The 277,263-nt window shown below is 45.5% G+C and overlaps 13 protein-coding genes across 17 annotated transcripts; 5 read left to right on the top strand and 8 right to left on the bottom strand.

Moving 5' to 3' along the window:
- The first annotated feature begins 3,863 nt into the window (after positions 1-3,863).
- Positions 3,864-14,866, top strand: LOC119163750 (transmembrane protein 65). Its single transcript, XM_037415817.2, has 6 exons — positions 3,864-4,192; positions 5,592-5,701; positions 7,306-7,360; positions 8,102-8,144; positions 9,032-9,137; positions 14,449-14,866. Exons 1-6 carry the CDS (start codon positions 3,898-3,900, stop codon positions 14,578-14,580), a joined length of 741 nt encoding a protein of 246 aa, XP_037271714.2. The 5' UTR covers positions 3,864-3,897; the 3' UTR covers positions 14,581-14,866.
- Positions 14,867-36,855: 21,989 nt separating this feature from the next.
- LOC142771313 (uncharacterized) lies at positions 36,856-39,333 on the bottom strand. Its single transcript, XM_075872793.1, has one exon. It carries the CDS (start codon positions 39,233-39,235, stop codon positions 37,253-37,255), a length of 1,983 nt encoding a protein of 660 aa, XP_075728908.1. The 5' UTR covers positions 39,236-39,333; the 3' UTR covers positions 36,856-37,252.
- A 7,734-nt stretch (positions 39,334-47,067) lies between these two features.
- LOC142772235 (uncharacterized) lies at positions 47,068-56,175 on the bottom strand. Its single transcript, XM_075874430.1, has 5 exons — positions 55,911-56,175; positions 52,151-52,356; positions 50,478-50,743; positions 47,234-47,402; positions 47,068-47,073 (listed from the first exon to the last, which is right to left on the bottom strand). Exons 1-5 carry the CDS (start codon positions 56,032-56,034, stop codon positions 47,068-47,070), a joined length of 771 nt encoding a protein of 256 aa, XP_075730545.1. The 5' UTR covers positions 56,035-56,175.
- A 6,471-nt stretch (positions 56,176-62,646) lies between these two features.
- Positions 62,647-81,367, bottom strand: LOC119163749 (proteasome subunit beta type-2). The gene is made up of 5 exons (XM_037415815.2): positions 81,137-81,367; positions 70,123-70,245; positions 66,046-66,116; positions 64,379-64,541; positions 62,647-62,882 (listed from the first exon to the last, which is right to left on the bottom strand). The coding sequence occupies exons 1-5, from the start codon at positions 81,225-81,227 to the stop codon at positions 62,716-62,718; spliced, it is 615 nt and encodes a 204-aa protein (XP_037271712.2). The 5' UTR covers positions 81,228-81,367; the 3' UTR covers positions 62,647-62,715.
- On the bottom strand, positions 78,589-80,339 carry LOC119163748 (uncharacterized). The gene has a single exon (XM_037415814.2). It carries the CDS (start codon positions 80,189-80,191, stop codon positions 78,740-78,742), a length of 1,452 nt encoding a protein of 483 aa, XP_037271711.2. The 5' UTR covers positions 80,192-80,339; the 3' UTR covers positions 78,589-78,739.
- A 208-nt stretch (positions 81,368-81,575) lies between the features above and the next one.
- On the top strand, positions 81,576-91,960 carry Gale (UDP-galactose 4'-epimerase). The gene is made up of 9 exons (XM_037415813.2): positions 81,576-81,671; positions 82,031-82,188; positions 82,780-82,898; positions 83,846-83,959; positions 85,108-85,287; positions 85,950-86,130; positions 88,032-88,123; positions 88,833-89,025; positions 91,709-91,960. Exons 2-9 carry the CDS (start codon positions 82,062-82,064, stop codon positions 91,768-91,770), a joined length of 1,068 nt encoding a protein of 355 aa, XP_037271710.2. The 5' UTR covers positions 81,576-81,671; positions 82,031-82,061; the 3' UTR covers positions 91,771-91,960.
- Positions 91,961-96,843: 4,883 nt separating this feature from the next.
- Positions 96,844-129,165, bottom strand: LOC119163744 (trafficking protein particle complex subunit 12). Of its 2 annotated transcripts, XR_012886071.1 has the most exons (15): positions 128,820-129,165; positions 123,851-124,136; positions 122,322-122,563; positions 120,127-120,303; positions 119,446-119,559; positions 117,253-117,366; positions 115,815-115,953; positions 111,562-111,674; positions 109,671-109,743; positions 108,456-108,529; positions 107,277-107,375; positions 104,867-104,964; positions 104,383-104,470; positions 99,609-99,768; positions 97,355-97,484 (listed from the first exon to the last, which is right to left on the bottom strand). XR_012886071.1 is itself a non-coding variant. In XM_037415810.2 (14 exons), the coding sequence occupies exons 1-14, from the start codon at positions 128,997-128,999 to the stop codon at positions 97,230-97,232; spliced, it is 2,052 nt and encodes a 683-aa protein (XP_037271707.2). In that variant the 5' UTR covers positions 129,000-129,165; the 3' UTR covers positions 96,844-97,229. The 2 variants fall into 2 exon arrangements, 1 of the variants encoding a protein (XP_037271707.2); XM_037415810.2 differs by lacking the exon at positions 99,609-99,768 and having other exon boundaries at positions 96,844-97,484.
- A 299-nt stretch (positions 129,166-129,464) lies between these two features.
- LOC119163745 (EARP-interacting protein homolog) lies at positions 129,465-136,914 on the top strand. Its single transcript, XM_037415812.2, has 9 exons — positions 129,465-129,773; positions 129,895-129,978; positions 130,745-130,880; positions 132,087-132,246; positions 132,701-132,797; positions 132,933-133,069; positions 134,419-134,586; positions 135,590-135,748; positions 136,686-136,914. The coding sequence occupies exons 1-9, from the start codon at positions 129,732-129,734 to the stop codon at positions 136,852-136,854; spliced, it is 1,152 nt and encodes a 383-aa protein (XP_037271709.1). The 5' UTR covers positions 129,465-129,731; the 3' UTR covers positions 136,855-136,914.
- A 2,377-nt stretch (positions 136,915-139,291) lies between these two features.
- Positions 139,292-176,735, bottom strand: Mat89Ba (nucleolar protein 6 Mat89Ba). The gene is made up of 22 exons (XM_037415809.2): positions 176,580-176,735; positions 172,195-172,545; positions 171,393-171,509; positions 168,020-168,199; positions 166,588-166,756; positions 163,282-163,410; positions 160,676-160,842; positions 159,872-159,992; positions 158,549-158,709; positions 157,560-157,675; positions 157,154-157,328; positions 156,176-156,441; positions 154,457-154,685; positions 152,548-152,671; positions 151,251-151,405; positions 149,468-149,631; positions 148,229-148,381; positions 147,630-147,727; positions 146,528-146,742; positions 141,641-141,820; positions 140,545-140,646; positions 139,292-139,509 (listed from the first exon to the last, which is right to left on the bottom strand). Exons 1-22 carry the CDS (start codon positions 176,610-176,612, stop codon positions 139,369-139,371), a joined length of 3,546 nt encoding a protein of 1,181 aa, XP_037271706.2. The 5' UTR covers positions 176,613-176,735; the 3' UTR covers positions 139,292-139,368.
- Positions 176,736-178,707: 1,972 nt separating this feature from the next.
- On the top strand, positions 178,708-192,922 carry LOC119163741 (caspase-7). 2 transcript variants are annotated; one of them, XM_037415807.2, is made up of 7 exons: positions 178,708-179,254; positions 179,838-180,058; positions 181,660-181,791; positions 182,765-182,926; positions 187,564-187,698; positions 188,854-188,926; positions 192,640-192,922. In XM_037415807.2, exons 1-7 carry the CDS (start codon positions 178,845-178,847, stop codon positions 192,875-192,877), a joined length of 1,371 nt encoding a protein of 456 aa, XP_037271704.2. In that variant the 5' UTR covers positions 178,708-178,844; the 3' UTR covers positions 192,878-192,922. The 2 variants fall into 2 exon arrangements, with proteins under 2 accessions (XP_037271704.2, XP_037271703.2); XM_037415806.2 differs by lacking the exon at positions 188,854-188,926.
- Positions 192,923-200,907: 7,985 nt separating this feature from the next.
- On the bottom strand, positions 200,908-219,258 carry LOC119163742 (sorbitol dehydrogenase). Of its 3 annotated transcripts, none has more exons than XM_075873490.1 (9): positions 218,957-219,258; positions 218,800-218,833; positions 216,581-216,745; positions 214,373-214,532; positions 209,785-209,903; positions 208,764-208,829; positions 206,031-206,206; positions 205,550-205,671; positions 200,908-201,535 (listed from the first exon to the last, which is right to left on the bottom strand). In XM_075873490.1, exons 1-9 carry the CDS (start codon positions 219,017-219,019, stop codon positions 201,379-201,381), a joined length of 1,062 nt encoding a protein of 353 aa, XP_075729605.1. In that variant the 5' UTR covers positions 219,020-219,258; the 3' UTR covers positions 200,908-201,378. The 3 variants fall into 3 exon arrangements, with proteins under 3 accessions (XP_075729605.1, XP_075729607.1, XP_075729606.1); XM_075873491.1 differs by lacking the exon at positions 200,908-201,535 and adding an exon at positions 203,922-204,000; XM_075873492.1 differs by lacking the exon at positions 218,800-218,833 and having other exon boundaries at positions 218,957-219,089.
- Positions 219,259-224,707: 5,449 nt separating this feature from the next.
- Positions 224,708-234,777, top strand: LOC119164993 (multidrug resistance-associated protein 1). Its single transcript, XM_075873488.1, has 2 exons — positions 224,708-228,447; positions 232,949-234,777. Exons 1-2 carry the CDS (start codon positions 225,269-225,271, stop codon positions 234,090-234,092), a joined length of 4,323 nt encoding a protein of 1,440 aa, XP_075729603.1. The 5' UTR covers positions 224,708-225,268; the 3' UTR covers positions 234,093-234,777.
- Positions 234,778-235,125: 348 nt separating this feature from the next.
- LOC119165633 (uncharacterized) lies at positions 235,126-236,064 on the bottom strand. The gene has a single exon (XM_075873489.1). It carries the CDS (start codon positions 235,847-235,849, stop codon positions 235,610-235,612), a length of 240 nt encoding a protein of 79 aa, XP_075729604.1. The 5' UTR covers positions 235,850-236,064; the 3' UTR covers positions 235,126-235,609.
- Positions 236,065-277,263: the final 41,199 nt, after the last annotated feature.

Here is a 277,263-nt window from a genome sequence, read left to right as displayed (position 1 = left end):
GCGCATTTGTGGGATTCAAGCTGGAGAGAACGAGAATCAGGGTTAGAAGTATTATTTTTTGGTCCGTCACAGGCATCAAAAAGTTGGCCAGCTTAGTAGCAAGTACGAGAAAAGTAGGCTTAGCATTTAGGCCTATCATTAAGGCTTAGCAAATGTAGGTCCTGCGTTTCTATCTCGGAAGTGTTTCTCACTTTACATCTGTGTCTTGTGTCCCATGCAGAGTGCCACATCGAAATTTGTTGAAGTATGCATTGGTGTGACCTGGGTTAATGGTGCTATTGATAGCTTATCTCTGTGTGATCATGTTGGCACTGTCATGTGTTCCCTACACGAAACTTGACCAATCGGCCAAAGAGGTTTGCTATAATGATTGATACTGTAATCGATGCCCTAAAGAGGAACCGCAGCCGCGATTTGGGTCTTGACAACGGGGCGTTTTCAGTGCACACTGAACTGTTTGCAGGTCATAGCAGGAGCATGATTATCTCTCCTCATGCAACATGTTCTTGTCTGTTGATGAAACGTGCTGTTTTGCTCAATATCATATCGTTTCTTGATATAGTACACACTACATAGATGCCTTTTATCTGAAATTATCACTGTCTTGGTTGAAACTTTAGAAGGAGATTAGCAACTGAACCAGCATTGTCATCAAATGCTAGGGTTCACTCAACTCAGAAGTGGCTACTCGGGTGGGCCTGTTTGTTTTTTTGGCATTCAAGAGAGTTCCGTGCACTGGTGTTGTACTGGATGTCAGGGCTGTGGAAATGGCCTGTTCCAATGCATGCATCATCTGTGAAGGTTTTTCAATGCTGTTTGACCAAACTTTTTCAGTGAGAGGTGGGGTCAACTTCATAAAACTTGTTTGGTCCTGCGATGTTCACATTATGTGGCATGCATATATAGTGGAAAATTTTACATTAGTAGTAGAAGTGTTATCCAGTCAGGAGCAGTCCGAAAGAATAAAAATACCAAAAAGCCCTTATAACACTGTTTTAAGGTGCTTCTTCTTAGTGAAGTATTCACCCTTAATGGTGTAAATTTCTACATTTTAGCTGGAAAGCCTACACCCTTAATTGTGCAAGTTTATTTGCACACTTGGCTATAAATTCTGCACTCTTATGTAGATTTGTTGTGAATGGGATAGTTATGAATTCTGCACCCTTATTGGTTCAGATTTCTCTAACACTCAGACTATGAATTTTGTATCCTTAATAATTATTTTCAAATTTCTTGTATACTCTTGATTACAAATCACACCCTTAGTGGTGTAAATTTATTGTGTACATTTTGGCTATGAATTTTGCACCCTTAATAATTGAGCTCAAAATTTCTTGTATACTCTCGGTTACAAATCACACCTTTAATAGTGCAAATTTGTCACGTATACTTTAAGTGGGGAATTCAGTCAAGCAAGAGGAAGTGTCGGGAAACATAGTATTGTCCTTCTATTTGTGATGAGTGTATGCTTGTCAAATCAAAAGCTTACTAGAAACGACCCAAAAGGTGTGAAATCGGAGTCTCACCTACTGCATTCAAGCAAGTTTGGTGCCTGACATATGGGGAACTGACAAATTTTTGACAGGAGACGCACGAGCTGGACTTCATAACTGTTTTTACTGGGTGATTAGCTCTACTCAACCACTGTGTTTCATGTGACAGTTGTTTAGGTTAATGACTCTGATGGAACCGTTTGTGTCTGTAAGGGGGTTATGACATGCATTTAGATAATTAAATGAATTAACAGTATGCATGCTGTGAAATACATGTGATGCTGTGCATCAGCAATAGTCTGGCTCGGCAGCATTTACAGCGGCGCAAGCCAAGTTTACAGTGCACTTTTTGCCTTGGCATGCATGTTATCTATATTAGTTTACATTATTGTTGTCCTGCACTTTCACATTTAAAAGTGGCACACTCACTTAGATTTCTGGTACTGTTGGACGAGAATATTTTTTTCTGTATGTATGATTATTTAGTGTCCGATACGAGTTGAATGTATTCCTCATTTTGGTTGTCAGGCTGCAGGACATCAATTTGTAGGTCTGTTAGTGACTGTAAAATGCCCGTGTGAAATGTGGACTGTGTCGTGTGTTTTCAACTGCTTCATTTTTTGCAACTTTCAACATCTATGGTTTGAATTCCATGATTCAGTTGATGCAACGTGTTTTGAATAATCTATGTTCAGAGTGAAGCAAGTTATTCGTTCTTCCACATTAATTTTTTTTTTCTTTTTTTAATTGATTGCTCTTGGTCAGGCATTTCGTGTCCACGCCAAAGAAAAATAAATGCAAGTTTTTAATGTTGCTGTTCTGAAATGCTACAGATTTGCTGCTACAACAGCCACGTGTAGCAGGCTTTGTGATAGGATTGACAGTTTGTGTGAGAACATTACTGTAACTTTTTTTAAGGTGGTGTGGGAAATCACACAGTCTCAAGGCTGTCCACTGGGCTTTTCTGATTTAAAGATTTCTTTTTTGGGCTTTTCGCCCCCGATGTTTGCTGGTGTGGCATTCACTTCTTTGAGAACACTTAGTTGTGTCGAGAGAAGGGAGGCATTACCATTACTAAGCATTATCACTGACTAGTGCAGTTCCGTTAAGGCTGATTTAAAAACTCGCACCCAGAGACTGCCTTTCTTTCATTGTGCGCAAAGCCTCCCAGTCCGTGTCTAAGGTGTTCGGCAATTGTAATGCAGCGCCAAATGGTGTTGTACTGGTGCCCGACAGTAAACCACGTTCCGAGTACCTCACAAGAGCTGGGATCGGAAGGGCCAAAAGGTTATTCGCATGTGCGGCGTTCTTTTTGTGACCGTTTCGAGGTTTAAACACTGCCACAAGGTTACTGAGCCAATGTCATTGATAATGTTCAAATGCTGCTGGAACAGTGGTCAGGGAAAAATGGTGCCGCCACTGCCATTTCATGGAGCCGTCTACCTCGTGTTGTGAATGAAAAGGTAAATAAAGAAATTGAATCTTGTATTATTTGCACAAGCTTTTCTGTCTTCATGCATCAGCACCAGGTAAAGGAAACAGCTGGGGTTCCGGTATTGAACTGTAAACTTGTGTAGCAGTGCGAGATCAGTCATTTTAGGGCTTTTGCAGTTTGCGGTATTTAAATAAAACTGATGGTCACCACTCCCAGACATGCCATTTTGGCGCTTCTCTATAAAACATTGAACGAATCATTGGTGGGGTCGCGTGTGCACCCTTTCAGACGCAATGTCTAAAAAATTTATTGAGGCCGTTGCTATAAAATTATTTTGCAGGTTAGACTATGCCGTAGCTGTTGAAAATGCCGATACATAGTACTTTAGGCCTGCTTCTAGACCAATCTAATCCAATTCGAGACGATTTTTGTGAATTTCGGGGATATTTGTCCCCGACTCGTAATAAAGTTGTTCTCGAGGTATGCAATGTGCTTGCACGTTAAAGAACACCACATGCCTCGTAATCGTACCGTGCTTTTGGCACGTAAGACCTCGTGTGTTCTGGGGCTAAGTACGTGACCTTGTAAGTGTTGCTGTGGGATGCGAGGGCTACATACAGTTATCGGAAAGACATCCGCTTGTCGTCGTCGTCGTTTTACACTTTGAATATGCTAAACCAACACGCCCAGTCTGTCATTCTAGCGAAGAGTTACAGGAGTCCCATTTGTTGGGAATGTGTCTCTTATTTGCTGGGAACGTGTCGGGAGATGTGAATTCAAGCACGGGTTTTGAGCCTCGACGCAGGCTCCCTTTCCCAGAGTACAAGCATGCCTCTTGATTGTATTGTGGTTTTGATTCGTGAAACACCGTAATTTCGTATTTTAATTTACCGCAGTCGCAATTTTCGGCTCGCGGCGTTAAGTTTCGGTTCACCCGGGCGCCGCGACAGGCGTCGCCTCGCTACAATCATGGCTGCCAGCCTGCTTCCGTCAGCTGCTACAGCATCTGCGATGGCTCGCAGGCTGGCGGGGTTGCAATTTTCGGGCGCGTTCAAGCGCCTTCACCTGCCCAGAAACGTACACCTGTCACTGCTGCGATCGTTCTGCGTGTCCGCGTACAGCAAAGGCGTCGGAAAACACACGGGAACGCACGAAATCATTCTCACAAAGCAGCGCGCCCAGGACTTGATCGTGAGGCTCAAGCCCGAGGAGAGGAAGATTCTCATGGAAGAGCTGACGGCGCACGTCGATAAAACCGAAAAAGGTAAGTTTCTGCGTAAGCACAAGGTCTTGTGCTGCGTGCCTACTTGTATGTGCACGCGCGGAGAAAATAAAACGCCTCGCAACAGGTGTTCTCTGGCGAATTGTTCGTATCGACGTGCGTTGTTGCTTTTGGTTGTTTCTCAAGAACTCTTCCGGCCTTGGTGTTCGTATATGGATGTAGTGGGAATATTGTAACGTGTCGTGCAACCCTAAATTGTTGCTCCAGGTCGTGACCGTGAAACTGACGGGTGGTTTCGATTACCGCGTTCGCCTGCGCGCGACTCAGTTGCTTGCACGTGATGCGAAACTTTATGCAGTTACTTCGTTGCCATTTTTAATTGTTTGTCTTCAACCGCTGCTGTACGCGAAGTTGGTATAACTTAAGGAATACGCTACACGATGACGGGAATAGGAAGTAAAGCGGTAGAAGGAAATCGTATTCACACGACATCGTTGTGCTAGTATCAAGTTCTATTTCGGTAGTACACTCTGCTTTCGGGTAGCTAGTTTTCTCTGCAATGAACCCGAGTTAACGCGACTTTAAGCAGTTTTTCTCGGGCATTGAGTTTTTATGGCGAGCCGAGTGAAGGTAATGTACATTGGCATGAATCGTGCGAATGCTTATCGGCGTTTTATTGAATCTTAGATAACTGCGGACACAGCCGGCGGTTCCGACTCGAAAGATTGGCAGATGATGATGTCGCCCTACCACGGTTTCCTTATCACATCATCAGAGGGCTTTATGTTGCTTATTTATGGCTTTACGCGCAAGTTGGTCGCTTTTCTTGAGTCTATATATAGTAACATGAACAGTGTCTTGGAACTGCAGTCAGATCTGGGGCGACGTGTCTTTTCCAACGCACCCGTAATAAAGCAGCCAATCCCCATTTTCTACTTTTCGTATACTTAGAGTTTGTTATCTACATTGTGTTTAACTCGTTAGTGTTCACAAAGATTATTTAGGTGTTGACAACTTGCAATTGGTACATCTATTTTTCGCACAGTATATTAACTCTATTCAGGAATATTCATGTGCATTTCTTTGTGTTTGAAATGATATGGTCTGGACTTCAGTATGATGGAAAAGCCTCGTCGTAGAAAACACCATAGCTTTTCTGTACTGTATTCTATGTATCATGCAACTTTCGCTAGCAGCACTGCAAAAACAGTGCAATGCAGAATGTGTGACTGCTGCTTTATCAATTGCAGAGAAAGGTGCGATAGACCAGTACCCATTCCGAAAAATGGAGAGATCGGTGTATATCGAAACGTTGGGGAAGGACAACACGAGAATTTAGTTGAGCGCTTTTTTATAGAGGCCCGACCCACTTCTTATCCTACAAGTCTGTGGTGCTCCGCTGTCACTGACTGCTATTTTGTCACTTCGTGCTGGATCACAGATGGGCAAGCAACGACACCCACTGGTGAACAGCTGCGGTTAATGGCCATCCACAATGCCTTGCCGTTCGTGGGCTTTGGGTTTCTCGACAACTTCATCATGATCGTGGCGGTAGGTACCGCCCTGTCTGCAAAGCGCCCCATTTCATTAAAGACGATAGTCTTTCTTGGGATACTTCGACACAGAAGTTTTGGTCTGTGTTGTGTTTGTCTTTCTTTCTGTCGCTCGATTCAGCCACCAGAGCGAAAGGTCAACCCCTCTTGCTGAGCAACTATCTGTCTTGATCTCCTGGTTGCGTTCATACTAGTGAACATTGTCAATCAAAAAGCAAATATTATGCATATCTGGGTGCAATATCAACACACGAGTACTATGTAGTGTGTTGTACTTTAGTTTTAAAATGCATAAATACTTATTGCTATTACAATAACAAGCAATGGAGTCAACTTGGGAGACAGGTACCACTGGTGGTAGCTGTTATTCTTTGCTTTCACCCAACACCTACCTAGCCATTCATAAGAAGCTATTGTATGGTCCCTGTCGTCACTCTGCTGACATCGATGGTGGTTGGAGCTCTTATAGTGAGGTGTGTTCAGATCACAAAAAGAGCCGGATAAATGAAAAAGCGGGTGTTTCTTACGATTTGCTAAAACGACAAGGTGCTCTGCATTTTAGAAAATTTTCGTTTCTTGGCATTACTGCCAGACGGTGTCCATATCTCATGCAGCGTTTCCAGACAGAACACCATCATCTTTCGACGTCCTTTGCTGTGAAGCATGCAGATACGGGGCCAACTGTCTTACCTTGTTTTGATTGAGTGACAAATATCCTAATGAAAGTGCAATCCAATACTTGAGTCCTATTTCAAAACACATAGGATTATGGTGCAGTTGATCCATTCATTAGTAGGCATATGTAAATGAGCATGTATATCATAAGCTAGTACAGTGAAATCTTGCTGGCACGATTCTGCATAAAGTGTTTTTTCGCATTATATGATTTTCTTTTTATTCCTGGCCAACACTTTTCAAAATAGCACATTTTTATGCATTTAATATTTTTGCCCAAAATTGGATAATTTGACCATAAAGGTGAATCATAACCAATATATCTAGAAATCCTGCACTTATTTGGCATATTAGCCCACACTGTGTTCCAACAAACCACAGTCGGCACTTTGCAGAGCCTCTGAATATGCAGTAGGTTTGTTTTTGCAGTGAAAAATATCACCGTGAACACCAAGCTTTGCATTCGAACACTTGGACATCGTCGTGTGGACACTTGAACACTTTGTCGCGAAAATGGAGCTGAGTGAGCAAACTGCAGCTTTTTTTTTACTTTTTAGAGAAATTTACTCCTGGTATTTGAAAAGAAGACAGCTAGTGCAGGGTGCGAATCGGCCAGCTGCTTCAATGTTGCTTCATTGAAGTTAGTTGCTGGTCGAGTATGTATGTGTTTCTTTTCTGTTTAAACTCTTTGATTAATATGATTTTTGCATTGTACATTTTATTTTTCGATTCCTGAAAAAAAAATCATAAGATTCCACTTATATAGACAATGCTATTGTCTGCAAAACACTAAAGAGGCCTAAGTTGGTCGATGTCAACCCTTCTTCATGCGCTACTATCAGTGCATTTATCAGACTCTTCTATGTGTGTGTGTTATGGCTTCGTGTGATTCTAACACAGGCACTTTTCTTTTTCGTCTTTGTGCAGGGTGACTACATTGACACCACCATTGGCATTGGACTTGGCATCTCAACAATGGCAGGTACTGACGTTTGCCTACTTTCTTTATCATTATTATTACAGGCAGCGGATAATTAAGTGTCATCGTTTGGCTTGAGTTGAAGTAGTGTTGCATCCGTGTAGACCGCTTAAATGAGGCCACCACAATTTTGCACTATTTCCCAATAGCCATTGTTAATTGCTAAACAAAAGAGTGAGTGGACATTGCCTGTATTAAGTTGCATTTCACATCAGATGAAGCTGACTGTTTCATCGAAATTTAACCCTGGTTGTGGTGGCTTTGCAGCCATTGCAAATAGGCTTCCAACATCTCTTTGTGCTGAGATTTCAATGTAGGCATCTCAGAGTTCAACAAAAGCATGGCTCACAAACAGAAGATGACACTCGCTCTCGGTGTCACTCGCGCATTACGAGAGTATGCGAGATTTTATCACGCTGCCATGCAATGACGCTTTTGTCAAGCTTGTGTTTGTGGGTAGGTGCCAATGTGCAGCATGACGTACCCATTTCCGGCTGCTAGCGTGACCATACCTTAACAAGCGTGCAAGAGACGACTCAGCTGGGTATGCTGTAGATCCGTCTTAATGTTTCTAGACAGTGTAGCTAAATGTGCGGCTTTCGGATGATGTTATCGCTTAACAACCGGCAAGGATGTGGGAAATCCTTCTCAGTTATATGTTACAATCAGTTAAATACAGGCTTTTCAGCATTTTGTACATTTGCAGCTTGGTCGCTTCACTGAACAGTAAAACTTTCATTACAGCTGCTGGCCTGGGCAATGCCATATCAGATGCTGCTGGAATTGGGTAAGTTTGTTATGCAGTTCTTCATAGATATCTTTGTCTTGGTGCCATATCTGAACAACTGAAATGATGAGAATCTTGTGACATTTATCTGCTTCGTCAAGAACCGTTCCAAATGAACATGCCTTATTAGCTATTGGACTACACTTGACAACTACTAGTATATGCTGAAATGTGACCGTTTAGACGTTTAATCATTTCGATCTTCTTGGTTATTTGGTTGTGCACTTCACTTTTTCTTTCATGTCATGTTTTCCTCTTTGATCAATCCAGCTCAAGGACTCTACCTATAACTCAGCTATTTGTCTAAGGTGATTTTAAAATATTCTGTGTAGCAAAATAAATGCCTCACATGTGGTTGCAGGTGCATGCGAATACGTGTCTATAGGAAACAGAAAACAATGTGAACCACAGCACAACAGGACTGAAGACTGACTAAGCTCTGCCTGTCTCTGTCCTGTGATTCGCGCTTTTTCTCTTTTTCTATAGGCACGTGCCAACCGGCCCAAATAAGTGAAAATGCTCCGAGTAGACATGTACACTGATTCACTAAACTGTAGGGTTCGGTTCCTGTGAGAAAACTGGATTTCTCTATAGAACATAGCCTGTAATTGAAAGATATGCCGACTCACCCAGAAGTGTCTTGAATCAACAGAGCAGACGGGCGTATTTTCAGTGGAGTTTGTGTTCAGTTAACTTTTGACACTTTCGTCACCAGGTTTACGTGGGAGTAATTCTTAAACAGTAAACTTATGCTAAGGAGGTAATGCGAAAGCAATTTGTGTTTATTCTCACTTGTGGTTACGGTGAATCAGGTAAAGCTTTCTAAGTGGGGAGCTGCGCATGTTGCATTGTTAATAAACAGAAGATGTTGTTCTTCACCCTTTCAGGTCTGCTTGGTATGTGGAGAAGCTGGCAGTCAGGATTGGTCTCCAGGCTCCAAACTTGAGCCCTGCTCAACTAGAGATGGCTGCCACTCGATGGAGTGCCAACATTGTGAGTAATGACGCACCGACGCCAGTATGCTGTGGTGCCGTACCAGTGCCACCAGTATACTCCAGTGCATGAATCAGTATGCACTGTGAAAGTGATCCTCACGTTCACACTTTTGAATATAAAAGGGGAAAAAAAGAGACTGTCATCCATTTATTTTGAAACTACAAAGGAAATATGAAAGGATTTTTCGGAAACATGCTAGGAAAAAAAAAACTAGAAGAGAGCGTTGCGTGACATTTTTGAAGGTCAGCTATCAAAAATGAAAAAGCAGCGTGCTGGGAATTCGGATCTTGGCCTGATGATGTAGCAGCTTCAGAGGAGATTTGCTTGTAGATGCCAGGCATGCTGCCTCAAATTTCTTTTTCCCATGCCTGCAAAACTTTCTAGTTGTTGAAAAGGTTGCTTTAGTCCAGTGTTTAAACCTGGGACTAGAAGTTTTTCAAAAAGATTGCATTGCTATCTCACCTAACGAGGAGGCTAGCAACTATAGGAGCTAAATAGGAGTCCAAGTGCAGTTGCATTACAGATGTCTCACTAAAAGTTGCAGCTCTTTTAAGAGGCAAAGCTCATCAGTGGCAACTATGTACAGCTTAACTCGTGAATGCGATTAGGTTCTCTCAAGGAACCTCAGCAAATCCGTGAGCTATAACCTTGGAAGCATGAGATAGAAATCCATAAATGGCTGAGATTGTCTACATTAGTTCAAAACTCCTTCTAGTGGTGTTCTTGCCATATGAGAATCAAAGAAATCATTAAGTGTTTTGAATAAGAGCATGCTGAGCTAGTTGGCAGGGATTATTTTAACAATAATAAGCATATGGTTTTCAAACACGTACACAATATAGAAGTCGGGTAAAAACATTAGAAACAAGGTCATGATAATACAAACAGTTTGTTGTCGTGGCTTTTTTCTTCTGGTATTTTTTGCACAACCAATGATTTGACACCAATAACCATGATTTGACACCAATAAGCATACTAGTTATGTAGTTGAAAGCTCAGTAAAATCCATTACATGCTTTTAAGGCCAACTCTGGCAATATTTTGGCAATGTCAAAGTAATGGTGCTATTATGTTCCTGAGACACCCCTGTCATGGTCCTGATAGAAATACTCAAATTGACGATAGTTTTAAATAAGCAAAAAGCACAACTTGAAAACCGAAACCCAACCGAGCAGTCCTGTTTTCGTGTGACGTAAGCAGCAGAAACCAGAAACCGTGCAAGGCATGTCGGTCTCGCAGCCAGCACAGGGTATGAAAGCTGCGAAAGCGGTGAAAATCAGATGCTCAGGGGAAAGATGACCCCGTCTCAAGAGCCACACCCCTACCAGCAAAATTTGCTTGGGCCGAGCATGACAAATCATCAGTGGCCAAGCTGTCCATGCTTGGAAAGTTATTGGTCAAGGGAAGTATGTGTTTGGGAAGTGTGACAAGCCTACCATTGGCCAAGCAAAGGAAGGCCATGCTTGGAAAATTATTGTAAACACCCCTTACCATGGTTGGCACTGTGCTGGAATACCATGCAATAGCCAACCATGTTCTTGGCATGGGAGGCAAGCAGATTGGGCTATGCAATTTCTGGCACATTTATTTTAGTTTTTTGTCTTGGCTACTATTTGATGATCAGTTACTTTATTCTAGATTTTCGCCTCCCCCCCCCCCAACTCGGAAAGTAACAAGGCAAATATTTCTGGTGCTTCAGGTTTATTTAACTCATTATACAAGACAATATGCCATTTTTTTCATTCTTTCCTGAACTCTTGCGATTCTGAAGCGTTGCTTGGGCTCCTTTCGGAGTCGTCTATCATAGTGGCAGCCTTCTTTGCATAGGTGCACCCTCTTGATCTGAAGCAAACATGAGCCATCCTTTTGTTACATCTGAAACAGCTATGTCAGTTTTGTTAAACGGGGTATGTCTCATCTGCAAAATAAGAGAAAAAAACTCGAGGTTCTTTTCTTTATTAGGCCGTCTCTTAGGCAATCGCTCTCACCAATTTTTAGCAAAGCACACAGCAGGAACATTTGTTGGGAAGCTAACTGGTTATGCATGATTATGAGATTGACAACACCTGCACAGATGGGAAGTGTTATTGGACTGCATGATGCATTTTTGTTACTGAAGTAGCGTGCATAGTCATGCAAGAACTCCATCAATACAAAAGAAATGAAGAAAAACAAGTTTTTAAAAATCCATCCATCCTTGCACCCTTTTCCAGAACATATATTCTCTCAAATGAAAAAAGGTAATTTTTTTCTGAGAGTACAATGGAAGCAGCATTGGTGCAGAAGCACTGTTTAGTGCCCTTGTATTTTTCTTGTATGTATGTACCTTTATATTCATAAAGGTTACTGAGGTAGTCAATGCACCTTTGTTTACGAAGGTTATTTTTCTCGTGTAACTGCTGTTGTCAATGCTTTATTTTATTTCAATGCTCATTATTGGCAGTCCTGCTGTTTAGCCGTGAAGCTGACTGTTAAACAATGAAATTGGTTATGTGCTCTGGTTCTCAGCTCCCAAAAATCGGGAAGCTGATAGAACAGAAAATAAGATGATATAACATTGAAGTGGTGAAGATATGGTGGCAGTGAAACTGTTTCAATGCTCAATCTTGCTCTAGATGGCAAAAGTGGGCTTTTTTCAAGGAGGCAGCATATACCGTAATTACTCGAATCTAACGCGCACCTTTTTTCCGGTTAAGCGAGCTCATAAATCGCATGCGCGTTAGAATCGAGTATGAACAAAAAAATTAAGGTCAATCCAATCCAAATTACGGTCAATCCATCGGCAAATCCAAAATGGCCGCCCCCTACGTGCGTCGGCATGGCGCGTCGGCCATTTCTGCCTATGTGTTTCCCATGTGCGGCACTTCGTACGTGTGCTGAGGAGTTCGTCATCTAGTAGTGCATTAGCATCGACGGCGTGGAAGGGCCGACTCCAAATACTCGAGTGCACCACGATGCCGCTTTTAAAAGAAAAGTCATCGCGTGTGCAGAAACGGACGGAAATCGGGCCGCATCGCGGTCGTTCGGAGTTCCCGAAACGTGCGTGCGGGACCGGCGGAAACAAAAACAGAAGATTGTCGACAGCAAAGCTTCACGCAAAGGCTTCAGTGGACCACAGCAGGGTCGGTTTCCGCAAATTAAAGAGCTGCTCGGCGAGTATGTGCTTGAGCAGCGAGCGGCACAGCGGCCCGTGGCGACAGAACTGTTCCAAGTGCGGGCTATGATATTAGTCTTAGAAAAAGGTCTAATGCGGAGCCAGTTTAAAGCGAGCAGGTGCTGGCTAACTAACTTTATGAAGAGGAAAGGCTTTTCCCTCCGAAGGGGAACATGCATATGCGAAAACTTTTGCGGAGGAGTACGATGAAAAGCTTCACAGTTTTCAGAGGTTCGTCCTAAACTTGCGGCACAACAACGGCTACCTGCTTGGGCAAACCGGGAATGCCGATCAGACGCCTCTTTACTTCGACATGCCTGGCACCACAACCGTTGAGAAGTAGGAGGCGAAGCAAGTTCGCGTGCTGACATCGGTCCACGGTAAAACTACAGTGACAACAATGCTCTGTTACACGTCAGATGGGCACAAGCTTCGCCCGTACCTCATATTTAAATGGAAGACGCTCCCGAAAGGAGTCGTTTTTTCGAGTGGTGTGATCGTGCGGGCCAGCGAGAAAAATGGGTGCGCGTTGCAATCGATGTCTTACGTTTCTTTTTTTTTTTTCGCGGTGGAAATCGGGTGCGCGTTACAATCGAGGGCGCGGTAGAATCGAGTAAATACTTTAGTATAAACTGAAAAAAAAAATTGTATGTGAAGGTCAAGTTTCCAAACAAACATCCGTGATGCAGTATGTGCAATATCCTGGTACTAGTAAAACATTTTCTAAAGAACGGCAACCAAAATATCGCAGCATGGTGAAGTCTACATAACAAAAAAGTCATGAGAATGATGCCTATAAAAGCCAAAGCAAGAAACAAATTTATTTGTTTTTCGTCAATGCTCACAAAGCAGAACCAGCAGCACATTTGCAGGCTTTTAAATGAAAAATTGTTCTCAGCGACCCAGCAGTAGTTCTTTGTAACCACATTAGATACAATATGATGGAGCTTTCTGTACACGCCGTATTCAGCGCTGCTGACATTTTATAGGAATAAATAGCTGATCTGTAACAAAAAAAGTAGAAAACAAAAGTTAGAAAGTTGATAAATGTAACACATGTCTAAAAGCATTGAAAAAGTCTGTATTATATGCAGTGGCTGTGGTACCAACAGAAAGATAATCTTGCTATAACAAAAAAGCATCAGTTCATCAAAATATTCATTGCACAGTCTATGCAATACTTGCACGGCTGGCAAAAATATGCCTTCGTTGTAGAAAATTGTGAATAAAATTCACAAAACCCTGCAAGTATTTAGGCCCGATTCATTTCTTGTAAACAGCAATTTTTGGTACAAATTTCGTAAAGTTCCTTTTGGACAACTGGAAGAATCATGTTTTTGTATAGTTTATTAATAGTCTGATGAGTCGCACTCGCACCATGCAAGAAGATATAACAAATATACGTTAGTAATAACATAATAAGTAATAATGTAATAAATAATACAATACATGCTAGGCCTGGTGACTCTGCGCCCTTTATACATTACAAAAAGTGTTTCTGTATGGTAACGGAAATGTGCACGCTAAGCACATTACCGTAATTTTCATGCATGGGCATTCTTCAGCCGGTATGGTGTTACCACAAGTTCCGTGAAGTAAACCAGTACTGCCAGCTAAAACACTAATATTGAGACAAAATGTCAATAGCTCAGAGTGTTTCGTGACTGTTCAGGTAATTATAGTGTGCTACCAAAGCTCAACACCACTTACCACACTTCGCACGCAAGCCCACAATGAACTGAAATTGGCACGTCGTACCATCAAAGTGTTGGCTAAACCGCGCGCGAATTTTGCTTAGATTCGTTGACCTAGAAAAATCACCGTAGTTGGACAGTCGTCAGTATCTGCCGCTTCGCTGCAATTAGTGGCTACAGCTAGAGCTTCAGCGTTGTCTTGGACAGCTTTAATGTCTTAGGGAGTTCTGATATCTTAGCCAACTGTAAATGTCTGCAATGTTGTGTTGTGCCCATGCCAGGAAAACAAGCTGTAGTGACAATTACAACCTAACAGCAACAATAAAAAAACCTTGAACACCTACATCACCAGGTTACCAAGAAATTGGGCAAGTCGGTACAGGTTGACCATATCTAAAAATGGCACATGAGTTTATGAAAAGAAAGTAAAGTGCCCACACTGGCCAATTCACCTTCACAGGGAAGGGCTGTTGGCGTCTTCCTGGGCTGCATTCTGGGCATGTTCCCGCTGTTGTTCCTCTCTTCGAAAGAGGACGTCAAGCAGCGATCAGAAGCGCACCAGTTGCAAGAACACAAGTCTTCCACCAGTTGAGCTTGCCTCGGCGGCCCGCCATCTTTCGCCCTTCTGCCGAACCTCCTGCCAAAGATTCTCAACTTCCTGAGCGTAGTCTGATCTTTCTGGTCTGCACGTCCAGTCTTCGTTCCATTATGGACGTGTAGGCAGTTACGCACCTCTCTGCTTTTTTTCTTTGGCTGACTGCAGGCATAACCTAAACCCGGCTACTAGGTAAGCCGTAATGGACGCCTACAAACTCTCTATATTTAATAATGTCTCACGACCTTTCATGAGATCGTCTTGATTGTTCACGTGATTTACGAGCCCACTTTTGTGGTGATGTTGTTAACCCGTTGTAATTGATTATTTTTTTGTGAGCTGCCATCGTGCCTCGTCGGTGTAACACTCTTGTCCGCACAGTTTTTCTTGCGAGAACTTCTGTCTGGTGATGTTTGATCGGGCAGGGGAGACGGACATGCTGGTTGGTCAGTTGAGCATTGTTTGTTCTTTTTTGATAGCAGCTTGCATGGAATTGCTGGGTTGTGATAATGCCGCGAGACTTAAAGCAGTGTCCCTTACAAATGCGAGAACAAATTGAAATCTTTTAGGCTTGGCTGTTGGTTTAGGAGTTGTTAAATATTGAAGTGCAACATTTTCCACCGTTGCATTTACTTGAGACGTGAGTGCTTTTTTCAGGTTAGTTAGCATACCAAATTTTTCTTGTGACTATTCACATGCTCAGTGAGAAATGTTGTATGCCGTTAGCTTTAAAGGGGTCCTGAACCACCCCTTGTACTTGATGAAAAAACACAACCTGTGGAAAGCAGACACTGCTATGAACAACTTGGTCAAATCATCCAGATGTGTGTGGAAAGGAGAGTTTACAGGCGCAGTATGAACCGGCCATTTTTTGAGGCACCATGTTATTCATTCGGAGGCCTGTGCTCACTTTATTTGGAGCTGCCGATGCCTGATGTTCTATATTGGAGATTATCAGCACTATATCCACAAAGCGAAAGATGTAAGAGGAGCTTGCTCAGAAGTGCATGGGACATTTCTTGGTGAGACCATTTCGGTAGGAAGGCTTTTCAACGAGCCGGTGCATGATGTGTACGTCGAAGAAAGCGTTTTCTGGCACACTTCCCGGCCGGCACTGCACAGTGTTGGCCACTTCGATCGGCACATCTCTTTATGCCATACTGGCTGCTGCCGTGAGCCAAATGCCTAACACTCATAAATGGCAGGCGTGAAGCTATCCGGCGTTTTTTCACATGGTTGAGAGTAGGCAGGTGAGGGGGCTTGGGAGGATATCGGTGCCCGTGCATAACACTCATTGTAGGAACTTGTCACGTGCTGCAAAACGCCGAAAACCAAGGGGACGTAGTCGCGAGAAGGCGAGTACCTGGCTCATCGAAAACCGACGCCTGGGTTGGTGGTGTGCCATCTAGTGAGCATTCTTGGAATCACCAGAGTGGCTACCGGAGTGACAACTGGAGAAGTGTATGCTGGCAACAGTGGTGTAGACGCCGGCGGCCATCAAACAGGATGCGAGTGTAAGAAGCTTGCCAAGCAAGCTCTTAAAACAGATAGCATGCTCTTGGCAAATAACCGACATAAATAAACAGCAGCATTTGTGCAAATGTGCTTATTGCCACCTAGTTTTGGTGCCGCGGTCCATAGTCTGCTAACATTACACAGTAGCTCCACCAGCGCCTGCAGGAATCACAGCAGGAGAGGGCAATCGTGTTTCATCACGCGTGCTCAAGGTCATTGTGCGCACTAATGTAACTTCTTTTGTCCGTGCAATCCCTCCCTGCCTTGTGTCTAGCACACTCGTCTGAATGAGGAAAAGCTCTCAAGGCATGCAACAAATCTACATAACTTTGCTCGATATTGAAGGATTGGAGAGAATTTTGCAGCGATCAATTTGTGAGACAGTAAGCTCCAATACTGAAGCCATTCGATGATACCTTGGGAAAATGGTTCAGGGCCCCTTCGAGGTGTGCACTGTTCTCTATACTAACAGCATGAACAAACACAACAAGTGGCACAGGCACGAAAGTACTTCGTAGAGGTAACAGAAGAAGGTGCATATTCATGAAACACACTGTGTTGCTGTTCGTATAGTATCATACTTTACTCATATTGTAAGGGCCGCTGCAAGTCAACAACCTAAGCTTACTGACGTTGCATTGAGTATATCATGCGCTGAAACGTAATGACACAAGCTCTGACGTACAGCATGTTCAATTAACAGTTGGTTTTAGATCATCCCTAGCACTTTGTTGAGCATGTTCTCTTAGCCAACGTGACAGTTGGACATTAGCTGCTAGCTTCGGTGCTCTTTTCACCATGATAGCAATCATTCACATAGTCATATTTTAGATTTCTTTGTAGTTTGTGTGTAGAGGGCCACTATTTTTGAAGCCTGCGTATCCTTAACAAACTGCACTAGTCCTGTACATATTTTGCGACCAGTTATATATTGGTGCTTACTGGTGGGCCGGCCCAATGCCATCTTAATAACGGCGCAAAGGCATCTTCAGCCTTTCACTTTCAATATAATTCACTACTTTATAAGTAGTGAAGGGGCATAAAAATATGTGACACACACATGCCAACATTTCCTAAACATGGTGGTACGCAGCTACTGTTTTTTTGTAGTGTTCCATAACAGTGTGCAGAAACTCATTCACGATGCACGTGTGCAAACTAATTGCTATCATTTGAAAGAGAGGCATCGTACAGGATGGAATGTATGAATAGGTGTGTTGGTCGAATGAAAACCTAAAGGTGAAAATTGATGAGACAACCTTGAGCGTCTTGCCACATCTGTTCACATTTGTTTGCGTTCATTATACAGGTTGTTTGACTATCGACGCATTTATGAGGCTCCCGCTTAAACTGATTGTACAGAAACTGATGTGTTGCACAGAAACTGTTTACATTAAAAAACGCGTTGCTGTAAACTAAGGCTACTAGAAAAAACCTCACTCATCTAGAAGAAACTTCATATTGGACCAATATATGAAGAACAGACAAGCTTGCTGTGCTGAGGTGCACACAGTTTGGTGAAACTTCACCTGGGAGTGGAGAATTGAACCAATTATCATTGTAAAGCACATCAGGACGATAGATCACCGGTTGTTTCTTGTATATGCCAGTGCGTATATCAGTACACGACTGGTTAGGATTTGCACGCCCTTACCATAATTTTGAGGTAATGTGTTCATTGCGACAAAACAGGTGCACAGGAGTTAGAAATTTTCAGTCGATATTTCTGTTTAGTGTTCCTTAAAATTGCACTAGCTTGATGTTACTGGCACAAACTGTGCATACCTGCATGTTGTGGGGTCGGAGTGCTAAAAATCAGCACCCGCAATGCTCAAGATCGCATTCACATGTACAAAGAACAGTTTTGCACATATAAATAAATGGCATGCGATGCACCAAACACGCTTAAATGCAATGGCAGCTAGCCAGGTACTATAACTTAATGGGCCTGAGCACTGAGCTACAGCTTACTCGTTGCAAGTCTATGCCAGAAGCTTGATGTTTATTTTGGGATTAGTGGTGTTGGGTTTGTTGTGTGCATTGGACATCTACCTTGCTGGGGCCACAACGCTGAGAAGACTACTGAGTGTTCGGCACACTACAGCGCTGAGCTGACGTTTTATGTTTTTCTCAAGCCCATATTGCACAAACATCTGTAATATTCATCCCCTGGGATGTCTTAAACTTTGTGTAGCTATTTAGTGGGTTCCGTCATATTGTTGTAATGTTTAGTGTAGTATATAGACGTGTTTGTGCGTAAATTGAAGCTCATGTTATTTTCCACTCTTTAGTCCCTCATTTTATGGGAATCTTTTATTACAGTGCCAGCTCACCTACATAACAATCAATGCCATCCTTTGGCTCAAAGGGAACACTTGAGAGCTTGAAGAAGGCTAGATAGTGCAGAATTCACATCAGTGTGTGTGTGTGTGTGTGTGTGTGTGTCTCTAAACAAAAAGTCACCAGGGTAGCTACTTTAGATGTGGCCGGAGGATGAGACATGGAGAAGACAGTTTAGAAAACATAGTTATTGTTACTATGCTAAGATGCACAGTCAGGAGGTTTTTATAGAACTTCACTTATAAAAACTTAGTCCAGTTCTTCAGTTAAGAGATAAATAGTTTGAAAAAGTTACAAGTCACTCTGCTAATAATCTGTTTGTATTTAGTTGCTCTGAGTGGGTAACGGCTTATCTAAGCACCAGCATTCTAAGCTGTAAAAGCAGTACTGCAGACCTCACATATAAAATAATGAGGTGTGAATGCACACCGCAATTCAACTGCTTTAAAATAACAGCCTAATTAAAAGCCAGATGTTAAAAGCCCTGACCGTTCGCTTTTGCCGATATTGCACCATTTGTAGGTACAACGTTGCCCCATAACACTTATCATTGATGTGGCTGTTTTCCTTCTCTGACATGCATTGAGCATTTTCTCATAAAGTTCTCCAGAAAGTTCTCTGTTCTCTAAAAGATTCAATCTGGCATTCTTTGGTCATAAGTAGTCCTTGTGTCAGTAAGCACCAATAAGAGAATGTAATCATGTTAACATCCCAAAAGATGTAAATGCTATGTCTAAAAGGTAGTCACTAGGGTGTTTTAGGGTAGTGTACACCTAAAGTTAAGGAGCTCAAACAGCTTGAATGTTAGAAAGGGCATGCAAAGATGTTAAGAAGGTGTTTAAAAGGGGCTGACAGGCCACAGAGCCTTCAATTCATGAAATCATTTGGGTGTGCTATATTGAGAAATCCCACTTGGATGGAAATATCTCCACAGAGTTTGTGATCACATTAGCAACGTGAGATTCTAATGCTTTAGGGTAGTGTACACCTTTAGGGTAGTGTACACCTTTAGGGTAGTGTACACCTAAAGTTAAGGTGCTCAAACAGCTTGAATGTTAGAAAGGGCATGCAAAGATGTTAAGAAGGTGTTTAAAAGGGGCTGACAGGCCACAGAGCCTTCAATTCATAAAATCATTTGAGTGTGCTGTATAGAGAAATCCCACTTGGATGGAAATATCTCCACAGAGTGTGATCACATTAGCAACGCGAGATTCTAATGCTGCAACCTAAGGGTGCAAATATTTTATCTATGTCTAAGAAATTTTTGGAAATTGCATCCTGGCATATACTGATCGTGGCTTTTGTCGTGTTCCTCTGCACCGAGATTCAACAGTGCCTCTCTCTTGTATTGTTGGGAGACACCGCACCGAGATTCCCATGACGGCCTTTGTGATAAACAGGGTTCTTGCCAAGAAAACTTCTGGAAACCCTACCATCATGCATTCAGAACATTTTTTTTGAGATGCCACAGTGTCCAAGTGTTTGCTCTGCGTCTCAGGTTACGGGATGAGTGCATACAGTAGAGCTTGCTGCGACAACTTTCGTGGGACAATTTTGCTTGTTTGAGAGTTTCCGGTGAAAATGACTGCCATCTGGAATTGCTTATTTAGGCTAAATAGCCGTTCATTCATGCAACATATTTTTATAATTGCTTGATATTGACAGCTTTAGTTGGAATTTTATGTTTTGTGAAAAACCTTTAGTGCGCAAGTCACAGATGCCTGCCAGTTTTGCAGAGCAATATTATGTTCCAAGTCCCTCATTCCAAAATATATAAGCTTGCTTTGGAAGTGGGCACTTAAGCTTGCACTGTCTCAAGGGCTGTTAATCTAGTGGACTGCTGTATTGTATCTATATTTAAAGCTGCCCATACAATCGCCACCCATTCAGCCTGTGAGTTGTGATATCTTTTACCTGTGCTTATTAATATATGCAGTGTTCACCTATTTTGCTGCTAAAATAAGATAATATAGCATCGTCCCGATGCTCTGCTGACGTGTGTTTGAAAGCAATATACCATGACCAAACATGCATCAGGACTCTGGTGCCTATATTCTTGTTGACACTACTTGTTTGTATTGTTGCTGTTACAATGTGCATGACTCCTTCACACTTGTCTTTATGCGAGTTCGCTCTTTAATAACAGTCATATTTTTTAATTTATTTAATAACATTTCTTTAAAGAAAAAACAATAACGAAGATTATGTACAAGTATGTTTGATATACAGCAATTATTTATAAGGTTGCACCCTCGTATTGTGTTATCGAAGTTCAATGCACTGAGCAGATAGTGTATTGCTTGTGTGACATTGATAAATTTTCATGGGAAAATTACTTATTTTTAACTGTGAAGAATCATTAACATGGTTTAAGAAATAGTCTTTTGGTGGTGGAAAAAAATCGTTTTTGTCTGGACGAAACACCCAGCCTCTGAGGTGGGGCATACCTTTTACTTGCTTCTGTAAAATACAATAAAGATGTATCAGCATTTGGATAGCATGCTTTATCTAATGCAAGCCCAAAGGTACTGCACCACTGCTCAAGCAAGTTGAGCTGAGCACTGTAGGTGGAGTATTTCATCCAGTTTTTGCATACTCACTGTGCCCCTGCTTGGTACGTAAATTAACCCCTTGAGGGCGGGGGCTTTTGCCATACATGTGTGGCATCACTTAGCAGGCGCCAAAGAGTTTTCGTTGTACATGTATGGCATCGCCTGTATTTATGAAACGTGCGCCTTTTTCGATCATTTCTCTTACTTGGCAGCGCCACCACGGTGGTGTAGTGGCTAAGGTACTCGGCTGCTGACCTGCAGGTCGCGGGATCGAATCCCAGCTGTGGCAGCTGTATTTTCGATGGAGGTGAAAATGCTGTAGGCCTGCGTGCTCCGATTTGGGTGCACGTTAAAGGACCTCAGGTGGTCGAAAATTTCGGCGCACTCCGCTACGGCTTCTCTCATACTCATATGATGGTTTTGGGATGTTGAACCCCAGGTATCAAAGACGATTTATTTGCAGTGCATCGAAATAGTAAGGTCGTTGCAAACCTTCACTGTCAATTTCTTAAAATTTGCTAACAGACTTACAAGATTGATTTGTTGGCTTCATTTCGCCAAAGAAAATATGCTTACGGATAATTTATTTCTGATATTCGGAGACAGATATTTTTTATATGACTATGTCTATATCGCAATAGATTGTTCATTATTTTGTATTTTTATTTTCATTTTTATGCTTACTTGTGCCGAGGATCTTGACTGTTCGAAATCGAACAAGTTGTGAGTTTAAGCAGCACCCTCCCTCTGTTGTTCCCCGTTATTTTGGGGGGGCTTCTTTTAACCTGTCAGTGCACTTTTAACACTTGACAGCATGAAATCATTCATTGCAGGTTTATCACGCTTCATTTAGTTTGTCTGCGGAGTAATGTTGGGGCTAGAATACATGCGAAATGTTGAGTCAGACAAGTCAAAACGTACCGACCATGTCGTCACTCCCACGTATTGAAATGTCACTTCCGTTCTAAGAAATAGCCCTTGTGGATCGCTCTAGTTCAACAGTGATGTGCTTTGTTCGTTGAAATAAAAAAAAATTACACTCATCTCTCTGTAAAGGAACCCTGATATGCATGCGAAGCAGCTATAGTGGTGACGTTGGGTGACAGACACTGCACCGCGTAGCTTACACTTTGATGCGGTACTGACCGTTACGGTGCGTGAGGTGCGCCGCATACTCAAGAACGCCAAACGCGGGGCCATCCAACATTCTTTGACATCTAGGGCTTCTCCAATCAGGAAGATAAATCTAGAGCTTTTGGAAAACTCGTAGTGCACAATTTTCCATAGTGCGGTCAAATTTGAATGAAATCGACTCCTAAGCTTTTCCAATACGTAAACGTATAGCCTTTGCAAAACTTGTAGTTTTAGATATCCCATCGTGTGGTCGTATTTTAATGAAATTGACTCCTATGCCTTTTTCAATCATGAAGTCTATAGTCTTTGGAAAAATCGTAATTCACGATTTCCCATGGTATAGTCGTATTTGAATTAAATCGACTCCTAGGGCTTTTTTTTGATCAGGAGAGTATACGCCTGTAGCCTTTGTGAAACTCGTAGTTTGAGATATCCCATGGTATGGTCGTATTTGAATGAAATTGACTCCTGGAGCTTTTCCGATAAGGGAAGTAAGCCTATAGTATTGCCCATGTCGCGCGTATTCGTCTTTAGAGGCTCCGCCGTAGAGGCTCGTTATAGCCGAGAACTTTAATGGCACCTCCCCCTTTTGATAGACTGCCTCACCGAAACTAGCTTACAGACGTGCCAATTCCTAACATTGTACACTGCACAATACAAACTGCGTATTATCGAACCTAACGTAAGCAATATATCTGTTAATGAGCACAGTTCTTTTAATCAAGAATCTTTCTCCACGCATTTTTTGAAGGGATTTACTGTTTCGTACCTCTGCATTATCGGTTGTCACGTATTAAAAAAGAAGCTTTTCGATGTAACGGTTCCCCTGAAGTGTTGGATTCACCGCAGCAGATGTTGAAAACCACTCGAAAAAGTTGAGGCCCCTATCACCTATGATAAGGACCAACTTTTGCCTGGCGTCACATATATTCGGCGCACCATTCGTGACGGGAAGTTGGCTTCTCACCAACACAAACCGTGGGAACATTTTTGGGGCTGAAAATGACACATTTGAGACGGTGCGCACGCATAGCTATTTTTTCGCTGCAATGTGTGACGTCAGATAAAAGTTTGGCCTTATCGCAGGTGATAAGGGCCTCAACTTTTTCGAGTGGTTTTCGACTTCTGCTGCGGTGAAGCCAACTCTTTAGGGGAACCCTTCTCTCGTGGTGTTCCTATTGTAATACGAAACAACTGACAATGCTTGCGTATGAAAACAGTAATCCTTGTAAAAAATGCGTAGAGAGGGGCCCTAAAATAAAGTAACTGTGCAAAGTGTTAGAAACGTCCCTTACGTTAGGTTCAATAAGACAAGATATATTTTTTTCCCTGCGCCCCGCCACGGTGGTCTAGTGGCTAAGGTACTCGGCTGCTGACTCGCACGTCGCGGAATCGAATTCTGGCTGCGGCGGCTGCATTTCTGATGGAGGAGGAAATATTGTAGGCCCGTGTGCTCAGATTTGGGTGCACGTTAAAGAACCCCAGGTTCTTTAACGTTGTTGCGAACGACGGACCGATCCCGCCGAAGCCACCACTGTTGCGAAAGACGGCGACGCCAACACGGCCCCGGAGGCGCCACTGCTTTCAACTCCGCCGGGAAGGTCACCAGCCGTTTGGTAGCGTATGTTTATCAGCTCGCGACTGCTTCTGCGCAGAGCTGATAAGACGAGCGGACGAGACGACGGTGAGTTAAACAAGGTTTATGTACAGCATATTTACAGAGGCGTTACAATTTCGGCACTGGGGCCGACAGAGACTCGAAGAGCCGAGCTCTCCTCTCTAATACATAGGTCAACTTTTCGCCTAAGACCGCTGACTCACACACATGTCGGCTCTCCGACATGGGGACTCCTTTCTCGTAGGACCGCCGATCGCGACGCGCCGCAGGGCTTCTTTTATTTACACCGGGTCCAACCAAAATGTCCAATCAGAAGCGCCGCTGGTCGTCCGGGCAGATTCCTCCAATGGGGTCGCCGCGCCATGCGTCAGACCACCAGACACGAGGACGCCGGCTCGCTGTCACGTGCGCAGCTGACTCAATGCACGTGGGCCAGAGGGGCGCCGCGCGTGTTCACGCCGTCGAGTTGATCGCGCCAGGCGGACTGCGGGCTGGCCTTGACCCAGATTGCCTTTTTCAGAGGCACGGACGTTTGACGAGGACTCGCTGGCATAACAGCACCCCCGCCGCCAGACAATGCACCGGAAAGACGAGCTGCTTCCACGGGGCTCAGATGTCAGGTGCGCTCGTTCGCCAGGTCCCTCCAGGTTCGCCTCCAGGGTCATGGAGAGAATACAGCTCCAGACTGTCCCGGGAACACGTCCCATTTTTGACGACGGATCCCAGCTCCACTGGCTTGTCGCCACAACTTGTCGACCAGCTTCACTCGTCTCTTCTGACCATCTTCGGTTTCAGCACTTGTCGATGGTTCTGCAACTTGCTAAGAACGGTTCGACAACAGACAACACACGACACACGCAAGTGCCTTCGGTCACCCGACAGAACACCAGACAAAGTATGGTACAACATATACCTATCTACGTGTCTATCGGAATTTTGTTCCCTCTACATCAAGAGACACATGTGGGACACAAGACTCTTAAAATGACAACTCAATTTTTTTTTCTCCCACGTACAACAACGTAACGAATTAGAATACCACAAAGTTGGCCCCTTGAGATTACTCTGAACGAGAGCGCTCAGCCCAGGTCGTGATGAGGTCAAAATTTTGCCCCGAATCGCCAGCGAGAAACCGAAAGGTTGAGAAGTTACTAGCTGGAACGCACTGCTCAATGCACCTGCATTAGCGTTTACCTTTCCTTTTTTTTCTTTAGCGAACGTCAAAGTTGCGCTGTGGAGCAACATGCTCCACTTCAGTAACCGGCCACTTTTAGGCGACGATACCTATGCGGCACCGAGAGCGGCTCACACTTTCGACGTTGCACAGGGGAACAACGATACGGCTTGCTACGGATTGACTCCTCACCGCTTAGCTCGATATCGTGTTCGATCACCCTCATGTTTCCGGGGCGGTCCGAAAACACGTCTTCAAACTCGGAACCAATCTTTCTCAGGTCCTCTTTCTCAGGTCCTCCTTCACTTAAGCTAGGCTCTAGGTTTATCTGCTCCCGGATTACTTTCGATCCCCCTTCGATTACCTCACTAGAACTCAAATTTTCTGCTTCCTCTTCCACTGAAGCATTCAACAACACATTTACGACCGCTTGATGTTGAACGTATGGTTTCATCAAGTTGTAAATTTTGTCCGGCCGCCTTCCTAATTTCACTTCATAATTTGAATCGCAAGGCTTCGATAATACTGTGGCGGGCCCTTCCCAATCAACCTCAAGCTTGTTCCTTTTGGACGGCTGCAGCAGCATTACCTGATTATCAACTTCAAAAGTGCGCTTCTTCCCCGATTTCTCGTAGCGCTCCTTCGACAGCACTTGTGCCGCGTTTTTCTGGCTTTCCACTAGCGCTTCAATTTGGCTTTCCACTAGCGCTTCAATCGAGAGATCCTCACGCTGCTCTCGAATGAGCGTCTCTCGATCAACTCTCTGTGGTATAAGGCGTCGCTACCGACTACAGCGCTGTGCGGTGGCACGCGCTCGGTGGCCGCCACGGGGAAGAAGGAAGAAGATGAAATAAACAAGATGTCTCCGTTTATGCTGTGCTATTCATTATGCACGATATAACATATTTTGGCGACGAGGATTCACCAGCCCATGTGCTACCGGCCTGAACCTCATCTGTGCCCTCGTTTATTGCCTACCATCTTCTACGATGAGTATTTCGGGGCTACAGCCGCCACCTCCGTTCCTGTCGTCACCTGGACACCCGGACATTCCATGGGAGCAATGGATCCAGGCTTTCAAGAATTACATGGTTGCTTCGGGCGCCTTCGACCTACCTGCCATTCGTCGGAAGGCGATCCTGCTCAACTGCTTGGGCTTGGAAGGACAACGTATCTTCCAGACTCTGACGACTACTGACGACCCGTGCCTCGTGCCTGCGAGCGCTGCGGCAGGTACACTGACGTCCCCTAGTCCTGATGTGTTCGACCGCGCCATCGCGACGCTGGAAGGTCACTTCAAAACCACGTTGAACGTCACTGCAGCGCGTCACCGTTTCCGTCAACGTACGCAGGCCCCAGGTGAGACTGCGGCTGATTACGTCACCGCGCTGAGAAGTCTTGTAGGAGCATGCAATTTCGGTGATCTAACGGACGACATGATACGCGACCAGCTCATAGAGAAAACCACAAGTGGATACTTACGTGAACGCCTTCTGCTGGAAGAGTCTCTCACGCTTTCTAAGGCTCTTACCATTGCCAAACAGCATGATCAAGCGACTAATGAAGCAAGAGAACTTGCACAAAATGACTTACAAGTTCATCGTGTAAAAGATACTTCAAATCACAGAGAACGGCATTGTAGCACATGTACTTGCTATAACATGCACGGTCAAAGTCGCATATCTCCGAAAGAGCAAGTATGTTATCGTTGTGGTTCTACGGCACACCTTGCAAATAGCTCTCTGTGCAAGGCCAAAGCACATAGGTGTCGACAATGTGAGAAAATTGGCCATCTTGAAAAGGTGTGCAAGTCATTGCGGAAGTTTGAGAAGAATGTTCAGCATGTAGCGGAAGGTAACGATACAGCTGATCCAGACGACCATTTAAGTGCTTGTCAGATCTGGAGCCGTAAGAAGGGAATTTACGCAGCGTTGGAAATAGAAGGAATTTCTGTACCATTTTTGATCGATACAGGATCATCGGTTTCGATCCTGGCCGAAGAACTTTACCAACGCTATTTTTCTAAAGCGTATCCACTGAAGTCTACATCCGTCCAGCTTCTCGATTATTCAAAGGCAGCAATTCCTATACAAGGATGCTTCATTGCTACGGCCTCATTTCACGGCCGATGCACTTCTGTTCTACTATACGTTGTGCCTGGGGGAACGACCATTCTGGGATTAGACGGCATCGCTGCTCTGGATATGAAGATCCAAGGGTCACCGCTCAGGTGTCTTCTAATGACGCAAGAAACTCCGGTGCTACCTCCAGAATTACGTTCTGAGTTTGAGCACCTATTTGCAAAAGAGCTGGGAACTGTGAGAGGTTTCACTCACAAGGTCAGAGTTCGCGCGTCTGTACAACCGGTGGCCAGCAAACTGAGACGACTGCCACTTGTCATTCGCGAGCAAGTCTCGGCAGAAGTTCAGAAATTAGAAGCTCAGGGCATCATTGAGCGTGTCGACTCTTCTGAGTGGGTCTCCCCTATTGTCGTAGCCAGAAAAAAAGACGGCTCGATTCGCATGTGTGTTGACTTACGGGAGCCAAACAAAGCTGTGGTAGTAGACAGTTTTCCTTTGCCACAAACTGAGGAGCTCCTGAACAGCCTGGCTGGGGCACAGCATTTCTCGAAGCTAGACTTAGCTTCTGCATATCACCAGTTACCGCTCAGTTTAGAGAGCCGTGACCTTACCACGTTCATCACTCACGATGGACTATTTCGCTTCAAGAGGGTTTGCTTCGGACTGGCGTCGGCGCCATCAGCGTTCCAGAAAATGATGCACATGATCTTGAAAGGGTGCAAATGTGTCCTATTTTACATTGATGACATCATCGTGTATGGGCGATCCCGAGAGGACCATTTGGGAAACTTGCGCGCTGTATTGCAACGTCTTTCTGATGCTGGCCTCCGGCTCAACAACAAGTGTGTCTTTGACGTGGCAGAGTTGACTTTTCTAGGTCACGTTGTGAGCGCCAAAGGATTATTTCCGTTGATGTCATCCATTGAGGCGATAACAAAGGCACCATCACCTACAAATATTAACGAACTCCGCTCGCTACTGGGGCTTGCAGGCTTCTATTCCAAGTTCATTCCTCATTTTTCGGATGTTGTCGAGCCAATGCGCGCCTTGCTACGAGGACAAGCCTCTTTCGTTTGGAGTGCGGCAGCACAGAGCAGTTTGGAGCGCCTGAAATCTCTGCTCACATCTTGCGAAGTGCTTCATCTTTTCGATCCTCACTTGCCTGTGTTCGTTACAACTGATGCTTCAGGATATGGATTAGGTGCAGTACTTCAGCAAGACAACGGGACCTCACTGCAAACTGTCGCATTCGCCTCCCGCACACTTCAACCGCATGAGCGGAAATACTCAGTCGGCGAACGTGAGGCCCTTGCCTGTGTTTGGGCTTGCGAACACTGGCACGTTTATCTATGGGGACGACCTTTCATCTTACGAACGGATCACGCAGCGCTGGTTACGCTTCTTTCGACGAAAGGCACCGGTCACCGACCATTAAGGATTGCGCGCTGGTCCTCACGGTTGCTCTGCTACAACTATACCGTCGAATACAGGAAAGGTAGCGAAAACGTCGTGGCTGACGCTCTCTCCAGGCTACCCGTCCAGAGTTTAATCCGCGATGCACCAGAAGAGGAATTTATCTGTTTGTTGTCTCCCGTAGTTACCATGCCAGAACTTCAAGAAGCAAGTGCCAATGATCAGATTATCTGTGAAGTTAAGCACTTCACGACTACTTCTTGGCCTGACAAGAAATCACTGTCAAAAGAATTGCTACCTTACTTTTACGTGAAGGCTGAACTCTCTGTTGTAAGTGATATCCTATGCCGGGGTGACAGGATTGTCGTGCCTGCAACGTTGACACGCCGCCTTATGGATCTGGCCCACGAGTCACATCCAGGCATTAGTCGTACCAAAGCTCGCCTGAGAGAGTCCTATTGGTGGCCATGCATGGATAGTCACATTGAAGAACTGGTGCGCACATGCGTGATTTGCCAGTCTTGTGACAAGTCCGCACGTACCTTTCCAGCGCCACTGCAACCTGTTCCTCTCCCTGACGCGGCGTGGGAAAAAATTGCCATCGACATTGTGGGACCTTTCACGCAAGCTTCGGCCGACTGCCGTTTTGCGATTACTGTTATTGACTATTATAGCAAGTGGCCTGAAGTGGCGTTCGTGCGAGATGCGACCACGTCTACAGTGAAGAAGTTTTTACTTGAACTTTTTGCGCGAGAAGGCTACCCACGTAGTATTGTATCCGATCATGGACCACAGTTCTCTTCAGCAAGCTTTGACGAGTTTCTCACGGAGCGTGGAATAACGCACTACAACTCTTCCGTGTATTACCCACAAGCTAACGGCTTGGTGGAGAGATTCAATAGGGTGCTGAAGTCGTACATTCAACTAGCCCTGCTTGAACGTCGTGACGTACGAACAGCCATGCTTGATTACCTGCAAGTATATCGCTGTACGCCTCACGCGACTACTGGTGCGACACCCGCTGTTCTTCTTCATCGACGCCAACCTCGCACCAGACTTGACATATTGGGATTGCCCGACAGATGCTTCAGCACGGACCCGTCAAGGGCGATTGAACAGCTACGAGAGCATGTCAAAAAGAAGCAAATGATCTCGAAGAGCTACACCGATGAAAAACGTGGAGCCAAGGAACCCAGTTTCGTCGTTGGTGATTACGTGCGCGTTAAGACAACTGCAGCTCACGGTAAGCTGTCTTCACAATTTTCCGCGCCCAAGAAGATCATTGGAAAACGGGGACCGGCCTCGTACCTTTTGGACGATGGGCGTGTGTGGAACGCATCTAAGTTAATCGCAGTTCACTCCGGAGCGGTCAACAAAATGAAATCGGGCACCCCTGCTGTTATGAACTGGACACCTGCATTTAATCGGTCTTCTCATGCATTACAGCCTGAAACCGCTGCCCTTATGAACTGGTCCCCTGCATCTGATCGGTCATCTAGTGCGCCCCAATGGGACACATCAAGAGCGGATGGTCATGAAAGGGCAGACCCCGTATCATCTCCACCAGACGGCACGCAAGCTTTGACCAGTCCAGGATTTAATGCGCCTGCAAGGAAAAGCAAGCGTAAAAAGAAGACCCCAAAGAAATTGAAGGACTTCGTTAGGAAGTAGACAAAAACAGTTTTGTGTGTTTCTACCATTTATTTTTTTTTGCAAGAGGGGATATGTGGTATAAGGCGTCGCTACCGACTACAGCGCTGTGCGGTGGCACGCGCTCGGTGGCCGCCACGGGGAAGAAGGAAGAAGATGAAATAAACAAGATGTCTCCGTTTATGCTGTGCTATTCATTATGCACGATATAACACTCTCGGCAGCTCGCTCAAACTTTCCGCTACAGGCGAGAGCGTTGCAACCCCCTCGCTCTGACTCAATGGCGCCATGTCGTCTCCCCTTTCTACGGAAACCGCGCCGGCCGGTTCGGCGACGGGCCGCTCGCGTGACTGCTCACATGACTCATGCGGAAACTTTCCTTTCTGGGGTTCCGTCGACCCGCCGACAAGGTCACTTGAGAGTTCACCGCATGGAACCAGATCAAGCTGCCGCGATAGCTTCCGCGCTTGCGATCGCGTGAGAGCCATGCACGCTAAGTTGGGGAAGAACGATTTGCCCTGCTCTTTGAGAAGCTGCTCCGAGTTGTTGGAGAAAAGATAAGAAAAACGATCGGGAAGCGCGGCAGACACAGCCGCTTCGGTGCGAAGCTTACCGAACGGGCCTTCAATGACAACCGTGGCGATTGGTAAGCAAGCACTCTGCTCCTCGGCGACTTGCCTGATCCACGCGCATTCTCCTGTAAAGTCGTCCGGAGACACCAATGAAGGATGGACAACATCCATGGTTGCCGCGGAGTCTCTAAGTGCTCGACACGCTTTCCCATTCACACTAATTTCTTGGATATACGGCTCCAACAACCGCATGTTCTTTTCCGATTCTCTAATTGTTGCAAAAGCAAACTTTTGCTTACAGTTTATCGCGATGTGCCCTTCCTTTTTGCAGTTGTAGCAGATTAGTGGCTTCCGTGATTCAAACGCCCGTAAGGTATCAGTGCGTTGTTTAGAAACCTCACTCGATTTTTCCGCTTCTGTTTTCCCTTCCTCTACAGTGTCCTTCGTAAGAGACGGGTCCTTTTTGAAATTACGGTGCGGAGCGGGTTTCCGTTGATCAGGTTTCTTTGAAAAGCCCTCTTTGCTTTCATCCTTTTCAACGCGCACTGCCCTGCTATGCAACCTTCGGCGAGTATAATACTCCTCAGCTAACTCTGCTGCCTTGTTTAGCTGTACTTCACCAAGTTTGTCCTGCAGCCAAAGTTTGACATCCTCCTCGATGCAGCGGTAGAATTGCTCCAATGCAACGCATTCCACCACTTTATCGCGGTCGTCATAAACACCTTCGCCCTTGAGCCATTCAATCAAATCGGCTTTAAGACGAAACGCGAAGTCAACGTGTGACTCATTCCCCCTTTTAGCATACCGGAACCTTTGCCTGAAAGCCTCGGGTGACAACTTATAACGTCTCAAGAGCACTTCCTTAACCTCGTCATAGCTCTCAAACGCTTCCCTCGACAAGCAAGTTATCGCGTCGGACACTTCGCCGGGAAGAAGAGCTAGCAGGTTCCGCGCCCAAAGAGACTGCTCCAAAGCATTTCGCTCACAGACGTGTTCAAACTTGACGAGATACTTCGCCATGTCCTCGCCTACAACGAACGGTGGCAGTTGATCCCGAATTCTAATACCGCTGACCTGAATCGTCGGAGAAGCTGCGCTAGGCGCCTGCGAACACTGTAGGATTGCCAATTCTATTCGTTTCATCTCGAGGCGCTCCTGTCTCTCGGCCTCCTCGCGCTCGCGACGTTCTCGCCTTTCAGCTTCTTCACGTTCGCGAGCTTCTCGCCTTTCTTCACGTTCGCGAGCTTCTCGCCTTTCAGCCTCTTCACGTTCGCGAGCTTCTCGCCTTTCTTCACGTTCGCGAGCTTCTCGCCTTTCTTCACGTTCGCGAGCTTCTCGCCTTTCAGCTTCCTCGCGGCGTGCTTTGATATCCACCCAGGCCTCATCTACTTCCTCAGCCGACACTCCCTCATCCTTCATGATCTCAAGGATCGCTTGCTTTCGTTTCGCACGGCCCAAAGTAATGCCGAGTTCCTCACAAATTTCGATGAGTTCCTTCACTTTAAGGTTCTCCATCGTTCACACTAGCCTCTTGCTGTTTGCCCCTGTTAAGAATCTACTTGCCGTACCCACTATAAGCCTACTAGCAAGACGCGCAAGCAATTTTGCACACTCCCGTGTTTACCCCCTCCGCATTAACTTTGGTTTCAAAGCGCTTCGACTTGGCTTGAAACGATCAAAGCTCCCTTCAATGCTTCACACAGCCCTTCTCTAAACAAATACAACCTGAGCTAGAGTAGTCTGGTGAACTGAGGGGAAAACATCAGGCACTCACCGCATCGATGTCGCTGACGCCGGTCGATCCCGCAGCTGCCAACCACTGTTGCGAAAGACGGACCGATCCCACCGCTGCCACCACTGTTGCGAAACGACGGACCGATCCCGCCGAAGCCACCACTGTTGCGAAAGACGGCGACGCCAACACGGCCCCGGAGGCGCCACTGCTTTCAACTCCGCCGGGAAGGTCACCAGCCGTTTGGTAGCGTATGTTTATCAGCTCGCGACTGCTTCTGCGCAGAGCTGATAAGACGAGCGGACGAGACGACGGTGAGTTAAACAAGGTTTATGTACAGCATATTTACAGAGGCGTTACAATTTCGGCACTGGGGCCGACAGAGACTCGAAGAGCCGAGCTCTCCTCTCTAATACATAGGTCAACTTTTCGCCTAAGACCGCTGACTCACACACATGTCGGCTCTCCGACATGGGGACTCCTTTCTCGTAGGACCGCCGATCGCGACGCGCCGCAGGGCTTTTATTTACACCGGGTCCAACCAAAATGTCCAATCAGAAGCGCCGCTGGTCGTCCGGGCAGATTCCTCCAATGGGGTCGCCGCGCCATGCGTCAGACCACCAGACACGAGGACGCCGGCTCGCTGTCACGTGCGCAGCTGACTCAATGCACGTGGGCCAGAGGGGCGCCGCGCGTGTTCACGCCGTCGAGTTGATCGCGCCAGGCGGACTGCGGGCTGGCCTTGACCCAGATTGCCTTTTTCAGAGGCACGGACGTTTGACGAGGACTCGCTGGCATAACAACGTGCACCCAAATCTCCGGAGGGCTCCGGAAATTTCGACCAGGTGGTCGAAATTTCCGGCGCCCTCCACTACGGCGTCTCTCATAATCTTATGGTGGTTTTGGGGCGTTAAACCCCACATATCAATCGATCAATCAATCAAATTTTTTCTGCATAATTGATCGGTTGACAAGGTCCAGATAGTTTGCACATCTGTGAGGTAATTTCTATGAGGCTGTATATAACTTGGGGGTGGTGTCATCAAAGTTCGTGACAATAAAAAGCTCGCCGTTAATTTCCTCGCCGTTTCGATGCCAAATTGCGTGAAATAATTTTTGTAAAAACCCTCAGTTTCGTCATTCGTTTTGAATCACGAAATTCACTATTTCAGACCGTTATAGATTTACCTCTTTCTTCAAGAAGGCCAGGAAACTGCGTGCGTCAAGATTCGGACACACAATTGCATCATTTAATAATGAAGAATGGGCTGCATAATGTACAGACTAACTTCTACACCATTTTATCAAGCCGTGGCAGTAGCCGAGTCGGAATGGTGGTTGGCTCGAAACTGAAAGGTCGCTGGTTAAAACCCCTGTGCCAGTAGTCGTGAAGAAACACGGCGATGTGGTTAAGGGCGCTAATACGCCGAAATCATTTTTTTTTATAATTTACCTGCAGTTTGTGAGCAGACCAAGTTCCAAACACTGATGATGTGTCGTGGCGGTAGTCGAGTGCATATGGTGTTCAGTTCAGTACCAAAAGTTTGATGGTTCGAGTTAAACAGTGGCCATCAGGATGCCATCTACGTACACTAGTGCCAAAACTGAAATGCATGTAGTGTCACATACTAGAAGTAGCCCCGCCGTGGTGGTCTAATGGCTAAGGTACTCGGCTGCTGACTCGCAGGTCGCAGGTTCGAATCCCGGCTGCGGCGGCTGCATTTCCGATGAAGGCGTAAATGTTGTAGGCCCGTGTGCTCAGATTTGGGTGCACGTTAAAGAACCCCAGGTGGTCGAAATTTCTGGAGCCCTCCACTACGGCGTCTCTAATAATCATATGGTGGTTTTGGGACGTTAAACCCCACATATCAATCATCACATACTAGAAGTATATTATGGAGGAGCGGCACTGCGGGTGGGGTTTACTGGTGTAAAGCAACGACCTTCAATTAACATAATGCATTTATTTTTAGTTGAAAAAAGTGTTTTTTTTTCAGAAAACGGAGGCCATTATCTACCGCAGCTGCGGACCCCAAAAGCCGCTATGTAGCTGTCTGTCTGCATGTCCGTCTGTTTGTATGTCCGTGCTTCCATATAGTGAACACTCCAAATAACGCCATCTCGCATCTTTTCATCATATATTTATCATATACAAGTACCGCCATCCAGCGGACATTCCAAGGACTAAACCGAGAGGTGGCTACTACATACAGGATACGCACGACCCACGCACGCCTTAAGGAGCTTCGCCCCTAGAAAAAAGGTCACAGCTTTGCCGCAAAGGCGAAGCAATGAACGCGATAGCAACAAATTGGAAGGTCACGCGCAGAATGGCAAGCAGATCAAAACGCGGCCCGTGTTTTTCAGGCACAAAAGACGCACGAAACGTACTCACAGGTACAGATTAACACGAATAAGCGTCTCAGTTGTTACTTCGCTGTGTCTGAAAAGCGCGCCCTTTTTGCAAACGGAGGCTGTGCAACGATTGCAGTGACCTTTGTGTGCCCAGTAACTACAACAGAATCGTTGCGACGAAACTCAAAGGCTAGCCAAGACGTACGATTCTCCCCACTGCAAGATAAGGGTGCGCGATCGAGCGTACACCCCCTCATTCTCTACGCGGCAAAGTACGCGTGAGAGATGAGAGCCGCCGCGTGCTCTCTGCGCCATTTTGCTGATAATGCTGAAAACACGATAGTCGCCCTCCCCTCCGAGATTCCCGCCAACAGCGGTAAGTGGTACATATGAATAGCTTGCCGTTTGAACGTTGGAGGTACCTCTCGGTGGCTCAGATAAAATGTATTGAAAGTGTAATAAAGAGAAAAAAGACTTCTCAGTGACTGAGTCGTTAACGCCACGCATTGACGACGTGGAGGTCCCACGTTCGATTCCGCGCAGTGGGGTCTTTTTTCTGGTATTTTTTTCTTTCTTGCGTTTTCATATATATAGACGGTGCATGACGTCGACGCCGGCGGCGAAATCCAGCCGGGAGGGTCCATATAATTGCTATCGCAATAAAACGTTTATTCAAGGTTGTGCGCGAAAAAATTGGTGAATGGGATTCTGGAGGCGCTGCGTGAGACGTGAGCGCCATCTGGCAGTAATCTTAGAAGACAAATGGATGAAAATGTCGGAGGCCATAATTTGCGGAATGCACATCGACAGGTAGGTGCCACCATACGTCTTAGCAAAGCGCAGGAGGCACCCACCTGTTTGTGCCTAACATTACATTATCAGCGCAGCGTAATAAATGTTACGTACGTTAATTTGCTTATGTATGCATTTTATAGTACAAAGAGATATTGAAGTGTTGAGCTTGTGCCTCAGATACGCGCAAGATTTTCTTTTAATCAAAAATACGCACAAGTATGAATGCCTAAGCCAGATCAATATTGGTGGGCACTGCGGATGTGCCGTTTCGGCGACAAGCAGACAGGTCAGGCCGACCAAAATTTTCGCGTCAAAATATTCTAAGAAAAACTATCTCCTTTAAAAGAGCGCTCCGCTTCAGCTGAGCTTACGGGCAGAGTTGCTAAGTTTGTAGAAACGGTGCATGCTTGATTGGGAAGAATACCTCCGGCAACCACTCGCATTGTAGACATATGAGCGGTACAATCATTATTGAATAATTGATTAGATCCAATAGGTATACTTTTGAGATTCATTATACACCGTTTTCAGCATGGCCCAGACGCAACTCCATCAGGAGCCGCCCGCTGAAGGTTATAAGTATAACTAAGAAACTTCTATGAAGTCACCATCGTTTCATGCACGCAAAGGCGATGGTGATAGCTGAAAATAAAAGCAATGCTACAACACCTTACCGATGACTTCTAGCAAATATTTTATTCTATCAGAAGACAAAAGGATAGATTCCGTATTGATAGACAGCGAAATCATTTTACTTTTACGTACGTAGCTATCTTAGAATACCATGTTGTTTTTGTACTTACAAAAATACTCGAACGTCCGATTGTGGTAATCCTTTGCCTTGGCAACCATACGTTCAAGGACACCTGCGCAGAACTGCTAGTCCTTCAAGACGATGGGGAACGTAGGGCGCAGCAAAGAAAGCAAAAAATAGGAGTAATCATGTTGGGACAAATAAAAAGAGCAAGCATTGCTATTAAAACATAGCAAGAGGTGGGGGAAAGAGAGATATGAGAAAGGATATATGTAATTGGATAGACTTCAGCGCGATTTAGACGAAGTCCATAGGAGACACACAGAGCACAGACGAGCGTTGACTTACAACTGAGTTTAAAGTCAAAGTGCAATTGCAAAAGTCTAGTCAAGCCAGGACCAGATAGGTGTCCACCAGGTCTTTTGATGACCAAGCCTCGCGTGCATTGTGTGATGTGCTATCTTTCTCTTTTATCTCCCTCTTTAAATCTCCGCATCCCTTTTCCAGGTGTAAGGTAGCGAACCGGTCCTTTTGGACTGGTTAAACCTTCCTACCTTTGCTTCCGAGTCTCTTGCGTGAGTTGGTACAAGATGCGCTAAACTTTTTCAGCGCTTTCCGGTACTGAAAAGAGTGAAAACACATTAGGTACGCTTTTTTTAATGAATATCTTCACATTTGCTCGCATCAATGCAAGTCGCGCAACACGGGGCGATTAGAGACGGAATACACTAGGCAGTCTTGAGATGAAACTGCTCAATGACACAATCTCACTGAATGGTACTTATTGGAGGGTAAAGGCCGACCTCGATATCTTAATGCGCAAGAGTATAAATTGATACACGCAGGGAGAGAAAAACAAAATCGACACGGGATGGAATCAAGTTGGTCGTGGTTATTCTTTGGTTCAACGTCGAACACTGCTTAGCGTAGGTATATATAGCAAATATAACATTCAATTATCAACAAACACCGGGGGACTTGATTCTAAATACGCATCACACACTTATTCTCCGGGTTCATAGCGGAATTCCTGTCGCAGCTGAACACGCGCGCAAAGTCGGCGCTCTGCCGAAGCGGCAAGTTGCACAAGAGCTCGCCGTTCAAATCGTCGCCACAGAAGAGGTGGCAGCCGAAGGCGAAGAACACCTGCGACGCCCTCAGTGAACCCACGTCGGCGAACAAGGTGGTGTCCGTGCGCCTTTTCGCCTCTTCATCGTACGCCCTCCAGGCTAGTGCCACGGCCGCCACTGCGGCCTGCAGTCCCAAGTCCAGCGACGCACCCAGGCTTGGAGACCCAGTACGGAGACAGGCATGGTTTTTCTGGTACACCTCCTCTCGCGATGTGGCATTCCTGTCGACGTAGTCCAGAAAGAGGGCGGCCGCGACCCGCGACCCGAGTCCGGCAAACAGGACGCCGCGGTGCATGCCTGGAAGGTACCATGGGAACCCCAGGTGGTAGGGCGTGAGCCGCCACCTGAAGTAGACCGAGTCGCACTGCCCGGCGCAATCAGCAGCCTGGTGGTCGCCGGCGCCGCCGCTCTCGAAATACTCCCGAGACGAAGTGCCGGCTTTTCTGACATGTCTGGACAGCGCGATCCAGTTGCGTAACGAGCTGTTCGTGACGTTCGGATAGCCCGCGTAGTGCGGTATAAAGAACTCAGGTTGCGACTTCTCCACTTTGTCGAAAACGCCGTGCGTGTTGTACTCCTGAGGACGCGGCCATACATCACCGCCCCGAAGATTCAGAAACTCGGGGAACTGCCTTCGGATTCCCTCAGCCAAATTACGGAACTCCTCCAGCGACGCGGCGGTGTTGGCGTCGCTCTGAAAGAGGTAATGATTCAGAGCGTGTTCGTAGAACCTGTAGGCTTGAGCGAAGCAGTACTGTTCCTGTAGGATGACCGCCTCACCGGGAGAATCGAAGAACACGTCTCTGAACCTACTGTCGGTGTAGTAGATGGCTGCCTGCACGCTCAGGAAGCCGAGGACGTCGCTCATCAGGGCCTCCCCCTTTTTGCGAAGGGCATCGAAAATGCCAGCGAAAGAATGAACGTTGTACACGACAACGGCTTCGAGGTCGGAGAAGTAGTACCTGAAGTGTCGGCGTAGCAGGGACCTCCATTTTTCCTCGGGCACGGACGGTGCGTTCTGGGACAGGAATGAAACGCCTTCTTGCTGCTCCAAGTCCGTGGCGTAGACGTAGACGTCGAAGACTCTCGTCATCTGGTAAAGGGCGCTGACGATATCGGCGTGCCGCGCTCCGTTCAAGGCGCCCGCAGTGAGCATCGTGTAGGCGATGCGGACGTCCTCTTTCCCACGGTCTGACCTCATGTGCTCTCGGAAGCGACGGAAGGTCCTCTGGAACTGCGCGGCCAAAGGAAACAAAAGGGCGCGCTGTCCGTCTTCGGTGTAACCGACCTCGACACCGAAGAACACTGGAAGGGCGACGTGCCTCGCCATGAAGAAGAGCGAGGACACGAAATCCGCACGTTCATTCCGACTGGGCCATGTCAAACCACCCTCGTCCAGGACAGCCTTCAAGTCGCTTTCTACGCCCTCCGAGGCGTCGCGGCCGACATCGAGGCAGGATTCCAGAAACCTCGCCGCTTGTCCAATCGGCCCGTTGTGAGTGCCGAAGGCCGATAGCTTCGCCTCGCGGATGCGACGGATGGCGTTGCTCGCAAACTCCTTCCACATAACCTCGGCTGCCGTCGTCGCGGCGTGATTGTGCTTCCACGTTCCGCAGGCGTACTGGTAGAAGTTGCCACAGGGACTGGCGGACGCATCGATGGAGTCCAGGAACAGCGCCTCGTAAGGGTCACCGCAAGGGCCTTTGGAAGCGTCCGCGGCACAGGACCTGCCGCTGCGCTTGAGCGTGCTGCTGTCGTTGCTTTCAGGGGAGATGCCTTGTCCTCGCGTTTGCTTTGACCAGGAGCTGGTGGCAAAGCGCCAGGTGATGGCCACCATGAGGATGCATAGCAGAACTATGACCACCGCTACGGCCACCGTGTTCCGCACTCTGCGACGCAAGGTGTTTGTAAAGCTCTTGGTCTCATTATCGTGCTGCTTCTCCTCGGCGCTGCGTTGCTGCGATGGCATATCAAAATCATGGGTGACACTCAGAACTCAGAAGTGCTTAAAAAAGCGGCAAGATTCGATAATACGGCAACAAAACTACGAATCGGTGCCTCCGGTGGCACTATGGTGTCTAACTTGCATCGTGAAACCGCGACTAAGATCCGGTGCAGCTATGGGGAACGATGCAAGCGCATGGTGTCGCGAAAGCAGAGCTGCCCTATTCCACAACTACGCATCCTATCTGCGACGTCAAAACAATCGCAGCGCTGCACTCTGTAGTGGAGGTCCTCGTGGCCAATAAGGCAAAAAAAAAAAGGCAGATCCCACGTACAGTGGTAATCGGATATGCGAAGCACGAATGAGGAATGTTCATATGTCACTTTAAAATCAGCACAACTTTACGAGGTGGAGGTAAACTATGCCGTACATGACTTCCGTGTCATGATTATCATGTTTGGATGTGTCGTTTACTTTCGCCATCCAATCACGTCACGTGATACCAAATTTAGTATATGTGGAGCTATAGCGAAACTGCCGCGAGCACGCTATGAGCGTGGTAAGTTGTCACGTTCTTACATGCCACACGTGTCAGGATTATCATGTTTGCACCAGTCATACACTTGCGTCATTCATTGACGCCACGTAACACCACATTTGGTATATGTGGAGCAAGCAAAACAGCCGTGAACGCATTATGAAGGGCCCAATATACTTCAATGTAGCGTTGACGCGCGCGCACGCTGGGCACAGCGACGCTACGTTAGCAAAACGCGAGCAATCTATATAGTCAGGCGGCAGGCGCGACCAGCGTGCGTAGGCGCGCTGACGGCAATCAGCGTGAAATGGGACATGCTGCATTTCGCGCCGATGTGTTACCCAGACAACACTGCGTCTCCCTCTTTTCGTGACGGAGGGACGCCGGACGTGCTGAAACGCGCATGCGTCAAAGCAACGCAGAACGGCGCGCGCCTGCGAGTAAATGGCAGGACCAGTGCCTGGCGTTGCAACGCCGGCGTGATGCGACGAAATAAACGCCGACGAGCACGCACACCGCGTCATGTCGAAATGTATTGGCACCTTGACTGTGGCATGTAGTCATGTTCCCACATGACACGCATATCATGATTATCATGTTTACACCAGTCACATACTTTCGTCATCCATTGGCGTCACGTAATACCAAATTTGGCATATGTGAAGCTAGCGAAGCGGCCGCGAGCGCATCTGAATGAGGCATGTAGTCATGTTGTTACATGACACGCATGTCATGGTTATCATGGTTGGATGTGACATTTACCTGCGTCACGTAATACCGAGTTTCGTACATGTGAAGCTAGCGAAACGGCCGCGAGCGCATCATGAGCGCAGCATGTATTCATGTTGTTACATGACACGCATCTCATATTTATCATGGTTGCACCAGTATCATACCTTCGTCATCCATTCACGTCCCGTGATACCAAATTTGGTATAAGTGAAGATGGCGAAACGACCGCCAGCGCATCATGAACGTGGCATGTAGTCATGTTGTCACATGATGCGCATGTCATCATTTTCATGTTAGGGTCTGTCGCTTGTGTTCGCCATGCAATCATGCCATACCATACCAGTTTTGCAACATGCCATGTGAACGAAATCACTGCAAGAGCTGCAGGACCATAAAATGTAAATCAAGACATTCATGACATACATGTCATGATTTTCATGTTATGACTAGTCAAATGTGTTCTTCATACAGTCATGTTATGTCACACAGAGTTTGGTATCGATACCATTATTGAAACGGCCAGGAGAGCTAGAAGTCGTAGGCGGATAGATAGATAGATAGATAGATAGATAGATAGATAGATAGATAGATAGATAGATAGATAGATAGATAGATAGATAGATAGATAGATAGATAGATAGCTCAAGGTCGCCGAAGTTCGCTAAGAAATGCTTGGCATTTAAAAATCACAGCATATCCATAGAGTGAATGATGATGAGTGGAGCGAAGCGTCGTTCTGCCCATCCATCCGTGCGTCAGTCCGTCCGTGCGTCCACGCACAGCTGTGACTGGACCTATGTTCCAATAACTGCGGCGGGGGGAACGTGGTACGGCGCGTTGGCACGGAGACACGGGCTAACCGCGTTACATAGGCTAGTCAAAGAGCTGCTTCGCATCAAGAACGGTAAACAATTGGTGAAAAAGACCCTCTTGAAAAGGACCTCCGCTCAGAGTGAAGACATCTGCGGCGGCCGCCATTATCACTCCCGCTGCGTACAAGTACCGCTCTGGCGCGTAGTGGCCCTTTAAGAATGATTGTAGCTCTAATGAACGCAACATCCAGGCAAAAACATGCCGAAAAAGCGGCACGTGAGCTCCACAGCTTGGCGAAAACGCTGCAGGCACCACAATGGCGGAGGAAGCAGTACAAAAGGTGACAGCACCCTGAGCAGGGGCGCGCGCATCGAGACATCGCTCGCCCTGCACTCTTTTAAATGCGGAGCATTTCGCACCTACTCGTAAATACGGCACCGGCGTTGTCGTATGCACCCACACTACGCATGCTCGCGTCTCGTGCCAACTGTCGCTCCCCCTCCTCTGTCACCTTGCAAGGCCAGCGCAGGCAGCGTCTGCTAGTAAAAACCGACTGCTTGCGCTGCACAATCACTAGATCGCGCGTCTGGAATTCAGTCAAGAGCGTCTTTACTTGGTTTTCGCTTGACTTGACGGTATTATTGACTCGAGTAGAATTGATGTAAGCAACAGCACCTTCAAACAGTACTGGGTTATAGAGCCCCTTTTTCATTCAGGCACTTTAGTAGAGGGGCACACGTTGATATTCCACCACCGTGTTGGGACACAACCCTACATCAGCGTTCCACCACTCGTTGAAGGCAACGCCTCTTCTTCATTCAATAAATAATAATAATAAAGATGAAATAACCATGGAGCATTCCCAAACCATACCCAATTACGCCACATTCGCGCGATACCCCCCCCCCCCAAACCACCACCACTCTGCGACGCATTTACTCGAGTTCCCCTCGTGGGAATATTCGGGCAGCTGTTTTTTTTATTTAGGGGCGAAGCTCCTTAAAGCAGCCCCCGTTCGTCCCTCGTAGTAGTGCGTAACATGTCTTATGTTTTCACCTGCAAGGTGATGCCGGTGGGAGATTTCTCCTGTGCGGTGTTGAACAATAAAAAATTCACAGCGTGCGCGTTAACTAAAAGCCGAATTCTCCTGCCTCTTATTCCCCATTAACAGCCATTGGCATGTACATTGAGCAATATCTGACAAGAAAGGGTTGCTACGTTATACTCGCTGGGCGTAATCTCCTTGGTTTTAGAAAGGTTTAGCGAGCGTTGGGCCGCTGTGCCATGAATACAGTGAACTAGTCTATACCATGAACTCGAGGTGGTTAAAGGTGGGAAGTGGACCCGAAGCGCAAGCCGTAAGAAAGTGTGCGTGTGCCACCTCTCGTTTAGTCCTTGGAATGTCCGCTGGATGTTGGTGCTTCTATATGTGGAATATATGATGAAAAGATGCGAGATGGTGGTACTTGGAGTGTTGACTAGATGGGCGAACGGACACACAGACAGATGCATGGACGGACGCACGGATGGCTTCACGGACGGGTGGACGCATAGACGGACGCTGGGGCGGATGCATGGACGAACGCAGCTATTGACGCACGGATGGACGTGCGGGCAGATGGACGCACGGACGGTCACACGGGCGGACGCATATACGGACGGAAGCAAGAACGAATGGACCGACGGATGCTTCACCCCACTCTCCATCATTCAGCCTGTGGATATGCCGCCATTGTTTATATAAATGTCATAATTCTTGTCATAAAATACTATGAGCTTGGAAAACGACGGTCACATATATACCCATCGTATCACTGGGGCGTAGGCAGAAATTTTCATGGGATCAGGGGTGGGGGGGGGGGCACTTCCTCGATCTGAAGTGATAGCCGGACAGCTATACTCGGCGACAACTTTCTGTGACAGCACAGCCAAGGCTACGACGCCCAAGCACGCCTTTTTTTACTACGCTTCTGCATGTAGTCCACGAACGCTAACTTTTGTACAGTTCGTAGCATATTGTAAAATATAAGAAGGAAAGATGTAACTATTCTGTTCTAGATTGTTCGCATTATCATTAGAAATGATCACCCGTGTAGGTTTTTCGTTCTTTGCTGTTTCTAGTTTTCTAGTGCCATTTCACTTTTTACCTTCCCCGGTAAACAACGACGGCGTTGCCCGGTTGAAGCACGTTCACATCGAAGTTTGTGAGCGAGCATGAGGGCGTGTTAATTAAGTGACCTGCATTCATCGAGCAGGAAAAAAAGTTTGCATCATATCCACGGAGTGAATGATGGAGAGTGGGGCGAAGCATTCGTCCGTCCATGCGTCCGTCTGTGTGACCGTCCATGCGTCTGTTCGTGCGCCCGTCCCTGCGTTCGTTCACGCATCCGCCCCTGCGTCCGTTCATGCGTCCATCCATGCATCTGTCTGTGTGTCCGTTCGTCCATCTATTCAACACTCCAAGTCCCACCATCTCGCATCTTTTTATCATATATTCCCCATATAGAAGCACCGCCATTCAGTGGACATTCCAAGGACTAAACGAGAGGTGGCACACGCACATTTTCTTACGGCTTGCGCTTCGGGTCCACCTCCCACCTTTAACCACCTCGAGTTCATGGTATATACTAGTTCACTGTATTCATGGCACTGCGGCCCAATGCTCGCTAAACCTTTCTAAAACCAAGGAGGTTACGCCCAGCGAGTATAACGTAGCAACCTTTTCCTGTCAGATAGTGCTCAATGTACATGCCAGTGGCTGCTAATGTGAAATGAGAGACAGGAGGATTCAGCTTTTAATTTCTTACGGCGTGCGCTTCGTATCTGCTTCCCCCCGTTAACCACCTCGAATTCATTCATGGTATATACTAGTTCATTGTATTCATGGCCCTGCGGCTCAACGCTCGCTAAACCTTTCTAAAACTATGGAGGTTACACCCAGCGAGTATAATGTAGCAACCATTTCTTGTCCGATAGTGCTCAATGTACATTCCAATGGCTGCTAATGGGGATCGCAGCGTGTGCGTTGACTAAAAGCCGAATGCTCCTGTCTCTCATTCCCCATTATCAGCCATTGGCATGTACATTGAGCACTATTTTTTTATTGTTAAACAACGCACAGAAGAAATCTCTCACCGGCACCACCTTGGATGTCAAAATGTTATACTTGGCACCACCTTGCAGGTCAAAGCGTAAGACTGGTTACATACTATAACGGGACGCGGGACGAACGGGTGCCGCTATAAGGAGCTTCGCCCCTAAAAACGAAGACAGCGGTGCATCGTAAAATATTTTGTTTTCCGCATATGCAATTGCCGAGAATTCGTGAGCGAGTGATATCTTCAGCGAGGGTAGGAGATTAATCGCTATAGCCACTTTGAAAGTGACAGAGGTGACCCGCCAGTCTTCAGCAACACCAGCTTGGAAGAAAAAGTGCGATCAGAAAGTGTACGCAGAACCAAAAAGCGTTTTCTTAAATGGCATTGCATACGTGGTCGGTGTTTCGGCTGCCTAATATTGTTGATATTAAGCCTTTGAAGATCGTGTACTGTAAAACCACTCCCGTCGGCGTCTACGGAGGGTGTCATTCCTTGCGCTTGGCTTGGGTAACAGACGCGTTCATGCATATTACCATGTTTTGCCTTCTTGACTGTGCTAAAACAGCGTTCTTGGCCGAGTAAAGATTGCGTTTCACCCACTTGGATTTAAGAACGTCGGACGCCGGCTCATGACTGATCACAGACAGACAGATGAACTTTATTTGAGTCCTGGGAAGACAATTTTCTAAGAACCCACCGAGGGCTGCACCCGCGACGGGGTCGGAAGTTCCCGATCACTTCACAGGCTCCCTGGACCGCCCAGAGTTGTTTCGCGAGATGTGTACTTGCGATACATTCTAAAAACTGTGTCTCATTTACGTGATGCCTCCTTGTTGAAACGCGCAAGCGGGGGCACCGCCACATCAAATGAAGGAAGGTGGCGAGCTGATCGCATGCCGATCAGTTAGGAAAAATGTCCGTATACAGTGCCATAGTCGCCCGTGACGGAAAAGAGCCAGTTTGGGGGAGTCGGAGGGCTATCTGCTGTCTCCTTGTTAGCTCTCTGTGTAGATCTGGGAAGGATTTGCTGCCTAATCAGTAGTGCGAACATAACCCATGAAAGGTGGTCAATGGGTCAACGTCGGCGCCATCACCACTCCCCTCCCCCTCAGTGTGAGGGGAGCTTGTTATCCCGAGGCGGAGAATGAATCCTCGCGACCGAGCGTGAGTCATTTCGTTGGGGTTGGTAATGCCGGAGACAGAGGCACCCATATGTGGACGGGGAACCACGTCAACTTGCGAGGAAATACTGTGCCATTCATGAGAATTCTGTAAGCAGCCAAAGAGATTTGGTTGGTGTCAAAGGACCTGACGGCCGTCATGGAATCGGTGCCGAGATTCATGCTTCCCATCATTGTCTTCACGTCCCCTAAAAAAATAACATAAGCGTCTGCAGAAAGTTCTTGCCTCTCTAAAAGAAGGAAAACAATGATACCAACCAAGTATGCACTGAAATTTAGGAAATGGTTTCTTGGCTTTGCGTTGTTCCAATCGCCCAGTACCTGCTCGCCCGTACCTTCCCCCCCCCCCTCTGAGATAAATCTCAACGCTTCAGAGAAGCTTCGTGTTCTTTCCCTTGAAAAAAAAAGAACATTTTATTTATTTCCTCCCAAATAAATGTAAGATTTATTGCATGGGGGTCGTGCGATAAAGTACATGTTGGGTGCGCTTGCGAAACCGAAATCGCACGAAAGCAGACTACTTGGCGTAGTAACACGTGTGCACAAACTCCACCCCCGTAGCTTTGGCTGTGCTGCCACAAAAAAGTTGTCGCCGAGTAAAGATGTGATCAAGTGTCATTTTGGGCGCTCGATTTTAGTAGCTGCTCTGGCCTACTTATTTCTCTCAGCGTAGCCACGGGACGGCTTTAAGCTCTCCCATAGTAGAGTATCTAGTACTCTAAATCGTTACTCACTTTTTCTAAACACACATGTCATGGCATAGAAACATAAGGAAGGGGGGCACGGGCCTATGTGATAATCCCAGGCTATGCCACTATGGTATTGCAGCAATCACCAGCGACTCGACAACGTTAATAAAGAAGCACCAATAACCTATAATCAATAAGCATATAAGCCTGAGTAACGCTGTCCACACCGAGCTCCCCTCGCTGCAGGTGTTGGGGCGGTGCCAAGTAGGTCACGCATTCCCTTGCAGTGCGCGATGACGTCACTATCTCTCTCACCAGCAGCGCATTCGCTCAAAACAACCTTTTCTAGGTGGCTTAATTGGGCTCGCTTCACGTCACCTCTTTCTCGCTTCACTCTCCCCGGCACTGCGCCGTGCTCCCGACCGGGCTGCAGAAATTAGGAGCCTTTTTCCTCTTCTAACCACTACCACCAACACCACTCTCTCCACCGCTCGTAGCGTTCGAGCGCACATCGAGTGAACACTCTTTCGGCTCGTTTATCTGCCATGGAGAGGACGCCGAAAAGAAAAGCCCTTTCGTCCGTCGGAACATGCGCCGAAGCGATTTGACCTAACGCGGCCGCCGCCGGCGTTGCGAGGGTTACCAGAGCCGATGACGTTCGCGAAGGGCAACGTCACGCCTGCAACACCGATGAGGTGCGAGCCAGGGAATCCGAACACAAGCGTCGGCAGCTGACAATTCCACCCCCTCCCTTTTTTTTTTTGCGTCACGATGAGCTAAGCGATCACACTTTTACGGTGAACAAATAAAAGCTCATCAGTCGTTGAAAATAAACCTACCCCTCCGAACCATCCTCGGAAGCCCTTTTTGGGACTGCCCTTTGCTGTTGCGCCCTTCACTTGCAGGCGTTTGGCGAACTGCATCAGCCGGGGCCTCGTTCCTGGACTATCGCGGGGAGACGTCGTTCTGGCTGGTGACGGGGACGTTTGGGCGCTCGAAGCGCGAGAACTGTGAGGAGGAATATGAAAACGGTTAGGGAAGATCACGAGAACGGCTTGGTAAACTAGCTGGTATTGCATACTGGAAACGTTACTACGCACAGAAACATAGCGTTGCGCCCTGTCTTCGTCCCACTCTGTGAGCGCAATAAGTGTGCAAATAGGTACTGCTGACTGGGCGAATTGGTGCATGATAAAATTATATGCATGATAAATGATATAGCACTCACACTGTCGTCTGTTTTTTTTCCCTCTTCTTGAATGTATATAGCTTCTTTTTTACAAGCTCCAACCGAGCTGCGCTAAAGCAGTATCATTTTATCGTGCAAATTGGATGGCGGGGGGAGGGTGGGGGAGAGAGCCAGTTCCTCAAGTCACCTAGAAGGGGTCACCATTTTTTTTAGAATAATGGTCAGAAGCGTCGACATAAATTGTTTTCTATTATGGCAGAATTTCGGGGGAGGAGGGGGGGGGCACGGGCCCGGTATGCCATTTTCTGGCTAGGGCATTGATAACGGTGACTAATTAAGGATCGCTAATGTTGCATTCCTAGAATTATTACTTCCAACCTTTCCCCTGGAAAGCCGCGTATGAATGGTCCGTCTTGGTGCGATGCACGTCATCGGTTCATTTTCAGTTTTGCCTATTCCTTGCGGAGCTTGTTTTAGAGGCGAGACACCTTACGGTTTCACACCGTGTTTAACAATACCGAAATAATTTTTCGCCATGGGGATATGAGTCGACTCGTGGGAGAATAGAATCATACTACATCCGGAAGAGGCAACATGACTGTGCTATAGTCAAGCCACAATTGTACTACACGATAAGGAGTACGTACACATCTATAGACATGTAGTGCTTGTAATATATAGTGGTGATCCCGATGCGAGTGTTTTATGTGGCACCATGCTCTCGTACGCATGCGCGAAAAATCGTGTATCTGATTTACATACTTTTTTTCTGTTTAATAAAATAAAATATCATTTGTGAGCGTACGCGTTGTCCTGTCAACTTCTTATATGTTTTCGAAGTGTTCAAAGATGAACATGCATCTTACACTGTCTTACCTCTGGTCTCCGGCCTTCCGGAGGTAAAATTGGTAAGTAAACAGTTCTCGCAACGCACTATTAGAGGACTTCTGCAGCTACTGTCGTCAAAAGTCCGCGCGGTCATGTCGCTGCACCTTACAATGACTGGTAGGTACGACTGAGGAAATGCGTTGGGGGAACTTGGCAACACCCTTTACATGATTTAATGAACTTGTGCGCAGGCAGAAGACAAGAGAACTATATTGGGTACATAGGCGTGTCTAGGGTTCCCCATCGACGAAGGGGGGGGGGGGGCACGAACGAAATTTCATGGCAGCGTGCCTCCTCCTATAAGTCAATGAGCAACCCCCCCCCCCCTACCGCGTGCATGCACACGCCCATGATTGGCAAGTCTTCTCAGGGCACAGAACTACAGCGTGGATTACCTACCTGACCATTAAATCATTCAAAGCGACTTACATCAAATCGAATCCTGGTGTTCCAATTCATTAATGAAACTCAATATTTCGAAATGTAAAGTTATGCAGATATCCCGTAAGCGCTCCAACAGTAATTACACGTATTCCTTAAACTCGATAGCTTTGTCCCTCGTCGAATCTTATCGTTACCTTGGTGTCACAATAAACAAAAAATTGACATGGTCCGATCATATCACCAAATTAGCAGCCGACACTACTAAATCACTTGGTTACATCAGACGTTCCCTTTCCTTGTGTCCCTCATCCACGCGAAAACTGGCTTATGAAACATTTATGAAGTAAGCTTGAATATGCCTCAGCTTTTTGGAGCCCTCATCAAGCATACCTCATTAACACTTTAGAATCTATACAGCACCATGCGGCCAGATTCATCTCTTCTAGGTACGGCCGTGATGAAAGCATCAGTGCCATAAAGTCATCATTGGGACTCGAGTCATTGTCGTTCCGTCGGAAGATTGCAGGGCTGTGCTTGTTCCATAGGCTTTACTATAACTTCCCACATCTTCACGGTAAACTCTTTATCCCGCCAAGCCGTACATCTCGTCGCCTTTTTAACTCGTGCAGCTTCCAGCGTTTGCACGGTTCTACGTCTTCTTTTAATCAATCTTTTTTGCCAACAGCCATTGCAGAATGGAACACTTTGCCAGACTGTGTTGTCGTTGAGCGAAACCCTATTGCGTTTAAGCAGTTGCTCACTGATCATCTTACGCTGTAAAATTCTTTTACACTGTTCTTTCTTTTCGCATTTATATGCCTGATTCTAATTGTAACATTTTTTTGTGCTTTTAACTAAGTCTGCATTTCTATGTGTTATGTTTCAGTATTGTGATCCGATATGTTTTGTAACTCTTTATGTAACCTCCCTCCCCCCTTATGTAATACCCCGAGAGGGGCCTTTAATGGAAAAATAAATGATGATGATGATGACCTAAATCACATAAGGTACTCTTCATTCACACAGACGTGCATCGAATTTGACCCAGGCCAGTAAGCAGGGCCAACGTCCCCGCATTATGGTAGCGCGAAAGACAAAGAACACGCAGGAACAAGGGGTTTAGGCAGAAATGTTTTTTTTTTTCGGCGGTGGCGTTAGGGTGGGGCGGGCAGAGACACCTTTTTGATTGAAAGTGAAACCCGGGCGGGCAGGTGTGGTCGAGTGTCATTTAGTGCTGTGTAAGGCATGGCGAAAAGAAAAAAAAAAGGAACGGGAGGGGAGGTGTGCAGGCACGAGCTATGCGAACTCCTTGCTACATCGCACAGCTCGCTACCATTCCGCCTCCATCTAGATGCGACCTCCGCGACCGGGATCGCACTCACGACCTTTTGGTGAGCAGCCGAGTACCATAGCCACTGTTCCGCGGAGCTTGTCATTTCGGGGAATGCACTGTCGCTGTCACTTGGAGTGCATTAAAGGAGGAGAGGTATACGGTAATGCCTTACCGCACTAGCGTACCGTACTTCCACAGGCACTGCGCCGTGCTCCCGACCGGGTTGCAGAAATTAGGTGCCTTTTCCCATCTTCTAACCACTACCACCACCACTTCCGTGCGACGTCACCTGTTGGAGCTGACCATGTCCATGATTTTGCCAGTAAGCGTCTTCACTCTGCTGGAGACAGCGCCCCCGCCACCGGGTTGAGCCGGTGCCGGAGTCCCTTCCCTGCTGGGGGGAAGCTGGTTGGCAGCGTGCGGCTGCATCCAGAACGGAATGTGCGTGGGCGAGGCGGCCGCTGGAGACCCCGCCGGCGAAGACTTGGCCGAGCCCGCTGGGGACTTCTTGGCCATGCCTGGTGACCCCCTGGCGGGACTGCCACGATCCGGAGACTGCGACGTTGATTTGGACTTGGGCGTCACATCTTGGAAATCGCCTCAACCTTGAACATTTTGAGTCGTAGTAGTGGTAGTAGTACAAAACTTTATTATATACATAATCCAGACAGGCTTGCACTCCAGTGCCCCGAGGAATATACGGGGTGGAGAGCGAAGTCTGTCCGTTTTTTATAAGATTTTACATCTGCTCCTATTCGACTATCTGAAAATCTACCCAATGATGTGCGAACTTTTAGCTACACCCACTTTCAAACACGTTTACTTTTAGAATGGCAGTGATGCGCACAAAAGACGGGGCACAAAGACGAGTCTTTTGTGCGCATCGCTATCTCATCAAGGTGATCGACAAACAAGAGTTTACTTCATACTGATGTATTACGACAGCGCTGTAACAAAGGACGAGGCGAAGACAGGACATGGCTGTACACGAGTCGGAAGCGCTCTGTCATCTTGCCCTTCGTACACGTCAAAGACGTTGCCGTAATGCAACAATATTAAGACCAACTCGCCAACCTAGAACTATAACCGTTATTTCTCGTTTGCTTCGTAGTTCTGCTCCAGGGCAGCATTTTTTTTTTTTTGCAGTGACGCAGATGCGCATCACTGCTGCGCAGTATACGTTCAGCTCTCTCGTGCCTTTATAAGCTGCGCTTCAATAAACGTCCTACGCATGCTTGCACTGACCATGTTGCTGTCAGCGTCGTCCCGATGACCGTGGTGCTAGCCATACACTGACACTTTTGCGCAATCTCGGCCGAGATCGCCACTATACGTCTTGCCACAACACGCACTAGATATCCATATTTCAGTCCCGGGATGACTTTTCCTTTCCTTGCGGTTATTGCTTCCAGGACAATAGGCCCATGGACTAAAATAGCTGGACCCTATATTTGGGCATTGCCTTTACTTGGACTGTGTACTATTTTTTTTTTGCTAATTTGCGTCGATATCGCTGCTTTTATTTTTATTTTACTCTCGCTACAAATGAATACCAGCGAGCAAGTAAGATGGTGAAAGCCTGAGAGACATTATCTGTTGCGTCTAACTACAAGTGTAATGATTATGACCTTAATTGAAACGAATTGAAGTGAAAAAAACACCCTTTCTGTCGGTGGGATCCAAAGCCCATAACTTTTATGTTGGTATGTCTATCAAAGAAACGCCTTCGAAAAATATCCCAACTTCTTTGACAGCCCAGCTGCGGTATGTATGTATGTATGTATGTATGTATGTATGTATGTATGTATGTATGTATGTATGTATGTATGTATGTATGTATGTATGTATGTATGTATGTATGTATGTATGTATGTATGTATGTATGTATGTATGTATGTATGTATGTATGTATGTATGTACGTACGTACGTATGAGTATCTCTTTGTCGGGACGGTCTTATACCTTCCCTGGTGAGCCAGCCTGCTTGGTTGACGGGGAACTTTGCTTCACAGCCGCAGCTGCCGGTTTCTTGGCAGCTCCGCTCTGCTTGGGCGACCCTGCACTCGTCCGTTTCGGCGATCCCCCGGTCTTCCTCGCCGCTGGCGAATCACGTTTCGGCGAACTTCCTTTCGGGGGTGAGCCGCCTCCTTTGACCCCGTGGTCCATTGCTGCAGATGAGTCAGAAGATAAGATTATGTAAAACCCCGAGCAATTGATTTGAAGGTCCAGACTACCGTAAAATCTTGAGGAATCGAGTCCGAGGTTCAGATTACCTTAAAATCCCGGGCAACCGATTTAGCAGTTTAGATTACCGTAAAATAGCGAGCACGCATCCCCCTCCCTTTTTCGGAAAACTTTATATGTGCACCCCCCTTCCACCAGTCTCACTGTTTCTTTCACTGTTCTTATACGCCCGACGACGGCGAATAGAAACAGTGCATGAATACGCTTTCCAAAAAAGAATTTCATTAGAAGCACGGACGTGCATCCTTCATTCTTAGCGACTCTTTTGCCGCCGCCTTGAATTTTTACCCATGACCCAGTAAGCGCTCCTTGCCCCCTCCCCCCTGTTTTTTTTATCTTGTCAGATTATTCTTCACCATAAGAAGGAAGGGGGTCTTCATCGGGATTTTACAGATAACCAGACACATGGGCTCCATCACCATGAACTATTAAACGAATGCTTTTCCTACTTTAACAGTTGTGGGAATTGAGGCTAGCCCGCTGCCTTTGCGCGGGCTTTGCCGCCTTTTCTGCCGTTCTCATGTCCCGACATGTCTGCCCTCCTTCGCTGTCTGCCGTGGTGGGAGAGCGGAGTGACGTTTAACTCCCTCACCCGGTAGCGGATGTTGACGGTGGCGCCGCGCGCGGGGACTCCCAAGAGAGGTTTTCGCGCGCTGCGTCGGGAGCGGCAGATACTCTCCGGGACAGCAAACGGTGAGCCACGCTATATTTTCGTCCGTCGACTCCCGTCAGTCGGGGCTCGTCGGACTTCGCTGACGGCGCCTCGCGCCCAAGGCGAACGCTCACCCGCTGTTGCCCCGCTGCGTACGCACGGCCGAAGGGCGGTACGGTGTCCTAGTGCGTGGCCTCGCTACGCCGACCCGTCTCCCTTCGAAGCCAACGCGAGCGCCTTTGCCCTCGCTCGAGCAACCGGGCCTTTGCTCCGGTGTCTCCGTGGATTACCTTTACCGCGGAGACGTGCTCGTGGCACCCTGTGTAGTACTTTGTGCCCGTGGCGTGGATAAGCCTATTTGCTTTCCCGCCGCGCCTTTTTGCAACGGGCTGTACTGCGTTTGGTGTTGCCACAATAAAGTGTTGCGACTTGAGCAGTATCGTGTTCTCGCCACGGCGACGGTTAACGCGTGCCCTGCGGCACGCTAAGACCGGACCCACGCTGGTGGCCGTACTCCTTCGGGATACGTGTACACCACACAGTGGAGCTCTATATAGCTGGGCCTGACGCCATGTGTCCGCGTCGCATGCCAGAACCAACAGAAGATGTGACGTTTTCAGTCGCAGACGAAGCGGTAGCCGCAGTGATACGAGGAAGGGCGTAATGGCTTATCCACGCGCTATCCGCCACCACACGTGCTGGGACATCAGCCGCGCGCAAGCGGGAGGGCGGAAGGACGTCTCGGCGCCGCCCTTTCGTCAGTTGTTGGCGTGCGTGAGATGTCCTGGCACGTGCGGTGCAGATAGAGCGTGGATAAGTACTAACAGAGGCGGGCGTGGTGAAGGCTGCCATACGTCATCTATCATGCATCTCTACTAAAGAAATAACGCGCTCGCAGACACCCACACAAATTCTCATAATCACAGGGCAACCACAGCTACGCTACTTCTGCAGCTTCCACGATGGCTACAAGGTTTCTTGCATATCGCGACATCAATGAAACTTCAAATGCACCAGCCCGACCGGTTCCATGCGTATGCGTCTATCGCAGCACTGTCTTTAAATATACAAGGCCAGATGTCAAATATAAAATAGATGCTGCCCAATATGGCCACACCAAAATCTATTTGCACCATAATATATTAGTTAACCTTGCAATGAGGCCGCTTCTGGAAATTGCGAAGTTCCGCCATATACTATTGTTTAAGTATTGTCGTACGCTCTTGGTTCAGAAGCAAAGGAAAACTAACGGGGGGGGGGGCGCAAAGTAAGCCCCATACATTGACATAATAGAGCGGGGGAGGGGGGCGCATAAGTCAGCCTTTCAAGGATTGACAACTTTCACAGATAGTGGCGTCAGCATGTGGCATCCATCGTAACTGTCGTTTGGGGGATGTCGACGCAGCCAGTCCATGCCATCGTTCAGTCGGCCTCACTTTGGCGGTTCGCTGGTGCTTTATGTTTTGTCGCTGGCAATTTCTACTACGGTTGTTTTGAAGTCGGACAGGTACTGCGAGTCGTAGTAGCAATGATTTACTCTTTATTGTTTGCTTGCTGAGCTAGAAGAATCACGAAATATGTTGGATGCTGCTGTGCAGACGCCGTGCAGTCAAAGGCGAGGTTTCCTGCTTTGCACTAGCGCGGTCGCTCGATCTTCCCCGGCCATGGCACGAGCAGCATTCACAATGCATTTCTTCACACCGCAGCAGACGATGTGCCCAGCGTTCAAAACTTCTTTTCCTTCAATGTACGCCGCACGCGCGTTTCTCAACACGCAGTATCGAATATAATACATGCTAGAGTCAATGACCTTCTGAGCAAAGCCTGGACAACACAACGCGGTGGCTGCAGCAGAAAATACTACGCAGTTCGAAGTGACAGGCACACCGGCGGCGGCTGCCGGCGCGCCGGCTGCACCAACGTTTCTAGAACTAGGCCTGCACGATCCACCAAACGACAGCCATGTTGGGTAGCGTTACTCAATGTTGGGCTTGCACTAGCGCCCCCTGTAGGCGGTGAAAGTTGCGAATAGGGAAAGGGCCGCACGACGAACTTTTGCTCCCCTTGAAAGAGAACCCTGCGCACGCGCGCCCGTATATGTTTAGGTTACGACGCGTGTATGCACTCCGACTGGCCCACGAGGCTGCCATTGGTTCAGATTGCACGTTGCAACCTTTACCCTTTCGTCTTTAAAGGGCTTTGAAGTCGGGACTCTAGAAATATCGATACCAATCTGTTGGTTGAGTCAAGTCTGGACACCGATTATGAAATTTAGCTTTCGTCCCACGGTAATGTTTCAACACATGGTCACCACGTGGGTGTCTTACGAAAAGAATTAATGCTTGAGACCAGCCATGTCTGCATAGTTCATGGACATACACTTTTCTTAGAAATTTTAAAGAATAGATAAGACGAAGATTATCATGTGCGGGCCGCGTGTTAGATCCCTTTGATGAAGGCTTTCCATGCATGTCGTGAATGTCTGGAGCACTGCCGGCTGTCAATATTTGAATTGCAGCGCTTCACGAGCCGATATCGCAAAACGATTTCCACGGCTCTCGTAGGTTACAAGCGGTGGGAAGGCAGGGCTTGAGAGACCATGACGGTTCCTGACCTCATGACCAGGTTCTGCACCTAAACCTAAGCGCTCTATAGCGTTTCTGCACTTCGTCTCGGCCTAAATTCGGCAGTAGGGCGCGCTACTGTAACACACTACCTATACAACTCAGCAGAGAGACGCCGTACATCCACGAAGTTGCGACGGTGGTTAGCCCGTAAGACCATCAGCGGCCCTTGGGGCAGCCCTGCAGACCATCATGCACTCACCGCGTTTAGGCGATGCTCCGAACGGCTTCTTTGCAGCAGAACGCTTTCGAGAGCCACCATGTTTAGGCGATGATCCATTCGGCGGGCTGCGGCTGCCGTCTGGAGAACCGGCTGGCGGAGTCATGGCTTCTGTTATTTTCAGCTGTCGATGACGAACACGATGGCGTTCGTGTCGTACTGCCCTCTGCTGTCACGTGCAGCACTCTAATATGTGACATGTAGTGGCCACTTGGTCAGGCTATGTGCTCATATGTTTGTCTGCATATACGTTGATTGATTGATTGCCGCTTTATCCTGGCGCAGCCCACCATGAGGGATCTGCTATGAAACGAGTGGTGTTTTGCTACATAAAATAATTTGTTCATGATTTCAAAATGGTAAGTAGTAGATAGTTTTGAAATTATTTGTTAAATTATTTCACAATAGAAAAAGACTATACGTATTCAACCAACTATAGATTGCGGAAAGAGACAGACGTCGATGCTTGAAATCCGCTAACTATATTTTTCATGGAATGCTCAGACTAATGACGACGATGACATGCTATACCTGGTGGCACTCGTTCCTAGAAATGAAGCAATGCGTTAAGTATCGGGAAAATTCACCTTATCGTCAATGACTTCCCTCCATTGGGTATGAGCCTTGTGCAGATGAAAACAACAACATTCGGTCACCAAGACTGATAGGCCAAGAACAGGGCGGCAGGATGTTTAAAAATGTTGTGTTGGCTAAAAAGCAGCTTATTCTTGTTGTCGGTTGGAAACATTCAGAATTCACTTTTAAAGTATGTTAGAAACACTGCACATACATTATTTTGGTTTGATTACAGGTGTTCACCGACATGGGCAGTTCGGCGTCCATGTCTTTCTTGCTCGCGCCCGTCGCTCTGAGGAGCGACACAGCACTAAGTACCTATAAACTAATCAAAACTGGGAATTTCAGATTATAAATTGTGTGGGCGCTATTTCGCCTTGACAAGTCTTGTTCCTTAGTACCCGCGCGTCGTTGATGCGTGGTTATAGTTTCGCCACCCATCAATAGATGGCACTGTGCTCGCGCAATAGCGCCAGTCACGCTATCTGGGGGGGGGGGGGAGGTGAAAGCGATGTTAAAGGGACACTAAAGGCAACTATTAAGTCGACGTTATTTGGTGATATAGCGGTCCAAAAACCTCGCGGTGATACTTTTGTGCCAAGGAAGGACCTATTTTGAAATAATATGCTTTAGTGGTCCGCAACGGGTTAGCGCACTTCAAATTATCCGCCTCAAGAAGCGGACCGACCGGACCACCTCACGTCACTGTCGCCGTGCACAACGTCGCCCGGCTTAACTGCGCTAGTAGCAGCAGACCAAAAGCAGCGGGAGCCACAGCAGCAACAACGGCCAATGATCAATTTCCCACCATTGGCTCCAAGATTCCAGATGTTTTTCGATTTAACTGCGAGCCGCTAGATGACACCACCTGTCCAGTGCTACTACGCGAAAATTGGCCCCACCACGGTGGTCTAGTGGCTAACGTACTCGGCTGCTGGCCCGTAGGTCGCGGGTTCAAATCCCGACTGCGGCGGCTGCATTTGCGATGGAAGCGGAAATGTTGTAGGCCCGTGTGCCCAGATTTGGGTGCACGTTAAAGAAGCCCAGGTGGTCGAAATTTCCGGTGCCCTTCACTACGGCATTTCTCATAATCATATGGTGGTTTTGGGACGTTAAACCCCACATATCAATCATTACGCGAAAATTGAGTTTTTGAACCACTCGCGCCATTTCCCATAGTAACGTCCAGCGGTTTTTTTTTTCTCTTCATGCATCTAACCACCTATAGTAATGTCCGGCGTTTTTTTTTTCTTTTCACGAATCAAACAGAAACGAACAGGCAGCATTTTATTGCGTCTCTGGATGCACCGAAGGTTTTTTATTTAGTGCAGCTAGATCGGGATCATTTTGAGAATGTCCTACTGCGGCGCATAGGTTCTTGTGCGTTTACCTCAATTTCTCGGTAAGTAGGGCACTGTTGTTGATAATATTGTCATTTTAAATGTCGTCATACATTGAGCTTTCAGTCTGACGTAAATTGTTATTTGACTTGAGTGTCCCTTAAAGCGTGTGCACGGAAGGCCTGGAGGCGCTCGCTCGCTAGGGAGCGAGCGCGCGCCTCTAGACCAGCCGTGGCACGAGAAAAAGCTCTACCCCCCCCCCCCCCCCCACCGTTCGTTTTTTTTTGGGAGGGGAGGGGGTGGCGTAATCGGCGTCAGATGACCATAAGGATGGACCGTGGGTGCGATATTAATCATCATCAGCCTACGCCCACTGCAGGACAAAGCCCTCTCCCGTGTTTCGCCAGTCAACTCGGTCCTGTGTTTGCTGCTGCCACTTTATACCCACAAACTTAATCTCATCTGTCCACCTAACCTTCTGTCTCCCCCTCACCCGCTTACCTTCTCTGGGAATACAGTTAGTTACCCTTAATGACCAGCGGTTATCTTGCCTACGCGCTACATGCCTGGCCAATGTCCATTTCCTCTTCTTGATTTCAAATACGATATCCTTAATCCCAGTTTATTCCCTGATCCACTCTGCTCTCTTTTTGTCTCTTAAGGTTACACCTATAATTTTCCTTTCCATCGCTCGCTGCGTCGTCCTCAATTTAAGCTGAACCCTCTATGTAAGTCTCCAGGTCTCTTCTCCATAGCCAAGTAAGTACTGGCAAGATGCAGCTGTTATATACCTTCATCTTGAGGGTTAATGGCAATCTACCAGCCATGATACGAGAGCGCTTGCCAAATGTGCTCCACCCTATTTTTATTCTTCTAGTTACTTCAATCCCGTGGCTCTGCTCTGCTGTTGTTACCTGTCTTAAGTAGACGTATTCTTTTTAAACTTTAAGTGCACTATTACCTATCTCGAAGAGATGGTTGTACATTACTTTTGATTTCTGCAGATTAATTTTAAGACATACCTTTCTGCTCTCCTTGTCTCTAACTCTGTAATCATAAGTTGCAATTCGTCCCCTGAGTTACTCCGTAATGCAATATGATTGGCAAAGCGCAGGGTACCAAGGTACTCTCCACTAACTCTTGCCCCTAACTCTTCCCACTCTAGGCCTCTGAAAACCTCCTGTAAGCACGCGGTAAACAGCATTGGCGAGATTGTTTCCCCCTGCCTTACACCCTTCTTGATTGGTATTTTGTTGCTTTCTTTATGGAGCACTATGGTGGCGGTTGATCCCCTGTAGATTTCTTCCAGGATGTTTATATATGCTTAATCAATGCCCGAATTCCGCAGTGTCTGCATGACTGCTGATATTTCTACTGAATAAAACTTCTGCTCGTAATCTATAAAGGCTAAGTATAAAGGTTGGCTGTATTCTGAGCATTTTCCTATAACCTGATTGGGCGCGATATTACCGTTGTGTAAATGTACTAAATAAATGAAGACGTGTTCGTTGCAAGCCGGCGTGAACTGTGTCTGTGCTGAGGGTTAGTCTTTCGAGAGCCCGCAAAATAAGAAAAGGCAAAATGGGCAAGCAGTCAATGGGAAGAGCAGACACGGGTCGTCCGGTGAATTTTTGCTGCCCTCGAAAAGCAGCACACTAGCCAAAGTGCCAGGTGCTCGTTACCACTCCAGCACGGGGGTGGGCGCAAGTGCCAGGAGGCGCGAGTTGTGAGGGCTGCTTGCCGAGTAGAGGACGACACACCGAGTTGATGTGTGGCCGCATCGCGATGACCCTCCCGTCGCGGAGCTAGGGTGGTCGATCATCGGATAACTTAATAGTCTTATCTCTCTCTTATGCTATGACACCGAGACGATTTTCATCTAGCTACTCACATGGGGATTGGCCAAGAATCGGACGGATCTTAAAGGTCCTAAATTTTCAAGTCCTCCTGGAGGTTGAGGAGTCAATTACTTCACGCTTGGCGCGTCGTCGTCTTTTCTGTTCGGTTTGTTGGGGCTCACAGTAGTGCGCTACAATGTGTCTAAACGCCACTGGAATAACGAACGCCATGGTGCTGCCAGTACAATAGTAGTGCTACTACTTTGGAGAACAAGTATTCTGTCCCTGTTTCCTAGAGTGCCTCCTTTTCAGCCTTTTACCTTGCTTTGACCGTGGAATGCCAGGGACTAGTGACGTCGCATCTTGACACGTCGCCGCCTACTGGGGGCGAGGAGTCACCCTCTACTGGGTGCGCCTCTCTTGCCTGCTAGATGGGATAACAAAAACACCATGCAAAAGCCCCCCTGGGCATTTTTGTGAATGCTTTCAAAACGAGTTCAGTTTTTGAAGACAAAATAATAAGCAACAGAAGAAAGCCCAGGCGATATTTGTTTTATCTACAGTGAACGCACATTGCACACTGTCGCAGAGATGGGGTACGGCTGAAGAAGCTTCTTGCGTGAAAGGCAGGCAGACCCTGAGGCCAAACAATATGCGGAATACATTCTTACATTGGTCTGCAGAGCATGCCAGAATGAAGCCTCAATTCAGAGATGGCGCTTCCGGTATGTGGCGTTTAACATCCCAAAACCACCACAATTATGAGAGACGCCAGAGATCGCGCTTCCATAGCAATCATGGATGCATATAACCAAGGGCGTAGCCAGAAATTATTTTCTAAAGGAGGTGGGTGGCAAATGCCTCAATTTTCTCTCGAAATGGTCATTTTGTGCTATTTCATGGTGAAGATAATTTAGGGGGGGGGGGGGCACGGGCCCAGAGTGTAATTCTTTGGCTACGCCCCTGCATATAACTGTATACACAGGTAAGCGCTGTTGGGTGAATGCTGTTATAGCCTTTCAAAAACAATTTCTTTAAAATTTTAAATCAACTGACGACTTGTGCCCGCCATCAGCAAGATTCATATTATTTCGTGCAAGTTCCAGGATGCTTCATAATCATTATTGCTCAATTTTACTGGCCTGCTCAGTGAGTGGTTGCCCACTGCTTTCTCCTCATTTTATTTTAATCTAGTACACTCCTTCGTTGGTGCTCAGACTAACATGAACGCATGATGTGCGACATGCATTTTATTTTTAACACGATTCCTACCGCACTTTCCATTGCAATGAACTTGCCAGTATGTATAGAATAAAAATAGCATTAGGCCAAGACCGTAGGTTGTGAGACGGCCGTTTAAGGGGCAGCAGTCCACAAGGCGAGAAATCTGCCATTGTGCAACGTGAATGCGAAAAATAACTCCTTACAACATACACTGTATTATACAGTTAACTAAACAATGTTGGTACATAAGGATGTACATTAGCTATGAACCGCAGTAAAAAAAAAAAGACGTTATTGAAACCAGTTGCTGTGAAGTGCAGGGTAGAAACAATGTAGACCACAATATAAAGTGCTACTGCACAATATTTTCCTTAATTTTTCCAGAAATTTCAGAGACAAAATGATGTATATAACACAAAGGCTCTGTGAAGGCGGTTTAAGGAAGAATTCAATGGGGGACATTCAAGCCAATGGACAGAATCTATTGAACACAGCAGCGACGACACCAACATTGAGGTTATTGGGCTTACGACAACACGCAATGTGAGAAAGCCATCAAACAAAAACAAAGCTTTGCTCCCATTATCTTAAAATCAGCCTGGCTTCAAAACATGAATGCACTGTTTGAAACGCCTATTTCCAGTTATACTACACACCGTTGCTCTTTGGGAGTCCTAAGGATGATGTTAGAGAATACGAGGTATTCATATGATTGAGATGTATTCAGATCCTGGAAGCATGGGTGTGTGGCAGCTGTTAATGTGCCCAACAGGCCACATGTGTGACTATGTCCTGGTGGAAATTAAAAGACCATGAAATATAGTAAGAAATTCTAGCATACAGTTTATGTTGCGAGTAGGATTTGTATTCTTAAATTGCATTTAAAAGTAAAAGTATTGGTATGTGACACAGTCTAGCAGAAAAGCATAGCTGGATTATGGAGTCAATCACTTTGCTGTACATAGACACAAGCCTGATGCTGTAATGTGGGCCATAATCAGTCTCAATATTAGAGTAGATGCATATTATAATCGATGACTGCTCTATTTCATGCTGCATATGAGGTAAAACAAGTTGCATGATGAGAAGCAGCAATGCCTTTGCAACAACCAGTGGACCATGTGGAGCTGCGGCACGTACATACAGATTGCATGCATGCTCAGTAAACCGCTGCGCTCGAACACAAATTACTCTCACGCTAATTGTTCGCAGCACATGTTGTCACGTGTGTATGCAACTTCATATTCACAGCAGATAGAAAAATTCTGATTACAAATGTTGCACAGCGTTCTTCATGTTACCGATTCCACGACTGGACACTTTGAACGGCAAGCTTCCCGTCGCAACAAACATGGGAACGAGAAAAATGTCTGTTGGTCCCTTTACGACACTTCCCTAGAGGAGCTTACAAATGACTTGGAGGAAAAAAGAAAACTGGTTTCCCATCGACTCATTTTAGGCAAATGCACAAAAACCGTGTGGCCTTTTTTTTAACAGATCCTGTGTGCACACAGCAATGCGCAGCGAAACGTCCATTCAGTTCAACTAACACCGTTCATGCTGTCGCAAACATTGGTATTCCAGTTACGCTTGCAACTCAACACCTTTATGCCTCTACAAAAAACACATAAGTGACATCGTATTAGCACGTAACGTTTGCACATCAGTGTTGCAACAGTCGGGTGAGTGTGGGCATACTTATTATCACAGAAAAATAGAGGAAACGAGGGCGCAAGGATGTAAGTGCCATCAGCAGACTTTATTCAATGTTGAGAGAACATGCAAAAAAAAAAGACCTAGTAGGCGTTCTCAAAAACTTAAGGCAGGGTTAGGAGTGATGGAAATGTCATCTTTGTTCCTGATGCCATTCTTGTCGACAACCTGCACTCGGAAGGCAGGGAGGTTGACCAGAAAGCGCTTCTGGACCTCACTAACGCACTTCTTCAGCACATTGATCGCTTCCTCCTCGCTCATGTCTGCAAGAACAAAGCGCAATAAATGTCAGCAACCCTTCTGGCCACTGCACACTATTGCAAAAGGCTTCAAACACTTCTGACGTTGTGGTGGCACATTTATTTAAAGTCATAATGAAGTTGGCTACTATAAAATCGCGAGCAAGCGCCCCCCTTCCCTTCTTTGCGAGACTTCAAATATGCATGCACCCACTCTCGTCACACTATTTTGACTGTTTCATTTACTGTTTACATTCGCCCGACGAGGGTGAATGAAAACAGTGAATGTGTCCATCATTAGTAAAGCATTTCATCCGAAGCATGCGAGTGCATTCTCAATTCTCAACGGCTCTTCTACTGCCATCTTGGGTTTTGATTTATGACCGAACGAGGACACCCCTTCCAAATCTTGTCGAATCATCCTTCACAAAAGGGGGGGGGGGGGGGGGTGGTCTCAGTGTTCAACAAGTTTGGAAGCCTGGAGTTCTCGATCCGACGCACCATATGTCACCAATGCAGTCACGATGTCGTAAAAAAAAAAAGGATTAGTTTTGCTCACAGAGCAAATCACGAAAAAATCGATAGCAAGGTTCAGCATAATGCATGAACTCTTTGAAGTGTTTCATAACAACAGGTGTGGCAAGCAGCAGCTTGCACATCGACTGCTGTTGCACGGCATAAACGACACCCTCGATGCTTTTGAATGGGTTTTTATGCATTAATCTAAACCATGCACTACACTCACGGTAAAGCATTTATATGGTCAGTAACAACTAAAAAATTCAGTACGAGATCTGTACACTAGACTACACTGCATCTCCCCTCTGTTCTTCGATGCTATCTCACAATCATTCAAGAATGATGATATAAAATTGATATTCTTCTCTCTCGTCACATCACAAAAATGAGCAAATGTGACCAATCTTTGTGCTGATTGTTGGCCTCTCACTTATTCAATTTTTCCCAGTTTAGGGTTAAGAAGAATGAACTATTATGCTCCGATTTAGTCATGCACTTATTAATGAGCACTTTAATGCTCATGCATCAAGCCTCTTCTCTGTCTTTACCTTCCGCACTTTCACCCCTGTGACATGACAAACCAACAAGCCCAAACAACTACTCTAATAAACTTAACTAAGCACTGTGATCGGCATATGCATGCCAACAAGTGTAAATTTTTACATACTCCACATATGGGGACACAAAACAATGACAAAGATAACCAGTTACCAGCACATTCTTGCACAAGTTGTTTTGTCCATTTACCACCAATATGCTCATAGTTAAAAGCAGTGCAACATATAAAAACTGACCAAATGCACACATTATTACTGCCGACTTCCCGCTGCTTGATTTACTAAAAAATGCACAAATATACATTTAATGTTTCGCTGTGTTTACTTCATACTGTTTTTAACTATTGATTTGTAACCAAACCAGCTCGCGTTCACTCGCTTTTAGTTTACCCGAATGCTGTGGCATCGGGTACTTGTCACCGCAAGAGGCAATCATCCACCTACCTTCCCTGTAGTACCTGTCGAGCACCGACATGAGAAAGAAAGCTCCGTAGCCGTGTGCCGCGAAGGGCACCTTTGCCATGGTTGCCAGGTAGTCTATGTAGTAGAGCTCAGGGCCCGAAGCGTCATCATGGCCGGCCAGGAGCACGTTGACCGAGTACGGGGTCTGCGTGAACGTTTTCGCCAGGGCGATGAAGACGCAAGCGTCGACTTAATAATAATATAGGGGGTTTAATGTTTCAAAACCACAATATCAATACAAGAGACGCTGCAGTCGAGGGCTTTGAAAATTTTAACAATCTACTGTTCTTTAATGATCACTGACATCGCACAGTAAACGGGACTTTACCATTTCGCCTCCATCGAAATGAGTGTCGCATCAGGGATTGAACCCGGGAACTTTAGGTCAGCAGCCGAGCACCTTAGCCTCTGATCTACCAAGGCGGATGCAAGCGTCGACTTGCAGGTGAATTTATGTAATACAGTAGAATGAGATGAGAGAGCGAAAATTTCATATGCTCACTGCAATGTCTAAAATATGCCTCATACATTAACAATGATACTAATACTACTACTCCTAATAATAATGAGGATGTCTGGGGTTTTACATCCTAAAACCACGATAAGATTATGAGGGACGCTGTAATGGAGGGCTCCGGAAACTTCGACCAATAGGACAAGGAAAGCACCGAGGACATTAAAGGTTGTTTTTAACGGTAGTATATAAATAATGACTTAAATTGAAATGATTGAGAATGTACAAAAAACAACCCTTTTTGTCAGTGGGATTCAAATGCACAACCTTTGAATTACACGTCCGATGCTCTACCAACTGAGCTACAATGAATAGGTAGAACGTCAAGAGCGTAATTCAAAGGTGGTGGGTACACATCTCACTGACCAAGAACGCAATTTTCTGGCCACTTTCTTTTATATCAATTTACATCCCCTATGCTTTACTTGGCCTAATTCCTTATGAGATTCATTCGGTTATATGGAGAGAAGCTAGAAGACAAATAGGGGAGTTACCAAAATTAAACTTTCTGGAAAAAAAGTGTAAAACTAACTCAATTTATGGTTATAAATGTAGTCAGACCTTTGTGAAAAGAAATATAGATAAAATTAATCATTAAACACAATGACATCTTATGATTGCCACTGCAACCCTCCGATTTAGGCCGATAAATTTTGCAGGTGCTCTGGGTCTAAATGGGAGATACTCTACACCAAACTCAACAGCTGGCTGCTAGTTAGGGCAATAATAGGGAAGGAAGCGAGAATTCAGCTGAATTTCCAGTAATGCAGTAAGATCTACCAAATGTGTTTAGATAAGAGACCTGGTGAAGACAACGAAAAATGAAGGCCATTATCGTTGCTGCCGTGATCGGAGTGAAAGTTCCCCTTCACCAGAAAAGGAGCTGGTACATGTCGGTTAACTCCCAGGAAACCAACCAGACTGTTATACTGCTGTGACACCTATAATAGCAGCGTCATCTCCCAGCTGAAATCTCGAGTTGAGACTGACAAAGCCTATAACGCTTCAACCATTAAGAGATATGTTCAAAAGAGAGGGTTCACATTTGATTCTTTCCCCCTTGGTCTTCTGCCTTGGAAGACTAGCGATGCTCTGGTTTTGGTTCTGCCAAGGTTCAACGAAATGCACTGCTCACCCTGCTCCTGAGGTAGTCTGCAAGGTTCCGCCGAGTGAAGCAGGCCGCAGCAGCCGGTGAGAGTTCGTAGCCTGCGAGATAAAATGCATAGGGCAGATTGAACGAACCCAGTCATCTCCGATTTATGCAGCACACATGGGATGAGGATGAAAAATTAATGAAGCACAGAACATCGGCTGTCCTGTGCCTGGGAGCGTGTGGGGAGGCATCAGCCAGAGAAAAACACATGCCAACTAGCTCAAGTTTCCATTCTCACAATGAAACTTAGCAGCCAACTTGGCCGTTGCCTGCATCTCATGTTGTATTAGGCTATATAACTTATGTTGTATTAGGCTATACGAGTCTTTCACCAAGAGGAGTTGTTTTGTGAAGGGGGGGGGGGGGGGGGGAGAGAAAGAAAGAAACCATGACTCTTCCTCGAGATTGTGTGAACTTGTGGACACACCATAAGTATTGTCTACAAATACTTCCTCAGCCACTATGAAATGTGCTGGTACATATTTCAGCTGCATTCTTCCCGACAGCTAGAACCTCATCTGCTTTTGCGAGATGCCCAACCTACAAAGCAGGCTGACTATGTACCATTCAAGATGTGACGGGGCTTTGTTAAAAGCATACTATGAGCAAAGCAATAACAAATGCAAAAGCATGGTCTAGCAGCAGCCTGTTGAAAGTTTTTCTTATGTTACGGCTGAAGAAATGGCTTGGTATAATGGGAGGCTTTAGAGAAACAGAGGACATGTAGTAAAAACACTCTAGACCTCAGCTACAGTAGATGCCGCCACCGTAGTTCCATTTTAGCTTTGTCCTCGAATAAGATAGCGATGACTAAACAAGTGCGTCAGGCTCCGTCACGTCTTGTTAAAAACACAAAGATGCAAAAGCTGACAGATCCAATGACCTCGGTGATTTGCAATACAAATAATGATATGGCACGAACTGCTCAGCAAATTTCAATACGAATTATCTGCCGATGCAAGGTAAATTAAGATAAAAACACCTGAACGCTTTTGCAACACCATACAATAGAGTGAACTTTGATAAAATTTGCTGGCTCTTGTAGAGCAGGCAAGTATGCGGCCGCTTTAAGGTTTTGCAGCCAGATGTTTTATTTACCCGAAGTAAAACATTCCGATTGATTTAAAAATGCTTGCATGCCAACTAGGTACACTTGAAATCGCTCTCACAACCCTGAACTACCCAGATGACATTTCTTAAACTTCTAAATCCACTACACGATTGCCACACAAAATTATCATGTGCTGTTGATTAGAAGCACCACGCATTAGCAAAGATTATACTTCGTTATAAAAGGATGTAAGGCTAATGTTGCAAGGTTTTTAAACATTTTTTAAACACACTAACACGGCTTCCAAACAAAGAAGTAGCACTACTTCTTAATTCAACACATAACACTGACGTGCTGGCGGCTTGATTGTGATTCAGAATTCAAGATAAGGAGAACAAAGCCACCTTTTCTCCAATTGCAGCCAATTTTTCCGGTACAATTTTTTGTTTTTAAAGAATACATTACCGGCACAAACTAGCTAGTAAGTGTTTTTAAAGCAGTGTTTAGAATGCTTAGGTTTCAGAAGGCAATCTAGCAATCTTGCCCAAGCTCCTTCGTGCTCAGAGCTGTGCACTGCGTTGACAAATCAAAGGGCGCAAAAATTTTCCGCCAAGCACGCAGACCAAAATGAAGCAGCAAAGTTCGAGCTAGTTGGTCTTACTGGAGCCCCATCTTACCACGCAATCCATCTGCCCTCTCAGTGCCACTCTGTATGACGCACGAAGACTTTTTTTCCTGTTTCCTCAATATGATCGATCACCTATGGCAGCAGAAACTAAACTGCATACATAGTATGCATTATGCTTGATGTTTGGTGTGATTTGTCTGCAAGCCAGCGCTAGAACTGCTACGTGCCGAGGCAAATGTAGGTACTTCACTGTCCAGTTTATTTTACTTTTCTTTTTCATGATATTATACCAATTGATATTACACCAATTGGAAAGGCTCTTACAATATACCAGCTCTACACTACTCCGCTCCAACTAAGACTAAGTTGGAATATGCATGCATGGTTTGGTACCCGCACACAAAAACTAATATCGATAGCCTTGAGAGAGTGCAGTGAAAAGCGGTTAGATTTGTTTAGAGGGGTCCTGAAATGAAAATAAAGCTGTCCGGTTGTAGTCTTACCCGATTCATTAACATGCAGATTCCGAAATATTTCAGTGCAGAATATCCAGTCTAATGTTATTATTGATGCCAGTTTAAAATCACTGTTTTCTCAGGCTCCATAACGACAATACAGCTCTACCGGCCGCTATAGGCAATAACATTCCGCAAGAGAATGTCATGGTGAGAAAAATAATAAACACAGCATTAGCATTTTTTTGCTGCTTCAGAATTACAGAGTTATAGGAAGCAAGAAAAGAAAGAAATAACACAGCAAATTTCCCCCTCTGGGCATCGAGAGGAGGCGTTGGTTCTATATACTGTGTAAATACAACCAATGATTTGCTTGGTTCTGCTTTCATATACATCCGGGCTCCGTAACGTGTTGCTTTCGTGCGTTTGGCGCAAAGTAACAGTGTTTTTCTTACTGGTTGCATCACTATGCCTACAAAGTGCATCGTCAGACAGTGCAGCACAACTTATCTAAGTCAAAACTACGCTCGTGATAAATTTACGGTGCTGCAATCAAGACTGTACGATTCTACAAAGCTGCTGGACTATACGAACCTTGATCAACTATAGCTGAGCAAACATCACTGCGTTACCGTGTTCTGTCAACCACAGATTTTTCATTAGCTGACTTAAAGTAATATTAGCTGTGCAGTTGAGGGGAACGTGAGCGGGGAAATCGAAATTGTGCTTTTGTAGCCGTTAAATGATCATGGGTGATGAGACGAGTCGAGGTATAAAATTGAATGGATGGCCGGGATTCTGAATTCACAGGTAGTTGAAATTTTTCCAAAAATGTTTCACGACTCCTTTAAAAGTTTTCGAAATCCAATTACTGTGCTTAACTTAGAGAAATAAACGACATCAAAGCAATAACATTCACATATCAGCTACGTTTCTTATACAAAAATTACATGGCCCCTTTCAAGTACTTCTCTCTTTCTTTGCCTCTCTTTATTCGGCTCATCCTCCTTTTCTACCACTTTATCCCATTTTTCTTTAATTCGCTCTTGCATAGCGCAGCCCCATTCTACAATAACGGGACTAGGCAGGGAAACAAACACTGAAAAAAAAAAAATCATGACGCAGAAGGTGAGGCATCGCCCTGAACTTGATATAAAAATAATAAAAATAATATGATCAAAGAGAAAATTGTGTGTTGGCGTGAGCATTAGAGAACGGACATTAAGGTCATGCCGAGACGGACACACGAATTGCTTACATAAAACCTATGTGCACCAATGCAATTTTTTAACGGCATCACACGAGCGTTGACCCCTGGGCATAGCAGCACACAATTTCGATGAGAAGTAACAGGATTTCCTACATGACGCACAACTGCACAGAGTACACTCACACATGAGCACCGTCTGCTACACTGTTTGCTTAGCGATGCATACACAGTATCAGCCTAATCGGTGCAATTGTATGTTCAGAAAGCCGGAGCGGCATTAAAAACAACGCATCCTCAGGTCAACACTTGGGTGACTTATGAAAAAACTGCAATGATGTACAGTGAAACCTCATTATAACAAAATCGCATCTTACATGAAAATAGGTTCATTATAAAGATATATTCTTAACACTATATCTATTGCAAGACTATTCTTAATTTACTTTGTTATGACCAATATTTTATTATATCTGGGTTTGTTATATCGAGGTTTGAGTGTACTTGCTGCCAGCTCAGGAAGACTGTCATTCATTAATAGTAACCAAATGAAATCCCAACTAGCGAAATACCAAGAAAGAAACGGGGAGGGCAGCATGAGCAGTCAGTGCGCTGAAGTGCTAAATGCTCGCGTACACTGCCAAAAAGAAAAGACGTACAGCACACACACAGCCCAGAAAATCAACAACAAAAGAAATTAGGAAAACCAATTAGCTACCATTGCGCATCTTGAATAGCTGGATGTTCTTGGCAATGAACTCTGCAAACTGGACTGTGTCACCAGCCTCCCCACAGACGGCCATGAGCAACTTGTCGCTCAGCTTGTGGATCTTTTCCTCATCTGCAAAAACGAGAAACGGCAGTTTTGAGAGTGGGAGCCCATGCCTTCGAAAGCCCCACTGAACTATCGAAGCCGAAAAATGCAACATGACTAATTATTCATCGTACTCCCAAGGAAGGCCCAACAGTGCAATATGTGGGTCGACTGTCTAGCAGAATTAAGATGGGATGAAAATGTCCCGCCAATGACCTCTTCACTGCCAGACTACCTTGATGCCACCATTAAGATAAGCTGCTGATGATGAGGTGCCTTTGGCCAAATATGGCCAAGAGTTGCTGTTTGTATCTAAATTGTGCATAGACATGTATATATTCTTTTGATGCTCCCCTTACACAATGCCCTGTTGGGCATGTAAGGTATTCTGAATAAATTAATAATGAAGCTAATGGATTTGTGAGGAACAAATGTGATGCAGAGAACAGGGGTTTGTAACAAACAGGCTCTTTAATGTGTGTGAACACCTAATATGGTTACCAACAATTTAGGCGATAACAGACATTGTTTAATCTTGGCACAATTTTTTTTCTCGATTCTTACTCCATGCCGTGTAATGGCATTGCCGTTTCGAAAGGTAAAATCCCACAATATAGCTTTTCTAAATGTAATTACTCCGCTTCTCTTCATTTTATAAGTGCGCACGGAATGGCGCAAATAAAAAAAAAAACGGGGCTCACTGTAAGTTTCTGGGTATGTCACAGATTTGTTCATTTTTTTTGCCCTCTACCAAAGAGCATGCAAATCATGTCTCTTCCTCTCTCTCTTTTCTTGAGCTTGCACACTTGCCACTAATCAACCATAAGCCAACGATCTACACATCCTGCCGGAAAAAGGAAGTGAAGCCAGACTTGAAAAAAAGCATCTTAAACGTTTCAGCAAAGTGTGTTTCAGAGCAGCGTGCCAGCCCGCATCGTCCAGAAAACCACTGCAGCTATCAATCCGCACCTGTTAGCTGCTCAACTCTTTTTTTTTTTTTCCTTTTATGCCCCCTTCAGACAGCTGGGCTCACAAGTCACCGCCGCTGAGTCAGCGCTGTCGCGAGTGTGATATGCTTTGGCGGCTGTAGACTGTCTTGCGAAGCAAATACAAAGAGGAGAATTCGCACTATCTTTTTAAGAGCTGCAAAAAAAAGGGGGGGTTGGGCTGGATCAGGCTATTAGGAATGAATGCATAGCCAGTGGCCATGGGCTCGTTACAATAATAATTGATGTTGTTCAAAGGTTGTATATTATGTAATATTTTTTATATCTGGACGCACCGTGAAGCCCTTCCTCACCCTTTCAATACTCTGTGTTTAGCCGAACATCTGTCTCACTTGGAAAGGCATCAAAAGGGACTCAACGAGGAAACATACACACCGATGATTCTTCACTGGGAATGAAATTTGGAATCGTGCTCCATAAGCACCAGAGTTATTCAATTATACTAGTTGTGAAACTGCATTTCGAAATCTGAACACGCAGTTGGCCCACAGGCACGAACTCAACAGAAAGTTATCTGTCACGGACAAAAGGAGGAGGTAGAGGAAGGAAAGGCAGGAAGGACATGCCAGCACTGGGAGCAACATTACCACCCACAAAAGCAACCAATAGGATCATTTAAACTGATGTGAACTATTTCAAATAGTGTTTTAGGTATCTCACTATTAACAATGAGTGCGCAGAAAAAAATTAATTTTTAGTGCAATAACCTAGTAGATGGGTATTTTCAGGAATGTGAAACAATCCTCTTACACGTGTGTAGCAGCGGCTCTGGAACTTTGCGAATCGTTCCCTACCTCTTCTACAGGGCAGTGTCAGACATTAAAAACTGTGCTGGGCCTGCCGCAAATATCTTCAACAAAACTCTGAACTACCGGTAGCGGTTCTACACCTGCAAGTCTACGTTTGTACAGAGCTGTTATTTGTTTTCGAATCATTGACAGAGCTATCAAACAGCTCACAGAAAACATGACAGACACCGTAGACAGTTTTCATGCTGTATCTGCGATATGAACCAAATGCGCACACAAAGAGAACGATTCACAATTGTTTTATTTATAAAATGAGAAAGAGGGAAGATGTCCATAGAAATAACATTGTCTAAGTCGTTTCCACTACACGCATCACACCGTTTCCTAGGGTAACACCACCACAGCAGCCTATAAATACCTTTGGGCACTAAACTTGTTGACAGCACACACCACCAAACCACTTTGAGCACCAATCGAGTGGACGTAGTTATCGTACAAACACGAACATACATATGCACACACCGACGATGCGCGGAATAGAAAGACATTCACCAACTACAGCACACGTTGACGAAGAAAGAAGAAATACAGGCACTGTTAAGCTCTTGCCTGTAGTGAGCTCTACCCCCAGAAGGCACTAACTACAGCTGTAGCATGGTGTGCACCGCCACCCAGTGTTGCAGCAAAGCTCAGCGCTGTCAGGGACGATGTACCAACACCTACAGCAGTCCAACACACATCACTTTTTTTTTTCTAAGGCACAAGCAAAACAAGAACAGTGCTGTGGAGGCAACTAAATAGTCAGTGACAGCCCAAGCATGCTGCACAGGCTTTCTACTCCTGAAAAGTGATATGAGCGGTCTTAAAAGCTTGTACAGTACTCGCGAACTGAATCGCCACAATTTAGGGCTAAACAACATACTCACACCCATCTCCAGTTCATGCCAAATTGTCCAAATTTTGACTTGAACATCAGAATCAACATTATCTTCAACAGCCAGATTCGTAGCCACATGGCGCAACTATCGCAAAAAATGAAACATACCAGACATTATACTAAACATTTTGATGTTGCCTTTCAGACCACGAGCACTGTACTTGGAAAACAAGCCCAGCTCAACAAAGCATGGACCTTCCTCACTAGCACGGCACTTGTGCAAGGCCTCTCCAATTGCAGGTGTAAAATGTGTTTCCTCTGAAAGGCAGAAGCTGACGAGCACTCAACCAGTCTTCAAGTATAACAAATGCAGAAGGACCGAGCCTTTCAATTTATTCATTGGAGCCCACAGCAAAGATCATGCAAAGGGTCTCTTTAGCAAATGCAGGAAGACAGCCATATGAAAGTGAAGTGGAGAGACGTATCAAGTTACGCAATACGATATCGAAGGCAGCGTGGTGCGCACGCCACCGACACCAGGCACGCTGTGTTCGGAATGTGCGTGCCAATTCCCAGCCATCTCTTCGGTTCTGAGTAATGAAAAAGCTAGAAACGCCATCGTAAAGACAGGAGAAAACTGTCTCCAGCGCAAACAGTGAAGGGACACTGCAAAGCCCCACACGAGTGGTATTGCCCACAAAAACATCACCTTGTTATCACTATCTCACCAAAGATAACACTATCAGCAGCTTATCCAACTTTGGACTTTGGTTGAAACAATTGGACACAAAAATGCATGGCAGGAAAATGAAAAAAGACCACCAGTAAGAAGCCTATCTTGTTTAACACTTCATTTCTTTCACCGATAATTTTTTTTCATAAGAATATGCTCGAAACTTAAGTTGTGCACAGATTTGCCAGCGCAACAGATTAAACAAACAAGCAAGATCAACGAAGTGGTGCGAACAAACTATTGTTCGCATTCTCTCGTTACGTGCGTGTTCTCGGGCTACTGCAGTTGCGAAGGCAATGAACTCAAAACAAAACAACGAACGTACAAAGTATGAGCATATACAACTGCTGCACCAAAACAAATCCTATTCAGGGTGCAATGACCGAGTCCAGAAACGGGAAATAAGTATGACCAAGGCACAGTGACGTTACCGCACGAGTGCAGGCATTTCTAACAATGGTCAGCAGCACTCAGCCGTACTGTATTCTTCTTCAAGGAGCTGTGAATTACGACTGGGTTCCGTTCCAGGAGCTCAGCTCTCACTCGTAACCCCGAGCGCCTATAATAATGCAAACAAGACCTTGCAACACTCCACGAAGGCACATGACCGCTAGCACGGGCGCTAGATAAGGCGGTCGGGCGTGAGGCCACAACGCACACGCCTAGAATGATGACACAGCGTCTTTAGTAGCTCGGATATTCCCTCGTATTTTTTCTTTTTCATATCCTCTTGCAACAGCTTTCGAGGTTATTGCCTCTTCCTCAATCATCTTCCCCACGCAAAGAATGAAATCACAAGCTCGATAAATGGACAGGTAAGTGGCTGACGCTACAAGGGCTGTGTTTCATGCTAACACAACCATAAGAAAACTGGGAGGCCACAGTTGTTAAACTACGATCTCTTATGAATCACTGCAGGTTTCGTTAACAAAAAAAAAAAAAATCTGGCACTTCAGCTATTCCTGGTTGGCCAATTGCCTGGTCTGCCAATGATGGTGGACACTGTTTAAAATTGCATGTGAGCATGCCTGGGCAAAGAATGACATGGTTATTGCACATGACTCAAGTTTTCCACCATATTAACAATACACCTCATGAATTTCGAGAGCATGAAGAAGTTGTGCAAATGCAGTTTGTGTGCACTACTCATGTTCAGGATGACTTTGTACTCAACGCTTCTCATCCACTTACACTTTCCGTTACCTCACTCCAACACTCCAATAAAAACTACATTTTTTTCCTCGGCATCACAAGGCTGTGGGGTGAAAACAGGTGACATTCACGCTACAACAATCACAACGGGCGATCACTTTCTCAATTTTGAATCCTCTAGTCATCAATAATCCAAAAGGGTTAGAGAAAAAGAGAGGATACGATTGGAAGCAAGAGAACTTGATGCAATGCTTGATGGCTCTGGGGTATAACAAAGGGCCAGCACAGACACCCACAACGAATGAGTTTCATGGAAACCGACATATACCTGATAACTCTCACACTGGGCTGGGTTCTGATAGGAGCATAGTCACGCTTTCAGCCATACATTGTTAAAGGGCTCATAAATCATGTCAAGTTCAAAGACAGTAGTTTCTTTCTTGCCTTCACTGTTCTTCCTACACCTGCTACCTCCTCCTTGCCACTTATTTATTCCCAAAACACATGGAATGTCAGCATGAGGTGTTGAGCTAATAAGAAGTTTGCTCTTTTTCACTACACGCTGCTATCTCAGCTTGCGCAGTCCATAATAACAAAAAAAAAAGATCAGTTTACTGTACACAACAGTCATGCAAGACAGGGCAAAATGGGCATGAAACAATGGCAAACCAGGGTAGGTGACAATTAAGAACACGTTTATCTTGTATATTGACCAACTGGAAGCTTATTTCATCCTAACGTCACATGAACAAATAGCCGGTGTCACGATGAACTGTAATGAAAAGACTTGAAATGCCAGGAGAGAAAAGCGCGCTCATTCTTTCAATTTTTAGAAGTCGTTTAGCCCCCCTCCTCCCCCTCCAAAGATCTTTTCGTTCGTTTTCTCCCGAACTACCATGGGGTCTCTGGCCCACACTTGCCTTATGACGAAAAAGGTTGGGTGATGGGGCCCCCCGCATATACGTTCCGGGAGCGGAATAAATGAAAGGATTAGACCGGGTGGCGCAGCTAACGAGAGAGTGGCCAGTGTGGGGAGACTCGGTGGTCAGAGAGGCAGTGACAAGAGCCCGTTCGAACAACGAAAGACCATAAAATTCTCAGCTCTTGAACTCAATAGCAAATAATCCAACTAAACATTTAGTACCATTTCGAACATCATAGTCATCCGAGTTTTTAAAATCGAACCATTTTATGACCGACATCTCTCGCATAGTTCCAGTATAGAGCCTAAAGCATGCAGGTGGAAGTAACCCAAGGTAAGTTGAAAAAATGAACTAAATGTGATCAGAGATTAAAAACTGGTCAATTTTCAAAGGAGCACTGAAGTGTTTGGAACTAGAAACACATTGTTCAAGAAGAGCAGGAAAAACAGTCCAAGCTAAACTCGAAAAGCAGTATCAACGTGCAAAGCAATTATACATGTGGAGGCGGCAATCACTACAAATATCTTGACAATTTTGCCCGCATTTAAGCACAATTGTATCCACCAGTTTTTACAGCTCGTGTCTATTGAGGTCCACGACCTCAAAGCCGCTGCACGGCTGCCCAAAGCAACATAGGACAAAGGAAACTGCTTTCAAACCAGCCCCATACATTTGTGTGACCCACAACCGGAAAACCAGATTTTAAAATTCATTTTTGAAAAACATGGACAATGCAAAGACGTGGCAACAAAACAGACAGAATGACTGTCAAACATTTACAAGGGCCCGAGACGTCTTTTGAGAGAAACTGCTGGTGTTCACGATGATAACGGCGTACTTCGTTAAAATGTGTTGACAAATAATGCGTCCACAGAGAGACCCCACAGGGCCTTGATGTGCCTACACTAACACAGCAGTGACAAACTGATAAGCTACACACACGGTAAAGCACAAGTAAGGCGAGGCCCGCAGCGGCGGTGATGATGTGCGTAAAAGAGAAACGGGAAACAAAGTCACTTCATAAAAAAACCTATTAGTAAAAAAAATAGGGTGAGATGCTGTGTATACCTATATAAACATGATAGCTTATGCAGCATCGACTTCTACACTGTGCAAGTGGGTATTAAGGACACTTATTGAAATTTTCTTACAAGCACTCACTACAAATGACAACAGCCAGTTAAAAAGTCGCATCGACAAATGCTTGCTGTCACGTATCATATTCAACGAGACACTCCACACACTGACGAGGTTAGCAAAGGCCGGTTAGTACACTTTCCAAGTCTATCATGGTCTTGCTATTAGGGGGGTTAAACAACATGTTTGCTAAACAATGGGTTTGCATAACTCATAAACGAAAGTCATGAACATAAGCAGAATGCCACCAAGTCTTATAAAAAAGCTTTGGTCTAAGCACTGACAACGAAGCACACTACACACATACTAGTTAGTCATCACTATAGTTGCGCCTACGTAACAATGAAAGCAGCGCACCTAGTACAGTAAAAAATTAAACAACTATTACAGGTACCAGGGAAAAACATTGCAAATAAAAAAGCAAGCAGTAGATATAAACCTGGGGAAACATCAACACTTTCGTTCAAAGAAGCAAGCTTCAAGCTATTAAATCACAGCATGTGCACGACCAACATATTACCACAAAACAGAAAAAGAACTCTATGACGTAGCAACAGTGATGACAGGGCACTCAAAAGATGGAAAGCCAAACAGGTACATGCAGTCTAGTATATCAATAACAAGTATATTTGTGAAGAAGCTCTGAATTCAAGACTCGAATGCGGCAAGGCAAACTAACAACTCCCAACTACCCCTCCAGTTCAAACAACAAAGTCCAAATACATGAGGATACAGCAATCAACGTGACATTTGAATTGCATGCACCCACTAACGTTTCAAACGCAAGACTCAGTGTACAGGCACACTTAATATGACTTGCAATATGGGAATGCGTGGCCTCATGAGTTCGAAGGCTGTACATGGCTTCAAGTGGTGAGGCCACATGCTCCTGTGTTGCAGGTCATATTGAGCACGACTGTACATGGCTACTATTTGTTAATCGTGTTGCACCAAGCGACCATTGTCCTGTGGTCAATACAAGTGCTAACTAATGGTGGGTTTCCTATAGTGACCGTGAGTCAGCATCCAACTAAGCTGGGGGGCAAGCAGACCACACAGGTAGAACAAAACAAAAACTGCAATGCCACCATCACTGTAAATCGTGACACATGCACAAATGCTTCCAGTTCTGACCTACACCATACTAAAGCCAGGGATGTGGCCTTTTTTCCTCCGTTTTTTTATAGCTTCTACACCAGTGCTGATAGCATTTCAACCTCACATTAAACCACTGCAGTAGGTATACCCAGAATCCACTGCTTTCATCACAAACTAGCATCGATTCGTGGGTGCATTTTACATCAACAGAGAGGGGAGGTGAGTGCCTTAGTTAGGAGTATAACACTAGTGATATGAAAACTGTGCGACCTACCTACACAATGAATCAATGAGACCTCAAAAAAAAAAAAAAAAAAAGGTCAACGTCCTGGAACCTCTTATTTCTGTCGTTGGCTGACGGCACAGTTTGGACAGTCCTTTTCAAGACCTTTTTTAAGGCAAGCCTTTCTGCAATGCAGCTAGCCCAATTAATGGCTGCTAGTCACTTTTGCAAACAGCATGTGCAAATGCAGTTTGCTTAAGCTATGGCATGGAAAATGTAAACTTGGCTCTTTTTTATGTAGATGCATGTAACACATAAGTCCCAATAGGTGCAATTGGGACTTTCTACTATAACCGTGAAACATGCTGCCATTAGTTGGGCGAACTTGCAATGCAGGGAAGCACACTTATGGATTATGAAAAAAAAGGTTTCATTGCTCAACTCTCGCTCATCTCAACAAACACGTGACAAATAAGGTAGTGGTGCGAGCAAGGGGGATGTGAAACACGACTGCCTTGTTTCAAAACTATGTGGATCGTGTGAGACACGCCACACGGCAACAACAAATAGTTTCAAAAAAAAAGAACAAGACACAAAAACAATTAATGTGTGAGAAGAAGTCTCAGAGAATCACGCAACAGCGGCAGTGACGCGGCTGCGTCCCAACGCGACCTCGCAACGCCTGCGCCGCACCGCCATCGACATCGCCGTGAGCGTCGTCGTTTCTGGGCGGCTGAGGCGGCAGCGGCGGAAAGTAGGTGTGAATGCGGAGCTGGGGCATCCGCGCGTTGAACTTGCCCACGGCCTCGCGCGTGATCAGTTGGCAGTCGTAGAGGTCGACGCGCCGCAGCGCCGGGCAGCGGGACAGATACTCGAGCGAGGCCTCCGAGACCAGAGGGCAGTTGTCGAGCTCCAGAAGAGCGAGCTTCTCCAAGCCGATAGAGAGGTGGCGTATGCCTTCGTCGGTCAACTGCTCGCAGTGCGACAGGCTGAGCTTTTCGAGCTGCGGGCAGAACCCGGCCAGAGCAACGAGGGTGAGGTCGGTGATGTGGACGCACTCCTCGAGGTCCATGCGCTCGAGCGAGGTACAGTTGCGCGCCAGCGCCTGGAAGCCCACGTCGGTGAGCCGGGAGCAGCCGGCAACCTCGAGTGTCCTCAGAGAGCGGCAGTGCTGCGCCAGAGCCAGCAGCGAGGCGTCCGAGATCTGGCCGCAGTTGGAGAGACCGACGTACGCCAGGTCCGCGCAGCGCGACGCGATCGCCGCCACTCCGGCGTCCGTCACGGCGACGCACTCGTTGAAGCCCACGGCGCGTAGGCGCGGGCAGCCCTCGGCTAGAGCACGGCACGCGACGTCGTCCAGTCCGGGGCACCCCTTGGCTATGAGGGACAGCAACCGAGGGCAACCGCGCGCGATGCGGATGAAACCGTCGGGCGTCACTTGCTGCGACCAGGAGACGTCCAGGCGCTCCAGGTTGCGGCAACCGGTCGCGATGGCCCTCAGCGACCGGTCCGTCAGCTGGCCGCACGAGCCAATGTCCAGGTCGACGAGACGCGAGCAGTGAGCGCCGACGCTTTCGCACGTGACGTCCGTCACGCGTCGGCAACCGTTCAGCGAGAGAGCCTCGATGTTTCGACAGCGCGCAGCGAAGGCCTGCATCGCCGCGTCGCCGACACTCTGGCATCCCCGAAGTCCGAGGCGACGGAGAAAGCCGCCGCAGCGGGTCGCGATGTTCTGCACGACGGGGCCCTCGATGTCGCGCTGAAACTCGAACAGGTCGATGGACTGCCAATTGCTGCCGTCCAGCGCCAACACGTTCCACGCTTTGGAGACCTGGGCGCATCGGCAGAGCGAGACGACGTCGAGAAAGGAGAAGATCTTGAGGAGCAGCTCTCGGGGCAGCCGCCTGTCGATGAGGGCGACCTCGGCATTGTAGTCACCGTCGCTCGCAACATCGCCATTCGTGGTGGAGACGACGGTTTGTTCGCTCGTCAGAGGAGGCTTTGTTGTCGTCGTCGCCTTGGCTTTGCTCGGGAAGTTCATGGCACGCCGAAACTCGGTCAACCTGGCACGCATCGACCCCCCACGCGGGCTCCGGGAGCGCGATGATTCCTTTGTGTAACTCTACGGCACGGCCAAGCGGGCTTTTCCCTCCGTCACGGCCGAAGGTTCGACGACACCAACGACGCTGGCCCGCTCTCTCCGTCAACACATCGCCATGTTGTGCCGTCCGCGGTGGATGGCTCACAGAACAGTGGCGAAAGCGCCCCAGCAACAGCACGCGCGGCTTTGTTTGCATCCGTAGAAACACTGCCGGACGCGGGAGGGCGCTACGGTCTGCAATGCGCAACCCATCGGTTGTTTCTTTTGTATATTTCAACTACCGCGTCGCGCGACGCTACCTTGATCGAGTCTTTCAACATCACAAAAATTACTCCAAACCGCACAGTTTCGAGCCAGCTTGCGTTTTGATGGCAGCGTCACATAGCAATCGCGGCTCTCTGCCGAAAACGACAACAGCGCCAGCGAAACGATCTGCGGTCGTCTCGAGCGGCTCAACCATGGCGTTACAAAAGAACCGGAGTGCGGTTGCTATGGTTGTGCAATCTTCCAATCGAAAACGCAAGCGTCATGGGACGGGAACCGAGTGCGCGCCGTAGTCGATAGATCGCGCTTCTGGCGGGTTACGCGCACGTCGGAACAAATTTCTCGGAAAATGCCGACGCCACGAAAGTCCAGAAACGCGCCAGAACCAGCACACTGAAAGTACCGAGGTTGAACAAACTACCACGCTAACATCCATGCATGCAAGCGATACCAGTGCTGCAGAGTGACTGCGTCTAGCATTCCGGAAACACCCGGCGCTTTATAAGGTGCTTGGGAAACCCTGTACCACTTAAAAGTCAGCGCGAACCTATGTAAACGATCTGACATTTATCGGAAAGCGTACCGCGTCCACCCCAAACACAAAAACCAATAACGCGGCAGACAAAACGAGTCTGTGCAAAAGCGCACACTCACCGTGCTTGAGAACTATGATGCTGAAAGCAGTCGTTCTGTCGGCCGCTAGCAGCACAAAATCCTTGAAGGCGACTCCCACAAGACACTCCATGCTTTATTACGGTGAATCGGCGCGGTGCGGTTCTCTCGGTAAAGGAATAACGCACGACAAAAAAATAAAAAGGTCGCCGTACAGAACAGTTTTTCACTACGACGCTCAAACACACGGCGACGACTACCGGAAGCTCGCTAGCGCTCCCTGTCGCATTTGTAACATTGCGAATTCTTCATGTCCCGTTAGCATATTTCTTTTTAGCAAAACCCTTTGCTTTTATTCTACAATTGAATCAAGCTTATCGCAACCGCGGCAACTGGATCGTTTATAAATATAAATATTAAAGACTGTTTTTTGTACGTGTACGTCATAACCGCTATGTTTACGCACTAGAAAACTGCGTGGGGGCGTTGCAGTGCTGCTTAGAAACCGAAACACGGGTTTACGTACCTGTGCCGCTAAGGCAGTCGACGTCCGCATCTCCGGCTGTTCCACGTCAACGTCAGTATTAGATTCCGCGCATTCCACTTGTTTCTGTGGCTAACATTTTGATGCTCGTATACTTAACTCCAAATAGGCTGCACAACGTTCTCTTTACTCGCACGATTAGCCGTCGAATGAATGAAACCACAGTGTTGTAGGTGTGCGGGGCGTTATCAAGTTTCGTGGCTGTATCGAGTCGATCAGATTACTCGCGCCAACCTCGTGAGCGCCGATAATTGACTCCCGGCGGAAGAGGATATTGCTAATTTTTCTTGAGAGGTTCTCCATCGTTAAACGCGCTGCAAAGAGCGCGCGCTTCATCACGTATTCCGCTCGACAGCAGCGAGCCCTCGATCAAAGGTCGTTTCTTTTGATAGGTGTCATCGTGTGTGACGGAACGCTCCCGCAATGACCTCCAAGGGCAACATCTTCGTGACCGGAGGTGCCGGGTACGTCGGTAGCCACACCGTCCTAGAGTTGCTCAACGCCGGCTACGATGTCGTCGTCATGGACAATTACCACAACGCTCATCCGGGTACGTACGGGTTGCTTAACGCAATAACTTTTTTTTTTTTTGTGACAGCCACTAAAGCTGCGTAGCGTAGCAGCAGTTGTGCTGTCGCTGTGTTGTCAGGTTTACTTGTTTGCAGCTGCCAACATGTAGAGCGCGTACGTCGGCTGATTTTATATGCGCGGGTCACTGCGCATGCGTGGCTGCTTAGAGCAGACGACACGCAGGCGGTTCGAACTTAGCTATTCTTTGTACGCACTCAAACGTGATCACGTGACCGTTAGAATTTTGTGTTTATCGCACATATGAAAGTGTGCATGGCAGCAATCAATTCCATTTTTATCTTCGATTGATTAAAAAGTGTTGTGAAAGTGTTCAAGCTAACAATTACCCTGCGAGACCTTATATCACTCTGAGATACTGAGGCTTTGAATAAAGACATTAGTAAATTCTCAAAGGTACGATAACGTATCCGTCACATGATTGTACCTCAGTCGTCACAAGGAAAAAAAAGTGTGTAGTAAAGCCTTTGTCTAATGGAAAGGTCATGTCGTCTAAACAGAGCTGCGACTAACAGAGTGATATGTGCAAGCTTTTTTGTTTTTTTTTTCGCAGATAAGGAAGGTAAAATGCCTGAGAGTTTGCGGAGGGTTCAGGAGCTGACCGGAAAGGCGGTGACGTTTTACAAAGCAGACCTGAAAGACCAGACCTCCATAGACGAAATCTTTAAGAAGGCAAGTGTGCATCAAAGAAAACAATAGAGAAATGCACTGTATTAATGTCTGCATAATGTTCACATAGAACCTTTCACTGAATCTACCACGACAGAAATGTGCGGAATTCAAGATTTATATGGTGTCAGCTTCTAATGTTAAAAGTTCATATGCCAAAAGCTGTCACAATGCAAAAGACAGGCAAGAAGGGCAAGATGTGTTTTTGTGATATGAAATTCATAAAGGGTGTGAGCTACAGCTGACATTTCGACAAAAAGACAATTCTTTCTCAAGGCTGCGAAGTCGTCAGAGAAGTTGATTGATTGATACGTGGGGTTCAGCGTCCCAAAACCACCATATGGTTATGAGAGACGCCGTAGTGGAGGGCTCCGAAAATTTCGAACACCTTGGGTTCTTTAACGTGCACCCAAATCTGAGCACACGGGCCTACAACATTCCTGCCTCCATGCAGCCACCACAGCAGGGATTTGATCCCGCGACCTGTGGGTCAGAGAAGTTTCTGTTTAAGTTCACACCCTGTCTCAAAGAACAGGAGTATGTTGCAAGTATGGCAGTACCACAACCAACAGGCAATGGGGAAAATTATGTTTTGTGCATCAAATGTGATAAATGAATAAATATCTTGCAAAATCTTGTAAGCATCGGGGCTTGCAAAGTGTCAATATAATTACATTGTCCAGTTACTATTCTCATCAGTGCATCATATCGAAGCCTACGCTACTTAGGTTGATCAAGGGTTCAATATATTTGGCATCTAGCTGTAAAGTGAGAAAAAAAAATGTAGCCACCATAGTGAAGATTTCTGATTTTACAAAAGCCCCACACAAACAAAATTAATGCTTTTCCACTACATAAAGTAACATTCACATTCGTGCAATTCATGAAAATGTTAGTGTGATAATCCACTTGACTGTAGCGAAACTTTTTTTTTTTACTTCACCATGCAGCATCACTTCGACTGCGTGATCCATTTTGCGGCGCTCAAGGCGGTTGGCGAGTCATGGCAGATTCCGCTGGACTACTATCGTACGAACCTAGGCGGAACCGTGAACCTGCTCGATGTAAGTGGTGTACGCTCCAAACACGTTGGTACGTGCATAAGTTCGCAAAGTAGTGCCTGCCTCCCTTTTGTTTGAGATGCGAACGGAACATGAGCAGCTGGTTGCAGTCCTTATATGCTTGTGCCTGACACATGTTGCGTGAGTTGCTGCAGCTGCATTCGATGTCATGCACTTAGGTCTTTTTTTTTTTAGCACTGATATACAAGGCAGGTAATAAGCAGGAGCGAGCCAGATTAGTATAACAGCCACATCATCCGATACAGAGTGTTGACTAACAAAGTAAAATATGGGACGACAGTGATGCCCTTGTTTTGAATAGAGCAGACATTAAATGGCTTTTTGTGCAAAAATTTTACTTTAAACATTTGACGTACGAGTGGATGTACATTACAAAAACCCCACGAATAAATGGGCCTTTTCAACTGATACTGAGAATGCCGATTGGCTGCCGTAACTGCTCACCAAGAAAATTGAGTTACCCTCGAAATTCATAACTTAGCGCTACCCAGCTTCAAATTGGAAACAGTTTTTGCAACGTGAACAGTGATTTGTTGAATTAGGAGCGACATGCTATAGCAAAGCAGGAAATCACATTTGTCGTAGAATACATCTCCCATGTACTACATACCGTATTTTGAGGCGCATCATGTTATGCACACATATGTAGGTCATTGTTGTATGTACATTGTCTTGTTCACACCCATGTTGCACATGTTTTTATCTGGGAGTCTCAGTAGGATTCTGTATCACTTAGCCATTACTTAATAATTAAGTATACAGTAGCCCTCGAGAGTCGAAACTGGCTTCATGTTGTTCTTTGTTAATTGATTTCCCTTGTTCTTTTAGTTTGAATGTTTGATTACAACGTTTGGCATTACGAAAAATGTTTGCCGGAACATACATGTCATCAGTCACTTCAAAGAAATTAAGTGCGCAGTCTTTACAGATATTTAGAATGCCGTTGCACCTAAACCAAGCCATCCCCCCAAAGTCATTAAGCGTCCATTCTCACGACACAGTATGCTAGTGTCAGTATGTCTGATATGCATGTCTTGGCACACAATATTGTAACGCATCTCTCGCTTAGGTGTCGCTCGTGACTCACCAAAGTTCCGGCTACCTGGACTTATTGCATGCCTGAAACGCAGGTGATGAGAAGCCACGGCGTGAAGAAGATCATATTTTCCAGCTCGTGCACAGTGTACGGCGTGCCCAAGTACCTGCCCATCGACGAGGACCACCCGACGGGTCAGTCCTGCACCAACCCTTACGGGCGCACAAAGTACTTCATTGAGGAAATGCTCAAGGATCTCAGTGCCTCCGAGGAGGTGAGCATCCCTGCACAGGTCTGTGACTGGTTTAATTTTTAAGTGCAGCTTGAGAGTTTTGTGTTAACCTCTTCAATTCCTGCATCTGTCTTCGTGGACACGGCTTAGGGAAATTACACACCAGAAAACTGATTGTGATAGAAAACATGCACCTTCGTCGCCCAGAATGTCCTTCTTCTATACTCCAAGAGTAGGCACCGGAAGACATTAGTGGCTGGTGTGCAAAGAAAACAAAAACTGTGAACGCTATATCACTCAAGACGTGGTGCTTACGCTTAACATTTTTTTTTATATGAAGTAAAGTAAGGTCTCGATGAATCATTTTAAAAATATTCAAGCCCTGAAAGCCAGCCATCACATTTACCAGCAGTGTTCGTGCCATATTCGCAACACAAGTCCTCGTTTGTGGAGACCTTTTCTTACCCTTGAAAATTAAACTTTTGTTGCAACGTCCTCTTTTGCTTTAGTGCCTCGGGAACCACTGGAAATAAGGTTTTATGAACTGCATCTCTTTTTCTTTTTGCCTCATCCTTGGTAGTAAAAAGGCAACTGGTGGTCGATGTGAAGGCAGGTAGATGGAAGAAGGTCAGAACCCCCCCAACTTCCCCCCAGTAACGGCCATGTTTGCTGCGACCTACTCTCTGTACCTGTTTACATCCCAGGGCTGGTCGATAGTGCTGCTCAGATACTTCAACCCAGTGGGTGCCCACGAATCTGGCTACATTGGTGAGGACCCCCAGGGCATACCCAACAACCTCATGCCTTACGTTTCACAAGTGGCCATCGGCCGTCGTTCGGAGCTTTCAGTCTTCGGCAACGACTTCAAAACCCGCGATGGCACAGGTGAGCTCAGTGTTAGTTCTCTCATGAAATTGAGAATGAGGCTTCTCATTGTGCTAGTACCCAGACATGGCTGCAGTACCTAGTCGTGTATCCAAATATGGCAGCACTGATAACGTCAGTAAACTATACTATAAAATACGCTTTGCTTTCCTTCTTGATGGTGACCATATTTACTGGCACAAGAAATAAGCGACACTTGTTTCTTTTCTCAGCACTTCTGGTCGAGTGCTTACTTCCAGTTTTTTAAATATCCGGAAATAGCATTAAAGAAACGAAACTGGCTCAAAATTGATGGTTCTGGTTCAAGCTGAGAGTTGTATTGGACAGATGATGTCAGAGCATTAATTTACATAAGAACCGATAAAGTTGAAGAATAATTAATAAAAATGAATTGGACGAGGTTATCGAAACAGCAGAAGATTTACTTGGGATCAATGTGGCACCTGGTTGACCAGATCTTCTTTGTACGTGGCCTCTGATATCAGCTGCGGCACCACATGAAATAAACAACTCAACCCAAGGAATACGAGAGGACACACGAACACCAACGTGTGGGTGCCACTACCAGACACGAAAGTTGAGGACTAGGGCTGGCTCCAGCTTTTTGTAGCAAAAGCTACACCGGCCATATTCGTTGGCCATATTCTCGCCACTTCACTGTGGCCAAGGGCCACACCACGAGTTGAGTCATTGCCTAGCACCCGCCATAACTGGCTATGCCACTTACCGAACCATTTGGCGTGACAGCAGAGCAGAAGCCAGGGAAATTGTTGTGGAACAACAGAGAAGAAACTGGCATTGCATCGTGTTATTGAGAAGGGGCAGCTTGGTGGGATTCGTGGGTAGATATGGAAAGTGAGTTGGAAAGATGGAAAGAAACCAGGTTTCGTCGTCAAAACCAAGAAAAGGCAGCGAGCCGAAGAGATGGGAATAAGAATGAGCCGCACGCCCGAGAAGCCTAACCGTACAGAGAACCAAACTAAACCATAAGATTAACCACACTTTTCGCTATGCACATCCAGTCATAACTGAGTTGAGCCACAGCGAATTTTTTCGATGTATCATTGCTCAAAGATTCACCGCATGATCAACCTCTTGTGCTGTCTAGATTCCTTTTTTTCTGAACATTCTAGTAGTACTCGGAACATGGCAACAACAGTGATGTTGGCGAAAACTATCTGTACCAGCTGCACTGAATCGGCCCAGTTTGCGTCATATGCTTATGTCTGGTAGCATTACGTCTTATGCTGCAAAAAGACGCAGATTAGTGTGATGTTTTTGTTTTTGGTGGCACGAGAGCTCCTAGCCACAAGGCATCATATGAAATGAAAAGGTGCACCGTCACGCTTGGCAAGAAATGGCGAGCGAGGTGCAGTTGTCATTTAGATTCATTTGCACACACTTGTTAAGTGCTCTCTCACGAATGGAGGACGTCACACAGTGCATGATGCCAGAAAAAAATATTTCGCTCATTACACCTGCAGATGGCGAAAGAGGATACACGAATGATAAAATGCGAGCTGTACAGTCAAACTGGGATACATATAACAACAACAAATTCGACAAAGTAAATTTTAAAATTCTCGTCGATATCACCAAGCAATAAGTATGTACATCTGTAGCCGATACATTTATGACGAATGAAATGCCATTATAAGGAAGCAACACACTATGATGGCTGTGCACGAGTCTTGTACAACAGTCGAAACAACATTAGCAGCACAATATATGTCTCACTAACCATAGCCAGAGCTTTTCATAGCAGCCACTTTTTCTGTAATTTTAAAAGGCCTGCGTTGCCAATAATACTGCAAATACATGTAGATGTAGGTGGCCCGAACGTGTAAAACCTGTTAAAGAAAGTTTTGCAGGAAAGTGAGGATGCTTTCGCTGCAATGCAGGGGTCCGGGACTATGTCCATGTGGTCGACCTTGCGAAAGGTCATGTGGCAACCCTCGACAAGGTGATGGCTGGAAAGATCCAGGGATGCAAGGTTCGTTAATGTGACTCCTTCTTTTCGGAATGAATCGCAACAAATCGTAGAGATGCTTAAATGAACCATTGCATTAAAAAATGCAAAGAAATTTTCAGGTTACAGTAACTGTATTACTGACTAGGTGTTCTCTTTAACAGAGGGCCATACTGAATGTGTAGAATGATTCTTTATGAGAATGCTAGAATGCAAGCAATCCATGTTTCATTGAGATCATTCGCTAAATGTGTCAAACAAAAAGTGCTTACAAGACAGTTCCCGGCAAAAATTGCAGGAGGCAGTTTTGGTGCTTGTTTGTGCGAGCTGCAAAGTTATAACTTTCCGCACATTACACAATGCACGGTAAATACAACAGTTTGCAATAATTACACTTGTGCACAGAAACTGGTGGCCTTTTCCACAAAAAAAGTTTCTCTTATGCTTTGCCTGTCAATTTAAAGAGACTATGCTTAACAGTCTGAATTAAGTCAAGTACAAATGCTGTGCAACTGCATATATTACTCATAATTCGCACGGTAGCTGAATGAAACCAGTCCCAAGTAACACTCTTAATGGGACGCACCAGGGAACTCACTCTTACTGACCACTAACCTTTGCCACTACTCTCCTTGAGATGCCACAGGATGTCAAATTCCAGAAAGCTGTTATCTCCCTGGTTTGCTCAAGTGCTCAACTGTTTTCTTGCTTTTTGAACCCCGTCTGTTTGCAGCCCTTCAACTTGGGCACGGGCCAGGGTTCTTCTGTGCTAGAGGTGATAGCAGCGTTTGAGAAGGCGTCTGGCATGAAGATTCCATACAAGATAGTCGATCGAAGGCAGGGCGACGTTGACGAGCTGTACGCGATTCCCAACCTAGCCGAAAAGGAGCTCGGCTGGAAAGCCGAGAAGTCTCTCTACGACATGTGTGAGTTGCACCGCTGTTGTCTTGGGATCATAATTATCTCAAACATAACAGTTGTTATCTAGGACACAAAAAAAATGTCCAGCCTTGCACTACTGGTGCAGGGCTGGACTACTGCAGAGCTTGTCAACCGAGCTTCTGTTGGCTTCTAAAAGCTCGACTGAGTCACTGATGAGTTTGAATAGGCATTGCAAGACTTGGCTATGTAGAATCTAGAACTGTATTGCTTGACGTGTCTTCATGGCTATGTGAAGTAAATTATTAATTCATTTTAATTAGCAATGCCTTAAAGTAGCACTGACTGCAAAATTTATGCTTGTGACTTTTTTTTACTGTAATTTGTAGCCTTGGGTCTGGTGATGCTGAAGTTGAATCGTAAGTGCTCTAACATATTGTTTAAGTAATGCTAGCATTGCCAATTGTGACCAATTTAGCATCACTTCAGAACAAGCGTCTAAAACTGTGAGAATTTATCACACCCCAGTGGAAGACCGCCTAAGACTACACGCACTTAATCTTTAGTGACGCTAACAGCAGTTCTCAAATTTGGGGCCCCACATGCAGTAGTAAATGAAAGCTTGTCTTTTCAGAAAAAAAAACTAAGGTGTTCCTGTATTAAGCAGCCAAAACAGTTTACAGAAGAGCCTGACAACATGGAGAGGGACTAGGAACAATAGCCCTCATCTGGCACCAGTCATGGTATCTTGTGCACCCTGAGAATCGTCCGCAACGTCGACAACATTCACCTTTCTTGCGGAATGTCGCAAAGGGCCTTCTCTACATCCCACTAGTGCCAATGTGAGGAGCTGGCAGCCTGGATAATGTTTGCCACTAACAATTTCACAAAGCTGCCCACATATACAGGAATATCAAATGCAAACATCTCAAGGTTTCAATTTTGAAGTTAAGGGTCCTTTAATGCTTAATTAACATGATTGTAAATAGCAAATATTTAATTATGATTTTAAGAGGATGAACACAGCATGTGCTGGCCAAGCAACATGGTAAAAGGTAGAAGCCAAAGATAATGATCATGATAGTGTTTTGTTCACTCTCCATAGCCTAACCTTCAGCTTAAACATCTGAGCTGTTAAAATGCTATGTATTGTGATTAAATGGAGGAGTGTCCTATTCCAAAACTCCATTTGCACTATCTTGATGGGTAGTGTTCATTGCTAGCAGAGATAACTGATGTAAGTACAAGTGAGCTTATGTCAAGCTGGGGCTTTGCTTCCAAGGTATTCAACATCACCATAACTTACCTTCAAATCGGTTTAGGACATGCATTGTAGTTTCCTTGCATGTATTTCACATTATTTTGATGTGTTGGTTTACTTCATAAATTCATTTTTCAGTTTAGGGTAAATATCACTCTCAGAAATGTACATCAAGTGTTCAATACTTTCAAAACTATATATTGTGCAAAAAAAAAAGAGGCATACCGTATTTACTCGATTCTACCGCGCCCTTGATTGTAACGCACATTCGGTTTTCACGACGAACGCGCACCCATTTTTCTCGTTGGCCCCCACGATCACACTACTCGGGAAAACGACTCCTTTCGGGAGCATCTTCCGTTTAAATATGAGGTACGGGGGAAGCATGTGCCTATCTGATGTGCAACGGAGCATTGCCGTCACTCTTGCTTTACCGTGGCCCGATGTCAGCATGCGAACTTGCTTCGCCCCCTTCTTCACGACTGTTGTGGTGCCAGGCATGTCGAAGTACAAGAGGCGTCTGATCGGCATTCTCGATTTGCCCAAGAAGGTAGCCGTTGTTGTGCCGCAAGTTTAGGACGAACCTCTGAAAACTGTGAAGCTTTTCATCGTATTCCTCCGCAAAACTTTTCGCAAAGGGAAAAGCCTTTCCTCTTCATAAAGTTAGTTAGTCAGCACCTGCTCTCTTTGAACTGGCTAGCCCTTTTTCTAAGGCTAATTGCATAGCCCGCACTTAAAGCAGATCCGTCGTCACGGGCTGCTGTGCCGGTCGCTGCTCAAGCACATACTCGGCGAGCAGCTCTTCAATTTGCAGAAACCGACCCTGCTGTGGTCCACTGAAGCCTTTGCGTGAATCTTTGCTGTCAACAATCTTCTGCTTTTGTTTCCGCCAGTCCCGCACGCACGTTTCGGGAACTCCGAACGACCGTGATGCGGTCCGATTTCCATCTGTTTCGGCACACGCGATGACTTTTCTTTTAAAAGCGGCATCGTGGTGCACTCGTCGAGTTTTTGGAGTCGGCCCTTCCATGCCGTCGATGCGAATGCACTACAAGATGACACTCCTCAGCACACATGGGAAACACATAGGCAGAAATGGCCGACGCGCCATGCTGATGCACGTAGGGGGCGGCCGTTTCGGAAATGCCAATGGCAATGGAACGACCGTATTATTTTTTTTTTCGCACTCGATTTTAACGCGCATGCGATTTATGGACTCGCTTAACCGGAAAAAAGGTGCACGTTAGATTCGAGTAATTACGGTATTTGAAATTAGCATGCAAATATTTATAAGCTAGGCAAAGTTACTAAAATTTATCAAGAAATAAATACTAGGATTTAAAGCACACCATCTCGCCATTACTTTTAGGTAACCACGGCCATCAGTTTTTCTGCAGAATTCTTTTATTATTAAAGATATGTGAAATAAACCATTGTCGTATGACCAATATGTTGCATTTTATTTCCAGGCAAGGATATGTGGAACTGGCAGAAGAAGAACCCAAATGGCTTTCTAGAAACGACAAACTAGTTGGCGGATGAATGGTAGTGCATGTGCTATGTGCTTGACCATTTACATTTTTTGTTGTTTCTTCTCAGTTTATAACTTTTTTTCTCGTTGTTCTCAGTCGGGATCTTCAACATAGTCAGGGTTGTGCCGTGATCTTTCGTTGACAGACCTTTACAAAGGTCACAAGAAAAAAAAAAGAAAACCAAAAGAATGCTAGTCGCATCTCCAGAAAAAGAGAATTGTTCTTTTCTGGTTGTGTCGCTGTCTGCTCTGGTCAGACCATGTTGCATGGAACTTAGAAGTTTTCTCTATTGTTTGTTATTGTTGATGCTTTTTGTTCTGGACACCGAGCCCAAACGACTTCCCGATTTCCTGCACGTAGTCGGATCAGATCAAGTTGCCCGTCTAGTCTCTCCAACTGTGCCAAAGACCACAGGGTTAGCGATGCAACTAACATTCGCCGTTAGTTATATCAGTTGTGATGGCAAGTGATGGAGCATCGCTTCAATACTATTTTTTTATATTTTTTTGCTTTGCATATTCATGGTCGCCATTGATAAGAACTGCAGGATTAACCAAGGAATCATTCTTGCCAAATTATTTTCAAAACATCAGCATTTGATGTCAGTGATGCTTTTTTGTTATTGTTTCTGTTTACTAAAGAAGCAAGTGCAGTGCTTAATTTTGTGGTGGTTGCGCTGCGAGAAACAAAAGAGGGGTTGTATAGCACGTTGATGTCATTTCCTACAAAAACTACAATGTTGTGAAGTGACAACGGTGCTAATTGTGGAGCGATCTCCTGGAGCCAGTCGCAACATCAAGTTTACACTCACCATGGTAATCAATGCATGGTAATTAAAAAAAAAGAGCAATGCATTATTTTTCTTGCTGATTTTCAATACAGAATAAATCTGTAATAAATTAATCCAGATTACAAACTAAATCATTCTCATTACAGATGGATCATACGTTATTGATTGTTGGCACTCCACAACCACTTTTCATGAAAGTCTCATCGTTTTGCTTTGTTGTCCTAATGTAAAGCTTTTCTTGGTTGTTGCTTCAATCATTCCCGCCATTTCGCACGTACTGCATGCGTACAAAGGCAAAAAGTACTGTTTTATGCATTTCCTGTGCTCCTCTATACATAGCCTGGAACAGGTCCCGCTTTTTTGTGTGTTGAGCAGCGTTTTTTTGGAGCAAGCCATAATGGTCTTCGAAAAGTCATTTTTTCTGTCTGCTAAGTATTTTATAGATCACCTGAAGGAGGTTTTCAATAATATTTTTATTGTTTAGTAATAAACTATTTTTTTACCCGTGGCAGACGGCCTTTTGTAAAGTGACTTTTTGATATTCTCAAGCACTTCAATGCACATTTTTATGCAAAAGCATCTGGGGCATTAAACAGTTTCCGACTAAAAAACAACTTCATCAAACAGTGTATGCTGAAGCCTTGATATAACAAAATGGGACATTACGAAATATCAGCTATAAGAAAGTGAATGAAGAATAGTCTTGGAATAGTGTTATGAATATACCTTCGTGACAAATTATCGCATATAACAAAGTCATGCTAACGATGTCTTGTATGTGGCCAAGAGTAAATCTCATTACAGATGAACGCCAATGCAGATAATGGCAGTGCGACAATGAGCAACAGAAGCAATACCGAGCTGTCAACGGTCCAAAATCACCTAGGTCAGTGGTTCTCAGCCATGGAAGTGTCGGGACCCCTTGTGTACCCCCCTCCCTCCCTTGCAGCGGAGGGGAAAGAAGGTGGTACGTAGGTAAACTAAAACAGGTCCCTTGTATTGCTACCAAACACATCAAACAAACATGCCACATCACTTCATTTTGGACAGTTCATCAATACGTGGTACAGTCACGGTTAAAGAAAAATGCGGGTGAGGATTTTGCAAATCATAGAAATGGCTTCGTGAACCCCCATTCGAGAACCACTTAGGTTATGTAAGATAGAGGGCATCATTATGTCATAAAAGCATGACAAATGTATAGAATAGTTAGATGCCTGATACACTCAAACCTTTTTATAAAGATTTACACAAAAATAAGTTTGTTATATCCAAAAATTCGTTATAATGATATATTTCTAATCTTATATTTATAGCAAGACTATTCTTCATTTATTTTGTTACAACCAATACTTCAGTATGCCTGGATTCGTTATATTGAGGTTTGAGGGCAGTTAGTTATTACGCATTATACCTTGCTAGTTGGTTGCTGTAAAAGTCTTAAGTAAACACAACTGCAGTCTTATGTAAAGGAACAGTGATAAAAGATGTAGAGGTAGTCCTTGAAATAGATGCCTTGATAGCTAGCTATTACAGATTCTCACTGATTAGTTGGTTGATAGCTGTGACCAATGTCGTAAAGGTGTCTTCAAAACATTCTTGTAGCCTCTGCTGCTCTGTCAAGCTGCTTGTTCACCTCAAAATGACTATCATTTGCAAAAGCATGCAGCATGAGCAGAAAACATGCTACAAAGTGCGACATATGTTGCACACTTACGTTGATGAAAAATGGTAAATGCATAACTATTTCAACACATGAAAATTACACGATACTCACTTAACCTTGCATGCATTCTCAGCTGAATCACGGTGTTCCAAACTTCAGCAAAAGCCAGAAATCCAGTGTATTGCACATTAATTTAGATGTTCTTTAACGCTGATGTGAATGAAAACACAAATACATAAGAAAACTAAAATGAAATGAACTATGTAACAACAAGAAAACAACTATAAAAAAATTGACCGCATATCTGTGGGCTTCACTGCAAATGTCATCGAAAAGCCAAGCGGCCATTTATGCTTTACCTTGCCTCAGACAGTTGATTGATATGTGGTGCTTAACGTCCCAAAACCACCATATGATTATGAGAGATGCTTGCCTCAGACAGTGCCTACTCTATGTTGAATCGGCCGCATCTCTGGCATTAATAAAATAGAGGAGTCGCAGTGTAAGATATGGATGCCATCTGGCATTGCCATGGGAAACCCGAGCTTGTGCAGAACCCAGGGCCACTGCCCTGTGGCAGCATTATATAATTGGCAGAGCCCTTTTTTGTGCATAGCATGGAATTTTCAGGGCATCATAATAAACACTACAGATTTTAGAATTACATATCTGCGTGTTTTGTAGTAAAGGAACACACCACCTAGTACTTACACATTGATGTTGTACTGCAGAAATGCATAATATTTGCTTTTTGATTGACAACGTTCACAAGTATGAACACAGCCACCACAGTCACCAACAAGTGCTTAAACATTTGCCTGGTGGCTGAATCGTGCGACAGACAGACAGCCCAAAATATTTGTATGCAAGAATCACAAGAAAGACTATCGTCTTTAAATAACGAAAATATCCATGCCCTTTTAATGCTATCACTCAACAGGGGCAATAGTGATAGAATTTAGCAGCTTTGTCCTCGGGTGAAATGTTAAAATTCAAGGAAACCTAAAATGTTTTTGGAGCACACCGTTAGCCACACAAGAGAAATCAATTCTGTTTCAATTCATGAGTACGAAACTGGAATGTAGTGAAGGAACAGTTCTGAACGAAAATTCTTATTTATTTCAATTTCAGCAACATTTTAGCAACCCGTCCTCCATGAACTAGTACCCTTTTTCTGCATTTCATATTGACACATATGTACCGTGCCACATGTCCAAAGTAAGGCAATGATTGCAGCAGCTCCTGAGGTTGTGATACCTTAAAGCTTAAAACAGCAATAATCAGATTATCACCTCCCCCCCCTCCCCCCATCACTTTCCTTACTAAACACTTTTCACAGACACTCAGTTCTCGAAAAAAAAAAAAAGATTTTTTCGTACAAACAATTTTGGTATAGTTCCTACTCTCTGCCAGGCTAAACGTTTCCAACCATTGTATATTGTTAATGATTACATCATGTTCTAGGCTAGTAACTTGCATAATGCAGATGTTGAACACATAATATAGATGTTGCTAGTAAATACTGACATCAATAGTTTAATATATGCTCTTTTAAAGCAGAAAAATAATATTCTGCAGGTCTAGGTAGATTATGAAAAAAATTTACAAGACAGCTGACTATAGTATAATGTTATCTTCTTGGCCATCAAAAAACGATGACTTCTTGCAGATTCTGTTGTCTTGTGGCACATACTCTATGTAGTATGTGGAGTACCATACAGAATCAAGCAAACAAACAAACCAAACATGAAAACTGCACTGATGTGCTTGCGATGCATTTAAAACGTAGAATAGAGCTATTTTGACAGTATAATAAAACAAGAGTATAGGACAAAATTTTGAATTCAAAAGAAAATTTACCAGCAGGAATCCATATCGTGAATGTATTTAGACGAGTTTTGTCTCGTAGAATATAACACATTAAATGCTAACATGCATACATCCCGACTGTAGTTAATAACAATCATCTTGATTAAGGATCCTAAATTTAGCTCATATGTGTGCACTGAAACAGCTTTTTGAACCTATCTTCGCACAGTGGCAAAGTGAAAGGTGATGGGGTTTGATAAGCTTCAGTTAGGCTGAATTTACCAAAGTGACGACTTGACAATTTTGTAAAGTGGCAAGTCCTCGTCAGATTTTGCTTCGGATGCGAGCTATGACTTTGGCAACAATTACTACATACTATCTGCTGTGCTTTTCTAAAGCCCCAGCAACTCGATCAAAACATACACCTTGAGCTGTGGAGAGCAGCCTGATGCAGATCTGCGCCAAATATGAACCTACAATGAGGTTTCACATCGGCATTTGCTGTCAACCAAGCTATGCGCTGGACAGCCAGGCAATATTCATCAGCATCGGTATGCACGACTGTTACTGTTGACGAGAGGACATAGCTGCTTATCCACAGCACGAATTTGGGATAAATCGATATGCCCTTTGATTTTGGCTCTTTGACAAAGCAGAACGTCATGACAAGATTGATATTCAAACAGTGCAGTAAGTGATGCAAGTATATAAATTAAAAAAATGTTTAAAGACAGTATGCTGTCTTCATGCACCTTAAAAAACGTATAGGTTTGGCCATCTGGGCAAGATGAATGTACAAGTGCAATACACAATGTGAATGTAGTGTCGGCACATTTTCGACAGCTACTGCCTCCCCCTTTTTTTTACATCTTTATGCTTATTTACTTTTGGTTCCTAAGATGCCAGCGATTTTCCTTTCTTGACATGTATCGCAACAGTTGAATTGGTATCCCTACTTGAAACTAGCTGACTCATTGTATCAGCCATACAAGCAACGTTTTTGCTCATCTGAATATGCGCCATCAACCACACTTACCAGGGGGACGATAGCACGTAATGAAAGTTCGTGAGAGACTCGGAAAGTTCATCGACGCGTACGCTTCGAACGACAGCTCCACTTACGGCAGAGCGTTGTCGCTGTGTTGCCCGATGCGTGGCGCAGCTCTCTACAACAGCGTGCTTCCCAGTCAGCGTCACGTCTTGGCTGGCTGGAGCTTGAGTGAGGCCACGTTGAAGCCGTCACCCGCGTGTTTTGCAACGAGTCTCAACATGCTGCGCTTCTTGGCGGCTGCCTCGGAGGACTGCAGCTCGTAGAGGGTGCAGACGTTGAAGAGGTAGCCCTCGTGCAAGCAGAGAGCAGGGTCGCCCTGCATGGTCGACTCGAGCAGGTGGACGGACTCGCTCAGGCGGCCCAGGTAGAGGAGGCAGACCGCCATGTTGTTGATGAACTGCATGACGATGAAGGGTAGGGAGGTCCATGTCGAACACTGCTCGCAGAGTGAGTAATGCTGTTTAGGCTTGTGCGAATATTCGAATGCGAATATTCAAACAAATAGTTGAGTATTCGAATTCGCTTCGATTTGAATTTAAATGATAGAATATGTTCGAAGTATTTGCAATGAACGAAAAAGTGTATATTAGTCCGCATGTCACCACCTGTAAAGGTGGTTTCACTGCAATGTAAAAGTGCTAAGCTGTGAAAGCACGTATACAAAAGACATTCGCTTTGCCACGAAGCCCCTTTTTAAATTTAAAGGTGCTCTGCAAGACTTATTCAACGTGATCAGAAAACGCTGCCGATTGGTAGTCGAGGCTACCGAGAATATGCGAGGCAAATATTATAGTGCAGCACGCAGCCTGTAATTCACAATAAATTTTCAAATCTAGAAATTGCTTTCTTCCCTCGGCAAATGACACTACAAGCTCAAAAATTACTTGTCACAGCCAGGAAGGAATATACAGCTCTGGTCACAGCCATTGGCTGATTTGAGCATGGCGTGCTCGTCGTTACTGAGGCTGCCACTTGTCCAAGGGTACGTGCGCGATTGCACTGAAGAAGTGTGGCAGCTTGGGCTAGTTGGTATGGCATGACGATAGTTATAGCGCGTTTTGTTCTCGCGCTATAACTATCGTCATGCACTGAAGAGTCGCGTATTCGAAGAAAAAAAGAAAAAGGTGCTCAAGGTCACGAGGTGCGTGTGACGTATTTTATTTCGCCGTGCCATTTCTCCCTGCTTAACTTCCAGCTATTTCGTTGGGTCGAAAAGAGAGAATGCAATTGCAGCATGCGACAAATTTTTAGAACTCCGCTCATACTGGAATAATACTTGAAACTTTGCGGCGATAACTTTGTGAGGCAACTAGCATGTTTACTGGCTCCATGGCTATTTGAAAAAGTGTTGCAGGGCCCCTTAAAAAGAACATGTTACGCTCAAATCAATTCACTTAATTAAGCTTGTTATGACGGCTTATATGCTCCAAGTAGAATAAGTTTTAAAACGATAAGTATCTTACAGGTTATCACTCGCATTTTACTGAAACTACTACTGAAGGTTGTTTGGACTTCTTTTGATGAAAAAAAAAAAAAATGGCATTTGCAGAGAGCACCTATTTCAATTCGAAAGAAATATAGTGCAGGTTAGTTAGGGCATAATAAATATTCCTTTTTTTTATTACATGTCATACATACCATTCGAAATCGGTTCGAAATTATTCAATCAAATACGCTATTCGCTTTGAACCTAAAAGTCAATATTCCCACAATCATAACGCTGTTATAAAAACGTAGCACCTTGCTTTTTTTGTTGTTGTTGTAATAGAGAGCTTATGACCAACTTATCACGACTGGAAACCTCGGTTGCGCGAGTGTGCGACGGTTACTTATTTAGACGTTTTTAGAACGCCCAGTCCCAGTTATGGTTTTGGAGCAGTTTCGGGGGCAGGGAAATCACGGCTGGCCACGTGACCACGCAAAACTGCGATGTGGGCGCTGCGCATGAGAGCGCGGCAGCCACATCACAGCACAGCCCGCACACGCGAAGCCGGAGGCACTCGCATCTACTGCGGACCTATACCCCGCGACAACTTTCTGTGGCAGCACAGCCAAAGCTACGGAGCCGAAGCACGCTTGTCTTACTGCGTCACAGCATGTAGTCCCTCAACGAAAACGTTTGTATACTGTTCTGGGTAACTAAGATTTTACCATTCGTCACTTACATTTTTCACGGATTTATTTTTTAATTAGTGAATAAAAACGTTGCGCAGTAGAAAAAATTTTGTTTCACGCTCTCTCAGGTTTTTTTGGGGTTTTTTGGCTTCCGTCGCCTTTTTACCTCACCGCATTCCTCACTGTCAAAGATGGCGTCCACCGGTTACAGCTCGTCAACGTCGCTTACGGAGGAAACACCGCCGCTTGCCACGAGTCCACCAGCTGCGCAGCCGTACCAGGCGTTGTCAAATCAAAAGCTGTCCGTACAGGCCAAGAAGGTGGCGTACAACGTTTACGCGCAAGTAAGGAAAAGCGACCCGCAGCTGTCTGTGAGAGCCGCATGTCGGAAAGTCAGTGAGCTTACTGGTGTTGGTGAGCGCAGTGTCTTCCGGATTAAGCTCGACGTTAACAGTGGAACCCTGAAGTCACCGAAGCGCAAGCGCCTGTGCCTCCCCGCCATGGATGACCGTGAGAAAACCGGGAAGACAAGACTGGAGCTTCACGACAGCTTCTCCCTCGCAGCTCTACGAAGAAAAGTGCATCAATACTTTCTGAGGAATGAACTCCCAACAGCTGCAAAACTGGCTCAAGATGTAACCAGTGACAGTGACATGAACATGCCTAAAATGAGCGTGCGAACGATGCAAAGGCTGCTTAACGATATCGGCTTTTCCTTTCGCAAACGGAAGAGAAACTGTGAGCTTTTGGAAAGAGACGACATCATCACGTGGCGACGGCAGTACCTGCGTACCATCCGACAACTTCGCGCTCAAAAACGGTACGTGCATGATGAGTTGTGTAACCATTACATGAATAATTGAATGTATCATTCACCCAGCAACCTGGGTCCACGCGTCAGTAAATCACGTCACAATATTATTAAAAATTGCTCTCGAGTTCCCAAAGATGCGACTCGCGTTTCCTGCAGCGAAACGCGAGCAAACGCGAGCCAAAACGCGAGCAATTTTTAATAATTGTAACACGAGCCGAGTTTCGCTGCATTCGCCGCGCTTCGCTGCAGATGACATGCTTAATTTTTGTTGTTTATTCTTCCAGACCCATATACTACCTTGACGAAACCTGGGTCAACGCCGGACACACAAAGGATAAAGTATGGGAAGACGCGAACGTCACGACACGAGAGGAGGCCTTTCGGCAAGGCCTGACCACAGGGCTTCGCGCACCAAGCGGCAAAGGTGGCAGGCTCATCCTTTTGCACGCCGGCAGTGAGGACGGGTTTCTGAATTCTGCATGCCTTCTCTTCCGAGCTGCAAAACGATCTGGGGACTACCACACCAAAATGGACGGGCCGCGCTTTGAGAAGTGGTTCGGTGAACAACTTTTGCCCAATATCAAGCCGTGCAGTGTCATTGTAATGGACAACGCACCGTACCACAGCGTCCGCCTCGAGAGAGTTCCAACATCGTCATCTCGAAAGGCTGACATTCAGTCGTGGCTGACAGAAAAGAACATCGCGTTTTCACAAGACCAATTGAAAGCTGAGCTGTTGGATTTGGTGAACGACCACAAGAAGATGTTTTCCGCCTATCGCGTGGATGTTTTGGCGAAGGCTGCCGGTCACAACGTCGTGAGGCTTCCTCCGTATCATTGCGAATTTAACCCGATCGAACTGATATGGAGCCAGGTGAAAGGTTACGTCGCAGCTAACAACACAACATTCACCCTTGATTGATTGATTGATATGTGTGGTTTAACGTCCCAAAACCACTATATGATTATGAGAGACGCCGTAGTGGAGGGCTCCGGAAATTTAGACCACCTGGGGTTCTTTAACGTGCACCCAAATCTGAGCACACGGGCCTACAACATTTCCGCCTCCATCGGAAATGCAGCCGCCGCAGCCGGGATTCGAACCCGCGCCCTGCGGGTCAGCAGCCGAGTACCTTAGCCACTAGACCACCGCGGCGGGGCAACATTCACCCTTGCCGGCGTTGAAAAACTGGTGCGTGAAAGCATCGATCGCGTAACACCAGACAACTGGCTCCAGGCATGTGCTCATGTGAAAAAAATCGAAGAGGACTTGTGGCAACGTGACGGCCTCATCGACTCAAAGCTCGACCAGCTTATAATTCCACTCGGGTCAGAGTCCAGCACCGAGAGTGACGGTAGTGACAGTAATATGAGCGAACTGGAATACCTCGCATGAATGCAACCACAGTCGTGAATGTAAACACAGTGAATGTAAACCATAATATTGTGTTCTGTACCTGTGCACATGTCGTTTTAAAGGGACCGACAACTGGCCAGAATATACCGAATACCAACCGAATACCTGCTTTTAACCTCATAAAAAATTCTCATAAAAAATGTTCCACGGCGTTTTCCCCGTTTCCATTGCATGATTGGGCACTGTCACAAATATTTCCATTGAAATAAAGAAAACGGGCACCTTAAAAATTGCTTCATCATCATCATCAGCCTGTTTAAGTCCACTGCAGGACGAAGGCCTCTCCCAACGATTTGCAATCCACCCTATCCTGAGCTTATCGGTCCCTTTAATGTTTTTCCCACAATAAAAGTGCGCCGACATTCGTTACAAATAGAGTCTGTTCTCGTAGAGGGCTTTACGCTTTGCTATGTTCTTTCGCACTAAAAGATCGCATTACAAGTCGTCGCGCCGCGTTTAGACACAGCCTGCGTCTTTTGCGGACGAGATGAACATCAAATTGAGTACTTATTGCCGAATCCATAAATTTTTTTTCAAATACTGCTGCAAATAAAATAAATTTTATGAACAGTTATATCACTCTTGCAAATTAGATAGATATACATGTGTATATGCCTTCGATGAACGCCATTCACGCGTGATTAAGCTCGATGGTGCTTGCGCGCAGATCGTAATTCACCGCATTTTCACATGGCACCGTTGTGGGAATGCGCTGAAGCGGACTGCGCTGGTGAAATCGAAACCGAAACACCCGTCGAAGCGGTCGAACTACTTGGCGCAGTAGCACATGTGCATAGGCTCCGCCCACGTGGCCTTGGCCGTGCTGCCACAGAAAGTTGTCGCCGGGTATAATAAAGTTGTTTCATCATTGGGTGTTTCAAATCGATTAGAAGAAAATTTATGGTATGCGGAACATTTTCCAGTGAAATCCTTGCTTGAAATTGACTCACTCACAAATGTTCACCACACCATAACTTTTCTTCTAATGCATTTAAAACATCCATTTTTGTTGCACTGCAATGAGCTCTGATTTTGGATTATTGTGATATACGTATTTACATTGTAGCTCTCTATTTCGAAAAACACTTGCTCCCCAAAAGGCTCATGAAATGTTCTGTATCTTATATGTATTTTATATACTACACCTTACACAAGAAGAATTGCATATTTGAAATCAGAACACAAACATACATAAAGCTTCATCGAAATCAATGAAGAAACAAAAATCTTGAAGAGCAGTGGCTCCCCTGACACCACAGCTGTTTAAGCTGCCATTCCTACGCAATTCGTGCACAGTGCCTATCATCCGAAACGGGTATGTGCCACAGGATGAGACCCACTAATGATTGCAGCAGGTGCCGAGACAAGGAGCCACAAAGATGAAGAAATAAAAAATAAAAAATAACACATTTTTTTTGCAGAGGCGAGGTTAAAACTTGAATACCCACGATCCGAAGGCAAGCGTCGTGTCCGCTCGACTATTCAGGCATGGTAGCAGAACAAACGTTTATTGAAACCACATGATAGCATCGCTATGGGCGAGAGAATAATAAAGAAAGATGAGAGGAATGAAAGAGAGAGAGAGAGACATAGTAAAGCGCTATACAGTATAGCAGGGGGGGGTGGAACAAGGAAGTGATGGTGAAGATGATTGATATGTGGGGTTTAACGTCCCAAAACCACCATATATGAGAGACGCCGTAGTGGAGGGCTCCAGAAATTTTGACCACCTGGGATTCTTTAACGTGCACCCAAAACTGAGCACACAGGCCGACACCATTTCCGCCTCCATCAGAAATGCAGCCGCCGCAGCCGGGATTCGAACCCGCGACCTGTGGGTCAGCAGCCGAGTACCTTAGCCACTAGACCACCACGGCGGGGCAAGTGATGGTAAAGAGAGAAACAAGGAGGGGAGAGGGGAAAACCTAGTATATAGCCATGTACACCACAGTATAGCATGGGGCGAGAAATGGAAAGGATGAGAGAAAGAAAAAGGCTACCAGCTATGCTGTGTTCACAGTCTTTGCACTAATAAAACGTAGCTGCCCCACCGTTTTCATAATCAAGTGTTGGGAAGCATGTCCTGTTGGTGTAAGCGCACAGTTGCTATTGATTATTTCCTGCCAAAACCCATGGCCGGCAGCATTCCCACCAGTGCCCACCATTGAGAAAACTCTGCCTGTAATGCATGTCATGCAGTGAGGTGGGATTTCAGGAGGCGCACAAGCTGTGCAGGGAAGACAAACATTTATGAAGGCAAGGGTCAATAATCTTAACAATACATACTTTAATAGACGCTGTACTGAAGTTAACAAGTTGTGCATGCAGCATTTGGTTTACACCCTGGTCGTTCCCTCTGTGTTAACAGCAGGACTACAGGTTTATGAGCCTCTATTATGCCCCTCTTTGATGGCTCCTTTGGAGTAATGAAAGGTAATCTTGAAGGCCATTCTCTTTGTAAACAGCAGGCACAAGAAACGTGTTATGCAAACCATGCTTTGAAAGACATCTAATATCATATAACATGGTGAAAAGCTGACCATTCAAATGCAGGCACAGCAACAGCAGTTGAGACAATTTCTGTGCAGTGTGACGTAGAAAGCCCATAGCATATGTAAGCTTTTTCTCAGAAAATGTTTTATTATCACTTTGCTTTGTAGCACCACATCTGGTCTATTCCCTATATTGTTAGTGGAGGTTGCGTTGTGCTTAGATTCATTAATCACTGAACAAAACCTAGAAGAACCCAGTAGACTTTTAGCAAAGCCAAAACGAAAAACACAGTATAACACACTCAATGAACAGTATTGTTCCATACTCTGCTAATGCAAAATTTTGGCTAATAACAAAGAAGAATCTGACAGCCTTGATGAACAGACAGCATTCCATAAATGATGGTGATAAATTCTTAAACAAGCTGCATAAAACCTGCAGAGCTGTAAAAACTCACCAGTGGATTCTTTGGCTGCAGCTTGCTGGCCTCCTCATAGTAGCGATAAGCCTCTGCATAGCTGTTCATAGCCAAGGCCATTGTGCCTCTGCGCACAAACAAATCAAAATGGAATGTGTTACGTACAGACTGCCCTTACCCACCCCACATTCAATGCTAGTATTTATTTGCTACATTGTGGTAAGTAACATCCATAGAAAGCTCCTCAAAAGTTGTCTAGAATAATGTATTCAAAAAAGTGCAAGTATAGTGTCTCAGAATAATGCCAACTGAGCTTATGAGCTTGTTCATGTCTTGCTTAAGCCAGCTCCAGTGACTGTGACTGCAATATCATGCTGCAATTTGCAATTAGTGTACGAAACCTGTCAGTAAACAGTGATCTGCTGATTGGAGGGCATGGATGACAAGTGATTAATTGCTCGCCTTTCCTCAGTCAGCCAATCAGCATGTGTTAGTAGTGATATCTGGGACCCTGAAGACTCACTTGTTGATAAGAATTTCGAGCCTTCCCTCCAGTGCCATGCTGTGGTACAGGACCTCTGCTTTGTGAAAATGGCTTTGTGCAGTTTCCACGTCCCCAAGCTGTAACAGAGCAGTAATGACAGGGGAGCTGAAGCGACGAGAGGGTCAATGGCTTGTTGTCTAGAATAATATCAGTGCTATTTTCACAATTAACTCATTGCATTGCATTCTTCATAAGAAGCTTTTGGCACCTGTAATTGCTCCCTTTATTTGCTTCCTCAATCTTCGACTTTTTCATGCTTACCCGTGTGCATAGTCCAAACAGTTAAATCATTTCTCTGAAAATTGCTAGTCATCATGGTAACTACCACAAACCCCATTAGGTCCACTGAAGTAGTGACCACGGTGCAAGAATACTTCAGGTGAGCAAACGACGCGAAGCGAGCGCTTGGCGGGGAAGGACCGATTATGTTCTCGTTTGCAGAGTGCCGATAGATGGCTCGCCGGACTGAGGACCGTGGTGAGCTGCTGGCAAATTCCGCAACGCACATCCGGCATGTGTGCGACGATTTCAGAATCTGAGAAAACCGGGCAGTCGTGCGATATCAACCACGTGACACGCATAGAGCGGCGCCGCGAAAGAGGGGGTGATAAGAGAGGAGGTTGTCGATGCGGTGAGGGTGTTGTGGGGACGATAAATGAGCTCCACTACTTTCCTAGATCACCGGGCTTTCCTACACTGTGAAGGGGGGAGGGGAAGTCGGGGCAAAGTTTGTAGTTCCATCTTCCAGGTTCCTAGCGATGCACAACATTATCGGTCAGCGGATTGTCTCGGCGTACGCTCAGCTAAAGTATTCTTGCACAGTGGTAGTGATTACTCTTGTCTGCAATCTACAATCGCTCCTGTTCTGGTTCAGCCCACTTGATATCAAGCCAGCAAAATTTCTTCATGTCATCATGCATCTTATCATCTGCTACCTCTTACTGCATTCAAGTTTCCATGACAACTTTATTCCATTCTAATGCTTGAGATCTGTTGCCCACGTTGCATGACATGACCAAAGCCACTAGACTCTTTAACTTTGCTTCAAAATATAATCTCACTTCTTTGCGTCCAATTCGTGATTTATATTTCTCTCTTTCGATTCCTTAGTGATGTTTGTGCCGTTCTCCTTCGATCCCACACACCACATCCTTAGCCACTTCAACTTTTCTCATTTTAAATACAGACATCAAAAGTGCATGCCACCTCCATACCTGCTGCAATGCTGCTACAATTCCCACAGTGTATGGCCAACCATTAGTACAGAGGGTTGGAACATTTTCAGCAACCCAGTGGATATGTGTGCAGTATGTTTGAAGGCAACAATGACAAAGCCAAGCTTAGCATGGCTTTGTGATTGTTGTCATTGTCACGAACGGCTTAGCTGCAGAGCCAGGACAGCACTATGACTTTTGCTGCTGTTACGGATGTGTGACACAAAAATACAAGTATTGCTACAAAAAAGTTGTGCCACTGGAAAAATATTGACAATGGCAAAGTAGATACAGCAGCAAATAGTGATACTTGCAAGGCTTCAACACTGGTAAAATAGTGACATTGGCAAAGTTTTGCCACTGACAAAGTAGTGACACTTGCAAAGTAACGCGACAGGTGAAGGTACAACACAAAGGGTCTCGCAAGAACATCTCCGTGGCAAAAAGATTCATGGTGACACGTCCCTGAGAGAAACGGTCCCTTGCGACTATGCTGCGTGCTCTCACTATCAGTGACCACAGGGCCCGATCACTCGAGCGAGGGCAAACTCTGCTCGAATTGGCTTCGAGAGCTACGGGTCGGTGTAGTAAGACCACGCATGAGCACACCGCACCGCTCTTCGGCCTAGTGTTCGGTAAAGGCAACGAAAGGTAGGCATTCATCGCGAGCGCAAGGCAACATTGGCAAGTTCGGGCTAGCTTCGCCAATAAAGGGAGCCGACGGACGGAAAGAAAAGGCGTGCTCACCCTTCGATATCCAGAGAGAATCTCTCACTCCCGCCGGGCACGCGCGCAAGATTTGAGTGGGAGATTTGAGCACAGCACCACAGTCGACATCCAGTTGCAGGAGAGAGAGGTTAACGTCACCCTTGCTCTGCCAGTGCGCCGACAGACCGCAAAGGAGGGGAGAGTCATGTTGAAACATGACGGCAGAAATAGGCGAAAGAGCCCGGGCAATAGGGACGAGCCAGCCTCAATCCCCACATAATCAAGAGCCAACTAGCCCAAATGTGTACCCTATTGGAGCTCATCTTTCGTAAGAGCACTGTTCCGAGGCAATCGAGTGTAACAAAAAAGTCTTGCAGCTGCTGTCAGTGCTTCAACTTATGCATGAAATCACCCATTCTCTTAGTTGTGGTACTTAATCCACAAGCTCTGTTCTCTCACCACGTTACCTGGAGGTATATCCTTCCAATTGCCGAGTGCAGCTGCGCTTTGCGTCCACTGTTTTTTTCAAGCAAGATCCTTGCCACTTTAATGGCCACCACATAGTCCTGCATCATAGAAGTATTTTTCATATAATCACAACTTGATTTAATGAATGAGGATGTAATGAATTATTTAATATAACAAGCAAAACAAATGGTAAGTTCTCATATTGCAATTACAATGTAACATACATATGCTATTGAATAAAAAAATTAACCAAGCTATTTTTGTGTAGACATGGTTATAACTTATAAGCAAAGTACAGCTCATTTGTAAAGATGTGTAGAATGCAAGCATCCTGGACTTGAAATTTTTGGCAATACTACTGAATATGTGAATTTCTTGCAAGGTAATGACCTACTTTAGATTTAGAATAACTACTTTTTTCAATAACCAGAATTGCCAAATTAAAATTCGCAGCTTCTTTGAGATCTGTGATCTTTATAGAACAACGTAAGCCATCTTGAACCACTCGATTTAGCCTGATATGAAGCTGACACCATAATTTTCAAAATTTCAGGGGTTTTGGGACATACAGAAAGACAAGTCTGAGATTTTTAACAGCGTAACTACATACTTGATAATAGAAGAATAAGCTCTGCAGGACGTCATATATAAATAAGAGTTTTATCCCATTAGCTTTATCACTAGCACTAAAAGTAGATTTTTATGGTTGCATTTTCCTTAAACCATGGGGCATAAGAATTAAAATCTTGGGTTTTAGCCAAGAATTAGGCCCACAAGATTACTGTAGAGTACATTTTTTTTTTGCAGTATCTTGTGGTATTTTTATAAAGCGAACTCTGCATGGCCCTTACGGGCTTTGGACAATGGGCCAGTGTGTTGTATGTACCTCTCACCAATACTACCACAGTGGAAGCACTGGCGTAGAAACACAGACACAACAGCTAGATTCCCACCTAAGCAAAAATAACGTGCAGCCTTGAAACCTGGAGTGAAAGCGTCAAAGAGACGCTGGTATCACATGAGTGAGGTTATTTAATATTAACATTAATACAAAGCACTGGGAAAATTGACTAAAATGTCTTTAGCACGAGGAGATAGTAGTGCATGTCACTGGCCCATAATCTCGGTCGAACGGCAATTTAAAAAATAATAGTAAGCTGAGTGAACGTGAAACTCACCTTCTGGTTAAGAACGCAGTTGAGGATGGCGAAGTAGACTCGACACTCGCGGTCTTCCCACAGTTTCATGGAGGCTGCACGTGAACATGTGCGTACCTGTGTCACGAATCTCTTCAATATAGAGTCCCGAATTTCGCGACAATGAACACAGGAGCTCACGCTGCCGGTGCGAACAGAGCACTTTGGCGAGATACCGTATTTACTTCCATTATTCTCGAACCTCCGAAAATTGTAGTCGTAACGTCGTCTGCTCCTTCCAACCACTCATGATTATAGCGCATGGTAGCCTGGCACCACCTCTTAAGCAGTGCACTTTATTAAGCATTATGCGCACTACTAATGTGCGAGCCTCAATCTAATCCAAGCGAAGCCAAGGTGGCAAGTGCGCATTGCAGCCATGTTCGTTCCATGGCTATATGGGGCGATACCGAAGCTACGCAGATGCTTTTAAGTTCAAAGTAATTAATCTTGCACTAAAAAACGGCAACAGGGCCGCCGATAGCAACTTCGGAGTCGACGAGTTTTATGTTCGCTACTGGTGACGGCAGCACGGGCAGCTGAAAGCCACCAAGACGCGTGGGGCCAACCGTATGCCAAAACTTCAAATGGATGATAAAACTTGGTTTCGTCAGGAGGCAAATGCGAATGATTCCATGTTAAATGGCCATCAGCCCAAGGTTGACATTGTACGCTAAGCTTTCGTGGGCTCCCAATGAGTGACGAACGATAACGCTACACCCACAATGCCCGCAAGCTTTGCGTTTTGCTTGCAGCTTTTGTGTCTCAAATAAAGTTTGCCTTGTGTCGAACTTGTGGTTTTATTGTTAAGGTAAGTCTTGATTAGTAATTTTCAAAGCTTGTAGTTGTGAGCGTGAGAACCACAATTTGTGGCCACTTGGTGTTTTTGTTTGTTTTCTTACTCTGCATGTTTTTGCAGAAAATTTCCCTCAGGTAATTATCGCACCCCTCCACTTTTCATCGGTTTTCTGTGAAAAAGAAGCGCAAGGATTATGCAAGTAAGTACGGTACTGTTGCAAAACTGCAGGTTGTGGGTTTAGCAGACACACATACCACTCAATTGCGTGTCATCTGCCACATTAACTGTGCCACGATGTGTAGAATAACAAGTGCAGAAAAAAAGAGTTCAAACATGCAGCTAAGCAGTGATAGATGTGAAATAGTGACCCGGTCATAATCAAATATCTGCGGGCTCACCTTGTCTCAACTGTTCACCCATATCCAGCAGGCTACCGTCCTCAGATATGCCGTTCGTCAAGTTTCCAAGAATCTGTAAAGGAAGAGCTACTCTGTTTAGTCGAAGGTAACCAGGCTTATCTTTCCAGATTTTCAGACCCTTTACTAGGCAGGCACTCCCGTTGTAATGGAATAGTGAAATTCAAGTTGTCTAAAAGGAGCAATGATGCGCACAATTCTTCTATTTTTATTTTTTTTTCCTTACATGCAAAAAAGTCACCCCTTACACGACAACCGTGGTCATGTTACAATAAAGTAAAAACATTACAAATCACTGCTCCTACAAAAGCTCAGATGAGCACCTTGCCAATTCTGCCAATGCACTTGCTTTGAGCTCTCACCCATTTTAATTAAAAAAAAAAGCACAATTCCACAATTTTTCTAACACAATGCTTTGTTGGGTGCATTGGTACATGGTCTTAAAACAAAAGCAGAGCACAAAACAGACATGACAAGAGAGACATGAAGATGGGATAAGTGCTCACTATCAATTGCCTAAAAATGAAAAATTGAGGAAGTTATACACTCTGTGCATTACTATAGTGCGCTAGCGCACGCTTGACAAAGTGAATCCAATCCAAAGATCTGCAACAGCTTACGGTAAAGCAGTTTGAACTCACCTCCCCGAAAACACCCTGACGCTTGACTGACACAGTCTGAATCCTCCCTTTTCACTTATTAAATTTGTCTTTTAATGTGTGCACAGGAGCACGCGCGACATATTGAGTGTATGTCTTGGTCAATTTCGCGCAATAAACCAGTCTGTAGAAGCGCTCATCCTGCCTTCTTTGCTGCCTGCCTTTATTTTATGAGCATCGCACAGCCGGCAGCAGATAAATAGCACTTTACTAAATATTTCAACTGAGACGTGGTCTGAAAGTGAAATTTCCAAGCTCCACATGCACCACCACCAACGGTGTGCAATCACTGCAAAATCAGTAATATGAAATAAAATATTTCTCTACTAGACACTGCCTTCATCGCGAATATCAAGTATTTGTAGATATTTCCCCAAGAATTTCAAACAGTTGTTAAAAACAGCGTACAAAATGAAACAAGAAATTTGAACAAATGTACGTTAGCCATAGCAGTCAAAATGCGGCAGTGGGGAACACAACGCACAACTCAGGGAGGCAGACTTACCTCTAAACCGCAATTACTCGCAATCTTTAAAAAATTCCAGTATTAAATATAGAAAACCCAGTCCTGAATCCTGTTTGAAATTTTATAAAAGAATGCTTCCTAATGTACAGCATTACGACAAACCTGCCAACATTGCAAGCACTAGGATATGAGCACTGCTTTATACCAACAGCGAAAGCGCTTACCTTTCAAACTTCAAGAAATTGCATTCAGATAAATTTGCTTGGGGCCGTATGCGATTTTCATTAGATAAAGTCTCGATAATCACACAGCTCTAATGGTCACTCCTATTGAAGGCTCATATGTAGCTGTGGGAGTCTTACACCCAGTTTCTGTAACAGGGTATGATTCCCTGTAGTAATAACTTTTTTACTGAATTTAAGTGCCGTATTTACTCATATATTACAAGCACCCGCTGATTGTAGTCAACAGTTGGTTGTCCCCTGTTGCGGCAGCAACACTATCTTCATTTAACCTCTACCCAATGATTGAGAGTCTATCAACTTCCATTCGTTGTCACACAAGGCATCACTGGCTTAAGCAACAATATTCAATGAAACTGGGTTCATTAACTGTTGATACTAAAATGATTTCTCTCTCTCAAGCCTTACTGATTTCAACTCAATTCTTTTGCTGCCTTCGCAAGACTTTCTCTTGAGATGCAACACAGCGTCGTGCACAATTATTGCAGCATTCTCTGTTCGCTTACCCTGTGCACGACGTTGAGAAGCTTGTAGAGGGAATTGAGGGCCGTGCAGTGGTTCCCCTGGAACTGCGGCAACTCGGCCAGCAAAAGGCGCATGGCAAACGGCACCATCGAACCTGGAACCGTTTAAGGATCCACGGTTAGAGAACAGCAAATAACGGGAACTGCGTGGCTAGCCTGACCACAGGACAGTTATGTGGCCACTCTGGTTCAGTTGAACGGCAGTAAAAAATTAGTTGCATTTGGCAGAGTTACATAACGAGTGCTACTATCACTGACACCGGAATGGTTGTTTATTTTAAACGAGACTGAAGAGCTTGTGAAAAACCTATCAACTGATGAGTTAGTGGCATCCACATGTGCGAAAAGTGCAAGTGCACCGTCATCAAGAATAGCAATCACTCAGGGCCAATCAGGCAGTTCGTGTAGCCACTGTTGGTATCCGAAATAGTGCTGACTGGAAATTGACACAACTGCTCAGTAGAACCTTTCACACAATAACAATAATACAATAACAATTGTAATAATACAATAACATAAATATTGTAATACAGTGCAGTCCACTTATAACGATACCACATATAACGATATATCGGTTATAACGATGGGTCGACTTAACAGTCTCATTTTATGCATTGGGGCTATGGGGAAAAAAACCATATATAACGATATGTTATCCACCGCATATCGGATACAACGATGAAAAGTTTGCCGTGGACGGCATGTTTCATTCAGAATAATCGTAACATTTAGATTGATAAGTTCCTCTGAAACGAACTATGCCGAGACAAGACGAAAAGTTAGCGTAGGCGAGTACCTGCCGCCACTGCAGCACAGCGCCGGCAGCGCGTCCCGGCCGTTCAAAAAGCCGAGGAGAGCATCGCGAGTTGGCGCGACGCGCTACAGATGGCGCCAGCTGTGTCACGTTTTGCGCCTCGCCACGCGTCGACCGCGGAGAGGCTGAGAGAATTTAAAAAAAAAAAAATGCGAAAAGCAAAGCGCCGCGCTCCGCGGCTCCCCGCCTTCGACAACGGCAAGCCGGCAAGCTACTCGTAGCTTGCCGAACGAAAGCGGGAAAGAGAGAGAAAATAAAAAAAGCGAAAAGCAAAGCGCCGCGGCTCCCCGCCTTCTACAACGGCAAGCCGGCAAGCTGCTCGTAGCTTGCCGAACGAAAGCGGGAAAGAGAGGAAATAAAAAAAGCGAAAAGCAAAGCGGCGCGGCGGCATCGGGGCGGGGCCTCGTTGGCATTCCGGCTGTGTACCTCTGGCTGTGCTTTCTTCCTCCCACTGCTCCCACCCCGCCGTCGGTCAGTCTCTCTTCCTCAGCGAACCCGTGATGCGTTTTTCGGAGTAAGAAATAAAGTCTTGTTTTTGACATCCTACTATCTACAATATTTATTAATTGGTGAAAATAGCGAAATGAAGCCTGGAGCTACAAAAGGTACGTTCGGCGACGATTTTTTGGCGGCAGTCCAGATATAACGATCACCGGTTATAACGATCATATTTCTAGGTTTTCTCGATATCGTTATAAGTGGACTGCACTGTAATACAATAACAACAACAATAACAATTGGACACTGGCTTTGCAGCCAGTGTCCAACAGCATTTAATTCCTTTTTCACTTCTGTCTTCACGAAAGAGAACAGTACCAACATACCCAACGTAGCTGAGTTCGATTACCAATTTATGAAACCAATAGATATTCAATTAGAAGGCATAATTACAGCCATAAATAATCTTAAGTTGTCGTCTTCATGCGGCGTGGATGGAATCAACTCAAAGGTGCTAAAGAATACGGTAACGGTCACAAGCAAATTACTACTTGATATATTCCGGCAGTCTCTCGAAACAGGCATGATACCGTCTGACTGGAAGCTGGCAAAAATAATTCCAATATTCAAAAGTGGAAATAAAACCTCATGCGAAAATTACCGTCCTATTTCCCTTACATGTATTTGTTGTAAAATTCTAGAACACATCATCGCTTCACATATTTACAGGCATCTGGAATCCAATCATTTCTTTTTCAAAAATCAGCATGGTTTCAGAAAGGGCTTTTCGTGTGAGACTCAGTTGTTTGAATTTACCACAGAGCTTCATGTAAATATGGACAATAATTATCAAACTGATTGCGTGTTCCTCGACTATTCGAAGGTGTTTGACAGGGTTGCACACTGTCGCCTGATATCGAAACTTTCCGCCCTGAAATTAGACTCCGGTACATTATCATGGCTTCGCAATTTCCTGTCGAATCGTCAGCAATACACAACAGTTAACAATTTGTCTTCTTCCCTATCTGACGTTTCTTCAGGTGTACCACAGGGCAGTGTACTCGCGCCATTACTTTTCCTCATATTCATCAATGATCTTCCGCAACATGTCTCTTCTTGCATCAGGGTGTTCGCTGACAACTGCATTATTTACCGTCCAATCAAAAACAGTGAAGATCACCTGTCACTCCAAAACGACCTCGACGTAATTAATGGTTGGTGTAGTGCATGGCTGATGACACTAAATGTCTCAAAATGCAAAGTAATGTCGTTCACACGTAAACCTAGCATATCCGAATTCTCTTACAGTATTAATCATTCCATTCTATCGACTGCAACACAATATCGGTACTTGGGCGTAATACTGACACCTAATCTATCCTGGTCCGACCACATTACGGCAATCTCTGCCAGCGCCTCGAAATCACTAGGTTTCTTGAGACGTAACTTGAAAGCTGCACCATCAGGCATTCGCAAATTATCTTACTTGACACTGGTTCGCCCTCAACTAGAATATGCCTGTTCGATTTGGTCTCCCCATCAAAAATACTTAATTGACTCATTAGAAAAAATCCAGAATAGAGCAAGCCGCTTCATTGCCAATAACTACAGTCCGCATTCTAGTGTATCACAAATCAAACAGGAACTTTCACTCCTACTCTTGAACATTCGTCGCGACATTGCCCTGCTGTCATTCTTTCATAAAATCACCCATTCTTCCCGAATCACCGTTACTGGTCTGCAAAAACCATATCTCACTTCATGTAGACTACACGATCATCTTAGCTATTCCCGTGTATACGGCTCAACAAACGCGTTCAATCAGTCCGCACTTCCACGTGCTATCCATCTGTGGAACAGTTTGCCTGACGACATTGCATCCCAGACAAACTTTGACACATTCCGTCATATCTTATCAAGCCACTTCACAAGCCTCAGCAAGTAGATGCCGTATCATAATTCATTGGTCCGTATTGGTTCATTTTTGTGATTGTCACATTCATGTGCGCGAGGATTCTGCCTTGTGGCCGCTGCATGCGCAGGAAATACAGTGTTTCGCCCACGGTTACTATGCGTGTATCTTTTGTACATGTTGAACTTTTGTACATGTTGGTGCTTTTTGTTTGACTGATTATTTTCCAATTGTTTCTTTTGTATTTGTTTTAGTTTGAGATGTATATAAGTATTGCGCCCCTTACTCAATTGTTTCTTTTGTACTTTTTTTCATTTTGAGGTGTCTATATGTATTCCCCCCTTGCTCAATTGTCTGTCTTGTATATTTTTTTCCAGTTTATTTGTATATATGTATAGCCCCCCTTACTCAATGCCCCCCATGGGGCCTGTAAGGTACTTTGAAATAAATAAAATAAAATAACTGATAGGGCTTAATGTCCCATAACCATGATATGACTATGAGACAAGTCGTAGAGCAGGGCTGTGGAAATTTTTACAAACTGAGATTCTTTAATGTGCACCTAATGTGCACGTAAGCCTTGAACATTTTCGGCTCCATCGAAAAGCGACCACTGCGGCTGAGATTTGGTATCGCGACCTGCGGGTCGGCAGTCGATCACCATAACCACTAGACCGCGTAAGCGAGTTTTGCACACAACAACTAAAGGAGCGCAGACATTTAACAGCAAACGTGCACACAAAAAAATCAGCAGACGGGCTTTGCAGAGCTTGGCTATTAAACTAGGTGCCAGATTAATGAAGTGAATAAATGTTGTAGTTTTGCAAAAAAAAAGTGCTTGCTGTAGTACTAGTTAAAAATGCTACAGGAGCTTTTTTTTTGTTCGTTGACAGAGGTTTTGAGTTGCTGTCGCATGAAGACGTGGTTTTATTGAATAGAGAGTTGGACGTAGCGTGCTGCTGCATATAAAATGTAGTTTCATTAGGCTTCAATTTCAATGCTAACTGCTGTTCAACCCGATAGCGGTTGCGAATGCTCGTGAAACATGGCTTGAACATGAAACACACTCACCTCGCTTGCCTGGGTAAGTGTCCGGATAGAATTCATAAAACAGGTCTGGTTTGTCCAAGTCCCCGAAGGCGTCACCCTCGACCTCCGCATAGGCAAATTTGCGCAGTTTCACGAAGAGTGCTAGCCGCGTGTACCACAACTGCGGGCAGAAAAAAAAAAAAAGCAAGCAGCACAGTTCCATGAAACTTGTTTCACATGCTGAAACTGTACGAGGTGAAATAGACATTTGGCAGTTAGCACCCCGAAGTCACAGAGGCAATTGTTTCACACGTGCCAACTTCTAGTTCCGGCAAATGTGACCTCTAAGTAGCACGAGCGTGCCTCTTCCAACACACCAATGCGTACATGAAAGAACATGTTCCCAACAACATTCAAGCACAGCGAAATCCCCACTGGTTTAACCTGTAGTTGTTACAAATTAAGAAATCACCTAACCTAACCGAACTGTAATTAGAGTTCTGGTGGAGGGGCAGAGCTCATTTAAAACTTGACGAGCAGACCTTCACTTCATGCATCATGTAGAGGCAAAAGACTCAACTGAATTTCGCATCTGCTGCAGATCACCTTTACAACATAGCGAATGGACCCCATATGCTCAGCTATGCAGAGACACACACATCTGCACTAACCATATGAAGAAGCACTGGTTCAAAGCCACAGCTTCAGTGAAATCTAACAGCCACATTTGCTCCATAAAGCAATCTGTGAGCACAGATGACATGCAAATGGCCCCTCGGGCAAATGCACTCAGACCTCATTATAACAAAGTCACATCTGACGCACGAAAATACTTCGTTATATCTGAAAATTCCTCATAAACGATCACTTGTAACAGTGTCTATTGCGAAGTTATTGGTCACTTACTTTGTTATAGCCAATAATTCGTTATAACCAAATTCATTTTATTGAGGTAGGAGCGTATAACCACACCGCTTTGCAGCAGACGACTTGCGATTTATAGTACACCTCCACCTTTCTATGCACCTCTGCAATGCATTAACATAGATTCAGCCAGCATTTTCAGCTATAATGCCAGCCAAGTGGGTTTTCCAGTTTCACCATGCTATACTGAGTTGTTCAATCATACGAGTAGCGAAACATTCCATGGCACCGATGTATCAAAATCTAAACCCACCCTTGGCCTAAATCACGGGAGTCGACCAAAAAATAAACTAATAAAAGCTCATGACAATGCTAGCGCTGCACGCGGTATCGAGCAGTTTGCATGGAGCCCACACAGGTGCGCCACCGTAGCAATATCGTGTATTGAATTGCTGCTCCCAGATGGCGGGACAATCTGCAGAGCCCTGCAGGATTGGCCATGGGCATGTCCGAATTTCGGAACACAGTTTCGCAACTGGTCTGATCAAAGAAATCAGGTGCTACGCACGTTTTGCTCAACTAATCTCTGCACACAGACAGACAAAGCAAGGCATGCCTGAAGGGAGTGAGGGCTGTGCCTAGACGGATGACCTCCGGCTCCGGGACCTTGGCCCACGTTGGTCAGTAGCCTGGTCGTGAGGTTGATGGCCGCATTGTGACACTGCGCACCCTGTGCGAAGCAAGGAAAGCTCAACGATCAGTGATGAGGTAATTAAGGTCACATAGTGACCTAGATGCACGATGACCAACATTAATCATATTGGTCAACACTTACCACACACATTTAGCAACATATGACAACACTGAGTGACAGTAAAAGTATGCCCATAGAGTTTCCTATACACTCAAACCCCGATACAACGAAACTGGATCTAACAAAATGTCGGTTATAACAAAGCAAACAAAAAATAGTATAGCAATAGATATGTCGGGAATAAACCATTATAATTAATTCTTGGATATAACAGATATAACGAATTTAATCTTGTGTATGACACAACTTTGTTCTAATGAGGCTTGAGTGTATACACACTACAGAGAACTCTGGCGCTAGTGTCTATAGGAGCTGTAACGCATGACGCTTCAGCCAGCATCCCAATGATGGGTACTACTACACGAATTTGTCTAAGCTTCATTATTTCGTCTCCGCTTGGCTCTGTCTGGCCTGTATGCACTTTGCCACGAGACAAAGTTCAGCAAATGTTCAGCTATTCCATTTCACTACCTTAAGGCTGACCAATGCAAATCGGTTCATGAAGTTCCCAACAGTCCATTCTTTTATCCAAAACAAATGCGAAACCACAAGAACAAACGAAGCCACAAGTGCGTTTGAAGCCCAAGCAAGAAGACTAAGCAAATATGTGTACTAACCGTCATTCCAATAGTGGCTGAATGATTGTAGCACCAGAGTTCCTTTTAGTTAATTTTGGGAAACTCTATGAGTATGGCAACACCAGCTAACAACTGCAGTCATGTAGCTATTTTTAGCCAACATTAGCCGTAATAGCTGACACAAGAGACGTTCGTGCATCAGTCATATCATTATTGTTCTTGTGTAGTTAGATTTTTTTTTTTGCTAGGCATCATGGATCAATTAGCCAAGAAGCAAGTTTGTCATAGAAAGTTGGCTTCCTCAGAACTGAGTGCTATGGACAAGTTCAAGGATGGGTTTCAGTGCTGCCTTATTAGGATTTACCCTTGACATTTTGATTTTGTATCTTTAACAACTAACTAAATAGTACTACCGTAGACTCATACACATGAAAACAAATTGGGAGGGTGTATTCTAAGTTTTATGATCTTACTAATTTAAGTAACAATATATGAAAAATTTAAAAAATAAAAACAATCATTCAACAGCACTGGGATGTAGCGCATATGTTTATTGTAAAAACAGCAGTATGTAAAAGTCGGTATGTAAAAGCTAAATAGTAGCCGGATGATGCACTTTCTGAGTCACAGATACAATTTTTGTAACCCTTCTGTAAGTTTACTGCACTTAAATTTTCCAAAATAGAAACAGAAGATTTTCCTTTCATGCCTCTGCTCCTTTTAAAGAGCCACAACAATTTGCACATAACTGGCAATATTAGTGTGCACAAGCAAAAACAGGTAGGCAGATAACAGAGGCAGTACACATTAGAATTTGTGATAGCTGAGCAAGTGCTCCAAGCTTTAAAATTATAGATAAAGATATATTAGTTTCTGTTTGGACAATTCGATGAGCTTTCAGTGGCCGTAACATGCAAGCATGCATCGAAGTTGGCTCCAAAGTCATTTCATTTATATAATATAGCTAAAATTGTCACCAACCTGCGTCATTGACATGCTCCTTTCCCACGTCAGTCTTCTTTTTTTGTAGTTCGTATAGTTTAAGAACACTAATAGGTATCAAGTAGAAAGTGTAACAAAACCATGCGTTAATGTGCTAAGCTAACGCAGCACTGAAAATACAATCAATAATTGCTCATTTAAAATGTGGGAGAATTCGAAATCGTCACCTAATGCTTAGCATCAAGATGTTAAAGATAATGAGCCTTTAGAACAATTAGGCAAGATAAAAATTAAGCGAGTTGCCGCAGATTCATGTCTTTATGTCTCTACGGTGCATACTCTATGTCTGGGTATTCGCACTGTTAGCTACAATGAATCTTTCACACAAGTTTTTAACGAGTCTAAAAGCTTGAATGTACAGAGCATGAGCAAAAGAGCAAGAGACGTATGCACACTGGGAAACGTCACAACTCACAATCAACTGCTTCAGTCCATCTTCATTCTGCGGGACATCATCAGCCGTAAGCGTCCTCCGAGTACCTGCCTCGTCAATGATGTGCTCCTGAAGAAGCACCCGGACGGTATCTCCCTGCCACGGACGCAAAGCCAAGTTAGAGAACACGGAAGACGTAGCGGGATGCTATGGTCACTGACCAAGTCAATGAAATTCATCACCATCATCATTAGCCTGACTACGCCCACTGCATGACAGAGGCTTCTCCCATGTTCTGCCACTCGACTCGGTCCAGTGGTTGCTGCTGTCACTTGATACCCGCAAACTTCCTAATCTCATCTGCCCACCTCACAAAACATTTCCAGCAAACAAACTGCATAGAAATGACACCGAATAACTAAAGCCCTTGCATCTGTCATAGAGCAATTTAAGTAACAGTGTTACAAAGTGACGCGTGTTTACAAATCTCAAGCACCTTAACATGCCTATCGCTTTCTTCTGTACTATTTCTAGCATTCCTGTACAGCTGACAGACAGCAACTTTGATGTTAGGGTTTCAATACTTCCAAATCTCCTCTTTACTGAGTGATGCACAAACATGCCTGTGAGTGTTTAACGACACTATCTAGGTTGGTCCGTAGTACATTACAGTTTTGTAAACAGCACTTCTGCCACACAAGAGAAGCAAAGGCAAGGTCACACCTGGCATTCGTCGATTATGACGCCGGGCATGGTGAGCTGTTCGCGCTCCGGGATGACTGTGCCTGGCTCGGACGTTGCAAGTCTGGCGAGGAAGTCTCTAGTCGCAGCCGACGGCAGCCAGCTGTCGTAAGCACAGATGTCACCGTCCTCGACGGGCTCGGCCATCAGGCAGGGCTCCTGAGGTCCAGTGATCGAATAGTCAGGTTATCATTAACATCTTTCAGTTCGCATAAACATACGTAAAACAAATATGAGACCTTCCAGAATCACCATTTCTGCTAATAACAAGTAGATTTGAGCTTCTGTTCTTACCGAGTCTCTTGTAGAACTTTCCAGTTGCTTGCCACATTTCTTGGGCTTATTTGAATTTTTTCAGCAAATACAGTTGTATATGTTCACTAATAGCACATTAGTCAATGACTGAGTAGATGAGTGTTGAAGTGAAACTTACATTGCAGAAATCAACAAGTAATGTTAATCATGCACTAAAGAAGATGCATTCAACTGAATGAAGACTATTTCCTAGAAACAATGTTAAAAAGTAAGTATGTGCTTTCGTCCATAGCGTCGTGCTGATTTTCCCTGCACAAACTAATGAAACTTAGTTTTCCAACTCTCCTTTGTATTTCAGTATTTTCTTTGTTATAGGCTAAGATGATTTAAATAATGGGAAAATTAATAATTGCAATAATTTGCTCGTTAGCACCTGGCAACTCGGAACCCTCCCCTTATCGTGGAAAGTGAGGCATGGTGTATGTGGGCATGGCATACCACTTTTTGTTATTTAAAGGAGCCCGGCAGCACTTCTTCAAGTAGTAGCGGTTTGGATTCACTAAAAGAGCTTATCGCCTCACAAATTCACTGCCACAAAAATTTTTAGAATCCTTCCAGTACGAGCGGAGTCAATAGATTTGGCGCTCGCTGCAATCGCATTCTTTCTACTCTCGTGCCAATGAAAGTGCTGGAAGCTAAGCAGGGAGGGGTGGCATGGACAAAGAAATGCATCACAAGCATCTCGTAGCCTTGGGCTCTTTTTTCTTTTTCTTAGAATGCGTGGCTTTTTCAGTGCGATCGTGCGCGCTTATGTGGACAAGTCGCGGCCTCACGTGGCGATGTCTATAGAACCAAGTACGCCATGTTGAAGTGAGCCAATGGCTGATAAAACAGCTGAGACGAGTGATTTTTGAGCTTCTTCAGTCATTTGACGAGAGAAAAAAAAGCAATTTTTAGTTGATTTAGAGAACTTATTGTGAATTCCAGGCGGCATGCTGCGCTATAATATTTGACTCGCTTGTGCTCAGGAGCCTCTCTCCTCACTTTTTTTCTTTTCCTTCTCGCTGGGAATCAGACTTTCGTCCGCATGCTCAACAGCGCAACACTTTGATTGCTACAGAGAAGGACAGTGGTAATACGTTCATTCCCAGGCAACAATGAAAACATAAACATGAAATGACGACTGACTTCCATAAAATATCAGATCATCATGTCAGAAACAGCTTATTGCCAATAAGCCTACGTTCCAGAGAGGATCAATTAGTGGAAAATGGGGGCTACAAATTCGCATGTGACCAGCACACCTTCAGAGGCCTCTTCGTAAAGAGTGCAACGATTGTTGGCATTCATATTTTGAAGTGCTTTGTTCCAAAACCGACAAACGACGACACCATCCTTTTTAGTTTACAATGATTCTACTTCAGGCATGTACCGAGGCTGTCACTAGTGATACATATTAGGCCGAAATATCAGATCCAGTAGTTTTTTTTTATTTGTATTTGGTTCAACACTCCGCAGTGATCATCACTAATCTTCAATGTGCCTTTCCCTTTGTGGCGACACACTGCACACAAACTAGCAAAGCGTCTACTAACTAACCCGCTGTGACACGGCCGCTAGCTGCAACACGGCTCCGCTAAAGTACAGCGCCACTACAGCGTCACCGGAGGCTTACGTGAGCGACGGTGGCAATAAATCAAAGCTGTCAAGCTCGGAAGATTCATCCCTTCTCTAACTGTTTGAGCACAGTGTCGGTATGCTTGACCCGCTGCTGCTACTAAGCTTAATATAAAGTCGTTATGTATCAAGTTGGAAAGCCTACTTTTGTCGACCCGGCATCCCACACCTGCTTTAATGCCACCTGGCCCCACAGTTAGATTTGTTGTATGAAATAATTCCTTACACCACAGCTATGCACAAACCTGTACAAAGGAAATGGGGCTGGCACTACCCGACGACCTTCCCGACTGCTCGACGCCAGCTATGCCAGCAGCAAGGACGTCGAAGAAGGCTTTTCCCTCCTGGTCACCACCGCTGCAGTCGCTCGAGAAGAACTTGCTCAACGAAGGTCCTTCTTCACCGGCGCTCCGCGAGTCATTTCTGTTCTCAGCCGACTCCACGACAACAGGTTCTTGTGTGGGCATGGAGTAGGAGGGCGTTGGGCCTGGGCAGAGGGAGAAGGTTGATGAAATCAACATTTTACTAACCGTTGAACTTATGAGTGCAGAATATATAGGATAGCAAACAAATATGATTCAATGTGATAAGAGATCAAAATGAGAATTAAGCACAATGTCAGCTACTTTAATGAGCACTGGCAAGCTGTTTTTTTCTTCTCTGTTGTCCATCAAAAACAAGTCCCAAACACACTCCGAATATCGACAATCACAATACCTAGATAATATTGACATGGCCCAGAAAGAGTGGTAGACACAAGAAGTAAAAAATTCAAATACTATGATGTTCTTGAGAAAGGAAAAGATGAAGCTAGGTGGGACTTAAAATCTGTAGAAGTGATAACCAATGCCTCATTAGTCATGGAAATCTCAGAGAAAGGGAGAAAGTCAGCACTGCAATTAGGGCCGACTGGTGTGACTGTGTGCCATTGTAACTGCATGCTCTGTACTCCAGAGTATTCAGTACAACTTACATGAGTGTTGATAAAATTGATTTAAACATTGGCCTGGTGACTGAATCGTGTGACAGACAGACAGCCCAAAATATGTGTATGCAAAAAAAACTACCATCTTTAAAAAACGAAAATATCCAAGCCCTTTTAATGCTATCACTTGATCCCAGATGCGGGCATATTCAAGCCCTTTTTAAAGGGGTCATGGTCAACATTTACAGCCATAGTCCAACGACCTCAGTATTAATGTTTATTGCCTAATGAATTGACTACTGCAAAATTTTCCCGAATCCGACAAGAACACACAGAGTTACTAAGGTTTGTCGGGTGCGTCAAGCACTTTCTTCTCTCGTCCCAACAAGCATGCCAGAAGCTACACAGGAAGGGATGGCCGCGGGAAAAGAAGGTATGTCATCTTACATTGTGACCTTGAGCGTGTGTGGTGAAACCTGATCGCCATGGTGATCCCTACTTGCAAGCATGGCTCACTGTAATTTCAGCAGACTAAGGAGCTCAAGTCGGAGTGAGGCACCAACCTATGGCAAGAAGTGCCCATCGCAAATGATCGAAATGCCATTCTTGGTTTATGACGGCTATTGGTCAATAGCATGCTATCTCATGTTCAACAGACTAACAGCCGGCACTGGCACCTCCCAAGAGAGCGAGCGATGGTCGGTGTTCGTAAATAAGGTGCCTGAAGAAATGTCAACTTTGTGCCAATATGTGTATAGCAGTTTCTGCTACCCGCAGGAAGTGTTTTCTCACCGAGCCCCCGGGCGATTCACGACCCCTTTAGAGCAGTGACATAGGGAGATGTGGTACCTTCGACAGCTTCCTGCGCAATGACGGCGACCTCGGGTTCCTGGACGGTGCTGTCACCGAGAGAGAAATACACGGACGACTCCTCAGGTGGCTTCTCAGTAGTGATCGGTGCTTCTGGAACTACGTCCTCCAGTGCTGCCTTCTGTGCCATGTTCACCTCCGAGACGCTCTTCATCATGGGCGACGTGCTAACGGCCAACGAATCGAAGAAAGAGCAGGCGGCCACATCTGTCGGCGTGTTGCTGAAGTACCGCTTCAGGTCTGTCTCCTTGCCTGCATCAGAGTCCTGTGCAGAATTTAGCAGCATCTCAATTATGCATGGTAGTGGCTACAATTGTCAGAACAGATCACAACTGGATATCTCAATGATTCATGCTGTGCTCTGAAGATACACCAGATGGAATGCCGTGGAATCTACAAAGAAGCTCTGTCAGAAAAAATTTCCAACATATAATATTTATCTATTTAGTAACTGATACGTACAATACGGCAAAAAAATTCACTTTAAATATAATATATCAAGACATCAACGCGGTTACACTGTCGCAGTTCCGAGATGAACTCGCCAGAACAAGCTGGAACGCAGTTTTTGCGTGCTCTACGGCTGATACTGCATATGACCATTTCATAGAAATTTTTTCTTCGGTATATAAAAAACACTTTCCGTACAAAGAAATAACTAAGCCAAACCGCGCACGTAAGCCTTGGGTAACGTTAAGTATATTGAAAATGATACGTACGAAAAACAGACTGTACCAGGTGTTCTTGAAAAATCGCGATTTGAATGCACTGAAAGCGTTTAGGGCCTACAGAAACAGTCTTTCAAAAACTTTAAGGCAAGCCAAATGCGACTATTACCATACTATTTTTAACAGTATCGTAGATGTCAAGCAAATGTGGAAAAAACTAAACACAATTATATCTTCAAGTAATAGGACGCCCGGTGTCGACGAAATTACAATTGATAATCATATATTTAAAGGAAAAGCATTAGCCAATAAATTCAATGGGTACTTTACTTCTTTGTCAGAAAGTACTTACGACGGAAATGCATTAAGTTACATGCCAACACCTATAGCCCCCTCAATATTTATTGACCCTACGGAGCAAACTGAGGTAAACAACGTTTTCATGAAACTTAAAAAAAGCAAAAGTGAGGACATTGACGGCATAAAAATGGAACCGGTTATCTTTGTTATTGATTTATTATCACCCTGCCTGACGCATATTTATAATATTGTTTTAAGCACAGGTATGTTCCCTAAGCGGATGAAAAATGCCAAAGTTGCAGTGATTTATAAAGGTGGTGACAAAAATGAAATGAGTAATTACCGGCCAATATCGGTATTACCTATATTTTCAAAGGCTCTAGAAAAAATCATTTTCACTAGATTGTATAAATTTTTGGACTCGCATTCTGTGATTACAACAGCACAATATGGGTTCAGGTCTGGCGTATCGACGGAGACAGCGCTGTTGCATCAAAAAGAGTTGATACTGGGCAACATTGAAGCAAGAAAGCTAACATTAGGCGTATTCATAGACTTTACGAAGGTGTTCGACAGAATTGATCACCAAACCTTGTTAGAAAAATTGTTTTATTACGGGATTAGAGGCATCGCGCTCGATTTAATAGAAAGCTACCTTAGTGATCGATACCAGTGTGTGTCTATAAATAGGCAAACATCTATGCCCAAAAAAATCAAACGCGGTGTACCACAGGGAAGCATATTAGGACCTCTTCTATTTAACCTTTATATCAATGATATTGTAAATGTGGATCACTCAATAACGTACATTATTTATGCAGATGATACAAGCTTATCCTTTACGGGAACAAATATAGACGATTTGATAAAAGCAGCTAATAAAACGTTAGTCAATTTTTCGAAATGGTCCTGTCAAAATTCGTTACAGATCAACAGCTCTAAAACCAAGGCCGTTCTTTTCCGTGCGAAAGGAATGACATGTACGTACACACAAAAACTGATGCTAAATAATTTCAATTTCGAACTTTCAGAGACTGTCAAAACTTTGGGCGTCATCTTTCATCAACATATATTCTGGAATTCTCACACTGAACAATTGTGTATTAAGCTAAGAAAAGCCCTTGGCGTGCTGAGAAGATGTCAGTCGTTTCTACCGCTCCCCCAGAAACTTCTTATCTTTAATACGCTTTTTTGTTCTCATCTACGCTATTGTCAGTTGGTATGGGCTTCTGGAACTGAAACATCAAAACAAAAGTTGTATACACTTCAAAAAAGCGCTTTACGGGCTGTTGCAAATATAGGTTACAGAAAACACACATCCCATTTATTTGTCAGTTTAAAGTTTTAAAATTTTGTGTTGCATATGAACATAACTTGTTGTTGTCTTTGAGGTCTGAAATTCGAAAGAATTGCGCAAACCTGAGAGGCTTAGCACATTTACAGCCGAAAATTTTGTTGCGTCCGATGCGGAGTTCTGAACACTGGCACATCCCCTGACCGCGAACAAATTACGGACTCCAAATGCTAAAGCACTCTGTTCCCCATATACTAAATAAGTTCAAGCTCACAGAACAGCAATTGTGTCTCCTTTCAAGTAGTGATATATTAAACCTGTTTGTATAAGGAGCTATAAACCCAGAAAAATTGCACCCAGTACTTGTAAATGCATGAAATTTTAAGTGTACCCCTTTCTGTTATAGCGTCTTATTTTGGTTGCCTTTTTTCCCAATAATTGTTTGTTTGTAAACATCCAAGTGTGCATCTATTCTGTACTTCATAAACAACCACTAGAATGTTATTTTCTTTTCTTTTTTCTTTCAATCATACGTGAGCACCGTATGGAGTTTGGTGTGCCATTGTTTCTGTTGCCTTGTACAAATGGGAGGTGGGGCTAGTCAAGCTGCTATAGCGCAGCTTTTTTCCTACTTTCCATGCCACAATTGTTTCTTGTTTGTGTAAATCACGGTGTATCGTTGTGGTGAAATAAAATTTCAACTTAAACTTCAACTTCAACTTCAAGGCTGGGTTTTTTGTCCAAAAAGCACGCTATATCAAGGATGTCAACGTGAAGGGCTCCGGAAGTTTAGCCCATTGGGTGTTCTTTAACATGCCCCCTAAATCTAAGTATACGTGACTCTAGTCCATCTAAACGTGGCCAGCGTTCGATCTCGTGACCTTCAGGTCAGCCGGAGTGGTCGGCCACCGAGGACAGTTGTATGTACAGCCGTGGCCACATTCATGGGTAGGACCAGGGTAAGGAATCCCGTCAAGCCGCTTTTTTTAGCAGCTTATAATTCCCATCTTGGAATCATTTTCACTCCTTGAACATACTTGTATTTTTTGTGTGTACCATTACCATTGCATAAAAATATTGAATCACTGTACTACTCTTGAAAAAAACATAGTTGATTCTTCTGTCCTAGGAATTGGTGTAACATGAAAGTTAAAATGTCTCCTTTTGTATTTAAAAGCATCCAATAGAGTTTCAGTAAAACACAAAAACAAATAGTAAATATTGTACAAAAATGCTACACGAGCTAACGGTCTAGCAATCAGATGGTCTCGGAGCCAAAAATAATAATAACAATAAACTAACAAGGTAAACTTTTTGTTTCCATTATGCACTCACACACAGCAGAGCAAACCTCCCTGTGGCTATAATCGAATGTAATCCGTCCAAAGGATAAAATCACTGCCACGTTCATTTCTAACTGTAGCTTCTCAATTGGGTTTACGAACAAGTCCCTTATTCGTAAACCCTGACGAAGAAGAGACGCAGCATTGCGGTTGTCTTAATGTCACAAACGTTGAGCATCCTCGACCACGTGCCCTGCTCGGCGCCCTGCACGAGTATCTGCTCGGCTGCTCGACCTTGGATGCTCAACGCTCCTTGGTGAGGCGCACTCGAGCAGTGGCAAACTTCATTGGCATCCCGGAATAGGGTCTTGCCACTCAAACATGCAATATGCCGCAACTCTCTGGTACCTTTTCTGTAATAAAATGTTTTCTACTACCTCCACTACCCTTCGTCGAAGGGAGGGCGCCTTTGAATTGGGACAAGTCTTCCGGCAATCAACAACTCGGCAACGGCACCATCGTGCCTTTCATACACCTGCAGCGAAAGGGGCATATATGTGTTTGAAGAAAATGACCAAGACAAGACGTGTATGCTTTTGTCCACGGTTCACGGTCAGAACTGTTGGAAAAATGAAATTAAGACAACTATTTGGTTGTGTCTCTTCTCTTCAATATATATATATATATATATATATATATATATATATATATATATATACGACTACTACATGCTATGAAATGGATACATCCAGCTTAGCCTTCATAAAGAGCGATAAAAATTACATCAATACTGCCAAGCCAAATGACTCATTTGCAAGCATGCAACAGTTAGAAATACGCAGTGTGACATGTTTTCATTATTCACTGTCCGCGTTAAGGCATTTTGTGACCATGTTGTTGCTACATTATGTCAGCCAGGCCCATGTGTAAAGTTAGTCAAAACCTTAAACTATTTCTTTGAAAGGGACGGCAATGAGGCTGAAACTGCACAGTTGTTTTATGAGACTAAACAATGAACCCACAAACACATAAGCAACGCTGCATGGTCACACACTGTGATTATGTGTTGTGCAGTTTGCTGCAATTTCATGCAAGCAGTGTATGAATCAAATTTTCCAGTCTGCAATGTTTTCTGTTTCGTAAAACTGAAACTGAAGCCATTCAGCGCATTAAAATGTACAAATGAAGCAACTATTACGGCTGATTACGGAAAATGCACCCTGAGAACAATCAGATCAGAGCTGCGGCATTAAACTTATCAACGAGCCGTATGCTAGGCCAGACATCGCAATATATCGCTCAACTACACCGCATGTAATGCCGTATTTACGCTAAGGTATCCACGTTTCCAGCTCGCATTTCAAAGTGCTACTACAGACACGAATGCCAAGGCCGGCCGTTACCTCCGAGTAGATATCTGTCGTTTCTAGAGCCACCGTTTCCATCGGCGCCGAGTCATCTTCACTGCCGTCTTCAACGACAGCAGGAGCAGACTGCGGAGCTGCGTCAGAGTTTGCGCCGGAGTTCGCCGATTCGCTCCAGTCGAGGGCATCGGACGGCGGAGGGTGCGTTGTTTCCGACATTGTCGTGTCGCTTCTGCCGATAGTGTAGGCAGAACAACTTTTCCGCCACGGTCGAGACTTTTCTTTCAGTTAGACGCTTGAACGTGCGAATTGTCTGCGAGCATTTCTCGTGGCGTAGATATAACCCAACAACGAGATGACGCCAAGGGGCTGCTACACCTCTCAACCAGGAGCTGGATCGGCTTGATCGCTATATCGACGGGCGACGGCGTGATAACCAGTATTGTTATTTTCACTCAAAGAACAAATACAACTTGTTTACAGCGTCCGTGACTTATCGAAGCAAGCAGTTATTGCCAAGTCAACGTAACAGAGCTAACTCATTTCGGAGTAGCCATTCAATTTCTTTACTATAACCCAATAAAAAGTTTTTGTAACAAAGTACAAAAAGCCCGTCGAAATAAACAGGACAATGTTTTCACGTTTTACGTCGAAATAGCGGGGTGCTCTTATTCCGAAAACACCGGCTCGTGCTGTCTGCTAGCTGCTCGAGGCATTGTTTGTGGCTCTCTACTAACGTATTCATAGCTTAGTGACGCTTTCGACGCTCAATTCATGTCACGATAATTAAAGGAAAAAGTTATGGTACGTAGCGCTTAGAACCAAGTATCGTTCACCGATCGCTAATGCAATTCTCGCAACACCTGTGGCGATGCGTTCCGGAGGCAGCTGAAGGATCTTCGCGACAGCCTCCTGAATCGTCGTATGTGGTAGTGCGCAGCATACAAAAAGATGGAAGACGAAGCTGCTGTCATCTACGGTCTAGAGCTACAGGTATGTAACTGCGAGCCATCTGCGAATCTGTCGATTGGCGAGCCTTTGACAGTCGATCGAATTGACCGACCGAGATGTTTGTGCGAAGGCGCTTCATTGACGGTATCCGTTTATCTCGTAGTCCCGATCCCTGGCAGCCTTGGCCGCCGAGACTGAGACGGCATGTTTCCTTGTTGGCACACAGTCGCTCAAGTGCGACAACCAGGTTAGTTTGCAAACACGCCAACGAATTGGCAGTTTGTTTGAACTAATCTACACAGCGTGGCACTTTGCTTCCATGTATAGTCCCAACACACCCTCGCATCTGTATGAGGCACACAACTGCTCGAACGTTTTGATCACGATTGTAGTTCAAAACGCGTGTACTGTACATTCTTTCTATTTGCCAGCCCTGACGGCTGCGGAAGGCACCACTTGTGGTAATGGTAATTCGAACTACATGTACGTTAGAGACAACCAAAGAATTCGTAACAAGCTATAATCCATCTATAACTAATACCTAATAATTATAGTCTGTCCGAGACTCATTGCAGGAGTGTATGCAGTAAAGAGGACTGGCTGCAGTGGTTCACGACTAAATTGCAAGCAACAAACGGGGATAACCAAAAGCAAAACGTTCGTTTTTTTAAGCAGCAGTGTTGTAGGAAAGATGCACAACCAATTCCTGTTGGTAATGATGTCATACTTTCATACACTACCTCTCCATACTTTTCCTTTTCTGAAAGTGGTACAGGAATAAAATTCTTTCAAGCAGCACACAGTGTTGCTTGAAAGAAATGAAGCACTTGATTGTTAGTCAGCTTTTTTGAATGTTCAGGCATTCTAGTGTCCCTGTGTGCTGGCCGTTTGCACTCAAGGGCACAGTGTATATCAAAATGTCTAAATGTGTACACACTTTACGACCTCACATAAAAGTCAGGACAACTTCATCCAACTGTGCATTGTCTCACCAGTATATGTGCTTCCGTCAGATCCACGTACTGGTCTACAATGAAGAGACTAACTCCTTGAGCAAGGCGGTCTACATACACAGCGCCGGTGAGCTCTGGCATCTTGCCTGCTCGCCCACGGACAAGACCCTCTTCTCTTCCTGTTACAACGAAATCAGTGAGCACTGAACATTTGGTCACGCTTCTTACCTTGGCCTTCTAATGTTCACAGTTTAATATGAGTGAGAGAATTTGTGTTTTAGGGGCGAAGCTCCTTAGGGTGTGGGTCGTTCCTTTTTCCGTTTCTATGTAGTATGTATGTAGCTGCCTCTAGTTTATGAATTGCTCACAAGATGGCGTGTGTATGTGTCTTGTGAAATAATATCGATAGATGGCATTAGTGCTTTTCGTAGAGTTGACGATTAAAGAGGATAGGTGGGGCTGTTATAATAATTCTCAGCATATCCACAGAGTGAAAGATGAATGAGTGGGGCGAAGTGTCCGTCCGATGCGTGCTCTAGCTAGTGTGACAGGAGCGGACAAACGGCCAGACGAATGGACGCTTGCACCTTATCATCATTCACTCTGTGGATGTGCTGTGAATTTCTTTAGAAGTGGGATCTCTAGAAGGATATCTGCCGTGTAGACAACTTACAAAGTGCATTGGATTAAAGTGAAAACAATGGAGGCGACCATAATCTTTAGCTTAAGTGTTTGGTAGTGGCACTCGCGCGTCGTCACCCATGTTCACTGATGTAAAGCCTAGGTTACTTTTGTGTTTCTTCACACTACTGAAATCGTGACCTGCTCTGCGATAATTCCGGCTGCTTACAAAAAAACTGCCTGCTCTTTTCATGAACTCATTTAATTTATTATCTATAATTACCCCAACAGTTAACTAGCCCATGTCAGCTTTATTTTTTTCCCCAAGACTCTTCCCGAATATTCGAGTAACTGGAAGTGCTTGTAAGAGAAACAATGGTCACCTGTTGCTCAAACCACTAAAAACAAACCTGTCTACATATTTACATCATAGGCAACACTTTTTGTGAATGCACGTACGACTGATATGCATATGGCTATGGACCATATATCGTTGTAACCACAAAAATAAGCACAGAAATCAAGCCTCAGAAAGCGATAAAATTGAGTGACAGCTGCCAGACGTGAGGTACGTATGCACTTTCTCAGGAAGTACATCTTCAGTATATCCTTTCGAGTAAATGAGTTTTTAGCAGACGATCTTCGCCATGTCTTAATAAATTATCTTTTGAGTAATGCATGCAGTTTAGTCATGGCTTACGCGAATACGAAAGTTACTGTTGCTGTCACGCGTTTCGCCAGTTCTCAGAGTTTTTTTTATTCGTTTTGTTTTCTCCCATAGCCAAGGCTGGGAAATGCGAGATGCAAGCGGCCATCTGGAAGTTGCCCGAGGTGCCAGCCGTCGGTGATCTTTCACCTCCAGACGACGGACTAGCGTCCTTGCCCCGACTCGAAGAGGTCACCCACCTCGACACCCTGTCGTATGGCACCGAAGTGCCCAGGTGCGTGTTTCAGCTGGTGGTCTCGACTTCATGTAATGATGAAGTAAGTTCCCTGCTAAAAAAAATGGGGTTATTAAGTTTGTGAAAAGACCGTAAAGACCTCAGGATGTCTCTTAAATATGTATTAGGATATTTAATATGTATTTCATAATTTCATAAGGCTTCGTGTTTCGATGTGACTCTTGAATTACAAGGGACACTGCAGGAAAAAGGGTCGTGATTGATATACATAATCCAGAGACCTGTAGAATGCACATAAACCACAGCATGCGCATATTCTGGCATTTAGATTCCGTCTAAATGAAATTGGTATACTGTATGAAAACAGCAGCAGAACACAATGATGACACGAACTGCACTCGCTCTTGTTGATGTTCTATGCTGACCTCAAAAATGTCTCGAATGAAGATTACTACCCAAAGGGCGTCACACCTCAACGTCCTCCTTGGTGCAGGGTATTATGGGAGCCCACCGAGGGTCGCAAGTTGGTCTCCCTGGTCAACAACAACCTCCTAATGTTTGACCTGGCATCGGCGGGCAATTCAGCCACGGTATGGACCCGTTTTATTCAGTTACAAAAGCATTTTTCGCTCATGCGCATATTACTTCATAGAACTGTCAAATGCACGAAAACGCAGTTTCTATTGAACTCTAGAATTAACAGCTGTGCTCTTCTTGCACTGCAGCTGACCGGATGCATCACAGTGGAGCTCAAAGGCAACCCCAGGCTCACCTGTGCCGCCTGGAACCCGCACCAGAGCTGCACCCTCGTGGCGGCAGCTGTGGACACTGGGATCAAGGCCTTTGATCTGCGCTCCATGCAGTAAGATGAACTGCTTTTGTTTTTTAGCACACACGAATTGTGCAGATCGCTCTGGAATCTAGCCCACAGTTGCTTTTAAATAGAGAAACTGCACTTTGTAGCTTTGAAGGGTAAGGTTGCCAGTGTTGTACATGCCACAAAAAAAAAAAAAAAAAAGTCGGAAGCCACCATAGCTGATAAAAATAAAGATGAGAAGGCCTGGTTCGGTGTAAGGCCTTTATTATGTAACGATCTTTAAAAGGTTCAGCCGATCATCAATGCCTGCAAGATTTTGAGTCAATGCTTCTTCAGCTCCCTTTTCCAGGCAGATCTAAAAGGAGGAGCGAGAGCCTGCCTATCGGTTGTCAACAGAAAATTTAGAATGATGCAGCCACGTCAGCATAGCGGTACAATACATAATCATGACTGCCCTTTGCTTCAGTGAATTCTCTAAGGGTGCTTCCCTCAATTCCTCTCAGAACATTAGTTCCTCTATATTGTCCTTGTGTACGAATGTATGCCAGTGTTATGCATTGGTTACACCTCCAAGACACTACTATTAAGCCTTGTCTCTTAACTATTATAACAGCCGCATTACTTCAAAAAATAACTTTTAAATGGAAAACAAATCCAAACACAGAACAGTATACTAACTGATTTCACAACTGCAATTACAGCACCGACCGTACATCCTCAAGTAACTTATTCCGGTAGCACACAGGAACTTTTGGTTGTGATCAGTGTTAATCTGGATTCGGCTTTATCGTGATCAAGTGTAGATGCATGGTCAGACTTAATCACACAATCATGCCAGATCGGGATCTAGACACTGATTGTGATTGTGTATCACAATATGGCTCCGTGATCGCAACTCGATTTAGGTTTTTTTTCCAAACTTGACCTGTATTAGGCTGTACCATACAGTGACAACCAACTTGCTTTCGTGATAACGAAGTTCGATTCAGATTGGCCCTGATCGCAATAATAAGTGCCCCTGTGATAGCAGTACTCTTAGTCACATGTGCTGCATCAAACTATACAGGGTGTTTCCGAGTTGTTTCAGTGTACAGAAAGTTTGTAGTTACTCTAAGGTACAACAAAGGCTTAATTTGGTGTATACTATAGAGCGTTGTTTACTAGCAAAATCGTGGTTACGTGCACCAAAAAGCGTTGAAATTCTTTCGACTTGTTTCATAGCGATCCTGCTACTATCGTTGCTTTCTCCGCCCACTAAACCTTGCAGGCGACATCAGGAGGAAAAACTGGTAGCCATCTACGGCAGATCATTGCAAACAGTGACACTATCAGACAGGGATGTCAATATCTCACTGTCTCAAAAAAAGGTAACACTGTCACGGAAATTCCTGCAGGCAGGCGTGGCAGATCGAAGGGGCCCATGGACAGCTGGTTCGGGAGCTAGACTTCAACCCCAACCGGCAGTACTTTCTAGCCAGCTGTGGCGATGATTGTCTGGCCAAGTTCTGGGACGTGCGGAACCCTTCCGAACCGGCGGTCACCCTGAGTGACCACTCCCACTGGTGAGGGAAACGAAGAACGGCCACTTCGATTACGAGTTTTACGATTGTCCCACTAGCAACCGAAGTTTCTGATGCCAGACAGCTGACCCTTCCACAGCTACTTGCCTGGCTAGTACCATGTTATCTTGCAGCAATAGGTGGCATCAGGGAGCTCTCACCTGAAATTTTTCAAGGGAAAGATTAACTTGAATAATATCGTTTTCAAACTTGCAGTTGTTTTAAACGCATCCACATTTCGTTTCTGGCCGCTCGTATCTGGCATCGACAATGCGTTTAGAAAACAAAAACAGCAGTACTTGTGCTTTAGCGCACACATTTGCTTATTGGTTCCTCTGGAGCACGTTTCAAATGAGTCAATCAAAGCAGTGGGTGACAGTTCCATCACCGCAGCTATGGTAGGGAGAACCCTGAGTGGCATTAATTCAGTGTTCCCAAAGGATTGCAGCTTTCTGGTTTATAGGAAGCAAATGTTGGGCGTGTATGATCGTCTTCGTGCTTCTTGTAAAAACAGCCAAGAACGAGATCAACTTGTCAACTGAACTTTACCTGTTTTTCGTCGCACTTCGCATGACACGCGTGAGTTACTGTCAAGCTAGGACCTCACTCACAAATGTTTAATATACCATAACTCTCATTTAACTGGATTTAGAATGTCTATTTTCGTTGGACTGCACACAGTTCCGATTCCCAATAGTTATGATATCCTCATTTACTTTGTGGCACTGATGGTTTAGGAAAATTCCAGCTGTATAAAACACTACATATTTTGTATTTTAAAAACAACACATTATGCTTGAAAAATGATTGAATTTTTAAAGTCAGCACGCAAATATACACAAACATGGTAATTCTAATCAAGATCAATTGAGAATTATAAAAAAATGAATTCTACTGCTAGTGTGTTGCCCTTAACAGGTCACAAGTACCAAAATGCCTGCCTTATTGTTATATAGTATTGCAATACAAGAATGTTTCACAGTTGCATACCCCCACTCTTCTTCAGGGTGTGGAGCGTGCGGTACAACCACTTCCACGACCAGCTTGTGCTGACGTCGAGCAGCGACTCGCGGGTGATCCTGTCACGCGTCGCTTCCGTGTCGTCTGAGCCCTTCGGCCACCTCGTCGACGACGAAGAGGAGGGCGGCGACGAACACAAGGAAAAGTGAGACTTTTTTACCGTAAAATCTGTTACGAGACCACAATAGGGGTGCCATAGCTGTCCACCACCGCTGCCAGTATCCGTAACCACTATCGCACGAAATAAGGGGGGGGGGGGGGATATATATATGCATATATGTGCAGGATGAAACGGGATTCGAACCTGGGTCCTCTCCGTGCGAGCCCGGTATCCTACCACTCAGCCATGTTGGTGCTCGAAACTCCTGCACACAAAAACTCCATACAAACGTTATGTTGGGAAAGAACTGCATTAACATACGCAATATAATGTGGTAGAAGAGTAAAATAACAACCAGGCATTACAGAATGCAAATTGTGTAATGAGGCATTACACAACATGAACTGCATCACGAGTGGGTCGTTGAATGCATCCAACCCATTACAAAGGGCTCAGCCATAACTCATCATCATCAGCCACCATATCGATTAATGGAGTAGCGAGTACCTTGCAAGCAAACTTGCAACAATAGCCCCAAGGGAGTTTGCAAGGAGTTCTAGAAATGGGCCGTATTTCCTTCTCAAAGGTAGATGCACACACACTTGCTCCAATGGGCATGCGCTCCAGACTGCTGCCAGGAGCCGGACGGTCATGACCCCGCCTTTCAGAGAACATTAACTTCCCAATGCTGAAGTCAAGAGGCATGGGGTCAGCCTCTTGTATGCACAAGTGTAAATGCCCCATTAGTTACATTGTTGCTGTGGAGTGCATCAAAGCCATCTCGGTTAAGATGTAATGAGACTTTGCACGGGCATCGTGCAAGGGTATATAAGCAACTCGCTTGCATGTTGCCCGTGTTCACTGACAAAACGCCACAACTTTCTCTTCGTTCTTTACCCTTGCATAATATGTAGTCATTCAGGGATCCACTGAACCTGCCACGCTTTCTAGGGTCCACCACTAAGTGAGCATCCATTTGCAGGAAATGCGAGAAAGACGGCGTGATAGCGACATACGAGGAGCACGAGGACAGTGTCTACGCCGTGCACTGGTCGACGGCCGATCCCTGGCTCTTTGCGTCGCTCAGCTACGACGGGCGACTCGTCCTCAACCGGGTTCCACGCACCGAGAAGTACCGCATCCTTCTCTGACAGCGCCCGACATTTTTCTCTTTTTCGTTTGGATGTTCGCAATAAACGCAAGATTTTGTATTTGGGTCTGCCACGCCAGTGGTGAGCCATGCCGGTGGTACTCTGGTCAAGCAGCACCTTCTTTAGGGTTTCTGTAGGTGTAGCTAAATTTATGCAGCAAAACAAAAAAGACAACTTGAGCGATATACAGTCACCCCTGAATGCAGAGATGTTACTTGACTCGTACTTGAGTCGTTCTTGACTCAAGACAGTCTCGCCGATCGCCATAAATCATTCTCGAACTTGCGGACGACTTGAAGGCAACTTGGCTCGGTCGAAGTCGGGACAAGTTTCAAGTCAGCTGCGCGGCTAGCTTGAAAGCGACATCATGCGTTATTCAAACATGGCCACCTCTCGAATAAACGTCGCGCGGAGGGTGGCCGCTTTTGAGTTTGCTTGCCTCACCATAAGCGTAGCATTTTGTGAGGCGCACTGCCTGTCGAAAATTCCTCAACCCGCTTTACGTGACCGAAGAAATCCGATGGAGTTGTATGACGAGGAACAGTTCCACGCTAGGTACAGATTCACGAAGCATGCCGTGCGGCGGCTGCTGGCGATGTTGCCGCTCAGTGAAAGTGGGGACAACCGAAGACTGGCTGTGCCTCCAGTGTTACAGCTACTGATGGCGCTTATATTCTACGGTGCTCGCGCATTCCAAACAGTCACCGGGAATCTCGTCCGCATTCCATAGTCGACAGTGTGCCAAGCAGTCTGAAAAGTTACGCTACTCATAGAAAAGCACCTGTACATGATGCTGGTGTCCTTTGGCAGCTGGCGGCACTTCCTATAGTTATGCGGGACTTTTGTGAAGTGGCTGAGTTTCCTGGCATTGTGTCGACAGCACAGACATTCTTATTAATAGCCCCGGTGGTGACGATGCCGAAGTGTTCCGTAACTGCAAAGGCTATTTCTGTTTTTCTAAAACACGACGACATTTGCTGTCGTTTCCGTCTCTTTCGGTACAAAATTAACTCAGCGCTGTGTCTGTGTGCCTCGTCTATCCTTTCGTCCAGTCTAGGGCGCTGTTTCTCGCTCAGAAAGGCATCATTTAGAGCACAACGTTGCGTAAAACTCCACAAAAAAAAAAAAACAAAGAGGTGCCCTTATGACAGGTTTCCTGACCATGTGCCTCCCTCTTCACCATCATGCAGGGAGACATTGCTGCACCCCGCAAGACCAAATTTCGCAGAGGACAATGTTCTGACCCCCGCCATTTTATCTTGTTTACCAAGCTCATCAAAAGGATATGAATCACTTTTGTTCCCAAAACTTGTTTTTTTTTTTATACATAGCTGTGACCTAGCCCGCTACAAGTATGTCCACAGGGGGAAAGAAAGGCGAATACCTTGAAAATCGCGTTACCTCGAGAGCCAGGTAAGCACAAATACACGCCATGGCCTTCGATTAAAAAAAAAACGACGAAAAAATCATACGCGATGCTTGTTTCGCCTCCAAACAAGCAAGCGTGGAGAAACATGCTGCACTTGAGTGGCCGCTAAAACCAGCGGGCAACAGACGCTTTACAAAAGCAACACTGCGGTGGCAGGCACCAGATGCCACTCCATAGCCGTAAAATGGCAAAAATATTTGTGGCACTTTGTTTTTATAGTTATTTTGAAATGTAAGATCTTTTTTTTGCTGTAACACGGGCCTTACGCTAACAACATTATTAACCTTGTTACCAGGCAAGCAATGCGTTTCTGCTTTGAATCTCGTTCTTGACTTCATCAAGCAAGACAGCCTGAGCATCTATAAAACGCGAAAGTTGACTTGGGCGTTTTGAAGTCTGCTGCTTGCTTCATGCCGACTTACTCAAGTCAAGTCGAATGCACGAGCCAAGCAACATCTTTGTATTCGGGGGTAAGATCACTGAACTCTTTTCCTGAACTGCGCCATCTACTGGAGAACAACACTGTTACTGGTTTTATGCCCTACAAGATGACCTGCAGTACACACTGACACCACTGCTCATGGAGTCTGTATTGTACATGAAACACTCCTCAAACTGCCAGGTCTGCTAAATTACATACTTCAAATGCTGAATAAATGAGAAATGCTAATTTAGGACAGGATAAGCAGAAGTCTTTTTTTTTTCATGGAGTGTGTTTCCATCGTTTCAAGTGCTGTAGAAAATATAATAAAGTGAAATATGAGAACTCGCACAGTAGTTAGCTTGCCAACTGTGGTAAAATGCTTTGTCGCTTTCCATTCTTTAACTTTGTGCAACATTTGTTAGTCTTTTTTATCACTGCACAGTGAGCATGACAATCTAGGACGTAAAAGAATTAATCCCAAGTCCCCTCCCCCCTTATGATATTCTTCAATATCCCATGCTTTGATCTGCGATTTGAACTTAACACAACTTAACTAGCATACGACGAAAGCAGTAAGACAGCACTTTGTCATGCAGAAGTGATTTATTTACATGGCGCAATGTTCGATAATTAAAAAATAAGTTCCTATGCCGAGTGTCACCTAGATCGTCCACTTGGTGGACCTCGCCTCGACGGATTCGACCAGGCCTTTCCCCAGGATACTGAAGTCCTCCAAAACGGCTTCCACGTTAGGCACCATCATGTCTTTGCCCTTGAGCATGTAACCTCCAATGTGAGAAACCTGCATTTTAATGCATTAATATGACACACCTTCTCCAGTCGTAGGTGACTCAGGAAACAGAACTGCATCTAAATCTCATTACAGCTGAAACACTTTTTAAAAGATGCAGAAGACAGACCCGGAAGGCACAGACTTGAGGGAATATATATGTGTTTACAACTGGTTAGCTGAGCAGAGCAGCCAATACAAAGAGCTCGCTCCAGTTTATCTGCTGTCGTCCTCTTCTTCGTCTTGTTGATCGCTATGTCATTTGCATTTAAGCAGCAGTTTTGTCTAACAGATTTCTGTCTACTGAGAGCCTGCTATACAATGGTCACTTTTCACGTTTGATGAGACATCTGAGGCTTTCGTTTTAGGAGAAAAAGGGTGAGACTCGTGATTCTACTAGGCTCTGTAAGCCAACCTCTTTTGAGACCGCCCTTCCCGCTCTTCGAGGCACATTGGTGGTGCATCTTGGGTAGGATTACGCTCTTGTAGCCGAACCCAACCAGACTGAGCTGACCAATAGTAGCGCTTGCCTAACACATGACCAGGGTCCGCTTCCCCATCAAAGTTTAACGACTACACTTATAGATTGTCACATGACACTCATTCTAGTGTTTTTCTCTCTCCCACGGGTGTTGTTATTGTGGTAACAACAGCATTACTGCCACAGGCAAAGATCATGGCAGAGTCGACTCGCGATGCTCGTGCTTTGATTGACCTTGCATTCGGCTGGGTTCGTGCTGATGCGAAATAATCAACTTTCCAAAAATGTATCACTTACTGAGCATCATCAGTACCAGTAACAGAAATGGCAGCACCGTGACAAAATGCGGCGTCAGGATGACTCAATTACATGCTGGCTAAATTAGGGCTATTCTCGGCCATTTCAGTGAACTAAAATTTAATGAACTGAGAATATTAAAAGTAATTGACATCGTATGCTTTAGTTTACACTTTCCTTAGCATTGGATAAAGGGTATGCAACTATTAATCTTGTGAGAGACAGAGATTACAGTGATTATAATGATTATGACCATAAGGGCAGCTCACCTTCAGTGGCTGTGGCACGAAGGCGTTTGGCTTCCACAGAACGGCCACTATATCGCCTCCGTAGCGGTCATAAAAAAAGAGTGCCAGTTCTCCGTACGTATCCTGAAATACACGATGCCAATTCAATATCGTATCACAAAAACTTGTACTGAAAACAAGTCAACACTTTTGGCTCTTGGCTCTACAATGTACAGTTCTCACAAATTAAAATATGCCATCAGTTTTATAGTATAATAACTGCTCGGGATAACAGTATCATGGCGATGCCATTCTAGCCGCTTAAGGTCATGCTGGGTCCAGATGTAAGTATATATTCAAGTAAAAATTATGCCAATGTGACAAACTGAAGACAATGCAAAAAAAAAAGCGTATGTATTCTCATTTAAGTGATGCATGGAGGTACTGCACACAACATGAAGGAGCGTGTTGATCACAAAGGTCAGCTATGCCTAAACCGCCAAAACAGTCGGCCCGCCAGACATGACATTGAGCTGTATTATCTTCTTTAAACTATCATGTCACAAAAACCGAAGAAGGCTTGGTGGCCCTGCCACAATGACAGCTAAATTTTTTGCAAATTATTATTTCTTGGCACAGGCTCAGTGTTAAGAAAAAAAACGGTTTGTTGGCAAACAAAAATGAAAGGGGAGAAGTTGTCTGAGCTCTGGACTCACGAAAAAATGACAAAATCAGAAAACGAGCATGTAAGCATTGGTTGCAAAAACATGGCATATGCAATTCACAAGAAAGTTGGATTCCTGCAAATCTTGCAAATCATGGAAAACATGGCTACGAATGCAAAGTTTCGACACGTTCTAGACTGCACAAGCTGCACATCAATTTATTAAACTGGCATCTATTGACGCATTTCGAAACAAGTGGCCAAATTCTCTTCCTCGCCAGTGGAGACCGCTCACAAGATTCCAGTATTGTTCACATGATAGAGATTAGAGGTTATGTTAGGCTAACATAAATTCACTTGTTTTCTTAAATCTTTGTCCCATAACTCTTACACATTATTGTAAGTGGTTCACGACATGCACTAAGGAGATTCACCACGGGAAGAAAAAAAAAAATCAGTACAAGCATACACTACCTCAAGCGCCCGCATGTAGTATGACACGACGTCGAAACCGACGACTGGAAGGACATCGCCCTTGAACGGCCTCAGTGCAGCTTTGAAGGGACAGTCCACGGCTGTGTGGATGGTGGGCACTCGCTTCATGTCAAGGTGGATAATCACGTCATAAGGTTCCAGAGGAGGCCGGAAGATTTGCTACGCACACGGTAAGGAACCACACTCCAGTTAGGCAAGAGAAAAAAAAACAGCTTTGCATCACAGTGCTTGCAGTTCTGAAGGGTCAGAGTGAGCCATTTTAACGGCAGGAGTTCGTGCTGTGAACAGAGGGACATTTAAGGCTTTGGGTCTCCTCTGATACGTCAAGTTTAATTCAAATAACCTTGTATTGTCTACCGATACAACATACATGGTTACAATATTTTTTGGACTTTTAGCCTTTGTAACCAGTTATTGTCGCAGTCTACTTAGGGTTGGCGACTATAAATCTATGCTTTTTTTTTTCATAAAATGACCTTCCAAAGTTCGGGGGTCGACCTATAGTCGGAGTCGACCTGTACGGAGAATCGTAAAGACGACTTTTCTGAGGGGTCCGACGAACCGTTGTCGAGCTAAGTTTCCCTCCTATTTGACACATCAATAACATTAGTTGCACAGGCAACGGAGTCACTAAAACTGCTATCTCACAGCGCACGAGCGCTGCTTTTGGTGCCGAACATTTTCACGATCTGCCTCGACGATCATGAAGCCACGGTATAGCTATGGTGGCTAGAGGAGGAGGTGTCAGCAACGGCGTGTCAGAGATACATTTTTTTCATGACACATCGCCGACGGCATCTCGGTTTCATTGGTAGCGGCACCACATTGGCGCGTCTGTCGGGCGAGACCAGCAACAACACCAGCGCTCGCCACACATGGGTATGACAGTGCATTTGGCTCGTGAAGAAACGCAACATGTGTTTATCGCTTGCTAACAATGCAACATATGTTTATCTGTCGTGCAAAACATGACATGCATCTCTCGCTAGCAAAAAACGTGACACTTATCGTTCGCAAAAAACATGACATAGGTTTATTGCTTTAGTGGACAACGTGCCCTAACAGTGCTTGCTGACTAGGCAGTTCAAAAATTCAGATATCTCGCGAAGCACCATGTGTGTTTCATGAAAAAGCTGGCAGCACCGTGAGGGCTGACAACACTTCGCGGAGAACTAAACCACATAACCAGCCACCTGCACACCACGCATGCACCCACAAGCGTCTTCACGGTTTTTGCGCTCACGCCGGTTCGTCATTTCTGCATTTCGCCTCACTTGCGAAAAGTGGTGTGCACGATTTGCAAGGCTGCTCAACAAACGCAAGATGCCCCCGCTACACCAGCAACAGTTGAGCGCTGCTTTCCAGCGGCAAGTGATCCTTTACGCAGAGATGGAAAGCAACGTTGATTCAGGGCGAAAATTCGATGTGTCGGAAAAGTGCGTGAGGGAATAGAGAAAACAAAGGACCAAGATCTTCACGTGCACTGCGACACGCCGTTTCTTTCACGGATCGAAGTCTGGACGATACCCTGCCATTGAAAAGGCAGTTCGAGATTGGGTTCATGACCAAAGAAGCAAAAGCCTGAGTGTTTGCTACGATAATATTAACGCAAAAGCGTTTACTGTTGCAAATGATATGTGCCCGCTGAGTTCAAATCGAGCTCTTTGAGTGAAGTGGCACAATGGGTTAATGATGCCTGGTATGGACTGCCAACCGACATGGTCCGCGCGGCGTTTTCCAGGTGCAACCTCCAGCAGCCCTTCCGACAACGAGCAGCAGCAGTGGCTCACACGATGACAATGACCGTGACTGCTACATCCTTCTCTCAAGCGGCGATGAGTTGTAAGCGATCTTTCATGCTCAAATGAATGTTTCTTTGCATCACTCTCTCTTCCAAAATAATCACTAATGTGCTATGGCTGCAGCCTGAAGCTGTGTTCGGAGTGAACTTTTTTTTGCCTAGAAAGGTTGCAGGAGGGGGGTAGGCCTATAATTGGAGTTTACTTATAATCGCCAATATATTATAGTACACTCATATCCCAATACAACAAACCAATATATCATAAAATATTGGTTATAACAAAGTAATTGAAACACCGTATTCACTCGCATAATGAATGCACTTTTTTCCTCGAAAAATCAGAGCAAAGTTAAGCGGTGCATTTATTACGCGGGGTAAATTTTTTGAAAACTTTTTCTGGAGAAGAAAAAAATGCAGTAATGCAAAAAAAAAGTTAGGTCGCTTAGCCTTTCGCGATTTACATATGCGTACACTGTTTCGAAACAGCTTCTTTGTTGCACTTTACTCATTCTTGATGGTTGATGGCGCTATTTTCTGCAAGCTGTCCCGGGGCCACCCGCCCAAGCCATAAAAATGCTTTGCGACTATTTTTTCTTTTCTCGCATTCTTTAACCACAACAGTGGTATCTGCTAGTGATCTCGAGGGGCGCCCAAAAGCGTGTACTCACGGGGAATGAAGGAACAGTTAAAGTGAAGAAAAAAGAAAGTAGGCTAAAAAAGAAAGAGGGGGGGGGGGGGGGGGGTCGCTGACCAATGTTAGCACGGGCAGTTCGGTGACCTTTGCTCGCTGTGTGCTCATCAGCTGGGATGTCTCTACACTGGCACTGCTTGTGAAGGTCGCTGTGGCGCACAGATAAAACAGGGGACATACCGCGCACAGATAGAACGAAAAGCAATGGGCACGCCGCTGTTTGCGGGCGACAAGTGGGGGAGGTGGAGCGAGCCCAGGTGGTTGAGGGGGGTCGGCAAAGTAATAAAAAACGAAAGAGAGCCAAAAGGTGAGGAGGCACCAGGTGTCGGTTAGCGGGACTGCAGCGGATTAATGTAGGGGGTGCATTTATTATGGGGGGAAAAAAATCAAAATTTTGATGACTGAAGTTGGGGGTGCGTTTATTAAGCGAGTGCGTTCATTGCGCGAGTAAATGCGGTACAGTCTTGCAATACATATACAGTTAGGAATATACCATTACAGTAGGCTCTTGATAATTCAAACTCTGATAATTCATACTTTAGGTTAATTCAAACAAAATTAAATTTTTTGGCTGGCCCTCTATTCTTTCAATGTATTTAAAAGCCTCTTAATTCAAACACTGTCAATTGGTTAATTCATATTTCTTGCAGTTCTATGCTGAAAAATACCTGCAGCTTTCCTACTACTATTTAAAAATTTGTGTGACTGTATATTCCTAAAAGTCTTAAAATGAAAAATAACCGCCTCAGGCCTTCAAGGAAAAAGGCTTTGCTAGTAAACAAATGTTATAAATGAAGCACATGAATGGTAAACTGTGATGCTTCTCAACTTGTACAGAGAACTTGGTGCTGAAGGCACATATAGCAAAGAAGCAGTAGGCAATTGACCATTTCTTTAAAAGGGCTGATCAGCAATAAATGGCCAATAAACTCGTAGACCTTAAACCTCTGCTTTCTGTTCATTAGGTGCAGTTAGGGTTTAAAAACATTTTCAAAAAATTAAAATGTGACAAAAACAATCTGTCACCTTGCCCAGAGTCATATATCTGGGAACTTCTGATAATTCAAACAAAATTCAGAGGTCCCTTCTGATTTGAATCAACGAGAGTAGACTGTATATTGAATATTTGGATATAACGAGCTTGCTTTCATGTAAGATACAATTTTGAGGAAATGAGGTTTGTGTGTACATGATTTTTATGAAAACAAGTTTCAGGGCAGGGGTGCAGTTGATAGGTCTACAAAGAGGTACAGAACGCACACACCACGTGTCAATGACATTAAATGTTTAAAAAACTTTGGTGTAATAAACTGATGACTGCATCTTGAGCGATTACTTGATTTAGTCCACCATTTTTTCAGGGTAGCATCACAATTTTAATGCTACTGCTACCAATGCCACCCTCCGCAGACTGCGTACAGTTTACAACATACTTATACAAACTTCTGCAAGGACTGCACTACTCAACAGGGAAGCTGTTATAAAGTGACCTTATAAAGTTTGGTGTGCACAAATGCGTACAACAAACCATCAGCATCATGACCAGGCACTTGCCACAGAAATGGGTAAAATCTCACGGTTCAACGCTAGTGAACTAAAAATGAAGAAGGCAATGAATGGGCAACAGACACCAAGACTTCTACGCAGTCGAAACCTGTAATTGAGAAAACTTATAACGAACGGAATAAACCCAGTGACAAAAACCACAGCCACATGTTTCAGCTTTGCTGAAGCATTTGTGTCGAGATACATGCTACAACGAGGAAATACGATGTAATCGGAAACGCAACGGCGACTGCGAGAATACTCTGACGCGATGGATGCCCTAAACGAAATGACGACGTGCCCGCAGACATGTGGGAAGTGCGAATTTTCGATTCCCGTGCGAGTTTCTGTCTCCAGAGTTTCATGTCATGCCGGTGACTGTACGTGGTTTTACTCGAACATCTCCTCGCTGAGGAGCAACCTATAAACAACCCAGCATTGCCTGGCTAAAGCCTAGCAACAGCCTTCGGGAGCAACCGAAATAGACTTCAGAATAATCCAGCTTCCCTCGTTCAAGCCTGCCCTTTTTTCTCTGCGATTTCACAAGTTACAGCTCTTACAAACGACAAAGCAATTTGTTCTAATCCTTCCAAATGCGAGTGAGAAATGCTCCATAGAATGTTGAGATCGTCTGCCACTGCACACCACCACAGATGAAAACATTTTCTTCTTCAAAATGAATTCATTCACTTATTCGTGCACAACCCACAATTGACTACTTCTAGGCACTGATCAAGTTTCGTTTGCCAGAAAGAACAACATTCATGCAGTAACTTATCATCTGTGCCTCTTACTCACTGATGCTGATACCGACGTGCCGATCACTCACCCTGACGTCGGCTTCGACTGGACGTAGAACCTGGCCTTCCAGTACACGGAGCGACTCCCTGGCCAGGGCTGTGAGGCGTCGCAGTATCTGTCCCGTTGGTGAGTGCCGCGTCCAGAGCGACGGATGCCGCCTGTCCAGAGGCGTCCCGATGAACATCGGCGGCAGCGTTGACCTCTGGTTGACGAAGGTGGAGTGCAACTCTGCCACTTGGTCCTCTGCAATACCACAGCAAAGCACGCAGCACCATGACATCATCCTCCACATCAATTTCATCAACACAAACTCCTAATCGTGGGAAACTGGGCATGGCTCTCTAAGATGAGTTCGGTACAGCATCAAAAAATTACAAGAGCCATAAGTAGTGAGAGCACTAGGAAAGAGCATGCGTGCATTGTCTACATGCATGACCTAGATTTTTTCTCTTTATACAGGCTTTGAACGACAGGTGACACAGTGCACGTTTATGATTCAAACATTAGCAAGCACAATGCATTGCATTAGGACCACTACACTTGGTGACAACTCTTCTTGGTACTGAAGGGATAGCTACGGGGGCGGAGCTTCTGCACATGTAGCACTACGCAAAGTAGTTCGCTTTGACACGCGTCTCGTAATGCTGTGGAAAGTGACGAGGGCGCACCATCAGCGATTCATGTGGACACAGACGCCGCTTAGCGTTTGAGGTACATGTAAAAAGGCGAACTTTCTCGCGTGTTCAAAAGTGCGAAATCACAATGAATAAATTGAAAGAAATACGAACATTTTACTGGTGTGAGCTACATCTTGTCTGAAATAGCTCCACATATAAAATACTAAAAGGGTAACATTTATATTTCACACTGAAGATACGTGTCCTATTGTGGAGCTACACTCTCTGGTGGTGTGATGCACAGGATTTGGCTCTGTAGCTTTCTCTTGAAGGCCAAGAAAAGTTGTCACCACGTTAGTTCCTTACACTAAGGTACACAAGAAAGAATTCTCACTCCTCAACCAAAACCTGTAAACTTAAGCGCACTTTTTGCTTCATGGAATAGTTGTTGTCGTTTTCATCACGCTTCTGGCTGCCCTGATGAAATGAACCAAGCAGCGGTCTATCACTTACTAGTGAACTTGTCGGCCAAGTTGATGATAAGTGGCTGTCTCGCCCAGTCGTGGTTTGCAAGAAGGGCGAGGAATCGCTGGAAGCCCAGTCTCGCCGAGCTGAGCAGAACCAGAGATACCGCACGCTTAGAACGCAAGAATTTCAATCTCCCCCACCAACAGAAACATGGCATGTGTACAGTTCGCAAATTAGTAACATATTTCAGAACAGTGCGTCAATGCATTATTCTTTACTCCAGTTTCGGTGCCTTATTAGGTGCAGCTGGCATATGTAATTGACACATTGTTAACCAACACAAAGCTACACAGCTAGTAAACTTTGCACTAAAGTTTATTTTTAAGGATAAGATTTCCCTTTATAAGCAATTTTTCTTTAAAAGCAAACACAGAGCAAGTAAAGAAAGCTTCAAAGGACCGCTACACCATTGTGTGTTTTTTTTATGTTTTAAATGCAGCAGACTTCCCCAAATTCATTGAAGCAACAGCTCAGCAAGAAACTTTTTCTGTTCCCTTGCATTTAGATAGGAGCTACAATAAAAACAATGTTAGTTGTTGGATTCATGGCAAATAACGAAAACATCATCACGAACTTCGACTCACTTGGGCACGACGTACGGTGCGGGGGAGATGTAGACAGCGGCAGCGAGTAATTCGATGCATTCCTCTGACACATGGTTGCTAAGGAGGTGCGAAGCCACCCAGCGCTTGGCCAGTCGGCAGGCGGCACTGAAAGTGCTGTGCTGTTGTTGCAGCCTGCGAAATGAGCACACCCACATGACTTTTAAACACATAAGCGGCCTGTCAAATTTGCAGCAATGAACAACTCTGCAACTGACCAAAACAAGTTGCCAGGCTAGCTGGGTAAGATTCATAATCTACAAGGAGTAAAAGAATGTGACAGAAGTGCGTGGATAGTGTATGCATTTCTCTTCTATGCCCCTGTCGTGCTGCACTCCACCACATGAATTATGAACTCTGAAAACTTCACCAGAAGTCTCTGCCACTAAAGATGACAAAGTAAATTACATTGTGGAGATTCAACGTCCCAAAATCACAAGTGTGTAATGAAGGACTGTAAGACTGCCACAGATTAATTTCAACCTCATTGGAAATGTGCACCCAAGGCAGAATTCGCAGCAATAATTTTCCGAGGTCTTGCAACCAATTCGGTCACAAACTCACCACGCGCCTGCCATCTCGGAGGCCATGCAAAGCACCCACCGTGCCAACTTCCTGTCGCCCACATTATTTGTGCACCGCCAGCCGATGCTGCGTTTTTGTTGTAGGGCTTGTCGTAGTGAACTTAGTTGAGGACACCTGCTGCGCAGGGCACGTTCGGCTGGTACGCTAGCTACACAACTGGAACTTATAGTTGGTCGAGCATGCGCTGGAGCACCGGAACTGAGAGGCTGGACGACACTTCGGCGTCGGTCCGCGTGCGTTCGTTACGGGAGAAAACAAGAGCTTCAGGCTAAAAAAAGATTCGTCACGCATTTCGCAGGCCAGAGCAAGCAATACCGCCATGCCAAATTTTCATTTGTAACTCCCGTGACCTTTTTCTCCCGCGTAATGAACCCTTCCTCCCAAATCGACGTCAATATTTCTGAAAAAAAAAGGTGGGGGGGGGGGGGGGGGGGCTTCGTAACGCGAGTAAACACAGTACATTTTTAAGACCCAAATGTTTCACAGCTAAATTTAGGCATTTGGAAGCTGAACACCAGAACATACATATAGCAATCTGGCATGGCAATCGTAATAGTGGCCGCAATGACATAGACAGCAAGGTTGCGCTTGACTTGAGTGTGAAAATTAGCGGCCCACCGTGTGCCACTCACTCACCCGTGCAACGCGCTGGTGAGGCCTGGCAAGATCTCAGTCTCCAACTCAATCTTAGAGCTGAGCTCGGTGTCCTTGATTTTGATAGCACCATTCGGTGCGACGCTCTGCCGTGCCAGGCCAATTTCTTTGTGGGCGGCGATGCGCACTCGAAACACGAAGCCGCTCTGGAACACAAGAAAACGCAAAGGCTCACGCCTGAACACGCACTCGAGAGCATCAGGTGGAAAATGATGCGTTAACTCTGGGTTTGCAGAAATGCAACTTTTTTTGGTTCAAGGCAAGCTTGAAGTGAATGGCCGATGGTATTAAACAGTTTCGTAGCAAGTTTGAATACTAGCAGGATTTGAGTAGTATTAAGGTGCAAGTTATAATTGATAAAATAGAGTGAACTCTCAGTAAAGAGAAATCTAATAAAAAGAACTTCTGCTTAACTAGTACAATTGCCTCTGATATGATTGGTTTCATCTCTGCATACTGCACCCCAGTTCATCTCTCAATAAATGAAACTCCTGTTAAACGGAACACATTTTCTCGGTCCCTTCAGGTTCCATTTAATGAGAGTCTACTGTACAATCAATTTCGAAATTTGCCATACTAACTCTTTACAAAACGCTTTCAAACTTAAAGTAATAATTGGTGTGCAGGTAAAATGCATATTTAAGCTTGAAGTGTGTCTTTATAGATGTTCCTCAGTTATAGATGGTTTCGTGACATAGCAGCCCTACATTGCAGCAAAAAGCTTTTCAAACATGCAGTCAAATATGTCTTATTTGTGAGTTTTAAATACTAGGAGATTTCAGAAATCTTGAACTAGTGCGCAGGTCAATTCGAGTACTGCAATATTGGTTCTAATATACACACAGGTCTAGTTAAACTTAATAGCCAATCAGAATCATTCCTATCCTAAATTACACAACAAAATGGAGTGGTGAGCTAGTTGGCGCTGATTCATAATGGCATAAAATTAGCACAAAAAGACAAAGACACTACAACTGAACTACAAGCACCACCACAATTTAGAATTACATGCCAGAATCTGGACTCTGGAATAACTGGGAGGACCTAATGCATCCAAAGGTCCGTTCCATTTGCCTGCACCACCTGAACCAGTTCACGAGGTGCTCCACTTTGAAATTCATTTCAACGGTGCTGCAATGATGATCTCTCAACCGCACCATTTATTTTAAAAGGTGCAGGAGAGGTGTAGTGCATCGTTGGCACACAATATTCTTGCACCCGCTATGTTGATGGTGCTGGCTTGGTGCAGTTGAGCGCATGCACACTAGCAGCTAAGAAAACAATCCGGCTTTTAGTCATGGGCGTCGTACCCCTGTCTACTAATGTGGTGCGTTTTGCCAAAATGTTCGAACCTCATAAACTGTCCATGTACCTATGCCGTTTGCCACCTGTCAAAGTGAGGTGGATGGCGCAAATAAAGCGGGCGCAAATAAAGCCTCCACCATGTCAACACCTCGTCATCTGTATTTGGTGTAGCACTGTGCCTGAACGGGTTCCGATTGGTACAGGTGAATCGAACGGACCTTGCGTATGTGGGTGTTTTTGGCCCCTATCACAATTCGACCAGGGATTCAGAACCCACCTTTGAGCTCATTCCTTACAGGAAGCAAGTGCATTCAAGACGTTAGGAGACAATGTCTTGCTGTTTTATGATAAAACCAGCCCGAAAGGTCATAGGTATGGTTTTCTTAGAACGGGACAATTACGGCCCACGATGGAGAAAAAATATACTTTTTTCATTCTCAATATCAGGAAATTCACAGACCTTGAAGACGTCCACGTACTCTGGGTGTGCGGCTGTGATCAAGTGCTCGTCGTCACGTAGCAGCCGAGCCAGGGTGAGGTGAAACGCAGCCTTTACGCGGCGCAGGGCCTCCAGGTTGTCGGGCCACTTGCCAGTGGCTTCCATGTGGACCACAACTGCACAGAGTTTTAAAGAAGCAGTTGAGACTGGCAAAACCTTGTTTTACTGATGCTGACCATATTTATTTGTCAGAAAACGGCTGGCTAGCCCTAGCATAAACAGGGTGGCCAGTTTGAATTGCCAATTAACGTTCTTCAACACTGTATTTACTAGCCACATAGGCCGTGATTTTGAGCGCATTCAGCCATAATATGTTCGTCTTCACCACACGCGATTGGTTGAAGCCTGTGGAAATGCCACACAATGCTCCATCAGTTACCGCATTTACTCGCACAATAGGGGCACCCCCTGTATGGTCGCGAAAAATTTAATTTCAGTGCATAATGTGTGCACCCCGAACTTGGCTGTGATTAGTTCTGCACCGTATTTACTTGGTTGCGAGAAAAATCGAGGAAAAAGAAAAGAAAAAGGCCGTGGCAGCACTGCACCAGCTGCGCGGGCTTGCCGAATGAGGAAGAAGGGCAGCTGCCTGTGTGTCCGAGTCACTTTTGCACTGGCGCTGGCAGGCTCCAGCTGCTAAAAGGCCGCGCGCACTTTACATGGAACATACGATCGTGTCCTTGTCAAGGAAGCTTTGAGTTTCCCGTCAAGAAAAGCACCGTCCTTATCGCGTTTGCCATATCGTCTACAAATTTAAAAGCTTTCTGGCTTTCCGACGCGGGCTTTCGCCTTTGCTGCCCCTTGCACAAGCTCAACGGAAGGAACACCAGGTGACCAAACTTAATCTAGAGTCCACCACTACAGTCTACCTTGTAATGCAAACTGTGATTTTGGCGAGTATTGCCCAACTTGAATTTCGAAAATTTCTGCAGTTCAAGCCACAGTAAATAATATTAATATCTGAAGATTAAAGCGTCTAAGCAGAGTGCATTGTAGGGCTCCATATATTTCAACCATTCAGCATTCTTAATCAAGCACCGACATTGCACAGAACATGGGCCTCTAACCTTTCCCCAACATCGAAATGTGACCACTGTGTCTATGGTCGAACTCGCGACCTTTGGTCTACAGCAAAGCACAAAATTTGCACTTCAGTCGAGTGGTTTATGAGTTTTACTCTCTTGTGACCGTTCCCCACGTTTTGGGCTTCCACAGAACTAATATGCTGGAGTTAAACACGCGTGCCACAGAATCTTGCCTGTTGACACAGGTATGAGGTGCGGGATGTGGGCCTTGAAAGGAAGCGGCATCATGTAGACATTGTCCTGGACAAAGCACGTGCCAAAGTCTGTCGACAAAGTCCCCTTCAAGGGCGGGAAGACCTGCGGAAAGCGGGGGGTAGGTAAGGTTACTGCGATGTTGAACAATCACACCAGATGTCTCGGTTACAGTTTATGCTGTCATTTACAAATCGTGCCACCAATGGATACACACATGCAAGTAATACGAAACAACAGAACTCACTTCCAGTTTATCAAAGGCTTGGGGCGAGCATGCAACATAAGACACAAGAAATATGTTCGACAATTCAAAGCATTCAATGTACCTGATGACAATATTTTAATACTATAATGAAATATAAACAGTCCGAATGTGTGCAAGAGGCCAGAAAGTTTAGCAATACACCCGCCACGGTGGTCTAGTGGCTAAGGCACTCGGCTGCTGACTTGCAGGTCGCGGGATAGAATCCCGGCCGCAGCGGTCACATTTTCAATAGAGGCAGAAGTGCTAGAGACTTGCGTGCTTAGATCTAGGTGCACATTGAAGAGCCCTAGGTGGCTGAAATTTCCGGAGTCCTCCACCACAGCATCTCTCATAATCAGATCGTGGTTTTGGGACGTTAAACGCCAGATATTACCATATTTACTCAGGTAATGAACACATTTTCTTTCTCAAATAATCAGAGCAAAGTTGTGGGGTGCGTTTATTAGGGGGGGTAAATTTTATGCAAACTTTTTTTTGGTAGGAGCAAAAAGTGCAGTAATGCAAAAAAAAAGTTAGATCATTTAGCCTTTCGCAGTTGACATACGCGTACAATGTTTGGAAATAACTTCATTGTTGCACTTTACTCATTTTAGGCGGCTGATGGCGCCATCTTCGGCAAGCTGTCCCTGGATTGCCCATGCACGCCATGAAAGCATTTTGCAGCTATCTTTTCTCGCAATTGTTTAACCGCAACAGTGGTATCTGCTGTGACCTCGAGGGACGCCCAAAAGCGTACGCTATGACACACTTTGCCAACATCGCGGCGAATTTGCACGACGACCATGATGACGCCGTTAACATTGTAGCAAGTAATCAACATCGCATCCCAGCAAGCTACCCCCCCCGAAGCATCAAAACAAACTGTCGATAATGAGATTAACGACAAGTAACGGCTGACACCTCGCTTTTACATGAGAAGTTTACGTACGGATAACAAGCGAAGCGAGAATCGGGGGTGCTACCATGTTGTGGAAATCATCAGAATCTTTTCGGAGTGACGAGTGATTTCTTTATGGTTTTCCAGAAACTTGCGAAGCGATAGCGATGAATGACTCTCTGCGACAGCAAATCTTGTTGTCGTCGCTCGAAAATCGCACGCACGTGGCTGGGCATTTTAAAAATGCCCACGTCGTTTGGCACGGGCAGTTTCGTGACCTTCGCTCGTTGTGTGCCTATCCGATGCGATGTCTTTACACTCGCATCGTTTAGGAAACTCGCTGTGGCACACAGATAAGACGGGGGACCTGCCGCACACAGATAGAAATAAAAACAGTACGGCACGTGGCAACGGGCAAAGGGGTGGAGGGAGCGAGCCGAGGTGGGTCGGCAAAAGAATAATAAACGGAAGAGATTCAAAGGGTGAGAAGGCGCCAGGTGTCAGTTAGCAGGACTGCAGTGGATGAATGTACGAGGTGCGTTTATTACGTGGTGGAAAAAAAAATCCAAACTTTGATGACTGAAGTTGGGGGTGCGTTTACTATGCGAGTGTGTCCATTACGCGAGTAAATACGGTATTGTGAAAGTTTTGAAACACCTTGTGAACGAAGAATCAGCAGTTACACTGTCCATGTCATGAAATCCCAAGCCGCTTCATTTTGAGAGTTTCGGCCGAGCAATCTCACCTCGGTCAGGCGCAAGGTGGGAGACGTGCCTCTGACAGACGACACGGTGAGTGGAAGGTTGTGCAGACGACGCAGGGTGCGTGACAGCTCGTCATACACGGAGACGACCTCATTGCCGAGCTCTTCGCCAGTGCCATATGGGTGCGACGACGAGAAGTCAATACCCGCGGGGCACAACAGCGGATCCAGGAAGTCTCCAACCACAGTGCATGCTTCGATGCCAGCATGCCTGCAAAAAAGAACAATGGCGTGGTTGAACACGGTTAAACGAAGCTTGCTGAGTGACCAACCGTGGAAAGCATGCCGGCGCGATGTCCCGTGCGACAATGCCCCAACGGGGCAAGCAGCAACAAGGTTATCACTCGTTACCTTCCCTTTCTGACTGTCATTACGATTTACTGCATAATAACTGTTGATAAATTTTCAAATATGTGAAAGTCTTACAAGGTAAAATGTTATCGAGTTGATTAATGGAATCGTATGCAATGCTTCTTGCATCAACACAACATATAGCTCAGTGGTCTTCAGGGCCTAAAATGTATCCTCCCCTAGGACGTACAGGAGACAGACATTTCCTCAGCACGTTTCTAAGGAGGACTTTAGTAAGCTTTGTGTTCCAGCACTGTGCACAGAAAAGACATGCTAGTTATGGCATGTTTGTTTTGATTAGGTTTCCAGCTGGACAGAAAGGTACACGACTACGGTAGTCGCATATAACTTGGACAAGCAGGAGAGGCAGGTTCAGATTACTGAAGCATGACCACAGATTGCATCCACGACTAAAAAAAAAACACTGTACTCCTGTCCACGAGGCAAAGGGTGAAGGCACTGGCCATCTGATTCATGACATTAGCCAACCATGTGGACCAAATGGTAAGGGCCCATATTTACCTGGATTTGAGGAGGGAATAGCGCAGCCTTTTACAGTTGCACACTGACATAATCATGCAGATTAACTACTAAGCCACGGCACATGGGATTACAAGAGAGAGAGAGAGAGAAAAAACAAAAAGGTGAGAAGAAAGGTACGGAGGCTTCCAGTTAAACTGATGTCCATAAGGCTACTTTTCCTTAGTAGATCTTGATATCTGCACCACACTCAAATTTCAATTTTAAGTGGTTGTGCTTAGTAAAGTTGCTGGCTGCAACTTGTTAATTGCAAGATGCACCATAAGGTTGCTAATTAAGTCAATTACTCAATCTAAATTAACTTCTACCCTATTTACACAATTGCAGGTTGACCTATTTTATAAAAAGTTGAAATTAAACTGGGACTACAAGGAATGGCAGGAAAAACGAGAATCAGGCATGCTGTGGTGTGGTTATGACAGTATTGCAGGCTTGTTTTCAGAACAAATTGTTTCCTTCTTTTTCCAATTGTTAGAAGGGTGTCATTTGTCGTCAGGAGTGCCGCTGCTGTTTTGACTTGCAGCTCTTCTATCAACAATCAACGCTGCCCTAAAAGCCCTGCACGCCATTTTTGAACTGTCAATTGTTGATGCAAATAAATTTGCATTACAAAATGAGCTCGTGTACTATTTTTGGTGTGCAATTTTTTGGCGCTGACTTACATTTAAGTCAATTAACAATCGCGCAAATACAATAGTCAAGTTCTTACCACTTATACTTATCTGCCAAAGCTGACAGTTCACTTCTTTAAAACCTTACGCTTTGGCTTTTTAAAAAGAGGTAACTGAAATGTTTTCGCATATTTCGCACCTCGACAGCAGATGCCGCGCAATCCGAAGAATGATGCTGCGACGTTCACAGGCGGACTTTCCAGGCCAGACAACTGCTTCCAGAATGCTGCTGTCCGGGAAGCGGCGCAGTTCAGACCGGTCTCCCCACAGCTGTCGGAAGGCGGCCGCATCTGGTGAGTCCGCAGCCGGACCACGCTGCACAGTGGCGTAGCAGTGTGCAGCATCAAGGAGGAGCCCAATCTCCAAGGACTCTTGCACGGCTGCAGGTTCCTCAGTGATCTTCCACTGCAAAAAAAAAAAAAAAAGACACTTGTGAAACAAACTGAAGAGAGACCTACAGAATGAAGAAAAATTAAGGAATTTAAAAGCTGGCGTATTGTTCGCTGTAGCACAGAGGTCACATAGAAATCGTACAGGTGTTTTTCGAAAATGAGAGCTCCATACCCAGCAATACGATATCAGAGTTCAGGTACTCAAATGTGCATAATTTGCCAATGGTGCATTAGAATAATGTATTGATTGCTTCAGTAGCATCACGTTCCAGTAGTACGATGGTACTGTGTATAAAAAAAAAGTGATTGCTTCAGGGGTACACCCTAACCGCAGGAAGTTGACATTTTTCAGAAATAGAAATTTTACACTAATCAAAAACTTTTCAAAAATTTGAGTACGCAAAATTGCACAATTTGCAAATAGTGAATGATGGTACTACACACAGAAAGTCATTCAATTGTTGCAGAGGCACCATGTGCCAGTAGCTCGATGGTACCATGTACCAAGAGCTACTGCTTCGATGGTGCCCCTTAATAGTAAGAAATGGAGATTGACATTACATTACGACAGGACAGATAATCGTGTCTTTAAAACTGACAAAGCTGAACGCACCAGTATTGACATGATGAATAAAAGTCTCCAAACCCCTGTGACATGCTATGAATACCTACGAATAATTAAAAAAGAAGTATACCTCATTAAAAAAAGAAAACTGTTCACTAACCTCCGATGGCGTAAGTATGCGTGTTGACACCAGATCAACTCGGTTGCCAAAGCCTTTGCGCAGGAGCTGGCACATGGCTTTCGAAACTGGCCTCGACTTTGAGCCACTGAAATCTGCCAGCTCAGCTCGGAGAGACTGCGCCTCAACTGCAGACTCCAAGTCCTCCTTGTTAAGCCTACAATAGTCGTATAAAAAGAAGTGGTGAACAAGCATGCAGAGCAGCTGACTTCTCACTGAAAACATTTCGCGCAGGGGTTCTCAAAGTGGGCTCCTCAGAACATAAGCTTGCTTTCTGCCCCTTTTTAGAAGCCCCACAGAAGTACCCCTCTGGCAATACATTCACTGCATCGCAGCACTTTCAGAAGTACAACACAACTGCGTTAAAGACACACAACGGGCAACTTACAGCAGGAAGCAGTCAAATGTGCGCTCAAAAGGCAGCGGAGTCACGAAGAGCACTTCGAAGCTGTCTGCGGAACATGAGTCAAGGAAGGTGATTGCCAGGCGAGCCTCATGCTTGACCTGCAAAACAAACAGCAACACACCCAACCAAACTTTCACTTACAAGGCCCTCTTCAGTGAACAAAAGACCCATGCCGAGTCGTTTTGAAAAAACTTGCAATCTGCGTACCTGTTAACAGCTGCCTATCAGGCAAGGAGCAACATACACAATGTTTTGTCAGCCAAATCAATCCACATGCAGATCAACTACATTCCTAAAGCCAACAAATAATGTCATGTTGGCTTTATAATCTGCTGTCTACATAACACTGTATCAAATAAAAACAGGTGCCTTGAATATTTTGCCGTCTTGTCGTCATTCAAGATTGTGTACTGGGTTCTTAATTGTAGCTATGCCTCACAAATGAAGCCAAATCACAATTTTGTTACACAATGCGAAGTCATTTGTTATGCAAGGTCACGCACTTTCTCGTTAATTTAAACCATGTCCCTCTACTACAATCATGTTGTACTACAAGCCAAACTTGCACTCTGCTTCACTACATTATTGAGGTCATTTATTGGCCCAATTTGACATTCTTGTTGTTAATCACATCAGCTGAGACAATGTTTTCAATTTTGTCTTGATCTTATAAAAGTTGCTTGTCCGGCAAGTTAGTGCATACTTAGTAAACTACAAAAGTCACGCAAAACGTCGAAATTGGAAAAAGTGGAGCAGTAGAAACAGATACAGAGAGCAGAGACGTGGCATTCTGACTTGATCATTTTGTAATTTTTCTACGCTGTGAAAGAGATAAGAAGCCGCACTACAGAACAAAAAATATTGATATCATTATTCGATAAAATAAGCTTCTAAACTGTCACAGTGCCAGCGACTCACATTCGGTGAACTATTTCATTTTGCTCTTGTTGACAGTCGGGCAAGCCACTCACCCTGAGATATGCTTCTATGCTCACTGGCGCACAAACGTTTAGGAAGCCACTAGCGTCGACGAGAACCAGCGAATAGCTGGCGTGGAAATCTTCTAGTGAGGGTTGATTCGCGACTGACTCGGTGCACAACGTGATGTCCTCCTTGCTGAGGTCCGAACGCGCTGCAAGACGAACAGACAGATTCGGCAACAATAAGTCGAAACACTGCTTTGTAGATGACAACCTCCGCAAAGCACTGAAAGTGACTATACAAGCTTGCTTGTGTGGTATCCTCGATTTCGTTAAGGTGCCAGTAGAAATTAGGGACAAATAGGAAATCCACATAAAGCAACTCGCAGCATTCATTTCCAATAATAGTTGTCATTGTGAAATGACACTTTCGATTGTTTTAATGATTGACCATTCCTTTCTGAGTGTTTGTCACTTCAGTCAGCACTGAAACATAGTTCATGAAGCATTAGCACGAGCCGTGAAAAAGTCTAAGTGATTCAATGCTTTTTTTTATTATGTGGGTTTTTATGTCTCAAAACCACGGTATGATCAAGAAAGACGCTGTAGTCGAAAGCTCCAAAAATTACGACCATCTGGATTCTTCATGCACTGACATCACACAGTACAGGGACCTCCGCCATTTCACCTTCGTTGAAATGCGACCACCGCGACCTTCTGGTCAGCAGCTGAGCACTCTAGCCACTGATCCACCGAGGCGGACGTCCAAGGCGTTCAATCAAGAGTGATAAGTAAAGATAAATGAATAAACTGAAAGTTTGCTGGTACTGAAGACAAATAGAACCAATGATAAGCAAACTACTTGCTAAAGTTTTGTTCGCGAAGCACCATTCATTAGACAAAATTACGGTTTCTGATCACTGTGACTGGAATGCATGTTAAATGTTTTATATCTTTAAATAAAAATGCTTGCATGTAGGCGCCAAAGCGCCAAGCCTGTACCGAGAGCAACGTACAACCTCGGGATGACGCTGCAAATTTTTGACAGGTATACGAGTAAAGATACAGTCGGTTGCAAAACTTTATTAAACACATTTTTAACAGAAAATGGGCCTTGTTCAAACAAGGCACCTATACATTAGCGGTTCAATAGGCAACGTTGAAAAAGTTGATACAGAATTCGAAACTCTCAATTCAACACTGCCGTAGGCTCAGGCACCTTAGAAGTTCAGATTCTTTACAAATCTAGTGTTAAACAAACTATTGTAGGTGAGAGTATGTACACAGTGAGCTAATGTGCATACTTATTTTGCAACAATCTCATCACAGCACAATGCCAGTCTCTTTAAAATAGCTTAATGGTTAAATTCTTACAGAGAGTCAGCAGGGTGAACCGCGCAGCCTGGTACGAACTCATCATTGGACTAAGCTGGCGTTTCATCAACAGGTGAACAAGGTACAGCGTCATAGCAAAACCTGAGAAGGCTCCGGCACCCTGGACAAAAGAACATTGCAATTTTCACACAAGTCAAATAACATAATTCACAGGGCACATGGTCAGACCCAGTGAGTCTATATGAGCGAGTGCATTTCACTGCAGTGAGCTCCACTTCAACGGCGGAGTGGTACATATAAAAAAAAAGATTTACAGTTGCTCATAGGATTAATTTTTGAAGAATAACATCTACTGGCGCTCTCTCTATTAAACCCGCAGTGACCTGCCAGCCACCTATTAATCGAAGGAGTAAACTTTGCTTTTGTTTTCTACAAGGAGCAGACCATCCCTCGAAGCAACATTTACGAATTAAACTCAAAAGCTTGATATAAAGTACCCAAATATAACGAAATATTGGTTATAACGAAGTAAGTGAAGAACAGTGTTAGGAATATACCTTTATAAAGAATTTTTGGGTATAACAAAGTTATTTTTTGCATTACATGCCATTTCCTTACAATGAAACTTGAGTGTATTGCTGGCGCAGCAACGAAGTGTTGTTTTTTGACCCTGTCTTTTGCCTTGTTCGCCCAAACCTTCCATAGTTGCACTTACTCACGCTACGAGAAGGGGGCGTTAGCACGTGCATGATACGACTGTATACAGCTGGATACGGAGCTAGGCTCTCTGCACCAGCCATGCATAGAGCAGACGCCCTCAAGTTGAAAGACAAACCGTCTCACCTGGTCAAGGTGACGTTTCCTCAGCCACACCTTCAGCAGACGGGTGGCATCGACAAGGGCTGGAGCTTGTGCCAACTTCTCGGTGAGAAACTTCGCATTGGCCACCATGCGCATGTCGGCCAACACCGAAGCATTGTACTGCGGCGACGGCAGCTCTTCAGAAATGCCTTTCGATAAAAAAACATGGAGAAAAGAAGTTATTGACCAGATGAGCTAGCCGACTAAACCAGTCAGCAGGCAAAAACGTTTCAACAAATCACAGTGCAAAATGTAGAATGTGCCGTCGGACTCAGATGTGATAAATCCGAAGATCACAAAAATTTTTATATAATAGGCAATTTGATATATGTACACTCAAATCTCCTTAAAACGAAATTTCATCTTACAAAAAAAAAGTAATTCGTTATATCCGAAAATTCATTATGAAGGTATATTTCTAGCCCTACTTCTATTGCAAGAGTGCTTTTAATTTCCCTCGTTGCAATGGACATTTCGTTATATCCGGGCTCATTATATCAAAGTTGGAGTGTACAGTGGACACCCGGTAAACGAAAATTTGTTAAATGAAGCTGCTGCTTAATGGAACAAATGCCTCTGATATGATTTTTTTCGTATTTGTATTCTGCACCCCTGTTCACCTCTCAATAAATGGAACTTTCGTTGAATGGAACATATTTTCTTGGACCCTTAAGGTTTCAATAAATGAGATTCAATTGTATAAAATACTTTGTATCTAAAAAAATTTTTTAAGAGAATTTGGCAAATGTCCAATATACACAATTCATTTATGTGGGTGAAACTGTATGTCGTAACGTAACATCTAATACATATACAGCCAAGCCCCTTTATAAAAGACACTGATGTAACAGACAAATGGGTATAGTAGACACCAGTGCACCTACATTAAAATAAGGGTTGATAAGAAAATGCATATGCGCTACCCTGCTTATACGAGACACCTAACATGAGAGACACATCATGTAACAAAAAAAAACTGCTCTCCGGCGCATGTCTCTTATAGAGTGGTTCCACTGTAGCATCATTTGAATGCGAGTCTTTGTTATAAAAAATAGCGACGTGTGCAGCAAACAAGGGACGTCAGCCTCAAGCTCAGGCACTGCCACTCTCTTGGTAGTCTTGTCGTTAGTTCCACTGCACTGAGTCTGGATGCTTTGTGTTCACAGGTGATTGACCAACTTCAAAATAATCTTAATTAATTAAACATGCACACGCACTATATGGCAGCAAAAAAGGTAGTCACGATGTCATGTCGTAACATTATGACATTACCTTGATCTAACAATGTACGAGTATAATGCAGTAGCACTAAACTCTGTTGGTCAATTGGCTGTGAGCAGCATGGCCCCCAAGAAATATCACAGCAAGAGTAGTGAACGCTTTAATTAGGAAACAACTAATTGTTGCTGACACGCCACAATGTGCTATGGCCTTCTTGTGCAGGAACGCCAGAGCATTACGGGGACTTGGAGTGGGTGTCGTTCGTAGGAAGCTCATTGTTGCCACTGCAATTAAGCAGTCTTCCATCTATTGCGTTTCTCTGGACACAAGGACCCAGCTGGTCAGCCTGCTAGGGCTGACGCACAGCCATAAAAGCCATTAAGCCAAGTATGAATTTTGAAGACACCTGGAAGAATTTCTTCGCAGGCATTATTGTGAACTCTTCCAGTAGCACACATTCAACTCATTGCAAAGGCAGCACAGTTCAATGGTAAGCAAGCAATGAGTGCTGCTTCAAGAAACGAAAAGGCTTATCTAGACACAGGAAGAACTGTTAGCACTTAGCAATTAAACTGCAGAGCACTAGCAACCCTTCCGTTTATCATCACATTTTACATTCCTCTTATTTATACCATAGTTACTAAAATTAACATTTTATATAGTACTTGGCATCATTGTTTGTTACTTCTAATTAATATTATGTCTAACACAGAGAAATTAGCCCTTAAATTTTTGATTTACCAAAAAAGAAAGTTATCTGGTTTGAAATTTGCACACATTCTGAAGGGTGAGTTGGTGAGTTCATATGCAGTGAACTACTGATATAGCCACCACTTTTCATGGTACTTTATAGTTCCCAATAAACAGATTCAACTGTATTACAGCATCAGTTTTTTATCACTAATAGACAAGGAAGGGTCCTACACAAAGTTCTAAGCAGACATCCGTTATTGCAAACAAGATCTGGAGAACCTCTCATGGCGGCTCGGTTATAATCTACTGAAAAGTGCCAACTTGGCGCTCTCTTTTAGAGTTGGCCGTGCAGTACAATCGTGGAGAAATGAAACGCGAAGGAGTTGACGCCGACACAAGCATGTTTTTCTTTTGTTCTTGTTTTCGTCAGCATGTGCAATGTCAGCATAAATTCGGACTGCACGTTTATTGCGAGGTCTAAACAGCCTTTGGCAACCACCTAATCAACTGTGCGAGATTGTGTTCTCAGGCTAACGCTTGCAAACGCTTGTTTACTAACTTCTCATTCATGTTACATTTGCACATGACTGTTTTTGGGGTACAAGCTCTCTGTACTGCAGTGTTTTTCTTCCATTTTTTGACAAATTGAAACACGAGCATGAGCACTCACGCACCACTGGGGTGTTCCTTGAAAAACCACGACGCCCGCAGGTTGCTGCGTGCCGGAACGAATCGGGATTCCTTGAACTGCTCTGCGCACGGGTAAGGCAGCAGTCGGACTCGAAAGTGCTTCCAAGCTTGGCCTGTGAAAGGTTTCCAGAGAACGGGAGCTCTGAACCACTACAACACAGTGCTTTGGCACTGGCGCTTCGCAAAAAATAAGAGATCATTTAGAGCACATGGGGCTCCTGATGTTTCTGGTTTAATAGAAATATAACATTTCACATCGAACAAATATCACACAAAATGTTTCTTAGTTCAGAAACATTACAACACTACCCTGCATTAACACCTGGTCGTAGAGGCATGTTTGTGTAAAAGAAACATTTCAAAAACTGTTACTAAAGTGAAACCTAATTGACAAGATAATTGGCCAAAATACAAACAACTCAGTCAAAAGCTAACTTCAGCATATCAAGAAGAGCACTGAGGGCAATTCAATAGGTTCCCTGTATATATCATAATTTTGGTGTATTATACTCAAGATAGTAAAAAAAAAGTTACACACTGCACTACAAGCACAGTTCAAGGAACGAATAATGACAGAATGCATTGTTTTTCAAAGCAGTGTTTCTGATGTGCAATTCAAGGGGAAGTTCACAACACAGAAACCTCCTCTTGTATTTCCTTAATTATATGAAGTGTTCCCACATTGTCATGAGTACTGACTGTAACTGTTGGACTGGTGTGCTGCCCTGTGTCGGTGGAACTTCGAAATCGAAATCTCACGAAGTCCATCAAAGTGAAGAAAAAAAGAGGAGGAAACAAAAGAAATGCTCTGAATGCAGCAAGAAGGAGGACAAAGAGGAAAACGAGGTGGCTGGTTTTCAGAACACCAGAGAGAAGACGTAAGTGCCGAGCTGTTCAAGGGTCTTAGGGCAGTTGGGCTCCGGACCCAAGCCAGTAGACCCGGTGGAGACGAGGCTTCACTGCAGTGCCACCACGACACTCTGACATCGACCAAACTGTGAGATAAACTTTTCTTTGTAGTTTGTGGACACTGACTTTCTTAGCTTACCTTTAATCTGAACTCTTTGACAATGTATTTGCATGCTCAGCATTTTTCTTTTCTTCCCACTTGTAACTCTTTTCTATAATTTATTATACAAATAACAAAGGAATATCATTTCACTGCACTGTCTCGTTTATTTTGCCACTTAACAGTACTTAACATTGACAACCTCATACCCGACACACATGTACTTTGATAGTGATTCAGTCAATGAGTAAGTCAACTGAACAGACGAATCATTCCAGAGTTCCTCACAGAAGTGTGCGAAATTCGAATAGAGTCTAACACACTTATAACGATCCCAGATATAACAATCTATCGGTTATAACTACTTTATTTCGGTGCACTTACGATTTCCCTATGCTACCCCTTGAAACTTGCGATAAAGATATCGTAGGCCGCGGCGGGCACCGCACGCAGATGTCGGACGTAGCGAACGAGGTCGCTCACTTTCCAGACATTTCTTCACCGGCAGAACGAAAGCGAGAGGGTAAAAGTAAACTAAAATAAATAGAAGACAGCATGAAGACTTGCGTTCAGCTTTTGCACGGCAAACTTTTCTGATGCCCTTGCCTGCATCAACGACCGCCGATGATTAACCAACAATGCTTTAAAATTGCGAGAAGCGATAACTTCTGTCGCATAGAGCTCACTGCAACGCTCAACTCTCCGACACCACAGTGTGCCGCAAAAGGTTTTGCAAAAGGTTTTCCACCTTTCAGTAACGGCAGACACCAGTCGATTAGTGATAACGACTTCCGTGCACTTAAGGAATAAGCATCCAAAAGGGCGATGGCCAGGTGGTCGGTGGCGATGAACATGCCATTTTAGCTCATCACCGGCAACCTTATCCCAGTCATCTGCAGATAGCTGCTTGGCGGAGTGAAGGTAGCACAAGCTTGTCAAGGCGCCGTTCGCAAGTTCACTGCCCCTGCGTCGTGCAAGGCTGCTCGCGAGCGTTGCTCGCAAAATTGTTCGTTTTGTTAAATCATAGAGGAGGCTATGGTTAAATGAACAGGCTACTCACCGCACCTTAGCACGATCCTGAGTGAAGCATGTGCAAAGAACACACAAACGCGCACATACATTGGACTCAAATGCGACTGGCATGCGACGGCGAGAACCGAGTAGGCAACGTGCTGTATACAACCACGGATGATTGGTTTGACGTGGCAGTACCGCGCACTTCAGTGGAACGGCACGAGTTCATTGCGAACGTGGTTCACTCGTGAGAAAACGAGCGTCGTTTAACACGAGAAAATACCTAACTAGTCAGCAGACAGCTTGTTCAGACTTAAAAAAAAAAATGCACACGAAAAAAGAAAGCGGCTTGGCCACAAGGTGGACGTTTTTACAGGCAGGTCAATATAATATACAACGAACTACTGAAATAACGACTATTTACTGCGGCACTGTTGAGTTCGTTATACAGTTAAGCCTGCTATAACCTTGATATAACAAATTTTCCCCACGTACAATCTAGGAATATTGCCCCGGATTTCATCATTTTGGAACAAGCATGCATCTTCCGTGGGTGTCCCGCCACTGACAAAGCAGCACAAAGTGGCGGCGGCGCGCAAGGCGCACCAGGCAAGAGCGAGCGCTCATTATTAGGGGCTTTTAGCTTGTACGTATACTTCTTTGCGGTACCGTCTTACCAGATTCGGAAAAGGATCTGCGCACGCGCGGGTTTTTACGGAACGTATACCTTTACATAATGTAAACTACCAGCCGGGTGGGCTTTACATTTGCCGCCTAACTCGCAAACTCCTGCTTCAGCAGCGCTCGCACACCTTTACCAGCTTGTAAAAGATACAATGCGCGGGGGCATGTTGTCAAGTTAGACTTGCTACAGAACATGGTGGCAATGACAAAATCCCGCCCAGAGTGCCCATATAATTGCTATCGCAATAATAACGGAGCTTTTTACCACTAAGTAAGTGTAGTAGGTTAGCTCCGCCTTCAGTTCCGCTTTTCTTTAATTTGTGCATTTACTTTCCGTATTTTCATACCAAACCTGCATATTAAAGATCCTTTTTACAACAAACTTTTATGGCGATTTGTCAATTTCAATATATTCAGGTTTGACTGTAAATGGGTTAGACTGTACGGTTAAATGAATAACAGTTGATGGAAAAATTAAAAAGTGTTCGCAAGGCATAATCTGTCAGTCTAAACGAATTCCATGCTTCTGAACACTTGTCATACGGCAACATCCCAACACACCGTCACGTTGGCAATTGCTTACCCGATGGCCTCAGCAGCAATGTTGGAGCTGCGACATCTCCGCGGTGAGTGCTGAATGCCATCTCTTCAACCAGTTCCGACTTCCGGAGACGAGATGCTATGACCGCGAGGTAAAGCGCCCGCTTCACATGGTAGCGCTGGTTCAAGAAGTCTGTCTTCTCAAAGCATTCCTGGCAATTTAGAGAGAGAGAAAAGTCCCACACCCACGTCAGCGTGAACAGAAACCTTTCCATCGAGAGCTCTAGTCTATCTGACTCAACGGAAAGAGTTATGTTGATTCAGACAGCCATAAAAGTTATGGCGGACACTTAGAACTTCTTATTAAGAATTCTACGGTGAAAGCCTAGAGGAACCTTAGGGTGTGGAAGGAGGCTTCGAGTCTACGATGTGATTTATGCAAGGTGCACGAGCACATTGCCACGTGTAGTGACGACATTTTCAGTACATTCTGTGCGCACATCATTGATAAATCCTTCCTCTTCCCCAACGATGCTACTGAGCTCGCCTTAAATGTCCCTACTGCACTGCTGCTCAAAAGAACGCTGCAAAGGCAAAGCGGACATGCAGCTTGCAAGCGCTCTCTTCATTTCTTCACTCAAGTGAACAATGCAAAGAGGATGTGCGGAACTAACCGAGTAAGACTTGTAATAGATATCCCTTTAATAAATAAAAAAAAAACTGAGGGTCTCTTCCCCTATTGGAAAAATGGGGCCTAGCGAAGCCCAGCATGACAGTGCATGACCTACCAGTACTTTTCTGTCTGTTGCATTGTGCAATACCCCATCCCAACCTTTTTCTCTCTCCATGACGGAAATGGGTCCTTCATACATGTGCTACCAGTGCAGCGCATCTGTTGCTACAGGCAACAATGATGAACAGGCACAAAAACACTGAAAGGCAACAATGAAATCACAAGTGACCTTGACTAAAGGTAGGAAGCGTATACTTAAGGGCTCATTTTCTTCGACAAAAGGTGCCGTTTCCACATTATAAATGGCTGATCGCCAGCAAGCCCACAAGCCAGAAATCATCAGTTATAGAAAAACGGAGCATATAAACGTGCTTGTGACTGGTGCACCTTTGAGAGCCTAGTATTTGCATGCAGACCCATTTCTGTAGCCTCATCAGTGCCATATTTTTTTTTTTTTTGCGAATTGCCATATTTTCTCACACATAACCCGAACAAACAAACAAACAAATACTTAAAACAGAGGGGTGCGGGTAATGTGCCAGGTTTCTATCTCTCTCTCTCTCTTTTGTAGAGCTAAAGTTGGGGGTGCTGTTGACATGTAGGGGCAGGTCATATGCTAGAAAATACGGTGTGCCACTGCCGCCACCAAGACCTGAAACTCATAGAGGCTTTACTTACTAATCTGTTTTCATAGCTCAACCACACAATTGAATAACAGGGTTAGCCCTTTCCAGGTACACACCACAGGCATTTCCAATGCCAGGTCTACGACGGCATCCGGACCGACGGCCCCACCAAAGGCGTGACTTCCCACCACTTGAACGGTGTTGGGGGGCACAAACCGGAAGCGGCACTTTGGGTCACGTGGCAACTCAGTCGGAAGCGGCACTGCCACCTTTTTGAGCACCGCCTCAGGATTGTCCTGACAGGGCAGAAAGGAAAGCAATTCATTAAACACAAACTAGTCTGCGAGGTTGGTATAGTTGCTATAGCGGCTACAGTGCTGGGCTGCTGGCCCGAAAGTTGCGTGTTTGATACCGGCCACAGCGGTCGCATTTTGGTGGAGGTGAAACGGTAGAGGCTGGTGTACTGTGCGATATCAGTACATAATAAAGAACACCAGATACCAAAATTTTCCAGAACCCTCCACTACAGCAGCCCTCATAATCATATCTTTGTTTTGGGACGACATGAACAAATGAAAAAAAAATGCAAACGACTTAAAGGCTGCTGCAACACTTCTTGAGAATGGTCAGAAAACACTGCCGATCGGTAGTAGAGCGTCCTGAGAAGATGCGAGCCATATATTATAGCTCAGCATGCGGCCGGGAATTCACAATACATTCTCAAAGTCAGCTAAAAATTGCTTTCTCTTCTCTCGGCAGATGTCGGATGGAGCGCAAAAATCACTCGTCACAGCCGTTGTATCCGCCATTGGCTGATTTGAACATGGTGCACTCTTTCGTGACAGGAATCACCGAGGGAGGCCGTGACTTGTCCACATGTGCACGTGCCGTGGCACTGAAAAGCGGTGTATTCGAAGAAAAAAATAGAGAAAGAGTGCTCAAGGTCACGAGGCATGTGTTATGTTTTTCTTTTCCCCTTGCCATCTCTCCTTGCTTAGCTTCAAGCGCTTTAGTTGGGACAAGAGAAGAGAGAATACATTTGCAGCGCAACAAATCTTTGCAACTCCGCTCGTACTTGACAGATTTTAAAACTTTCTGCGGCAGTGGATTTGTGAGGCAATAAGCTCCTTTAGTGAATCGATTCCATAGCTACTTGAAAAAGTACTGCCAGGCCCCTTTAAGGGGTAAACTGTTCTTAAACTTTTTTTGTTTGTTTATTCAGTGATCTTGAGCAAACTGCACAGGATTATGCAGTTTTTCTGCTGATTGCAAGTATTTAATTAGTTTTCCTATAACTTATCTTGTTCGTGAGGTAACTTAAGTTCACCCCCTATTGTTTAAGGCCACCATAGATAGAAAAATGTTTAAAAATGATATTTAAGATATGCCAACATAGACTAATGACTATAGGTTGAAAGTATGCAAGAGTTTTTTTTTAGGCCTTTCTTGGTTATTTTACAGCAAAATGAACTATCCAATTTCAAAAGTAGTTGGCATTGTGTTACAATTTTGATGAGTATTTAATTAAAAAGACTTGTGCTCTAAATTCTGCTTCCATGTTTATATTCTACACACATACAGGTTTCCATTGCAAAAAGAATTATTGTTGCACCTGCCCTAGCTAAAGAGATATTGAGGCCTCAAAATTTAACAGTCGTAAATTTACTTTTTTGAGAAAAATGGAAAAAACTGAAAACACACAGCTTCTTCGAAAATCAACAATCATGATGTGAATGTTTTGCAATCCTCATAAAGGTGCTCATAAATCCGTAGCAGAGCTTCTAACACAGGTGCTGCCAAATTATAAAGAAGCCTCGAAGTCGGTTCCCTATCTTTTGCAGGTTCTGCATGTTAACAGCACCAAGAATCTGGACAGTTAGAATGATATTACAAGAAACATACCCCTTCCTGGTGTGTGAAATTTTGCAGAGACACTAGAAAAATACTTGCAGAAACCAAATATGTCACTTTTTAAAAAATGAATTTTTTTGTCACTTTTTAGTCCCAAAGACCAGTCTGTTCCCTTAAAAGAAACTATTTTGTGAGGTGTAATTATGTTATCTCAGAGACTGAATTTCATGCAGTTATTGCTAACGATAAAAAAAAATTTCTATCATGTAAAATTTACACCACAAGAAACAACACAAGGCGGACCTATTTCAGAAGCACTCGTTTCAAAAGACTTATTACAGAAGATTCCCCAGCAACAAGTGAATAGGTCCCTGGAATACTCTTATCAATTTATCATTCTTGCATCATACATATAACTGCAACCAGCACAGCATTATAGCTATGACTGGTTCTAACTACATATGATGCAGTGCTGTCTAAAATGCAGTGGCTATGACATGTTCCTTGGATCTTGTGAAGATTCTGGCGTCTTCGAGATGTGCTTCTGTTGCTCAAAGGAAACTCTCACTAGTGTGCACATTTACACTGTGCTTATACACTACAAATATCAAAACAAATAAATATATATGACTAGTCAAAATGTCGTTCAAAGTCATCAGAACAATACGTTGGGCAAATCCATGTATCGGCCACCATCTATCGTGCCAGCTGAACCATTACACTGATAGGTCCCACAGATACCAGGGCAGGATTTATGTCTGGCAGAGTGACGAAACAAAATGCTTTCCGTTTCCGTCTTAGTTTCATTCCACCAAAAAAAATTCTATTCTGTTTCTCTTCCGGGATGAAAAAGAAGAAATATTTTATAACAGTTCATAACATTATTTGTTTGTGTGCAAATCTTTGTTGAGTAACAATAAAAATATTTGTTTAGCTGTACTTACACTCCTCCAACGAAAGTGGGGCGGGGTTGGACCCGTTCCAGCCACGTTTTTGGATGAGCACAACTGATTGTACCCCAATTAGCTACAAATCAGTGCAAACCAGTGCCCTTCTACATTAAAGTAGACTTTCTAGAAATTTAATTATGAATTTTCCTAGCAGGCCCAACGCTTTGCGTCAGCTGAGTGTGATCTCAGGAGCAGCCCATGAACGAGCGTACCTCTCATATGTGAGACCGCTGTTCATATAAAACACACTTCAACACCAAGCATGCTTTCTCCACCTTGGTATGTGTCACAGGCGCACGAAAGTGCACTTGGGTTAATACAAAGACCGCTGGTTGCCACTGTTTTCATTTTTTGTACAATTTCAACACATTGCTACTTTGCGATTCCTGCCTAAGATACGTCCTGGTACGGTACTCTCATTATTGCTTGGGTTGCGTGACCTCGGTTGTCCCAGATCGTCAAGTTTTCATTTAAACCGCAAAACGATTTATAAAGTTCGGTTTCACTCCAAAACCGAATAATTTATAACATTTGGGTTACGTTTTCGTTCAGGTAAAAAAATAATGCTTTTTTTAGTTGTTTTTCGTTCTCAGTTTTCATTCCGTTCCGGTACATTGACCTCTGGTAAAGTTTCCAGAAAGTTCAACGACTGAGATCACACATTATCAGAAACAGAAGGTTGACTCACTCGAGGGTGGTCCCAGGACGGAATAGTTGTGAGTGTCTTTCGAAAGAGACCAAGCCAGGCGTCGAAGTGGTGGTTGTGCTTCTCTTTCGGAGTGATCTCCTTCAGCATGTCCGACAGCTGCGAGACAGTACACAACCAACGATTCAACTCTTGCCATAAGATTTTAAGAATAGAAAAAAGAGAAAGATAAAAGAAACAGCAAACTTGGTGAATGCACTTTGTCACTAAAGGTTTAAATTACACTTATAATAAAAATGCAGCTAATATAAAGCAGAATTATTTGGTGTTTACTTTGTTGGAGTAATTCTGCATGCTTGCTTCAGTATTATTTTTTGGTAAGCTTACAATGAGTTTACTGCTGCTGTATTTTTAAAAACATTTTTTATGCATACCAGACCAAACAGCGATTGATGATTATCGCATTCACATTTTCTCATCCATTAGAAAGACATTCGTACTAATGAACAATTCAAAGAGTGTAATTTTCTCAGAACGAATGCGAGAGTCTTGGTTATTAAAAGCCTAAATAAACTTTTATTAACAATTAAGCAACTAAATTGCACACTTAAGGCTACTGCACCAGTGTCAATAATGATAGTCCCACATTCGCTTTACTTTAACGTTTTATCACACTAAGTTTCAAGACGACAAAAACTAATAGCAGAAAATCCATATTGCTACATGGAGAAATGCATACAAGAGACTGTAGAAAAGTATACTGTTCCAACATTTAAAAGAGTGGCTCGGAGGCCGCCACAGTAACTAGCTCAGCCAACAAACCTCCCAAGACTGACGATCTCACCTGCAGGCCAAACAGGTTCGAATGAAAGAGCGTCTCAACCTCCTTGAGGTTGTTGAGCTCCTCCGCCGTTGGTGGCTTGTACAGGTCTGACTTCTTGAGTTTCTTGGAAGCCTGTGAGTCGGCCGCAGATTCGACGGCTCGCTTCTGGCCTGCCCCAGACTCCGTATTTTGTTCGTCATCGTCGTCGTCGAGGCCACCCATAAACTGAGAGATGTCTTGGTCACCATCGGAGTAGTCTAGGTCTTCGTCCTCCTCATCCTCTAAGTCATCCTCTGACTCAGGATCAGGTGAGGGCGGTTTTGGCGGAGGCTTTCTCGATTTGGATGGCACCATCTTGGCTCGCTGTGACACCTTGAAGTTTCAAAAAGTGGAGGAGGAATAGTTAAGCCACCACAGTTGCAACAGTGACACAAGAATTCTAAATCTAGTGTTTCATGAAGTAAGACTAATTCTGCGGTCAAGACAGAGGTAATACAGTTCTCATATACATATTGGCCAGGGTTGCCACTGACTTTCGAGTGAAATTCGCCAAACAATGAGCGGAAAGTCTCCAAAAGTCGCCATTTTCCTTAAAATTTCAACAATAAAGTTGCCACTCTACATATGTGTGGCGTGCTTAGAAATAAAGGTTGCCAATTACTTTTCACAACCCAAATTATATTGACATTTTTCAATGCCAGTCGCATCATCCGCTTCACCATGGGGGCACTGAAAAAAAAAACATCCACGTACCAGCAGCGTCCCTGGATGCTAGCGCCTCGTAAAAAAAATTGTAATGGTTTCAGTTGTAGTGAATACAGATCGAAGCAGTCACTACAAGAAAGAGATGGCGTGCGTAGCCTTCCTGTAGGTTTCGAGAATTTCATTGTAGTGGAATAGTGCGAACGATAATCGAACAACCCAATTACAAAACAACAGAAATAAATTAGAAAGTACCGAGTAACTGTCGCAATGCCCACACCACGTTTTCTGTGCGGTAATGCTTACGCTACACATTCCCCTTGGTGCAGTTTCTGATGGCTGCCCAAAGAAGCCGACCTCTTGGCCAGCCAGGGAAGTACGTTAATTAAAGTTAAACTCTACATGGGGAGTTACGGGGTACTAAAGCAGTGAAGTCAACAAGCTATTCAGGACAGTATGAGCTGTGGTCAGAATGCGCGGCCTAACCGTCACCTAGCCACTACAGAAGCGGAATTTTAAATAACTTTAAAGCCCTTAAAGCACCTAAAAACCTCGCATTACACCACCATCTCGCGGCACACGAAGCAGTCCACTGAGCTAAATTTTGATGGAAGGTTGCTGGCGAACACACCAGTGCCTCCAGAATCTATGCAGTTGAACTGAGGAGATACACTGAAGAAACAGGACAGACATACTGAATCACACGTAAAGTGCACCTTCTACTGATGGGTCTAAAACTATGAAAAATATTGAAAATGTTGTCGCCCAATCGTTTTAAGGACACTGAGTACAGAATGCATAACTCAGTCAGGACCCAAGATGAAAATTGCCAAAAATTTGCCATTCATAACTATAAGTCACCACGGGCCTCTCAATTTCACCAGTTTGGCAAAAAGTAGCCACCAGTAGCAACCCTGACCTTGGCATAGTTCCAAATACTAAGCTACAGGCAACTCCACAAGAGGGAAACCTGAGGAAGTGCATAGCCCTGACAACCCAACGATTCCCTTGGAAATTGCGCACTTGCAGTGACGGTAGCACCCTCTTTAAAGGTCAACTCCGGCGATTTTTCGACCATGTCAAGGTAATGGTGTTTTTATGTTCATGAGACACTCTTGTCTTGAGCCCAATAGCTGAAATGCTCAGGAAATCTGAGAATAATTTTTAATAAGCAAAAATGTGTTAAACCGAAACCTGACCGGGCGCCCTGTCTGCATATGACGTACTGTTTGGTAACAACTGGAGGCGGTAGGCTGGTCCCGAGGGTGCGTGGTATGAAAACTGTGAAATCCAGACCAGCAAAGCGCCGGCGAAACACCAAAGAGGAAGGAAAAAAGCTTTCCTGTGCTATACCTGTGCCCAACGCCGACGCCGTCGCTTTATGGACAGCACAGTAAACACTGTAGTGACCGAAGTAGCAATGCCATCGGCTGCGTCACTTCAATTGACATGTCAAACATGACGTCACACAGACAGTGTTGCCAAGAATTCTGGCAAGCAAGGTGAGCTTTTCGAGGCAATCTTTAAAATTCACTTGCAAACAATCAACGCATCTCTCAAGCCTGTAATTTGGCATAAACGACAGAAATTTGCAAAGGAATGTATCCAGCAAATTTCATTGAAATCCATTGACTTCGAAAAATCGCCGGAGTTGGCTTTTAAAACAGCGCAGGTACTGGCCAGATATTTTAGAAGTGTTTTCATAATTTTAGGTAAGTTATTCTGATAACTACATCGCTATTTTTGCAGTTTATATTACTTTAGACCTTGTCAGTTTATTTTGCACTGCTTTTGAGAATTACTAGACTTGTTTCAAACATGTATTGACCATTGCATGACCTTTTGACATGAGACAGCGGATGGTTCACAAGCTGGACCCTTAGAGTGCTACGTACATGAAGATCTTATTTCATTATAATCATAAAGATTGCTGTCACAAACTGATAAGGACACTTGGCACCTTTCAATGAGACCTAGTCAGAAACGGTCAGAAAACGCTGCCAATCAGTAGTCAAGCCTCCTGAGAACATGTGAATAGCATTTTTTTGAAATGGGCCAAATCGACAACCATAACTAGCTTAAATAAGGCTGTATTTGACACATACATACTTTCAACTTTATTCTAAAACAAAAATAATAAATTACTCATTATTATTAATAAATCATTACTGTTTTACATGAACGTTGAGAGTATGTATGTGTCAACACAGCCTTATTTGAGCTAGCTTCAGTTATGGATTTGGCCCATTAAAAAAAAAAAAAAAGCTCATGTGAGTTAAATATTATACCGTTCGCATGCAGCCTGGAGTTTCCAAATAATTTTTTAATTCGGCTGGAATTCGCTCGCTTCTCTCGATAAAAGATGCCATAACCAAAAATGACAGCTTCTTAAACACAAAGTCCACAATCGATGGCTGAATTGGGGGCAGTGCACTGCACAGCTAACTGCTGCCACCGCCCTATGCCTTGAGATGCCCACGCTGCACTTTGTTGTGCTAGAATTAATCAAAGCATAGAATTACACCAGTAAACTTGGGATTACACTGGTAGTAAGTTGTAAGTTCAAAGAAAAAAAAAGTGTTCAAGGTTATGACGCGCATTGACGAACATAGATTCTTGCCCCTTTGTAATCCACCCCATCGTACACTCACTGGTATGAAGGAAGAGAGACAGCATGCAAAGCAAGTCAGGAGAGCTTGGAACCTATGATTTAGGCATAGTTAAGGAATTAGGAGGCGCTAAGCACTGAAGATCATGCAAACACCAATGAAAGGACAATTTGTGAAACTTTTTAGCTTGGCATCACACCAAAAATTAAGCCTGCGGGGCTATGACTAAGTTGTGCAGCAAAACGAACAACAAAAGAATCTTTACAGGGCAAGCCAATTTACTGAAGTTTTGAACAGGCACTGACCGGCTACAGTATGTTTCTCGTGTTCTTCGTTTCATTTCTGGGCACAATCTCTTTTGCCTTTCCTTTCTTTTAGTGCAATGCAGTAAGCCCGGAGTTACAATTCCGGTTCGGCACACTGCTTTTTGGTCATTTGGTTGAGTCAACTCAACGCCTTTACCAATTAACGTTAACTGTCAATTAACGGTCAATGGCAAATCGGTCATTTGATTGGTGTAGTAATGTTACCACAAGTACAGGTACACAAGCTAACCGTGCAGCGACGCACATTGTTGCTTTTAACGTTAGCCCACATTAACAAACAGATCTAGCGGTCGATCAATTGCTATGTAACCAACCGTCGCGCTCAGGGGTCCCATGACGTGCCACGCTGGAAAGTCGACAGTGTAAACAATGTCGTGATCGTTGACGCCACACGGTCCGACTCAACCAATTGACCGTTTTCGCCTAAACTTTACACACCAAACGGGAAAGAGCACTTCGCAAATACCGTCAACAACGTCGCGTGTTCGAAAACTACAGACGACAGCTCGAGATATGACCGCGCATTTGGCTCGTTGCAAATGACGCCCGATGCCCACGACACAAGGCTTAATGCCGAAGCTTACGATAAAGCACTCAGTAAGGCAAGGCGTGTCTATAAGAAAGAAGGATAGGTCTAAAAGAAAAAAACACAGTCCCGGGCACCACACATGTCGACGACAGCTGTAAAAACGGCAGCCGCAATCACCACGCTTGCACTGATGATCTTCGAGAATTGCATTCAAACGAAAGCATCTGGTAGCAGTAGTACCATTGGCTTTGCTGACTTGGCCGGACGCTTCATTGTCTTTGTACGAATGTAGCGACGCTGAAACTGATCAACACGTGTTCACACGGCTCGCGACAGCACGACGCGAACACCCATCTGTGCACGCCGCCATGTGCGACAATAGCGATGGCAGCGCCACCAGAAGCAGATGTGACAACGTACTAGAGAGAGTAGAAGCACTAAAATCATTAGAGATATGACCGATGTCACCCTTTTCGGCACGAAGTGGAGGCTTTTGCGAAACAGCAGCGACTGGGGAAGTTCGGAAAAGCATTTCATGAAGACGTCTATGACCTATTGCTGTTGCAAGTGAAAGCAATATTTTGTGCAGTATTATGCCGAATTCAGTGTAAGCCAACGTGAGTGCCTTTGAGTTTTTTCACCTCCATCTGCGCACTCCGTTCAGCTGGTTCAGTTGCACACGCCGGTAATGACCGGAGGTTGTGGACACGGGCGTCTGCGCATTTGTTCTACTTCTCATATCCAGATTAACCAGCGCGTGTGAAATCATGCGCGAAGCACGCCACGATAAATAGGTGAACAACAACAACAACAGTTTCTAGCCCACTCTCCGCAATGCATTACCAGGTGAGACAGTCACAGCGTTTGACGCTCTATAGTTTCGGATCTGTGCGGCCAAATATTGCGCCTGGTTGAAGGAGCCGTGGCACAGTACACCTACCAGAAACCACTCCAGCCGTGGTAGCTGGAGCGTAGAGTTTCCTAATATACACATTGAACGGCACATCCATGTGGTTATATGCTCCCGTTGACTCTGCATCGACCTGCATGAATAAAGTGATAGTAACAAACCACTCCAGCTCATAGTTTCCTAAACTTAACTTTGTAATAACTTAATTGACTTTCCATTCACGTGTTGATTTGAGTACATGCTGTGGATTTACAGATTCGTCTATATGTAAGACGTATATAGTTCACGAAGAAGGAGGTTATCTGATTGGTGGCTAAAGTCAAGGCACGAGTGAAAATTAAACCCTTCACTGCAAAGTATGAATTCTCAACCTCACTATTTATAGGAAAAAAAAAAGATAAATGTAATGGTTAGTTCACTAAGTATTACGGCTAAGTGGCGTTAGCCACCGCCCAATCTAAAGGGTACAGTCACATTCATTCATCCATCCATACGTTTAAATTCACATATAAACTTAAAAAAGTGGATGGGGGGGATGGCCGTCGTGATAGCTCAGTGGCAGTGCCTCCTGTATGAGGCACTGTCAGTGGTTAGAGAATGCGTTATTCGTAGGTTCGATTCCTGCTCACGGCACTTTTCTTTCTTCTTATTTACATTACATTGGTTCTAATAACGGCAAGGTTCTATTTGGCGTTGCATAAGTGGTTGCCAGACTGGAAGGGTGGTTGTGGCCAGGCTGCCGCTAAATATGGCAGAAAATTCTTTTTTGTAGTTGTGGCTTCTCCGCAAGAGTTTGGTGCTATCCGCGGTGCACTTCTTCGGTGCGGAGCCTAGCAGAAGTCGAGCGCGGTGCTGCTGTACTACCCCTATACATTCTTTGGCATTATTGTCTGTTAGATCTCATTAATATTGTGTCAAAACATGAAAAACGAGCCCTTACATATACACTTCTTTCCCTTATATCCTTTGGTCACATGCTGGGGCTATCCACGCCAATCAACGCTATCCGTGCAAGTTTCCGTTGGCCTGGTAGATAGGTGCGAGTTTCGATTGTGGATTTGATCGTTGTAACAATCGGCAGCACACGTGCGCCCGCTCACGGTAGACACGGATGCCCCAACGCACGTGGGTACTCTCTGTGAGCACCAAGCTGAGTTGGCGGCACAGCGTGGACCGACAGCCGTGTCGTGTGCTTGCGTACCGGGAACCTCTGTTGCGTCGGAACCTTGTTGCTGTCGGAGCGATCAGTGACGGGGACATCGCGCGGAGCTTTTGTTCCAGTTGTCTCGGCCAGCGACATTGCACCATATTGTAGCTCATCTCACCACACCTTTAGCAAGTGTGGTGAGATGAGCAGTGCTTGAGCTGCCGAGGATTAGCGATTAATCGTCGCGTAGGGGATTCGGATTCATCATTCATCGCTGCATGGCCCCCAGATTTCGACCATGGTTTGACGTACGATCGGCTGATCGCGTGCTATTCGCATCGACTCTCTCGCTTCTACCATTGCGGAAGCCGCCCCAGCGTGTCGTGTTGCGTAGCCGTGGTGCAATCGCTGAGGAAGTTTCTCAGCGGCGACATCTGCTCCAACCCACATGGCAGTCGCTTGCAGTCCCGACGCTCAACTGATTCCCAGGGATTCCAAGCCCGTGACACCTGCGTCGCAGGCGCCCGCTCGCCTTTACGTAGCGTTACTCAACGAATTGATGGATGTAGACCGGGTGCGCTTCGCGTTTCTGGTGTACGCGGCGATAAACTCGCAGCACGGCGTCCCGCCCTCGCGGCGGTCGCGCGCCCTGGTCCGGTACCTGACCGGGCGCGGCGGCGATGACTTCGACGTCGTCAAGAGCTGCCTGCGCGACGAATTCGGAGCCTCGGTGGACGACACCGCGCTGGAGATTCTGTACGTGATGCGGAAGTTCGAGCCCATGCGAAGGATATTCGGAGTCTGTCGTCACCGAGCCGGCATGCTCTACCAGTCTCCCAGGCGCGTCAGGAAGTTTTGGTAAGTGCTCGCTGTACTGCAGCTGTGTCTTTTACGAGTCGCTCCAAAACGAAGAAGGCGGAACGCGATGCCAATATGCAGTTGTCACCATCATTTATGATGGTGACAACTGGACACCAGCGACAGATGCTCCAGGAAAGCATCTGTCGCTAAGTATATGCATTGTATGGTGTGCTATGCCTTGACCAATCTGCATTGTACTCCTTTTTATTGTTATTATTTTTATTCTTTGTATGTATGTGTAACAGTGTTATGTGTATTGCCAATTGCCCCTCCTGCTTAGGCCACAAACTGGCCTGCAGTATTCGCAATAAATAAATAAATTTATGTCACCAGCTGTCAGTGTCACTTCTCTACAGAACTTTTCACAGAAGGCTTCCTGGGTGCCGACGTAATACCTTCCGAGCTGTGGTAAATAGGCATGACCCCCTCCCTAATATGCACTGCCAAGGCAGTGACGTGGGCTTGTGAGGAAGTATTCAGGTGTCAAATGAAAGCGCGGGGGCAAATGGCTTTTGTGTAAGTGCCTGGCTGATGCCGCCAGACTGAACTTGTCAAAACTTTTCTCTCCTGTTCTGTCGAGGCGTGAGTTGGCCAACTTCTGCGAGTCCTGCCTGGATGAGGAGGCTGCGGAGATCTCGAGGCACTTCCTTCCCGAATCTTCGCTGTCTGGTGTGCCAACACATGCGGAAGCAGTTGTCGTGCTTTTGTACGAGCGGAGCATCATTACCTTAGACAACTACTCTGCCCTGTACGAACACGTAAGGACCACGTACAACAACGAGGAACTCTTGGAGCATCTTTGTGAGTTGCATATTTGTGCCCGATTCACCTTCATGTTGGTGGTGGTGACCGATAATGTAATAATTGTGTGGGTTTCATGTTCGAAAACCACGATATGATTTTGAGAGATGCCTTAGTGGAGAGCTTCATAAATTCTGGCCACTTGGTGGTTCTTTAGCATTCACCTAAATCTAAACACACAAGCACTGCCTTCATCAATAATGCAGCTGTCACGGCTGAGATTCAATCCCGCGGCCTTCGGTTCATCTGTCAAGCATCATAACTGCAACACCACAGCGGCAGGTTGAAGCATTAGCCAGGGTAGATTCGTGCGGGTCTGTTCCACATTACGATGACAGTGCAATGCACTAAGGGTTCAAAGTCCCATTAGTGACTCAAGTGGTCGCGCGACCAGTCGCATGTACTTGTTCATGAGCGGTCACTTCTATCAATGCAGCCTGTTCAGAGTTGACTGCTAGATTTTTTTCACTTGGGCACCAATCACCTATGCAGGAAGGAAATGTCTGCTTTGCGCTATCAGCGGATGTCAACAACTCCAATTGCGAGAAATTCCAGTGCTGAAATGGAATGGTGTATGCTAGCTGGTGTAAACATTGCTTGCCGCAAGCGATTCCTTGATTGCCTTTCGCTGTGGTCACATGGCCTCTGCCACCAGTGTGAACCAAGTCCTAACATGAGGCATGCAGGAAACTAGACAAGTGCTGACCATGTATGCTTTGTCCCATATCTGTTATGCACTGGTCGCGAATTGTTGTAAACATCACACCTGTAGAAGCTTCGTCTTTCAACCCTGTCGCTTCACAGGGCTGGTTCAGAAATCTTTGAAGAAGCTTAGTTTCAATGGAGCAACTGGCTCAGATCAAAGCACAATCCTTGAACTACATTACATTATGATGTAGGAGTTGACTTTTGTTCATTGTTGCTGTGGCATAGACACTGCTTTGCAGGGAAGGCACAGCAGTCTGTGGCAGAAATAAAATGCTCAAGCCTTTCTTTGCTTGTACCACTGTTAGTGCTTTCGTACGTCACTGTGGAATGAGAAGCGCAGAATGCCATGCAAAGACACTCAAGCTACACTGAGGCACCTGCAGTGCTACGTTATGTTTCAGATTTTGAATCTGCGACCTTCACGTCAGCAGTCGAGCATAGTAACCAGTAGAGCACTGTAGCTGATCCATTTTTTAGGTCTTCCACGAGTATCAAAGCACAGTGGTCTTGTCTGTTATATAGAGTGACATGCTGACAGTTATTTTTATTTGGCTGTTCTCATGACTGGTTAAGCTAAGCACCGTAAATTTAAATTTACATCGTCAGTAACTTATGCAAGTCAACCATCACATACAAAGCAGCAAAGCATTTGTTTAGGCTAGTTGGTGCATTCTTGAACACATACATATATGGGTGCTGGACTTTGCCTGTGATTTCACCATCGCATATAAAGTTTCCCATCAAACACGGAATGCTTAGTGAAGAAGTTAGACTTGTATATCTAGTGTGCATAGACAGCAAGGTGTTGTGTTACTTTGTACTCAAACAATGCATCCAGTGTTGTCAGATGAAACTTGTCGCTGCTTATTAATGCCCAATTTTTTCACGTCCAGGTGAGACAGTGCCGCGGTATCCTATGGTCAACAGTCCCCATGGGTATGCCGTCATTTTAAATCACAACGTGTTCAAAGACCCAAAGAACGAGGTCAAGTTGCTAGAGAGGCAAGGCACAAAGAAAGACGTTGGTAAAGATCAAGACATTTGCTTTCTTTACGTTCTGTTGATGTAATAATGTCGTGGTGCTCAGGGAAACCAAGCGCGCCTGTTCGTTGCTTGCCGCCGGGTGTTTCAAATAATTTCCAAAGGTTGCTGACTCTCGCAGGCACAACTTACGAAGAAATGTTTATAAACGTGCCCAATTTACACAAAACTATTCTAAGACAATCAGTATTCTACTGCAACAAAAAATAATGTCATGATACGTTGATTTGTGTGTTCTCCTGCATTAAATTCTAAATACGGTGTGATCAATAATGTACTTAACCTGGAGTCATTCACGTTCTGTTTTCGCATAAGTAGAATGAAATCTCAGATAGTGTGATTTTGTTTTCGGTTATATTCATTTCAAGCGATAAGATTTGTACTTTTTGACGTGGCTTTGTGAACAACCTGTTGAACAAAGTTGTGCTTTCAGGGAAGTGATCATATTCAGCAATACACAGCAAGATCACGTTAAATTATGACGGAGATGGTTCCATTCGACATTCAGTGACACAGAAGGTTCACAGTGGATCTGGCTGTGTCTTTGCCCCTAGTCGAAAAACAAGTTGGGTACACAAATGTATACAAGCAGCCGTAAATTATTAAACGTAGAAATTCTCAAGAGGGAGGAAAACTTCTGAAGTAAACTGTCAGATGTCGTAGGTGCCCATAAACGTTAAAAGCTCAATTTTTGCATGAATAGGATGAAATCTTGGACTAAAGATATAGTGCGATGCCCTTAAATTAGACTGAAGAGTACCATAAAATCCCGAGCACGTGCCTCCTCCTCCTTTTTGAGATTTGAAATACGTGCAAATGACCGATCAAACTCTCCCCTCCATTTTACAGACTAATGTTTGCTATGTTGTCTTCAGAATGTTAATAATATTTGCTTGCTAATAAACTGTCTGTGCATTGTACATGGCTTTAACATGCATTAAAACTGCTTCTCATCAGATGTGCTGAAGCGACTGTGGGAGGAACTGGATTTCAATGTAAGGATATACGACGACTTCACATCAAGTGAAATTGAAAAATTGCTGCTGGAAATTGCCACAGTTTGGGACCACAGCAAGAGTGATGCCATTGTGTTCATCATCCTGTCGCACGGGTACAGAGGTAATATTTTGCAGTTGACTAATGCCGTTCATACTGTTTGCTTATTCGAAAAATAGTTTTCGAATGAACAGTACTTTGAGCCTTATTTGTAGTGTGTTGCGAGTGGTCTATGAAAAAAAAAAGTGACAGATGCTGACCAAGATAACATTTTTTTTCAGCGTCTATCGAGTATAACTTCCTCATTGTGTAGTACATCCATTTTGGCACTATTCAACGATCTTTTTTTTTTTTTATTAAAGCTGATGATATAGCCCCTGCTAGGGAGGCTTGTTTAGCTAGGGGTCTCTCAAATGCAAGTTTCTCAAAAAGTAATAATTTTTTCCACCTAGGTACTGCCTGTTTTAATGAGTGATTCTTTGTGCCATGCAGGACCTTTTGCCTCGCCCTCAACTTTGTTGTTAATTAAGTTTGCAAACAAAGGAAATGAGAGATCAAAACATCCAACTGCTAGTTCATAAATGTCACATTCATTGGGAGTTGACTGTTCTGCTGAACTATTTGTATATTTGCATTGAACGCTGCCCCTGCATTGGCTATGCCAATGCCCAACTGCTTTTGAAATTGCTGAAAAGATTGTGAAAGCGAATGTTGTGTGTGTCCTACATGTGAGCAAAAAACTGAAGCCAAGTTGTTTGCAGAAATGTTAACTGTCACACCCACTCCTCCCATAACCTCAAGTTTAAGTCACACTAGTAGGAGTATTGCAGCCATATTGTTGGCTCAGGAAAAGTACTTATTGCTCTTTGCCTCCCAAGTAGTATGTATTCTGACAAAATTACTTTACTGTTGTAACCTGGTATGCAATTTCAGCAGACTTTCATAGACTGTGATTGCACATACAGTCATGCCCAATGTTAAAGGAAACACTGAAGTTCAGTTTGAAAGCCCATAGTGAATAAATGAAGTCGCCAGGACCAAGGTAACACTGTTTTAACTCTTTCCTTACCACGGGAAAATTGGCCTATTTTTGTATGTTGCAGCTAGGAATTTTCTGTGCCGTCGCTACTAGATTTACAGTGCCATGCAATACATCAAAATAAAGAATATGAATGTACTTTTGAATGCTTTTTATTTTAAAACAATAAAGAAAATTTACTTGGCGAAAAAAATTCGTATACAAAAAAATAAAAAAAATTCAAAAATTTTATTTGAACACGAAGCAATATCTCAGACAAAAAAATTTTCTGAGAAATTTCGAAATATACAAAATGTTTAGTAATCACAGGGCAACATTATTTATAAGAATCATTAAAATTGACAAAGCTGTTTTTGAGTTACAAAAAAATTGCCTGATGCATAGCGAAATAGTGAAGTTCTGAGTTGGTCCTACGCGCGATTTTTTTTTTAAGAAAAAAAACTTTACAGCAAAATATTACATACCAAAATGCAAGTACTAAATGTAGAGTTGGAAAGGTACATTTGACGGAAGAACTGGCAGATCTAAATAGGTAACGAAAATTGACAAACACAAATAATTAGGTACGTTCACAACAAATGTCTTAATGATTTACTTATATCTTCCGAGTATAAAATTATGGAAAATTATGAGAGATGCAAAATATTTAAAACAGCGTATTGGACTAGGATTGAAAAAATTGAAGTTATAGCTGAAGAACTTTTCGAGCTATAATTTGTTCACTCAGGGAGATCAGTGTGCCAGGCACCAAAACAGTTTCTCGTTGTGAAGCACAAATAGACATTGCAGGTGCGACAGAAAACGTTCGTCTTGTGTTGAGATTTGTTTTCTTGGTAGCACTTCTTACAGTTGTGGCGTATCTCCAATCGTTCAGGCTGGTGCTGTACAGCTGTGGGTGGCCGAATTGGGGTGGGAGGAATAGAAGCTGGTGCGGTGTCCTCTATCTGAAGAAGTTGTTGTACGAGTTCTGTCCTAAAAGCCAGCTGATCGAAGCAAGACAGACTAGAAAGTTCAGGTATTTCTGGATTTTGTCTCCGATGTGCTTCAAAAAGAATGTAGCTGTTCACAGCTGCGATATCAATGCAGTGGAAGAACAACGTCTTCCACCAGCGGACGCATTTTCTAAGAACATTATAAGAAGCAATCGGCTGGTCAGACTTGTCGACCCCTAACATGCCGGAATTATATTTGTCGATAAGTTTAGGTTTCCTGATTGTAATCTGCTCCCACTTCCCGTTTTTCTTTTCCTTTCTCTTAGCGAGCACGTGAGCGTTAGCGGTGTGAGCTGTGCTAACCATATGCACAACACGCCGATCCTTCCACTGAAGGTACAATACCCCCTTATCCCGTAGCCAGCGAATGTCCCCTCTCTTGGCTTTTTTTTCCATGGTGATATTTTTCAATTCTGATGGGAACCCGCGGCGATCTTTTCTAGTAGTGCCACACGCGAGTGTCTTGCGTTCTAGCAAGTGCACAAGAAGAGATGTGGTCGTATAGAAATTGTCCATGTAAATGACATGGCCACGGTCAAGGTATTTGTCGCAAAGCTTCGTCACCACATCGAATGCCAGCCCATTTGCGCTTGGTTTTTCACGCTTCCCCGTGTAAACTATGAATTGAATGGTGTAGCCGGTCTTCGGATCTGCAAGAACCCACAATTTGTATCCCCATTTCACAACTTTGTCTCGAATGTACTGCCGAATTCCGGAGTGCGCTTTGGATTTAACCATTCTTTCATCAACTGAAATTTCGCGATACGGCTGGAAAAACGTTGCAGAGCAGTCATTGATGTGTTGAAGAAGCCAAGACACCTTGTCTAGTTTTTGTGCGGTAGCGCCGTTCGTTTCGGGATCCGAAACATGCAGCATGGCCAGAAGTGCGGTGAAACGCCGCCTTGACATGACTTTTGGCGGAAGAAGTCCAGAAAGCATTTTAGTCGTACTCCAGTACAAATTTGGACGCGGAAGTTCCAATATGCCCATATACATCAGGAGTTCGATGAACTTCATCATCTCCTCCGGCGTCACTTCCTTCCACAATCCGTCTTTCTCACTGTATGTCGGCTTTTCAAGTATGTGGGTCCACGCATACTTGTTGGTGTTGAGACAGATTGCGCGGATCACCTCCGCCGTGAAGAGGCGAAAAAAATCCAGTGCTCTCGTCAGCCGATGTGCGCGACTGCGGAGCGCCATGCCGTGGTCGATGCCCGGATCCCTCTGGGGTCGGAAGTCCACGCGTCTTTGTGCTGGAGGCAGCACATCGCTCCCATATGAAGTAGACACGCTAGAAATAATAATAACAATATGTGGGACACATATAGAGCAAGTCAGCCAGCTCCACAACACGACAAACAAAACAGAAGGTGAAAACCAAACATACCCGCGACTAACAGCTGACGTTCCCAGCTGATCTAATGAAATTTCTTCATCGGAGCTAAAATCCGATGTCACCACATCGTCTGATTCCTCACTACTCGAGGAATTCAAAAGATCGCTCGTCGAGGCGTCGGCATCGAGTGAAATCGCTTTTTTCCGAGCGGGCGTGGTTTCTGATGTTGACGCCATCGCGTGAATCACATGCGCTTCAACTTTTGAACGGGCGTGACCTTTAAAAATCACCGCCACGCGGTAAAAATGCGAACCGTACAGAAAAAGCAATTCTAGTGTGTGTACCATCGCCTAGATGGCGCTACAAGTCCATAGGCACGGTGTTTTTTGAAAAATAGAGGCGCGAAATCATCGTTCACCAGTGAACGATGCCTAGTGGCGTGGTAAGGAAAGAGTTAAGGGAAGATGTACTGCTTAGAAACTAATATGTCGAATTTATGTTGGCACGTTACGAATACAGCCATCGCTTAAGCGGAAACTTCATCGTTTTCACATTGCTCACAACCGTATTTAGTGATCCAATTTCATGCTTCGCTACTGAGTTTCTCTATATGAATCTAGTACACACACAAACATATTCTTCATTTGTACTAAGGTTGGGGTGTGCCAGCCATAGGGAGGAATCTTGACCTGCAACATCATGCTCATCTGCCCTACATAATGGAGCTGCTGCAATGGGTTGAGAAATAATCACGGTTTTGTCAGAAGAGTGAAGCAGTTAATGTGATAGAAACAAATTTGAATGTTATACAAAATAAGGCTAGCAGCTTGCTCCCTTAGTGTTGCTGCTGCTGCAGCGAGTAAAGTGACATTCGTGCTGTCTGCAGCCTCAATGTAAACTTTGTGATCAGAGTACAGCAGGTCCATATGTATGAGCTGTCTGCTGGTTCATAGCACATGACCGCAGGCAACTGCGCTAGTTTGGTGATAGCATAGCAAAAGCTTGGTAATTTGACCCTGTTAATTAAGAAAAATCATATAATTTGGACATGTTCATGAGTCCCAGCCAGCATATGTATTGCTCATTGTCATAAAAACCCCATTAATATGGGTATATTTGTTCTCATTACTTCAGTCAGCTCCCATCTCTGCATGCCTTTCGCACGATGGAGATGGCTGGCCCACTTGGTCTTTGCTCGAGCCGCATTTGTCCGCAGTGCTTGCACGCTTTCACTTGCACATGACAAACACAGCGTGCAGATGGATGCTATCGATTTGGGCTTTGTACAGAACATTAGGGAGATGGCAAGAATGCACCTGTAGTCTCAATACAAATTGCTATCACAACGAAAGACATGCTTGAGTTTGTCACATGTTCTTGCACGTCTTCCCAGGTGGGTTTTACGCCAGTGACTGCGCGAAGGTGGACCTCGACACAGTCGAGAGCTACCTCTGCGAGAAATGCGACGGCCTCCAGAACAAGCCGAAGGTGCTTTGCATCCAGGCTTGTCAGAATGAAGACAACTCCGGTTAGTTCCACTGTGTCTTAAGCTTCTATTTGTATTTGTTTTTATTGTACTGGGGGTGTTTGTTTGCATAGGCATGTATGAACAAAGAACAGCTGAGAAATGCAAGCAAAGTAGTGCTCTAGCTTCACGAAATTTGAATCCGTGGGAAAAAGGGCTGGGAGTATTCAAAGTCCTATAACTATCAGGAGCTCAAAGTAGTGCAGGAAACACTCTGAATGATTTTCCATTCACATCTTCCAATGCGATACGATAGATATTTCTGGCAGAGTGCGACTTCCGCATTTACTTGCATACTACGAGCACCGATTGGTTCTCGCTAATGTTGGCTAGTGTTGGCGTGGTAAATGAGTGCTATCTGCTGATGTAACAGAGCCACACATTAGAAAGTTTTATTACCATGTTTGTTGCAACCATAAAGGCCTTGTGTACATAAGAACATCACGTTTCACATGATGTGTTTGAGGAAGAGTCCTGTGCATGTGCTGTACGCAAAATGTAGCGTTTTTACATACTTGGCATTGTTACCTACGTAATCATGCAAAACCTGCTGTTTCCTTGATTCAGTCCCAGTTTGATGATTCAGTTGCCTATCAAAATGTTTTTCATTTGTAAGAGCTTGTACATTATTACATTTCTGTGTGCATCTATACATGCCTTTAATGTTACTTTTGCTATGACAATTTGAGTTTGTACAACATAGTCCTGCAGCCATGCGCTATCAGACAGCCTTATTCGTGTGCACACACACACACACACACACACACACACACACACACACACACACACACACACACACACACACACACACACACACACACACACATATATATATATATATATATATATATATATATATATATATATATATATATATATATATATATATAGTCTGTGTCATTAAATCACCGTTGATTGAGGCTCTTGAAATATACTCTTGAGCAGTTAACGAACTGTGGAGTCCAGGACACCCAAATTATGCCTTGAGGTGAATATGAACACTCGACTAAATGTCTGTTTTGGGGTGTTTTCATTCCCTGTCCGTGCTGTCTACAGGCTAGTTGCTGCTTTAGCCGTGGAAATTTGAAACTGAACCATTGTCAGATTATCCTCAAGTACAGCAAGAGACATAGATTTGTTGTCTCGATTGCCTTTCAGAACCCTCACCTAGGGGCACAGGCGAAAGGCGTAGCCGGGCCCACATGCTGAAGTTCATGTCGACCGTGCCTTTGTAAGATTGTTATTGTCATATTGATATCCTTACAGGCATTCTGTCCCCCCCTCCTTCACCCTTTTTTTTCGACTGCAATAAATTATAGACTTGAAAAAAAAAAAAAAATTACCCCAGCAAACAGCTTAGCCAGAGGCGATTGTTGCAGCCGAGGTTATTTATATCACAAAACCACAGTTTTGTTAATGACCCTTTGTCTATCTTCATGTAACGATGTAAAGGAAAAAAAAGGCAATCAAATAAATCTAAACATTCAAATGGAATTTAAAAAAAAAAAGAGAAAAAGTTGGCACAAGGCACAATGATTGTCGACTTAATTAATTCAGCCTTACTCTTATATTGCTATCTGCTGACATTTCAGCCATGAATTCGGCCTGGAAAGGTGTTGGTTCCGAACTCAATGCTTTTGACTAGCGTACGCTAAGCTTCCTCTTCAAAAAGCCTACGTAGGCTTTCCTTGTAGCAGGATGATAGTTTTACATGCAAGCATTGTCCCGCTGCAAAGACATACAATGTGGGTGGCATGAAACTCGGTGGTAAAAGTTGGCGCAGCGTTAAAAGTGAAGTAAGTGGCACGGCTGTCATAGAACATGATAGGATAAATTACTTAAATGAGGACAGACAAGCACCCCTTCAGACGGCTGCTTTGGCACATCTAAAGTGCCGAGATTCTTCCCTATTCCAGTGATAGGAGTGCTGCTCCAAACTGCTCCAAAAGAGAATTCCTGCTCCATGCTGCTCCAAAGTGCAATATTTGCTAGTAACTGCTCCAAACCTGCTCCGAAACGATGTTGGCAAACTAAAAAGAATGAAGTTGAATCGTGGTACGATCCTGTGAGCCTAAGCCAAACCAAAAGCAAGCTGTATACACTACCATCCTAGTATGCTACTCAGTGGCGTAAATCCAGAAAAAAATCTCAAGAGGTGACACATATCAGGCCATAGTGCCCAATTCATATTTTTAATACGGGTTGTATTTTTATTTATAAAGGAAATGCATCATGCTATCAAATAAAATTAAAAAAAAGACTATCATGGGGTATGAGCTTGAGCAATTGCATTCAGTCTTTTTTTTTTTTTTCACCTTTTTTGATTTCCATAATTCACAAAGCTGAGGGGCATTTAACACTGGTAATAGAAAGCATTTTAAAAAGTTGATTGCATTATAACTGTTAACTCAATTATATCGTGTGCTAAATCTTAAGTGGGACACTTGCAAAACGTGTGCTCCCCAGCCTGAACACCAGAAAAGTTCGGACTCCCTTGACTCCGCCCCCCCCCCCTCCCCCATGATTTACGCCAACTATATATATACTTCTTGTATACTAGCTGCATACTAGCGTACGGCATGTTTAATAATGAATATAAATATTTATCAGATCCTTAAGTGATGTTTTAGACTTCAGGAGTCGTTAGAAACATGCATCTGCTTCGAAAACACCACTAGCAACCATAAGCTATAGCATTTTTTTCTGCTGTGAAGACACTTAAGGCTGCTCCAAAGCACCATTTTTTCTGCTCCAGAATCTGCTCCAAAAAGCAAAATGTCACTTCCATCACTGCTATTCTTTCTTAAGTACCAACAACCATTTGGGTGCCACCAATGAATCTCGTCAGCTAATGCTTGTTTGCGGTGGCCATGTTCTTCATAATGCCTTTCCAGCTTCTGGTGAAATCCCCCACTCACTAACGACGGAGGACTGATGGGAGGAGGGAGGCTCATTGCGCTGATATATATATTGTCCGCTGAAATATGCGTGGCTAGTCTACTTAGACGTACGTAGCTTTGTAAACCTTCAAAGTTGGAAGAAAATTGCGGCAGATGCCGGCTGCGCACGAGAGAGGGCTGGGTGAGGAGGCAGTTGTCGGTACTAAGGTAAAAGGAAAAACAAATCTAGAGACTTTAGGCCCACCCAGAGTGGTGTCAACGCTCGCAGGTTGCACGGTGCGGAGTGGATAGCTTCTGCACCTGACATAACTTGATTTGACGCTCGAAAGCACGAGCTATCTGTTCCGTGTTGGCACATGGAAAAAATAGTAAGAGTGGAAATGACATAATATAATGCATTGCTAGGCGTGTTGGTGGATGTCTAAAAATAAAAGTGGAGTGCAAATAAAGACTGGACACGGGAAACAAGTAGACACGATAGAACGCTCACTACCAACTGATTTACTTACGAAAGAATTGTGGGGTGAATGCGAATACAATTCTTTCATAAATAAACCAGTTGGTAGTGAGCATTCTATCCTGTCTACTTGTTTCCTGTGTCCCATTTTTATATGCGCTCTACTGTTATTTTTATTTTTGGAAATAACAGAATGAACAATAATGGGAAAATTGAGAGAATGCATGCTCCCACGAAATGTGAATTTGCTTCGCGAGACAAAGGCACATTTTTGTCTTTGGCAAAGCTACCTCAATGGTGTTAATTAAAAAATTACCTTAAAAAGGACTGGAATATAGGCTGACTCATCACTTTGCGATGCTGCGATTAGCAAAGAATTGAAAAAAAAAATTTTGTGGCCTTGTAAACACAAGACATATCTTCCAATTTCTTTCACTGCGCTCATCCATTGTCGAAGCTGAAAACTGAACTCTTAGTATTATTGTTATATCAGGAATATTGTTAGGATTATCGTTTGCGGATGGCCGTTATTATTTGGGGTGCGGCATTGCGTCACTGGTGATGGACAAATATTTTCTATGCAATCGAAACTACGTGGAATTGAGCAGAACTCACTGGGTTCTCGAGGTGCGTGCCGCTGACCCCTGCGGCGTGTGTGTAGCCTCTGATGGCAAGTCACTCGCGTCGATCGTCTGTTTCTTGTCGTTCGCAGCCGCAGCTTTTTGGCGTCGTGTTGAAAGACTCCACAGGGTCCCTCTTCAGCGCCGCCAGTTATTCCTCACAAGTACTCGTTCTTATGCACGGTGCTTTCAAATAAATTCTGCATACAAGTTCGAGTTCAGAATGAACAATGCAGCCGCCATGGAAGGAAGCCTTCAGTGAGAGTATGTAGTAGCACTATTCCACTTCCTGTATGCGGGAACCACGCAGCGCAGCGATGCTACACTGTCATTTGGTTTTTAAGTGTATTCTCTCACACCATTTTTGAACACAACAATATAGCACAGTGGAAACCTGTCAATTTCTCACAAGAAAACATTAGTTGTGCTCATTTGCGTACTGTCTACAAGACATGTGGGCCAGCAACGTCGGAAACAAAAATCTTGGCTCATAGCTGCCAGACAAGTAAACTTCTGCCATATAGTTTACATAAAATAATGCGTCGCTTTCTCATGTACAATTTTCTTGAATAATTCTACCTCTATTCAGCTTTTTGCAGTAGTTTATTAATGATAATAATTTATGAAATTTATTGTGCCAAACTGCAATATGATGATGAAGCAAGTCATAATGGAGGGCTCCGAAAATTTTGGCCACTTGTGGTTCTTTAACTTGTGCCTGCATATATGTACATGAGTCCAGCATATTTTGCTTTCATTGGAGTGTGACCGCCGTGGCTGGAATCGAACCCGTGACTTTTGCGTTAGTACTGCAAATCCAAACCACTACACCACTGCAGTGGTTACAGTAGTTTTCGGCTGTTTGGGCAGCCTTCACGTTACTTCGCTTCTCACATGATTGAAAATATGCCACATAGCATTACCCGACAGTCCCAACAATGCATGTGATGTTAACATAACGTTGCAGCTCGCTGTCCTACCGTGACCCCCACTACGGCAGCATCTTCGTGCAAGCTTTCGTGGATGCAGTGCGGCGACACTGGCGCAACCACGACCTGCTGCAGATCGGGACATTCATCAACAGCGGTGTTGCCGACAGACCCATCCCCGTGGTGTCCAGCAATGGCCAGAATATCAACTGGTCAAGCCAGACCTCGGAAGTGAGCAACACGCTCACTCGTTCCCTCTACCTGGGAAAGGAGTGAAACACCGCTGCAGTGGTTTGGCCCCCAATACAGATAGTCAGTCAATTGTTTTTACCATTTTTTTTAACAGCCAAGCTGTGAAAGCTGATAGGGAGAGGTCTTTCACAAAAAAACCCTGCTGCGTTGTGCCATTGCCATAGCAACCGCCACAGCTGCATGCCACCTGTGCCGAAGATAGCCCAGCCGTCGCCATAGCAACCACCACAGTTTCTTAGACTGTGGCTCAGGGACAGCAGTTTCAACACATTCAGAGTAGCAAGCTTTGTGCCTATTCTGAATCCGCTCTTTGTTGTCACTTGGTTGCCGCTTCTTCAGCCAGGCATGCTGAATCCAATCACCACCAGTGTTGAGACTGCCGTGACTGCGAGCTGAGGAACAAACAGCTTCGCTTTGCCAAGCTTTGTGCAACTTTGTGCAAACTTTCCACATTTTTCTTTTTTACCAACAGTCAAGAGAAAGTCAGTCTAGACAGGTAGACGCACCCCTCCAGCACTCTTACCTGCATATCCTCAGTGGGAAAGGGCATTTCTCGCTGCACTTTCTTGCAGTCCAGGATGAAAATCCGAGCTTTGTCCACAGACGTTGTTGCTCCCACAGAGTATTTGCATTAGAGCTCTATTCAGTAACGCTTACTTATTTTTGCCATGTCTCATGCCTTTCGGAAGCTGACTTTCCCATACAGGCACACACTTGTGTCACTGCATATATGTAGAATATTAATGAGATCTAACAGACAATCATGCCAAGTACAAGGTATGTTATTAGAAGCAATTGTTATGTAAATATGAAGGAGTAAAAGTGGATGAAAAGATAACTTGCTGTTGGGCAGGGACCACAGCTGCGACCTTTGAGTAACGTGTCTGATGCTCTACCAACTGAGCTACTATGGCTGATATACCCCGTCCGCTTTGCACGTCAGCATGGTGATATCATTAATGTGTTTCATGCTAGTGGTTGTTTTAGTGGTTTGCATGAAAACTCGTAAGGCCATTGTGTGTGCATTATTTTTGCAGCCAGATTTGCTGTAATATATGATGAACATAATAAAAGTGTGCAAGAGTGTAACTAGCACCTAACTTATTTTTGTACGGTGAAATTTCCAGACTTGTTATTAGTGTGGTGTTTAGGCAATGGTATTAACCATGTCCAGGAAGGCGACAGGTCTGTTTGTGCAGGTTATTTAATATTAGTTTCTTGTTAAAATGCTTCTGATCACTGGATCTCATGTCGTGTGGTGCAACTCCCAAGTTGTGTAGACGGCGATGTCCTTCTGATCGCGCTATTCATGTGCAAGAAAACTGTCCTACTTATGCTCCCATTTAACGGTGGTGCTTGTAACCCTTAATGACCAGAGTAATATAATCTGCATAAAATGCATGTATGAGTCTCTGTATCTCCTGGAGGAGATACCGATATTAGGGTTAAACAGGAACGGTGACAAAACAGAACCCTGTGGTGTCCCTTTGCCCCCAATGCGAAAGAATCCGATTTGATATCTCCTATTAAAGTTTCTGTGGTTCGACCCTCCAAGAATGATTTGTTGTAGCAGAATGTCCTGGCCCCTGGGCCAACTTCCGATAGGTTATTTAATATTGCCTCGTGCGGAACATTGTCGAAAGCTTTATTCAGGTCAAGCCCCAACACAGCTTTGGTGCCCGTGCCATGCCCGGGATCGACTACATCATGTTTCAACTGTATCATGACATCCTGCGTGGACAAATTGGCCCTGAAACCTATCATAGTTGGGGGAAATATCGTTTTGTCCTCTGCATAACCCTGAAGCCTGTTGAGAACCACGTGCTCCATCACTTTGCCCACACATGATGTCAGGGATATGAGGCACAGGTTCTCCAAGCAGAGTTTCTTGCCTGGCTTAGGAATAAATATACGAATCCTAGCATGCTTCCATTGTGCTGGGATCTCCCCGGCCACCCAATACTCATTTACCAAGTCAGTGATGCCCCAACCGATTTGAAATCTAGATTTCTCAGCATTTTATTAGTAACCCCGATTGGGCCTGCGGCAGACGAAGTACGCAGCTGCCCCATGGCAAACTCCACCTCCGCGATTGTAAACTCTTTATCTAGTTCCGAGTTTTCCACCCCCGAGTAGCGGGGTAAGCAACCGTCTACTCCATCAGTTATGTACCGATTCCGGGGTTCCTGTATAAACTCTCTAATTGTGCCTTCGTATTGATGCATTGCTCGAGTCATTTGTCCACGTTGCACCAATTTGGTTGCTGCAGGATCCAAAAGATGCCTCTACAGCTGCCATGTCTTTTTGCATCCTAACAGTCCATTCATGCGATCACAAATCAGGTCCTACTGCTTGGCTTGCAACTCAATTGTATAATTTTCGATTTTCCGTTTTAACTAGGCAGTCCTTCTGCGAAGGATGCCAGTATATTTTTGCTTCTTCCATCTTCTCAAGAGACTCGCGTGCGTTTCCCACATGTGTATTAGTCTAGAGTCCGCCGTAAACTCCTCCTGCTCGACTGGCTCTTCTACCGTGGTATTCTTTACATCCTTCTTGAGCGCCTCTACCGATGCGTCCAGGTCTAATTTTCCCGTCTATAGTGCCTGCTCCGTTTTTCCTAAATCTGTCCCAATTCATAATTATATGCCGCTTCACTTTGTCTTTATGCTTCGCAGCGCTAAACGTCGTGGAAAGGATATAGTGATCACTTCCTAGTGCTTCTCCCGTGTTAATCTACTTTGCATAACTGATACCTCTAAATAACGTAAGGTCTGGAGAGGTATTCATGCTTATGCTGTTGCCTATCCTCACATGATCTTGCAGATTGTTTAACAGCGTTCATCGCAGATCCTGGGCAACTTGCCAAAGTCGATTGCCCTTTGGGCTGGCTGGAATATAACCCCACTCTGGGTGAGGCGCATTGAAATCTCCTACCATTATACGCTGAGCGCGAGCTGCTAACCATTGAGTTTGAATTGGGAGTTGTGGCAAGCCCAATCCTTTTTCTTTTGGAGAACTATACACATTAAGTAAAAACAGATTCTTCTCATCCTTTCGTTTAGGTGAAATTTCCAGCAGGACGTAGTCTTCTCTGCTGCTATCTACGGAATGCTGAATGGCAGTGATGTTGCAATGGACTAGCATGGCTGTGAAGATGCGTGATACGCCGCTTGAATCAATCCCTGGCACTGCAAATGCCTTAAATCTGGGTAACTTTACGGAATTACTAGCCCCCTGTAAGGCTATTATGTCCGGTTTACTATCCAGATTTTGTACGTGCAACTGCAGGTTACCCCGCTTTTGACGAAAGGCCCTGCAGTTTCACTGCAAAACCTCAATTTGTTGGGGAAGTGCTCTGATGAGGCACCAGGTTGACTAATGGCACTTGGTCACCCACGGGAGGCAGTCTTGCCTCCAATAGAGTATGAAGCTGCTGAGCCATGCCCATGACCTGGGTTTGGGAAGCCCTAAATTCACTGGAAAGCATGCTGAAACGCTCCTTTATTGTGTCTAATCTGGCTTCGATTTTTTCGACTCGAGCCCCCAATCTGTTCTATCCCCTGGTTTGCCTACTTTATCCGCAAGGGTAGTCACATCCGACTTAAGACTAGTGACCTTAAAAATGGGCTGTGGCATGTTTACTGGTGACGTTTCCACTAATCGTTCTGCATTAGCTTTCTCGTCTACCGGCGGTAGTCTCTTCACTGTCCCCCGATTCTCCACTTCCATAGCCACACTCTCTTGTACGCGAGCAGACGGCTCTTCCGTCGCTTTCTGTAGGCCTTGCTGTACTGGTGCCTGTGTCCCTTGTGTTTGGTCGTTTTTAAGTGTGCGTTCCATCTCTGCAATTTTATTTTCCATTCTTTTAATCAAATCTCCCTGCTGCTGAACCAGCGCTGCTAACTCCCTCTCTCGAGCAGTTTCGTTCTGGGAGGCCGTGCCTGACAAGCTCACCTGTTTGTTAGTGTCGTGTGCGTGGCTGTTGGGACTGGATACCTGTCCGCCACCTTGGCCGCCCCCGCATCATGGCAATGGTGGGAAGGAACTCGACCGGTCCCTGCTTTTGCTTGTGCTTTCTTTACCCCTCGATGACCGCTCTGTGGCCCTCGAGGACCGCTCATTGTTGCAAGCTTCGCCCTCTCTTTTGATGCTCTGCTGCCGGCCTGTCGGTGGCTTGCGAGCCAGGCGAAACTTGCAGTTCCGGCTCCCTGTGTGATGCGCACCATGGCACACGATGCAGTCCGGCGTGCACGTAAGTGGCTCTCCTTCTGGCGGGGCAAGATGGTCCTTCCCGCAACGGTGACATAGGTTACTCTTCGGACGACAGCAAACATCCGCTCGATGTCCAACTCGTCTGCAGTTGTAGCAGGTCCCGACTAAATTTCTATATGGGATCACAGCGTACAGACAGTTCCAGTGAATAACCTACCGGGGTATGCGTTTTCCCCCGAACGTAATCTGAATCGCCTTTGACTTTCCCAGAGGTCTCGTGTCCAGAATATCTATGCCTTCATTCTTAAAGAATCCCGCCCAAACTTTTCCACTGGGCATCCATCATAAGCATTGTAAATCACTCCCCGCACGGAGTTCTCCAACGGCGCCACGAACGCCGAAACCGGCAGGTCACAATCACCCAGCTTGAGCGTCTTCATAGTCGCAAATGTCCCACTGCGATTCATACACGGTGTGCTCACCGTCAATGTGTTGTTTGTGCCATTAACCCGCACAATGTCTTCTTCCGCGGCAATTGCACTTGTTAGACACGCTGCTGCTCTCAGTGCACATTCGAGTTCTGTCGATGTCACGACACTCAAGTCCCAGTTCTGGGGCCTGTACACAACCTTGAAATCAGTGGCTGGCATCTTGAGAAACGGTCCGCGTTTCTTCCACACCAGCGCTTTCCCCCGCTTGACTTGCTGCGCTCCGTGCGTCTTGCACCTGTTGCTGCCAGCCTGCATCTCTCAAGGCTTACCCTTGGCGTTACAGGCCATACAAAGTCTTTTTAAATCGGTCCTGTGTCTTCAGCTGTGAAGCCTACTCTTCCGCTACAAAATCTTCGGGCGTTATAGTCTCTCCTTCGACGTAGTATTCCATTTTCAGCCTAACAAGGCCCACAGTCACCAGGCGCAAGCCGGACGCCCGGTGCCGTGGCCAGGGCTTTGCCTAGGAAATAGGCCTAGCTTTGTCACCGCCGGGTTGATAGGAAAATCTTAGAAACTCCTAAAACGGGGACAAACTTGCCTATACGAGTGGTGTCCGTAGGTACAGGGCAACCTCTTGAAGACGAGCCCACTAACAGCAAGTCCAGAACAAAGCGCGTCCGCCGATAGTTGGTCAATGGGCCGGAGCTCTTGCAAAGCACGTCCGCACAGCGTCTCACTCCAGCCGTGTCTCACGCCGGGAGCGAGGGAAAAGACTCTGCGGAGGAACGCGACGACGTAGCCAAGAATCTACGCGACAGCAACACTAGCGTACACAGGAATCACAATGAGAGAGAGTGACAAAGTTTCGTCATGCACACTCAAGGTCACGATGCGTGCTGATGCAGCCTCTTTTCTTAGTGTCATCTGTCCTTGTGTAGTGTCCAGTGTACTCGCCAGGACGAAAGAAGAAAAAGTACTTGAAGCAAGCGACAAATCCCTGTGACACTGCAGATTTTTTATGAATTCAAGGCATTTTCGGAGTAATAGACTCATGAGGCAATAAACTCTGATACTAAGCTCATTCAATGATTACATGGCAAACTAATTCAGGCCCATTTAAAAGATGTCATGAGCTGTTTGTATCTGTACAAATGGTACCCTTGTGCCTTACAGTGTAGTGACGTAATTTTGTAAGTTATGATGGTTGTTTTTTTCATCAGCTGATATTCAAGTCAGTGACGATAGGTAGTATATTTTTTATATATTTTTGTCAAATGCCTTGTTCCAATATTAATACCACTTCTTTCCAACTGCGCTATTTGTATGTTCATTTGGGAGACTGCCTTGGTCATTTCAATTTTTCGCTTCAATGTATGTGCACAGTACAAGGTGGAGAGTCAATGTGCAAGAAAAAAAAGATACAGATTACTATTTGCTATGCATGGTGCTAGTTATTGTGGCATATGATGAGCTTACCGATGCATTTCAAAAGGTCTGAGTAGGCAACAAATCGTTTATTTGCCACCAAAATTGCAAACGGCAAGAATGACCCTTGGGAAACAGAAAGCAGTTTTCTTTTTGTATGACCACATAAATACGATGTCAAGAGACAATCCGAGTAAACCATTCGGTTTCTCTGGTTGTATTGTCTCTTGGCCTGTTGCTGTTAGCAACAAGCCCTGTGCCTTACAACATCACTACACTGTAATCTTGTAATTTGTGATGGTACTGTTTTCTCAAACCAGTGATGATACTATGTGGCACAATTTTTTACGTCCTTGCAGAGTGTCTTGTCATTGTCTGTAAACTTTTATTGTGCCTAGTCATGTATTTAAATAAACTTGTGCACAAATTTGCAAGGTACTGTCTTCCTGTATGCTTCACAACCATCTTGAACGCAACAAAGATTGAGCCCACATCCTTATTTGTCATGCCCTTACCACATGCACTCATCCCAATTTTATCACATACAGTGTACTTTAAGAGAGATAGCAGATATATGGCAACATGGCCGAGCATGTTAAAAGCTTCAAATGAAGCATTATGCTGGGTTCCAAGATATTTGCCAAAATTAATAAAGAAAACAAAAAACCGCTGCATTTAACAATAGGTACCCTCTTCCTACATTGTTGTATAAATGTAAAAAAACTTGTAATAGTGCTATGTACCATATAATGTATCCTGCTTCAAAAATATTTTATGTATTTAGATTAGCCCCTTTGAGAGAAGTCAAGTAATATTGTCCATTATTCGTTGGAAACAGCATACCGACTTCACCCTACCCTATTGAGGTGTGCCTGTGTTGGCTTATGGTAAATTTCAATTGAACGCTTTGTACTTGTTGCTGTAAAAACTTCTCCAGAGATAGGCCATTCCGACAGACATTCTTTGTTACCGAACCCTGTACTTCATACAACAGTGTTGTCTGCCTGCAGCGCAGTGCAGCTTTTGGATCTATCTGCAGACTTGACTCCTACAGACTTAACACTGTGAGCCACCATAGCTGTCGGATGGTTGCCTTCAAAAGATGCGGCGTACATTTTGCATGGAACCTCAGTTTCGGTGCACTTTGGTATGCAGCCAGCAAGAGAGTCTTTCAATGTGCCAAATGCACATACTGTATGTAACAGACAGTAGTTCCAAGTGCCTTACTTTGTGCCCTGGCTTTGCCGAAATTGAAGTATTTAGGGGTCTTTCATCTTTTAAAACTCTTATACCTGATTAACTTCCTTTCTGCCGAGGCCATCATTTATCGTCACAGCCTTTTCAAAAGTAATGTTAACGTCATGGTTACTTACATATGTGCACACTGTGTTCACAAGTTGCACAAATACATATCTAAGAACCTTGGCAGTGGAACTGATTGATGTGTGGGGTTCAACATCCCAAAACCACCATATGATTATTAGAAACGCAATAGTGGAGGGCTTCGGAAATTTCGACCACCTGGGGTTCTTTAAAGGTGCCCGAATCTGAGCACACGAGCCTACAGCATTATCGCCTCCATCAAAAGTGCAGCCGCCACAGCCGTGATTCGATCCCGCAACCTGCGGGTCAGCAGCCAAGTACCTTACTTACCAGACCACAGCGGCAGGGCTTGGCAGTGTAAGTTCTGTCATGATGTAAAGCGTGATAACATTCTTCCGAACTGCGGTCAATAGGAGAGTTTTAGTGTGTCTTGTATTCAGATATATGCAACGGCTCTTGCGTGATATGAAGTTACAGAACGACGGTAGTGAGATCTTGATGTGTTCCCAATCACCCCAATGCCTAACACATCGCTTTTCACAAGCACTCTTATTCCAGAAACATTTCAAAAAGTGACACATTTGCAATTACAGCGTTGCTGACAACTGATACCGGGTTCCGCAAAAAAAAGTACACTCGGTTACTTCAATACAGAGTACTGAATTTACCTGGTCAATCACCGTTCCAACATTTACTCTTTCAGCAACTTAGTAATCTATAAATGTCGATAATGATGCAGAGAGACCAAAACTCTAATTGCCTTTCCAATGGCTTCGCCAACACTCCTGCATGGATTGTTGAAAATCACTGGGTGGCTCAAACTGTGCAGTATGCATGTGGCCCGTTTTTAAATGTTACTGTAATCATAGGCATGTGCAAGGTTCCCCTTTGGGCAGGGGGTGGTGGGGGTGGTTGATTGCATGCCTCCTCTTAGGTGTCTAGGGAGGGGGGTGGCCGCCCCTGCTCTCCCTCCCCACCCCCTGGCGCACTCCTATGACTAACGTTTTGGTTACTTACGTAAATGCGCAAAGCTAACAATCGCAGCTACTGAAGAGAAACGAATGTTCAGGCTTCGCTGCAAATACGCACATAGAACCCTGGAAAGGAAAGAAGCGCATCCAGACAAAAGCACCCTCAGGAGCTGCAGTCTATAACCACTTTGATGGCCCCGCCGGCACCGGTCTTGGCTGCCTGGAAGGCTTCAACTGTGGATGCAAGCTTAAAGTGGTGAGTCACCAGAGGCCTGACGTCCACCTTGCCCGAAGCAACCATGGCAAGTGCCGTGGGGTAACTGTGAAAGACAAGTGCAGACATTGTGTGCCTTTCTGTGGATTCAATATAGTTGCCATATACAGTAAAAGCTTGGCAATTCAATGCTCGCTAATTTGAAAAATCAGATCATTTGGACGCATTCTCTGGTCCCGGTCAGTGTATGTGTTGTTTAATGGCATGAAACTCATTGATTCAGTGTATTTGGCTGTGAGCCAGTTAATTCCGACGATCCTCGGAGCATGCCAAGACTGATGTGTCGCAAAAGAGCGGAAACAGTGTTTGTGAACAACTGAAACAAGGCGGCACAATAAGCATCGCCATCTTCATCAGTGCAAACCGTATGGTAACAACAGAGAACATCTATAACCACAGGAAATCCTAAATATTTCATGCCTCCAGGTATTTGCACCTACCACCGCATGAGACCGCATTGGCCACGGGCCTTCAGGAAGGAATGGTAATTTACAATCATGTTGTTGGAAACCCACACTTCAGTGGCTGTGGCAGATTTGTCTCATTATCATTTTCATGCGACGCACGTGAACTGCATTAGTCCTATTAACATGTCTGTCGAAACTCTGGTGTCGTCTGCAGTGGCTGCAAAAAGCACGTTTCGTTTTTGCCATGTGACTTAAAGAACTGTGTAGGCGCAATCCATGACTATGCATTGACGACCCAGGTTTTGTCCACTGCAGCTGTGGATCTGTTTGTGTAGGCCACGTGTGTGCCTATGATTGCCTATCACAGTTTCATCCTCAGCAGATGTGACGCTTAGCAGCTTGGTTTTAGGGGCGAAGCTCCTTTAAGGCGTGGGTCTGTCCATCCCATGTATGTAGTAGTACGTAGCCACCGGTGGCACATATTTATTTATTTATTTACAGGTACCTCAAAGACCCCAATGAGTGGGGTTTTACATGAGGGGTGGTGAAGCATGAAAATTACACAACTGATCAACAAACACAAAAAAAGAAAACAAAAACTGCACGAGCGTATCACGAAAGGGTATCAAGCACGCTCTGTTAATAAAAAGCATACAATGCCAACCAATGAAGCATACCAACGAAGCATAAAAAGCATACAATGCCAATCAGTGAAGCAGATAACACCACTAAGGATAATCGCATACATAACACAAAAATAATCAGTACATAAGTTTTTCAACGGCAGCTTTGAACTGAGTCGGGTTTGTTTTGGTGACGACACTTTCAGGAAGGCTGTTCCATTCGATGGCTGTCAGAACAGGAAATGAATTTAGATAGGCGGTCGTGCGTGCACGAGGTGGGTATACTGCTTTTGAGTGGTTGAGGCGATTCGATGGGTGGTGAGCAGTTTTTATGTGGAGGCTTTCGCATGATAACGAGTTGTAGAATTTGTGGAAGAGGCAAAATCGTGCTACTGTACGTCGTGTTTTGAGACTTGGCAATTTAGCTTTACGTTTAAGAAGTGTTACGCTTGTGTGGTATGAATAATCGGAAAAGATGAATCTGGCCGCACGGTTCTGAACGGATTCAAGGATGGTACTTGAGTTAGCTTGCGGTAAGTCCCACAGTGCACACGCGAATTCCAGCTTTGGGCGAACAAGCGTTTCGTAGGCCAATAATTTAACTGTGGACGGAGCCAGGTTAATGTTACGTCGGAGGAAGCCCAGCGCGCGATTCGCGTCACTGGTAATGCGATTTATGTGGAATGACCATGTAAGGTCATGAGAAATAAGAAGACCTAGATATTTAGTGGACGAGACAGGAAATATAGCGGAGCCACTTAAGAAATATTTGTACGTGGAATAGGAGTGACGCCTGTGGAATGACATGATGGATGTTTTGTGAACGTTTAGCACCATGAGCCATTTGTTGCACCATTTGTCTATCTTCCTTAGGTCTTGCTGGAGTGCTACGTTATCACTGGGATCGATAATGGGGCAATAAATGACGCAGTCGTCCGCGAACAACCGAATGCTTGAAGAAATATTGTCTGGTAGGTCGTTGATGTATATGAGAAAAAGTAAGGGCCCGAGGACCGTCCCTTGAGGAACACCTGATAGGACAGGAGATAAGGATGAAGAACTGTTGTTAGCATAGACAAACTGCTGTCGGTTAGTTAGAAAGTTTGAAAGCCATGCAAATACATGTTCGTCAAGGTTTAAATGTGAAAGTTTAGATAGCAAACGCTTGTGGGGAACTTTGTCGAAGGCCTTCTCAAAATCTATGAAAATAGCATTGACGGGGACGTTAATGTCTAATTTAGAATTAATGTCACTCAGGAAGAGTGCCAATTGAGTGTCGCAGGAGAGACCTTTTTGGAAGCCAGGTTGATTGGGATGAAAGAACTTTGCGGATTTCAGAAAGCTAGCTATGTGCGTGTAAATGATATGTTCCATTATTTTAGAGCAAACACATGTAAGAGAGATTGGACGAAACACGTTACTTGAGGCTTTCTTGGGGACAGGTACCACTTTTCTTGTTTTCCAATCTTGGGGAACAGAACCTGTTGAGAGGGACTGCTGGAAGATAGGGCTAAGAATGATGCTAGAGAGGTATTTGGTGTTTTTAAGAATTTTTGCATTTATGCCGTCAACGCCTGAGGCCGAAGATAGCTTCAGGGAGTCAATGACGTTTGAGATGCCGTGTGGTTGGAATGTAATGCTGGGCATGATGGAGTGCAATTTAGTAGAAAGAGACACAGGGCCGTCGTCTGGCTCGCGGGTGAATACTGAGCAGAATGTGGAGTTGAGGGACTCGGCAACCTTGCAGTCAGGAATAGCAGTTCCTGAGGAGTCAAGCAAGGAAACTGTAGGGTTTACGTGTTTGGGGTTAATGGTCCTCCAGAACTGCTTAGGGTTAGTGCGAATCAGAGCTGGCAGTGTCGACGAGAAGAAGGTGCGTTTGGATTTAGACAGGAGTGAATCGAACTTTTTCGATGTTGCTCGATATTTATCCCATGTGCGTGGGTCGGTGGATGTTTTTGCCGCTCTAAATTGCCTATTTCTTTTTCTTTTGAGCCGTTTTAACGTAACGCTGAACCATGGGGATGCGATCCGCTCTGTTATCGTTTTTGTAGGTATGTATTTTGCAATCAAACGTTGCGTTTCATACTTAAAGATTGACCAATTTGTTTCAACCGAGCGAGTTTCGAAATCCAACAAGAACGAATCGCAAAAGTGGCTCAGTTCAGCGTTCATATCGAGATATTTACCTTTATCGTAAAGTGTTATTGTTTTCGATAATTCCGGTGGGCGTTTGTGTAGGCAATAAAACGTACCATGAATGATAGCATGGTCACTGATACCATCAAGATAGGTGAGTGGGGAGAAACTATCGGGGTGAGAAGCAAGAACCAGGTCAAGTAGATTGTTCGAGTGGTTTGTAGTTCTTGTGGGTGATGTGACCAACTGCGAAAGCCCGAACGAAAGACACGTGTTTATGAAATCGCTTTCGACGCTTTTGCGCGCCGGCGTGATAGCGGGGTTGCACCAGTCAATAGCCGGAAGGTTAAAATCACCAAAAATTGAACACTCCAAACTACAGGTACCGTCATCTCCCATCTCGCATACCCGCTCTAGAGCGGGTATGCGAGATGGGAGATGACGGTACTTGTAGTTTGGAGTGTTCGAACGGACACTCCAAACTACGCACGGACGGACAGACTAGCAGACGGATTGACGCGCAGACGTACTGACGGATGGATGCACGGATGGTGGCGTGGACGGACGGAAGCAAGAACGAACAGACCGAAGCACGGCCGAGTTGACGGACGCTTCGCCCCACTCATCATTATTCACTCCATGGATATGCTGTGGTTTTTTATTACACAATGCTAAGCTTGCACATTGTCGCGAAACTAGAACATGATGCTACATCAATGCACACTTATGTCTGTTCACGCTTGCTGCCAGTGCCGGTTTAGAAAAGCACCTGTACTGCTACTCTGGGACCGCAAACAATCTACAAATGATTTGTAAGTTAACTTGACAGAATGCAGATTGATGTATAAACCCAAAATGCAGAAGCTACAGAGCTATGAATGACACACTCACCAGTTTGCGTAACGGAAGATTCCGCGAATGTCAATCTCACGGCAGGCGGCATCTACCAGGGGAACCTTCACTTCATTGGGGCCCATGCCAACGAGAACCAGTGTGCCTCCAGATTTTGTAGCCTGTGAAAAGAGCATGTGACATCTGCGTGTGGGCTATTTATAATGTTAAATTCATAAACTCCTCTCAAAATATGCAGTTGTGCAGGGTATATGACAGGCACGCACAAAAAGGGCAGACAGAATAGCTGCCAACTTATGTATTGCAGCAGTCAAAGAAACCACAAATAGTGATGCAGTAAATATGTCAATAAAGAAAATATGCTTTCACAGACCAGTTCAAACTAGAAACAACTTTATTTGGAGTGGTAATCCCTTTAGTACTAATAGTTCTCAATGTCAACAAGAAAGGAAATTATATGAAGAGTTATATCGCGTTAATGTTTTGTAGTTTGACAACGTGTAGATCTGCGACAACTTACCACCATGCCAAGCTGGGTGGATGACTCGGCTCCCGTGCACTCTATGGTGACATCGGGCAAGTCATCGAGCGTGCGGAGAATTTCCTGCTTTGTGTCCTGCACAGTCTTCGAGGCAACGCTGATGACTAAGTCGGCACCAAGCTCCTTTGCCATCTGAAGTCTGCTGCTTACAATGTCTGCCAAGGAAACGTACGAACAGCAACTAAGCATGACAAGCGTTTATACAGTCGAATCCTTTTATAAGAGACACTGATTTATGAGACAGATGAGTGCGAGAGACAGCAGCGGGCCTACATAGAAATAAGGGTTGATACGAAAATGAAAATGTGGTACCCTGCTTATAAGGGGCACCTCATATAAGAGACAAGCATTCCTCCCCTGGCACGTTTCTTACAAAGGGGCGCAACTGTAGCATATAATACCTTTACATGAAACAAGTAGTCTAACCTTTCTGAATAATTTTTTTTAACAAATTATAAGAGTTTAATAATTAGTCTCTTTTATTACTTTCTTTTTTCATGGTCGCATCCTCTTAGCAGCAGGGCCATTGTGAATATACAAAACGCACTACAGAACATGTCTCTTCTACAAGAAATCTTGACAGGAACACGTCTCTTCTACAGAAAGATGGGCTAGAACATGCACAGAGAACACAAATTTGCACAGTGTGCATGCCCTGAAGCTTTGCAAAACAGCGCATTTATTTTAAGACAGCTCTTGAAAGCTGTAATCCTAACTTAATTAACCAATGCTTGTTCAAAAAACTTAAAGCAGTTTCAACTTCAATGCAATATACTAACCATTTTCCTTGAAGCTGGCACATGGTGACTGACAGATATCAGTGAAATGCACGGTATTAAGAGCACTGTTGTGCTTTAGCATGTTTACCTAATGTGGTGAAACTAAATATTATGCAACCAAAAGTGCACTGGTCGGCGATTCAAATGTGATACTCGGGCACGTGGCTGCTGGGAGAGAGGGTGACAATGAAGGCAACAGCTTTCGTGACGCATGGTGACAGAATCCAGTAAACAGTCGTTCCCTGGGTGGTTCTTGGTGGCAGAGCACTGCAACACTTCATAACTCATGCCTGCCAGCTCCAGCCGCTTGGCACGGCATGCGAGTGCGGTGCATTGAAGCTGTTGCAAGCGGAACCCCGCCGAACGTAACGGTCATCTACTGGATGGAGTCATAATGTATCACGAATGCTCTCGTCACCAGCAGCTCGAGTATCGCATTTCAATGGCCGAGTACTGTACACAAACATGACTGATGCATGTATGCCTCCAGCACCGTACCCTCTGCCGGTTTGCAATGTGAAAAGCACACACTCGCCTAAATAATGTGGGCATTTGTTATACGCTTCTTTTCATCTGTACATTATTATAATCATCATCATCTGTCTGGCTCTCTGTCCTCATCTTCACCGAGTGTCAGCAGCACCATCATCATCGGCTGCGTGCGCACACTCTGCCTCAGGCTGCCTGTTCGGGACAATTTTCATCTGTTTTTCTAGATATAGCTAGCATTTAATGTAGTTCTGATGAAGAGCGTACGGTATGCAACGTCAGCCCACCAATGTCATCGTAAAGGAGCGACGTAAAAACAGGACCATTGCTTGCTGTACGTCACTCCCTAGATCTTGGGGTGCACGCCCGCAAGGAGGGCAAGTGGCATTCATTAGAAATTGAGCCTTTTTACGCGACATGTAATTTTGCAAACCTCAACAGGAATAATGTGGAGTGCCCAGTGCACCATTACGCTTGTCAGCTCGAAATGCCTAAACCTAGAAAGGGACCCTTTAAGGTGTTCACGGATAGGGGAGAAATCGGTCCTACGCGATTAGACCTAGCATCCTTCTTTCGTGGGGTATCAGTGGTCTGGTTATTTGCTCCTGTGCTGCCCATCCCAGCCACAACAACACAAAAGAGACCCAGGCGAGTGTTAATTGAATGGTAGATACTTGACGAACAATGCTAGACAACAAAAAGAAAGATCACATACTGCGAATCAGGCGGAAAATGCACACCTGTGTTCAATCGTTGGTACGTTTCTGCTATCTTAAACAATATATAGATTTTTTTGCTTCTTGTCGTAGATACAAGTCGCCGACGTCCTTGTTTTGAGATATTTCAATTTTTCAAGAAATTTATTGTGCTTATAATTACAATTTTGAGGGTCTAAAATGGTGTTTTACCTGCCTGTCTTTAGTGCCTAAAACACACTTTTTAGTGCCTAAAATCCGGCCTCTAACGAGGACAGATTCCCGTATGTATTTTACAATACAGTAGTGTCTTACATAATTTAAATCGGATTCCAGGGCCAAGAAATATTACCTTTGGCAGTCCCCAAGTGAAAGCGAGAAAAACTTGTTCTCTGTTTGATTTGATTGGTTGTTTTGCTGCTGTTCACACATTCTATTTACAGTTTATTGTATGTAATTAACCCTAGATCCAGCACCATAGTATTTATAATAAATAAATAAATATGTGTAAAGTCCTAGAATTCGAATTCGAAGAAGCTTTCCCTGCATTGGTAAGTAAAATCAAAGTATAGAGCACACCCGATTCAATCTGCAAGCAAACAGATGTGTAGATTTATCGCAACACAAACTGCTGTCCTGAGGAACTAGTACAATTTCTTAAAAATGAGAAATTATGCTCTGGTAGTAAGTAAGTATCATTTTACGATAGCTCCAAGTTACAATGGTTGGAAGTTTCAGTCCACACGCACCAGTCATGATGACGCGGCTGGCTCCCATTGCCTTTGCTGTGAGCAGGTTTACAAGTCCAATGGGACCTAAGTTATAAAAATAAAAAAAAAGAAACAGAAGAGAAAAGATTAAGAATAGCACCACCGCATATCGTTTCTCGATGAAGCAGAGAATGCACAACATAATACAGAGAGTAGGCTAATATATGGCTGAACCTTATAACGAACAATGTGCTATGCTGAGGTTACAATACAGCAATAATTTATTTCCCATTAATACAGAAGTCGGAAAGAAAATGACTTAGACTGGAACACTGAGCTAGCTGGTATAGGCTCAAACTTATGACTTCACGACGCGCACAAAAAATGACCACAGATAAAAGTGCACACAACATGCGCTGACTCTCTAGTGAATGGACCTCATAAGAACATAAACTAGGCAAGTCATCAGACCAAGTGACAGGTGTTACAAACAAAACGAACATTTCTGGCTTTTGCCCTTTAACTAAATATGTGCAAAACTACTTTTACATCAAATTACCGAACGTGCTGACTAAATATTTGTATCCCGCAGCCTGATCGATGGCTGGCTCATGCATATATAGCTTACTCTTTCAATGTGAAAGGCCTTGATAATTTCTCGGCCAAACTGCTTTTTGTGCCTGGGAAATATCATATTGTCCGTAAAAAGAAGGGCACACCAGCATTCATGAAAATGATCAGCTAGGAGAGTGTCTGTGGCTTTCGGTGACACAAAACGTCACTTCCCTCACTTGGTTCATATGAGTGGATTGCATCCTGTAATAACTAGGTCGTTTTTTTTAGACACAGAAGTATAACATTCTGTTGCATCATTTTATGATGCATGCCTCCTTGGCACGTGATGGTCTTCTTTTTGGTCACAAATGCAAGCAGTGAGGGAAGCCACTGCTAGCACTAGGATGTCCCCGTAAATTGAATTTTCAGTTCACACTGCATTTGCAAAGTCACTGAGGCAATTGAATGGCCGGTACCCATAAAATAAAACCAGTGAGAGACAAACCTGCACCGCATATCAGCACTGTCTGGCCAATTTGGAGGTGTGCTCGGCGACAGGCGTGAACCGCCACCGACAAAGGCTCCAAAAGAGCAGCCTCCTCGAAAGACACGTGGTCGGGCAACCTGCATAAAAATGAAAGCTTGGATCCTCATCACGTTCAATTACATTAAAGGGGCCCTGCAATACTTTTTGAGCAAGGTCAGAAAATACTGATGATCGGTAGTAGAGGCTCCCGACAACATGTGAGCCAAATATTATAGCACAGCCTGCGCCTTGGAATTCACAATAAATTACCAAAGTCAGCTAAAAATTGCTTTCTCTTCTCTCGACGAATGGCGGAATATGCCCAAAAATCACACATGAATTACCCATCTATCAGCCATTGGCTGATTTGAACACGGCGCGCTCGCTAGTTACAGAGATTGCCGCAAGAGGCAGCGACTTGCCCAAGCGCGCGCGTGCGATCACACCGAAAAAAAAAGAAAGAAAAAAAAAGTGCTCAATACCACGAGACGCGTGTGACGTTTTTCTGTGGCCCCGCCATCCCTACCTTTTTAGCTTCCAGCGCTTTCATCGTAACAAGAGAAGAGAGAATGCAATTGCAGCATGCGACAAACCTTTGTAACTCCACTTCCACTGGACGGATTCCTAAAATTTTTGCGGCGTTGAATTCCTGAGGCAATAAGCTTTTCCATTGAATTCATTTTGTGGTTACTAGAAAAAGCGTTTTAGGGCCCCTTTAATGTGCATGTAATCACCATATGAAATAGGTACAGAATACAGAATCGATGTATGTTATGGTACATAAAATCGATGTACAGAGTACATACTGAATACAGAATACGTACAGAATATAGAATCAACGCATGTTATTGTGCATAAAAGCATCGTACAATCACATCTGTGAAAGGAGTGGTCTTTTCTTAATTTGCATGAGCAGAACGTTTACAAAATGCACAAACCAATGTGCACTGCTGCTCAGAACAGAGTCGTAAACCAGGATATCACAGCGACGCCTTTTCCGATGCTAAGGCCTTGTCCTGCTTTTTGCAATTTGCCACTGTTCAGAGTGACATGTCACTCTGCCCATGACGTCAATGAGATCAGTTAACTGTGAGCAGTGGATGAGAAGCCCAGCACAGAGTTGAGCTCAATGCGTTGCTAGAAAATACCAGCTCTAAAGTCTACAGATGATGATATGCTTAAAGCCACAATACAATGGAAGTTCACTCTGACCTATTTCATAAATAAGCAGCATATACTATTAACCAGATCTTGACAAAGCTACAGGCATGTGAAGTGTTAATTTCATAATGAACAGTCTAATGAACAAAAAGTGGACAAACCAGGCACCTGGCAGGCAGCAGATAAGACATGGGGTGACAGAGCACGGTTTTAAATATCTCTCAGCGCGCCACAGGCTACTGCCTCAGTTGAAAGCAGATCAAGCTTGCACGTCACACCAAAAAGTCGAGCATTCACTATCATGCGTCGCTTCTTGGCAAGTGGTGACAACGGCATTTTTTTTTTCAGCATAGAAAAACGTATGGTATTGCCAACTTCTTGCAAAACATTCATTGCAAAGTAAATGTAAAATTTAGCACAGAAGCTACTCTACGTCTAATTAACTGCTCTATCTAAAGCTACAGTTGTTTACACAGTTCATATTTTCACTGCAAGTGTGTTTTGAGATAAACATTGCACAAAATTAAGTAGGTGCTAACTGCCAAAGAGAGAGAACAGAACTGGCGTCAAGTGATACGGAGAGAGAGAAACAATGTGGAATATTAGCACCACCACAATTAAAATGTAAAACCAGCTCCCCAGCTTACTCGTATGTTAGCGTCATAAACATACAGTATTCTATTTCTAAAGTATCCTAAAGTTTCTTGTTTATTATTTTTTTCATTAACTATACCACCACACTACTATACATCTTGAAATCCCTACCATATTACTTTTCTCACCCAATTGATCATTAGCACAAAGATAGTTTTTCACTATGGTTTATATCATGTATGTAATGTGAATGGAACAACATTCGAGCTGATATTGTGTCTATTGTGAATGACAAGAAGTTTTGTAAAGTATTAGCTAACGTTGTATAGCAACCAGCATTTGTATGATCTAATATTATCTGTGTGTTTAAATCATACTTTATTAGTTCTACACCAGTCAACCTCACAATGCGATTTCAGAAAGTACCCACAGTCTTGTTCCAACGCTGTGTTTTATACACCCAGGTAATATTATATAATAAGCAATATTTTCATTACTTTTATTTTAGTACTTTATTTTTTCCTTGTACAGCATACTTGACATAGTCGGCTAGCACTGTATGATTAGCAAATACTGCACTAATTGCAGATTATGCTTCCATTGTTATTTATTGCTCCTTTTCAACTATTGCTTCCGTAATGCACCCTCCTCTGTAGTACAGAGAGGCCCCTGAGACTAAAACTAAATCATCAATAAAAAAATAAATAAACTGAGAGTGGGCACCCAAGGGAACACTAGAAAGTAGTCTCAACTCAACTGTCTTGCATTATTATTGAAAGTACATTCTTAAATCTATCGTTTTTCTTGAACAAAAATAGATCGAGAGAAAGTTGATAATGTTGCTAAGGGCCCGTCATAACAGATGAGGCACGCAGACACGGTGTTTGCGCTGCCTTCTTCACTTGCATCTCATGTTTTCTCGCCTTAGCTTCGATAAAAAAAGGGTCCGTTCAATTCGTCTGTGCCACCTGAGCCAGTTCACGAGTTGCTGCACACTGGAATTAGTTTCAGCGAACTAGCAATGGTAATCTTTGAACCACGCCATTCCTTTCAAAAGGTGCTGGAGAGGTGCAGTTGTGCGCCTAATAATAATAATAGCAGCTGAGAAGACGATGAAGCATTCAGGCATAGCTGATACACCCGCATCTACTAACATGGTGCGTTTTGCCACCTGGCAATGTTAGGTGGTTGACGTAAGTAAAGCGAACAAAAATAAGGCTTGCACCATGTTGGCCCCTCGTCATTCGTCTTTAGTGCCACACTGCACCTTTTTTTTTTAATTAAATGTATGTAGGGAGAGGTTGGTACACTGCACCTTCATTACTAAACTTGCGCTGCACAATTTCTGAACTTCTAGTGTACCTCCGTGACCTCATTCTGACTGGTGCAGGTGAATCAAACATACCTCAAGTTTCTTGAGGTCCAAGAGAAAGTTCAGATCACTGCATGGCATGCTCTCAGTTTTGTGGCATTGTAGTGGAAAATGATATGGTACTGTATCAGCCTAAGTATATGAGAACTGGATGTGCAGATTACTAGATGTACTCAGACAGCCTTAAAGGGACTATGACATCCACTTAGCGTTATAATCCATGTTACGAAAGTTAATTTTTGTGCATTCACTAACCAAGTGGAAAAATTTTAGCACCTTTGGTCGAACACTTAATTCACAATTGAATATCTTCATAAACATGCAAGCAGCCTGAAAGTTGGACAACACTGGCACATCTGAAAACCGTGACCAAAAAGGCTGCTCGCTGCGCGAATGTCTGCGGGAAAAATTGTGTTTCGTCGTCAGCTGCGCGTGCAGTCTAGCTATTCAAGCATTCCTAAGAATGGCATTGAAAGTCAACAACTTCATGCAGTTGAAACTTCAGTAAAGATGATGGCTCTGCTCAACATAACACATGACATCACACAAGCCATGGCAAAATGTTGCCGGTGGATGTAGTTAATAGCTGGGGACTTATAGAGCTAGTTTTGCACTAAAGTTTTCTTTTATCGTTCACATCTTTCACATATGTAGGGGCACAAAAGACCCCCTACATCCAGCTTTCGCTGAGAACCGCAAGTTGTCGGCTGATCGTGTCACGGTCCCTTCAAAAATATAAATACAGTAGACTCGTGATAATCCAAACTTTTTGCAGTTCCCATAAAAAAATATATGCTGCTTTCCCACTACTGTTTAAAATTTGCCAGCTTATATATTCCTAACAGTCTAAAAATGAGAAATAAGCACCTCGGGCCTACAAAGAAAAAGGCTTTGCTAGTAAACAAATGTTTAAAACAAAGCACATGCATGGTAGACCATGATGCTTCTCAACAGGTACAGAGAGCTTTGTGCTGAAGGCACATATAGCAAAGAATCAGTTGGCAATTCACAATTTCTTTATACAAGGTCTGATCAGCAGTAAATGGCCGATAAACTTGTGGGCCTTACACCTCTGCTTTTTCTTCATTGTGTGCAGTTGAGGTTTGAGAACACTAAAAATTTTTAAATGGGATAAAATTCATGCTTAGTCATAATGTGCGGTGTCACCTTGCCCAGAGTCATCTATCTGAGAACGTCTGATAATTCAAACTTTTTGATGATTCAAACAAAATTCAGAGGTCCCTTCGAGTTTGAATTAATGAGAGTCGACTGCATGGACCACTTGCCGAGCATGAGGAAACGAATGCTGACGTTTACCACAACCAAGCTGGTCATAGTACACAGCAGCGGGTGTGCGAAATCCGAGCTTGCGCTCAAGTTGTCCAACGAGAGGTAAAGGGTTAACTACTACTGACAAAATAGCAAATGGCAAGCACTGACTTGTAGCAGAAGTCAGCAGCATGGGTGTAGAAGCGAGTGAGCGTGCCGTGGTGCGGCGGCGTGGCACAAAATACGACATCAGGGCAGAGGTTGTACCGGCCTTCCTTGCAGAAGCTGCAGCAGCGGCACGGCACGCCAGGCTCAATCGCCACACGGTCACCTGAAGGGTGGTCGGGCAATCATCAACACAACATGCGTGGCTGACCGCACGAACGTCTTGTGAAGTCATAGAACGAGGATGCCATTAGAGCTAATGATGAAAAAAAAAGCAAAGGAAACTGTGGAAGTAAGTTGGGCTGTTAATGATGAAACTCTTTACTGAGTGGACCTATGTCCACAACATGAAAAGTAAAAGACCAAGCAATACACACTGTACAATGATAGTGGCGATCATCAGTGGAGTGCGCCCGTCTTTTACCCACCAGTGATCGAACCTTCCAGCGTTATCGCTCATACTTTTGTATGCTCCTGAATCAACTAGTCTAGTTGCACCCTGCACGTAACTTTAATAAATTTCACACAATCCTAAAGCTTTACAAACATGACTGTGCAGCCTGTGCCAAAAGGGGCTCAACAGTTTTTGTTAGTGAAACCCAGTCACATCAAAATGAAGAAACTGGCGCATGGAAATACGTTATGCCAGTTCCAGTGACATACCCCCCAGTTAAACAATTTTTCTCCACTTCTAGTCCTGATCATCTTCCGAAATTCTACGTTGTTTCTATAACTGTAAGGAACCAAACCTATTACACATAAATATATTGACAGAGAATAAAGTTGTAAGACATAACATTTCTGTTGTCTGCCCAGCTCAGATTCATCAAGTTTATGCCACTGTCACTGCCTTCCCATGACTGTCTTAAAGCATGACCCGGTAGAAGCAATTGTGAGCCATGACACCAAATTTTATCTGTGCTTCGTGTGAGCACTTCCTTTAAGTCGAGGAAGTCCAAGCAATGTCAGAATCATATTGTTGGCTGACTGATACCATAAGAGCCACCACCAAACTTACGCTTCTGCCTAGGTTCAGTTTCTCAGCTAAGTACCCTTTCTACATTTTGTGAAATTTCGCAGAAGTAATTTACCTATTTGTTGTACACGTGCTTCGAAGTTGTGGGTTGTTTCACTCTCACACTTCCAATTGCTAGCTTCCGAGTTAATTCAGTTGGTAGGGTGACCACCTCGAAAGGATAATAGTAACGAGTTCGAGTGCCAAACCAGGACGACCCGGAACAGCGAAGCTGTTCTCGGTGTAGCCTTTCATGTCCGGGATTCGCGGTAACGCTTGTGGGCTTGTGGGTGAGTAAGCATCACAGACATTGGGTAGATCCCACTACTCAGCACTGGTTCACTAAATATGATGGCAGCAGTTAGCCGAACAGTAGGTTGTGCGCCATAGAAGTCCGTGCGGCCTATCAGAAAACTATCATCATCACACATGCATATGTGCCACAGAAAGGGGGCAAGTCTCGCTACACATCATCATCAGCCTGACTATGCCCACTGCAGGACAAAGCCCTCTCCCATATTTCGCCAGTCGACTCGGTCCTGTGCTTGCTGCGCACAACTTCCACTAAAAAGGAAGAACGCAGCGGTTGGCACAACAAATAGCCTGCGCACTGCCACAATCACACCACTACCACGTTATGCTGTGTGGTTATAAAAGATGGTGATTGTATTGCCACCCCAAAGCTTAGCAAAAGTGTTTAATAAAGAGAGAAAAAAGTGTAAATTTATGGGCTTGTTTTCTTTGTCAGGCACAATATTAATGAGAACGAACACATAATAAGGCCTTGGCATTATTGTCTGTTAGTTCTCATTATTAAGAGAAGTGATACAACATATCGGAGACCTTAAGACCCTTCCTTGTGAAAATGTGTATGTGAGTGATACGGTCAATATGCAACAAAACTGTGCCACCACTTCAAAGCTTAACAAAGAGTGTTCGATGAAGAGAAAGTGATACAACAAGTCTGAAACCCACAAAACGTGGAAACACGTTAGTCCGATGAAAGAAATGTCACCAACTTCACTGTTTCATCCATGTGGCACAACTGGTTGAATTATTTCATAAACTAACAAGCTTTCCTTTCCGAAACATTTATACAGATTTCCTTGAAGCTTCACGCTACAAAACTGTGGATGTCACTTTTTCCTTTTATAAGCACGACGACACCGACTTTATTTACAGCAGGCAACGTTGCTCACCTGGCTTTAGGTGCTTCACATTCTTGCCAGCTTTCACCACAGTACCACTGGATTCATGGCCGAGGACCATCGGCTCCCGCACGATGAAGTTTCCAATGGCACCGTGGGTCCAGTAGTGCACGTCCGAGCCACAGATGCCGACCGAATGCATCTGTATTTGGACATCTGGAGCAGGACATGCCACAGTTAAGTTTGCAATCAATTTGTTTCATCGTTTTTCATTTTTTTACATGCATAATGGGCTGCACTTGATCCAATTACTGTAGCGCAGTCAACACTTGAAAACTTTTTAGAAAGTATTGAAAATCTGATCTCGGTGCTTCCAAGTTGCTTGTGCACGGAAGAAGGCATTCACAATCAAATGGTTATTTTTTCCTTCATTATTTTGGTTTTATAAGCAATGTATTTATATGCTTGCATATTATTGCATACATTATAAATCCCCATGTTCCCGACACTTGCATGTGATAATGTCATTACTCTTGCGTGCTTTTTATTATTGTGTACTCTTTGTTGTATTGGCATTGCACTACCTTGCACAATGCTTGTGTTTTTTCCACACCTTTAATAACCCTCAAAGAGGGTCGACAATGTTTTGCTAATAAATAGATATATAAAAATATATTAATGTCAATTTTTGCATCAATTGAAGGTGGAAAAAGCACTTAATACAATGCTAATTAAAATCAAGTGATAATGAAGCCATGGAAGGTACAGGAAACATTAATTGTGCTAGAGCTCAGTTGATGCGGCACTAACACTTCCATATTTGCATGCACATAAATACCCGATCGAGCGGACAAGAAGACCGCCATCACCACAGCTCAGATACCAAGAGAAGGTTTCACAACAGATAACAAGTAATCGAAGCATCTTATATCTGAAGAAATGCTTCCACATGCATCAGTCAACAGTCTATTAACCTACAAACCAGTGAAGTAGCTTATTATGACAAGTTTTTGGCACTTGGAATAGGCCAGCTATAGACACGCACACACTTGGCATGACCGTTGTCTTTCCACCTCAGTTGGTTCCTCTCAGTTTTGTGAACCTCGTGTGCAAGAAGTAGCTTTTGTTTTATATTGCCGCGGTTTTTGCTGCGGTTTTTAGCTTTAAGGTGATAGCTGTTCTTCAGTTGTAAAGTTGTGGTTTCATGCACTGCACTTCCTTGCTTCTGTTGGCTTTTGGTGAAAAATAAAACCTGGCCATTTTCAGAAACTTTAGTCTGAATTAGTAAGCGCTCATCTTATCAACGCCATCTTGTGCATCTTGTCTGCTTTGTGCTCCCAAATACCGGCCTTCGTGGCAACAATCTGTTTGGTACGTCTTCTTTCGTGCTGTCCTTTCTTTAACAGCTTGCAATTCGCTATCATGTGCGGTGCTGTTAAATACATAAACGTGCTGAGTGAAATTACAGTAATTTCTGGTATGTGCAAGCATGAAATCTCTTTACAGATTGTATATTAGTAGCTACACACAATATTTTTTTACATCGTTTGAACTATGCACTCTATGTGACTTGTCAAGGCCCAGCAAGAAGGTCAAAAATGGTGTAACCTTGCATCTGATTATTAACTTTAGTGTTCATGCACATAGTATAGGCAACTATATTAATGTTGTCACAATGAATTGACAAGTATTCAGTAGCCTAGAAAGAATCACTGATATCTCACACCAAAGTCACGTTATCATTACAGTAGTGATTGATACCGTGTACCAATTTAGCTTGCAACCCCTGCTTTTCTGGTGGTACTGGTTAGCGAGGACTGGTACTGGTTAACCAGAGGTTAGCGAGGAATTCACCACTCCATGCTGATCCGATCATGCCAGTGTCATTTAATTCATCCATCCAGATAAATATACCTGCCACTTAAGCAATGCAAGTGTTACATGCGCACATGAATGAGCTTGAAAGCTTGGAAAGCAGACAACATAAGCTCTAAGGCATTACACGCAGCATAGTGCGTCATACAATTGTTGGGGTTTCACGTTTCAAATTTACGACACACTCATGAAGTACGCTGTTATGGAGGGCTCCAGAAGTTCTGACCGATCGGGATTCTTTAACGGGCACCAAAATCTGGGCACACGGGCCTCAAGCGTTTTCGCCTCATCGAAAATGCGGCGGCCGGGATTCGATCCCGCGACCTTCAGGTCCGCAGTCGAGCGCCGAAGTGCATAAACTCCGCAGGGCGTACACGTAGCAAGCCTTTAAGTACCATTATCGCCAGGCTCCGGTATGGGCCGCTGTTCCTGAAATCGAGCAAGGCCACAAATGAGTGCGAAAATCCACAAATCTACGACCGCGAGAATGACACGCCATGTGTTTTCAACGGGGCGCGCGTAAACAAATTGTAATGCTTAACACGTACGTACCAAACGAATGTCGCCCTTCTTGTAAAGCACAGCGGAGAGGTTGTCGATTGTCCCACCAGCCATTGCACACAAAATGACGCGTTCTCGAAGACTGAAACTGAGACAACTCCTCTGGTGCGCTCCGCAAAACGAGTTAACCGGTCAGCCCCAGTTACGGTTTCAGTACACTCTAGCTTCAATACACGTAGCGTGGAACAGTTTGTCTAAACGGTTTAAGCGCTGAACTGCGTTGGCCGCCGAGTGCGGATCATTCCAGAGTGCAACGCCAAGGCCGCTTTTGCAGCCGGCACCAACTCGGGCGGCTCGCATCTTCGATGAAAACACGAGGAAAACATTCCGCTGGCGATAAGATGCAAGGTGTAAGATGTTCGCGCAGTTCACATGGACGGGCAAACCACAGGCTGTTTGTTTTGGTTTCGTTTTCGTAGGTTGCGCCGGAATGCCGCTAGAGGACGCGAATGCCCTGAAATTTGCCTTAGAAATTTGAAAGTGAATGCCCTGGAATACGAAGGGGAAGATACAGTATGCAGAGCGTGTGGAGAGGAAGAAGAAACTGCCGAACACTTGATAATGTTCTATAAAGGGCTTCACCCTATAGTTCAGGATGATGGCGCAGAGTTTTTCAAAGCACGGGGGTTAGGGACAGGGAGGGCAAAATAGACTTTAAGCAGGTAGACTTAACTAGAAGATGGTTATTTGATTGGTGGCTAAAGTCAAGGCACGAGTGAAAATTAAACCCTTCACTGCAAAGTACAAACCCTCAACCTCACTATTTAAAGAAAAAAAGATAAATCTAATGATTAGTTTACTAAGTATTTCTGCTAGGTGGCGTTAGCCACCGCCCGATCTAAAGGGTACAGCCACATTCATTCATCCATTCATTCATGAGGAAAAAAAAAATGTCACAGCTTGGCCGCAAAGGCGAAGCAATGAACGCAATAGCAAAAATTTAGAAGATCACGCGCAGAATGGCAAGCAAATCGAAACGTGTGCTGCGTTTTTCATGCGCAAATAACGCACGAAATGTACTCATAGGTAGCGCTAAGTGGTATATATAAATAGCTTCTCGTTTGCACAAATAGTGTGTACTAGAGCTTTTGCTTCTAGTACACTCTAGCACAATGTAGGAAGTGCTTCTTGGTGGCTTCGCGACCAAGAGGCTCCAAGTTCAAATTCGCACGCCAGACCCTTTTTTCTTTCTTCCGTTTTATAAATATATATACGGTGGGTGGCGGTGACGCCCGCGAAAAATCCAGCCGAGAATGTCCATAAGGTCGCTATCGCAATAAAATTGGGCCAACTGCGTGTCCGAATTCCGAACGCAACTCTTCCGACCTGCCACCCCGGCAGACGTCGTGCTTATATCCACCGAAACGGCCACCCCGGCAGACGTGGTAACGGGCTTATATCCACTGAACAGCCAACCCGGCAGACGCGGTTTCTAGCGGCCGCCCGGCAGACGTCCTGTCTCGTCTGCCGGGCGGCCGACATCGTCTATGCTCGTGCGCCGACATTCACCATTGACGCCTCTTTCTTCAATGTAATGACAAAAACGTCCACGACTAAGCCAGAACACTTCGTCTTCAGGCTCGCTGACACACGGCAACGTGCTCAACTCAACACGGAGGCCAGTCAACAAGACCGCAAGCAACGCTATGACAGCTTTCGTCGAGACGTCACCGTCCTGGAGATGAAGTACTACTTTGGACGCCTGTTCGTACACCCGGATTGTGTGAAAAGTTTCAGTCACGCTTTCTCGGACCTTACGTTGTTTGTGAACGAACATCTCGTGTCAATTGTCTTGTCACTCCCATCGAGGGTTCCTCGGACCGTCGTTACCGTGCCTTCGAGATAGTCCACGTTTCACGTCATAAACTCTTTGTTCGCCATACCTTTCCCGCCTAAGTCTCAACCGGGCCGGCCGCTCAAGTGCGCGGGGAAAATAAGTGTGAGCATTATTTATGCGTCCCATCTTTTCATCTGTACATACTCATCATCACCACTCCAGTTTATGTTGTGGGGCACATACTCGAGACAATAAAAGAGAGTCTTGAGGGTACTGGACGCCATCTTACATATATATATATATATATATATATATATATATATATATATATATATATATATATATATATATATATATATATATATATATATATATATATATATATATATATATATATATATATATATATATATATATATATCCCTTATCTAATCAAGAAAGGTGTTCCTGTCAAACGGCAAATGGAGAGTTGCAGAATTATTTGCAAGAAGATCATTGGCGCTTTCAGATATTATTCTTCGACTGGTATTTTTTTACAGTGATGAAATGCGAACAATTTCGGCGGTGAAACATAAAGCGAAACATAGAAGAGTTTCATATAGCTAGAGTTACGCATGAATCTACCTCGCTTCAAGTGTACGCGTGCGGCGCTTGTGAATAGCACGCATTGCGTAAGCATTCTGACGAAGGCAGGACTAACACCATTATTGAATTGGTTTAGCAAAGAGTGACGTCAGTCTGGTCATCCGCTCACCGGCGCTTCAGAACTTCGCATATAATCTTGCTTTAGTTACCAGATGCCTCCATTTGGTAATTTCAAAGTGGTATTGGGCTCCTCACAGGAACGACTTTTTTCCCGTTTGTCCCAATCACGTATGTGTGCTAATTATTTTGGACGCTGAACAGAAACAAATATGGCCGCTAAACAACAACAAAAAAGCGACTCCCGCGTATAGGTAAAAAAATGGCAATTTTAGAATGCGGGAAACAGACTCTTATCGCCAGAAGACGTTTGGTTTGATATTGAAAAAAAAAAGTGAGCTGCGACACCGCCTACTACGTAATACATAGCTTCTAACCATTAGAGATAATGCACATTGTCTTGTGAGCAAACCAAGTTTTATGATATTTAGTTGAGCCAACGTCGCCAAAATGCGACAAATACATTTTGAAATCCGTGACTGCTGGTGTGGCATTTACGGCACGAAATTTAAAATGCGCCCCCTCCCCATTATGTCAATGTGTAGACAGCCGGACAGCTCCACGCTATCCAGCTATCTTTGCCCCATATGGGGTGCGTCGGGAATTTGTCTCACATTCTCAAAAAAAAAAAAAAAAACGAGAAATGCGACATTCTTACGATGTCTTCGCAATTATTTCTTCTGTAGCCGCAGGCATCTTAAAGGGGCCCTGCATTATTTTTTTTATCATGGTCAGAAAACGCCTGATGTACCTTCTTCCCCAGTGTTATATCCCCATTTTTACTTTAATTGCTTTCGTTGGGATGAGAGTAGAAAATGTTTCTTGCTCCGCTCGCATTGGACCGATTCTAAAAAAAATTGGCGGCAAGTAATTTGTAAAGCAGTGAAATCCGTTATATGTTTTATGATTAATCGAAAAAGTGTTGCAGGGCCCCTTAAAAGGCTAACTCCGGCGAGTTTTTGACAATGTCAGGGTAATGGCGAATTTATGTTCCTGAGACACTATTGTCACGCGCCCGATAACCGAAATGCTCAATAAGTTCAAAAATAATTATTAATTAGCAAAAGAAAAACGCAATAACGAAGCCAAAACCCAACCGAGAGCGCTTCTACGTATGACGTAAAACTTTGCCAGAACGTGCCCGGTTGTGTATAACGCCACCAGATGGCACTACTTGTCCAGGCCGTCCAAGTTTGTGCCTGCGGTGATCGCTTAAAACGCTTTCGCTGTTATGGTAAATATATGGTCACTCTTGTGGGGCCCACAACCAAACACCACTTGCCACCCATCGCACGCCCACACCAACACGGAAAAGGAAATCGCACGCTCAACCAAGGGCCATGCCCACACAATCCATAGCAGACAAGCAAACACTGCAGTGGTACATCAATTCCGCCACATCTGCTTTTCAAAAACAACGTCACACGCACAATGGTGCCATTGATTCTGGCAAGTAATGTGAGTGTTCGGAGGCCAGCTATTAAATTTATTTGAAAAGAATCTGCGACACTCTCAAGCCTGCAATTTAGCATGAATGGCGCACACGTGCAAATGAATGTACTCAGTAAGTTTCATTGAAATACATCTACCTCGAAAAATCGTCGGCCTTTAACATCATTTGGTTGAGTAATTATAATTAAGAAAGTTAAACATACACAGATAAAAGGATTACTAATTTAGAGACTTGCGATCAAACCGCCCTAATTCGACTGAAAATCTTTCTACAGCGGAACAGATATCCCGGGCCATCTTCCTCTGCTTCCCTCTAACTGCTCGCGCGTCCCAGCCCCAGCGTCTTGCTTAGTCATGATATATATATATATATATATATATATATATATATATATATATATATATATATATATATATATATATATATATATATATATATATATATATATATATATATATATATATATATATATATATATAGTGTGTGTGTGTTTATTAACGTTACAAAAAAAAGGTACAGCCAGTTTGCCACTGCGTAGAGCGAGACGACCGTACGCATGCGTATTATGCATGTATTAGAAGCAACAGTTTTTAAACATTAACGAAACAATTTTATACAGGATTCTAAAAGGTACAACCGGCTGCAAACGGCAAATGTATTTGTATGTAAAGGGGATATATCTTCGTACGCACGCCATTTGCGTAGGTTGCTTCGCTTCTATAGCAGCAGAGTACAGCGAAGATATACGTAGGTGTGGTTGCGTCCGGCGGCTATTTTTTCTAAACTTTGCGTGGCAGGGCGGCTATGTCTCGCGTTGTTTTGGGCAGCGTATACCTGCTACTTCCCGTTGAAGACGTCGAAATGAAGCGAGCCCTGACAAGGCCGTCCAACTTCTAACCAAGGGTAGTAGCCAGGAGGTTGGGATGTTGGGGGTTTAAACCTCCCTGAAATTTTCAATTTTGCTTCCGTGTATGTCACACAAAATATGGTTGAACCCCCCTCTCACACGCAGAGGTTATGGCTACGTTCCTGTCTCTAACCATCAAACAAGGATATAGTAGCGTCTAGTGACAAGTTTCAGAAGAACATATCAGGGAGTGTAGGGGACGTTCAAATGAATATAACCAAAGTAAAAAGACGTCTCTCCAAAATAGAAGAAACCTGTGCAGCTGGCGAGAGTTCAGATGCTCAAAGACAGCCGCAACAAACTAGAAGAAGAATGTGTTTGCTCATGAAGCCTGAGCAGTGGTTATACCATAGTAGAGTTCCAAGCACAGATACCCGGGAGTGCGATCGAGGGTGGGCGACGAGTAGGGCCATGTCATATGTCACAGGCCGGAGGCATCGTCGACCTCTCCTGCTGTACTTGTGGTTATTCACCAGTTGAACAATTCCTTTAACGCACTGATGATGATCATGCCGTAGGTAATTGCAGTTCATTGAGGTAAATTTCTTTTGAGTGATAGTAGGAAAAAAAAAGAGAGGCCCCACTTGAAGCCAAGAAACAGATATATGGCCATGTTTATCAACACAAAGTTGCACCTCAGCACATGCTGTACAGCACATGTTGCACATGGCTGTCACGACTCCAGTTGTTACCAGAATGTCCAAGGCTCGGAAAAAAAAGCTGTACTTATAAAGCCATTCCCTACACCATGTGAGTGAAAAAAATGACACTGTATATTTATTACAACACCTGACAACAACGTCGCTGGTTCAGACGTGGAACAGGCACAAGATATCGGGAAAACCGCAATGACCTCTCCTTTGTATTTTCACATATGGTTAACTTGCGTGAGTGGGAGGAAAACAATCCGACAAAGGGCTTCAGAAAAACAAGTTTGTGGCTCTATGGTGTACAAGTACTAATACTTAATGCCACTGGCGTATCCCCTCTGCAACCATATAGCATGTGTTGTGGAGGAGAAAGAAGAGCCAAAACAAGGATCCATCGAGGGCCGCTACCGAGGACTCGGTCCTGTGTGGACCGGCGCACGGTGTCCACTACGGGGACAGCGCATGTCGATAGTACAAGGTCTGCGGGACACAAGACAGCGCATATTGCGTAGATGCCTGCCGCTGAATGCCCTGCCTGCCCGATTATTCCACAAAGCACGGGCCTCAGGACAAGCGCGCATGTCCCTTGAGCCATGACCCGTGTATGACGGTGATGAAAATCAGGGGCCAGCCGTCGACGTCGTGCTACGAGCCGTTTTCGTGCAAGCCGACGAAATGAACCTTGACGTGGCGTTTTTGCGAGGGAACGGCTAACACGTGTCTCAGCCGCCTCGCCGCTAGGAAGCAACGACGTGAACGCGTCTCATTGTTATAGTTGTGGTAAACGAGCCTTATTCCGTGAGGCGCGGCCAGCATGACTTTTGGTGGATTTTGTAGCACCCCACTGTGGCAGTCTAACGTGACGTGGAACACCGACTACCCTCGCCTGACGCCATGCTTCGAGAACACTGTACTTACGTGGATACCGTTTTCCGTGCTGGTGGTGTATCTCCCGTTCAAGATGGTCTCCTCGTTGGGGCCCAAAGTGCGCCCTTATCCGATGACCCTGCTCTCTTACGCAAAGTACGCCTTCATGCTGTACCTCTGCCTCCTCCGCGTCCTCTGCCTCAGCGACTATGGCAGCCCCCACGTGCCCCTGAGTGAGTACATGGCGTGCGTGATGAGACTGGCCGGCTCCGTGATCTCCATACTGTACCAGTATGCGGAACAGAGGCGCGGTCGACAGACCTCTAACGTGCTGTTTCTGTACTGGACACTCAACGCGTGCTGCAGCACCGCCACTTACTACAGGGTACTGCGCAACACGTTCAGCTCGCGTAGTGAGTCACTGCCCTCGGCGTTTACTTACACGGTGCAAATGATCGCCTACCCAATCATGTGGGGCCTAGTGGTACTATATTCGTTCACGGAACACTACGGGAAGAAGAAGCCCGGGATATGTCCCATGGACGTGGCGTCACCCATATCGTACCTCAGCTTCGAATGGTACACGTCTCTTATTCTGTCCGGTTACCGGAAGACGCTCAGCGTGGACGATCTTTTCCCTGTTTCCGAGGAGGTCAAGACGGTTAACAACTACAAAAGGTGGCTAAGGGTCAACAAGAATGCCGCCGACGGCAGACACCTCAAGTGGTCCCTTTTCCGTACTATCTGGGGCAACGTGATGACGACCCTAGTCGGGCAGATTATGTTCGCCTTCTTCAGGACGGCGCCGCCTGTCCTCCTGACGTTCATCATTCGCTTTGTGATTAACAAGAAAGAAGAATATTGGAAAGGGTACTTTTACGCTGCAATCATCTTCTTGACGGGCAAGGCAGGGATGACACTCTTGAGGCATTGCGACTTTCACTACGTCGTCATGGGCTTACAGCTCAAGGGCATATTGGTTCACGCGGTATACACGAAAACGCTGCGGATAGCAAGTGCCTGTTTGACGAAATACACCGCGGGGGAGATCATCAACCTAATGACTGTGGACGCAGACAAGATATACCAGACGTCCCTCTTCGTGACAGCTGGCATGGGTGCGCTTTTTATGACGCTAATGTCGGCAGTGTGGCTGTGGTTCTTCATAGGCCCGTCGTCGCTCACTATCATCGTCGTCACGCTTGTTATATTTCCAATAACAGGAATGCTCACCCGTTTGGCAGACAAGCTGCAGCAGAGGCTCATGACATTGAAGGACAGTCGGCTCATGTTCACCAACGAAGCGCTCAGCAACATCCGCATCCTCAAGTTTTACACCTGGGAAACTCCCTTCATGAACCGTATTCTGGACATCCGCAATCAGGAAATGTTGACGATCAAGTTCTACGCCATCTTGGCGGCCACCATGAGGTTCTTCTGGTTTACGCTGCCGTTTTTCCAGTCTCTAGCCATCTTCGCCGTCTACATGATATCGGAGGGCATCACCACGCTAGACGTGCAAACAGGATTCGTATGCATGACGCTGTGCAGCATGCTTCGAATGAATCTCGCCATGTGTCCCGACGTCATTTCCAACTTCATTCAGTCATCGGTGTCTCTGAACCGGATCGCCGAATTCCTGGAAGCCGAAGAAAAAGACACGGATGTTATCGGCAGTGATCCCGGCGAGGGTAACGCGATACGTTTTTCGAACGCCTCTTTTACGTGGACCCCCGATTCGGACGATCCGCCTTTCCTACAGGACATAAACCTGGCCATACCCAAGGGTCAGCTCGTAGGCGTTTTCGGCCTCGTGGGATGCGGCAAGTCTTCCTTTCTGAACACCATGCTGGGGGAGATGGATCTCGTAGAAGGTAGCATCGACATTGACGGTGAAGTAGCGTACGTGCCGCAAAGTGCGTGGATCATTCACGGAACAATACGCAAAAACATCACGTTCATGAACGAATACGAGAAGTACTTCTACAAGAGGGTCACAGACAAGTGCTGCCTGAGAAGCGACTTCGAGATGCTCATGGACGGTGACAGGACCGAAATCGGCTCGAAAGGAGTTAACTTAAGTGGAGGTCAGCGCCAGCGGGTGAGCCTTGCCAGGGCCGTCTACTTGGACAAGGACATCTACCTTCTGGACGACCCTCTCAGCGCCGTCGATGCGGAGGTTTGCGCGAAAATCTTCAACAAGGTCATTGGCCCTAGAGGGATTCTGCAAAACAAGACACGCATCTTCGTGACGAACAATCTCGCGCTCCTACAAGCGGTCGACGTGATCCTTTTTCTCAACGAGGGCAGGGTTGTGGACTTTGGAAGCTATCGCGAACTTATTTCTAAAGGGGGTGACTTTGCCCGTGTCATTCGTGACTTCTCGAGACAGCGCGGTGGTGACGATGGTGGCAAGGCCGACATCGGAGTGATGACGAGCAAGATGATGTCCAGCATCGGCGACAGCTGGGACACCAACAACACTGTGTCGGCCGTCACCAGGGCGAACGCGCTCGTCTGCGCTGAGGGCGTCGAAGTGGGCTCCATCAAGAAAGAGGTGCTCATCAACTACCTTCGGCACGTGGGCTGGCTCATAGTCCTACTCGCCTTCAGCGGTTACACGCTCTGTCGAGTGTTCGATGTGGCGTGCGGCCTCTGGATAAGCAGTTGGAGCCGGGACTCGTACCTACCCAAGGAAGAACAGACGGTGGCGAGAAGGACCCATCGGATGATCGTGTACGCGGTGCTGGGAACCCTAATGGGCCTTTTCGCGTTCCTGGGTACGTCCATGCTCAATTACGGCACCATCAGGGCTTCGCGATCACTACACGAGAAAATGATGGCGTGTATGTTCGACGCGCCCATGTCCTTCTTCGACACTACTCCCGTGGGACGCATCCTGAACAGGGCGGGCAAGGACATTGACCAGTTAGACGTGCAGCTGCCGCTCATGTCGAACGTGTTCTTCGAGCTCTTCTTCCAGCTCATGGCTATGGGCGTCCTCATATCAGTCATCTTGCCGGAGTTCCTGATCGCCGCGGTGCCTTTGGCTTGCCTCTACGTCTATATGCAGAGGTTCTACCTGCGCACACTGAGGCAGCTAAAGCGTCTGGAGGGCGTTACCAGGTGCGTCTGAACGTTGCCTCTACTTGTTATTTAGAAAAAAAAAATGGCCCCGAATCTGCATGTTACATTGTATATGTCGTCGAAAGACTATAGTCTTGCGTCTGGAGAGAGTGAACAAACGTTTATTTGATGTACTGCGCAAGAAAATTGGTGAATGGTATTCTGGAGACGCTGCGTTAGTGCCTCGAGCGTGTAGCGGAGGCGAACGAGCGCGTCGAGGCACGTTAAGGTCCCTAGATGAAACAAGGTAGCGTCACTCATTGTTCTCGAGCCGTCCTCCTCACTCTCTCGATTACTCCTCTTTTTCTCTGCCATCCGCGTCTGTAATTGGTGCATTACTTGCACGTGATCTTGCAAATGGCTGGTGGTGTTATTTATTATCGTGCAAAAGGTTCAAAACGAGTACGCATGCGCATGTGGCTCCAGCCGGATTCTCGCCGTGACCAAAGACAACATCGTAGCCAGAACATAAACTGAAGAGGAAGAGCGTTTCGGTGTGCGCTAAGTCGACCAAGATTGTTTCGCCATGCTCGTTCAATGCAACATCTGCGTTTTTCAGCAATGCTGCGTTGCCGTAAACAACAGAAAATGGTTTCGCTCTCTTCAACTTACCTCGTGCTTTCCGAGATGAAGCGCACCATGAAGTGAAACTATGAACCATTTCACGCGAATGCTTTCGTGCAACTCCGTCAACGTATGTCGACGCGGATCTGCGAAGCGAGTTCACTTGTTGGTTTTTATTGAAACGCCAGGCGCGCGTCTAAGGCGTGTCTAGTGCATGCCAGTTGGTACAAATACATGTGGGTATGCACGTATACAGAGCAGCTGTAGGTTGTAATCAACGCACCCTAAGAAACATTTCACTCTTGACCAGTTCCCGCTTGAGCCGAAACGCGCTGCTTCGAGACACCTCACCAGTAGAACTCTCAGTTTTCAGGAAGTTCCCAGCACCGCATCAAAATCACTTGGCATCACGATTGTCCAAATGGGCACATTAAAAAAAAAACGCCATCGCAGTGCTTCTGGACGAGTGTTCGTACCAGTCTGGTCGTAGTTTTTTTTTCTTGCGTGTGCACAAGCCGGTTGTAATCAATCGTCACAACGTCACGCCCTGTAGCCACTTACAGGATCCAGCAAGAAGCACGTTCACTGTGTCACAGCACGAACAAAACACAATCGGAGAAGTGGACTAGTTAGAACTGGACGAAATACCGCGGCCGTGAAACTAAAATGTACTACGCGAGACGCCATGGCTAGTGGTGTGAAGTATAGAACTGCACAACGTTGCCGGTTGAGTAACGCACATCCCGCTTGCTCATGTGTTGTGCCGTTTATGTTCATAAAGGTAACTGCTTATTCTACGTCTTATTTCCTTCCATTTTGTTTCATTTACATCTATTCACCGTAGCAACAGAACCCAAACATTCGCTTTTGGATGAAAGTTTTAAACCTTCTAGGGGGCGCTTCAGGCAAATAAGCGAGGAGGAAAAGGGAGGGTGTCGCTACCTTGAAAACTTGTTTCATCTAGGGACCTTAAGGCACGTTAGACGCAAGCGCCATCTGGCAGTTCGAAAACGAAGGAAGGCGTGCACGCCAGCGGAGAAAGATGCGCGCTTGTCTCAGAGGTGATAAGGTGTAGAACGCAATGTCACGGGCAGGTGTCACCATCGTGTTGTCTTAGCTAGATTTCCTGTATATGCTACCTTAAGGCAGCAGAATGGCGCCAAGGTACGCCATCTTGGGTTCAAATGTCTTGTGGGAAGGCCACTCACCACCCACGTAGGAGCAGCGCTCACGCTTCAGAGTACTAGCGTTGCTTTATTTGTTTTTTTTTCGCTTTCTTTTCTATCTATTTTTTATGAGAGTACGAGAAAAACTCAGTTTCTCTGGTCACGCCTGGAAGACTTGATTTTACGTTTACGTTTTTGGCACGTAATAATGAAAAAACGTGCGTCAGCTCGTTTAACCAGTGATACATATTTATATTTATAGTAGGCCACACATTAGCTTCGGCTTCTTTTGCGCTGTTTTTCCCATTTACATGTACAAAATTATTTTCCCTCTTGATCGCTAACGAGGGAGTTAGGAATGTCATATTTTCATTGCGTTGGGCTCGTTTGTTAACTGTGTGAGCTTACCAGCTAAAACTTTGTAGTCTTCAACTGAATCGAGCTGGATAGTGATCGAGAGTGGCCGTGCGACGCCCGCGTTACAAGCGGCTCTTGTATTACGCTCATATTACAATCGCGGATCAAGATAATCGATGTGAATCGTTGTTTAACAACCCTCTCGTGTCCAACATTCTTTTCACTTATTGTTTCAAAGCTGCATTCAAATCACGAACTAGCAGCAACACCTTGCCGATTAGAATATTTATAGTTTAAGTTCTCCCTTTATTTTTTAGCGTTTTAACCGCCAGACTAATTTGGACTTATGCAGCTGACACACACTGGCCAAGTCTGCATGTGTAACGTATTCACTACTACATCTGTGGTTAATACAAATACAGCATGTTTTGTGGTGCCGTGGACAGGAAAAAAAAAAAAAAACACGCGGATGGGTGTGATCAGAGAAGTGGAAAATGGGCACTTGCGCTTCTCAAGCCACAACAGCCTTGCCCTCACCCAAGCTAGACCAGTGTTCTTGCTCTCCTTGAACCGCGATGCAAGAATTGTTTGCAACCCCCCCACCCCCAAGAGAAAATCCTGCAGATGACAATGGCCAAGCGTGTATTCCTTCTGACTGAACACTGGTATTTTTTATAGTAACACCCGCTGCACCAGCGTCTAATCGCATGAACTCTAGGTAGTAAAATTCAACACAGAATGCATTTGCTGTCGCATTCTCGTGACCAACAGGCTACATTACACCAGGCTACATTACCGAAGAAGCGTGGCGAGAATGACAACAGCTGTTGTCAAAGCCGCTTGATTTGCCCGGAATCTGCGTAGCGTTGGCTTCTCCGCAGTGCAAATGAACCACCTATGACTACGTGATGGCGCTCGGCGAATAGGGGCGCTGAACTCCTGTAGGCGGAGCAAGCGGCGTCCGGAAAACAGTGGCGCAACTCTGCTACCTAAAGGTAGCATATACAGTAACTCTAGTCAAAGCGTTGGAAGCACTTACCTTTTTGAGCATCACGTTGCGCTGTCAGCGCAGCGTGATAAACACTAAGGTCCTTAGAATTAGTTGTGTGTGCCTTCTCTAGTATAAAGGCACACATACAAAACATCGACGTGTTGTTATGGTGCCTCAGATATGCACAATAATTTCTTTTTAATTGACAATCGCACAAGTGTGAGCGCTGAATCTTGATCAATATTGGTGGACGCTGAGGATGGGGTTGGCCGTTTGATGCCGTTTGACGTATCGGTAAGGGCGGACAAACAAACAAATGTACAGACAGACAGACAGACAGACAGACAGACAGACAGACAGACAGACAGACAGACAGACAGACAGACAGACAGACAGACAGACAGACAGACATATTGTGAGAAGAGAAGAGCCTGCACCACTACTGTATCGCAGGTAGACAGACAGACAGACAGACAGACAGACAGACAGACAGACAGACAGACAGACAGACAGACAGACAGACAGACCAAAATTTTTTTGTCGAAGGTACCCAAGAAAGACTATCGTCTTTAAAAAACGTGACTATATACGTAGCCTTACTAAGCGTCACCTTTTTTTTTTTTGCAGAATGAGTACACCGATACTTATTACGGTGACTCCTATCTGCATTCGTCTTAGCGAAGTTGAAAAACATAATTTTGTAGCACTGATAAGCCACTGGACGGAAACGAATCAAAAAGAATAATTTCATGGATGGATATCATAGAAACGTATACCCGCGTTTTTGTAGTGCATGAGAGCAGTATACGCCGACACGGCGATACAGTAGTTACAGTGCTCAAATAACCAAAGGTTGCCGGATCAAATTTCGGCCGTGGTGGCCGAATTTTAGGTGGAGGTGAAAACGCTTGAGGCCGGTGTACGCAGATTTAGGTTCACGGTAAAGAGCCCCAAGTGGTAGAAATTTGTAGAGCCTTCCACTATGGCGTCCCTCATAATCATATCATGGTTTCGGAACGTAAAACCTCAACAATTATTATAAAATGAGGGCAGTGTACGTCATCAAACGGGAACCAAACAGTGCGCATTAATGTTTGTACAGCACCGAGCTTATTGTGGCTAACTGCTCTGTTGCCCTACTTACCTTGTGCTCCTCACAATGTGTTATAACCTGGCAATCGCGTGACTATAAGTCTTGTTTCGTGTAAAATGTCACATTACTTTGTTACAGCCCCCGCCTTATGTAATGTCTACAGACCTTCAAGATTACATTAGGTGAAATGAACTTATAAACACACTTTCCAATTCTTTGCAACTGTACCGGCCAGCTCTAAAGTGCTGACATTACAGTCTGTTCGACATGTCTCGCAAAACAGATGGATGTTACAGCTGGCCGCTATTGGTACATTCGTTTGAATCCCAGGTCACCCGTTGTGAACACGTTCGGAGAGACCCTGGACGGTCTGAGCAGCATACGGAGTTACAACGCCGAGCAGATTTTCATCGACCGCTTCCTAAACGAGGTGGACGTCACGCAGAACTGCTCCTTCTCGCTACTCATCTCCAAGCTGTGGATGATCAGCCGGCTGGATCTGATCGGCTGCTCACTCGTCGTAACCACCGCCATCCTCATCATTCACTGGCGCCAGACCATCAGTGCCGGCACGGCGGGCCTTCTAATGTCCTACATCATCACGTCCACGTTCGCCTTCAACAACATTGTCCATTTCGCTGCCGAGTCGGAAGCGGCCATCGTGTCCTCGGAGCGAGTCGAAGAGTACTCCAAGATCGAGGGCGAGGCGGCACGTTACGTCGAGCCTGGTCCGCCAGAGGACTGGCCCCACAAGGGAGTCATCTCATTCATCAACTACAGCGCGCGATACAGGGAAGGGCTGAGACTGTGCCTGCGCGACGTGAACGTGGAGTTCGATGCTGCCGAGAAGGTCGCCATCGTGGGCCGCACGGGCGCTGGCAAGTCGACGCTCACGCTGGCCATGTTCCGCATGATTGAGGCGGCCAAGGGCAGCATCATCATCGATGACATCGACATCTCCAAGATCGGGCTGTTCGACCTGCGCTCGAAGATAACCATTATCCCGCAAGAGGCGGTGCTATTCAGCGGAACGCTGAGGATGAACTTGGACCCGGACGACGAACACGAGGACAGCAAGCTGTGGGAGGTCCTGGGCACCACCAACCTGAGAGAACGGTTCCCGGAGGGCCTCGAGACGGCCATCACTGAAGGTGGCGCCAACATCAGCGTCGGACAGCGTCAGCTCGTGTGCCTCTGTCGCGCCGTGCTGAAGCACTCCAGGATCCTCATCCTGGACGAGGCTACGGCCGCTGTGGACGTTGAGACAGACGCACTCATCCAGCGGGTTATCCGATATATGTTCAGAGAGAGCACGGTGATAACAATCGCGCACAGGCTTAACACCATCTTGGACGCGGACCGAATAGTGGTCATGGCGGACGGTGAAGTGATCGAGATGGGGCCTCCCAACGACTTGTTGGCGGACTCGTCCACGGAGTTTTACAGCATGGCCCGAGAAGCCGGCGTAGTCTGAAATTTGTATCTTACGTTGTGTTTAAACAACGCGCATGGCTCGTTATGTGCTTTGTTCGAAAGGCGTATGCCTGCCTCTTTACGAAGTGACAGGAAATGATGAACGTGTCGGAAAGTAATGAATGTCACACCAGCGCGGCGTTTGGCAATTCACTCTATACGCCGCTTAATTAACACTAGATAATTGAGACGGAATATAACAAATGTTACCGAAAGCTACTTATACAAACTGTCGGGGAACGTTGTACTCAAACATGTGTGCCGACAGTGGTAGTGGCGTGATTGATGCGCGTAGTAATACCACGGAATATGTAATTCGAAGTAATCAGACGCTTTACAGATAACTAGATAGCTGTGCTTTTTGAATTTGCGTTCGACTGAAACGAACACACACTACGGTTTTGCTGGCATATACGCAAGACTGCCATGCAGTGGGCAAATAGGCAAGGTCATGCGACACTATCGCGACGTGCACGCGATCGTTCCGTGTTACCGTTGCCTCCGTGATTAGCTCTGGCAATACGGCATGCTGCCGGAACTAATCATGGAGGCCACGGCGTAACCTTTCGAGATGAACATTATGGTCGGAACTGTTACGAAGTCTTGAGACAGAATAAGTTTACACGGAGGTGGTTTTAGAGAGTTGTGTTCAACAAGCAAGACTTCCGAATAGTATGCGCGCAGCCTTTCGTTTTGATAATATGCCTAGTTTTATGCTCGAGTCCCCTTTGTTACAGAACAAAAAAATGAAACGACGTGCTTTCCAGAACAATCTGCTTCTAGCTTAATAAAAGTCGCTGCATGCTAAACATTGCCACACGTATTCGGAAAAGCAAAAGCACGAGACACCACATTAGTGAGTATCGAAATGCTCACAGCATGGAAAGCAGAACAAAATGAACACGCTAATGGATAACCAAGGGAGCGTAAAAATTTCGAAGTTTTTGTTGAGACTGTACCTGCAAAGCTGCCCTGCAGTATACACTGATGTTCACGAGAACCGAGCTGTTTTAGTATGAGTAAGGAAGCCGGAGAAGGTTGCTTCAGGCCACTTTTACTTCATAGCACTTTTAGTCAAAAGAGGCAAGAGAAGTTAAGTTGCTCATGACAGCTGAATTATAAGACGGTGTTGGACAGAAGGGAAGTCCGGCGAATGTGACAGAGGTTTATCGTAAGGCAAAGACAGGAACACGTTCGAGGAAAACGGTGGTTGCTGTCACCAGTCCCGATGCTTCGAAGGTCCAGGGGCACAGATGTGCGCTGAATGCAGATGAAACGGCGTGCATTGAGGAGGCGTGGCGGGGTGAAGAACGTGCTGAATTCAAAAGCTTTAGTGCATCTTTGATTAAACGGCCGTACGGTGCGAAAGTTCTTTGAGAGGAGAGTAGACAGAAGGTGAGCTTAAAGACAGGGTTTTCAGGATCAAGGCAGTTTGGTTCTGAGATGAGCGAAAGAGAACACCTCACGATGAACTGGATTTGAAGCTTGAGTAAAAGGGCAGTCGAAGGGGTAGCGGCGTCAGTAGTGGCAATAGGCGCCGAAGGCGGGCAACTCCTGCGTCACCACGTTGCGGTCGTCCAGCTTGCCGAAGCCGTTCTTCTTCTTGCGGCGCAGGTTGTCGATGGGCGATCGAACGCTGCTCCATGACGTCGAGCTGCCCTTGTCGGTCTTCTCCTTGACGCGCGCCTTGAAGTTGCCCCACTTGCGGTCCAGCTTGTAGCCGAAGATGGTGAGGAAGCGCTTGAACGAGTTGGCCATGTCGGCCAGGGTGGACGTACCGCGCGCGGCGAAGACCGCGACGAGGACTTTGAGCGAGTGGCTTTTCGACCAGAAGGGCCCTCTCTGATGCGGTGCTGGTTTGTCCGCGACTGCGGTCCGGGAGCGGTCAGCGTAGCTTGTCTGAGCTTTTGAAAGAGAAAGCCGTTTTGCGCGGGCCTCTTGCGCGTGCTCGCGGGACACGCCGCGGTTTCTTCGTCGCTGTCTTTTCCTCTGGCCTACGTGGTCCAGAATCATAACGCTGCAATTGATAAGTAACGCCAATAATTTTTTTTTCGAAATGAGTCGTATTACCTTGAGAACACCGTCTCATATGCCCTCATATGTTTGCTTGTTTCTTGATCATTTCGTTTCGGCGCACAACGTCTCTGGATGGTTCGAGCTGGAGTGGGCCATGAGCCAGCAATTACCTGGTGCCAGAGAAAAAAAATGATGAAGCTTTTAAAACTCGACATCTATACACTCAAGAAATAGAATTATCTAAGTCGCCCGTTCATGTGAGCAATCACAGTATAGAGTGGTGCTTGATGGTTAATCCAACGTTGAAGAGGTCGAATTCTCATTCATATAGTGCGTTTTCTCATTGGGTCAGCCAGCTTCGCTGACGATACACCCCGAATCATGATTGCTTGGAATATTTTTTAAAGAAAACTTTTAGTGTAATGTGTTTTTGTCGATAAGAGCTCTGATTGGTCGTTTGGTTGGTTACTCTACATTTTGGCTCGACAAACTCTGGGGGATGTCAGCCTGGGCCAAAGGCGTGCTTTATTTTTTTTATCTTCTCTTCTGTGAGGACATTTGCTCCGGATATCTCTCACGTCCAGACGCAATGGCATCTCCGCTTGACAGATCGGGCACGTGTTAGTGTGATACAGTTTTTCAGTAAACAGTGTGGGAGTTGGGCATAGACTTGTATGCCGCCCATAGCAGCCCTGCCGAAGTTTCCACGTACGACGGTGTGGTGGTCGCTAGTAGAACACAGAGCAGTGTCGTCGCGACGTACGTCAAAAGCAAGCAAGTACTGCACACAGCTGATAAAGCACTCCGAATAATTTCACAGTGAAGCTTTTTAAGCTGGTCGCTGATTTTGTGGCATATATGACAAAACTAACATCGTGAAAAACGAGTATCTGCCACAGAACTTGGACACATTCCGCTGCTCACTGCTGGTTCACTAAATGTGACGTGGGCATCCATTAGCCCAACAAATGGCTGCGACGTGATGATGGCATGCCGTAGACCCCGAGTACGTACAGCCATAGAGTTCCCTAAAATTAAATAGAAGAGACTCTGGCGCTGCGATCGTTCGGCGACTATGAGAATGATGGGTAGTACGTGGATGCACCTAGTCTTCGTGCTTGCGGGTGGCGAACGCACTTGTGACTTCGTTTATTGTAGTGTTTCGATTTCATTTTAAATAAAAGGAATAAACCGTTTTTAACTCCGTGACCGGATTAGAATTGGCGAGCCTGAAAGATTAAAGCGATGAAGCGTAACTGATAAACTATCGCTGATTGCTGCTTCGTGACAAAACAGCTTCAAGCCATGCGAAGCCAGGCGGAACGTAAAGTAGGAACGTAAAACACGAAGACTCGGCAAATCCATGTACTATACCACGATTCCCATGTTCACTGAAGCACCCCGCCGCAGTGGTCTAGTGGCTAAGGTACTCGGCTGCTGACCCGCAGGTCGCGGGTTCAAATCCCAGCTGCTGCGGCGGCTGCATTTACGATGGAGGCGGAAATGTCGTAGGCCCGTGTGCTCAGATTTGGGTGCACGTTAAAGAACCCCAGGTGGTCAAAATTTCCGGAGTCCTCCACTACGGCGTCTCTTATAATCATATGGTGGTTTTGGGACGTTAAACCCCACAAATAAATAATAAGTGTTCGCTGAAGCACCATGCATTACAGCTCCCATAGACACTAGCGCCAGAGTTTCCTCTAGCTTATTTATAGGAAATTCTATGCGTACAACGGGAGAACACTATAGGGAACGGGAAAGGCACCGGTGGCTGCGAGGAGACATCGAAGTGATGAAATGCCTACACCAACGACGACGTGCACGCAGATGTGGGGTGCGAATGCTTGGTTTCAATGCGAGTTTCTGTCTCTGTAGTTTCGACAACCGTTTGGTGTCTGTGACTGTCTGCGGTTAAACTCGCACCTGTATACATGGGCTGAGAATCAACGTAGCTAATAACTTGGCATACCTAAAGCCGATCAACGACGTGGAAGCAACCTGCACCACCTCCCCTATAGCTAAGGCCTATAGAACAAACCTAGACGCAACCAGATTACTTCTTAGAGTCGTCCAGATTCGCTGTGGTCAAGCCTTGTGCGGCTTAGTAGCAGCTTAGCCCCATTTTTTACAGCGTATATAAGCTGTTATAAGCTCACAACAGTTGATTTTGGTGGCGCAGTTACCAGCTGTTGCCGGTGCATGTCCGTCTCTGCTTTCAAGCACAATGATTAAAACAACCAGATTTCAAGACATGGTTCGAGCAACGAATTTCTGCGTGGCAAGCAAGTGCTCTACTGCAGAGGAACGCCAGTTGTTGAGTCTTTTTTTTTTTTCGGAAATGATATGGACGTCTCTTGTATGGCGAGTAAATGCAATTTCGCGTAGCAGATAAGGACAATCGCACCAGGCGTCGCAGCTCGGGAATTGCGTAACGAGTGGGCGGTGTAAGCTTCCCACCCACTGCACTGTACTCAACCACGACTCATCAGTCATCATCCTCCTATTGACAATTCACAATGTCTTCGGCTTCGAAACTTCACGTACAGCCAATGAAACATGTAGAGGGCGAATCACTGCTTGCTAAAAAGGGTTTATTTATTACGTATTGCGTACGTATCTCGCAATCGTACCCGCCCGGGTGGTCCAGTGGGTAAGGCCCTCGGCTGCTGATCCGCAGGTCGCAGGATAGAATCCCAGCCGCGGCGGCTGCATTTCCGATGGAGGCGGAAATGTTGTAGGCCCGTGTGCTCAGATTTGGGTGCACGTTAAAGAACCCCAGATGGTCGGAATTTCCGGAGCCCTCCACTACGGCGTCTCTCATATTCCTATGATGGTTTTGGGACGTTAAACCCCAATAAATATACTACCTCGCAACCGTACTTGCAGTAGGAGCCATGAGAGAGCGTACAACGGGCGTTGTGGACGCCGACCTATACCAGTTTACGCTGTGGCTCGGCAGTGCTTTCCGCGCAGGCTCGGCGTTTTTTTTTTGTTTTTTTTTAACGGGCGAAGCTCTTAAAGTCGTGGGTCTGTCCCTGCATGCCTGTGTGACGAAGCAGGGAAAGCGAGAGCAGACGACGGAGTGGCCGATCGCTGGAAGGCGAGAAAAACGAAGGAGCTCGGGCTGCAGAGAAGATTAAGAAGGGCGCGCGCAGGCGAGACAGTTTTTTTTTTTTTGGAACGCCGGCAGAACGGGCGGCAGGTGGTTGGAGAACCCGCATCTACGCGCGAGGTTCGCATACACAGGGCGCCTGTCTTCGGGACAGCGAGCGCCTCACGGTCCTCGCCTGGCAAGACCTGGGACGCGGCCTGCTGCTCTCGGAGAACCCGCACCTACGCGCGAGGTTCCAGATTGTCCACCGCCGTCGAGACGAGCGTCGCAAGGTCCTGGCCTGGCGCGGACGAGCCCTGTCTGGCTACCGGCTACCGAGCGACGGTTCGTTCACTCGGCCCTTAACCCCTGCTGCTGCTACGTCGTTTCCACACCGGACATCTACCCGATGACGATTACGTCATCACAGGGATTCAACCAGCCCACAGCCTCCTGGTCCCCAAGCACCGCTGTGGTATAAGGCGTCGCTACCGACTACAGCGCTGTGCGGTGGCACGCGCTCGGTGGCCGCCACGGGGGAGAAGGAAGAAGAGGAAATAAACAAGATGTCTCCGTTTATGCTGTGCTATTCATTATGCACGATGTAACATATTTTGGCGACGAGGATTCACCAGCCCATGTGCTACCGGCCTGAACCTCATCTGTGCCCTCGTTTATTGCCTACCATCTTCTACGATGAGTATTTCGGGGCTACAGCCGCCACCTCCGTTCCTGTCGTCACCTGGACACCCGGACATTCCATGGGAGCAATGGATCCAGGCTTTCAAGAATTACATGGTTGCTTCGGGCGCCTTCGACCTACCTGCCATTCGTCGGAAGGCGATCCTGCTCAACTGCTTGGGCTTGGAAGGACAACGTATCTTCCAGACTCTGACGACTACTGACTGTAGTGGACGCTGAGTGCTATGTTAATCCTCTAATGGATGGCGCTGTCGGCATGCGCGCGCCACCTCATGTGGGGTATATAGCAGGGGGGCAGTTGGGAATAAAGGGGGGGTCTTCTTGTTGTTGCTATGAGCCATGCTCGTGTCTTACTCGGCGTCTCTGAACATGGTGTCAGAAGTGGGATTCGAACCCACGCCCGGTATATAGCAGGGGGGCAGTTGGGAATAAAGGGGGGGTCTTGTTGTTGTTGCTATGAGCCATGCTCGTGTCTTACTCGGCGTCTCTGAACATGGTGTCAGAAGTGGGCGTCTAACGCGGAGTTATGGAGGAGACAGACGCCGGACCTTCTCAGCTCAACTTCATTCACGTCGGTACACCGGGACTTCAGCCTCCGTCGCCTTTCAACTTCACCAGCCCTGGGGAATGGACAACATGGATAACGAGGTACGAAGATTACGCCTTCGCGGCCGGTATCAACACAGCCACCGACGAGGTGCAGGTGCGAACTCTTTTATATTGCATGGGTTCCCAAGCACGTAGCGTCTTGTCGTCGCTAGGACTGTCTGCTCCGGAAAACCGCCCGTTTGCGGAAGTCAAGGCTAAGCTCACTTCGCATTTTGTCCACCCTATCAATGAGATTTACGAGAGCCGCCGATTTCACCGCCGAGTGCAACAACTTGGGGAGCCGGTTGATGAATTTTTCACCGCGCTCAGGAATCTTGTCAAGCGTTGTGGGTACAACAACGCCGAGATCGAAGACCGCCTTGTGCGAGACAAGTTTGTCGTTGGATTGCGGAATGAGAAGCTATCGGATCAGTTGTGCCGATGTACGAAACTTACAGCTGAGGAAGCGTTGTGCCAAGCGCGTGTTCATGAAGAAGCCGAAAAAGAGCGTCTATCCCGTGAAACTCCCAGCGAGAACGGGGCCTTTGACAGCTTAAACGTGGACGCGGCGCAACGCGCGAAGAACGCTTCATCGCGTCGCAGCAAATCTGTGCAGCCAACTCAGTCTACTTGCGATTACTGCGGCCGTGGTCACCACTCTCGAAAAGAATGCCCAGCTCGCAAAGCCACATGCAATTTCTGCAAGAAGCAAGGTCATTTTATTGCTGTTTGCCGGGCCAAGCATCGGAAAGAGCTGTTAGGCTCAGTGGAACTTCACGCGCTCAGTACGCGTCGGGCACGATATGCCGACATTCACGTGAATGGTCACCTCGCACACTTCAAGATAGACTCAGGGGCCGAAATAACGGTGGTTTCACCTTCTTTTCCGGCATTACCTACTGTTTTGGATAAAGTGGACGCCGAGGTATCCGGTCCTGGAAATCAAAGGCTGCACGTTCTGGGATCTTTCACTGCTACCTTGCAGTGGCGTAACAAAGTGTCTGTGCAAAGACTGTATGTTATCAAGAACCAGACGACACACCTCCTGGGGTTACCAGCAATTGAAGACTTGGGCATCGTTCAGTTTTTGGACTCTGTGGATGGTATTCCGTCATCTCAATCAAAAATTTTTCGTGGGCTTGGCGAAGTACAGGAAGAATACCACATCCGCGTCGCTCAAGATGCTCGTCCCTTTTCATTAAGTGTTCCTCGACGAATACCTCTGCCTCTGCTAGAGCATGTGAAGAAGGAATTGGATGAAATGGAAACCCAAGGAGTCATTCGCAAGGTTGACACGCCTACCGCATGGTGTTCAGGCCTCGTCGTCGTGCCGAAGTCGTCGGGCGGGTACAGGCTCTGTGTCGACTTGACGAAGCTTAACAAGGTTATCCAGCGGGAACGCTACATTCTGCCGACAGTTGAAGACATCTTAGGTCAGCTTGGTGGGGCACAAATTTTTTCCAAGCTCGATGCAAGATCCAGCTTCCACCAAATAAAACTAACTCGTGAGAGTGAAGAACTGACGACATTCATCACACCTTTTGGCCGATATTGCTACAAGCGTCTTCCCTTTGGCATTGCGACAGCACCCGAGTATTTCCAACGCTTCATGTCGAGACTGCTCGAAGGCATCACCGGAGTCGTCAACATGATAGACGACATACTCGTCTTTGGTAGGAACCATCAAGAGCACGACCAGCGTCTAGCTGACGTCTTGGCACGGTTGACTCAAGCGGGTGTCACTCTTAATGAAAAGAAGTGTCAGTTCAGGGTCTCTTCTGTCAAGTTCTTAGGAGTTGTCGTCAGCCAGCAAGGAATTAGTCCAGACCCGGACAAAGTCAAGGCTATCATGGATCTCCCACCACCAATCGATGTTAGTGGTGTTCGCCGATTACTTGGAATGGTAAACCATGTGGCTCGATTCATTCCAAAACTGTCTGAGATCTCCGCACCTATTCGTGCACTCCTCAACAAGAATAACGCGTGGAGCTGGAGTTACAACCAAGAGGAAGCGTTCAAGAAGATAAAGTCTTTGATCAGCTCCGACACATGTATGGCTATGTACAATCCCCATTACCCAACTATAGTATCGGCTGACGCAAGCTCTCATGGCCTTGGTGCCGTTTTACTCCAAGATCAACCGTCAGGAATTCGACGAGCAGTTGCCTATGCTTCCAGATCTCTCACTACTACAGAAGGACGCTACAGTCAAACGGAAAAGGAGTCTCTGGCTGTCACATGGGCTGTCACCAGGTTCGATCAATACCTACGTGGACTAAGCTTTGAGGTCGAATCCGATCACCTTCCGCTTGTAGCTCTCCTGTCAAGTAAAGATCTGGACATCTTGCCACCTCGAATTCAACGTATGCGAATAAAACTGATGCGCTATCAGTTCGCCGTCAAGTATGTTCCTGGAAAACTGCTAGCCACAGCGGACACACTATCAAGAGCACCCTGCGACTTGCCAACTTCTAAAGCAGTCAGCAGCTTGGAAGTCTATATAGGGGAAGTTCTCAAGGAGCTACCTTTACAACTGGAAAATCAGCTAGACGAGATCCGTCGTCTTCAAGCTCAAGATAGCGAGTGTTCTTCTATTATGACTTATTGTGAGAAAGGCTGGCCGTCCAAGAAGAGAGTTCCGACCCATTTAGCACCATACTGGAAGGAGCGAGAAAGACTGAGTGTGTACGATGGGTTACTCTTACTGGATCGCCGCATTGTCATCCCGTCAGCCCAACGCAAGGACATTCTCGCACTACTGCACGAAGGACATCAAGGTGTCCGCCGCTGTCAAGTGCGCGCCCGCGAGTGCGTTTGGTGGCCCCATTGCAGCCAGCATATTGAGGACCTTGTGGCTCAATGTGCTAAGTGTGCTGAGACGCGAACCTTGCGTTCTGAGCCACTGTCACCAACGCCAACACCGGAACGACCATGGCAACGCCTGGGAATCGACTTGTTCCACCTGGAAGGACGCGACTACGTCCTCATTGTCGACTACTACTCCCGATTTCCAGAAATAGTCACACTGGGAACTTCATCAGCAAAAGCGGTTGTTGCTGCGGTCAAGAGTTGTTTTGCCCGTTTTGGGATACCAGACGTTGTGCGGACGGACAATGGACCTCAATTCTCGTCCAAGGAGTTCGCCGACTTTGCAACGGCGTATCGATTCTGCCACGAGACCAGCAGCCCTCGATACCCTCAGAGTAACGGAGAGGTAGAGCGCATGGTGCGTACCGTGAAAGATTTGCTGAAGAAAAGCCCGGATCCGTACCTCGCTCTACTCGCATACCGAGACACACCTGGAGTTTCGGGCGTCTCTCCAGCTCAGTTACTCATGGGAAGGAGACTACAAACTCGTCTTCCGGTTCTGCCTGAACGACTTCTTCCGGCCTTACCCAATCACGAGGAATTTCAAGCACAGGATACTGCGGCGAAGTTGAAACAGGCGAAGGACTACAATAGCCGTCACAGTACTACTCCTCTGATTTCTCTCAGTATGGGGGAGGATGTGTGGATAAAGGATTTAGGTTGCAGCGGTCGTGTCCTCAGCCCAGCTCAGCGACCAAGGTCATATGTGGTCGAGACTCAAAGTGGTGTTGTCCAGAGGAACCGTTGCCATCTGGTGCCGTTTGTAGATGACCAAAATGTCCAACAGCAAGCATCAATGGCTTCATCACCGACGCATGGAACCTTGTCATCAAATCCGCCAAGAGACTCAGCCTCGACCTCAGCGTCGGAATCATTGTCTCCAAGTGCTTCAAGTGCTTCGTGCGCATCACCTGTGCCGCCTGTGAAGATGCCTCCCTCGCCTGAAGTGCAGACGCTACCTGTGCAAGCAAGTGCGCCTCAGTGTGATGAACCTAAGCGTACGCGTTCTGGCCGTGCCGTGAAACCGCCGCGCAGGTTGAACATGTAACTATCCCGGGAGGGAAGATGTAGTGGACGCTGAGTGCTATGTTAATCCTCTAATGGATGGCGCTGTCGGCATGCGCGCGCCACCTCATGTGGGGTATATAGCAGGGGGGCAGTTGGGAATAAAGGGGGGGTCTTCTTGTTGTTGCTATGAGCCATGCTCGTGTCTTACTCGGCGTCTCTGAACACTGACGACCCGTGCCTCGTGCCTGCGAGCGCTGCGGCAGGTACACTGACGTCCCCTAGTCCTGATGTGTTCGACCGCGCCATCGCGACGCTGGAAGGTCACTTCAAAACCACGTTGAACGTCACTGCAGCGCGTCACCGTTTCCGTCAACGTACGCAGGCCCCAGGTGAGACTGCGGCTGATTACGTCACCGCGCTGAGAAGTCTTGTAGGAGCATGCAATTTCGGTGATCTAACGGACGACATGATACGCGACCAGCTCATAGAGAAAACCACAAGTGGATACTTACGTGAACGCCTTCTGCTGGAAGAGTCTCTCACGCTTTCTAAGGCTCTTACCATTGCCAAACAGCATGATCAAGCGACTAATGAAGCAAGAGAACTTGCACAAAATGACTTGCAAGTTCATCGTGTAAAAGATACTTCAAATCACAGAGAACGGCATTGTAGCACATGTACTTGCTATAACATGCACGGTCAAAGTCGCATATCTCCGAAAGAGCAAGTATGTTATCGTTGTGGTTCTACGGCACACCTTGCAAATAGCTCTCTGTGCAAGGCCAAAGCACATAGGTGTCGACAATGTGAGAAAATTGGCCATCTTGAAAAGGTGTGCAAGTCATTGCGGAAGTTTGAGAAGAATGTTCAGCATGTAGCGGAAGGTAACGATACAGCTGATCCAGACGACCATTTAAGTGTTTGTCAGATCTGGAGCCGTAAGAAGGGAATTTACGCAGCGTTGGAAATAGAAGGAATTTCTGTACCATTTTTGATCGATACAGGATCATCGGTTTCGATCCTGGCCGAAGAACTTTACCAACGCTATTTTTCTAAAGCGTATCCACTGAAGTCTACATCCGTCCAGCTTCTCGATTATTCAAAGGCAGCAATTCCTATACAAGGATGCTTCATTGCTACTGCCTCATTTCACGGCCGATGCACTTCTGTTCTACTATACGTTGTGCCTGGGGGAACGACCATTCTGGGATTAGACGGCATCGCTGCTCTGGATATGAAGATCCAAGGGTCACCGCTCAGGTGTCTTCTAATGACGCAAGAAACTCCGGTGCTACCTCCAGAATTACGTTCTGAGTTTGAGCACCTATTTGCAAAAGAGCTGGGAACTGTGAGAGGTTTCACTCACAAGGTCAGAGTTCGCGCGTCTGTACAACCGGTGGCCAGCAAACTGAGACGACTGCCACTTGTCATTCGCGAGCAAGTCTCGGCAGAAGTTCAGAAATTAGAAGCTCAGGGCATCATTGAGCGTGTCGACTCTTCTGAGTGGGTCTCCCCTATTGTCGTAGCCAGAAAAAAAGACGGCTCGATTCGCATGTGTGTTGACTTACGGGAGCCAAACAAAGCTGTGGTAGTAGACAGTTTTCCTTTGCCACAAACTGAGGAGCTCCTGAACAGCCTGGCTGGGGCACAGCGTTTCTCGAAGCTAGACTTAGCTTCTGCATATCACCAGCTACCGCTCAGTTTAGAGAGCCGTGACCTTACCACGTTCATCACTCACGATGGACTATTTCGCTTCAAGAGGGTTTGCTTCGGACTGGCGTCGGCGCCATCAGCGTTCCAGAAAATGATGCACATGATCTTGAAAGGGTGCAAATGTGTCCTATTTTACATTGATGACATCATCGTGTATGGGCGATCCCGAGAGGACCATTTGGGAAACTTGCGCGCTGTATTGCAACGTCTTTCTGATGCTGGCCTCCGGCTCAACAACAAGTGTGTCTTTGACGTGGCAGAGTTGACTTTTCTAGGTCACGTTGTGAGCGCCAAAGGATTATTTCCGTTGATGTCATCCATTGAGGCGATAACAAAGGCACCATCACCTACAAATATTAACGAACTCCGCTCGCTACTGGGGCTTGCAGGCTTCTATTCCAAGTTCATTCCTCATTTTTCGGATGTTGTCGAGCCAATGCGCGCCTTGCTACGAGGACAAGCCTCTTTCGTTTGGAGTGCGGCAGCACAGAGCAGTTTGGAGCGCCTGAAATCTCTGCTCACATCTTGCGAAGTGCTTCATCTTTTCGATCCTCACTTGCCTGTGTTCGTTACAACTGATGCTTCAGGATATGGATTAGGTGCAGTACTTCAGCAAGACAACGGGACCTCACTGCAAACTGTCGCATTCGCCTCCCGCACACTTCAACCGCATGAGCGGAAATACTCAGTCGGCGAACGTGAGGCCCTTGCCTGTGTTTGGGCTTGCGAACACTGGCACGTTTATCTATGGGGACGACCTTTCATCTTACGAACGGATCACGCAGCGCTGGTTACGCTTCTTTCGACGAAAGGCACCGGTCACCGACCATTAAGGATTGCGCGCTGGTCCTCACGGTTGCTCTGCTACAACTATACCGTCGAATACAGGAAAGGTAGCGAAAACGTCGTGGCTGACGCTCTCTCCAGGCTACCCGTCCAGAGTTTAATCCGCGATGCACCAGAAGAGGAATTTATCTGTTTGTTGTCTCCCGTAGTTACCATGCCAGAACTTCAAGAAGCAAGTGCCAATGATCAGATTATCTGTGAAGTTAAGCACTTCACGACTACTTCTTGGCCTGACAAGAAATCACTGTCAAAAGAATTGCTACCTTACTTTTACGTGAAGGCTGAACTCTCTGTTGTAAGTGATATCCTATGCCGGGGTGACAGGATTGTCGTGCCTGCAACGTTGACACGCCGCCTTATGGATCTGGCCCACGAGTCACATCCAGGCATTAGTCGTACCAAAGCTCGCCTGAGAGAGTCCTATTGGTGGCCATGCATGGATAGTCACATTGAAGAACTGGTGCGCACATGCGTGATTTGCCAGTCTTGTGACAAGTCCGCACGTACCTTTCCAGCGCCACTGCAACCTGTTCCTCTTCCTGACGCGGCGTGGGAAAAAATTGCCATCGACATTGTGGGACCTTTCACGCAAGCTTCGGCCGACTGCCGTTTTGCGATTACTGTTATTGACTATTATAGCAAGTGGCCTGAAGTGGCGTTCGTGCGAGATGCGACCACGTCTACAGTGAAGAAGTTTTTACTTGAACTTTTTGCGCGAGAAGGCTACCCACGTAGTATTGTATCCGATCATGGACCACAGTTCTCTTCAGCAAGCTTTGACGAGTTTCTCACGGAGCGTGGAATAACGCACTACAACTCTTCCGTGTATTACCCACAAGCTAACGGCTTGGTGGAGAGATTCAATAGGGTGCTGAAGTCGTACATTCAACTAGCCCTGCTTGAACGTCGTGACGTACGAACAGCCATGCTTGATTACCTGCAAGTATATCGCTGTACGCCTCACGCGACTACTGGTGCGACACCCGCTGTTCTTCTTCATCGACGCCAACCTCGCACCAGACTTGACATATTGGGATTGCCCGACAGATGCTTCAGCACGGACCCGTCAAGGGCGATTGAACAGCTACGAGAGCATGTCAAAAAGAAGCAAATGATCTCGAAGAGCTACACCGATGAAAAACGTGGAGCCAAGGAACCCAGTTTCGTCGTTGGTGATTACGTGCGCGTTAAGACAACTGCAGCTCACGGTAAGCTGTCTTCACAATTTTCCGCGCCCAAGAAGATCATTGGAAAACGGGGACCGGCCTCGTACCTTTTGGACGATGGGCGTGTGTGGAACGCATCTAAGTTAATCGCAGTTCACTCCGGAGCGGTCAACAAAATGAAATCGGGCACCCCTGCTGTTATGAACTGGACACCTGCATTTAATCGGTCTTCTCATGCATTACAGCCTGAAACCGCTGCCCTTATGAACTGGTCCCCTGCATCTGATCGGTCATCTAGTGCGCCCCAATGGGACACATCAAGAGCGGATGGTCATGAAAGGGTAGACCCCGTATCATCTCCACCAGACGGCACGCAAGCTTTGACCAGTCCAGGATTTAATGCGCCTGCAAGGAAAAGCAAGCGTAAAAAGAAGACCCCAAAGAAATTGAAGGACTTCGTTAGGAAGTAGACAAAAACAGTTTTGTGTGTTTCTACCATTTATTTTTATTTTATTTTATTTTTTTTTTTTTTGCAAGAGGGGATATGTGGTATAAGGCGTCGCTACCGACTACAGCGCTGTGCGGTGGCACGCGCTCGGTGGCCGCCACGGGGGAGAAGGAAGAAGAGGAAATAAACAAGATGTCTCCGTTTATGCTGTGCTATTCATTATGCACGATGTAACAACCGCCACGTGAGACAATTGACTAGTAGTGTACGCTGCCGCTTTATGTATTTCGTGTGTGTATGCTGTCAAATACAATTGTAGTGTGGTTTGTTAACGTCAGATACCGTCTCCTCCATCCGCAACGCGTCACACGCTCTGCGGCGCGACGAACCTCAACCACTAACATCACATCTGGCGTCCGCGCGACAGGACCGCTCTTATCCTATAAAAGAGCAGCGCGTCGCTTATGCGGGTCTGATGGTTGACGATGGAGACGGACAAGCTCACAGCAATTGGAAAGGAACTGGGGTTGAGCGGTCCAGGGCTAAAGCAGTGGATCGATGAGGAGCGCGTACGTGAACGAGAAGCGCGGGAAGTACGTTTAGCCGAACGCAATGCGGCAAAAGAAGCTGATGCCGAGGCACTGGCGAGGCTACAAGCAGAAAAGGAGGTTCTCGAACTAAGGTTGAAGCTCCGAGAGTTAGATGCGACAACGGGTAGCGTGACTACAGGTCAATCAGTAGAGGGTCCGCACATGGGTTCTCCTCAAAGCTACGAAAGTCCGCACAAACTCATACCGCCCTTCAACGAAGTTCGCGACGAGCTGGACGCGTACATCCAGCGCTTTGAACGCGTCGCCAGGAGCCAGGATTGGCCGCAAGACAAGTGGGCCCTTTCACTGAGCCTTTGTTTGACAGGTGAAGCGCTAAGTGTTGTTGGCAGAATGGCACCTGACCATGCCATGGATTACGCAACGTTAAAGAAAACGTTGTTGCAGCGCTTCCGGTTTACAGAGGAGGGCTACCGCACTAAGTTTCGGTCGGCGAAGCCTGAGGACTGCGAAACGGGTCGACAGTTCGCTGGGCGATTACTAGGTTATTTCGACCATTGGCAAGAGATGGCCAAGACCGAACGGACGTACGAAGCTCTACGAGACGTTATTGTTTCAGAGCAATTCATCACGCAGTGCCACGAGAAGCTGGCAATCTTCCTGCGGGAAAGGGATTGCCGAGGAATTGAAAAGCTAGTAGAAGCTACTGATCATTATATGGAGGCGCAGGGTTTCGTCAACCTTGGTAAAGGTAAGGACGACAAGGACCATAAAAAGCCACCAGATCGAGCGCAGGCCGCACTACGGAAAGAGGAAAAGGACAAACCACATTGTTTGCTTTGTGGAAAGCGCGGTCATAAGGCCTCAGATTGCTGGGCAAATACTAAAGGGCCAAGGACAAAACCAGCCTTCTGCGGAAAATGTAGACGTAGTGGGCATAGCAAAGAGGACTGCCCTAACAAGGGAAGCGGTAAAGCCTCGTGCCTGAAAGAGCAAGCAGAAGGTCCGAAAGCATCAAACCAGGAGACACAGGCTTCCCGGCAAGGTACTGATTGCTCGAAACGTACGAGAATCAAGTGGGAGGACAAGTCTATGCCTACGGCCGAAGGCGTCCTTGAAAACCAGCCCGTTACGGTCTTACGGGATACAGGATGCGACTCGGTTATTGTGAGAAGGTCCCTTGTACCAGTCAGCAATCTGACGGGGAAAGTTTCCTCTGTGTGTCTTCTTGATCGAAGGGTACTGAAACTGCCGGAGGCAGACGTGCGAATTATTTCACCCTTTTTCTCAGGCAAGACTCGCGCGATCTGCATGGATGACCCACTGTATGACGTCGTTCTGGGAAACGTCCAAGGGGTCCGTGACGCCTCCGATCCTGATCAAGATTGGAAAAGACACCTACGTCCAGCTAGTCCGATGAAAATATCATCTAGGGTGGGAGCGGACGACGGATCGCTGACTGGATCTTATACTACAGATGCATTCACTTCGGTTGCGAGGCAATCAAAGGAAAACGAAGTCGCCGCGACAGTCGGACAGAGTTCTCGTCGCCTGCCGGTACCAACAATAAGTCCCCTAGATATGAGTGCACGTGACTTGCAGAAAAGTCAGAGGGATGACGCTAGCTTACAGAAATGCTTTGAGGCCGTCGATAAACCCATCCAGACCAGGTTTGCCGAGATTCTTTTCTTTACAAAAGAAGAAATTCTATACAGGAGGTACAAGCTCAGATCGAAGAGAGAAACTGAACAACTTGTTGTACCTACAGCCCTCCGCCATTGTGTAATGCAAATGGCTCATGAAGGAATTCTTGCGGGCCATCAGGGTATAAAACGCACAACAGACCGTATCCTCGAGGAGTTCTATTGGCCAGGGGTACTTTCTGACATCACACGATTTGTGAAATCGTGCGACACGTGCCAGAGAACTTTCCCAAAACACTTAGTTGGGCGAGTACCGTTGGGTAAAACCCCCGTCATTGATACACCGTTTAAGAGAGTGGCCATTGACATTGTGGGACCATTATCTCCCAAGTCAGAAAAAGGGAATAGATACGTTTTGACAATGGTGGACATGGCAACGCGGTATCCTGATGCGGTGGCGCTGCCAAGCATTGAAACAGAAAGGATCGCTGAAGCACTGTTGGAGATGTTCTCGCGAGTGGGGGTACCTCAGGAAATCATCAGCGACCGAGGCACGTCTTTTACGTCCCACCTAATGCGCGAATTCAGCAGGCTTCTATCCTTCACACAGTTGCCGACGACACCATATCATCCCATGGCAAATGGTCTTGTCGAGAGGTTCAATGGCACACTTAAACGAATGATAAGACGAATGTGTCAAGAGTGCCCGAAAAGTTGGGACCGGTACTTAGCGCCTTTACTTTTCGCCTATAGAGAAGTTCCGCAGTCAAGTTTGGGCTTCGCCCCGTTTGACTTACTGTATGGCCGTTACGTCAGAGGGCCCATGTCAATATTGAAAGAAATGTGGACTGGTAATCATCTAGATGATGAGACGAAGACCTCGTACGGCTATGTAGTTGACCTGCGGAGACGTCTTGAAAACACTTGTCGTCTAGCCAAGGAGGAGCTGCAGAAAGCCAAACTTGTACAGAAGAAGCACTATGACATGAAGACTAGACCACGGCGTTTAGCTGTTGGAGACAAGGTGCTGCTGCTACTCCCGTCGGACAACAACAAACTGATTCTAACATGGAAAGGGCCTTTCACAGTTCTAGAGAGGAAGAATGACGTGGATTACGTTATTGATTTAGGAACGCGAACATCTCTGTTTCACGTCAACCTCCTCAAAAAAATATCAAGAACGACCATCGGTACCACAGCCAACAAAAGAAGCGTCAGTCGCGTGTCTGGCTGATGATACTGAGCACGACGATCTACCATGCGTACCTTTTCAGCAAAAAGAATCTGCTGCCGATGTGAACATATCGGAAGCACTCTCTACTAAACAGCGCACGCAGATCGCTAGAATACTGCATACCTACGAGAATGTATTCACCGACATTCCCGGCAGAACACATCTCACCCAGTGCAAGTTGAATGTCGCAACGGATACACCAGTGAACATACGGCCGTATCCACTACCGTTTGCTACCAAAGAGGCAGTTCAACAAGAAATTAGAGACATGCTGAAGCAAGGCATCATCGAGCCATCTGAGTCTCCCTACCAGTCGCCGATAGTAGTTGTCAAGAAAAAAGACGGGACAATACGTCTATGCATTGACTTCCGGCAACTCAACAAGATACTGCTGAACGACAACGAGCCCATACCTCGAGTTGATGTTATTTTTGGACAACTGGGGAAGGCACGATATTTTTCTAAGTTCGACTTTGCTAAAGGGTATTGGCAAGTCCCGATGCATGAAGAGTCCAAAGCAATGACAGCGTTTTCTACATCAGCAGGCCTTTATCAGTTTCGTTTCATGCCGTTTGGCATTAAAACCGCCCCAGCTGTCTTCAACCGTCTAATGAGGAAGGTGGTAGCAGATATACCCCATATTTACTTTTACTTCGACGATGTGCTCGTTGCAACCGAGACGTGGACAGAACACGTGGTCACACTTGAAGCCTTTCTTCAACGAGTTAGCGAATCCGGGTTGACGATTCGACCAACGAAAAGTGAGATTGGTCAGCGGTCAGTAAAGTTCCTCGGTCATCACGTCGAAAATGGCATCATCAAACCCCAGATCGAAACCCTTGATAAAATACGGGCAGCCAAGCGCCCACAGACGAAAAAAGAAGTACGCTCTTTCCTTGGACTTACGGGCTATTACAGAGATTTCGTCCACAAGTACTCCGAGATAGCAGGACCATTAACTGAACTGACTAAAAAGAGAGCCCCTAACAAAGTAATTTGGGGAGTGCAGGAACAGAAAGCCTTCGATGCACTCAAGACCATGCTGTCTACACAACCTGTCTTGAGAGCACCCGATTTCGCTCAGCCTTTTGTACTTCGCACCGACGCCTCATCAACAAGCGTAGGTGCCATACTTATGCAGCGGCATGGTGCTATGCTACACCCAGTGTCGTACGCTAGCCGACGACTGCAACCACGAGAAACTGCCTATTCGACAATCGAGCGCGAAGCCCTGGCACTCACGTGGGCCATCCAGAAATTTCATATTTACTTGTTCGGGCGAACGTTCATACTACAAAGCGACCACAAGCCTCTCGTTTACATCAACTCCGCCAAACACATCAACAGCCGTGTTCTACGTTGGAGCCTCATACTCATGGAGTACGACTTCAGCGTTGAATATATAAAAGGCAGTGAGAATGTAGGAGCAGACTATATGAGCCGGTTGCCAAGCGCATGAACATCATCGCTACACGGCTTGAGGATTTCGCAGTGTCGGGTATAATTGATGGAATTTTTTTTTTTTTCGGTGCACATTACTTACCGTGGCGGACCAACTTTCATCTCGTCTTGCGAGTACCTTTGAGAGTGTCGGGTGTGCGGGGCCCTGAACACTGGTGACAACTTTCGTGTCTCTTATGTGTGCCGAGTGTGCGGGGCTCGGAAGTGTAGTGCAGTGCTCCGAGTGCGCGTGTACTACGGTGTCCCAAGGGGTCCAGTGGCAGCTGCAAGTTCTTCACAGCGAAGAACCTTCTTAAGTGGGGGGGTAATGTGACGAAGCAGGGAAAGCGAGAGCAGACGACGGAGTGGCCGATCGCTGGAAGGCGAGAAAAACGAAGGAGCTCGGGCTGCAGAGAAGATTAAGAAGGGCGCGCGCAGGCGAGACAGTTTTTTTTTTTTGGAACGCCGGCAGAACGGGCGGCAGGTTGTTGGAGAACCCGCATCTACGCGCGAGGTTCGCATACACAGGGCGCCTGTCTTCGGGACAGCGAGCGCCTCACGGTCCTCGCCTGGCAAGACCTGGGACGCGGCCTGCTGCTCTCGGAGAACCCGCACCTACGCGCGAGGTTCCAGATTGTCCACCGCCGTCGAGACGAGCGTCGCAAGGTCCTGGCCTGGCGCGGACGAGCCCTGTCTGGCTACCGGCTACCGAGCGACGGTTCGTTCACTCGGCCCTTAACCCCTGCTGCTGCTACGTCGTTTCCACACCGGACATCTACCCGACGACGATTACGTCATCACAGGGACTCAACCAGCCCACAGCCTCCTGGTCCCCAAGCACCGCCACGTGAGACAATTGACTAGTAGTGTACACTGCCGCTTTATGTATTTCGTGTGTGTATGCTGTCAAATGCAATTGTAGTGTGGTTTGTTAACGTCAGATACCGTCTCCTCCATCCGCAACGCGTCACACGCTCTGCGGCGCGACGAACCTCACCCACTAACATCACATCTGGCGTCCGCGCGACAGGACCGCTCTTATCCTATAAAAGAGCAGCGCGTCGCTTATGCGGGTCTGACGGTTGACGATGGAGACGGACAAGCTCACAGCAATTGGAAAGGAACTGGGGTTGAGCGGTCCAGGGCTAAAGCAGTGGATCGATGAGGAGCGCGTACGTGAACGAGAAGCGCGGGAAGTACGTTTAGCCGAACGCAATGCGGCAAAAGAAGCTGATGCCGAGGCACTGGCGAGGCTACAAGCAGAAAAGGAGGTTCTCGAACTAAGGTTGAAGCTCCGAGAGTTAGATGCGACAACGGGTAGCGTGACTACAGGTCAATCAGTAGAGGGTCCGCACATGGGTTCTCCTCAAAGCTACGAAAGTCCGCACAAACTCATACCGCCCTTCAACGAAGTTCGCGACGAGCTGGACGCGTACATCCAGCGCTTTGAACGCGTCGCCAGGAGCCAGGATTGGCCGCAAGACAAGTGGGCCCTTTCACTGAGCCTTTGTTTGACAGGTGAAGCGCTAAGTGTTGTTGGCAGAATGGCACCTGACCATGCCATGGATTACGCAACGTTAAAGAAAACGTTGTTGCAGCGCTTCCGGTTTACAGAGGAGGGCTACCGCACTAAGTTTCGGTCGGCGAAGCCTGAGGACTGCGAAACGGGTCGACAGTTCGCTGGGCGATTACTAGGTTATTTCGACCATTGGCAAGAGATGGCCAAGACCGAACGGACGTACGAAGCTCTACGAGACGTTATTGTTTGAGAGCAATTCATCACGCAGTGCCACGAGAAGCTGGCAATCTTCCTGCGGGAAAGGGATTGCCGAGGAATTGAAAAGCTAGTAGAAGCTACTGATCATTATATGGAGGCGCAGGGTTTCGTCAACCTTGGTAAAGGTAAGGACGACAAGGACCATAAAAAGCCACCAGATCGAGCGCAGGCCGCACTACGGAAAGAGGAAAAGGACAAACCACATTGTTTGCTTTGTGGAAAGCGCGGTCATAAGGCCTCAGATTGCTGGGCAAATACTAAAGGGCCCAGGACAAAACCAGCCTTCTGCGGAAAATGTAGACGTAGTGGGCATAGCAAAGAGGACTGCCCTAACAAGGGAAGCGGTAAAGCCTCGTGCCTGAAAGAGCAAGCAGAAGGTCCGAAAGCATCAAACCAGGAGACACAGGCTTCCCGGCAAAGTACTGATTGCTCGAAACGTACGAGAATCAAGTGGGAGGACAAGTCTATGCCTACGGCCGAAGGCGTCCTTGAAAACCAGCCCGTTACGGTCTTACGGGATACAGGATGCGACTCGGTTATTGTGAGAAGGTCCCTTGTACCAGTCAGCAATCTGACGGGGAAAGTTTCCTCTGTGTGTCTTCTTGATCGAAGGGTACTGAAACTGCCGGAGGCAGACGTGCGAATTATTTCACCCTTTTTCTCAGGCAAGACTCGCGCGATCTGCATGGATGACCCACTGTATGACGTCGTTCTGGGAAACGTCCAAGGGGTCCGTGACGCCTCCGATCCTGATCAAGATTGGAAAAGACACCTACGTCCAGCTAGTCCGATGAAAATATCATCTAGGGTGGGAGCGGACGACGGATCGCTGACTGGATCTTATACTACAGATGCATTCACTTCGGTTGCGAGGCAATCAAAGGAAAACGAAGTCGCCGCGACAGTCGGACAGAGTTCTCGTCGCCTGCCGGTACCAACAATAAGTCCCCTAGATATGAGTGCACGTGACTTGCAGAAAAGTCAGAGGGATGACGCTAGCTTACAGAAATGCTTTGAGGCCGTCGATAAACCCATCCAGACCAGGTTTGCCGAGATTCTTTTCTTTACAAAAGAAGAAATTCTATACAGGAGGTACAAGCTCAGATCGAAGAGAGAAACTGAACAACTTGTTGTGCCTACAGCCCTCCGCCATTGTGTAATGCAAATGGCTCATGAAGGAATTCTTGCGGGCCATCAGGGTATAAAACGCACAACAGACCGTATCCTCGAGGAGTTCTATTGGCCAGGGGTACTTTCTGACATCACACGATTTGTGAAATCGTGCGACACGTGCCAGAGAACTTTCCCAAAACACTTAGTTGGGCGAGTACCGTTGGGTAAAACCCCCGTCATTGATACACCGTTTAAGAGAGTGGCCATTGACATTGTGGGACCATTATCTCCCAAGTCAGAAAAAGGGAATAGATACGTTTTGACAATGGTGGACATGGCAACGCGGTATCCTGATGCGGTGGCGCTACCAAGCATTGAAACAGAAAGGATCGCTGAAGCACTGTTGGAGATGTTCTCGCGAGTGGGGGTACCTCAGGAAATCATCAGCGACCGAGGCACGTCTTTTACGTCCCACCTAATGCGCGAATTCAGCAGGATTCTATCCTTCACACAGTTGCCGACGACACCATATCATCCCATGGCAAATGGTCTTGTCGAGAGGTTCAATGGCACACTTAAACGAATGATAAGACGAATGTGTCAAGAGTGCCCGAAAAGTTGGGATCGGTACTTAGCGCCTTTACTTTTCGCCTATAGAGAAGTTCCGCAGTCAAGTTTGGGCTTCGCCCCGTTTGACTTACTGTATGGCCGTTACGTCAGAGGGCCCATGTCAATATTGAAAGAAATGTGGACTGGTAATCATCTAGATGATGAGACGAAGACCTCGTACGGCTATGTAGTTGACCTGCGGAGACGTCTTGAAAACACTTGTCGTCTAGCCAAGGAGGAGCTGCAGAAAGCCAAACTTGTACAGAAGAAGCACTATGACATGAAGACTAGACCACGGCGTTTAGCTGTTGGAGACAAGGTGCTGCTGCTACTCCCGTCGGACAACAACAAACTGATTCTAACATGGAAAGGGCCTTTCACAGTTCTAGAGAGGAAGAATGACGTGGATTACGTTATTGATTTAGGAACGCGAACATCTCTGTTTCACGTCAACCTCCTCAAAAAATATCAAGAACGACCATCGGTACCACAGCCAACAAAAGAAGCGTCAGTCGCGTGTCTGGCTGATGATACTGAGCACGACGATCTACCATGCGTACCTTTTCAGCAAAAAGAATCTGCTGCCGATGTGAACATATCGGAAGCACTCTCTACTAAACAGCGCACGCAGATCGCTAGAATACTGCATACCTACGAGAATGTATTCACCGACATTCCCGGCAGAACACATCTCACCCAGTGCAAGTTGAATGTCGCAACGGATACACCAGTGAACATACGGCCGTATCCACTACCGTTTGCTACCAAAGAGGCAGTTCAACAAGAAATTAGAGACATGCTGAAGCAAGGCATCATCGAGCCATCTGAGTCTCCCTACCAGTCGCCGATAGTAGTTGTCAAGAAAAAAGACGGGACAATACGTCTATGCATTGACTTCCGGCAACTCAACAAGATACTGCTGAACGACAACGAGCCCATACCTCGAGTTGATGTTATTTTTGGACAACTGGGGAAGGCACGATATTTTTCTAAGTTCGACTTTGCTAAAGGGTATTGGCAAGTCCCGATGCATGAAGAGTCCAAAGCAATGACAGCGTTTTCTACATCAGCAGGCCTTTATCAGTTTCGTTTCATGCCGTTTGGCATTAAAACCGCCCCAGCTGTCTTCAACCGTCTAATGAGGAAGGTGGTAGCAGATATACCCCATATTTACTTTTACTTCGACGATGTGCTCGTTGCAACCGAGACGTGGACAGAACACGTGGTCACACTTGAAGCCTTTCTTCAACGAGTTAGCGAATCCGGGTTGACGATTCGACCAACGAAAAGTGAGATTGGTCAGCGGTCAGTAAAGTTCCTCGGTCATCACGTCGAAAATGGCATCATCAAACCCCAGATCGAAACCCTTGATAAAATACGGGCAGCCAAGCGCCCACAGACGAAAAAAGAAGTACGCTCTTTCCTTGGACTTACGGGCTATTACAGAGATTTCGTCCACAAGTACTCCGAGATAGCAGGACCATTAACTGAACTGACTAAAAAGAGAGCCCCTAACAAAGTAATTTGGGGAGTGCAGGAACAGAAAGCCTTCGATGCACTCAAGACCATGCTGTCTACACAACCTGTCTTGAGAGCACCCGATTTCGCTCAGCCTTTTGTACTTCGCACCGACGCCTCATCAACAAGCGTAGGTGCCATACTTATGCAGCGGCATGGTGCTATGCTACACCCAGTGTCGTACGCTAGCCGACGACTGCAACCACGAGAAACTGCCTATTCGACAATCGAGCGCGAAGCCCTGGCACTCACGTGGGCCATCCAGAAATTTCATATTTACTTGTTCGGGCGAACGTTCATACTACAAAGCGACCACAAGCCTCTCGTTTACATCAACTCCGCCAAACACATCAACAGCCGTGTTCTACGTTGGAGCCTCATACTCATGGAGTACGACTTCAGCGTTGAATATATAAAAGGCAGTGAGAATGTAGGAGCAGACTATATGAGCCGGTTGCCAAGCGCATGAACATCATCGCTACACGGCTTGAGGATTTCGCAGTGTCGGGTATAATTGATGGAATTTTTTTTTTTTTCGGTGCACATTACTTACCGTGGCGGACCAACTTTCATCTCGTCTTGCGAGTACCTTTGAGAGTGTCGGGTGTGCGGGGCCCTGAACACTGGTGACAACTTTCGTGTCTCTTATGTGTGCCGAGTGTGCGGGGCTCGGAAGTGTAGTGCAGTGCTCCGAGTGCGCGTGTACTACGGTGTCCCAAGGGGTCCAGTGGCAGCTGCAAGTTCTTCACAGCGAAGAACCTTCTTAAGTGGGGGGGTAATGTGACGAAGCAGGGAAAGCGAGAGCAGACGACGGAGTGGCCGATCGCTGGAAGGCGAGAAAAACGAAGGAGCTCGGGCTGCAGAGAAGATTAAGAAGGGCGCGCGCAGGCGAGACAGTTTTTTTTTTTGGAACGCCGGCAGAACGGGCGGCAGGTGGTTGGAGAACCCGCATCTACGCGCGAGGTTCGCATACACAGGGCGCCTGTCTTCGGGACAGCGAGCGCCTCACGGTCCTCGCCTGGCAAGACCTGGGACGCGGCCTGCTGCTCTCGGAGAACCCGCACCTACGCGCGAGGTTCCAGATTGTCCACCGCCGTCGAGACGAGCGTCGCAAGGTCCTGGCCTGGCGCGGACGAGCCCTGTCTGGCTACCGGCTACCGAGCGACGGTTCGTTCACTCGGCCCTTAACCCCTGCTGCTGCTACGTCGTTTCCACACCGGACATCTACCCGATGACGATTACGTCATCACAGGGATTCAACCAGCCCACAGCCTCCTGGTCCCCAAGCACCGCCACGTGAGACAATTGACTAGTAGTGTACGCTGCCGCTTTATGTATTTCGTGTGTGTATGCTGTCAAATACAATTGTAGTGTGGTTTGTTAACGTCAGATACCGTCTCCTCCATCCGCAACGCGTCACACGCTCTGCGGCGCGACGAACCTCAACCACTAACATCACAGCCTGTGACCGATTTGTAACCACCTAGTTGTATGACTCACTCAGCAGGTGGCGCAAGTGTCAGTGACTGACAGACGGACGCACGGATGGATGAATGGACAGAGAGATATACAGACAGACAGACATAATGTAAATTATGTATTGTATGATAGGTGTGTGGATGCATGTTAGATCATAGTGTAACAGACTTCCTTTGAATCTCGACATTTCTGTTTTAACGTTTCATGTACCTTTGTGGTCGGTCGTTCGTGTGTGTTTATTGCTGTCTTTAATGTTCGAGCCGTGTTTCCTATAATTTGTTCCGTATACCACAATGAAATAAAATTTTCTAAGCCCGATGGTACTGAGAGACACGACTACGGGCGTACTTCTTTATTGCGACATAGACTTTCTCATAAGGAATAATATTATGTGTTTATACATATAGAACGATCACACACTTTCTGTGCGATCGTTCTATGTCTCTAAAGTGTTATATGCGTATAGACGCCGTAAAAGTGGTGTTGTGTATGAAGTCAATCAGTGTGTTGTGGAATCGTGGGCATGCATCCAGTGGTCATAGAGGGTAGGGTCACTGTTGCGAAGGCCGGCTTGCGGTAGTAGATTTGATTTTGTGGAATTTAACGTCCAAAAACCACCATATGATTATGAGAGACGCCGTAGTGGAGGGCTCCGGAAATTTCGACCACCTGGGGTTCTTTAACGCGCACCCAAATCTGAGCACACGGGCCTACAACATTTCCGCCTCCATCGGAAATGCATTGCGGTAGTAGACGAGAGCGTTCTGCTTGTAACTTTTGACACGTCCATACGAGATACTGCATGCATATGCTTAAGATCCCTGGAACATATATAGCAGTGCGGACGCGTAGCACTCGGTGGTAAATGCGACCAGTTCCGAAAGCACTGTTTCACAGCGACAGCTGCAATGGGATCCCAACAGACGAGTTTTGTGACAGCATGACTCTGGTGTCCGTAACCGCTATCGTGTACACTGAGGAAACATAACCCAGGACGGAGCGAGACTTGAACCCAGGCCATCTGCGTGGCAGCGGACTATTTCACAACTGAGCCACTCGGACGCTCGAAACTTATTTGCAAAGATACCCTTGCACGTGACGCCGTGGATGTGGCTTCTGAACGTACTGGCACTCCACTGTGGTGGCTTAGATGACAAACATTCAACTGCGTGAAAACAACATGGTAGGACCGTCTCCGTGCGTGAAGCCTTCCTGCATGCGCGTGTTGCTTTGGTGGCATTAATTTGACACCGCAAATATTACGTTCCCACATGCATCCATGGTGCTCCAACACGAAGGTTTCAGTGACGTCAGTGAAAACTATATTCATACCGTGCAAGGAATCACGTTAGTCTATGTAAATATAGCGTGGCAGAAGATTGAAATGACAACCTGTCATGACACGATGCTAACTGCGCAACGGTTGCGTGCTTCAACGCTTCCCAACCACCGCAATGGGCTCGGCCATGATTCTTCATCGTCATCAGCCACATGCAGAACCAACAAAGCGCACATAATAACCTGAGAGCCCCGCCGCAGTGGTCTAGTGGCTAAGGTAATCGGCTGCTGACCCGCAGGGCGCGGGTTCGAATCCCGGCTGCGGCGGCTGCATTTCCGATGGAGGCGAAAGTGCTGTAGGCCCGTGTGCTCAGATTTGGGTGCACGTTAAAGAACCCCAGGTGGTCGAAATTTCCGGAGCCCTCCACTACGGCGTCTCTCATAATCATATAGTGGTTTTGGGACGTTAAACCCCACATATCAAATTATCAACATAATAACCTGAGAGATGTGTGGCTGGTACCTCACTTATCCGCAGAAAGACGAACAACGGCGTAATGTTTGCCGTCAATGCTTCCCAAAATTTATAATTCATGGCGTAGTCCCTGCGGAAAGTCAAAGCTTCGAACACAGTTGCCGTTGCCCCGACAGGAAGCTGCGGTCGGAATTCGCATTAGACAGCGTTGTTATCGTGGGTGAAATTTTTTTTTTTTTCATCTTCCGCGTCGGTCAATACGTCCCTGTCAAATCATGGCTCTCCAAGTTCACGCACAATTCAGTCAATCACTATCGGGGGGGGGGGGGGGGGCGTTACGGATGTGGCGGCACCTGTGACCTTTCCGTTCCGCGACGTGCTCCCTCGTCGCACCCTGGGCGCATCGAATTAGTTCTTCCGCGTTCGATGGCGGCGCTTACTTCCGCCTCAACGATGGTGTACTTCCGCATCAATGAGCGCGTGAGCGCCGCGTATGCATCCGCTATAGCGTGAAGCGTTTGTTTGACACCTCTCGTTGAGAAATACCGGGAGAATGGGCCGCGTCTGGGGTATAGGAAACAGATTTTTCGGTCAGCATCGGAAGCAACAAGGAACACTAATACTACTCTCCAAAATGATAATAATAAAAAATTAACAGATCCCACGTATAGTGAGAATCAATGATATGCGAAGCACGAATGAGAAATGTTGATATGTCACTTTAAAATCGGCGCAAAGTTAAGAGGTGGAGGTAAATGAGGCCGTACATGACTTCCATGTCATGATTATCATGTTTGGATGGGTCGTTTACTTTCTTCATCTATTCACGTCACGTGATACGAAATTTAGTACACGTGGAGCCAGCGAAACGGCCGCGAGCACGCCATGAGCGTGGTATGTTGTCATGTTGTTACATGACACGCGTGTCAGGATTATCATGTTTGTACCAGTCATATATTTCGTCATCCAGTGACGTCATGTAACAACACATTTGGTATATGTGGAGCTATCGAAACGGCCGCGAGAGCATTATGAAGGGCCCAATACACTCCAATCTAGCGTTGACGCGCGCGCACGCTACACATAGAGAAATAAAGGTTTTCTTCTTTCTCTATGCGCTACATTGCAAAACGCGAGCACTTACAGTCTGACGCCAGGCGCGACCAGCGTCCGTCGGCGCTCCCGACGACAACCAGGGCGAAATGCGACATGCTGCATTTCGCGCCGATGAGTTAGCCAGACAACATTGCGTCTCCCTTTTTTTCGTGACGGAGGGACGTCGGATGCGTTGAAACGCGCATGCGTCAAAGCAACGCAGCGCGGCGCGCGCCTGCGAGTATGTGGCAGGACCGGCGCCAGGCATGGCAACGCCGGCGTGTCGCGACGAAACGAACGCTGGCGAGCACGCGCACCGCGTCACGCACTTACTGTGGCATGTAGTCATGTTCTCACATGACACGCATCTCATGATTATCATGTTTGCACCAGTCACACACCTTCGTCATTCATTGGCGTCACGTAATACCAAATTTGGCATATGTGAAGCTAGCCAAACGACCACGAGCGCATGATCAGTGAGGAATGTAGTCATGTTACATGACACGCATGTCATGATCATCATGTTTAGATGTGTAATTTATCTATGTCATCCGTTCGCGTCGCGTAATACCGAGTTTGGTACATGTGATGCTAGTGAAACAGCCATGAGTGCATTATGAGCGTACCATGTAGTCATGTTGTTACATGACACGCATTTCATGTTTATCATGTTTGCACCAGTATCATACTTTCGTCATCCATTCACGTCCTGTAATACCAAATTTGGTATAAGTGAAGCCAGTGAAACGGCTGCCAGCGCATCATGAGCGTGGCATGTATAGTCATCTTGTTACATGACACGCAGCTCATGATTATCATGTTTGCACCAGTCGCATACCTTCGTCATTTATTCACGTACTGCAATACCAAATTTGGTATATGCGATGCTAGCGAAACAATCGCGAGCGCATCATGAGCGTGGCATGTAGTCATGTTGTTACATGACACGCATGTCATAATTCTCATGTTAGGGTCGGTCGCTTGTATTCGCCTTGCAATCATGCCATACCATACCAGTTTGGCAACATGCCATGGAAACGAAACCACCGCCAGAGCTGCAGGACCATTAAATGTAAATCATGACATTCATGACATATATGTCATAATTTTCATGTTAGGACTAGTCAAATATGTTCTTCATACAGTCATGTTATGCCGTACCAAGTTTGACATCGATACCATTATCGAAACGGCCAGGAGAGCTAAAAGTCGTAGGCGGATAGATAGATAGATAGATAGATAGATAGATAGATAGATAGATAGATAGATAGATAGATAGATAGATAGATAGATAGATAGATAGATAGATAGATAGATAGATAGATACGCTCAATGTCGCCAAAGTTTGCTAAGAAATGCTTTGCGTTTAATATTCCTTGAACACGGGGTGTCGCTGGAGCCGGCGTTTGGACACGTGCTCTTCAATAAGCTACAGCCTTGAAGTTGCAGCTGATGTTGCAGCTGATGTTTCAGGCTACATAGTAAACGGAACAAACTTAACACCAAATGCACGAACCTCTCACGTCTGAGAGTTATAAAATGTGGTTTGAAGAACTATTCACCCACATAAACAGCTCAAAACTGAAACATATGACGTCAGGTTCGTCACTGACGGATCCGGAGGGCTGGTCATGACCCCGTTCCTCATTTAATTTGTAAATGTATATCCCTATAGGAGGACTTATCAGGTGTCTCCGTAAGCGGACCCCCCCCCCCCCCCCTGTCCCCATTCACGCTACCAGAAAATCCAGAATCGTCCGCCTCGGTGTAACAGTGGTTGAGGTGTTCGGCGTTTGACGCGCAGGTCGTGGGCTCGATTCCAGTCGCAGCGGTTCGCCAGCGGTTCGTTTCGATGGAGGCGAAACGGTGGAGGACCATGTTCATGTGTGATGTAAGCTGCACGGGGAAAAAAAAACAAAAAAAAAACACCAGGTGCTCAATATTTCCAGAACCATCTGTTCTAATAATGTCGTGGTTTTGGGTCATAAAAGCCCATATATTATTACCATTACAAAATCCAGAATGCGTAATCTGGAATGAATAAACAGAGCGAAAGAAAAGATGCCATGGACGGGCAGGGAAACGACAAACAACAGCGCCCAGTTAACCGACGCGACCCAGTGAAGCGACTTACCCAGCTAACAATTCTGGTGCCTGTATCCGCACATGATTAGTGTACACCTATCTGCTTTGAATCGCAAAGCCTAGGTGGCGTTTCCCTGTAAGGCCCCGAACGAATAGCCTGGAAAGTAATGTGGCGGCCCCTGGCGGGCTCCTCTAAGGTCGGCCCTGTCATCTACGTGCACCGGGGGCCACCCGCCGATTCTTCCAGATCTCTCTCTGGTGACGGCTTCTTTTGGTTACTTTTTCTGCCTCGTCTTTTTGTTCTTTTTTATTCTTTTCGTCGTCGTCCTCCCATTCAGGTAATAACAAGAAAGCAGAAGGCAGGTTGGGTGAGGAGGGTGGGGGTGAGAGGAGGAGAACTATAACGGTTTACTGGGTCGACCGGCCGACTGATCTGCGAAATGCCGTTGCGTCATCGGCGTGACCTCGGGCAGCGTGGCGCGGTCGTTGCGCCTCTCGTTTCGTTCGAGGCACGACCGGCCTCTGGGCGTGTTTGCTTTCCGTCTCTTGGAAGAAGAAGAAGAAGATGGAGACCCGCACTCGCCGATCAGGGCGGCCGTGAGCGGGGCGGTCGAAAGAGTCTCGCTGCCCGTGTTGCGGAGGCGCCCGGTCGGGCCCCGCCGCATGCGATTGAAGAAGAAGGCCGGCACGGTTTTCTTCACTTCCGCGCTGAACTTGGTTTCGGTCAGTAGCCCGCTTTTGAAAGAGCCGATCCAAACGAGGAGCTACGGGGTGAGGGTGGCGAAGCAGCCTTTCGTTGGGGAGATCTGGAAGCGTCGTCGTCGTAAAATGGCGTCGTGCGGGGCACGTGAGGCTTGCGCTAAAAGTCGGCCAGCACGTCCAGCGAGTGCTGCGTGCCAACTGCTTTCGGAGACGCAGAGGAAAGAAGGAATCACCCAAGAAAGCAGTTTCTCTCCAAGATGAAATCAGTGACGCCTTACATGGCTTGCGCAACTTCCAGAAAAAAAAAAAAGAAGTTAAAGGCATGGCTTGTATGAATGTCTTTCATGTCTTTCTTTTTTCAGTTCAATCTCGTTATTATTGTAGGAGTTGGGAATACGTGTGTCGCAGGCGTTGTATTCTTCGCGATACGGCCGACCAACTGCAAATGCACCAAACCTATGACAGTTCAGTGGTTAGAATAACTGTCACGTGGGCACGTCCGCCCTCTCCCTATACCCCCGCAAAAAAAAAAAAAAAATCGTGGCGTCACCTTTGCTATGCTTGCCCCGCTACGTGCGACTCAGCGATTCTTGAAACTTGTCAATCAACTCACCATTTAGCGATGTTGGAATGTATTGCAGTCCACTGTTAATAAAAAAACACAAAAACAAAACAAACTACACCCAACACACGCGGTTACAGTCCACGACGTCATGGCTAGCTATAGTGTCGAGCGCATTGTCGATGGACTTTCGTTTCGTGCCTCGCCGTGGTGGTCTAGTGGCTAAGGTACTCGGCATCTGACCCGCAGGTCACGGGATCGAATCCCGGCTGCAGTGGCGGCACTTTGATGGAGGCGGGAATGCTGTAGACCCATGTGCTCAAATTTGGGTACAAGTTAAAGTACCCTAGGTGGCTGAAATTTCCGTAGGCCTTCACTACGGCGTCTCTCATATGAAATCGTATGGTGGTTTTGGGACGTTGATTGATTATTGATTTGTGGGGTTTAACGTCCCAAAACCACCATATGATTATGAGAGACGCCGTAGTGGAGGGCTCCGGAAATTTTGACCACCTGGGGTTCTTTAACGTGCGCCCAAATCTGAGCACACGGGCCTACAACATTTCCGCCTCCATCGGAAATGCAGCCGCCGCAGCCGGCAATCGAACCCACGACCTGCGGGTCAGCAGCCGAGTACCTTAGCCACCAGACCACCGCGGCGGGGCGTGGTTTTGGGACGTTAAACCCCACGTAACTATAATTCTTTCGTTTCGTACAAACCATGTATGTAGGTATATACTAAAACCACTCTTTTTCAAAGACATGGCTTTTCTAAATGTCGTTCTTTTTTCTTTATTTTAATCTCGTTATTCTTATAAGCGTCGCGAATAAGTGTCTCGCAGGCGTTGTATTCTTGATGATACGGCTGACCAACTGCAAAAGCAGTTGGTCGGCTGTACCGCCTCGAACGGGGGCTTGTGTATGCATGCGTGTATATGGCAGACACACGCAAAATTGCAAAATATTGGGGGAGGAGGAAGATTTGAACATACCCTCCCCCTGGTCATGCCAATGACCATGGACGACGCCAAGCGCGCACGCGCACTAGTTGGCCAACGCTTTATTGTCTACGTACAGACAATTCGTGTTGCACGAGTGTTTTATATCGAGCTGCACATTTTTGTTTCGTAGTGTCGCCTCGGGAAACTGAAGCTGTATGGTATTCTGTCGCTCCATCGCCTTTTGCAACAAATTCTCCGAAAGAGACTTAGTTGCAAAAACAGACTTCGTTTTTATGGTTCCCATATATTTGCGACAGAGTGGACAAGTCGGACGACGTCGTTTTAACTCCGATGTCTCGCAACCGTCACTCTCGTATTATACGACGTTTCGAATAATACGAAATACGTTGTGAAATGGGCTATCGAATCAACCCTATTTGTAAACTTTCGATATCAAATTATATATGTAAGCTTTAGTCTCTCGTTTGGAAGGAAAATATGTTCGTGTGCTGTAAAGCATGATGTCAGGCAAGCTATATATCGCCCTATGCAAGCGTTTTCTCGTCTTAATCACTGTCGTAGGTTCTTTGGTGCCAGCAGTTGCAATGTTATAAAATAAAATGGGCGGGGTGTAGAGAATAAGTATATGTACCTGGCGTCATTAAATGAGCCAACGTGATTCGTTGAATAGTTTCTGCCCATTATCTCTTTTCTATCATCTCTTACTTCCTTCATCCACTTCCCGTGCACAGGATAGCCAGCCAGTCTAAGAACTGGCTTGCGTCTGTCTGTATGTCTTCCTCCTGGGGTCCTTGAACGTGCACTTAAGTCAAGTACATGGACATGAAGTAATTTCGTCTACATTGAAAATGCGGCCACCGCGGCCGGGATTCGATCCCGCGATCTGGGGGTCAGCCGGCGAGAACCGTATCCACTAGACCACTGTGGTGGGTTCCTCTAAGGCATTGTATACAGCATAGGACGATAGAAAAACGCCCAGGAAACTTTATTGGATTAAAGGGGCTTTGCGACACTTTTGCGACAGCTTTGTTTATGCCCGGAACGAGTTTAGTAATGATTGCTGACCCGAATGCAACAAGAATGAGAGAAATTGGTGCACGAAAAGTGAAGTTATGAGTCTACAGAGTTAAAAAATGGAGCAGAGAGAGAAAGAGACGTTCAGGAAAGAAAAAAATACAACTTCTGCTGCCCTCATTGAGTGAGAGTATCAAAGATGGGAAGAAGAAGAAGAAGAAGAGGCGTCCGAGACCGAGGACGTGGCGGGCGGCTTCTATAGCCGGTTGAACAGTCCAGTGTCCCCAGGGAAGCGAAGAACCACCTTGAAGACCTGGGTGCGGTGCCATGCAGGAAAGAAGAGGTGCCTCTGTGTAACAGCTTGCAGACCATCGCGACGGAGTGCAGGGAGCAAGACGTCTCGTTGTGTGCGAAGCACTAGGCAAACACACAACAGGTGCTCGATAGTTTCATCGGCCCCATACGCAGTGCAAGCAGGGGGCGTGGCTCTGCAAAGCCTATGACGCCGGGCCGCAGGCCGGGAGCAGCCGATGCGTAAGCGAAGTAGCAGGGACCTCTTCCTTCTGGCGAAACCCGGGTCAGGCAGCCGGGTTGGTGGTTTCATCCTTGCTCTACGATCGTCAGGGTGTCAGCGTTGCGACAGCCTCCTCAATGTGAGCCTCGAAAAGTCTGAGGCGACCATGGTACGGCACACGGACGGCGGAGTGATGTGCTTCTTTCGCCAGGGCGTCAGCCTCCTCGTTTCCCTGGATTCCCACATGAGATGGGACTCAGAGCAGAAAAACATCGACGTCACTGGCAAGGAGGGCATGCAGCTTGGTGACGAGCAGCTGTGTCGCGAAGCCTGCCCGTTCCAGTTTTGTCGTGGCGCCAGCAACGCAGCTCTTAAATCGCAAGGGACAGCCACGGGGTACATTGGGGAGCTTGCCGCCAGGAGGTCAACTTCCAGGTAGATACCGGCTGTCTCTGCAGTAATTGAGCAGGCCGCAAAAGGGAGACGACGGGAGGCCGTCCAACCAAGTGCTGGCATAACGCAAAAAGCTGTGACCAAGCCTGTGTAAGAGGACGTCCGTGTACGCAATAAGCCTTCCAGCCAGTTCTTCCTCCAGCTTGGAGGCAAAGCACTCGGGCAGACGACGACGAGAAACGTTCTCTTTCGCATTTAACTCGCCTGCTGACGTCAAGTACCACTTCCAGTCACACATAGCGCGCGTCTCATGAAGGCGAGTCGTAAATGCCACCTCACGGTGGCCTTCACACAATACCTCGCTACCGCTACCAACCACATGCGTCGGGTAGCAGACGCTCTTACGTTCACACTGTATAAGATACATGCATACGCTTTAGGCGGGGTCACTTCTCAGCTTCCATGCAAGTCGAGAAGTGACCGAGAAGTTCGACGGCAACGCCGGCGTCAACCACATGTCGCATTTTTGGCTCGCTAAAAACGTGGCATGTGCTTCCATCTTTAGTTGCTGGCGTACCATAGCCTCGTTCGCAGGCGACGTGTGGTGTTCCGTGTTCTGGAAATACATCATTTAGAAACAGCGGTGATTTCTTTCTGAGAAAGTATAAAAAAGGGTTTTCGTTGTTTTTAGCATTCACTCTTATGCCGTATAGCTACCATCCTATGAATACTGCATGCTACTTGTCGCGTCAAGCCAATCAAATGCGAACGATATTTGTCGTCACGTCACATGACATAACGTCACTTCCCATGACGAAAATAGCCGATGTGAGTCGCCGTAGTACGAAATCAAGGTCGTTTGTCCCGTTAATTAAAATTGTAACAGCGTCGATTGCGGCGTTGCCACTTGCGCAACGATATCGGCGCATTCCACAGCACCAGAAGAACAGATGAAAAATACATGCTCAAATTGTGTCGCAGGGCCCCTTTAACGTCGTTTTCATGGACAAGGACCAAACCTTGATTACATTTCGGAGGACACCGATACACCGATAAGACTCTTTACTATGCATCGATAAGAGAGCTTCTCACTTGAACAATACCTGTTTAGAATTCGTGATATCGTAGCTGTCTCGTCCCTCGATCACTCATCGGCAGGGTCAGTCGTCTTGTCAAGGTAGTGAGTGAGGTTATTTGGTTGAAAGTAGCTGGTCTGTAGGCGAAAATCGATAACCTAGCCTGCACCTCAAGTGTGAGTACATGGTATTCCGGAAAGGCCTTGACATAGTTGTCCTCGGTGAAGCGACTGAAAGAAATTGTAGGTGAAATCCCGCAGGCATCTGAGATTAAGGATAGAGTGACAGTGAGTGTATGAGGTCGGGTTTTGTTAATTGTTAGACGGTCACGTAAAGGCGTCTCTATTGGAACTGGTTCCAGACTAGGGTTAAACAGTAACAATTGCCCTTCCGAATTAAAAATCAGTTCGAACTACTATCCCGCAGCAAATAACCTCATGCTAGCGGAGCCCAAGGCCCCACAGACTTGAGCGTGTCGCAAGAGGTCGTGGTTTCGATGTTATTTCAGGCTGTTGGACACCAATGGCTGGTCGCTCCACGATGTTCAACGTCTCAAAGCGGCTCAGGATACATGAGAAATGCCATAGTGAAGAGCTCCTGATAATTAAATTAACTCAACTTGGGTTTTCTTTGACGTGCACTTACATCGCATAGTGTATGGCATTCCGTCTCGGCATTCCGCCTCGTAATTTTTGTGTAATGGCTGCATGAAAATATGATTTCGCACAAGATTCCCAGGACTTGATTCATGACCAACACATAACTTCACGAAAGTAGGGGCAGATAGGGCATGCAGCACTCAGAAAGTTTAGGGGCGGTTCCGACACTGAAAGAAGCTCACATCTACTTTCACTATGCCCCTGCTGTAGGTGGAGTGTTCGGAGGAAAAAGGGGGGCATTTCGTAGCGATATTTTTTCCCCTAATGATAATGCCTTTTAACAGCGAAGCTATTTAAGCTTTTCGTTTGTGTTAGAGCGCAGACCAAAAACACGCGTTGCCCAGCATCCACTTGGCACAGGTGTGCCTCGCTTCTCCTATAGAAAGAAAATCGCATGGTTGCGTTGGTTGGTATAGGTGAAGAGGCGGGAAAGGGCAACGAGAATGAGAGGGAGAGGGCAAAGCTTTCCTTTGCATAGTATAGTATATCAGGACTATGGAAAAGGGAACTGAGTGTGAGGAAGGAAAGGAGGAGGGGATAAGATGAAGTGTTGAAACCCCATGTATAGTATGTTATACCAAATGGTGGTATATATAGTCATCAACGTCATCACCTTCATTATAATCTTGTCTTACTACGCCCACTGCAAGACAAAGGCCTCTCATATGTTCCGCCAGTCAACTCAGTCCTGTGTGTTCTGCTGCCACTTTATACCCGCAAATTTCCTAATCTCATCTACCCACCTAACTTCCTGTCTCTCCTTCACCCACTTGACTTCTTTTGTAATCCAGTATATGATCTTTAATGACCAGCGGTTATCTTGTCTTCGCGTTACGTGCCCTGCCCATGACAATTTCTTCTTTTTGATTTCGACTATGATGACCTTAACACCGGTTGGTTCCCTCGTTCACTCTACTCTCTTTTTGTCCCTTATATAGGGTTACACCTATCATTTTCCTCTCCAATGCTCGCTGCGTCGTCCTCAACTTAGGCTGAACCCTCTTTGTAAGTCTCCAGGTTTCTGCTCCGTAGCTAAGTACCGACAAGATGCAGCTGTTATATACCTTCCTCTTGAGGGATAATGGCAATTTACCATTCTTGATTTGAGAATGCTTGCCGAATGTGCTCCACTCCATTCTCATTCTTCAAGTTACTTCAATCTCATGGTTGGGCTCCACGGTTACTATCTGTGCTGAGTAGACGTACTCTTTTCCAATTTCAAGTGCACTGTTACCTCCCTCAAAGCGCTATTCTCATTCCGAAGTTGTTGTACATTTAGTACGCAATATCGAATGTTGGGAAAGGAAACTGAGAGTGAGGAGGGCGCGGCCACCAGCTGCACTGTTTCCCAAGTCTTTGTACCACGAGTTCGTAGCTGCCCCATTTTTCTCCACTCTCCCCGCGCTTGGCAAGTGGTCAGATGGTACTGTCTGCCCCCGTTATCAACGGGAGCAGACAGTACTCCCAGTATTCTCCCAGTTTTTGTTGCTCAGTTGCACCGCCGTTGCTGCTCACTTGTATTCTATACCTACGCCTTCCGAATTTCTTTGTTGTGTTTCGTTCATGTACCTTGAATTTCTTGTTATTCAAGCTTTCTGCATATCGGTAAACATTCGCGTATTACATTTGTTTGAGTGTCAGTGACTAGACACGCTTTGTCACGATGTTGTGTTATTTTCTGTGTATTCCATGTTATTGATGACCGCCCTATTACTCTTTGAAGTTTGTACCCCCCTTACTCAATGCTCTCATTGAGCTTGTAAGGTACCATAAATAAATAAATAAATAAATAAATAAATAAATAAATAAATAAATAAATAAATAAATAAATAAATAAATAAATAAATAAATAAAAGGATCACCCGGCTGTGAGTGCATGGTGGACGATAAGACAGGTATATCAATGAAGCATAACGCGCGGCTGCCAAATTACGACTCTGTCCACAATGAAGAATTGCTGGGTTATGTTTATTCAGAAGACGCGCCGCAGCTAAGCTTCGTTCCCTCGGCAGGCCGTGTGCACGTTCACTAGCGTTGACTTTTTCGCACACCGCGGTCCATCTAAGCCTTCCATCTAAGCCTTCAAACGTTTGGTTAACGGCCCTTGTGGGACGGCTAGTTGTGTTGTTGCTCAAAACTGCGCTTGCATACGCCTGCACGTTTAACTGTTGTTGTTTTTTTTTTCTTTTTACTGATGCCGCTTTTCATTTGTTTATGTTTACCGTCTACTTCATATCTTGCGCCACCGATCGCTAGAACAGTCGCCCGTTTGGCGCGTTGCCCCCCGATTGCATTATTGCTTCGATTTACATTAGTTGGCGAGAGAAATAAGGAGAGCGAAGGAGGAGAGAGAGAGCAGCTCAAACGTGTATTCGAATGAGACGGAGATAAAAGCAGCAGCGCTGTCTGCGGACGCGGTGAGAGATTGCTCGAGTCGATGCTTTAAACACTCCCGTCCCCGAAAATCCGTGCAGTGGAGCGAAGCCTACCTACACAAGGCTCTCGTCGTATGCATGCAAGGACAATTTTATGCCTATAGTTGTTGTCGCTGCACCAGTTGCCTCGTACTCGTGGAAACGTTTTGTTTTTTTCTTTTACGTTTAGCGCACACACTGCCGCGAACTATGTTGCCTGAAAGAGAAGCAAGCAGGGGCAAATATGACCAAGATACGATTCCAAACTCTCGTTTAGTCGTTCTACATACACATTGCGTGAAAATATTATTGTAATTGTATATTGCTACATGATTCAGACGTTAGACTGAGACCGCATGAAAGCGGTGTGTCTATTATTGTAGCGGAGAGCCAACGTGAGCCAAATTTAGACAATGCATAGCCAATGTCTTTTAATCATACAGGCAGCTTGAAGCCAAATAAGCCAGCAATGGCGAGCAATGGCCAGCTGTTAGGCAGCGATAACAATTAAGAAAACGTCATTAATGCAGCAGCGATCGCCAATATTAATTAACCTTCATTTAGCCAGTATTAGCAAATACTACTTAGAATTACTCCTCATTCTGCCAACACTATAGTTGAGATTAACCAGTGCTAATCAGTGCTCGTTGTACGTGAGTAGAAGCGGTAGTTGAATTGGGTCAGGAATATTGATTCTTAGACCCCGTTGCACAACATGTCGTTGAAGATTCCCGCTAAAACATAGCCTTGAAGAAGATGGACATACGCGTGCACACGAGAGAGAGGGGAGGGGGTGTCAAGAGGGCGGGGGCGCAAAGCCAGCCCCATATATTGACGTACCAGAGAGGAGGGGGGCGATGTGACGAGCTTTCGCCCCCCCCCCCCTCTGAAGGAGAAGATTTTAAAAAATACACCGAAATAAATTAGACAGAAAGACGAGGTATTTTTATCGTGTTTTTGATGTAGTCTTACTTGGGCTAAATAATAAAAAAACTAAATTACGAACGCACGTCACGTAATCATCTATACGAGATCCCAGCTAATTACCTAGAAGACAAAATTACAAGCCTCGGTCATACTGCTGCTATAATCCTCCCATAATTGGTGCAGCAGGCATCATCGTCGCGATAAGACCAATCTGGACGCACAGGAGCAACCACTTTTTTTTCTTCTTCGTTGTGGTTTTGGGATTAAACCCCGCATATCATCGTTCTTCTTCGTTGTGTCTCTTTTGGGTGCGATGCATTCCGTGTGGTAAGTGAAGTGGCGCTTAAAAAGCAGATTTTCGGACAGAAAAAAAGAAACCCCTAAGAACTCCCAGTTACAATATGAAAAATAAAACAAAACAAAAGCAAAACTGGATAGTTGTGCAAATTAAGACAAACAAGTTCATCAAGACGAAATGCACAATGATACACCAATGAATTTAAATAAGAGTGCACGTATCATGTGCAGCCCAGTACTTTTTTTTTTCGAATGTATATTAGTAGTGATTGTTGTTGGCTAACTGTGGGCTATTCTTCGTCATAAAGATATAAATTAACGCCAGCATACTGGTATATACTTCTGCCTCCTTGTATTATGCTACACGTGCGATGCGTGGGCTCGCCATTACGTATATCGATCAACGCTGCACGCATTTCGGGCGGCGGATCATATAGAGCTCGACCGCAAGCACCGAGAGAAAGGGACACGTGGCAGCTTCCAACCCCCCTCTACCCTGAACGCCACTACGAATCCGTCGTCGAATAGCCGCAGTGGCGCGGTAACAGCATCAAAAATAAACCGCATGGAATGTCGCAATAGCTGTCGCCGGCGGCACACCGTAGAATGACCTGCTTTCGGGGTCGATCGGAGACTCGATCGCGTCTTTTGATGCGGCTTACTATATACCGTTACGCTTGAAGCCCTCGTAGCAATACGGCTTTTCGATGCTTGTGAGGGAAGGGAATCGAACGGGGGGGGGGGGGGGGGGTCACGCGGGGCGTTTTGCAGATTACGGCTGTCGAATGTAGGTTACAGCGAGAGGCATCACGTAAGAGGGTAACAGGGCTCGAAGTTATACGGCATGTCACTGAGATAAGACGTGCCACCACCGTCGAAGGTCAAGCACGGGTGCAGTTTTTCTCGAGGTGCGCGGTATTGTCTTGCGGCGAATGCGGGACGTTGCGTAAGAAGCGGTTAACGGCTGCGCGCGCACGTGCGTTCTGGTTAGGTGCGCCGTTAAATAAAGTCATCGCGCGTAACGGATGCCGGCTGTGGGTGCTTAACTTGGAGACAGAAAGAGAACGCGAGGAACGAGATGAACTCGATGGGAAACAAGACGCGCGGAGATATGGTTGCATTCATTTTGATCTTATTCGTATTTGCCCTAGCGGCGGGTTTCTTTCTCTCTAAGTTCGGTGACGTAACAAATTTCCCTATTGAACACACCAGTGCCAATAATAATAATAATAATAATAATAATAATAATAATAATAATAATAATAATAATAATAATAATAATAATAATAATAATAATAATAATAATAATAATAATAAACGCCAGGCTTGCGCCTGGCATTTTTTTTGTATACGAGGGACAATGCACTCGTTTTTTGAACTCAGACTTCCAGAAATGCCGTAATACCACAGTTTGAATAAATGACGCTTTGGAAGTTGGCAGGCAAAGTAAAGAAAATGAATTCGTATTGTCTGTTGAAGTACGTTTGTAGACAATGGATTTCAAAATGTTTTTCAAGAAAACGTTATACACCGTATACACTGCCATTGCGAAGAAGAGAAAGCAAATAATGTGATGCTATAACGCCAGACACTGTACGCAATAGCAAGCATAATGGTCGCTTTAATATTGGCGGGCGCAATTTATCTATTATTAAGTAGTAACCAAACAGATTTTTCATAGTCTGCCACAATGTAAGCCAAATTATCATTCCAAGACGGGTCATTATCGAAGAACACACCAAGATATTTTATAGAATTGACATATTCAATTGAAACACGCTTACAGGAAGCGCAATCATGAGCAGAGACCCACGGGCATAAAGAAACAGGGGCGCAGTTGTCATGCACCAATGCTTTCAACGGATTTTCAAGCTAATTAGTTTTGTTTTTTTTATTAATCACCAAGCAATTACAGGGTAATATTTTTTTGTAGATAATAAAATGATGTTAATAGTAATGGTAATAATATAATTAATTATAATTCTATCTGCGGTTTTACATCCCAAAACCACGATACTATTATGGGAGTCGCCGTAGTGGAGTGCTCCGCTAAGTTTGACCACGTGGTGTTCTTTAACCTGCACTGAAATCGCCCAGTACACGTGCCTATACCTTTTCGCCGCCGTCGAAATGCGACCGTCACGGCTGGGAACGAACCCGCGACCTTTGTGTCAGCGGCCCAGTGCCGTAGCCACTGTTCCATCGAGGTGGACACCAGTACCAGCGGTGCTTGCGTGAAACTTTCAGTGTGAAGTATTCTATGATTGCACCAGGATTTTCGCAGCAGAGCTGGTGGGGTCTAGCTTTCGCTGTGTGTCGTAGTAGGAAAGTGGCGTGACCGGCCCGTCCAAGCATTCTTTCACGAAAAAAAAAAAACTAGTATAGTGAACGTCACGTGAAAATTTTGAAGTCCAGTCATAAAAAAAATGTCATCGGAGCATGCTGAGAAATGTGACCAACGTACGTATAACGACGACGACGACGTCATTGGAGCATGCTGAGAATTGTGACCAACGTAAGTATAACGACGACGACGACGAGGAGGAGGAGGTACGAAGAGGTTGGTCGTACACAGGCGCGCTCACTCACCATTTTTTTGTTTTTGTTCATGAGCCCACTAAAAAAAAAAGGAAAGAGACAGGAGCATCACTGGAAGGGGGACACGAAAGCGAAGAGGAAACGGCTTCAGAGGAGGCTCACCTGTGGACGCTAGGCGGTTTCATTCTTCTTTTTTTTCTTCCTCCATGCATTCTGTACAGATGGTTAACTAGGGAATGTGACACGTAGTGGTATTAAGGCGAAATTTGTTATTGTCGCATATTATAGCGTCCGTCAGTTCGTGCCCTGGAACGGTACCAACTGTGGCCTCTCCCCCTCACACTCTCTCAGCAATCGCGTGATGACATAGA

The sequence above is a fragment of the Rhipicephalus microplus genome, chromosome 9 (assembly GCF_043290135.1).
Source record: "Rhipicephalus microplus isolate Deutch F79 chromosome 9, USDA_Rmic, whole genome shotgun sequence".
Classification (NCBI taxonomy): Eukaryota; Metazoa; Arthropoda; class Arachnida; order Ixodida; family Ixodidae; genus Rhipicephalus; species Rhipicephalus microplus.
This window is presented reverse-complemented; position numbering and strand designations above follow the sequence as displayed.

Coding starts and splice junctions, on each gene's coding strand:
- LOC119163750 (XM_037415817.2), top strand. CDS start 3,898: ATGGCTGCCAGCCTGCTTCCGTCAGCTGCTACAGCATCTGCGATGGCT. Junction 4,193..5,591: donor CGTCGATAAAACCGAAAAAG/GTAAGTTTCTGC, acceptor GCTGGATCACAG/ATGGGCAAGCAACGACACCC. Junction 7,361..8,101: donor TGGCATCTCAACAATGGCAG/GTACTGACGTTT, acceptor CTTTCATTACAG/CTGCTGGCCTGGGCAATGCC.
- LOC142771313 (XM_075872793.1), bottom strand. CDS start 39,235: ATGGTGGCCATCACCTGGCGCTTTGCCACCAGCTCCTGGTCAAAGCAA.
- LOC142772235 (XM_075874430.1), bottom strand. CDS start 56,034: ATGACTCCGCCAGCCGGTTCTCCAGACGGCAGCCGCAGCCCGCCGAAT. Junction 50,744..52,150: donor AGGCTGGCTCACCAGGGAAG/GTATAAGACCGT, acceptor TCAACGTCGCAG/TCTCCGGATCGTGGCAGTCC. Junction 47,403..50,477: donor GACATGGTCAGCTCCAACAG/GTGACGTCGCAC, acceptor TCCTCCTCACAG/TTCTCGCGCTTCGAGCGCCC.
- LOC119163748 (XM_037415814.2), bottom strand. CDS start 80,191: ATGCGTGCCAGGTTGACCGAGTTTCGGCGTGCCATGAACTTCCCGAGC.
- LOC119163749 (XM_037415815.2), bottom strand. CDS start 81,227: ATGGAGTGTCTTGTGGGAGTCGCCTTCAAGGATTTTGTGCTGCTAGCG. Junction 66,117..70,122: donor GCTATTCAAGATGCGCAATG/GTAGCTAATTGG, acceptor TTTATCTCGCAG/GCTACGAACTCTCACCGGCT. Junction 62,883..64,378: donor CGACAGGTACTACAGGGAAG/GTAGGTGGATGA, acceptor TTGTTCTTGCAG/ACATGAGCGAGGAGGAAGCG.
- Gale (XM_037415813.2), top strand. CDS start 82,062: ATGACCTCCAAGGGCAACATCTTCGTGACCGGAGGTGCCGGGTACGTC. Junction 82,899..83,845: donor TAGACGAAATCTTTAAGAAG/GCAAGTGTGCAT, acceptor TTCACCATGCAG/CATCACTTCGACTGCGTGAT. Junction 85,288..85,949: donor ATCTCAGTGCCTCCGAGGAG/GTGAGCATCCCT, acceptor TTTACATCCCAG/GGCTGGTCGATAGTGCTGCT.
- LOC119163744 (XM_037415810.2), bottom strand. CDS start 128,999: ATGTCGGAAACAACGCACCCTCCGCCGTCCGATGCCCTCGACTGGAGC. Junction 119,560..120,126: donor TCATAATCGACGAATGCCAG/GTGTGACCTTGC, acceptor CGTCCGTGGCAG/GGAGATACCGTCCGGGTGCT. Junction 97,485..104,382: donor TGCAGCCAAAGAATCCACTG/GTGAGTTTTTAC, acceptor ATCGTCATGCAG/TTCATCAACAACATGGCGGT.
- LOC119163745 (XM_037415812.2), top strand. CDS start 129,732: ATGGAAGACGAAGCTGCTGTCATCTACGGTCTAGAGCTACAG. Junction 133,070..134,418: donor TTTGATCTGCGCTCCATGCA/GTAAGATGAACT, acceptor AAATTCCTGCAG/GCAGGCGTGGCAGATCGAAG. Junction 134,587..135,589: donor CTGAGTGACCACTCCCACTG/GTGAGGGAAACG, acceptor ACTCTTCTTCAG/GGTGTGGAGCGTGCGGTACA.
- Mat89Ba (XM_037415809.2), bottom strand. CDS start 176,612: ATGAAGCGTCCGGCCAAGTCAGCAAAGCCAATG. Junction 148,382..149,467: donor CTCACCAGCGCGTTGCACGG/GTGAGTGAGTGG, acceptor CTCATTTCGCAG/GCTGCAACAACAGCACAGCA. Junction 141,821..146,527: donor CAGTCGAAGCCGACGTCAGG/GTGAGTGATCGG, acceptor CCGTGTGCGTAG/CAAATCTTCCGGCCTCCTCT.
- LOC119163741 (XM_037415807.2), top strand. CDS start 178,845: ATGGCAGTCGCTTGCAGTCCCGACGCTCAACTGATTCCCAGGGATTCC. Junction 180,059..181,659: donor GGAACTCTTGGAGCATCTTT/GTGAGTTGCATA, acceptor TTTCACGTCCAG/GTGAGACAGTGCCGCGGTAT. Junction 182,927..187,563: donor CCTGTCGCACGGGTACAGAG/GTAATATTTTGC, acceptor ACGTCTTCCCAG/GTGGGTTTTACGCCAGTGAC.
- LOC119163742 (XM_075873490.1), bottom strand. CDS start 219,019: ATGGCTGGTGGGACAATCGACAACCTCTCCGCTGTGCTTTACAAGAAG. Junction 218,834..218,956: donor AGAAGGGCGACATTCGTTTG/GTACGTACGTGT, acceptor GCTCGATTTCAG/GAACAGCGGCCCATACCGGA. Junction 209,904..214,372: donor GCTGCTGACTTCTGCTACAA/GTCAGTGCTTGC, acceptor ATTTTTATGCAG/GTTGCCCGACCACGTGTCTT.
- LOC119164993 (XM_075873488.1), top strand. CDS start 225,269: ATGACTTTTGGTGGATTTTGTAGCACCCCACTGTGGCAGTCTAACGTG. Junction 228,448..232,948: donor CGTCTGGAGGGCGTTACCAG/GTGCGTCTGAAC, acceptor TTTGAATCCCAG/GTCACCCGTTGTGAACACGT.
- LOC119165633 (XM_075873489.1), bottom strand. CDS start 235,849: ATGGCCAACTCGTTCAAGCGCTTCCTCACCATCTTCGGCTACAAGCTG.